Source organism: Carassius auratus, chromosome 32 (assembly GCF_003368295.1).
Source record: "Carassius auratus strain Wakin chromosome 32, ASM336829v1, whole genome shotgun sequence".
Classification (NCBI taxonomy): domain Eukaryota; kingdom Metazoa; phylum Chordata; class Actinopteri; order Cypriniformes; family Cyprinidae; genus Carassius; species Carassius auratus.
The window spans coordinates 33,153,115-33,359,060 of NC_039274.1; the positions used below are offsets into that span (position 1 = coordinate 33,153,115).

A 205,946-nucleotide genomic window follows, 5' to 3' on the forward strand; every position below is an offset into this window, starting at 1 on the left:
CATATGTGATAGGATATTACAAGTGTCTCACTTCACCTTTCTCCCCTATTTCCCTCTTGGCCCACCCAGAGACTCAGTTTCAATGAAGTCCTCGTCAGCAGTTGCGCTTACAAGAAAATACTTTTCTGTCCTGGCTCAAATGTCACTGGAGTGACAGGTTCTCTCCAGTGTTACTTTTTTAGTATAACTGAAATACAATTATAGGTTAAATCAATATTTTGGATTATTATTTTTTTTAATGTGAAAGTTAGTAATTTTATTGTAATTAATTTAATTGTATTGTATGCTTTTGTTATTTTAATTTTATTTCACTATTTTTTATTTATTTATAATTTTTTTAGTTTTTACCATATCTATAGTTCTCTCTCTCTAACAGTAACTAGTCAGTTATTCTTCTTAAGTGTCAACATTCGGGCCTGTAAAGGAGTGGTAAAACTCAAGGTAAAACTCCTGTTTGCACAAATTTCTATTGGATTGACAGGATTTTGCATGCAACATTTTGCAGAACAACGGTAAATGTGGCAGCACAATAATATTAAAGCACTAAAATATAGTCAACCCATGGTCATGTCACTTTTAATGACATTAAACGCTTGAAAATAACATATTAAACATATGTAATATAAAGTGAGTTAAACATAATTTGTACAAATTTACAGACGACCATGGATACGCAGACAGAAAAGGAGTCTGGTTGTTGAAGACTCATGTCTCTATCTCATTAAAGTCCAGATGTTTTGCGAGAAGAGCTTCTGGAAGGTTCTGACACTGCAGATAGAGAAAAATCACCTGAACCTGATGAGAAACAAGAACATATACAAGTTAATAAATAAATAATTTAAACAAAAAAATCATGTGAGAGGATGCAGTGCCTCCTTCAGTCTATGACTGGATCATTGCCCTGTCAACTGTGATTGGCCACTTAATCTGACACTTTGTTAATGGTCACATCTGATACTTACAGATGGTCTACAAATCAATTAATTATCATAATACCTACAAAATAAAAATGAATTAACCAATGATGGCAAAAATGTGACAATTAATAATAATAATATTCAAACAACGAATAAGGCTGCATGATTAACTGAAATCTGAAATCAGGATATAGCTAAGTGCATAGACTCAATGTAGATCTAATGTAGATGTATTTAAATAAATATATATTATAAAAACAAGCTTTACATATAAAATATAAAAATACATTATGAAATTAAGACATAAATATTATATGTATAAATATTATATATACATATATATGTGTGTGTGTGTGTGTGTGTGTGTGTGTGACTAATTATTCATATATATGTCACAAATATTATTTTTGTAAATGTACAGTTGTACCGTAATATTAATTACTATTATTTTAATTTCCATAAATACAGAATTGTTATTTTACAGTGGGTTTCTTATTTTGTCTTATTTTGTCTTATTATATCTCAGCAAAAATGTAAATAAAAAAAAAAAATATCAGAAAAAAAAATCAAATCACAATCACTTTCACATTTCCCCAAATTATGCAGCCCTAGTTGAAAGCAATTTTTTTCAAAGAAAATGATAAACATAAAGAAGATTAAAAATGCATTAACTTGCTGAAATTTTAATTCAACTAAGCTTTAATAAAGTGTCCATATGAACATCATTTTTTTTCCAGAACAAGTGGAAATGTAATGAACATAAATTGGATTGAAAAAGAAAATGGTAAAAAACACACAGACAGGGGATTTTTCCTCCTGATTTCATAAGTCCACACCACTGTAGGGAAGATACACAAGTATCCACTCAGTGTAGAAAATTGTTGTTTCACTTCTTATAAAGCAAACCCCAGAACAGAGAAAACTGCATGCGTGTATGTAAGTGGTCAGGCTTCAAGGAAATGTTTTCACTCGACTATTTAAAATACCACAGTTCTACAATGGACACATCAAACTTTTATTTAGTAATTAAAAAAAATATATTGAACTCACCTGAACCTCCACTTCTTGAGATATGTCGACACGGGCCACTGGGGGGCGCAAGAGGCTGGGGCCAAACACTGTGGCCAAATTACTCAGAGACATTTTATTCTCTTCCTTTCTCTCTGCAACACTGAGAAACACAAAAAAGAAAGATGTACATGAGAAGGTGAGACAAATAATAAAACAGAGAAACACCTTTTTCTTATTTACAATCATCAGCGCCGAAAGATATTCAGGTCAGTCTGAGGTGAAACTAAATCAGTGTGACTGTTACGAGTTGAAAGGATGTTTTGTACCGTCTCAGGTGATGTAAGAGGAAGAGGAGAGTGTTGCGGTTTACATCTGGTAGAGTCTGCAACAGAGTCAGCATGCTGTCAGCCCTGAGATATGGATCAGCAATGTCTGCCGCAACCGTATAGAGTGAGAGATGCAAGTATTATCATTTTGAATGCTTCAACATCTTCATCATCATAATGCACAGTATACTTTTCTCACACTGCATGTTTACGCACAGACCTGTGCAACTGTGTGCTTGGGTGTGTGAAGGGCTCACCTAGTGCATCTGCAAGCTCTTTGAAATACTCAGAGGGAATAAGAGGTAAAGGAAGTTCCCTAAAGTACAGTTTCAGAGTGCCAGACACAGCATTCACATCTACAGTCCTCAGTTTACTCACAGCCTCACGGTAATCTACAGAAAGAGAGAGAACAGCACACTTTTCAGATAAGTACTGTGAGAATCTGCAAACAGTTTGAGACACACACTCACTAGTGTTGAATGCATGTTTTAGTGCTTGTATCTCGCTGCTGACTCCTGAGACCCTGTAGATCCCCTCTTCATTCAGACCCCTCCTCTCAACCTCCTCCACGCAGGAACGGACAATGTGAGGGACCAGCACACTCTCTTGCCTGTAAACACAAACACAGCCTTCAAACACTTCTTCTTATTCCATGTTCCTTTTCCTCTTCCTTTTTTGATGACGAAATACCTCTGTTTCTACATGTCTTTAAAAAAAAAAAAAAACAAGCATCACAAACGTGCACACTAAGCACTTTAAAATCTCACGACGGAAGGAAGTTTATTAGTTTTGTAACAGTCCTCAGTATTTGGACACTTCGATCACTCTCAAATTACATGAGTTTCATTACATTACAAACATAAAATTTAGTTCACACGGGTGCTTAACAAAATAACCACAGTTCATCACATTATGGATGCTACATTGATGTTTGACAACTAGAATCTACTATTTGTATGTACGCTACTGCTCAGAAGCTTGGGGTTAGTAATATTTCTAATACTGTAATAAATTAAAAAGTAAATTTAATAAATAAAAAAAAATTAATACTTTTATTTTGTAAGGGTAAACTCACATTGCCACTTGTCCAATCGGTACACAGAACACTGGTTCCTGTACTAGAGGGGCGGTGCTTGGAGGCTCAAGAGGGTGGGGCATGTACTTGATTGACAAGGTTACATCAACCTGGCCCAAAGAACAAGTGATTTTCTTCCATTTCTTAAGCATGTTGTCAGGGTCCAGCTGTAAACACACACACACGTATACACACACATAAGGTACCTTTCTGCATTACATTAATAACTAAATGGTCAGACTGAACCAAAACTGTACATTTGTGCAATAGAATCTAAAGCTTATGACTGTTTTATGTGAATACTTAAAAAAATTATTTTAAAAATCAGGTTTAGTGTTGCAACAAAAATACCGGTTAAAAAGGAAGATTGGTAGGTGATGACAAGAGGTTCATGTTTGGATGAACAACTCATTTAAAATAACACAAAATGAAGTAAACAGTACATGAACTCACATTTAATACCGCCCTGCCCACAATCTCATCCTGTGTGCCATTCTCATACTGAGACACTAACACCAGGAACAGCTGCTGAGCTCCATCCACTTGAAACACAAGCTCCTATACACCATAACACAATCAATTCAAATCAATTCAGTGTATTAAACACAAAGCAAATCGCAGAATGCATGATCTTATTTCTAAAAATTCATATTGACATCCCCCCGACTCACCTCCTCCCATTGCGGTGTAACACAGAAGGCTGAAAGGCAGGTTTGTTTTCGCCTGTCGTAAAACTCAAAGCCGTCCACCTCCACACACATATATGCACCTGAAAGGTCAAACGAATTTGAGACAGGAAGCTTACTGGAAGGTATTTTTATGCTTTTTTGGACACATTGTATTTTTGCGCTCTGTTACCGTGGAAACAGTGTTTGATGAAGCAATACATAAATGCTTCACAAGAATATATATGATGGGTTTGTGGGTTTGATGTGTGGCTCTGAAACTTCTATTCTTGTAGAGACAACGCATGTTTTGTCACTTACTGCTCAGGTTTTGCAGACCACACGCCGAATGAACCATAACATATAAGCTCCCACAGATATGTGCACTTTCATCTGGGAAAGACACAACAGGAGAGAGAGAGTGATCCTTGTGAACAAGTGTGAGTGAGACGACTGTGACAGCACTATTTACTGAAAGAAAGATACAGAGGGTGCTTTACTGGACTGAACGCAGTGAAGGGGAGGTTGTTGAGTCATTCTGAGTTTGATACAGGAACTGGTAACAGACAGCAGGTCTGGAGGAACCATCTCTATACCTGGGAAACACACACACACACATGCATGCATGGGGTTATAATCATACAATCGTCAGAACAAAATACACAGTTGGATGAAGGTGCACTCACAGTTTCCACTCTGTTTCTCAATGGCTTCTTTCCACTCATTCAGGTCATACAAAGAAAATAGACGCATAGTGTGACTCTGTGGATGGAAAAAGCATATTTGACCAATAAAGAGAGACGTGTATCTATCTATCTATCTATCTATCTATCTATCTATCTATCTATCTATCTATCTATCTATCTATCTATCTATCTATCTATCTATCTATCTATCTATCAGGGCAATATACCTTTATACCTTTTTTTTACTTTCACACAATGCTTTGTCTGTTTTAAATATTATTCTAGTTAAAAATGACAGTTACATGATTTTATTCTAATTAATTAATTATTCTAATTTAAATTCTGAATTAGAACGTAAAAGGCATTCTGAATAATTACGTTTGATGTGAAAGGGCGTTTAATCTAGTCATACTAATAGTGTTTTTGTTCACAAAAAATGCTGGTTCCTCTCAAGACTTCTTCTTCATCCAAATAAACAACCTAAGGAGTTTTTTTTACTTGCCACTGTCACCTTTAAGTTCATTTCAATTAATTTGAGGTATTACCGATGTTTCTGTTAAACTCTATATTAACTGCTTTGGAAAAACTATATCATATCAACTATATCATGAAAGATGAAAATTACGTTCTTTACAAAATAGAAATAGAATAGAAAAACATTAATGCTTGTTGGATAGTTAGGATGTGCTCGTGTGTGTTCACACGTGTGAAAGTGTTGTGCTTTTACCTTTCCACTGGTGCTGTGTAGGTCTAAAGTTACAGATGGCGTGTTTGTTAAGAGCCAGATCTCACACTCTTCAAGTTTGCGCCTCAAGCGATCAACAGCACGAGAAACTGACACCTTGCCTCCTTTCTGCAAAAAACACACATAAATATCTTTCTCTCTGAAAGGGGACTTCCTACTTGACTTTTTTTAGATTTGGCTAGCATCTAGGCTACTTTTGTCTAGTTAAACGGCTGAAAATCTCTCTTAGTCACGTATGAATGGCCTTACCATGTGTTGCTGGAGTGCTTGATTGAGCTGGTACATTTTGGCTCTTGTTTTACTAATTTTCACTTGGTATTCTGATGAGGGCAGATGTTCAGCTGCCCAGAGCAGCTTCAGGCCAACCAGCGGCAAGTACCAGCAAAACCTGTACTGTGCCTGCCTCCTTCATATGAAAACACAGTTAAGCCCATACACTATACACATTCACAACAAAAAAAAAGTATTATCTGGACATTTAATTTTAATGGACAACTTGCACTGAGTCTCGTGACGCACTTCCGTTTTAAAATAATACAGCTCAGTTATTTCCGGTTATATATATTTTCCGTGTGCCGTAATCATCTAGTTGACTTAACTGCCTATTAAAATGAGAGTCTGCAGGTTGATTTCAACATCCGGACATTTTCCGAGACAGGAGAAGAGATTTTCTGATGATTACTGTGTGCAGATTTTTTCTAACTCAGTGGAACGTGTATGCACGTGTATTTCCCTGTATGCAAAGCCAATTATGAATATTCAAAGTAGTCGCACTGTCAATATGTTACTTATTATGTAAATGTTTAACATTCTTCAAGGCGGTTACCGCACATTCATTCAGCCATTTTAGACATTAGAATAAGAGCAACCAATGCACACAAGCTATAATCCTCTTACGAAAATTAGCCATGGTTTTACTACACACACACACACGTGCAATTCTTTTTTCTATTGTACACTAGCCATAGTTTGACCATGTAGTTTACATTTGTCTTACTTAAACATAGTAATAAACTGCTTTCTCATAAGAAATGGTCTGTATGCAGGTGCGCTAAATGCTGACCGGAAACTCCAGAGCTGTACTGAGTAGAATGCACAAGTAGTTGTGCAAGTAGTCCATTGAAAACCCCTGGTATACAAAGTATGGTATCATATTTTGAGGTGAGCTGTGAACTGTGGAGACTCACCCTGCAGTTGTCAGTCTGGCACATAGCATCATGTCTGTGTACAGGAAGAGGTGTCTCAGGTAGTGCCCGTTCTCACACACATCTACCACAAACCCATCCCGAATCAGCTGACGTCTCTGTGGATGTGCACACATGTATATATGATTATAATGAACCCTAAATATTCAAGTTTAATAATAAAGTTTTTTAAAAAATCTCCATTTGAGTAAACATATCGCGTGAGCTGTGGGGGTACCTCTCCTCTGCTCAGCTTGACAGAACGTTTGCACTGCGACCGTTCATTGACCCCAGACAGGAAGCTGCTGGAGAGACGGAGCGCTTCCTGCAGCGTGATGCTGTCGGGGTGATCAGGGGGCGTGTGCTTCCACAGATCCTGAGGAGGACAGCGCAGAATGTTGACAAATCCATAGGCATGGATCAATATTAATAAATGAATGCAAGCTGTGATTTAAAACAGCGTCTCACGTGCAACACGAGCGTGGTTTTCATCACTCTGTCTAACGGTTTATACAGGAGAGCTGTGGAGTCCAATGTATGAATTATTAAATCTTCCCAGTGTTTAAAAAATATTCAAAACCATACAGGGAAGCCAAAAATGAACTATTTACCTTCAAAGGTGTACTTGGTCTTGACATTGTCTGACCCTTTGGAGGACATCATACTCTAAAGATAACAAGAGACAAAGGTAACTGTGTGGTTTCCACTAAAAGACAATAGAGACAACAAAAAGGGAAGAATAAGACCTCTGCAAGCGTCCTGAACCGCTGATCTGACTGCATGCACTTCTGCACGATCTCCACTGCATTCTCATAGTTATCAATGAAGCCCCGATAAACTCCTAACTGGTTGACCTGCAAAATGACATCAAACTATTATACAATATACAAACAAATAAATATATTTGTGCTTTGTTGTATTTTTTTCAAACTGCCTGTTGGGAAAATGTGGGTTGCATAGAGTTTGAAAATGATAGCGGGTTCAATCTGATCGAACTCAACTTTGAATTGATGCAACAAATTTCATAATTGCTTCATAATACACTAGGCATGTAATGATGCATCTCGAGCCAGTTTCAAATCTATACAAATATGTGACGATTGAAGGGGGTTGAGTTGCCAAATGAATCGAGATACAATTTGGGGTGGGAATTTAACATGAAACTTTGTTTGGATCGTGATCAAAACACAGGGGTTTCCTCTCATTTTAAATGGAAAGAGCACTGGCAAAGCCTTAGATTGTTGATATGAAGAGATTTCTTTTAGTTGGATTATTTATTTGATTTGGGGTTTGTTTTTTAAATTTCAGTTTAGATTTGTTATTTGACATATTTCAATTTCACAATAAAATGTGCATCATTTTGTCCAAGCAATATAAAAGGACACTTTTCCATTTATAATTTAACTTAACTTTAATTTTGTAAAAAAAAGAAAAAAAAAAAAAAAAGTATTGTCAAATCACGATCGTGAATTGTATCACAATTTGAATTGCATGACCCATTTCATACCCATAATACCCCAGATAATAGGTCAAGAAAAAAATGAGCTATATTTAACTATCATCACCGCTGTCTGCTCTGTAGTATTAATGATTGTGTGATATGATAAGTTTCACAGCATAACTATCCACAGGTCTGCATATAAAACAACTCACAAACTTAAGAAACAGGTCTCCCACAGATAAAAGTTGCATCACTGGGGCCTCCACCGTCACCAGGCCTTGTTGTGCCCCTGGATCTATCACTTCATCAGGTTGTAATCTGGCCCTAAGGCTTGTGAAAAAGTCCTTGTGTAGATCTCTGAGCTCAGGGATTTGATAAAACACAGTCTGGACCTGCTTAGTGGACAACACAGGTTGAGAGGTTCCCGCTGCTGCCTTCAAAGCTTTCATGGGCTGCAGAGAAAGTGTAATTATAGAGAAAAAATTGAAAAATGTCAAAGAATGAAAGTAAGATTGGGAACTGAAATGAAACTTGTGCTGAAAATAGCTGATGTAACTGAAAAACACTTTATAAATACATGACAGAATGAGCATTAAGAAATCTTCATGGGTAAATGCCGGACACGATTCCCGTGAGGAAGTGGTTGTGAAACAACACTTTTCATGCATTCTGTAATTCAAACATTATGCTGCATGTCATCCTGGACTTTTTGGAAACTCTCTAGTTTAATGATAACCACTAATGGTTTGACTAGAAAGGGAAGCAATACTAAGAGAAACAGAAGTTGACCTACAGGAAGTGGCAGATGCGACAAAGTTTCTATTTAAAAAACATGTATCAGACTGGTAGAGAATCATAAAAAATAAGTGCTAAAGGATGTTTTGAGCTTGAGAAGAACTAACTAACTAAGTATGGACCGAAAAACTATGAATATACCTGAGGCGTTTGCAAACAAAGCAATAAATTGCTACCAGTGCCACAAATGGCATCACAGTCAAGCTTTATGTTTTTAATAAAGGAAGTATCTTATATGTAGGCTTAGTAACATACACTAAATATAACATTTATCTTTCTCTGATATCTGATGTTTACCACAGCGGTTTGTACTTCATAACTTCCAATTTAGAAAGTCTGTAAAGTTAGAGTCTTCTGATACCATGTTGAGGAAGTCCTTAGGCCAGGAAATAATATTTATAAATATGCGCAGAGAAACGAATGGAGAGAAAAAAGCGTCATATTACCGTAAGCAGTGTCTCAAGCTCTGTCAAGTAGATCTCCTCACTGATCAGAACCCCTTTCAGAACCACTGTTCTCTTCTGAAGCAGGTCATCTGGACTCTCGGTTGTCTGGAAATCATTAAAACATTGTCCTCAAGCCATATAACTGAATGGTGACCATGCTGGAGATTCACAACATTCAAATAATACAGCACTAAGAATAAAAGCCAGTCAGCTCAGTAGGTGGAAACATGTAAATCATGTATTTGAATTGTTTAGTGCATTATCATGATAAACGCCAGCGACAGTAGCAAAAATAGCAAATAGGCAAGAACTCAGTGATACATCATTCAAATCAGATTCATAAAATCTGTAAACATTCCATGCACTGCAGTCTTACTGGAGTAGTTGGCAAGAACGGCTCAGTTTGCAAAGGGCTTTGAGAAACCCATTCTGCCTCGTCAGTGAACACATCCTGTAGTAATTCAGAATCCACAATCTCATCCTCAGTCACTGTCAGAAAAACATAACACGATTTATAGCTATATAAGAGAGTAATAGATGAACAATGGCAGTTCAAAACTATTTATTAGTCATTAAATTTTAAATAAAAAAGGTTGAAGTTAACAAACCAGACACATATTTTAAGGATGTGTGAATTTGGGTTGAATGGTCTCACCAGGCGAGATGCCACAGCCCTTCAGATATTCCACAGCCTCCATGTAGAGCTCCATAAGCAGCAGCAGAGAGCTGCCAGAGTCACGGTGTGCCGCGCTACAGTTGTCAGTGTGAAGTGAATCCTCTCGCTTTCACACTGACAGTTGATTGTGGTTACTAAGCTCATGTTCTTCCTGCTTCCTCAAACAGTGCAATAAGATATAGGCGGGGGACGTGCAATGTTCATTAAAACAGAAAATAATGTCACATTTCCAATGACTGTTAAGACATGAAGCAATGTCAGCTCACCTGCTTTGAAAAAAAGAGGAAAAATGTAATCTTATACAGCTGTCCATTTGGGGTCAGATTTCTATTAATTTTATTTATTGCAGTTAGTTTTTTTAAAAGAAGTCTCTTAGGCTGCATTTATTTGAACACAAATACAGTAAAAATAGTAATATTGTAAAATGTTATAAAAATAAATTAGATAACAGTTTTCTATTTTGATTTTTTAATATGCTGATTCGGTGATCAAGACACATTTCTAATTATTATTAATGTCAATAACAGTTCTGCTGCTTAATTTTTTTTTTTTTTTTTGTAAAACATTTATTTTCAGGATTCTTTGATGAATAGGAAGAAAATAACAATATTCTTCATAAAAGTATTAATTTCTTTCAAATTGAATTAATCAATCTTTCTGAGCCCAAACATTTGAAAATGTAGTGTGTCCGTTTACAACAAAAGCAGCAACGACTATTTAGTTCAAATGTATTTTATTAATTATTATAAAAAGGCAAAGAGAGAAAGGTTTATATTTCAATCTCACTAGAAAAGTCAATTTGTGTAATGTGGAGGTCACTCACTGTTCAACAATGCCACCTACTGATCAAGAAATACTGAAAGCACCCTACATACAGGTCCTTCTCAAAAGATTAGCATATTGTGATAAAAGTTCATTATTTTCCATAATGTAATGATAAAAATGAAACTTTCATATATTTTAGATTCATTGCACACCAACTGAAATATTTCAGGTCTTTTATTGTTTTAATACTGATGATTTTGGCATACAGCTCATGAAAACCCAAAATTCCTATCTCAAAAAATTAGCATATTTCATCCGACCAATAAAAGAAAAGTGTTTTTAATACAAAAAAGTCAACCTTCAAATAATTATGTTCAGTTCTGCACTCAATACTTGGTCGGGAATCCTTTTACACAAATGACTGCTTCAATGCGGTGTGGCACGGAGGCAATCAGCCTGTGGCACTGCTGAGGTGTTATGGAGGCCCAGGATGCTTCGATAGCGGCCTTAAGCTCATCCAGAGTGTTGGGTCTTGCGTCTCTCAACTTTCTCTTCACAATATCCCACAGATTCTCTATGGGGTTCAGGTCAGGAGAGTTGGCAGGCCAATTGAGCACAGTAATACCATGGTCAGTAAACCATTTACCAGTGGTTTTGGCACTGTGAGCAGATGCCAGGTCATGCTGAAAAACGAAATCTTCATCTCCATAAAGCTTTTCAGCAGATGGAAGCATGGAGTGCTCCAAAATCTCCTGATAGCTAGCTGCATTGACCCTGCCCTTGATAAAACACAGTGGACCAACACCAGCAGCTGACATGGCACCCCAGACCATCACTGACTGTGGGTACTTGACACTGGACTTCAGGCATTTTGGCATTTCCTTCTCCCCAGTCTTCCTCCAGACTCTGCCACCTTGATTTCCGAATGACATGCAAAATTTGCTTTCATCCGAAAAAAGTACTTTGGACCACTGAGCAACAGTCCAGTGCTGCTTCTCTGTAGCCCATTTCCTGCACACGCCTGTGCATGGTGGCTCTGGATGTTTCTACTCCAGACTCAGTCCACTGCTTCCGCAGGTCCCCCAAGGTCTGGAATCGGTCCTTCTCCACAATCTTCCTCAGGGTCCGGTCACCTCTTCTTGTTGTGCAGCGTTTTTTGCCACACCTTTTCCTTCCCACAGACTTCCCACTGAGGTGCCTTGATACAGCACTCTGGGAACAGCCTATTCGTTCAGAAATTTCTTTCTGTGTCACTTGAGGGTGTCAATGATGGCCTTCTGGACAGCAGTCAGGTCGGCAGTCTTCCCCATGATTGCGGTTTTGAGTAATGAACCAGGCTGGGAGTTTTTAAAAGCCTCAAGAATCTTTTGCAGGTTTTTAGAGTTAATTAGTTGATTCAGATGATTAGGTTAATAGTTAAACCTTTTCATGATATGCTAATTTTTTGAGATAGGAATTTGGGGTTTTCATGAGCTGTATGCCAAAATCATCAGTATTAAAACAATAAAAGACCTGAAATATTTCAGTTCGTGTGCAATGAATCTAAAATATATGAAAGTTTAATTTTTATCATTCCATTATGGAAAATAATGAACTTTTATCACAATATGCTAATTTTTTTTTAGAAGGACCTGTATATATTCCAACACAAAATGCCGCAGTTTGAACCCACTTTAAGAAATCAGTAAATCAGAAACAGAACATATAAAAATGTTCACCTTTGTCATCATGGCCTTAGCTAGGGTTTGAAAATTAGTGAGGTCTGAGATGGGTATAAGGTTAAGAATTGTGCTATAATACTGCCTATACAAATATACACTCAATCTTTAAAAGAGACAAGTGATGCAAATGTTTGTGAAAAATTTTCTTTCTGTTTTGGAGGGATGAACACTGTTAAATCATAGGCTACCATATTTGTTACATCAAGTTCAAGGGGTGAATAATTTTATCAGTTGTTTATTAATCATACAACAATAAATATGACTATTATGGTTTTAATTAATAATCATTGCTATATATATTATAACTGTCTAGTTCTTTTATGATTTTTTTTAGTAGTTACATTTTCACACTGAATTACATTGCATATAGATTTATTTATGGCTATTGTTTGCATAGAGTATTTCATTTCATTCGGTTACCTACTTTTTCTAGAGATCAGATATAGTGTTAGTGTTAAAACAGCCTATAGTGTTAAATACTACTGTTTTTGACAACATTGATAATGTTTCTGACAGATAATATTATTACATTTTTGGAGTTTGCAGAGTCAAAACTAATCAAGTCAGTTTTCAGGGATGCAATCTGGACCGTTTAAAATATCAAATTCAGGATCGTATAAATGACATGTAAGTTTTGGTTTTGATTAAAATGTGCTCTGATTTCGGAGTTGCAGTGAAAAAGCCTTGTGTCATCTCACTCCACAATTATTAATGAATAACGTCTGTCTGCTGAGCCCTTATAGCCCTTTTATAGTATAAAGTGCGGCTGTCGACGTTTAAATCAGCACCAGTATGGCATTATTTTAATGACAAACACCATACACCAGCAGTGTGTGTTTAGTAACGTTGTGTTGACTGATTGGATGCAGTGCATGCACACGTGTGCTTGTTTATTAAAAACTTAGCCAGTGCCATTTATGTTTGAAACCCACAAAAATTACCCAAAGCGAGCCCAAATTTTGTCTACCCGCCCAAGCCAATTTTTACCCGCACAATCAAATTCAAAACTGCCTAATTGGGCTGAAACTCGCCCAATCTGGCAACACTGGTCTCCTGCTAAGTGTAAGACTACTGACACCTAGTGGTTAGTTTTAGTACTAGCAGATACAAATACTTTCTATAACTAAATTACCAATAATACAAGATTTTCAGAACTTTATTTTCCCCGATGCTTACGCGAGCCTGTGAAATTAGGCGTTTTAAACTTTAAAATAGCTTTTAAAAACCAGGAAAGTTCCTCCTGCCACACCAGAATCTCTGCTGTATATGGATGCCTGTCCACAGGGGTTTTCCAGTGTTTTGGAGCCAGGGAGCCCTTGCAGAGAAGATTTTTCAAGGACACCCTCATGATTACAATAGTTTATTGTGGATAGGAGTATAATGAACATAATGATTGATTTATTTATTGTTTTAAATGGTCCCCATTTTATATGATTGGTTTAATAATACAGCACAATAGTTTGTTCAGAAACACAGAAGGTTGTTCAATGGTTTATATCTTCAGAATGTCACTTTACAGTGACACTTTACAGTTTACTATTGTACAGTTCTAAAATTAACAGAGGTGCCAAATGTGGTTTAGTGTTCGTGCACACACTTACTACTTGGAAAGAAAATGAAACCGAAAGTAAAATGGAACCGCTCTGACGGGCTGACGTCGGAGCTCTGTACACGCACAACTACGTCACACGCACGTTGACGAGACTAAGAAACTTATATAAACACTATTTTATAATATATAAACACTTTTTATCTTCCTTCACTTCGAATCGTTAAAATGTTTGTTTTCTATTTGTCAGAACAAATAGAAAACGACAAAGACAATTATAAAGACGTTGAAAAGGCATAGATGGCTATGGGTCTGTATGTTATCTCAGAAACACTGTTCGCTGAATTTAAATCGGGGGATTTTGTAAACAATGTTTACTGAAGGCTGACCGTTTACTCCTACGCCGGGCCTTCAACTCATCTACCAACATTCTGCAGAATCTGCACACCATAAACCTTCTGTGCCTGTTTGTAACAAGAGAATCCTTGGTTGGAAATTGTGGCATTGTAAAGGTTTGTTGCAATGGCTTCCCCTCAGCACACACAGCTGCGTCTCTGTAAAATCCTGGAGGGGGCACTGAGGAACCAACTAAGTTCTGAAACTACCATCCGTCCTCTTAATGGAAAAAAATGGGCAGTACTTCTTCTGATAAAAAAAAGTTACAAAAAATAAAAAATAACCGTGAAACAGTTACTAATAAATAAATATAGCAACATTTTACATGTTTTAAAACAATAAGTCATTTAATCCATGCAACAAAAGTTTGGCCTTTCTATGAAAAAAACAGTAGGTCTCTCTTTGCACAAATATTTAACTCTTTTGCCTTTGCCAAGTTCTTGAACTGTCAAATACTTTTAATGGTTATGTTATTGATATGTCACACAGAAAAGATGTGCTATGAAAGCTATGGTGCTGTGTTTCCTCTACATTTATTTATAATTCAAAATGACTGAGGATGGACCAACTGATGCTTGATACTCACCTGGTTCCGATTTGTATTTTGAATCAAAAGTAACTGAATGCCTTTGTATGTGCAACATTAATTTGATTTTTGTACCATTCTGCATGATGCCGGATAGGAAGATAATGTTTCTAACATCATATAACCTCAGGGACTGGTCGGATTTCTTGCTCCATTTTGAAATGATGGATGCCCATTTCCTTTTCTAATGGTGGAGCAGCTTACTAAGTACCTTTAAAACCACCAAATTAAATGATATTTTAATGAATCTGTAAATCAAATCAAATCTAGGCATCAGAAGAAGTACAAAGGAAAATGTATGGAGAATTGAGGGAAGCAGAATGATGAGAACAAATCAAAAAGTATAGTGCAGTATACTCTTAGAAGAAAAGGTTAAAAAATGAACCTTTTGAGGTTCCTGTAGATTGCAACTGTGGGGGAACCTTAAAGGTTCATTTTTTAACCTTTTTGAAAAGGTTCTAATTGGAACCTTCACTTAATGGTGCATTAATGACCCCCATCAGTTCCTTTATGAACCCTTTTCTAGATACCAATAACATTGTTGTTATTGTTGTTGTTGTTATTATTATTATTATTATACACTACTAATCCAATGTCACTATAAACACAGAACACCATGATTGTCCATAAACTTTTAAATACATAAATATGTATTACAAACTGAAAAAATATCTCCCCCAGCTGCTGTTCTTTGGCTCTCAATGATCTCTGTTTGTGCCTCAAGACTCTGTCTGTGACTCTTACCCCAACTGACCTTGACCTCTTTTGATACAAATCTTGACCAGATAGATCCTCCATCTACAAAATAGACAAATAAACATATACATGAAACATTCTCACAGGATAATAGAAATGTAAGTATTAAAGTGTCACATTATTTTTAGCAAACCTACCTCTACAATGGTTGCAATATTTTTTGATGGACTCCTGGAAAATGATCTCTTTTCTTACTTTACTGAACATGCAGCAAATGTAAGTTTTTCTTCAACATTAATCAAAGGTGTTCTTTCTTTCTTATTATTTGTTTTTAAGCACATCCTCTGCCAGTCTTTTGTCTCAAGAACTGGTATTTGGTAACAAGGGCTGAAGACAGCTTGTGTTCACCTGTTGCATACCTGAAAATAGAGAAAAACTGTTTTATGTATATGCGCATTTAATTAAACAGAGCTTGAATTGTTTTTGATACAGAAAACCTCTGGTCTAAAGTCTTTTTATTATTATTATTATATTTTTTTTTTGCTACAAATAAGCAATATGTAGTCTTGAGATGGATCCAGGTGGAATATCAACAGGAATTCCTACAAAAAAAGTTCACAGAAAGGTGCATATTAGTATGGTAAAAGCAACTCAATGATTTGCAAAGATAACAGTATAGTTCAGCTAAACATACTGTATGTAGACACCTGACCTAACCATCACAACTGAGCATCCCATTAAAAATGGGAATGCAATAAAGTTGCATTGGAATAACAACCAAATAAATAAATAAAAGAAAATGTCAAAGTCACTAAGTTCTTCCGTACATTCCATTAAATAATTTTAATAGTAAATAATAATTCGTGAATGTGTCCACATATATTTTTAAAAAGTTGTAGAATAGTAACTTACTCGTGGTGTCTGTGGTCTTGCTGGCATCTCAGTATTTAGGTTTTCTTGTAATCTTATAAATTTAACTCCATCCTTCATTTTTTGGGAATATTTAAGCTTTCGTAGTCTTAGTTAGATTCATTAAAGTGTCTCCATCAATTTCAGTATTTGTTAAAACAATAGAAGTCATAAAATTATATTTATAAAGTTAGAGTTAGAAAGGCAGTTATAAAGTACATACAAACAGTGTTATTTTAATTTGACATACTACCTTTATATAGGGACAATGGTGTCTCTTCTGAGGATTGATGATAATAGCGTCCTGCTGTCGTCCAGGTTCAGTTCCTCAGGAATGAAGTAGCAGTAAATTAACAAGCAATCAGTGTAGTTCACAGCGCCCTCTGCTGGTGAAAATAATCAATACACGAGTGCTCTGGTAACAGGCAGGCTAAAATCTTGAAATAAAACAAAAATCTTGAAATAAAACATCTGAGAAAAGGTCTTGAGGTGTTTTAAAATTAAAATTAAATTAAATTAAATTTATGCATTTAGCAGACGCTTTTATCCAAAGCGACTTACAGTGCATTTAGGCTATCAATTTTTATATATCATGTGTTCCCGGGTAATCGAACCCCCAACCTTGCACTTGCTTGCTTGCTAGCGCAGTGCTCTATTAGTGCTCTAATATTGTGGCCACATTAACATCTTGTGTGCTTAATTCTGTGGCACATCGTCATTTATTCATTATGTAACACACAGTTATGTCATTAGCTAGGTGTTATTTTCATAGCTTTTCAAAAAGGTCATGGTTCATTTGATGTCTCACCTCAGATATTCGTGCTGCTCCACTCAATGCCGCTGTTTGCTCTAGGGGTGGGCGGATCGATCTAAATATTGATAGTATCGATGCCAACCCTGGTATTGGTAACGGATCGATACAATTGTAATTGAATCAATATTTTAATTTACATATATCTCATCCACGTTCATTATAATTTGCTCATGTCTTTTACCTCTACAATCCTGAACAAACACTGCTTTCTCATCCTGGCCAGGCGGCAAGGAAGTCGACCGGAAGTTGAAGTCGGCCGTGTGCCGCCATCTTGTAGCAGAACTTCACTTGCGTTAGCATTCCCATTGAGTCCCATTCATTTTGGCGTCACTTTGACAGCGAATAACATTACATCTGAGGCATTTAAAGACTCCGTTTGTCCATTATTTATTTCTAAAGATACACGACAATGTATAAAGGGCTCCATTACCTTCTATGTACATTATAGCCCCGTAGAAACAGTTTTTGTAAAAATAGGCTAACGATTGCGTCATAACCACTCGACTCTCTGGCGTTACATTTTAAAATACTATACAAAATAATTAATCAGAATACTTACCCCTGCTCACTCATAACAAAGAACTCCCCGCTCAAGCTCGCCGTCTCTGCAAGATTAATGATGGCAGTTTGCACGCACAGCTACTAGAAGATTTACATCTGTCAGACAGGTTGCTGACGTCGTCAAGCTTCGTTTGAGTCTGCGCGTCAGAAACGGAAGTGCTAAAAAACGCTATAAATGGGCTTCACTTGAGTTCCAATGGGGTCGCTGTGTCCATTTCTTTTACTGTCTATGATCTTGGCCCACATTGCTACTCCTCCCCCTCCTGCTGCTCTGCTGTGATTCGTTGTTGTCGTCACGTGACTCACTGACACAACGTGCTGAGGAACAGTGAACAGAGTGAGCGAAGCTGATGGTAGTGGTGGTCGATACTGTAAATTTGGTCTCGTTCTTTGTTTGTTCTTCAGAAATAATTGTGTGCACTTTATTTCATTTGCTTTTAAAACCAGAAAAAAGGGAGAGATTTTTTTAATTCTTTATTTATTTTATGTTAAAAGGCTGTAAAGAATTAATTCTACAGTGCCTAATAACTAATAATTTTGTGGACTTCAATACATTAATACAAAATATTGCCCTAAATAATTGAACATTAATTCACCTCAGAAATAATGACATAAATAATTTTTTTTTTTTTTAAGTATCGTATTGGTATCGGTATCGGCAATACTGACCCTGTATGTATTTGGTATCGGATCGCCCACCACTAGTTTGTGCTTAACGTTTTTTCCACGCGATCTCTGATCTGCGCATAACAGATTCAGTGCTTTGCGTTGCGTTACGTATTAAGCTCAGAAACCTTCGCCCTGGTTTAAATGCATATGTTTTGAGCATTTTTATTCTCAAAATCAAAACAATATCGTAATAATAAAAGTAATAATGATGATGATGATAATGATAATAATAAAACAATTACTAATAAGAAAGAAAGAAAAATAGATAGAAAGAAAGAAAGAAAGAAAGAAAGAAAGCAAGAAAGAAAGAAAGAAAGTTTGTTTTTGGGGATAAGAGTTTCACTTCACCCTCTCCATTTAACACAGAATAGCTTCTGGTTCATTTATGAACATAAAACTGAACTTAGTTTTTTGTGATTTTTATTTGTGTTCTAAAAATTGACAACAACATGGCGCACTAAAGATTATTGTGCAATTTAGAGATATGTGAGGCGGTCACGAGTACAGACGAAACACACTGTATCAACAATGTTGCCACAACTGCATCTGACATCGCAACGAGTAAATGAATAAGAGTAAATGATGCTGAGTGTGTAAATTAATAATTTACTAATGTAACAGTTAAGCAAATCGTGTTCTAACTGTACTCATAGTCTTTACATTACATCTTAGAAAAAAGGTTCATGAAAGAACCTTAAATATGCTAGGTTCTAATATGAACCTTTTACCAAAGCAAAGGTTCTTAAAATAACTGCCAAATAACCAGTGGATCATTATAGAACCTTTAAGTTCAACTTTGAACCTTTTTGATAGCTAGAAGTTAATTTTTGCACTTAAAGGTTCTTTGAACTCTAAAGGTTCAATCTCTTCTAAGAGTGATATATGTTTAGGTTTTACAAGAATGGAGAGGGAGAGGAATACTGTACAATTAAAAATGAGCTGGGGAACTATTAGATTAGAAAGGGGTTTATGTGTAGATAACAACCGGCTAGATGCTACTTAAGTAATAATTAGAAAACTAAATATTGATTTAAGTTGAAATATTTCAACGCAGAGCTCCTGTGAACACAGACGGACATTTAAGGGATACGGTTTTTACAGAACATTTCACCACATAAATAATTAAGGCAATAAAACAATTATTGTATCAAATCTCACCAGTTTGTTAGTTCTATTATAATCCGTTACAGTGTACAAAAAAAATCGTAGGATGACATGATTAAACAATTGTACACCATTTTGAATCTGAGTTTTAATACTTTATTAGCTAAACAAACGCAAAGCTTCCACCAAGAAAATCTGTTCCTAGAAAGAGTACAGCGCCGACTTCAGTTACCCGGATGAGCCTGTGTTATCAGCTTTTACCAGCTGTTATCGAGCAATAACATACCTCGGAATGTCACGACTGTCCAATCAGAATCAAGTATTCCACAGAGCCATGTAATAATAACAATTGATTAAATTATTACAATTTAACATGTATTTAAATAACTACATTATGTGTATATTTACTTTTGAGTTGAATACATAATTAATTAACAAATATGTAGTAAAATGTTTCGATCATTGGGGTGTGGGGCAGGCACCCCATCCACAAACCCACCCCTTCATCTATTACCAGCAGCAGCCTCAACCATGTGGGCTTTTGCCGCTGGGCCTCTGAGACCTGTGATGAGCAGCACCCCTCACAGCATCCTCTGAGCACCTGCTGCCTCTGCACACAGAGTGCCTGCTTTACACAACATCAGTGCTCTGAGATTTCAACTATTAGATTCTTTCGCATTTTATATGAATAAATCATTTAAAAATACAATTCTGTCTGTGGCAAAATTTCTACTTGCATATAGTTCTTGTACAGCATGTATTATTTTCATTAGAAGTAGTTTGCTATGGCCACAGACTGTTCATTATTGGTCTCAAGTCTCAAGTCATTTCAAGATTTCACTGCTGCAATCTGCAACGAGACACAGACATATGAAGCAGAGCTGAATCCAATTTTTTTTCATGTTCTGACATGAACACAAACACAGGACTAACCTTTGAGGTAGCCAGTCAACCGACATACTGTATTTGTTGACATACCTAGAATCACACGACATATTTGAACTAAAAACTTGCATATAATGGACCAAATAGACATTTAGTCGTCTAATACATTTCAAAGTCACCATAATTTTTACATAATGTTAGAATGCTTTTATGTTTAATGAGATGCCTGTTTGTTTTTGTTGAGTAAAACAAAATAATACAGGTTTGAAAAGAAGGTGAGTAAATGATGACAGAATTTACATTTTGGTGAACTATCCATTTAAATGGAATTAACACTGTAAGTCAATCTGTGGAAAATATCTGTGCATAGTGGATTCAGTAGCTGAATGTGTTTTAGGAGAGCGGTATAGATTGTAAATAATATATAGTATTAAAACAAATCAATTCAAAAAGTGCGATTTCTGTGCTTGTATCTTCAAGGAAAAAAAACAACTCTCTTGTTTCGACCATTTTGCCCAGGCTGCATTTTTTTCTCAAAAACAAGCAATTTCTCAGAGCTTATCTTGATTTATCCAGACTGGACCTCTCCCACTCTCTGCACACATTTCCTGTCTATCCACTCTCTTTCTCCCAAGCAGCAGAGGACAATGTGCATAAGAATCTGTGGGAGTGACAGCCTTTGAATGCTCATTTCCTGAGAATAATGGATGGTATGATGGCTCAACTCCAAACTGAAAAAGTGAAAAGCCACAAACGGTAGACCATTATTAGCCTGCAAACACAAACCGAAACCGTGTTAAGTGTGTGTGTGTTGGGTGTGTGTGTATACCTACCATATTTTGGGGACAAATTTGTACCCAAGAGTGAGCTAAACCTAACAAAATCTCAAAAATACTTCCTTTGGGGACTTCCTCATTTGTTAAACTGGTTTAAAATAGAATATACAATGTTTGTTTTTGTTTTTTTGTAAATACAAATGCATAAGGTTTTCTGTAAGGGGTAGGTTTAGGTGTAGGGTTGGTGTAGGGCAGGGGTAGGCAAGTTCGGTCCTAGAGAGCCGCAGTCCTGCAGAGTTCAGCTCTAACCCTGAAAAAAACCTTTACCTAGATGTAGCCTTAGTAATCCTGTAGACGTTGATGAGCTTGTTCATGTGTGTTTGATAAGGGTTGAAGCTGAACTCTGCAGGACTGCAGCTCTTTAGGACCGAACTTCCCTACCCCTGGTGTAGGGCAATATCACATACAGTTTGTACAGAATAAAAACCATTGCACCTATGGAATGTTGCCATTTAGATAAGTAAACGTATGTGTGTGTGTGTGTGTGTGTGTGTGTTTTGGGGACAAATAGCACAAACAGTTTGTACAGTATGAAAACAATTATGCCTATGGATAGCTAAGTAAACGTGTGTTAGTGTGTGTGTATGTGTGTGTGAATGTCCAGATTTAGATAGCGATGTAAACATGTTTTTGTTTGTGGCTATGTGTGTGTTAGTTTTGTGGTTAAAGTGATTCTAAAAGGATGGTGCTGTGCAAGTACTAATTTCGTTTGTAGTCTGAGAAGTAGTCCGGCATAAATATAAATTCTAGGTAAAATAGAGCATCACAGTCCCGACCACAGCCCAAGAGAGCTCTGGTACCAGAAGTAAATTTCCCATTCATTTCTCCCATTGACTTTCGGAAAAATCCGTATCTAAAGAGTTTTAGAGCATGTGTGAGGATAACCAGCTACGGCTGAACTTATAAGCATAAAACATATCATTTCGAATGAAAAAATTAAGAGAAAATCCAAAAAAAGTCAAAGGTACAAGACTGTGTACATATTTTCATTTCGAGCGCAGGAACTACTCATCCCATAAACCACCGCGCCTCATTGAATTCGACTGAAGCCTCAACCGCGAACGAGGCAACGAGCCTTTTGAGCGACTTCCAAATCTGATGACGGCCGCCCGCGCAAACTTTTTCTCCAGTGAATTTAATTTTATATAGTGAATTTACAATCGTGTAAATAAATAGTGTTTCATATAAGTATTGTGTATTGATTTTTATATTTATCATCGTGTATTTTATATTGTGTGTGTGTGTGTGTGTGTGTGTGTGTGTGTGTGTGTGTGTGTGTGTGTGTGTGTGTGTGTGTGTATGAAAGCGGTTAACAATAACGTCAGCAACATGGTGCATTGCTTTGTACCTGACTGCAATCACCGCTCAGTCGTCAACACATGTCGTTGTATTTATTTTTTTATTAATGATCTTCAGTCTTCACGGACCTTCGCGGGGTTTAACCAGACGGTTACACGAGCTCCACCAATCAGATGCATCACTGTGGGATTGTGGGTAATGAAGTACTTAGCCAAGACATCGCGAATAAAAGGCATTTATATCAAAACAGGGTTAGTGCCCCATGATCCTTTTGCGTTTATATGAGCATATACTATCGCTTAGTACAGCTGTAGCTGGTTTTAAGTCTACCATGTATGGTTACGTTTTTATGGCTAATACCCAAAATGTCAATGCAGAAATTGCATTGAATTTTTACTTCCAGCACCAGCTGTGGGCAGGACTGTGATGCTCTATATGTCGTGGGTTACAGGAACTTCCCCCACTGCCTTGAGGTTAGTAGACTGATAGGAAGTTGTCCTACAATTCAAAGTGCAGAAGTGAAACTTCTGCTTCACATGAAACGAAACTATGTACTGTTTAAGTTGTTGAACTGTTCAAACTGCTCAAATGATACAGATGTAAAGCAGGACAGTGATTGTTCATAGTTTGCCTCTGACAGTTTGTAAAAGCCATTCTAGTTCTTCGTGATTAATTTACTATACTGAGCTTTATTTTTTTGTTCAGGAGGCAGAATGCATTCTCTGTGTTGTGGTGATCTTAATCTTTTGCATGTCGCTTACACAGCCAAATCTCTCAACCATAACCAACTGAGTGTGTGTGTGTGTGTGTGTTTGTGTTTGTACTTATTTCAACACTGCTATCAATGCACATTCTATCATGCTTGGAGTAAATAGATTTATTAAGTTTCAGTTACTTTCCTAAAGCAATTACTTTATTTGAATAGTTTAGTTTCTTCATATCATTAATGTACATTGGGATGTTTTGTGTCATATCAAATGCTATTTTCTTTTTTATTGATCATTTTAGTGTTGTGTGTTACAATGGTGTTTTGTCTATGTGTTTATGACCATGTGCACCATCTATAAATGGGTACTGGTCAAGTTTTATTGACAGGTGGTGATCTTATGTGTCTTTAGAAAACAAGTCAGTTCAAAAATCGCAATTTCTGTGCTTGTATCTTCAAGAAAAACACGACTCTTGTTTCGTCCAAATCTCAAAATCAAAATCAAAATATTTGTAAAGTAAATTTGAGGTAAAACGAGATTTTAATCGTTCTAGATTGGAATCTTTAGATTATATCACTTAAAACATATCGCTATAAATTATATTATACATGTATAAACATCTATTATATTAAATGAAATACCTTATTCAGGGCATTACTAAATAAAAACAAATGAAAGTTTTATCATATGTGTATTTTTTAAAAGTCTTTTTCCATCTAAACAAACATCTGAAAACAGAGCTTGATCCATGAGATCATCAAGAGAAAGTAAACATTTTCACAATACCTGTAGGCCTCTGTGGCAAAGCCTCAGTACTTGGAACTCACTACATATTTATAAACGTTTAAAGAATTTTGCAGTAATGGGGAAGCTTTTTTTCATTAGCATAAATAGAGTCAAACAGGATGTGAACAACCAGAGAACTTTTGCCTGGGCAACATAGCACTGCATTCTCAGCACATGCTAAGATTAATGTTTGTAACAATTTACTACAAGTTTTGCAAATATGCAAAGTATGTTGCAGCTGTGAAATACCATATTCAGAATTCAAGAGTCTTTTATTTGCATTTTGTGTACATGACTTTTATATAGAAATACACAAATGAATATGAATATGAAAATAGATGGTGTCACAAGTTTTGGTCTTGTTTTCACACCTAAGATTAAGAAGAGTAAGCACTTGCGCAAATATAATCAAACAAACATGGCAGAACAGGTTTTATAATTACCTTATTTTATCATTGAAATGTTCCATCTAATACAAAACTGAATGATTGTAAACCTGTATTTGTACTATAACATATTGAAGCAACAAAGATCTGTTTTTCATGTAACATATGTCTATGCTGTGCTTATTTTTTGTAATTTTTATCAGAATGAAAAAAGTGAGTTACAAATATCTGAGTATTGGTTGCAGAACATAAGAGAAAAACATTGCAAAAAAACAAACAAACAGTGAAGCATGAGTGAAGTGAAGTGACTTTGCTGTTTCCATATCACCACTAGGTAGAGAGGGCATCCGTTTTCACCACCTGCACCTACTTTTCACCCACACTACCAAGACTCACTGCAAAACTCTAACTGTGTATGATTTGCTGGGTGACTACAGCGCCAGAACGAGCACGAATCTTGATTTCTCGAGACATCTGACACCAGGCACAAGTATAACAGCAGCAGACAGTGCAAAGGTCATCACAGCAGGAACCCTGAGGAAGAAAGCGTTTTAATAATACCACTGAATTCATATATGTAAAACATTTTAGTATTAGTTTCTTAGTATTAGTTAAGTATGAACTGGTTTGACCAAAACAAGTTCTTATCCCTTTACCCACAACTGTGGGTGTTATCACTCTGCATGACATATTTCCTGTATTTGACCCAAATGTGCAAGAGAGTGTGAAGACAGCAATACTTCGCTCTTTAAAATAATCTTTAAAATGTCTGTTAAGTAGTCTCTTTGTAACAGACGAGATAATTTAATTGTGGTGCTTCTAATTAAGTGACAAAAATCAGTTGCAAATGTTTAAAAAAATATACATACCTCTGCACCAATAGAATATGCAGTACTTTATGTCTTACTATACCACATTTTTTGGTAATATATAATCAATTAACTTAAACTATAATTTCCCTTGATATTGCATAATTTCGAGGCATGTGAGATGATGAATATGATGGAATAAGGGATACACTTCATTTCTCCACACTGAAGTGGTATTAGAGAGAGAGTTGATTAAAGGTCCCTTCACACCAAGAAAAAATACTTCAAAGATAACTAGATTAATAAAGTTATGAACAAACTTTGAGGTTGACTTGAGAAATCCTAGCCTGAAAGTTTGAAGCTGTAATTGGTAAAAATAAAAATGGTTTCAATTTGAAAGTTTAGTTTTAGAAGACCTGGAAAACCTGCAGTATTTTTATTGGCATGTTATAGAGAATTGTAACATTGAAAAAGAATAATACGATAATAATGTCTGTCCACAATATTATGAAATAAATGCTTTAATAGATTATTAAAGACAATAACAATCCCCATATCTGCTGATTGGCTTCATCACTCTGTCTCCTCTCCACCAGTAAGCTGGTGTGTGGTGGGTGTTCTGGTGCAATATGGCTGCTGTCGCATCATCCAGGTGGATGCTGCAAACTGGTGGTGGATGAGGAGACACCCCCTGACTATATAAAGCGATTTGAGTGCCTAGAAAAGCGCTATATAAATGTAAGGAATTATTATTATTATTATTATTATTATTATGACATGTGTTTTTGAGTGTTATGTTGTATTTATTGTCTACTGGCCAGTACTGTACTCAGCTGTCAATTGAGCAACAAGATCACAGTGCATCTCAATTCTCACAAAGATGTGTCCTGTTTTCTTGGGTCCTTCTGAGTTCATTCCTTCAAAGTAACCTGTCAAGATAGGTCTCCACGAGAATGCACATTTGTTCTTTGCTTTCTTGGAATTGAGAAACAGCCTTCAGAAGAAGAAGAAATAGTCAATCTGAAAGTGATTCGGTGACATCGTTACTCTGTGCCAGTGTGGTTATAGATTTTTACTTTTAGAAAAAAAAATGTAAAACAAGATTTTTGTTGTAATAGTACTACTTATCGTCCTTAGTGTGAATGGGCCTAAAAAATAGCTAATTTTAAAAGAAAATGTTGAAACTAGTGCACACTTCAAAAAAGATACTAAAATCAAAGGTCAACTGAGGTTAACACATGATAAGTATACAACAGGCTAAGGTGAGATGATTACTGTAGGTCTTCTATTCCTGACATGATTTCCTTAAATAGCGTTGACGAGTACTGTGCGTTCACACCGCCGCTGTCGAGAGCGTCAAAAAACGCTCTGACCTGTCCTGCTCACAACGCTGCAGGAAGATCCGTGAGAGCTCTTACTCTCTGACACAGATCAAATTCTTGCATCAGTTCCCTCGATTTACTATTTAGTTCAGTTGATTTATAAATTGTGTGCACGATTTACTAATTAATTCCCTCGATTTTATAAATTGTGCGCACGATTTAGCAAATCAAGGGAACGCAATAGTAAATCGAGGGAACGCAATAGTAATCGTATGCACTTTTTAGCACATTGAGGGAATGAATTAATAAATCATGCACACAATTTATTTTTTTTTTCTTGCATGTCATGTGTAGGGTTCCGTATAATGTAAAAAGCACCGTAAAAATACTCTGATGCAAGTAAAACTTCTGCAATTAAAATGTTACTAAGCCCAAGTAAATATAATGAAGTATAAACATTACTTAATGTAAATATAATCAGGGAAATTAGTTTAAAAGTAAACTGGGAGTCTGGGACTACTGTACTATTATTTATTATATCATTAGATTACTATTCCTATATCGTTACTGCACATCAGCAACTCACCAGGAACATGAACAATCTCAGACACCTTGGTCCACGTATCATTTTTAGGTTTTTTTTATGTATTTTTTATGTCCCTTTACACAAACAGGGACACATCATAGATTATTGCAAACCCACCACAGCAATAATCAACCTGTCCTCTATTTTGCTTGAGAACTAATGTGGTCAGAGCTGCGTTCTCTGGAATCCTCTCAAGCGGTGGACCTCTACGTTCCGATTGGTTGCTGCCGAACTGCGTCATAGCTCATTACCATAAAGTTGCCCTGATTTCAACTCTTCACAACACTCTCAACGACCAGCAGGACAAATTCAAAACACTGTAAATATGTTGAGTCATTGTAGTAGTAATAAATGCCTGTTTTTGCCCCAAAAAGTTTCATGACCAGTAAATTTTATCATGTCAACGGCTATTGGCAGGTGTGGCAAAAAGTAAGTTTAGACCCTGGTTATACATGGCTAAAGACTAAAGTCATAGTGCACTTCAATCATTAATGAAGGTTTATAGTGCCTCTGACATAGATGAAATACTTCAGTGATTTTATTGTAAGCATTCAGGCTTTTATGTGGTTATGCTGTACTACCATAAAGTCAGGGCTATATGCTTACATTTTTTAGGAGCTCCTTCTGCCAGTAGGGTGTCGCTGTCTTTGCCGCTAAAATAAGTCATTCTAAATGTCTGATTCATTCAGGAATGAAGCAAGTGACTGTCTTTAGAAATGGGTCACGCAATCACTGATTCACCCAATTCATTCAAACGCAGATTCATTCACAACCAAAACACCGCTGTGTTTCTGAGATGCACAATGGCTTGGAACAATTTTTCATTGGCCAAATAGATCAAAACAGACAATATAGTGTTTAAAGAAGTGTTATATATAATCAATATCACATTTGCAATCGTGCTGATAATTAGGGAAAACTGCATTCTTATTTGTGTGCTTACTGAACTATATGGTTTTTAATTTGACTGTATTATTCAAGTATTTATGAGCTTTGATTGTATCACTTCGCAGCTCTGGCCCAAATATATTTTTAAAGACACAGGCAGTTTTTGAATTTCTAAATTGTGTGATTTCACTGGTTTTGAAACAACTGCCACTTCTCTTTGTCTTTCACTGGGAACCAACTTTACAAACATCTGTTCTTCTGTTTTTAAAAAAACAAGAAGTGGGTGAATTATATCGGGTGGAAATGGGGAAATGAAATCTCTCCTGGGGTTTTCACTTGTAGTTGTAGTAGTTAAAGCACTTATTAAAGAAAAAGATACAAATAAGTACAAATTCATTGAAATTCCTTGTATACAAGTTTTCAAGGACACTTTAGAGATTGGCATAACATAAGTCACAATGGGACCATTCACCAAAATATGAAACTTCTGTCATCATTTACTCACCCTCATGTTGTCCCAAACCTGTATGACTTGTTTTCTTCCGCAAAACACAAATTAACATATTTTGAACCAATGATGAACATTTTGAACCAATTATGTTCTGGACCCACATTAAAGCTGCAGTAGGTAACTTTTGTAAATATATATTTTTTACATATTTGTTAAACCTGTCATTATGTCCTAACAGTAGAATATGAGACAGATAATCTGTGAAAAAAATCAAGCTCCTCTGGCTCCTCCCAGTGGTCCTATTGCCATTTGCAGTTACGGACCGCTCCCGGTAAGAAATCAACCAATCAGAGCTGCGGCCCGAAACTTTGTTTATGTTCAAAATGTAGAAAAAGCGAGTACACCATGAATCCATTTTCCAAACCGTGTTTTTGGCTTGTCCTGAATTACTAGGGTGCACCTATAATAAGTGTTTATATTCGGACTATTTTAGATTGCTTCGGGGGAACCGCGGCGGAGTAACCTCGTACCTTTGTGATTCTTCATAGACATAAACAGAGAGAAGTAGTTCCAGCTACGATGTTCTTCCGCAAGACGCAAGCAGTTCTGTTTATTAACCGCTAGAGCGTCAAAAGTTCCCTACCGCAGCTTTAAATGGACATAAACAGTCAACTTATTTTTCAGTTTGTATTTCACAGATGACAATATAATACAGGTTTAGAACAAAATGAGAGTGAGTAAATGATGAAAGGATTATAATTTAGATTGTACACATGCAGCCAAACACCTGAGCCATAAATGCAATGTGACTAATGACGTCATGACAATGCTGTTTGGAGAACAGTAGCCTGCTTTTAGGAACCCTGTCTTTTTTTTTATAAATCACCCTTCTCTCAATTTCATGTGTGTATGAACTCACATTAATGTTATATTGTTCTCTCATTTTCTGACGCAGACAGCAGGAAACCAGCAGACAGCAGTCCAGCAAGGGCATGCAGAAACACCAGCCAAACTGAGATGCAGTCTGACACTGCATACAGGGGAAACACCAAAGGGCACAACAACCTGAAACACACAGGAGGGTTGATTTAGTTCTGGGCCTGCAGTAAATTTAAAGGTGAGCTCTTTTACACCTTCGTCCAAGTTGGAGGTTGAACAGATCTTGCTGGTGCTGCATTTTAGCATTTTCTAAAGTATTATCAATCTGATCTATCTATCTATCTGTCTGTCTCTCTCTCTCTCTCTGTGTGTGTGTGTGTGTGTGTGTGTGTGTGTGTGTGTCTCTAATATATATATATATATATATATATATATATATATATATATATATATATATATATATATATATATATATAAATATATATATATATATATATATATATATATATATATATATATATATATATATATATATATATATATACAAAAACACAAGTTTAGAACATGACATCTGAGACACACACACCCTGTGGTTTAGAAATAAAAGATATTCTAAAGTTAACTAGATGATATCATAAAGTTGACCTACATCAATTATAAATTTTTTCCAATTACATTTTGTGCTTTAACAAGAAGGTGTGCATACTTTTTGCAGTAATTCCCAGCGTTTACGCAGAAGTTATAGATTTCATAACATCAGAACAGGTTTGGAATCAGGCAGGATTTCCCATTCAAACAAGTTACAACAAAGAAAAGGGATCCGTGAAATTCATGGGTCAGTAGGTGACTTACAAGTGCCCATATCAGAACAGCAGTCACAGAGGCCTGTAGTCCAGGTACCAGATGAGACATGCTGGGTTGTCACAATAGTAGTAGATTGTACTGCCATGACTGTAAGGGACGGAGGGAGGAAGCAAGGGTTGGGGAGGGGATGTGGGGTGAAGGGAGAGAGAGAAAAGGAGATGAAGACTGTGAAATTTAAAGGGGTCATTTCATTTTTTCTTTCTCTTTGGAGTGTTAAAAACACTTCCAAAAGAGAAAACAATTAGAAATCAGTGGTTAAGTACCTACAACACTGTTCTGGAACAGTTCAACCCAATTATTCAGATGTGTGCAGCCCATTTTATGGAGAATGAGGACCGTTTCAAGGAGGAGTAGCTTACAATGACATTGTCTGTAAAGTGGGGCAATTCCAACTTTGCAAGGACAGTCTGGGGCATCTTGACTCACAGTCTGTAAGTATGTTTACATATTTACTAATGATTCAAACACAAGTTTTGAGCACTGTAGAGTAGCGCTTGTTGTTTGTCGTTTCTCCTATCACAAATGCAGACATGGTTTCAGGAATTCTGAAAATTACAATGCATTGGACAACTGGCCAATCAGAGCACACCTCATTTTTCAGAACTATGAGCTTTGTAAAAATCCTTGCATTTCAGAAAGGCAGGGCATAGAGAAACAATAATTTACAGTACTTGGAAAATAATGTGTTTTTGAACCTTAAACACCATAAACACATTGCATTACATCAAATAATGTTATTTTTGGCAACGTCATATGACCCCTTAATCATGCCTTATTTCAGGTTTAGAGGTGCCAACCTATTTGGAATGTGTTTTTTTTTTACAAATTTCTTCCGCACATTCTATATCCCATTGAAATGTAAACTGAATTCAGAGCTTGTCATTAACTCCCTTAAAAGCTATAGAGTTTTGAATGTGAAGGTTAAAGGTACAGTTAATTGTTTCCACAATGAGATTACTGAAGAGGAAAATAACTGGTTGGACAATTTAAGAGATAAAATAGGCCTACAACTTCATGAAAATGTATTCTACTCTTATATATAAGCATTAAGTAGCATATAAAGCGATCAGACTGTGATTATTGCCATAGTAAAATATTTCGATAATTAAACAATAGAGACTTAGCAGGGTCTCATAGAAATCTTTTCGCATTAAACACTCGATCATTTAAAGAAACAAATCCTTATTATGCAATTATTTAGTTAAATTTCGATGGCTTTTTGGTAAGATTTCTTAAGACAAATATAAACTAGATTGAAACATTTCGACATCTTAGTAAATAAACGAATGATTTACCTTGCTTTCAGTTGCTGTGGTGGTCTGCAGTGAAATGAAACCAAACTCGAAGGTCCTGCCACAAAAAAAAAAAAGAAAAAAAAAAAGTTTTTGCTTCAACTGCTTCAGCGGAAGGCGTGTCAACAATGTAGACAGTAACAAAGTATTTACTTGAGGTTTTTCTTCTTCTTCAGAACGCCTAGAAGTGATTTCCCAGCATATGTTTTTTTTTAACAGTGACCAGTTGCAAATGTGATATTTATACTACACTTCAATAAGTTCAGCATCTCGGTGTTTGACTTGAAGCATAGCACTGACTGTTCTGTGTATGACGTCAAAGTAGGCTACAACAAGAGCAATTAGAGAGCATTTTTGAAACTTTTGTTTTGATGTAATTTAATTATTGCTGTTTTGCTTATGTTGTTGTTTAACCATTGTTGCCGTTGTAAAGTTATATAGCTACAGTTATGTTGCTGGGTTTTAATTTAATCAAATGTGGATGAATAGCTTTACGTAGATGTGCGCACACACTATGGCAAGCCGTTTTAACATTTAATCTGTAAATCGCACTTGCATCTAATTAAATGTTACTAGTACTTATTTTTTAGATATTATTTTTTTTTCTATTAAGTACTAGTTCTTATTCATTAACTACTAGTGCTTACTGCTTATCCTTTTGGTACTAGTGTCTTTTGTAAAGTTACCAATACTTATTGAGTACTAGTAACAATAGAGTACTTAATCATTAGACACTAGTATATTTTCTGTAGAAAAGGCTGGCAATGTATATAGCCATTAAGGCCCTGGTATACTTCAAAATAAATAGAAGAACAAACTGATATGACGTAATTTCAAACAAAATCAGGCCAAAGTTCATTTTAAGTTCGTTTCGCCAGTTTGAAACAGCTCACCAAAGCAAACTTTCTGGGGGAGTCCATTTTGGCTCCTAAACACCTTTGAGCTTCCTTTGGTCCATGGCGGTTACGCAATTGGTGGGTGTGTTCTGGAACTAACCTTCTTTGACATGTAATTTTTTTTCCAGGGATACCTTTCTAATTTAACAGAGATATAGAACAGTATCTCCTAAATACACTGGAGTGACGAATAGCTGAGCTGGCACAAATATGTCCACACCTGTACAATGGTTGGCGGAGAGACATTAACGATTCAAAGAAAGCATTTAATTCCTAGAAAGATATTTCTACGAACTTGGGGCTGACGACCTGGAGCTATGCAAAAAGTGATGCAGAGAAACATTCCAGACAAGTTTTCTAAAGCCATGAAAAGAATGAAAGTGAAAGTGACATTCAACTACGTATGGTGACCCATACTCAGCATTCGTGCTCTGCATTTAACCCATCCAAAGTGCACACACACAAACCATAAACACACACCCAGAGCAGTGGGCAGCCATTTATGCTGAAAGGAAAGAGTTTAAAGATATAAGATAGCAAGTACCTAATACATGTGTTTCAAATAAATGTTACACCATACTGCTGCTGTTACTGTTGTCCTTTCAATAAGCGAATTTAAAGGCTATTCAATAAATGAAATACCAAACGAACATACAATAATAATCCTTTGTTTTTTATCAAAAGTAAATCATGACACCACATAAAATATAAAAAGGTTACAATTTATCCATTAAAAACAATAATTGAACACTAATAAAATAAAGTAACACACTGACACTATATATTTACATCTATATATTTATAATATTTTTTCCACATAATGCTAAAGTTTTCAGACAATGAGATACTTCCCATAAAGGACTGATTATGGAAACGGTATGGTTCTTTTGTATAGCAAACATGATACTTGTCTCTGAACTGCTGCTAATTATTATTCTTTTGTCTATAATATTCTGACCATTGGTGACCATCTCACACCTAGATTGTGACCATTTATAATTTCAGAGTTGTTGTGTTTAGGGCATACTTGCAAGCATCACAACACATGTTTATATTAATCTATATCCCGCCTCCAGCAGCGCGAGGGTGTTGGAATGTTCGAAAAACAGTATACCTGCTCAGCCTTTTTCGAACTTCTTTTTGCCCCCAAATGAAGAACGAAAAATACCTTTGTTTGAAGTATACCGGGGCCATTAGTGCCCCCTTGTGACTTTAAGAGGTTTTGCACTGATGACTTAGCATTTCCCTTTAACAATCCATGATTTAAAGGGGTCATATGATATGAGTTCAAATTTTCCTTTCTTTTTGGGATGTTACAAGCTCTTGGTGAATAAAATTAAATTTGTAAAGTTTCAAAGTCTCAAATCCAAAGAGATATTCTTTATAAAAGTTAACACTCATCCATAGCCCCCTGAAATGACTCGTTCTGACACGCCCCCACATATCTATGTCAGTATGTAGGAATATTTGCATAATGCCACCCTGATGTACATGAAAAGAAAGTATTGTAGTATTGTTGTTGCTGCTGCTACCCTGTTGTATAGACGCTGTGTGTTTCAATGTGAAAGCGAAACTATGTTTGGCCCTCCAAAAGAGGACGTGATCCGCTTCTTCATGCCTGAGGCTGATCCGTGCTGGTCGCTGAGGAAATACATCAACTTTGCACTGTGGACCACTGAATCACATGAGGTTGCTGCAAGACCAAGGTACGCTCCTTCATATAATCTGCCTGCTGCACTGTTCTCAAGCCACCCGCCTCTGCTCATTCAAGCCGGCCACGGCTCACTCTAGGCCCCTGGCTTCTGCTCACTCAAAACGCTGTGCTGTTTTGTTGAGAAAGTGAAACTACTTCGTTTTTGCCTTATAAAAGAAAACACAACTAGTAATCATGTTTATATCAGGTTTATAATGGGTTTTATGTTTTTGTCTAATCGCTCTGGCTGCACAAGGCATCACAATATGTTAAGCGGCATAACATTCATTTCCATCACATGATTGAGACATTCGGCCAATCACACTGCACTGGATATCTGGCAAATCACTGCACACCTCACTTTTCAGATAGATGAGCCTTGTGAAAATCGATGTGTTTCAGAAGGTAGAGGAGAAACAATAATGTACAGTATGTGGAAACCCTTAACCTAAAACCGCATAAACATATTTAATTACACCAAATACACAAAATAATGTTATTTTTTATGGCATCATATGACCCCTTTAATAGTACTAACAGGACACAATTCAGAGCATTGACATTATTCGCTGTTGTTGTTTTTCTATTTAGTGCGTTCATATACAAGTGAGTGATTGTTGCTGTATTTGAAGGCATAATTTTGTGTTATTGCTAGTTGCTAATTATAATTGTGCATGTGCGATTTTTACATTTTACAATTTACGCATTGTGTATTGCATCATCCATATGGCACCAGTGTACACATATGAGAGATGGTTAAATAACAATATCGGTGTATAATACTGTAAACTTAAAGTCACTTTGAGTATGTGTATAGTATTATTTACTGAATAAGTGGGATGTTTGTGGTATTTAAGCCATATTTATCTGTTCTTCCTAGCTCACGTGTCAGAGAAAGTGATGCCATTTTCACAAGTGCTAATCTAGTCTGTACATGTCTGAATCGATCATTAAATCACTAATTTGCCACTATGCCATATTGCTATTATGTTTAAATATAAATATATTATGTATAAGTAACAGAGTGAGTTTATATTTCATTACTAACAGGTTATTGTAATTTCTGTTCGTTTAGAACCACTCATACTAATCTACTCTCCAAACTACTCTGTACTAATCTGCATGTTCTCTGCTACCTGTAATCCAGTTGTTCAAGGACTGTAAACCCTCTACAATTCTTAAACCATTTAAGGATACGTCCCACCCCCCAAGGAGCAGCTTCTAGATGATCCTCTGAAAAAACAACAAAAACAAAACAAGGAGACCAGGAGGGAGGTGGAATGGTGGAGGGTCAGGGGGAGGCATGGGGGGCTAGGTCCATTGAGGGGAACAGGAACAGGAAGTGATGGCCTAGCAGGCAGTCAGGGTGGATCAGACAGTTCAGGAAACCAGGGTGGAGCAGGCAGAGCTGGAGCTCACCAGGGTGGCGCAGGTGGAACTGGAGCCCACCGGGGCATTTGTTATGATTGATGATCAGATTACTTTCTCAGACCACATTGCTAATACTGTCCGATCCTGCAGATTTGCTTTATTCATCATCAAGAAGATCAGGCCCTTTATTTCAGAACATGCTGTACAACTTCTTGTTCAAGCTCTTGTTCTGTGGCTGGACTATTGCAATGCTAACTTGGCAGGTCTTCCAGCCAGTTCTATCAAACCTTTACAATTAATCCAGAACGCAGCAGCAAGATAAATTTTTAATGAGCCGAAAAGAATACACGTTACACCTCTGTTTATCAATTTGCAATGGCTACTAGATGCTCGCATAAAATTCAAGGCATTGATGTTTACCTACAAAACTACCACTGGCTCTTGCACCCATTTACCTAAATGTATTACTTTTAGACCGCAGTTTGCAGATGCCCATTTCCACTTCCATGGCATTGGAGAAGCAGTTGCGCGTAAAATGCAGTTTGCACATTCCGGGAACTCACGAGCTTCCAGGCCAAGTGCATGCAACCACTCTCGCCTATTTCAAGTCTGCTGGACTGCTGTTGCAACCAGCAACACACCTACGTACCATCCTGACCACTGTAAATAAATTTATGCTAACTTGAAACTATCCTAACTGATGCAATACTATGCTTCTAACAATTCTAATGTTACACTAACAACTATGCTAATTAACTACAAAGGCTACACTAAATAATCTAAATAACTATATAAATGCTATGCTGAATAGGTGCTAGAATACTCTATCCTGATCATTTTCAATACTCGCAATTCCAACTCCTGTAAATCCTATAGTGATTTTGATGGAACAAGATGGTTTTATATTGATCCTACCAAGGGCGTGGTGAGCTGGAAACTGCTTACGTCACCTGCCACTGCTTACTTCACGTACTACCGCAAACATCCAATAGGAAAAATCAACTGCAGTAGACACCATTTAACCTGAAGAGGGCAGCACTCAGACATTTTTACACCATATATTGAAGAATTAAAACACTTTATACTCAAATGTCAAAAAGGTTACTTGAATCAATGAACAACATGAATAAAGCCCCATTCTTACAGATCATTAACTTAAAAAAATTGGTTTAGGGTTTAGTTACTCTTTAAATTATAATAATTTTATACAACAGTGTGTAGAGCTGTTTTTATTTCTTGAATTGATCTATTTTTGAATTTATCATGTGAGCCAGTGATTCAACAGTCCATTCACTTCTTTCGTTTCTCACTGAATCAGCAATTTTGAACAAATCATTTGAGTTGAATGATTCAATAAATAATTTATTAAAACAGGGATTTGCTGCCAGCTACGGGTGGTTTTATTGTCAGTTCTATGTGCCAGCACAAAAACACATTCAGCTAAACATTGTTAAATTAACAGTGTTGACCCAAATTCCTCCGTTTCAGGCCCAAGAAGGGGAAAAAAGCTTAAAAAGAATAGTTTGTTTTATAAGGCTACTTTTGTAATCATTGTGTAACATTAGCTATGGGACAAACCCCATAATGCCCCCTCCACCCCCCACCAAAGACAATAAATTGACCACACCATCCCACCTGAAATGTTTTTACAATTCAACTGCTGCTTATAGATTAAATGTTAAAACAGCTTTCCTTACACAAACTTGAGTTCATTACCATCCTGCTTTTGTGACTGTGTAGGGGGGTTCAATGAAATAGTTTTTTTATTTTTATTTGGTCAACTCACTTGTTTCACTATACGTCTGTAACATTCTAAAAGCTATATACTACAAGTCAGCAGGTGTAATATATTGTAGTAATGTATTTTTCTTTAATTATTATTATTATTTAAAAAGATATAATAAATTTACCAATCCAGCAAACTGGGAGAGGATCTAAAGGTCCTGAATTTATGTATTTAGCAGACATGCGACTTACATTCAGTCTAACAATTTTCTCTTAACATGTGTTCCCTGGGATTCAAACCCCAACCTTGTGCTTGTTAACGCAGTGCTCTACCACTTGAGCTACAGGAACACTATTTAAACATTTTAACATTTTAAAACTGAATTACTTGTTTTGGAAATTACTGACTGATTAAATATTGTCGCCTTGGTCACAAGCTGTGCCTGCCTCATGGTTTTACAAAAAAAAAAAAAAAATTAAATCATCAACTCTATCAGAAAACCACAAACAGAGTTCCCACAACAATTGTTTAACTTCAAATTCAAGGACCTTTCAAGGACTTTCCAGGTCCAATACCATCAAATTCAAGGGCTTAGTTCAAGGGATAGTTCACCCAAAAATCTAAATTAATAACTCACCCTCATGTCGTTCCAAACCCATGAGACCTCCGTTTATCTTCGGAACACAGTTTAAGATATTTTAGATTTAGTCCAAGAGCTCTGGGTTCCCCCACTGAAACCATCATCAAAGTAGTCCATGTGACATCAGAGGGTCAGTTAGAATTTTTTGAATCATCGAAAATACATTTTTGTCCAAAAATGGCAAAAACTACGACTTTATTCAGCATTGTCTTCTCTTCCATGTCTGTTGTGAGAGAGTTCAAAACAAAGCAGTTTGTGATCTGGTTCGCGAACGAATCATTCAATTTAACTGGATCTTTTTGAACCAGTTCACCAAATGGAACGGAATCGTTTTAAACAGTTCGCGTCTCCAATACGCATTAATCCATAAATGACTTATGCTGTTAACTTTTTTAATGTGGCTGACACTCCCTCTGAGTTAAAACAAACCAATATCCCGGAGTAATTCATGTACTCAAACAGTACACTGACTGAACTGCTGTGAAGAGAGAACTGAAGCCGAGCCGAGCCAGATAATGAACAAAACATTGACTCGTTCGAACTGGGCTTTAAAAAGCTTTCCTAACAGTGGCCCTCCTTCACAAAACTTAACATCTAGTATAGTTTAATCATAGACAGAATTCTAAATGTTTCAATACAAACATTTTAATCACATGTAGCCTTAATTAAGAGACATTTCAAACCTTTAACCCACGGCAGTTGTTTTCAACCTGTGATCTACGGTGGTATTGCAATTATTTTCTGTTCATTTCCAGTCCATTCTAGGGCTGTGCGATTAAAAGAAATTGTCATAAAATCACGATTTGAGTGTGCACGATTTCTAAATCACTTTATAGCGCGATTTACAGCGGCCCTGACCTCCCATAGTATGCTATCCGATCCAATCAGAATGCATTGCACCTAGCACGAGAACAGCAGAGACTGGGCATATGCTTTACTCCAGGTTCACACACTGTCTGTGATGCGCCTTTTTTCTGAGCCCATGTTAAAGCTGCAGTCGGTAACTTTTGACGCTCTAGCGGCTAATAAACAGAACTGCTTGCGTGTTGCGGAAGGACATTGTAGCCGGAGCTACTTCTCTCTGTTTATGTCTATGAAGAATCATAAAGGTACTGGGTTACTCCGCCACAGTACCCCCAAAGCAATCTAAAATAGTCCAAATATAAACACTTATTATAGGTGTACCCTAGTAATTCAGGACAGGCTAAAAACATGGTTTGGAAAATGGATTCATGGTGTATTCGCTTATTATATACATTTTGTATACTTTGAACACAAAAAAAAGTTACAGACCGCAGCTCTGATTGGTTGTTTCTTACCGGGAGCGGTGTATTTCTGCAAATGGCAATAGGACCACTGGGAGGAGCCAGAGGAGCTTGATTTTTTTACAGATTATCTGTCTCACATTCTACTGTCAGTACATAATGACAGGTTTTACAAATATGTAAAAAATAAATTTTTACAAAAGTTACCAACTGCAGCTTTAACCGATCAGAGCGTTCACACTGCAGGCGGTAAAAGGCTAGAAATAAAAACGTGCAAACATAATTAATATCTAACACATGAGCATAGAGAGAATTGTGAGTGCACAGGACGCAGTGAGAGGAGACACGTTTTAAGTACGCATACTCTCTCCGTGCAGAGCAGGGTGTATCTGAGCAAGTACGTCTTGTTTTGTGACAGAGCAAAGGAAATCTGCATGCGAACAGAGTGATTCACGCTCGTGCATTATTTTATTGTGCTTTTGCGTTATATTTATGCGCTTTCTCTGCTGACCACATACACATACTGTATACACACTGCAAACACCTGAGGCACCGCTACAATTGATGAGCTCTATGAACAATGCATGGCATTTAACAGTTTAAAAATAACCATAGAAGATAAAAAAAAAAGCGGGATTAAGTCAAGTCAGTGTTATTGCCAATTATTCCACATACAGAGAATTTAAATTGCATTACTCTCAGACCCTTGGTAAATACAGATAACACTTACGGTAAAACATTAAATACAGATAATAAAACAATAAAATATAAAGTACGTACAACTATACCAATATACAAATAGGTCATGTTAAAAAGAAAGAAAAGTAAAGCAGCACAAACCACATGGCAGATAAGAGTGCAAACCAGTGAAGTAAACATTGCATATTTTTGGCTAGTGCAAAAGAGCTTACTCATTCTGTGTTGTAAGTGTTATTTAGTAAGTGTCAATACTGAGGTAGTGAGCAGACCAATGCTGTACAAAGTGTCTGGTGCAGATCCCGGAGTGTTTGTGGGAGCTGATGGGGGGGGCGAGGTTTATAGTTCAGTGGTGCATGGAGAAAAGGGGGGGGGGCAGGTCTGGGGGGAGTTCAGCTTCCTGACAGCCTGATGAATGAAGCTGTCTTTCCTCCATGATGGCAGCAGGCTGAAGAAGCTGTGTGACGGGTGGGATCACCTGCGATGCAGAGAGCTTTACGGGTGAAACGGGTTCCATAAATGTTCTGGAGGGAGGGGAAAGAGACACCAACGGTCTTCTCAGCTGCTCTCACTATGCGTTGAAGAGTCTTCCGGCAGGATGCGTTGCAGGTGCCATACCACATTTTTTCTTCTAAAGTGGACCAGACCAGAGTTTGAGAACAGCACATGAGAAAAATTTGGGCCACATGATGTTCCAATCCAATGAATCTCTCTGTCCAATGTATTTCCTGTCGTTTGTGACTACAAGAGAATAAAAATGAAAATAACAAATGGTTTTAAAAATGTATCATATTAATGGGTTGGTAGTGACCAAGGTGAGCTTTGAATAACCCCCATGTTTTATAGAAATCATATAACATCAGTCACAGTGAAAACTTCATATTTAAAATAAACCTTACATTCCAAATACATGAATAACCACAAGAGGGACAAATGCTTTCTTTCTCCAATTCCCTTATTCTTGGAACTCTCTAATTACATGTTTAAGCTATAGCTAAAATATACACCTATACATATACACCTTTCGATTTCATCAAAAGTGGGACAATGAATAAAATCAAGTGATACCGGGGTAAAAGAGAGCAGGTGCTTTCATTCTTTTTCACAAGAAGGACCAAAAAAAGGAACATATAATTTGGTTTCCTCCTATTACGGAAGTTCTTTTTTTTTATGGTCTCCACACTATACGGTGTGTTTAACAACTGTGCCATTCTGTTTAGTACTATGTACCGTGTGTGTTTGTTGGAGGGAAATTTCCACCTGCAAAATACAAGCAAAAACAAGTAGGCATAAATATATGCATACTTAACATATTGATAAGATTTCCAGTAAAGGCAAATACAGACAGGAGCAAAACATGTGCATAAGACAAAAGCATCTGTTAAAAGATTTCCTTTGTTTGTTTTTTTAATGCCATAAGTGTGCAAATGGGAAATTAACAACGTAGGTGTACAGGATCAATTCAGAATAAATACTGTCATACTGAAGACAAGAACTAGTCTTGTTGAATACTGTCATACTGAAGACAAGAACAAGTCTTGTTGAATACTGTGATGAGGATGACCTCTAATGGTGAACTGGGGAGTAGTTATTCCAGAAATCAGGTTTATGTGACTTATGTTTATAAGTAATTAAGCGGATAAACTCAGCATTCAGCTCCGAAAACGGAGGTAAGTAGGTTATCAGGGCAAGCAACCATATCAACCTACTCTCTGAACATAACCTGGGCCGGAGTAAGTTATGTTTCAAGGTAAGTTTACCTCAGCGCTATATATATATATATATATATATATATATATATATATATATATATATATATATATATAGTAAATTATATTAGGCTACAATCGGCCACGCCCACTGGAGTGCCGTCATTACGTTGTGCTTATATATAGCTATATTATTCAAATATATTTTTTATTATTGTTATATTATTGTTTAATCTATTTTAGCGCATTTTTCACTTTTATTTTTTTATTTTTATTTTTTATTTTTATTTTTTTGCATAGGCCTAATTCTTGATGAGTTTGATTGACAGCAGTGTTAGCCAAGTGTTGTCCAGGCTGTTTTAAGGGGGTCCCGCATGGAAACTCATGCGTGTGCACCCATTCAGTTGAACTGCAATTTGCAGCTGTGTTAGAAAATGTCAGCAAAACAGCAGCAATGTGTAATTCTGTAAAAAACACTTTTACAAACACTCACTTTTACACTCGGGAACCAGTTCATTGTGTGAAGCCGTCAACACTAATGTCAGGCCGGTTATGAATGGCGGTGCCTAAAGAATTTAATACCAGCTGTTGCCAGTCGTCCTTACAAATGTATTTATAAACTGTGTGACTGACCCCAGCGATTAACTGTACAGGTTTTCTAATTTGTAAGCCTATTAATTTAAATAACGAAAAAAAAGAAAATGAAAAACATGACATTTCTGAATAAAATAATTGTATAGCCTAATTTGGTAATATCTAATTTATCCCTAGATACTGTTTTGCCCCCTTGCCAAATTATTATGAAAAAAAAAAAATTATTATTCAGATTTCGTAGTAATATTATGGTTAATTTTCGGAAGGGAACACGGAAACACTAAGATAATATTAAGGCAGATGCAGAGGTGAAATTATCATTAAAACATTTTATTAACTTATATGCTATCAACATCAAAAAAAAAAAAAAAAATTATATAATCACAGGACTATAATACATAGGTCCTACAGCACCAGGGGGGTGACTGACACCGATGGAGTTGGAGCCCAGGATGGAGCAGAGCAGCCACAGAACCAGGGTGACACAGAGGATGCGGAGGGCAAAGGCTCAGGCGACAAAGGTGGCGGTGGGGAGGTGTGCCTTACACCGCTCGCTCAGGCTGGTAATGTAGAACGCAGAGCGAGCATTGCAGGAAGTGTGTAAGGCACACCAGATCTAAAAAGTCCCTGGTATGGTCCTCCAGCGAATGGTCCTGTTGCCCTAGGCAAAGGAGTTGAACAGCATGGTAAATCATTTCAGGCAGGAGGAGAAAAAAAAGAAACAAAAGAAAAGAAAAGAGGAAAAGGAAAACGCTGCCAAACTGTACTCCCTTTTGTTGGTTTGCTTTTCTGTCCCGGTCTGGTGTGCAGAACAAATCACACAACAAAGAGGTATAATCAAAAGAGTTATTTTAATAATCCACAGGGGAGAATGGGCACAACCAAATGAATAAACATCAATAGCAGACAACGGAACAACGGAGAACACAGGCTTTAAATACTGGGAATGTAATCAAGAAGAACACAGACAGGTGTGGAGCTAATTAAACATAAACCATGGAAACTAACTAGGCAGGGTAATGAAGACACAGAAAACTAAACTAAAACAGATCATAGGCTACATGTGACAGTTTTATATATATATATATATATATATATATATATATATATATATATATATATATATATATATATATATATATATATATATATACACACACACACACATACATACGCGTTTTTGGAAAAAGCATACCTCAAATAAGTAAGGTTTGGGCTAATCACCCGAGAGATCAGGGTATTGTTAAGTTAACCTTGCTTTCTGGAAATCCCCGTTGGAGATATTGCAATTGTAAATTACAGACTTTCAGGTGGTTGGGTGAGAGATCATGAATATTTATCAGTAATGAAGAACCGGCTATAATGGTGGACTGGTAGAACAACTTAAAAACATTGTAGTATCTTCTTTTTCTGGCTTAGAAAATAAAGTATGTTGCCATTGATTGACTACAGTTCTATATTCAAAAGCACATTTGTAGGTTCATTAAGATATAAACGCTCCTCTCTTTCCAATGTCTAATTTGACTTCAAAGAAATAAATAATGTAAACACTGGGTGGCGCTCTGTCCTAACATTTACTTCTACTTTCTTGCAAGGATAAAGGGCCAAACAGAATACCCATACGACCAGTAGTCATTTTTTTGCAGGTCTTGGTCTTGTCTCGGTCTCAGACTAAAGTACTCAGGCTTTTACTTCAAGACCGGCCAAGACAACTGCGGTGCTAACACTACATTTCATGTCAGATTTTTTTTTTTTTTGTAGCATCGTTACTGTGATTGGATGTTAAATTTGCTTCAGATTCAATCAATAACATTTGTAATTTCACATATTTTGATCCTGTTACTGTTACAAATACAATTTTTCAAGATATGATTGCAAAGAGTGCTTTTATGAGATTTTGTTTTTGTTTAATCTAAATAGCATGAATAGAATAGAATGAGCTTTTATTGCCAGGCCTGTTTACACATAAGAGGAATTTGTTATCATGACAGAAGCTTCCACAGTGTAACAGAATGACAGTAACAGAAAAAAAGGAATAAAAATATACAAATTAACAAATTGTATGTACAAATGTATAAAAAGTTGTATGTACAGGTATGTTATGTGCTAATTGAAATGTAGACTAAGTATGTGTGTTAGATAAGTCTATAATAGCGTGTGTTCCATGTTTATTGTTAAATGTTCATGAGATGGATTGCCTGATGAAATAAACTGTTTCTGTGTCTAGCCATTCTGGTACTCAGAGCTCTGTAGCGTTGACCAGATGCCAACATTTCAAAGAGGGAGTGTGCTGGATGTGAGGGGTCCAGAGTGATTTTACTGGCCCTTTTTCCAACTGTGGATGAGTACAGTTCTTGGAGAGTGGGGAAGGTTGTATCAATGATTTGCTCAGCAGTCCAGACAATCCTCTGTAGTCTTCTGAGTTAAGATTTGGTAGTTGAGCTGAACCAGACAGGTATTGAAGTGCAGAGAATGGCTTCAGTGATGGCAGGGTAGAACTGTTTTTAGCACCTCCTGTGGCAGTTTGAACCTCTGCAGCTGGCGAAAGAAGTACAACCTCTGTTGGACCTTTTTAACAGTGGAGTGTATGTGAATATCCCACTTCAGGTCCTGAGAGATAGTGGTGCTCAGGAACTTGAATGACTCTGCTGCAGTCACAGTGCTGTTCATGATAGTGATGGGGGGAGAGCAGGGGTTTTCCCCTTGAGTCCACGATCATCTGCACAGTTTTGAGTGTGTTGAGCTCCAGGTTGTTAAGACTGCACCAGACAGGCAGCTCTTTAACCTCTTGTCTGTAAGCAGACTCGTCACCGTCCTGAATGAGGCCGATGAGCATGGTGTCATTGCAAACTTCGGAGCTTGACAGAGTGGTCTTTAGATGTGCAGTCATTGGTGTAAAGGGAGAAGTGTTGATAGTGTTAAAGGTCGAGCACACAGTCTGCTCCAGTCCAGAAGCATGATAAGCACTGCACATGTACGCTTTGGTGCAGACCACAAAACGAATCTGACCTATTAGGGGTGGTGATGGCGCAGTGGATAAGACGCATGCCATTGGTCGGAGAGACCTGGGTTCGAATCCACTGTGAGACACCAATGTGTCCCTGAGCAAGACACTTAACCCCTCGTTGCTCCAGAGGCATGCGACCTCTGACATATATAGCAATTGTAAGTCGCTTTGGATAAAAGCGTCAGCTAAATGAATAAATGTAAATGTAAATGTAAATTTGAATTCTACACAGAATGCTAAATTGTATAGCATTGTGGCTGTCATACCCTGTCAAATGCGTAGGCTGTTCATATTACACATTTTAGCCATAAATTGCTATTTTAGAAACTAATTTGTATGGGAACTTTATACAGGCTAAGTGTTTGATGCAAAAATGTGCTTAGCTACAGATGTTGCAATAACATATTACAAACAACACAACACTCTAAGTGTCTTCTATGTTACAACACTTAGGTGTCGTGTCCCCTACTGAAAAACGTATGATCTCTCGATATAACTTCACTGTATAAAAGTTTTATTTTTATAAGACACTTGCCACATTTGACGTTTCTCATGAAAACATGCTGTGCACACAACAAGGCGCCGAAATGAGTGCAACTCAAACACGCCCCTCCTCCGTTCTCTCTCTCTCTCTCTCCCTCTCTCTGCTGCTCTAGAGAGGGAAGTAAGCGACTCTTTCCATCACTAGCTTGACTTTTATGCGAAGTCCACAGGTTTTATTTTTTGACCGACCAGAATCAAGAAACGAATTCACATGAACATTCGGATTTTTGAAGAAACTCCTACCACCGTCGAGCCAAATGAACCGTCCGCACGCGCTGAAAGCGTTTTGTTCGGGAACGTTTTGTTTCTACTACTGTACACGAGCGAGGACTGAAGAAGCGGTAGGATGTCAAATGCTACAGATGATGTCAACTCGTATCCACACGTACGTGTTTGGGCAGCGGGAGTTTCTTTGATCATTTTGGCTTTTTTCAACTTGATCATCAACTGGACCATAGTGCGCGAGGTGCGTCTGCGAAGCCATGCGCGCTTCGTCCTCGTGTTCCATTTGCTGTTCTCCGCGCTGGTTTACTTCGCAGTCAGCTTTAGCTTTAACTTACAAAGTTACCTGAAAGCAGCGACCAGGCCAACCATATGTCTGGCGCTAATCAAAGGTCTGATGACAAGCGGCTCCAATATCATCCTCACCATCACGGCGATGGCGCTGGACCGTTATCTTGCCATATGTTACCCGCTCCACTACAGCAAAGTCTGTTTTAAACCCTGGCCATGGCTCATCGGGATCCTAACATGGGGACTGGCGTTGATTATTCCTCTCACCCTATCACCCAAAATAGAAAATGGCACTGTGTCATGTGGAAGAAAATCTTTGCGAGGCGGAGAAATGCACAAAATCGTTTTAATATCCATCTGTACTGTTCTTATCGTGTACAGCTATGTACGGATCTTATGTGAGGGGCGTCGTCTGGGTGTGTTGAACCGGCGCAACCGGGCTGCTTGTAAGACTATCGCTCTCCACGGCACGCAGCTGGCCGTCTTCATCCTCCCGAATTTCATACTGTTTTTGCTACATATCCTTAAAAGCAAAGAATTACTCGAGAGCTCCACAAAAGAGCTTTTTGCTGTCATAAGTTTCGCTTTCTTCAGCCTGGCGCAGTGCATTGCGCCGATAGTATACGGACTGCGTAAAGAGGAACTACTGGAACATCTTAATCACCGGTTCCCGTGTTTATCCGTCCAGTTGAAACGCATTTTGGAGTGGACTGTCAACATCACACATCCCAATCGGCGTCGCCAGCAAAGGTAGGTTAATACAGTAGAATAACAATGTAACGCGTACTTGTCTCTGCCAAGGCGCATTACGCATCGCAATTTATGCGCATTTGGTAACGCGCACTCGACATCAAGTTAAAACTTTTAAGGCTTTAAGTTGGTTTAAGAAATAAATGTTTTGCTTTTGCTTATGGTCTTATGTGGACTGTGATTTGGTGAAGAATTGGTTAGGTTGATTGGATTGTCATACACTGAAAAATACATTTTCCAGTTTAGATTGCTTTTACAGCTAGAAGACACCAACACTGGTCTACTTTATCTTTCATTAACTGCTTTAAACAAGCAAAAATGCTGAAAAGTGAGTTTATATCCCTGAACTAAATGCTAAAACCACCTGTTTCACATGTTTGCCCCTATTCTTGCATGACACATCCAAAGAATCCCCTGCAACTCAAAGTCAAAACAAGCAGCCTAGCTCAATTAAATACTATCAAATCCTCCTGAGATGTAAAAATTTCGTGTCCTACACAAAATAGACAATTCTACCTATTTCTATTCAACATTTTAAGTATTAAAGGATCTTAAATGGGACATACTGGCATACTTTGTCATTTCAAATATTTGGGGGTGTGGCCAAATATGTTTTAGCAATAGAAATATGGAAATATAATAATAATAATCATTTGCTCATTGCATATCAAAAGATAATATAATACAAAAGTCAAAATATCTTCGTATGGGATTCTAAATAGTTTCTTTTGCTTGGACTCAGGAGAATATATATACTCTGGTCCACAAGATAAATATTTTGATACAGTACATGTCTGTGTGGGAGGCACAAATCTGTTTCCACATCAAACTGTAAACATCTGTCATTGTTAATTTAGTCTACTCCATCTAAACTTCTGCTCTAAAGTTTTAAAAACAAAACTACTTTAATATATTATAAAATAGTTTATTCCTGTGTTGTCAGCTGAATTATCAGCAGGCATTACTCCAGTCTTCAGGGTCACATGATCCTCCAGAAATCATTCTAACATGCAGATGTGCTGATAAAGAAACATTTCTTATTATAACCAATGCTGAAAACAGTTATGGTGCTTAATATGTTTGTGGAATCCGTTGATAACTAATTTTTTTAAGGATTCTATGATTAATAGAAGCATTATTTGAAATGGATATCTTTTTGTAAACAAGTCTTAAAGTCACTTTTGATTATTTTAATGCATCTTTGCTGAGAAAAGCATTCTTTCCATTTATAATAAATCTACTGACCCTAAAGTTTTAAACAGTAGTTGTAGACCTATGTTAAAGATTTAGAAAGATTGCTTATATATTTATTGAAGGGTACTGGTGCTTACTTTGAATTACTTGATGGTTTTATCAGGCAAAAGTCACAGACTCACATCTGACATGTTTTCGAACCTGAGAAACTACTGACAAAAATAAAGAAAATGTCTTCTCTACACTGGTTTGCTGATCTCCCAGCCGGATCAGACTGGTTTTTACAGGCTTGGAGGCCATATTAAATCAGCCAAGACCAGTAAACTAGCCCAGGCAGGTTTCTCTCAGCAGTCATTACAATGAAACGGCCATACTGAAAAATTATTGACCACCAAATTGTTCATGATATGAAATCCATGCTGGAATTTTTGTTAATTTTACATATTGGGTTTATTTCAGGGAGCGGAGAATGACTTCAGAGACTTTATTATCAAGAGAGATCTCACAGACGACTGTGTGACATCTTTGGATTAAGATGGATTTGGATTTTCTTTTTTACAGAGACTGGGATTTTTTGTTGAGAAAACAAACTTGTGACTTTCAGAAAACTGAGAATTTGTATTCTTCAAGTCATAGATTCATTAAGTCGGACTATAATACAGCAACTACATGGGTGTTCAAGAATTAATTTTGCCAAATGGAGAGCTGAAGATTAAGTCAACTGTGATTTTTAAATGAACATTAACTGTAAATAGTACCAGTGACATATTGTCATGCGAACCAGTAACAATTGTGCAGCAAGGATCAGAATTCTTACTTTTCTAATAGCTATACCAATGTCTTCTCTCTTGTATCCTTTGTACTGGCAAAACTTAACAGTATTTCGCAGTCATATACATATAAGCTAATGACCCAAGTAAACAAACTAAAACTTGACTGTGAAACAGGTTCAGTTGTAATGTATGTGTTGTTAAACTGGTGACAGATTTGTAGTATTTGATATATGGTTTGTAACCACTGCACCTTGAGTTGTCAAGACACACTGGCTTAATAAGGTCACTAATGCTCTTTTACGGTTTCCTGTAAACTGTCTATTTACAATATAATACTGCATTCACAGGCTAATGCACTGGTGAAAGGCCAAAACGTACGATTCTGTGAAATTTCAAATACTGTTAAGCACTGCAACATATAGTGAGTATTTATAATTACAACAGGCCAGTGCAGCTGGATTGTTAACAGGTGTTTTTTGTATGTTTGCTTTATTAGTAATTACATGCCTTAGGGGAAATGCAACAGAAAATGAAAGGGAAAAAAAATCATTTAAAATAAATGGCTTTACAAAAAAATCCAACAGGAGGAACAAACATACATCTCTCACAGGCATCATACATCTGTGTAATTTCTAAATTCCAGACGTTTATGTGGTATTGGCCATTTTTAATAAAGATCTTTTGTATTTAATGTTAAGATCATAATGTTATTTAGTTCACCAAAACAAAACATTTCTTAGTAACAGAGACAAATGACTTGTTCATGATATGAGACTCAACAGAGTTTCTTTTTTAGCTGTGAGAAAAAACTTCTGGGTAAGTCTGGATACGACGCTTCACATTAAAACCATGGGTTCAGCTAAAGGTGAGGTTCAATGTAAAACCGATAAATAAAAATGTTGTCCAACAATGACATATTGAAAACATTTGCAAAATAGCAGCTAGACCGGATATTGGGCTGAGGTTTGTTGACGAGTCTGAAGTACTTCAGTCAGAGTTTTAACGCTCTTCAAAGCAGACTAGGTTTCACCATGGGTTAATTTATTATAATTATTATATATATTTTTTATTTAGGCTTGATAACATATACAAAAAGTACTTAACTGATCTTCAACGTACACCTAAATCTGCAAGTCCTACTCATTAATTTACATACATTATTATAAAACATTAAAGCACTCCTGTGGTCGAAGTACACAATGTGACAGACTCCACTCATCATGGATTGGAGCACTGAACAGTCTAGGTTAAGAGATATGGGCAGGTGTGACTGACTGGTTAGAGAAGAGATGCTTGGGTGATTTAAAAGCCCAGAGGATGAGGAGATACCACCCCTCCGTTTTCTACCACAGCAGCAGAAATGGCACGCAAGTTCTTGAAGATCTGCTTGGATGACCCTGACCTGAGGAACTTGATGTCCTGCATGACTCTCTCATGGGCCTGAAGGAAAGAAATCGCAGATTAATGCTTAAAGATGGGAAGAAGTTAAAGGAAAAGTAAAAAAAAAACAAAAAAAACATGGATGCTGAACACTGACCTCAGTAACCCAGGTTTCACACAGCATCTTCTCGTGCTGTGCAGAAGGGTGAGCTTGGCTGAGAGACCTGGATGCTCTGAGAAAGGAAAACGATGAAACAAGTGCAAATGTTATATCTTAAGTAAAGCTGAATGATCTCTCCTTTAATTAGGCGATTAACACCTGTATTTTCAGTAATGCATGAGCATCCAGTTTACATTTTCTATTCATTTATACATAAACAACCAGACTTGTATGTTTTTAGAAGGAAAGCTTGAGCTAACTGTCCAAAATAGCTTACTGCTATTTTTAGTAATAGCACTTCTTTCCTTTTTTAAGCTGTATGATCTGAGGTTAGCTTTACATCAGTAGTATGAATGATGTCGAAGTTAAACACTTCGGGCTAGGGTTTAAAAAAAAACACCATACCCTGAGTATGAGCAGTTGTTATGTAGATTTATACATATAACTTACCTGGACAAGACCACAACCATGGCGTACAGATCAATGGCACAGTCTGCAACTCGCTTCAGAACAAACTGTTCATCTAAAAAGCCACATGTACAGAATCACAATGAGAAAGGTTCAAGCCACATGCCCATATGGACACCTGACAAAAGCTTTTGACACAATATTTAGGTGTAATAAGGAAAACATGTAAAATGAAAGCAAAAAACAACAGGAAGAATTGACCTGAAAAACACACACGCACAAAAAAAAAGTCCACAGCACATTCCCAGCACTGACTAAAGCAAATAATATAATCTAGCAGCACTATGCAAACACATCCCTCACCAATGATTCTCTTTCCATGTTTCAGGAGAAGCTCTTCAATAACAGCTCCAAACTGCTCGATGGCTTTAACAGTCTTTAAGAGAGGGGAAAAACATGATCTTTAAGCCCTGCGATCTACATCTTATTTAAGCTTTGATATTCTTGCTGGTATCCTAGCAGTTTCAATATGATTACTTCTGAATAAATATAATTCCAGCACTGGATGAACATCTCAGTGTTGTCCAAGCACGATGGCTTTGCTTTAATTTACCAATTCTCCACTGTGGTTTAATTCTGGATGGACCGTTCCCTGCAAACTCAGTCCTGTCCCCAAGCCTGCCTTCCTGTCAGAGACAGAGAGATAAAGACAGACATATTGGAGGTTTATCAAGATGATGCAAAGTACATGACAATGCAAAACAAAATGTCTTGCAAATGTTTTTAGAGATATGAAGGTCTAACCTCTTGGCTCGCTTTGTGATTTCACTCGTCAACATCCCAGCATTACCAAAAGGGTTCTTCAGAGCTTTCTGCAAGCTCTTTAGCTGATTGCCTGCATTCTACCAAACAGAACACACATTTGAAATGTAATTTCCATACAGTTTTTAGTAGTGCCAGATGTCAACAACCACACGTGCTGTAAACTTTAGGTGGTTTTGCAGTACAGGAAGCAGGCAGTTATGTTCTCAGCAGTGTTTTTCTTTCCCCTTTTACCTGGAAGCCGTTGAGCGCTACGAATAGTCGCAGGATGTCATTGGTTCCCTCAAAGATTCTGAAGATTCGCAGGTCCCTCAATACTCGTTCCACACCAGCGTCCTGCACCAATAACATGTTGTAACATGTGAGTGTGAGACTGTGTCGAATTCCCACAAAAATAATCGATCCATTATTTTAATTCAGTTTAAACAGGATATTACACAACACATGAGAACACGACAATTGTAAAAAAAATCCTGATGATGGAAGTAAAGCTATGGCATTTGTGTGAGAAATACAGTACATGAAAACTTTTGAATAATTAAGATTAAAGTGACAAGACATACAGCCAAGTATGGTGACCCATGCTCAGAATTCGTGTTCTGCATTTAACCCATCCGAAGTGCCACAGACAGCAGTGAACACACACACACACCGTGCACACACCCGGAGCAGTGGGCAGCCATTTATGTTGCGGTGCCCGGCGAGCAGTTGGGGGTTTTGTGCCTTGTTCGAGGGCACCTCAGTCGTGGTATTGACTGCCCGAGACTCGAACCCACAACCCTAGGGTTAGGAGTCAAACTCTCTAACCTCTAGGCCACGACCTCCCACATAAGTCTGTTATGCTCACCCAAGCTGCATTTATTTCATGATTAATACAATAAAGACAGTAATAATTTCACAACAGCAACAAGTTTCACAACAACCATTACTTCAGTCTTCGGTGTCATGTGATTCTTTAGAAACAATCCTAATTTGCTAATTAAGTTCTCAAACTTATATATATATATATATATATATATATATATATATATATATATATATATATATTATCAATGTTGAAAACTTTATTTGCTGCTTAACATTCTATGGGGAAGTTAAACAAACAACACTTTAATAACACCTTTATAAAGCAAGGGGAAGTTAAACATGGTTTAAAAGTGACAGAACAGACATTTATAAGGTTACAAAAGATTTAGATTTCAAATAAATGCTGTTCTTTGAACTTTCTATTGACCAAACAATTCTTAAAATAAAATGTATAATGGTTACCACGATAGCAAAAACAGTTTTCAGGTTTAATAAGAACCATTATTAATAATGGAGCACCGAGTCATTGAGAATAATAATTAGCAGGAAGCAGGGATAAAATTACATTTTAAAATATATTATTAAAAAAAATTGTGTGTGTGTTTGTGCATATCTATCTATCTTTTATATATAAAGTATAAAAAGGTGTATATAAATAATTATTTATGTATGTATAACAACAAGTGGAGCTGAGAGACTTGTGGTTCTTATCAGATCAGTAGACCAAAAAAAGACACAAACTAAGAGGAACTGATTAAACTCTTCTCTGGAAATTAGCATAGACATCCCATCTTGATCATTGGCTAGAGGCTGCATCTGCACGTTGCATTCTAACTGACACGAGAGAAGAAAAAAACCAATACAACACAACACAGCCACGATCAATTTCCAGACGTGACCTACATTTAGCAAAGACCAATTTTATCTGTGTATGGTTTTGTGCTGCGGTGTGAAAGGTTAGCACTGCCATGTCCCTCACTCACTAACCAATCATATTGTTGCTGAGGTCTTCCTTTGCAAGACACCTCCAGTTTTTCCACCACACTGGGACAGAACATATAGGCCTTGAGGGGGTGATTGCCCACACAGTAGGTGTTTTTCAATGTTCACATTTTGAGTCACAACGCAGACACTTATGTTGCAACCTTATTGCAGCATAATTAGAGTCTGGTTTCTGAAAAAGCAGCTGACAAACATCTTTGAAGAAAACCAACAAAACCTCTATCTCATGTATTTTTGGCACTGATATATCCGATACACAAAATAATAAATACAATTTAACTTGATCTAACACCAGAGAATCATGCATACCAGCCCTAAAAAAATTCTATTTGAAAGCATTAAAGGAATACATCACCCAAATAGGAAAGTTTGCTGCAAGTTCACTAACTTACAGGATGTAGAGGAGTTTGTTTGTTTGTTGAAACAGATTTGGAGAAATTTAGCATTACTTCACTTTCTCACCAATAGAACCTCTGCAGCGTCAGAAGGTTCTATTCTATTCTATCCAAACAGCTGAGAAAAACATGACAATAACCCACAGGTAAACCATGTGACTCCAGTCCATCAATTAATGTCTTGTGAAGTGGAAAGTGGCGTGTGTATATGTATAAGAAACAGATCCTTCATAAAAATCTTTAGATCATTACTTCTAGCCAAAATAGGAATCATTATCCCTTAACCCTGTTATCCTTTCACAGCAAAATCCACAACAAATTCATTTAGAACCGTTTTTTCTTGAAAATGGTGCTTGGTCTGAGCATACTTCTCACCTGATTCAGATGAGACAACTTTTTCAGTAGAAAAAGCAATATTATGGATAGTGGACTTAGCCGATAACAAGAGTCTTAATGATGGTCAGACATTGATTGATGGACTGGAGTTGTGTGGATTATAGTGATGTTTTTATCAGCTGTTTGAAATCTCATTTTGACGGCACCCATTCACTGCAGAGGATCTATTGGTGAGCGAGTGATGTAATGCTAAATTTCTTCATATTTGTTCCAAAGAACCAAGAAACTCTTGGACGGACTGAGGGTGATACATTTTCTTTAAGGGATTATGGACATAGAAGTATGGCTTTCTGAAAATAAATCTGATTACATTTTAATGTATATTTTACATTTTAATGATCACAATGCGATCAACACACACACACACACACACACACACACACACACACACACACACACACACACTGACCTTCATGAATCCCATTCCACCCATGATCTGAATGCATTCATCCGTCACCAACCAAGCTGCTTCCTAGAGGAAAATCCAGCAATGGTAAATTTGCTAAATATTCTTTAAACTTCCAAAAATGTTAAATTTCCAAAATATTAATGTGGGATTGAATACTAGAACAATTGGGTTGAACAATGTTAAACACTTACAGAAGCAAAGATTTTACTAATGGCCGCCTCGATCTGGAACTCAGTGGCTCCGCTGTCCATATTCCCACTAACCATGTAAGCCATGGACTAAGTCCATGGAGAAAAGAAGAAAGGAGGGAAAAAAAGAAGCATCAATAAAAATGTTCTGAACAAATAAACCTTAATGTAATGGAAAACTGACACAGAAAACACAACAGATGATGAATAGGCTATGTATTTTTAGACGTTTTACACCACGTGGCCCATTCAAATCGTTCAGAAATGATGGAGAAGCTCCCACTTCCTCTAAATCAAGTGGAAGTAAGACATTCATACACTGAGCTCTGCAAGTGTACACAGCTAAAACACTGATTTCTGCAAAGTCCATGAAGAGTTCACTGACCATTAGAGATGCTTCACTTTTGGACTGTGTAAAATATGGTTAATGTATGGGATCAAACATAAGCTGCATTTACTTGACTCTATAAAAGGATGTCACATAGTCCGTGCCCACCGTAGGGCGGGTTGTTGAATGAGAACAATAATTATGATAAAATGATAAGATTGTGATAAATGTTTATGTGTGAAAAGCGGAACAAAACAGCACTACTCATATGAAGTAGTTCAGAGTTTACACGGCAGCACGAGATCACTAAAGCAGATGTGTTTACTCGCTGATGAATCACGAGAGCACTAAAAAGAGTAGTGAAATCCAGTGTGAAGCGACTGAATTCAATCAAAAACACAAATGATTTAAAATAGATTAACGCCAGATGAAACAGCACTGACAAACAGCAGCAACACTGTGTGCAACGATACAGTCAACCGGCTTTTGAATCTACAAATCATGACATTTACCATGTATTTACTCTAGTAACACTAACGGCACCATGGTATGTCAGAAATGTAAGATATATCAAATTCTATTATATTATTAATGTAGCTTTGTATTAAACATATCAAAAGAGTAATGAAATATAATTACAGTATCTTTTTGATTAAGCTATAGCATTTGTTAATTTATACTAAATGTATTTAGACTACTGCTTTTCATACAAATAACTAGAATTCATATGGTTGAATTTTTAATATAGCATTGAAGTGCTATATTTGTGGTTTCAACTCCAGTTATCATGATTTATGTGGAATAACAATGGTTAATTTGGGGGGGGGGGTGAATAAAAGGTTAGGAACCACTGATAAAGTTAGTAGGTGGTGTGTGTGACTTTCAAATGACATGGTTCCCTGAGGGGAAAGTCAACATGTGACTAAGCTGTAAGTAAGCTCACCTCGGTCACATACTGAAGCATTGCCATTCTGGCCATCTTCTCCTGAATAGCACCATAGTTGTGGATCTTGTTACCAAACTGAGTCCGGTTAGCAGCATGGTCAACCTGTTTGAGAGAAAATAAAATAAAAACATAAGTGGAAATATAGAGACTATGCAACTGGTTAACATGGAAAATTGAAATAACAGCTTGAAAAAATAAAAATAAAAATCATGCATATGCAAAATGCTCATTCAATTTCACCTAAAAATTAGCTGGAATTATTGCAGGAATTAAATTGAAATGTATACCGATGAGACAAAAAAACTGACTGGAATTTTCATTTGGCAGTTTTAAAAACAAGTACACAAATATGTAAAAGGACACATGGTGTTTAACAAATAATATGAGGGTATGGTTTTACAGCAGATGCATTCCCAAATGCTTCCTTTGTATGACTTGACACTTGCTATGCTGAATCTAACCTTAAAACAGACTAGCAAGTGAAGACTCACAGGGCAAGTGTACTGCAGTGAATAAGATCAATGCTAAGTTTCAACTTTCAAGAGTTCCTGGTCTGAGACAGATACACAAACACAGAGACAAACATAGATGCCTGTGGTAAGAGAAAGCACCGAGGCTGTCGAGAAGTCGCCTCCTCCCTCGCCGAGAAAACTGTTGTAGCCCTCAATCACTCAGCAACTAAACATTGCATGAAAGCATATTGCAATAGGTGCACCAGCATCCTGTTCTTGTACAATACATATTGCCTTCAAGCTGTATTTTATCAGTTGGCCAAGAAATCATATCTTTCACACATAAGCTTTTAAGAAATTAGCCAACTGTGATGAGCAACGAGAGAAAAATACGCTGGAAAATTGTGGTGAGGCATGTGCCAATACAAGCTCAGATGCCACGTAGCACGGGGACAGTGCACTGTGTGCTGAGGAATTTCCCTGCATATTAAGCAGAGGAAGTGAGGAAGATGGGGTGCTGGCGGGTGGGAGGAAGTGGCCTTACATTGGCGCTAACAAAACAGCATGCTAGATGAACAAAGTACGAGAAGAGGAAATGAAAAAGCGAGAAAAACTTGCTGGAACAGGCATCAATGAGGCCAACAGCTTACAAACAGAACAAACATCAGATAACGCTCACTTATGCACACATACGCACCGCTTTGGAGATGACACCCTTCATGGTGCCAGAGAGAGCGGCGGCCATGCCGAAGCGGCCATTGTTGAGGATGTTCATGGCCACTTTGAATCCACCTCCAACCTCTCCCAGCACACACTCCGCAGGGACACGCACATTCTCAAAATACACTTCTGCCGTGTTGGATGCTTTAATGCCCATCTTTTTCTCAGGTGGACCACTGAGAGACAAAGAAAAAGAGACGATGCATTTGAACTGAATTTGGAAAGAACAGAAGATAAAGAGATAAGAAAGATGATGATGACAGAGGGAAAATTTCAACTCTTGAAAGATTCTTGATCAGAGAACTGCTTCGAGGCAAACCCAGCACTTACTGCGTGACTCCTCCGAAGCTCCTCTCCACAATGAACGCTGTAATTTTGTCCTTCATCTCTCCAGTCTTCTCATCCTTCATGGGAGTCTTTGCAAACACAGTGAAGATCTCAGCAATGCCTCCATTACTAAGACAGAGGAGGCAAAGAACCTGTTTATTATCAGTAATGCAATATGATGGGGACTTCAATCTTTTTCAGGCCAAGGACCCCTTTGTGGATGGAAAGATAGAGGAGGGACCACCGGTTACATATTGTTAGAATGTGTTGCATTCTAAAGCTAATGGATGAAAGAATCCACACAATTTTGACAAAACGGGAATGCATGGTTATAATATACAGAACCAAACTGTGTGTTGGTGGACGCTAATATAATTATCATTATAATTATCGTTCTCTGGTGTGAACAGGGCTTAAGCCTGGACTATAATAACAAGCATACAATATTATACTGTAATTATAATTAATACTTAATTTAATTGTTTTTTTTTTGTTGCCTATTTTACTTCCATCAAGCCCCCAAAATTATATTTCACATTAATTTAACAAGTAGCAGAACACCTCACCTCATCAAGCTACACAATGTGATTGTATCGGGAAAGTGTGGCAAAGTTCAAAATGTAAAGGGGTTTAGGGTTAGGGGTTTAGAAAATCCCCTTTGCCTCCAGGATGAACAATAGAAACGATGCCTGCTAAGCTCCACTAATTATAACAGATCTTCACGCTATTAAACATATGCATTTAAGAGCTAAAATGCACTGTGGAAGTTCTCAGGCTGTAACCCACCACACACACACACACACATGACCAGAAACGCTGTTTTGAATGACTGTACTGCTAGGAGAGGCAATTAATGGCAAGATGAGCTCATCCAATACATGACATGAACCAGCCTGTAATTTGTTAAGTGATGATGCCCCCTAGTGGCCACAAGGTGAGAGGTGAACATCTCTGCCACCACACTATGGGTCTCATTCATGAAACATTCGTAAATATACGAGTAAATATGCGCGTAAAGAACTTCCCGAAAACTCTTCTCCTGATTCATAAAAACTTCGTAAACGTCAGATGTGATAGTGAAATGTGTGTGTGTGTTAATGAATTCCAATCAGGCGTAAATGGGACGCGCGTGCACGCTCACTCTCAATTACCATAAATCCCGCCTATTAAATCCGACTGACAACTATATATGAGCATCATATTATGACACCAAACGAAGGATTTCAACATGTCTTCTCAAAAGAGACTGAAAAAGAAACATTTCTCAGCTGCAGAATTTGAAGTTTTATTATCAGAAGTTCATTCAAAACGCCACATTTTATTTTCAAGCCTATCAGGTCCTAAAAACGGAAGTTTGGCAGCATATTAAGGATCCTATTACTGGCTCTCATAATAAAAGTTAAAAGAAAAACCGTATCTAATTAATATATATAATATTTTTTTCAAAATGCTGTGTAAATATGTACCCGATTAAGGTGAATTAAAATGCAGCCATATTAATGAGCAAAACGTTCAGACGTTAAACGCACTATTTACGCGTGGCTAGGAGCAGGTGTAGATTTCTTTCGTACCAACTAACATTTGGAAAATACGAACGTTTTAATGAACCGGAAAATTTATGCCAAAACCACTTTACACGCGATTTATACAAAAATTCGTTCTGCTCATGTTTCATGAATGAGACCCAATGTGTGTGTGGGTGTTTGTGTGCATTTAAAAGTCAAATCACATCGAACACACCTGATCCAGATCTTGCTTCCATTCAGGGTGTAGTACTGGCCGCAGGGGGATCGAACTGCATTGGTTTTAATGGAGGCTGCATCAGAACCACTCGCTGGTTCAGTAAGACAGAAGGCAGCAATATGCTCTCCTACCAAAAACACACAGGGCAGAGTTATTATTCAACAAAGAAGATAAAGATCTAAACTTTATCTGTCAGGGCAAGTATTAAATATGTGCACTAAAACAAAACATTTGTGTCACACTATCAATGATAAAATGAGTGAGCGATGATGAGGAAATGTACAGGCAGCATTGTATGTTATGTGCTCAAGCAAATATGTTGGTGAGAAAATTGTGTGTTCGGATCAGGTAAAGATATATCTTTTTACAGCATATCCTACATATTTTCATACTGCTCCTTTGTGAGTTACGTTTAAAGAAAGCTTATGCAAGTTTCAGGTTGCTTACATTGACAATCTGTGAATCCTGCTTAAAAAAAAAAAAACAGGTGGAGCAATGCAAGTGATATTCTGTAAGGTAAGAGTACAATCCTTTCCGGCTTTAATGAGAAATTTAATGTGATGTAATGTATAAATTCATTTGTCAGTCGGACGGTTATTTTAATGTTGCTGTGAAATCCTAGGCTTACTGTGGTGCGATATCAGTCACTTATGAGAAAACATTGGTATAAATATATATATTTATTTTATGTGTATTGCTTATGGACCTTGAGTCTGGAAATAAAGTTGAATCAAACTGAATCGAATCTCCTTCTAAGAAGTCTGCTCATTATGGGATTTTCAATGTCAGATTCTTACAATGTTTAGATTTGGTCTACTAATCTTAAAAGTTAAGTAACATTATTTTTATATTTGTGAAAAGCGCAATTACTGTGCAGTCAAGTTTAGTCTACAGTCTACTACTGTGCAATATTTGTTTACATGCTTTAAAATGCATTTTATAAAGTTTATTCAACATGAATAAATTACTTAAATCATAGTTTGCAATTATGTGTTTTCTAATTAATCATCGACCAATTTTTCAGTCATGACAGCCCCATTTGGAATATTTTTAGCTGACTTTGAGTCAGACAGAAAATAAGTTTTACAATACAAGATGGATCACTGATAGTACAAAATATACCATAATATTATGGCTATTTCTAAATTCTATATTAAGTCACAGTTAATCATAGGTGCAGTTGTTGTGTATGCTCTTCACATTATCAAACACACAGTAGCTCACTCACCAGTGGCCAGCTTTGGAAGGTACTTCTCTTTCTGCTGAGGGTTACCAAAAAGCAGGATGCCTTTGAAGCCAATGGACTGATGGGCCCCAAGAGTGATGCCCACACCCAGATCATGCATCCCAACAATCTCCACCAGCCTGGCATACTGTTAATAGAGTGGTATATGCATAAATTTCATGTGTATCTCTAGGTTTCTATTTGTTTTTGTCTCTACCTCCTTTTCAAATGGAAGAAAAATGAAAACGGATCTGTGATCTTACTTGTGTGTTGGTGAGTCCCACACCACCAAGATCTGCAGGCACCTGAAGACCAAAAGCTCCCATCTCCTTCAGGCCTTCCATTGTGTGTTCCTCCACCTTCTCCAGAGCATCATTCTTCATGGGGTCATTCACTTCCTGGAAACACACACAGTAACATTGCAAAAACAAAACGTTTGACTGCTAACATATTTGTGCTAAAATCTCAGTTTCATGTGAGCTACATTTTAGTTTATTATATTAAAAGAATGTTTTGGAGGTAATACAACTTTAAATGCCTTTAGAATAAAGGTGGATAGTATAAATAGTTTTGTCCAAATATGGGACGCTTTCCCAAGATTTAATTTTGAGCTTAATTTTCTCACATTTTTCCATTGTTTTCAATGCTATGTACAATGAGTGTTTGCAAATATTTAAGGAAATCAGTGTACAAAAAAAATAAAAATAGAGAGGTAGGTGAAATAAACTTACCTCAAAAAACTTACTGCATGGCCCAACTAACTCCTTGAGGAACTGTGACTGCTCTTCATTGAGCACTACATGGACGAATGAGAAAATATTCAGGACAAAAAAGACCGTAAACTCACACTCAGCAACACTGATGTGTCAATATAATGCATTGACACTACAAAAAAACAAAACAATGCTATAACATTTAAAAGCAAAAATCAGTCTAAAATCAAAATTTTCCAGCTTTAACAAATATGAAAAATTGAAATTAACATCTGGCGACAAAACAATAATACTAGGCCAATCTAAAACATACAGCACAGGGGAAAAAAAGACTTTGGAGTCACCTGAGGGGAAGGGGAACACCTGAGAAGTGCTGATTTGCCCTTTGAACATGTTCACAGCGAAGGACTTTGACTCCTGGTGGGAAAAAGTTATGAGCCTCTTACAGCAAAATAACAACACAGTCCTTATATTACAGAAAGATCATGAAAGTGTGTGGCATGATATTAACTCATCAGAAAATATCTCAAGAGAATAAAAAGCAGCATTTGCAGTTATTATAAGATTTCCCTCTCAAATCAATGGACAATGTGACTGAATCCAGCACATACACTCACGTACCACAATAGCCATCTTATCAACCTTCTCAGCTGTCGTTGTGGCGTCGCTGCCGACTACATTCTTGTCCAGAACAGCCTTGGTAAAAATAACAACAGCAAGTTACTGTTATGCATGTAACAAAACTACACAGAAATATACAGCATTCAATTTTTTTAAGTACTTAATAACTATTGGGCTAATATTGCTTATGACTTAATTTGTTGGTTTAAATGAAAATAATTCTAAAATAATTTAATAGATGAAGGTTTACACATTTGCATTTGTTATAGGGCTTTCTAAGCTCTTCTACTGAAATCCCTTTTCGGTTTGATGGGTTCAAGTACAAAGTGACAAAGATTTCCATGACTTGACATTGAGACAAAAAAAAAGGCTGCCAAGTACAGCAGAGAGCAATGACAAGGATCATATTACTTTCCCTTCTAAACCTTCTCTCACATACAAACAAATAACCTCATACACACGAAACAGTGTGTTAGTGAATCAAGCATAATAATATTTTTAGATTTTCCTTACTCTGAATATTTATTCTGACATATAGCATCTGATTTTGTTTAAGTCAATCACAATATTTACGTAAGACCATATGACGAAACACCCAGTGCCAAGATCCCGTGTGTCATGTGAACTTTACTCCAGATTTATACTAATGGGTGTCGGAGGACAAGCACCTGTCTTTTTTTCCACAGGACCTGACCTACCCAGATTGGCTACAGCATGATCTGCGTATCAGTTCTGGTGATAAACTACTTGAACTGACTCTGTGACATAACCCATGTTTGGAAATGTGATAATGAATACATTTCAAAGATATGTCTCACCTCCGCGGCCTGACTTGCGTAAAAACGAGCATTTCGCACTGCCACAAGAGCTCCAGTTTGGCGCTGCACTCTGTCAAAGGAGAGAAAGTTGGAAATATAACATTTTATAACTCATATATTGTCTTAATCACTTCTGCATGTTTAACTATCCATCTATCTAACTACATAGATAATAATCATTAAAACAATAATAATAAATATATATATATATATATATATATATATATATATATATATATATATATATATATATATATATACACACACACACACACACATAAAAAATACACACACGTTCATTCAGGGGACAATTTTTAATTATCTTAGTTTCGGTGTATTCGATATTTGTTTCACCCTTCAGTTAACGAGAAAAGCTTTTTGTTTTACATAATAATAAGCTCGAGCCGAATGAAAATATGGATCTCACCCTGTAATCGCTGGTTGTAGACGGAAGACAGAGCTGCAGATCGCGGGACTCTGAGTAACTTTACGCAACAACATGATGATGTTTAGGCCGAGATTCCTGTCTTTCTTGCCGAGCGTTGTTTATCTCCTGTGAAGCGGAAATGTCAAGCTTCCCTATGGATCGAGGACAAATTAAAAAGTAATTGAACGCCAATAAACATGCATTTAATGCTGCCAATACTGCCAAAAAAAAGGATCGGAGTGTCCTAGAATGCAGCAGAACCTGTTTTAATTCGCCCAAGACTGGCTCTTCCAGTTAGTGTCTCTTTCGACCGCAGACTGCAGCAGACAATCCTCCTGCGAACACTTCCGCTGAACGAAACACGAAAACACGACTGAATGAGCGTCCGAAATATGAAAACTACTGACTGACGAAGCGGTTTGATAACACTGTATAACTTGCTGCCTAGAGCCTCAGCCTACCGGAAGTCCACGTCCTTTTCTTTAGTGGCAAGGGAAGTGCCAGGTAACGCTGCTGCTGATCTCAGATCAGCTTTTACAGACACTTCGGGGGAGGCGCTACAATAACAGCCGAAGGTTCCTTTGTGTGTCACAGTGAAACATACATTCAGTTATGTATAATATATATGTATAATATATTATTCCATATATATATGAGCTAACTTACACAAAGCGATTACATTTTCGCTATATTTACATTGACATTATATATAACATGAATTAAAATGCCTAATCGAAATTAATACATTTAAAATAATTTGTACTGGTGGTAATAATAAACATGTATTAATTTGGCAGATGCTTTTATCCAAAGAGACTTACATTTGAGGAATACAACAACGATGTATCAAAAGATGGCAATAAGCACAAGAAATGCCCTTTATACAAGGCTTCAGTCATCGTTCAAAATTAAAAGTTAGGACAGGAGGATAATAAAAGAACAGAAACGTTTTATTATTAATAATTTTATTATTATTACTTCTTATAATTAACGTTTAAACAAAACATTTAAAGGTTACTTTTTGAGAAAAAAGGTCGAGTTAAGGTATCTTTGGGTAGATCATTTTCTGTACAGGTACATTCCTTCGTACATTTTCTGTACAAACATTGCTTTGATCCACACATTTTGTAATTAATAAACTGAATTGACAAAATTTGAACAGTGTGTTAAATTTTAGATAATCATCAATTATAATAAAAAAGTGATTGGTCGGCAGTGGTAACGTATTCATCCAAAAGTTAAAATTCAGAAGATTATACTTACCATCATGTTGTTAACCTCAAATTTACAAGATTATTTAAACTGAAAACAAAATGAGAATTTTTTTTTGTTTACATTTTTTTCCCCCAATAGTTGTTTGTGACAATGCCTGTCAAACTGGGAAAATAACAACACTTAAGAGTTAATTCTCATTAAGTCTCACTTGCAATACATTTAGAAATGGCACGTTGATGCATCACACCACATTTGACATCACTGAACTCATGCCATTGATTCTGTCATGTGTTGTAAGGTGGTGGTGTTGATTTTGCGTATTGAGCTGCAGTACTTCATGTTGCTGCAGTGGAAGGAAAGATTTTGCATAACTAAAAATGTGTGTGATTTACACGAATAATACAACAACCCATGGTGATTCTATATTTAACTCTATATAACACTGATACAGTAGTGATGCATATATAAACACTCTATATAGTATATAAGATAAAGTCTGAAACTAAATCACAAAAATAACAATAGCATCAAACACTTGACAATTCTCAGAGAATGAATGACTAGTTTCGGAGTCAATTCTATCAAATTTATTTGGAGTGACAGCATGCAAAAGTGACAGTATCTGATGATATTCAAAACGTAACACTTCAACATGGCATTCCATTGAGACTCAGTAATTATGCAGCACCTGAATATTTGGACCTTTATATCTATAAAAACTCATAAACACTAAAAATATAAAAAGGCGCTATTATTATCAGCCATGCAAAGATTAAAAAAAAAAAACATCTCTGGAGTAGAACAAAGAATGAACAACCTATTCTACCCAGAAAGTACCTTTTATGGGGTTAAAACTTTCTCTGCACGTACCATTTTAGTACAATCATTTTATAGTCTACCTATTTTTGAGGGTACTAGCAAGTCTTTGAGAGGGATTGAATCAGAAGAGTTCTTAATCTCAGAAACTGGCAACCAAATATTTGTTTCCATGAACCCTGGCTCCAATCAGCAGTACAAAGACAGTTTACAAAGGCAATTTTTTAAGCATATACAGTACATAATACATGAGAGAAAAGCTTTCAGAATTCCTTGGTACACTTTAAAGCACTACTTACAGACATAATACACCTGATCGATTGTTGCAACCTTTTGAATCCTTTTAAAGGTTTTTGAAGGCATGCCTATAGTTTATATCTTGCGATTCTGACTTTTTTTCGTCTGAGTTCTAATTTTGCATCTCGCAATTCTGTTTTTTTTTTTTCACGTCCTATTGATTAAAAAATAAAAAGCTAATTTTTCCTCCCACACAATTGCAAGTTAATATGCCGCAATTTCCTCTCAGAAATGCAAGAAAAAAAGTCTAAATTGTGAGATAAAAGTTGCAATTACCTTTTTATGTTTTTATCCCATGACGGAAACAAGCTTCCATGCTTTATTATTTTTATAGAAGGGTTTTCTTAAAATGTAAGTTTTAATTCATCACTGTTTTTAAAAGCATTTTGTATTCTAGTGAATATCGTGTCGGTCATTTAAAAGGTGTGTAAAGCGAATTTGCTTTTAGAAATATTTTCTGGAAAATCATGAGATCTTAGTCAAAGCCAGACCCAGTTGCGGCTAATACCACAAAGACAAAGGCAAAACAGATTTTGAAGTCTGTGCTATGCAAGACTTCCTACCCTTCTGTTAACCCTGTTCCTACCGTCAAGGACAAAAACTAACTCTAAAGAGCTGCACTGATAAAGTAAACTACATCTCTGTCAGTCACAGAGTAGAACTCACAGTTATCAGGTGATTCTAACCTCTCTGCTTTCACTCCTTCACTTGTGCATCGACGGTTACATCCTTCATTACATCACATCCACAAAAAACTCACTGGGGTTGCCCATGGCCAAATGGAAAGACTGCCTAGAGGCAGTTAGCTCAGGCGGGACGGAGCCCAGGTCTCGGGTTGGTGGAGCTCCTGGAGGCCCACCAGGGGTGCCGGAGGGGGGAAAGCCAGGGTGGGGCGGCAAAGTAGGCGTTTGTGGGTGTGGGGCTCCAAGTGCTAAATGTGGGTGTGGATGCTGGGGCACCATCATCACCATCATTGGGTTGTAAGAAATGGGGATTCCAGGCGGATATGGAGCAAGATGAGCCTGCGGGACACGATGATGCGAGCGCTGGCTCGAGCGCTGACTGGAGCGACTGTGTTCGCTAGGAGTGGCTGAGCCGTGGTCTCGTCTCAGGCTGCTGCGAACAGAGTAATCTGACTCGCTACCGCTGCCAGAACGCGAGTCAGCTCCGCCCCCACCAGGAGATTTATCGTCACGTACGCTACCTCCCGCCGTGCTGCCAGATACACTTTTACTGCCCCTTCTCTTCTCTCCATCACTGCGTGTGGAGCCACTGCTGTGACTCCCTGAGAGAAAGAGAGACAAGAACACAACAGTGTTGACAGGGGCATAAAAACTTTTTATTTGTATACCAATATTAGTTAAGTTTATAGTGTTTTACACACTGATCTATAAATGACTGGATCACTCATCATGTTGTTAACTACCAACGAGTATATTACAATGACTAATACAATCACGTTGTTAATATTGTTCTATAATGAAACGAAAAGCTTAAATGACTATCTTGAAAATAAAGCTTTATGACTTTAAATCCGTACTGTATATAGTCATTTATTTCTATGAATAAATTCAGATTTCAAAATCAGGACTTTGTCGTTTGTTTTATATGTTGAAGTCATGTCCATCTGATGTTTATCATGTTCGCTACTGTAATGAATGTAGGTTTTTACGACATAAAAAAATAACCGTTTACATTCCTAGGGTGTTTGCATTGTAATAATGTACAGAGATACTTCAGATTTATAAACGCTGACTTGTTAGGTGATGTTTTCTCATTAAAATCATACAATTTCCAATTAATTCAACAGAACGTTTACGCACACTAGGGATTACCAATATGGCGGCGCGGCGGCTTCACTTTCATGACGTCATGAGCAATCCAGTTCTATATTATAGATCAGTGGTTTTCAAAGTCAGAACATAAAATGTTTTAAAAAATTATTATCATTTTTATATTACTATTACTAAAATACCATTATATAAATGTAAAATAAAACAGATGAAAACAAAACAAATACAATACAAAATACAATGCACAACAAATAAAAATACAAATGAAAATAAATAAGTGCAGCGTATTTCTAAATTTTAGTTACACTACAATTAAATGTTTTTTGTGAGGCTGCATTTAAAACATTAGTTAAAACTGTGATACTGTGAAATATTACTATGGGCATGCACTGAGGGTCAGTCCAGTTTGTTACCTTCACTGTGCTGGCTGCCTGCACTGCCTGGGCCGTAGCTGTAGTTGGAGAGCTCATGGTAGGGAGGAGGCTGGTTGGAATAGGGGTGAGGGTACTGGTACGTGAAAGAGTGGAGCAGAGGCCATGGTGTTGCTCCTGGCAATGGAAGAGGAGCCAGAGTATCCTGGTCTGAAGCACCACTGGAACCATCGTTATCGTTAAGAGAAAGGTTGGCCATGTCTGAGAGGAAGTAAAATTGAGAGATTAAATCAAGTATGAATTTAGGAAAGATTAACAAGTATTTTGTTTCTTTAAAATTTAATCTTAAATAAAAGCTGATTTTGCTTACAATTTTCACAGTTACTGAAGTCTCCAAATATGTAATAACACTGTTCAGAGAAGGTGATTTTGTTAACAGTGTGTCTGATGAAACCGGCCTTTAGTAGGTTACTGGCATATTTACGAGCTTCCCGTCTGTCCTGAAACCCATCGATGTGATGATACAACCACTCAACCACGTCAGAACCTGTTCTCACAATCATAAAGTCAGAGGAAAAACAAACACTGGATTAGATTGAAGGTCCATTTGTCTCATAGTCACAAAGATCACTTAGGAACAGTGTGTAAATACAGTCTCGGGTAAAAGCCTCTGACCTAAGAAAGCATTGGGAATGGTGATTTTCAGCCACATTCGGTCTCTGACCTCCAGACCGGACTCAGGAGATGCCATGGCCTTAGCAACCGATGCCATGTCAGAGCGAAGAGACAGGTTAAACTCGTCAAATCCTACAAACAGAGTAAGAGAGATTAAATAATGGGGCTAAGAGAGACTGTGCTTGTAAAATGAGAAGACAAGCACAGTACTTACGTTCAGTTTCTGTGACAGATGAGCTGGAGGTGATTGTGCTGCTAGGGTAGGATGGAAACACCCCTGTGAGAGCTACTGAATGATTGACCCATGCTGCTGGATCTATGGGCTGGATTGGCTCATCTGACAGACAAGAGGGGGAAGAATGTAAGATAAACGAATCTCAAATAATATATAAATAATTTGAAACAAAATTCTACATTTACATTACTATTCAGAAGTTCGAGGTCAGTAGGCACTTACGCTCACAGAGGCTGCATTTATTTGACCAAAAAAACTGTAAGACTGTGAATTCTTTCAATGTTGAAAACAGTTGCACAGCCTAAAACTGAAACTTGAATCTTCTGTAACATTATTAATGTCTTTACTATTCTTTTGACCAGTTGAATGCATCCCTGCTTTATAAAATTACTGGTTGCACTTTATTTTACAGTACGTGTACTTACATGTACTTATAATGTATTTATCTAAGAAAGTTCTGGTAATAAAAGGTAATTACATGGGGTAGGGTTAGGGTTAGGGGTAGGTTCAGGGTTAGTACCTAGTTATTACATGGTTATTTTAATTACTATAAGTAAATAGTATGTACATGAGGAACAGGACTGTAAAATAAAGTGCTACCTTACTTTTAAACATTTGAGCAGTTATTTATTATTTTTAGATTTTTAGATTATAATTATTAATTTTAGTAAAGTGAATTAAACCAGAATTAAAATTAGACTCACTGCGTGGCAGGGTGAAATAACCTTGTGGAGAAGGGTCCCAACATTTTGCCACAGTCAGGATGATGGGTCTAAGAGAATAAAAGTGATATTATAACATTGCAGGTTATATATTATTGTCTACTAATATATTTTTACTAATAATAACAACTTGCATAGAGTGCAATACTTGGTCTTCCTGCTGCAAGTAATGTCAAAATAATTTGATTAAGAATATAAGCAATATATTTATGAGAAAGCTTTTATTGTCCAGTGGGAAACCAGTGATATTTTCTTTGAGCCTTGATTTCTGGAGGATGTAAAAACGGATGGATCGGTAAATGGATCATCTTCTGTGGCAGCCCAGAAAATTCTAAAATACACTGCTTGCTAAACCTCCAATTACATCAACCTGTATCTTTTGCTCTTCATTTTGTTGTATTAGTGTAAAAAAAAATTACTTTTTTTGTCAGAAATAGACACATAAATTATTATGAAACTGTCCATTATAAAAATGGGACGTTCCCATGAAGACTTGAAGGCAAGCTTAAAACAATTCTCACAGACTCACCCAGGTTTATGGACAATCTCACGGAGCACTCTGACCGCATCATCATTACTCATGTTCTCAAAGTTGATGTCATTCACCTGCACAGAAACAAGACAACAATCAGTCTGACAAACATTAGAACCAGTCATCAAAACTGCATTAACCCTGCAGCAATGAAAGTACTGATTCTCTGTTTAAGCATAATTACTACTGAAATGGCCGCAATGTTTGTGTCTTGAAGCTGGAATTTGGCCTGAAAATATCATCTTAGATTTTAATGTTGAGCATTTAGGTTTGACAGGAATTAAAACAGCACTCTCACTCATCTGACAGGCCAGTCCTCCATTGAATAGGTTTCAATTTGTGACTGATTTCCCAGAACAAACCACTTCTTCCTATGAGTGTGTATACACAAACACACACCTGCAGCAGCATGTCTCCAGGTTCAATGCGTCCGTCTGCAGCTACAGCTCCTCCCTTCATGATGGAGCCAATATAGATGCCTCCATCACCTCTCTCATTACTCTGACCCACTATACTGATGCCCAGGAAATTATACTTCTCTGTAGGACACAACAAATAGAAAGGAGCACAATATGGATGAAAAACAATTCTTATTTAATAAATAGCAGGACAAAAATGGAGGAACAGGTAAGAAATGGCTCTTACCCATGTTAAGAGTGACTGTAATAATGTTTAAGGACATGGTTGAATCTGTCACACTGCTGAAAGAGGAAGCCTATAAAAAAAAAACAAACAAGAACTCATAAAAACTTAGTTAAATAAAACAAAATGTTCAATTGTATCAAATACTTAGAGAGAAACTCCACGCAATAATTACATTTTGGTCATCATTTACTCCCCTTCATGGTTCCCATCCAGTATAACTTTCTTCTGTGCAATATAAAAGATGATATTTTGAAGAATGTTGGTAACCAAACCGTTTCCATTGCCTCTGACTTTCATTTGACGCATATTATATGGAAAATACAATGGAAGTAAATAGGAAACCAAAACTGTTTGGTTACCAACATTATTCAAAACATCTTCATTTCTGTGAAAAAAAAAAAAAAAAAAAAAAGTTTCATACCCTCTCCAGACGTGGGCGCTGTTTCCTGCGTCTGCGATGGCGTTTCAGCAATCTAGATGCTGTGCTCTGTTCGGTGGAGCTGCTGAATCTGATCGCAAACATTTAGTCAAATAAACATTCACAATCAAGGCATAATCTGCAATATTGATTAATCCGTGCTTCTCAACTGGTTTTGCTTCAGGATAGAGATTTTATTATATAGTAATGGTTACCTAATTACCTAATCTAATACAAACATACAAACCTTTTATCTTCTACCAATGAAAAACGAATGTGCATTAAAAAAAAAATTTAGTTTGATTGGAAGCGTGATTTAAAAAAATAAAAAATAAAAAAAACGAGAAAAAAAAATCAAAACTATCGATAAAAGCATACAGTGATGCTGACACGCTCTTGTAAAGTTCAATCACTTGATTCAGATAACAGAAATAAAACTGGCCTTAAAAAAAAAATTACACAACCTAAAAACAGAGATCTGATTGAAGTGGACTTCTGCAAAGATGAAGCATGTCATTTTCTTGACGCTACAAAACTTTTTCCAACGCCAATCCAATCTTTAATCAAGCGCACTTGCTCTGACCTGCTCATCGTATCGTCCTCATCTGAATCACAGAAGCTCGTGGTGTCCAGTTCACTGCTCATCACTGTGGTGGCACTCTCATAGCCAGCCAGGTGTCTGTCCATACGGGACTGCCCATTCATACGTGGACCTGAGACTAAAAGAGAAAGAGTACAGCAAAATAAACATAGACTGCTTTGTCAATATGGAAATACTACTGACATAACTGATAAAAATGAATAGGTAATGTCAAACAAGCAACACAGGAAACAGAACAGACCATGTTGATCCAAGCTCTCTCTGGGTCGAGGTCTCTCTCTCCTGAAAGACACGACTGACTCAGTCTCTGTCTGATCATCTAAGGAATCCACGCTGCCTGCTGTGTTGGGACTGAGCACACACACACACACACACACACACACAATGCAATGATTTACATTCAAGACACATCTGTACATCTTTGCATGCTGAGCAAACCTTAAACTTTTAAAAGCCAGCTGCCTCTAGCAAACCAATCTCTGATGAGAAACTTGAGAGCATGAGTCACTGGGGGTAATAACCTTCTTAATTAGTATATTTGACCTCATTTCCAGTATATATACAGTATTGTTCAAAATAATAGCAGTACAATGTGACTAACCAGAATAATCAAGGTTTTTAGTATATTTTTTATTGCTACGTGGCAAACAAGTTACCAGTAGGTTCAGTAGATTGTCAGAAAACAAACAAGACCCAGCATTCATGATATGCACGCTCTTAAGGCTGTGCAATTGGGCAATTAGTTGAAAGGGGTGTGTTCAAAAAAATAGCAGTGTCTACCTTTGACTGTACAAACTCAAAACTATTTTGTACAAACATTTTTTTTTTCTGGGATTTAGCAATCCTGTGAATCACTAAACTAATATTTAGTTGTATGTATCTGTGTGGCATGGAGTCAACCAAATTGTGGCACCTCTCAGCTGTTATTCCACTCCATGATTCTTTAACAACATTCCACAATTCATTCACATTTCTTGGTTTTGCTTCAGAAACAGCATTTTTGATATCACCCCACAAGTTCTCAATTGGATTAAGGTCTGGAGATTGGGCTGGCCACTCCATAACATTAATTTTGTTGGTTTGGAACCAAGACTTTGCCCGTTTACTAGTGTGTTTTGGGTCATTGTCTTGTTGAAACAACCATTTCAAGGGCATGTCCTCTTCAGCATAGGGCAACATGACCTCTTCAAGTATTTTAACATATGCAAACTGATCCATGATCCCTGGTATGTGATAAATAGGCCCAACACCATAGTAGGAGAAACATGCCCATATCATGATGCTTGCACCTCCATGCTTCACTGTCTTCACTGTGTACTGTGGCTTGAATTCAGAGTTTGGGGGTCGTCTCACAAACTGCCTGTGGCCCTTGGACCCAAAAACAACAATTTTACTCTCATCAGTCCACAAAATGTTCCTCCATTTCTCTTTAGGCCAGTTGATGTGTTCTTTGGCAAATTGTAACCTCTTCTGCACATGCCTTTTTTTTAACAGAGGGACTTTGCGGGGGATTCTTGAAAATAGATTAGCTTCACACAGACGTCTTCTAACTGTCACAGTACTTACAGGTAACTCCAGACTGTCTTTGATCATCCTGGAGGTGATCATTGGCTGAGCCTTTGCCATTCTGGTTATTCTTCTATCCATTTTGATGGTTGTCTTCCGTTTTCTTCCACGTCTCTCTGGTTTTGCTCTCCATTTTAAGGCATTGGAGATCATTTTAGCTGAACAGCCTATCATTTTTTGCACCTCTTTATAGGTTTTCCCCTCTCTAATCAACTTTTTAATCAAAGTACGCTGTTCTTCTGAACAATGTCTTGAACGACCCATTTTCCTCAGCTTTCAAATGCATGTTCAACAAGTGTTGGCTTCATCCTTAAATAGGGGCCACCTGATTCACACCGGTTTCTTCACAAAATTGATGACCTCAGTGATTGAATGCCACACTGCTATTTTTTTGAACACACCCCTTTCAACTAATTCAACTAATTGCCCAATTGCACAGCCTTAAGAGCGTGCATATCATGAATGCTGGGTCTCATTTGTTTTCTGAGAATCTACTGAACCTACTGGTAACTTGTTTGCCACGTAGCAATAAAAAAAATATACGAAAAACCTTGATTATTCTGGTTAGTCACATTGTACTGCTATTATTTTGAACAATACTGTATATAAAAAAAAACTTAGAATAACATAAATTTACCTGAAAAGCCAAACCAGTTTTAGATTTTAATAACATTTATCATAAATATAATTTATCATGCTTCATTAGCATTTTTTTCTTGTTTTATACCACAAAGCAAATATTTTGACTTATCTATGATACAGGCTGTCTATTTTGAAAAGCAAATACCCCAAAAAGTGTGTTTCCACATCAACTAAAGCTGTGCCTCCCATTCGACAACTTATAATGAGAATGTGTATTTTAAGGGATGGAGAGAGAACTGCTGCAGTCACCAACCACAAAATGACATTCAATGGCACAAAACAGACATGCAAATTAACATACTGGAAGGAAGGGGGTCTGGAGTCTCCAATGCCCCCCGTCCTCTCGGGAGGAGGTGGAGGAAGGGGAGGAGGGGGAGGAGAGGGCTGAGACTGGACCTCTACCGGAGGAGCAGGGGGTTCGGCTGCAGGGGTGTCTGAGGACACCAGCTAACAGAAAGAGAGAAGATTGGTGTGAGAGTGAATATGAGCCATAAAAAACAAGGAACCAAAAAGGATTATGGGAAAAGATCTAATGACGATAATAACACAAATTATTTTTTACCCAACACATACTCATGGAGCTCATTCAAAAGTGTAAAACTGATCACACAATCCTTCAGGTCAGACATATCCAGTGTCTGGGTTTTACGTAACTACCAATTTTAATGAAGACCAAGTTGGAGAGGTACATAGCGGCAAGCAGACAGGAATCTCTATTCAGCTCTGTTTGGGGCGATCAACCTTATCCTTAAGCTTGAATATTAGTGCAATAGAAAATTTTACTTCATGAGAAAAGTAAAAACATCTTCACAAGCTTCACAATAAAACATTGTATGCTAAAGCATAAAAAAAAGTCAAAGCCATGTACTTGAGATACTAAAGACATATCAGATGCATTATAAGAGGCCACATACAGTATCATTGTAAGCCCTTCTCCTTACTTCATGCTAATGGATGCTAGGTTATTGTACACAACTCCTCAAGGGACCTTGAGCTATCCTGACGGTAGTCTACTGTTTCCACCCCAAAGGCTCTGGTTTCATCGAAGCCTTTTGATTTAAGCACCTGCATTTCTTTCAGGGCTTTTAGACGAGGCTGGATTTCAGTCTTCGTGTGAGGGGCCTGACACACTCTATTGGTGCTCTTTAGAGTTTCACTGTGACATATATCAAAACAGACATGTCGCTACAGGGATGATGAGTTTCAGCGAGGTTTAGTAAAATGGTGCAGTTTGCACTCAGAAAACCGAGAACTGTAATGACACTATTAAGCATCATATGAGAGTAGAGAATAAATTAAAAAAAAAAAAAAAAAAAAAAAAAAATATATATATATATATATATATATATATATATATATATATATATATATATATATATATATATATATATATATATATATATATATATATATATATATATATATATATATATATATATATATATATATATATATATATATATATATATATACACACACACTTTATTAGGTACACCTGTTCAATTGCTTGGGAACACAAATTGCTAATCAGTCAATCCCATGGCAGCAACTAAATGCATTTAGGCATCTAGATGTGGTGAAAAAGACATGCTGAAGTTCAAAACATTTCTAGGGTTTACACAGAATGGTCCAATATCCAGTGAGCGCCTCGTTGATGTCAGAGGAGAAAGAGCAGACTGGTTGGAGATGATAGAAAGGCCACAGTAACTCAAATAAACACTAGTTACAACCAAGGTATGCAGAATACCATCTCTGAATGACAACACGTCAAACCCTGAAGCAGATGGGCTACAGCAGCAGAAGACCACACCGGGTGCTGCTCCTGTCAGCTGAGAACAGGAAACGGAGGATACAATTCACACAGGCTCACCAAAATTGGACAATAGAGGACTGGAAAAACATTGCCTGCTCTCATGAGTCTCGATTTCTGCTGCAACATTCAGATGGTGGGGGATATTTTCTTGGAACACTTTGGGCCCCTTAGTGTCAATTGAGCATCGTTTAAACGCCACAGCCCACCTGAGTATTGCTGCTGACCATGTCCTTCCCTTTATGACTACAGTGTACCCATCTTCTGATGACTACTTCCAGCAGGATAATGCACCATGTCACAAAGCTAAAAATAATCTCTGACTGGTTTCATGAACATGACAATGAGTTCACTTTACTCAAGTGGCCTCCACAGTCACAAGATCTCAATCCAATAGAGCAGCTTTGGGAAGCGATGAGATTCGCATCATGGATGTGCAGCTGACAAATCTGCAGCAACTGACTGATATTATCATGTCAATATGGACCAAAATCTCAGAGGAATGTTTCCAACACATTGTTGAATCTACCTAACGAAGAATTAAGTCAGTTCTGAAGGCAAAAGAGGTCCAACCCGGTACTAGCCAGGTGTACTTAAATACACCAGTGTGTGTGTGTGTGTGTGTGTGTGTGTGTGTGTGTGTGTGTATGTAAAGAGCTACTGCTGACTGACAGAGAGAACTGGAACAGGAACAGTTCTTACCCAGGAGACAACTCTTCCATTGAAGCACGGCAGCTTGGCACTGTCATCCGAGATCTCCTCCTTCACCACCCTGAGCAGAAACAATTACAGAAGAGAGACAGCATTAAAATTAAGGAACACACATTTTGACAGATTTATGTAGGCTATTTATACATAAATGCATGCATCTAGACAATTTTGACTTTACTTATGGTATGTATATCCTAGATTTTTACAATATATTAAGAAAATATGAGTGCTTGCACTTAAAAAACAACACACTGTCACAATGCTGATATTTAATGTTAATATCCCAATTTTAATATCCCACTTTTTTTTTCTCCTAGTATTATATTCTGTTCCCAGTCATTTTTTTTCTGTGTGGTCAGCAGGCTACAAAATGACCACTGAGCATGCGCAGGTTGTGTGAAGAAGTCCGTCGCTACCCACACTTCTATAGGTTCACATTACTATGTCCAGGCTCATGTTAATAAACTGAACACAGTTTAGGTCCGGCAGTGCATTCCAGGAGCAGTGCAGTGCAGCAATCATTTCTACAAGTTCATTTTTGCTGCACTGCAAGTGAAGAAATAAAGTAACAGCGCATTGTTTGCGGTAAATATGAACATGGATTGACACAAACATTTTGTAATTACACCAAAAATACATATAATTAAAGTCTACTGTGTTTTATAGTCAACACATAAAACTTTGACTAAGTTTAAAGTGCTTTTAGATAAACAAAGCAATAATAGATGGCACTCGTGGAGGTAGTAAAACAAAGTTCTTTATGAACGCAGGGTTGCTTGTAATAAAGATTTAAATGCAAAAGAAAGGGCAGCAGAGCTGACTGTTGGTGAGTTTTAATTTAGAATGTTTGTGATAATGTAAGAAAATAAGTTTAAATGTTTTGCCACTTGCTTGAGCAACTTAATTTATCAATCTAGAAGTAAATGCAAAAGTAAAAAACATTGAATAATGTGTTTCTTATATTTACTGCATTTAAACATGTCTATGAAAGATTATATTACTGTAGTGTGTAAAAAAAAAAAAAGAATCGCAATGCTGAAAAAGCATTTTACAATTGCAAGTTACAATGTTTGGATTTTAAATCAAAATAATGGATAAATATTGTGTTTCTAGTAAACAGCCATGGATCAGTTGCAGACCCCTGTGTGAAAGCACTAACCACAGATGGGGTCTAATTTACGAAACTAACATACGACAGAAATGAATGTCATTTCAATGCAAAACCTGGAGTTGATCAGGATGGACGTGAGTGGTGGCTACGATCAAATCTCACATCTGGGGCCCGTTCTTCGTACGTCGCTAACTCAGTTAGCTGGATTTGAATGTTGACGATTTGGCGTGATCTTGGATCGTTTGGTTCTTCCAAGCTCATCCCGGAGCTGCTGTCATAGCAACAGGTCCGTTAGCTTAAACCTGCTCGGGAGGTTCTGCTCAAACAGAACTGATACTCAAAATATGTCTGTTACCACCGCTACTTTATTACAAGAGTATCGTACTGATCCAGGGACAATAATTTAAAATAATAATCATTAAAAAAATTTTTTTTAAATAATATAAAAATGCTGTGTAGTCCATAACAGCCTACTATAGACAGCCAGTTTTACTCACTGAAATATTTATTTGTCATAAAAGTATTACTTCATAATTGTATTAGAGTCTTACACACATGCTATACAGATAATAGAGTCGTGCATTATTTTGAGTGATGACTGCTATTATAAGAGTGGCTTGATGGAGCGCAGGAGATGCAGATAACATGATACTGACCCTTAAGAAACTTTCATTAATGCTGTCACGTAACAATATGTCCAAATATAAAATGAAATGAATAGATAATTTCTACATTGAAATAAAAATGTAAAGACTGCACAACTATTATAAATTGCGAATCGAAATAATTGGGAATCATGAAAAAAATTCTAATAAAAACAAAAACATGTAGGCCTATCTATTATCTGTTTCATGAATCTATTATAACATTTATGTAGTTTTGTTTGCTTGGCTGTTTCCTTATAAAAGTCTAGAAATTTGTCAAGTTTTTTGTCAGGTGTCGTTTTAAATTATATGACGTCATTACATTGCCGTCTTGCCACCAGCCAATCGCTGCACTGCTGATCATGGTTTCGAGTATCGATACATATCCCCTTTTAAGCCAAACATGAACGCGCAATTATCTCAGATAACTCAATCCAGCGATACTAATCATACACAACAAGTGTGTTCGAAGAACCCAATTAGCCGGATCATGATTAGCACGATGATATCATCTTGGATATGTCATTTGATCTCGGATGTAATAAGTGACGTACGAAGAACGGGCCCCTGGTCTCAGCTTGTGTACGCAACATTTTGAGTTGGGCCTTGCGCGCAGAATTGTAGAATGACAGCATTTTGTTTTTATTTTTATTTTAATTTTTCAGACATTCGAACAAAGCTCAATAGTCGTTCGTTAACCAGTAAAGATTTTATACAGGTCTTTCGCATTATATGCACAAATAGCAGTGTAAAAAAAAACCCACGAGGATTCAATTGTTGCATCAGGCACCTACAGCGTTTCTGTGAAAGGAGAAAAACTGAAATTAAGTCTATAAAATAAATTTCAAAAATGGATCACACAAAATATAGAATGGACTATAATATAATTAACAGAAGGATAAAAAAAAAAACACTGCAACAAGTGTTTTGTGACACTCTTAATGCATGTTATTTCCTTTCTTTATATCTTTATTTGATTTAATCCATCTGATTTGCCTTATGTATACAAAAAACAACAAGTTCTACCATTGCCTGACATTACAGCCATTCATCATCAAACTACAATGCAGTCAACCAAACATAAAAGTTGTACTGTTTATTTTAAAAGGTTCGCTGTAAAATCAGCGTGCAGTTCCCAAACAAACATTTTTGCGCATTTGAAGGATTTTACACGGATATTAGAACTAGAGTGAAGTACAAATGTTTAGGCTACATATTGAATAATAGTTATGCAAACAGATGTTATAAATATGGTAAAAATGGAAACATTTGAATTCTTGTGGTATGAGACATATCACGTGAGATATGTGAGACGTGAGCCCAATGCCATTTCAGCTTTGCTTGATATTTGTATGCAGTTTATAATGAATGCCACTTTAGCCTACTTTTTGTTGTATTTTATAGTTTAATATATAATTTTATAACTACTTATTTTTCATTCTTCGTTCTGTTCTGAATACCATTAAATTAAAAAGTTTAGTTGTAGAGTGAGGGTAACTAAATTAGCTGTTTATAATTTACCAGTTTTTAAAGAGCCAGTAAGATGAAAATTCTAAGCTTCCTATCACTGTTTATAAGTCCTGTACATTAGGTTTAAATCCATCCAAGGTTAAAAACACTGTCATTTTGTCAAAATATCATTTTAAAATTACCTCAATTCTCAGAGATCCCCAAACGGTTCACGCGAAGCTGTTCAAAAGATTCAGTTTCCTTAAACCCCACCTTTCTGTAGCATACTGTGTTCTGATTGGTCAACTAACATAGGTTTGATTGGTTGTTCCGCACACACCTCCACGGTAAACTATGCGTTAGCATCTGTTTGGGGTGAATTATGTCTTTTTGCTCTCATCGCAAAGCAAACAGTAAAACAAAAAACTTGAACAGTCTCGCTGCTTTTTCTTCTGTGTGGGTGTATTCAAGCCGCGCGCTTCAGTTTGAATCTGAATAGCGCGTTCAACGCGGGGACGTGGTCACATTAGATATAATGAAGGGAGACGTGAAAAACAGACATCGCGTTGTTTTCATATGGATTACTTTATCACAGAATATCTGTTTTAGGCAGCACTTGTTTAGTTTTAAAGTAGTCATGTCAAGCTTTCTATAGATATCTCTCTCATGTCTCTTCATTGAGAATTCACGGAGTAACACTTCATTTTAATGACGTGTTTGTACATGACGATCAACGCAGACAGGCTGCAGACAGCACACATACTGATAAGACGCTCGGGAGAAAACAGACACATAACCTCATAATCATACTTCGCGTTGTGATTAGGAGATGCTCGTTGTTCTAAATAAAGTTGATAATGAACCATCTTTTATGGCCAAACGCTTTGAAAATCCCCCGCTGTACTCAAAGAGATTAGAAAAGCAGTCATCAGTGAAATGTTGTGAACAAAACAAAAGGGATTTGTTGTACTGCTCTGGTATTGTGGTGAAAAAGAATTTTAGCCATTGGTTCTTCTGATCTTCATTCTTTGGCAGTGAAAATAAAACAAACGGTCTCCTCGACATGATGCTATCACACCAAATAGAGCGTCTGTGTGTGGGGGTGGGGCAGATCAGAGTTCCTTTTCTCCCAACACGGTAGGCGGAGATTATTATGCAAAGTGCTCCTAGTGACGTACATAGAGATGGGCAAAATATTTGAAATCTATAACGACTTGTTTCAGCGATTCAGAGTCGACTCCTTACTTTAGAAGCCAATAACTTTATAAATCATGTACTTTTTGATTTAATTATTTGCACATTGTTTACACAGATGGACAGCTACATCATACACTGTAATACAGGCAATTTTTGATTTCCCATCTGTGTGGCTCTTTAAATTATAGACTAGGCCTATGTATAAATTACATAAATTAATGTAGCCTAAATGTTTGCAAATACAAGGTTAATGGGTGTTTTTGGAGTAAGATCAATTTCTCTTTCATGAGATTACTTCCTCTTTTTGGCCGTGTTCGGTTTCTCTCGGTCGTAAACTCTAGGATGAGGTTTCTAAGGCCCTGTCCCAAATGAAACACTTCATGTGCATTTGCTGTCTTATGGACTTGCAATGGCTGCCACGTGCACATGTCCGTTAAGTCCACGAGACCGTAGGGGGTCCCGCTTGTCATTTTAGAATTCAGAAGAGTGCTTGCACCCTTTGCGTCCGTTATGCACCCCCCAATCCTCACTTCCACCAAGCCCACACTGAGGCAAGCTCCACAGCAGACTTCTACCCAACAGTCAAAGTGGCATTGCATCATGCAAGTGAGGACTCAAGAGGAAGACCGCAAGGGTTTAGAGTGCCATTTGGGACAGGGTCTAAACCAGGGTGTTTTTAGGGAAGTGATATTCAAATGATGATTGTTTTCTGCTGCCACATTTACCAACGTATGATCATTCGTACAATGAGATTGGCGACATACAAATGTTTCATGAAATCACACGTGAACTCTGTCGTAAGTTGATTTGTGCACTTTGCGCTCGTTTCTATGATATGATAAACGAGGACCATGGAGTGCATGCGCACTACAAATGTAGTATGAGGCCACCTCGCATACAGCTCACTAAATCAGGCTTGTGCTGTTTGTAAGCTATTGGGCAAATGATCGGTGACAGGCCTCAAAAATCCTGATTGGTGCACCCCTATTTACAATATTACAGTTTTTACAGATTAATGCAATCTTGGTGAGAATAATAGACTTCTTTCTTACAAAAAAAAAACAAAACAAAACAAAAAAACACTGACCCCAAACTTTTGAATGGTAATGTGCATGAACTCTTACTGATGCTGCCAAGGCTAAACAAGACAGATGACTATTTTAGTCAACTAGATAACATTATATTGTTGACAATTCAGCAGACCACCTCTCATTGCCATGAAATATAGAATACAGCACTGGAAAACAAATGTTTAATTTGGCAAGGCATAACGATGGATGTAAAATGTATTTTGTATGTATTTTTAGTAGCAATGCAGCACTGGCAGCACATTAAGCCAAAGTATAATCAGAGTTAGGCAATTGAATATGTATCAGCAATATAACAGCGATACGTTTTCTAATCTCAGTCTTCTCTCCATAAACCATTGCTATTTCTTATCTGCAACCAAACAAACAATCGACTATGATGCAACTCCACAACAATTTCACAAAGCACTTCCTGAAAGCAAAGCTCTCCTGCACTTTTAACGCTTGTGAAACAATCCCACCCCCAAACCCTCTAAGGAGGCTAATTAAGCCCAACATCTGTACTTGAAAAACAACTCTTGACCTCTAACACAGCCCACACAAACTGATTTTAACAAAAGCTCTTACAAAAGAATGAGCTCTGGACTTAAGACCCTGTTACAATTTGGCAGCAGCCATTTGGATATTTACTTTGGGGAAGTCGTGGCCTAATGGTTAGAGTCGAACAACCCAATCGAAGGGTTGTGAGTTCGAGTCTCGGGCTGGATGGAATTGTGGGTGGGAGAAGTGCGTGAACAGCTCTCTCTCCACCTTCAATACCACGACTTAGGTGCCCTTGAGCAAGCATCGAACCCCCAACTGCTCCCCGGGCGCCGCAGCATAAATGGCTGCCCACTGCTCCGGGTGTGTGCTCACACTGTGTGTGTGTGTTCACTGCTCTGTGTGTGTGCATTTCGGATGGGTTAAATGCAGAGCACAAATTCTGAGTATGGGTCACCATACTTGGCTGAATGTCACTTTCACTTCACTTTTATTTTCATTAGGACTTTTTGCACTTAACACAGTCTGAGAAAAAATGTAACAGGAATAAAACTGCACACATATCTAGGCCTGTATTCTTAAAGGGGGGGTGAAATGCTATTTCATGCATACTGAGTTTTTTACACTGTTAAAGAGTTGGATTCCCATGCTAAACATGGACAAAGTTTCAAAAATTAAGTTGTAAGTTTTTTTTCCCAAAAATACTCCTTCCGGTTTGTCACAAGTTTAGGAAAGTTTTTTTCGAGTATGGGTCTGTGTGACGTTAGATGGAGCGGAATTTCCTTATATGGGTCCTTAGGGCACTTCTGCCGGAAGAGCGCGCGCTCTCATATAGCAGAGCACTGAGAGCACAACAGACTTCACTGATCAGAGCGAGAGCGTCGCGAAATGTCACAAAGGAAGTGTATTTTTGGTTGCCAGGGCAAGACAACCCTGCACAGATTACCAAAAAAAAAAACAGCATTAAGGGACCAGTGGATGGAGTGTATTTTTTACAGAGCATCAACGGAGTTGTGCAAGTGTTTTTTTTTTTTCCCTGCATTTCGAAGATGCTTGTTTTACAAACAAGGCCCAGTTTGACGCCGGATCATTTATTTCTTAAGGATAATGCAGTCCCAACGAAAAAGGGTCACGATCGTGTGTTGGAACCACATGCGGTGAGTAAAACTGCTTCAAATATATCTTTGTTGTTAACTTAGCTATTGACGCGTAAGCACATCAAGTAAACAACATGCGATGTTGTCATCAAACTGCACTTTCCACGTGTACAGCTTAAGCATAAAGTGGAACTTAGTCATTTTCCAAAACCGCTAAGCAAATATATACAGTTTCAGTACATACCACATACAGATGTCGTTGCTGATGCTGCTCTTGTTAAATTTCAGCCTCTGGATCTGATTCTGGATCATAAATATACGCTGAATCTGACTGTTAGTCATGGTTTGTTTTGGATAATGTTTTTTTCCTCACGGTAATGTCACAGCTTCCAAAGGCTCTCAACGCAAAAGCCTATTCGCGCTCGTGATTCTTTAGCTCCGCTCACACGTCACGCCTCCAAGCGCTCGTGTTTTTCTGGGAAAAAACGGTACAGACTATCTTATATCTTATATCTCTTATAAATATAATAAAACTAAAGACTTTTTGGAGTTATGAAGGATGCAGTACTACTCTATAGGTACTCAAGATTAACAGGATATTGAGTGAAAACAAGCATTTCACCCCCCCTTTAAAGGTTCTAAAATTCGTATCAGAGAACTTCTAATTAAGATTAAAAATCTTTAAAGAGTCTTAGCTTAAAAGTGATTCAGGACCAATCCGAGAGCAGTGAGGAGGCGGGGCTGACCCAGTTGCTAGCTTTGACACAGTCTTATGAAAACTGTGATTGGTTGGTTGTCCAAGAAGGAAATAAAAAAGACTTGGTAAAATTCGCATTTTAGGGGCTAAATTTCAAGTTATTGGTATTTGGGTAGCTTCAACCCACGGACATGAAAAACAAACGCAGACTTGGCAACACTGGTTCAGGTGGAGCGGCAGTTACTACACAGAGCCGTAGTCTACCAACAACTAACACAAAATCGCTTTCAAAATTGACAAAGAATCGCCTGCGTTACTTCCATTTCTGGTACTATGGCATTTTTGTGCGGTGTCAGAGAAGCATGGCTCTAATAAGATCTACACAAAAATAATCCCTGCAGGATCTAATGTGTAGCATCTTATTAACTCACTGTCTTGCATTGTGCAACACATTTCTTCTCCTCTTTATGTTTCATCCATTTCTCCACTCCTAAAGAAACTCTTAAGCCTCTTAAAAGTCCTCATCTGTACTCTTAACGACTTTGGAATTACTTTGAATTACTTTTTTCTTTACTAGGATCTTTTCTTTAATTTTAAGAGGAAACACCCACATTTCTTAGAATTTTGTTTCTAGGAACAACTCTTAGCACTAAGATTTTTCATGAATACGGGCCCTGGTCTGTACCCTTGTATATAAAAATTAAAAAAAAAAACAGCAGAGAGAATGTTGAGGAGGCCTGGAGAAACCAAGGGGTCCCCAGCTTCTCTCTCTCACTCACTCACTCGCTTTCTGTTGATTCTATCCCAGACACTAAGCAAATGGTCCGTCACCAGCCTCCAATCATATCCCTTCCCAAACCCCAGCCACTGCCACACACAGTCAGACTGACAGCTGGCTCAACACACTGCAAATCAGCACTGCAGCATCACAGCGCCGCCTGCTCCCTGCCCCACTCCACTACCGTATCAGCTTACATCCGCGTCCGACGCCATTCAACAATAAACACACACATCCACCCTTTTCCACAATAACAAAAATGAGACATTCTCAGCCTTTCTTCCAAAACAGGAAAGAAGAAACGATCAAGTCTGCAGATTTCACTTTCCCGGTAAAATCCAGAGTAATCAGATCCCAGTAATGCAGTTACATCAATTCAGCGGTGTTTTACTAGAACAAGACACAGATGGCTGACATTTTGGCTGCAGGGTTAAATAATTGCTATTTTGCAAATCCCTTTACCTGTAAACCATGTTAGCTCCACTCTTATGATGAAAATTTGTTATTGTTAATGAGAAAGGCAGAACAGATCTGCTCTTGTTTTATGGTCTAAGTAAATATTATGAAAGCCATTTTTGCCAAATGTACAATGTAATTGTGACATTTTAGATCACAATTTGGAGAACTACAAGATGCAAAATCAGAATTCTAAGAAAAACTAAATCTGGATTCCAAGATATATAATCATAAATGTGAGATAAAAACTCATGCATGCAGTATAAAAAAAATACAACAGATTAATGTTCTAAAACATTTGTTTTATTGACTGTACATTTACAGTGCTTCAGGTGAATGTCTTTGATTTATATCAAAATGAACCTAGTGTAAGCTGTCCAATTTATGGAGCATTTACAGTCAGGTGATAACATCCAAATTTGCTTAGATTACAGACATTCCAGTAGCATCTGGAGAATGCATTACTGACAAGTAGGTAGCTTAGATTTATTAGCTGGTATTCTGTCCATGGCAGGACGATTCAGGACAAATATGTGGTTAAAGACAAAGAACTCTACTCTTTATAATAATAAAAAAGACACCAAGACAGCAGTGGGACACTAAAAACCTGGCCTGTAACCATGTAAAGGATGATAATCTCACTACACAAGGAATATAATGTGTAGAAGACAGAATAGCTACAAATTACAAACTACCAAAAGTTTAGGGTCAGTAAGATCCCTTAATGTTTTTTAAGAGGTCTTACTAAGAGTGCACTTATTTGATCAAAATAAACTAAAAACAGTAATATTGTGAAAATTATTACAATTTAAAATGTTTATATATTTTAAAATGTAATTTATTCCTGTGATTGCAAAGTTACATTTTCCATAGCCATTCCTCCAGTCTATCTTTGTCACATGATCCTTCAGAAATGAGATCTGGTGCTTATTATCAATGTTGAAAACAGTTATGCTGCTTCATGTTTTTGTAGAAACTGTAAGTAACACTTACTTAATAATAAAATAAATTAATATGAAGTTCAGAAATACAACATTTATATAAAATATTTTGTAATACTTTAAAATACTTTTTGTTGAAACTTTGAATTGAATGTGTCCTTGACGAATACCAGTATTGATTTTTTTTTCGTACTGACCCCAAACTTTAAATGCATATTTAAAACTATTTAAGAAATTACACATCTTAGATCATAATTCTTACATCAAGCCTTAAAAGAATATGACTAGGGTATATTTAATATCAAACAGTTGCTCAAGGGTACACAAACAGTTTCTTTCTACACAACTCGTTTATGGACAAGGTATTTTCATTTAGCCTAAACCTGCAAAGCACCACTGCAAACTCTGATAAACTCTGTCGAGAAGTGCCTTGAATCAACTAGACCACCCAGACCAGTGTCCTTCTCGTGTAAAACCCTTATCTAACCCTCACAACAACATCAGACACAAAATAAACACAGATGTATTTCTTACACATAAAGGCATTCCTTTGTTATGGCTATTCGTGCACATATTTCCCGCATTCACTCACCCGAAGTCCTGGTCCATAGACTTGAAGAAGAATTTGTAGTTCGGCTTATTCAAGACCTGTTTAAAATCCAGTAAAGTGATTTTTTCAGCCGCTATGGGAATCTTCACCAAGTACGGCGTCTCCTCTTCGTCAATGTGATAAATTATTTTAGTCTCCGCCATGTCTCCCAACTCAAGACAACTTTCCCGTTGTTCTACGAAAGTATGGAAGAGGCAGCAGCTATGCTAGTAATGTTAGCCAGTGCTCCGGAGAGAAGGGGGTTGAGAAAACTCGTCTACCACAATACTACTATCCAATAACACTGCCCCGGCGAGCGCATCCAGTATAAACAAAGAAAACAGCGCTATTGTGCCTAACTTTTGGTGTCTTGAACTCCCAAAAGTGTCATGATTTCTGTTAAAATGTTAAAAACACACCTACCACCAGCTACACTGTAACAACATTTCCCTCGTACAAAAAACACATGGGGGATTTGAAATACTTCTCGGCTCGGGCCATAGAGGCGTGTGACGAAAGAGAGGCGCCCAGGCCTTCCCACTGGTCCCTTGTACTGGGGCATGTCCATATGAGTGGTGCTATTGTGGAACTAGGGGGGATTTTGATTCATCCCAGTGAATCGAATCTTTTAAAGCTGCAGTAGGTAACTTTTGTAAAAATATATTTTTTACATATTTGTTAAACCTGTCATTATGTCCTGACAGTAGAATATGAGAGATAATCTGTGGAAAAAATCAAGCTCCTCTGGCTCCTCCCAGTGGTCCTATTGCCATTTGCAGAAAGTCATCCGCTCCCGGTAAGAAACAACCAATCAGAGCTGCGGTCCGTAACTTTGTTTGTGTTCAAAATGTAGAAAAATGTATATAATAAGCGAGTACACCATGAATCCATTTTCCAAACCCTGTTTTTAGCTTGTCCTGAATCACTAGGGTGCACCTATAATAAGTGTTTATATTCAGACTATTTTAGATTGCTTCGGGGGTACAGCGGTGGAGTAACCTCGTACCTTTGTGATTCCTCATAGAACTCAACAGAGAGAAGTAGTTCCGGCTACGATGTTCTTCCGCAAAACGCTAGCAGTTCTGTTTATTAACCGCTAGAGCCTCAAAAGTTACCTACAGCAGCTTTAAATCAGTTCCCTAATAAAAGATTTGTTTACGAACCATTTCTGCAAGTTACGCCAGTAGGTGGCGAGGTGGGTGGTGTAGGTGGTGTTGGTAGGTAGGCTGTATGTAGACCTCCTGTAGCGAATGCATGCATTTTTCTGAGATAAATATCCTATTTTAAATGTAATAAACATTTTATTTCTCACTTACGCTGACTTGATTGAAATACAATCAATCGCGCGATTTGTCACAATGTATGCATCCACAAACTGAAAACATAGCTAATTGAAAATCTAATTTGCATTTCTTTTTGAATATCGTCCAGAATATCATTCCATGCTTCTACAAGCTTTGAAAACAGGAAAATTAAGTCACGCGCTACTAAAAGGACTTGAGTAAAAGACAAATATGAATCAATCTACATTAATTATAATGATTCGTTCGAAACATTATATTATTATTATTATTATTATTATTATTATACATAATATAAAATACATTACATAGGCTTATAGCCTATGTCGAGTTTTTGAGTTGGCCTATTAAATAACGATACAAATCCTCGTCAATTAACATAATTTTTCCATTCTGACAACTTGTCACGTGTGACATGCTATCATGAGCACGTTGTCACAAACGCTGAAAATGTGTTAAATTAAGCTGTCTGTTAAAACTTTTTTCCATCAACTGAATTGATACCTTGCAGTGGAATCATAACTGCTCACACAGATGTATTAATGTGTATCATCCACAAGAGGGACTCATAAGCTATAATTTATGAAAAAACCCGTGTTTGAAAATCTCCATTAATTTTTTTTTTCTTGTAATTTAACAATGCACTTTTTATAACAAACAGAAGGCTGCAGGCCTATCTATCTATCTATCTATCTATCTATCTATCTATCTATCTATCTATCTATCTATCTAGCTATCTATCTATCTATCTATCTATCTATCTATCTATCTATCTATCTATCTATCTATCTATCTATCTATCTATATTGCATACAAAACATAACACTGTACAAAAAGTTTGAAAATAACCAATAGCTTTATTACAAAATAGATCATAAATACTGGCATAGCAGTTAATGACAAGGATGATTATGGGATTATACGCACACTATAATATGAACATGAAAAATGGGTCCATGAAGCATTTCTAGACTTAAATCAAATGGATAAAATTTATTAAATTCAATAAAATATTAAAGCAAATACCATGACTAGTGGAGTTATCTTCAGAACCCCACAATTTTTTTGGAAATTTAACTATAAGGGTTCAGTTGTAATGAATGTACAATTTTAAGTCAATGGATATAGTTCAACTTGATCCTCTAAAATTTGTCAGCCAGGCTCCACAATAGGCTTATTGTTGTCTTCTTTATTTTGAACCATACACTCTAAAAAAAAAAAATTTCAACCCAAATGGGTTAAGACTTTTGGGTCTTTTTTTGTTTGTTACCCCTGCTCCTGGCTCAGACATACATAAAAACCCAGTGTTTGAGTAGTTTCTGTGTTACTCAGATCAAGGGTCAGACATAACCCAGCAGTTGAGTTTATTTATTGTGGGGATTTAGCATCTTCTTTGGGAGAGAGCAGTTCTAAGAGCCATCTAATTGATGCATTTCTTCGGTGTGAATCACATAAAGAGTGTTGTGTCGGTCCTTTCACGTGATTGATTTTTTTAGAGCATATCTGTTATTGCATAATTTAAAACCTTAAACATTGCATGCTGTAAAATGTTTTGCAGTGACTTCAATACATTTTACGTGTTCAAATTTTGGAGTTTGTGCGCAGGAGTTAGGAGTCCTGGTCATACTCTTGATAGCAAACTGGAGTAGAGGCACCTCAGTTTGTGCAGGCATTGGTCGAGACTCTGACATGATGAAGGAAACTGTAATCCACAGAGAATGTGGATTTTAATCTTCATAAAATAAGGAAATGATCATTCCTTTTCTCAGAGAAATGACAGATCGGTGTGGAATAAAGGTAAATTATGTGAAAAATAATGCGTTTAAAAAAAAACGAAGCATGAAAACATCCACCCTATAATCACCCCTTTATAATTAAAATATAAGCACTGCAGATTTTCATATTCAATATTGCTAATTGTATGTTATTGTCATTTGCAGTGGCAATTTGCAAATGTAGCTGAAATAAGCTAAACAACACTAAACAAAACCACTTGTGAGTTGATTGTTTTCTGAAAGATTGCATGTCGCTATACGGTGAAAATCTGTCACACAATCTACACTTTAATATTAAGAACTGGCAAGGAAATAGAAAGGACAATTAAATATATATTTATATATTTGTGAACTCTTTGCACAATGAGTTTTAATTGAATTTTTTGCACAGATTATCATTGCTGTCATTTAGAGAACGAAAGCTGTTCTATTGGCGCTAAAGTTTATAGTGCATAAAAGAAGGATGAAAGATTCACTCACTTTTCCAGTCCTCTTTTTTTCAAGGTTAAATAGTCTGAAGTTTGGGGGAAAAACTGTTTTGGATCAACTTCCTCCTTTTTTCGTCTTGATCACATATAACTCATCAGGACTCCTCTTTCAGGATTAACACAAATACCTTTAGGCATTTATACAACGTTATAAAATCAGTGAGATTCATATTTCTATTACATACACGCAAACACACACAACAAACACTGAACTTTGATCTAAACACAAAAGTATAAGATAACAGGGTAAACAAGTATGAGTTCTTAAGAAGTAAGTTCAAAAGGTTATGAGGGATACCAGAGAATACAGTAAGAACTCCAAGGAAAGGACAGCTGGCTACAGTCAGTTTAGCATGGCACACCCAAGACCAGTGCATTCTGGGAAATCTAACAGTAGGGTAGAGTGGTTTTGTTTGGAGAAGGCTAATAATGTGCAGCACAGCCCGGATGTATTGTATTTCCCTTGCTGTAATCACGGTTTATTTTCATAGAAGTTGTTTCCTCCAAACTTACAGTAAATAACAAAGTCATGGATTCCAGTAAGCTATAGGGAAAAAAGAAAAATGGCCATTGTATTTACAATATATATTTACACACAGTTTTCTTGTACAAACATAAAGAAAAACAAACAAAAAATTCAGAGTTTGAGGGGTCATATGATGCGATTTAAATTTTCCTTTTCTCTTTGGAGTGTTACAAGCTTTTGGTGCATAAAGAAGATCTGTAAAGTTGTAAAGACTTAAGTCTCAGATCTAAACTTTATAAAAGTTAAAGCTCATCCACACTCCACTAAAACAGCTTGTTCTCGCCCAAACATCTCTACGTCACTACGTGGGAAGATTTACATCACGCTATGTTCATGCAAAGAAAGAATGTGTGCCTTTTATTCTCACTGTTGCCGCCATTTCATGGAGTTGCTGTGTTTCTCCTTGTAAAAGAGAAAACATTTCTGAATGAAAACTTTTCTGAAGACAATCAGTTCCCTTCAGAGGTTCATTCATATAATAATTTGAATAAGTGAGAATGAGAAAAGTGTGAAAAAATATAGCCTATATTGACGAGGAAAGTCCACTGATGAGTTACAAGCATAAGCCTACATTTTATTTTATTTTAACTAAGGGCTGTCAATCAATTAAAATATATAATCCCAATTTATTGCATGATTGTCAACATGTGAATAATCGCAACTTAAATCCCACATTTTTATCTGTTCTAAATGTACCTTAAATTAATATTTTTCCCCATTGTATCACGGACAAGGCTAGTCCCAGTCTAAAATACATGTTTGAGCTGTCTGAACAGAATATATCTTGTTTATTATTTGTGAAACCATAGTTATCAGAGCATGAAGAATAGACATGATTCATAGGTCATAGATGTTTTTCAAAGAACTTGTTCATGTCTATTAGACATGAAAAAAAAAATAGAAATACTAGGTTCCTATTACTTCTCTTTCTTCGACTGAGTAATTTACTTACACAAACCTGTTTGCAGTTTCGCAAGACTGGACAGCTCACTTCTTCTGAATATTTGTTTGCCTATATTTGACATATACTGTATTTTGGTGCAGCTAAATTCTAAAACCTGTTTTCACTGATTCATATCAAATAGCCTACACACAAGATAAAGACAATAGCTGTGCTGTGGTTTCTGCTATAATTGCATGTAAAATTAGAGAAGCAACATATCTGTGTTTTAATTGAAAGCGCAGCTCCTCTCCTTTCAGCCGCTCCCTGAACAGAGCAGAGGCAGACAGAGAAGTGTGCGCGCGCTGGGAAAGAGAGACCTCGCGCGGCAGTCAACTTCAGAAGCATAATATTTTAATTTGCTACAAGCAGGATACACAAGAAGCACGTTAAACTCGGATACGCAGACACTTGTCGTGGTAATAAACACCGTAAACAGCAACCGCGTTCGCTGATCTCGCATGATAAGCATTTTTGGTGGCCCTTAGCTTTTGGGGCCCAAGGCAGTCGTCTACCTTTGCCTAATGGGTAAGTCCGCCCCTGATAAGAATTTACCCTGATGGATAATGGATTTACTAAAGTGACCGTAGTTCAACTCTAGTATTTGTAGATTTCCATGGTTTAACCATAACAGTACACATATAACCATGTATAAACAAATATATATCCTAATTAGTTGTAATTAAGGTGTATTGAATGTTAAAATGCGTTTCAAATAGAAAGTTAACTGGATATCATTATCCATTTCACTGATTTTATCCATTTCATGATTGAAAAGTTCAGTTTTCGATGATACTGGCCTTTTAGTATCGGTATTGGATCGAAAACAAAATACGTGGTATCGCTAAATCCCACCTGTGCTTAGAGACGATGACATCACTTTGTTTAGAATTGCTTGTCCTGTTTGACTCCTCCCTCCTCCTACGAAGCCTTCTTCACTATAAGTATGAATCCCCGGCACTTTACTACCAACTGCTTCGAGATTTCGCATCACGACAGAAGAAAACAAAATGCAACATGTGTCCAGAAACGGAGTGCGGAATCTGCTACCGATCTTACAACCTCGGTCGTCGGTGTCCTCGCCAGTTGTGCTGCAAACACACGTTTTGTGAGAGCTGCCTGGTGACGCTCGCGGGGTCCGTGGAGAGCCCTGAACCCCGCGTAATGTGTCCCCTGTGCCGTCACTCGACTCCGCTGACGAAGGCGAGAATCCAGGAGAACCTACCGATAGACGAAGAAATTTTTGATAGACTAGTTACCGCGGGCAGCGTGGAGGAATGTGCGGATGACGATGAAGACACCGATAAGCCAAATCGGGACGTGGTCATCCTACCAAAAGAGGACGTCCCGCCGCCGCCAAGATCGCGAAAAGGACACCTGAGGCAATGCTTAAGTCGCCTGTGCAAAAAAGTCACCGGGGGTGCGCGGAGAAGTGAGTACCCTATCTCACCTCGATAACTTCTTTTCAACTGTTTGATAATTTATGTTTAACTAGTATGTTTGAATGTCTTTAATACATGTATTGAGTTCCAAGAGAGTTAAGTGTCATGCATCTTTTTCGTTTTCAGATTGTGTGACCGATGAAGACTTGAGGGACCTGGCAAGGATGGTCGGCTACATGATGTGAAAGACAACATTTCAAGTTGTTGATTGTCATTCAGACAATCCTTAGGCCAAAAGATGCAACCGAACACAATTAAGGGAACAGATGAAACCATTTAAGTATGATCAATATTGAAAAACACTGGTTTACTGCTAATCTGAACATATGGGTGGATGTGTCCCCTTCTGTGACTGTGGGGGTCACTGCCCTGCCTCCAGGTTATGGATGACACCCCGCAGAGGGATCCTGGATGATGTGTTTGGGAGCTGAAGCGGTGGAATGTCACCTGTGAAGGAGGACTGTTTGCTGTCGGGTGTGGCTTGTCACCATAACAGACGTTTAGGATTGTTAGCAACCTATAAACACAGCAACAAAAACGTAAAAAAAAAAAGACCCACCCTTCCAGTATAGCTTTAGGCCAATGTTTTTGGTGCTGTCTTTGCTGTTACAAAAGACTGTAACGAACAAGTTTTTTTTTTATATAATTTCTATGAAACATTAATTGTGTTTAATAAGTTTAATAATAAAAAAGTTTGGTTTTCAGTGTTACATTTGTATCAGATGACAGAACTTGGATTATATTTATCTTTTTAAACAAGTTTCATGATTATTTTTTTTTAAATGTGTATAAGTATTTTATATTTTAAGAAGACATTATAGGATTACTGTATACTGATGTGTACCAAATAAATATTTTTATAATTTTTATGACAGGTTTAGCACATTGTCTTTTTTTAATCACTACATATACTTGTTTTAAAGGAAAGGACAGCGTAACAAATTTTCATCATACTTTCAGAACTCATAAAATGTGAATGTGCAAATGTGCACGTCTTTAGCTTTAAATGTATTCAGGTGAGTCTCATCATAGTGATCACCAGTATCCCGATCAACGATATTAGCGTTTCAGTGAGCCAACATTAGGAGGCTAACTTTGAGCAGGTGTGGCACGAAAGCACAAGCGCATTAGTCCTTAAAACATGTCTCTTCAATTCTATCTGAGGTAAGCATTCAGACCTTCACTTTAATACAACTGTTTTATTTTTGTAATTTTTTTGTTTTATATATACATATATAATTTTAAGTCTGACTACTTTTTTTTTTATAGACTGGCTTTGGTTGGTTTGATTCTTTCTGTTGTGGGATGTTTGCCTGATGTGTCAGTTGGTAAGATTTTGTTGTTTTGATTGCTTCTGTTGTCCTAGTTTGCAAGTGGCTTTAGATAAAATCATTTGCTATTTGACTTAATGTAACTTGAGTTTTTCAGTAGATACTTGGAACACCTGTGATTAAAAGTCAAAATGTATTGTCCTTTTTGGATGGTTTCTCAGAATTACATATAATATAGCATGACTATCTAAATAAACTGGCTTTATTTTTGTTGCCATTATAAATAATAACAAAAAACTATTGTTGGTTCATCACCCAGTGCCCTTAGGAGACATCACAGATGATTCAAAGATCCAAATACAAGTGTTGGAAAATGTCAAAAGTGTTAGTCCACCCATTCAAAGTCCAGTAAGAGGCAGACTTCAAAGGCAGTTTTTACAACAATTTAACAGCAAAAATCAGCTACCCAGGACCAACCTGGCCTCATACAGCCAGAGAAATGATGGCAATGCAAAAAATCCAAGCTTCAGCCGCACTGACACAAGAGCTTCTTCAGATGTTCTCTATTACCATTCAGTCCCAAATCAAGTCCAGACCAATACCAATCGCAGAAATAATCCTGTTGAATTTTCAAGTGTCAAATTTAATGATGGAATTGATGCTAAAAGAAGCTATGCTTTGCAAACAGTCAGACAGGATCAAAATCTGTTCGACTTTAAAGGGAGCCAAATGGGCTCTAGCGATCCAAATATAGCCCAAAGGCTAGTGAGGAAAAATGCTGGAATGCATGCAGCCAATATGGATAGATCTGGCTCATTTGGATATCAGAATATTTTGAAATCAGAAAGTTCACAACCATTACGACGCAATGAACCCTATTTGAAGAATAATATTCCATCTGAATATATGTCTAGAAGCTCAACTGTAAACCAAATGAGGCACAAAAGTGATAGAAACATGCTGTTTGATCATTTACCTCAAAACAATGGGCAGAATCCGAATGTGCTGAGGAATACATCCCCCTCAACTGTTAGAGCAAATCAACAAGTGAGCAAACCATCACCACATATTTCTTCTGCTGGGACTGCAGTCATTTCTCACATATCCTATGCGAATACAAGGGATCTAGCTCTTTCCAAGGTGTACAAACCTCCAACAATCCCGACCGCAATATCTCCTGGCTTTACGGGATCAAATTTAAATAGAGGTCATGACATCGTTCCGTTAAAAAAATCTCTCCTATTTTCTTCTCAACGTGATCGTGTCAAGCTGTCTGATTCTGAAAGGGTTGCTAGTCCCAAAACAAAATCGGCCACGAGCAGCTACACTTTCAAGGGCGTTCAGTTGACATCTACACAAAATGAGTACCAAAATAGGGGACAAAGTAGGCCCAATCTTGCGCATATTCAAACATTTCACAGTCAAAAGGAGTATGATAATTTGGCTACAGGTAAATCTGCCTTCAGGCCATCAGTGACCAATAATGCCCGTTCTTACTTCCTATCAGATGAGAACAGTAGCATCCAAATGTCTACGCTACTCGACCGGTCAAAACATAACACAGACTTGACTCCACAAGGGCAGTTTGCAAAAAACACAATGTTAGTTTCACAACGTGCTAAAAATATGAACCTACCATACACCACAAATCGTTCATTAAAGAAGTCAAGTCCGCATAACATCCGAAATAAGGCCGATCTGAATCAATCATTATTCGTTCAAAATTATCCTGCACTAAATCTTGTGCCTGGTAACACAATAGAGAGCGTCCACCGCGTTAGTCCATCTGTGGCAGGCACTCAAGGCACATCAGAAAATTCAGGTACATCTAGTAGCCAAAACAGACCATATTATCTAACTTCTGAAAAGCCATATGCTTTTAAAGGTTTCGCATTTGTCCCTTCATTGCAGACATTTGTACAAAAAACCGAAATGCACTCTGGCCAAAAACCTCTCTCAAATTCTGTGCAATATGCACCTACTCGTCCACATGCAACCTTAAATGCACTCGCTCAAAAGCCATTGATGCGTAAGAGCTACCAGAAAGTGCCTTTTCAGTTCAAGGACATTGAAAAAAGCCAAGAAAAGCAACCTCTGGATCAGACAGATTCTTTTGATAATGGACCTCAGCATGCAACCGTCTCTTCTACTGTAGGTGCAAGTAACCCGATGTCTAATTCTCCAAAGCCCCATGTTGTTAAAGGTCAAGCTGTATTGATGAAAACCTCTCTGAGCGGCACGGATACTTCAGCAAGACTTACAAATAATGGAGCTGTTTTCCTTCAGAACCACCCTAAAACGGGGTACGGTGGGTTGACGGTTGATATAGTTCAGTCAAAAACATCTCAGAAGTGGACTTCAAGTAGGCTTGCCTCAGCACATAGCTTGAAGAAACATGAACGTCTGTTGAGTCCGACAAAGGAAACCAAAGAAGGAAACACTGCTGGAATAACACAATCAAATATTACTGAATCTTACAGTCCCATGAGATTGCGGCCGACGAGCAGCACTGTAAATAATAGGTGGGCCGAAGTGACTCAAGAAGGAAAGAGATCTGAAGAAATTTCAAACCATCAGAATGTCTCTGCCATCCCAACCTACCAATCTGCAATATATAGAGCTGCTGACATTAACAGACATAAAACTAATAGCTCCGCAAAGCTCACTTACCAGTCACCTATACACAGATCTGCTATAAAAACTCCTGGCAAAGCTAACCTAATACAAAGCCAGGGATCAAGACCCACAAGCAGCTTTGTAGTAGGAAGGTACATTAATAAATTTGATAAAACCTCAGCCAAATCAAACATCAACATGTCTTCTACAAAAATGGGCCTAAACGCTTATAAACCAGTTCAGTTTTCAGATATAGCGGGTAGCGCCTCCTTCACTAACGCTGCTGGCAACACGGCAAAGAAAGAAGTGGATCCTGAAAGCAAGCAATACCGCTCCAATTCAACATCAGTGATGGAGGAAAGTATGATCTCATCCTTACAAAATGAAACTGATGACCGTACAGTGGATTTAAGTGTCCCTGAGCTTATGCCAACTGCTGCTATAGCCTTCACCAAAGAATCACCGCTGCCATTTACAGGAGAATATACTCCACGTCAGCCAACTGTCTATTCCTCATGGGATCTTGGGAATATTACCTCACCTACAGGAGAGGGTACCAATCCACTTTCTGAGGGAACATTGATACCCAATACAACTTTGCTGGTCAAACTGACATCAGATTGAGGTCTGTCTCTTCACGTTTTCTACTGTATGTACTCCAGTGGCAACTGTCATTAACCCCAACAGACTTAAATGTGAAGTGTTTTTCTCTTCTGTATTTTAGATGGCACCAGATCTGTTGTCACTTTCACTTGCATTAAATTTGTGAGTTCTGAGTTTCCTAGTTTGTGCTTTACTTCCCCTTGGTAATTGTTATTTTTAGAAGATAAACATGGTTGGTATTAGTACTCCAGCAATAGTCCTAAGCATAACAATGTAATCAATTTGTAAAACGTAAACAATGCATCCATAAGACACTCTTTCTCTTTCCTTCTCCTTGCTGATACCCCCTAGAATTCAGTTTGTTAGAAATTTATTTTTATTTCTGGATGCTACTGACAAAATATGATTTTAATAGTTCAGGCCAAATTTTCTCTGCGTTAGGCTAGACTTGTATGACTATTTTAATGAAGCTAGAGTTGGGTCATTTCTGTTGTGCCGTAAATCGAACTTTTTAAGATAATCAATATGCTTGTGTTGTAATTTAAGGACCGATCAAAACGAAATTATTTGACTTTTTAAAACTTTTAAGGTCGGTAGTTATGTCAACCAATATATAATGAAGGTCGATCCAAATTAATTTCACAGCGCGTGCCTCATACGGGCACCAGATGGCGTGTGCGCGCTGTCAGAATGATCTCACAGGGTTCTTCGAGTTCATTGTGGACTTATTTTGTTCTTTTATTTAGGACTGAACTGCTAAAAAGAAACTACCTGAAAACAAAGGCATGTGTATTTGAGCAAGCTTGCGATCTGTGAACACCATTATTAATCTGAACTGTTTTGAAAATAGCCTAGCAGATCTATTAGAGTATTAAAAAACACAATTCTAAAATGACTTTATCCATAATGTTGTAAGAGAATGACTCCCTTGAATGAATTACCATGTTTGACAAATAATTTCTGATCATCATAATCATAAATGACAGTTAGTCTTGCTTCTACAATGCCGTAGTAACTGCCACCTTTGTAAGAATGACCCCTAACCTTTTCCCACTAGAATGGCCTGTGTATAAAAAAAAAAAATCCCCTTTTCTATCCTCCATCCACCCTGCTTGAGGCCAGGACACACACACAAAAAAAATAAACTGAGGGGTTTTCTGTCAATCTTGATTACATACATTGTACAATGGATTACCACAATCCCCCTAAAAATGCTTTGATAATGGAACATTCCACTTTAAGACCTTTGCAGTGAGAATCAAAAGCTTTTCTGTGTGTAAAAGCTGTAAAATTGTATGCTATTTCTAATGACTAGTCATTTGCAATTTAGCTGAACAACAAGTAAAGGTGGACCAAAAGACACAAATGCAAAAATAAATCCCTATGTGTGCGTGAACATTTTGCATACTGTCATTTTTTTTTTTTTCAGCCAAGTCTCCTTGTTTCCCTCCCTCCCTTTCTCTCTCAGGCTGCATGCGGGGGAATTCTGTAGCATGTGTCTGTGGGTTCTCAGGCAGCTCTTAGGGGAAAATAAAATATAGAGGCCCCGCAGTGACGTGACCCTTCCTCGCTCTCTCACCGCTCTGCTATTCACACTCTGTACAGCTAGGCTAGGGTACAGGGAGCCTTTTTGTTCAGATGTGAAGCCAACTTCTGACAGCTTCAGTCTCAAGCATTCAGAAAGAACCCCACAATCTCATCTGAGCTTCAAAAGAAACCTTGGTTTGACTAGAGTTATTCTGTGTAAACCAGATTCACTGGAACACAAACATGGCAAATATGGCCACATTTATTTGGCGTCTGGGAAATATAGATACATGGTGTAAAGGAAACTGGCAAGAGAAAAGTGTCCAACAGAAAGCTGTTTTAGTTTAGCGATAATGACAGGGTATTAAAATGCATTAAAACATAATTACCTTCCATGCTGTGGGCGATGAGTACACACAGCAAACCTACTGTTCCCCATCGACCTGTGTCTGCTGAACTTTGGTTAGACCTTCCACTCAAAGGACTGAGCGATCAATGAGGCTTTACTGACTACACCTGTGCCACATTGAAATCTGTGAGGACAGGAGAGGAAACAGGAGACTGTATGTACCAAAGTAGCTTGTGATAACCACTAGTACTGTGTCGCTCTCTCTATCAAGCGCACATACTCACTGGCCTTCCTGTCTTGCTTAGCCAAAAGGGAAGTAATAAAGCAGGAGGACTTCCTGCTGTATGGCTCAGTGTAAGAATCAATTGTAGTGTTTGCTTATTCCTCTGTACAATGCACATTTTCTGTATGCTTCACCTTGCTGCCAATGCAGTGTTGAAGACATGTCAATGCCATTTAAATACTTTAAAGTATGGTGAAATAAGCATAAGGCTTGGTTTTGTGTTATGTTGAACAATTTAATCTAAATGACATTGTGTAATAAATATATTGAAAAAAGCTGCACCTTTACTGAGAGTCTTGTTTCTTTTTTATTTTACAATAAACCTTTAAACGATTACATGCTCGGGTACTTTATCAAGAGTTTCTGCAGGTTTTATGAATGGAAATTTAAAGAATACAATGAATGGAACACATTAATATAGTCTCTAAATTATTTAAATAAAAGCTTTGATCTCGAATAGGTTTGCTTCCAAACCACTAGAATATGGAAATAACTTTTATTGTTGCTTCTAATCACTGCAAAATTAATCAGTTATGTCTTGTTTTCCATAAATATTGTTAAATCAAGATACACTTGAGAAGCAAAATGACATGACGTAAGCATAAACTTAATTTTGTTCAGTTTCTCAGTGAACAAGACTTCATATGTTCAATTTGCATCTCAAGTAAATGTACCTTGATTTGAGGATCTTTAGATATTTAATTGTACTGAAAAACAAAACTCCTAAGGAAGATATTCATTTTTTGCAATACATGCAACATTTAATGGCAAGACTTTCTGCTCCGATTTAGGAACTTTTTAGGCCTTTTATGTGGAAGGGTGAATTAAGAATTTTTAAGACCCACAGAAACCCTTTTTATCCGAATCAAAAGAGCCCTAAAGTATGTGCGCACACACACACTTATTCTGCTGCCTTCAGCCGTGTGCCGAGCCACAGACCCTGTGGCAAGATGGTGAAACTACAGACACGTGTGGATTATCAGCAGGTCATGGTTGGCAAATACATGTACCTTCACTTCTGTGTTTCTCGTGTAGGTGAGAGTGTTCGTTTCATCACAGAGCAAAGGCCATCAGGTTTTTCCTGCATGTGCTGTTGATGGGTAAGAATATAAAAAGCAGTTGCATAGCAAGTGTTTCTCAATGCACAGAGTTTGAGGTTTAATTGTGCCGGGGCCACTGGATGTTCTGAATAATACAAGTACTCCTGTGGTAATAGGCCACCCATGAATATGTGCCCTGACTTCCAGTCCTAGAAACCCAGCCTTCAACTGATGTCGGTGTGCACGTACAAGTTGAAACCAGGCCTTCCACACAAAGATCCCTTTTGTACTGGTGATACGTGCATGAAAAATGTGTGGAATGACCCTTAAGACTCTGTATACTGTAATCTATCAGCTCTGAGTAAAACTAGACAACTTGCTGTTCACTGGTGTATAGCCGAGGTACTGTTACCACTCTATCTGTTTATAGAGGACAGTGAATGCATGACAGGGCACATACTATGGAAGCTGTATCTACCTCAGAACAAAAAATAAAGACAATTATGAGATAGAATGAAATAACTAACTATAAGTAACTCACAATTGAAAGATATACTGTAGTTCACATTTACGAGAAATAAAGTTGAAAGTATGACAAATAATGTCACTCTGCAACATGCGGAAAGTGAACCAACTCCAGGGTAAGGCTAAAAGTAGCCTAATAACTACGCACATCATAAACCCAGCTATTTTAAATACCAGGCTACCAGATGTCAGAAGTCAGAATGAGCTTTATCGCCAAGTGTGTTTACACATGCAAGTGATTTGTCTTGGTGACAGGTGCTTCCAGTGCAGAAGAAAATACAGAAATAGAGCAAACATACATGATAGTGCAGACACACATAGGCATTACACAGTAGAGATGAAATAAAACACAAATATAAAATTAGAAAGAAAATGAATGTGATATAATAGGCTATAGAAATATAGAGAAAAAAAAAACATAATTGCTTTAATGAAGTACAGATGTGTTATTTACAAGTGTACAATTTATGTAGGCTAGTTTACAAATGTAAAATTTTCAGATGCTATGTATAAATATGTCAGTTATAATGGAAAATGAATAGTTATGAAAGTTTGAATTGTTCAAGGCTGAATGTAGCCTGCGGGGGGGAAAAACTGTTCTTGTGACCAGCTGTTCTGGTGGTCTGTGCTATGTAGCGCTAACAAGGGGGCAACAGTCGAAAGAGAGCAGGCTGGCTGTGATCCGGAGTGATTTTTTCTTTAACCCTCATCCTCATGGTATCTGGTAATTTTCATGTTGCGGTTAATTGCAAATGCTTTTATCGTGGAATACGGTATTATAACTATATTAAAATTTAGTTAAAAAAATACAGTATAACAGTTAGTCTAATGGTCATAATACAGTATAACAGGTTTAATAAGTTTTTTTATAAAAAGAATAACTGAATATTTAAATACAATAAAGCAATACAGAAAGTTTTTGCATAAACATTTTACACAGATTAAAGTGCAAATGAACTATAAAGACCAATACGTAACACCTCATTAGTTAAATTCACAAATCTGAATGGCTATTTAAATCTGTTTAAATACATTTTAGAAAGTAAAGCAGCTGCTTTATTTATGTTGTTTCCAGCGTGACACCTTGAAAACAACATAAAGATTATATCACTCCTGTTATAATCAATGAAGCAGTCTACACTGTATGATAAATGAATCTATTACTTATGTAGCATACATCTTAACTTTGTTGTTTATGAAGAGTGAATTCACCATACAGCAGAATTCGTTCAGCGAGTGTGCGCAGCGATGACTCATCTGAACGCCTCTGATTGGCCATTGCATTCATGAAATCAACACTGTCATGTGTGATTGGCTAGAATGCGCAACACTATAAAAAGATAAAGGAACCTAAATGTGGGGTTCGTAACTATACTATAGAAGAACCATTTGAAGAACATTATAAAATTATAAAGGTTTTCCAATATACAGAATCTTTTGTGGAATGGAAAGGTTCCATTGATTTTAAAGGTTCTTCATAAAATTGCAAGTGTAAGAAATGCAGAGGCAAGTGACTTGTTTTTACTTTGATTAAAAAGAGCATTATACAATAGCAGCATAATACAATAGCAGCTAAATATAGAGACAAAAATTATATGTTATATATAGACCTATTATATGTGCTTGTCTTTTTTGTTTCTGTTGTGTATGTGTGTGTGTCCTTGCTGTTCAAAATATTGAGTAAAAATTTAGCAAAGTTTCTCTATAAATTTAAGAGCTCCACAATTTATCATGTTTATATATAGTGGCTTGCCTGGCCTTTTTTGAAGCAGCTTGAAATTCGCAATATAACGGTAAAAAAAATTATAAAATAAAAGAGCGTATTGATATTTGCTACAATCCCTGTCAACATGAACCAAACACAGCTTTAGGAAAGTTCTTAAAGTTTCTTATGTAATATGACAAGTCCTCTCTTCTTTTTCATATAATGTTAGTGTAAAATAAGATTTTGTTCATTAGATACGAATAGTTCACCCAAAAAAGAAAATTCTGCCATCATTTAGGCTATTCTTACCCTCCGGTCCTTCCAAACCTGTATGATTATTTTTTTTTTTTATGGAACACTGTAGAAGATATTTTGAAAAATGTCTCAGAGTTGTTTTTGTTAATACATTGAATGTCAGGGGCCTGATGATGTTTAGATCTCAACGTCTTCAGAATATCTTCCTTTTTTGGGGAACTATCCCTTTAAGGTCAACACATTTTACCTTGAAACTCCAACCCTAATCAACTTCTTAATTGACTTGTGGTCTGGTTGTTGAAATGTATTATCCTATAGGATTTGAATAATCATTATGTGGCATTCCCCTCCTGATAAAAAGTGCAGCTGGTTATGATCATTGTGTATTTGTCAGTCTGGATCCAGTAAACACCATTTGTTACAATCACAAGTCAAGATGGAACACCCTGAAACAGTTCAGTAAAGAGTCAGGAACAAACATACTACATATACACACTAGTGCAAACATAACCATCACACACTGAATATCATAAATAAATATCCATATCAATCACTGAGGGTTGTCAGAAGCAGATAATAAGGCAAAATATAGTTCATCCAAAAAATACAATTCTGGCATCATTTATTCACCCTCAAGTTGTTCTAGACCAGCAGAAGGAAGTCAAACAGGTTTGAAAAGACAAAATAATGACAAATGGTTCAATTTTAAGTCAACTGTCCCTTTAAATTAATTCAGAAGAAATTCTTTATAAGATAAAAGATCTTCCACTATAATAAAAAGTAAAAAAAAGAAAGAAAATAAATCACATGAGAAAATCATGTTTTTAACATTCCTGTTTTTATTTTACCACTGTTGGCCAGCAATGGGTGTCACTGTGGGAGTGTGAGGGGATGATTTCAAAATGATATCCTTTACACCCCCCCGTTCTGGACTATCATTGGTATAATCCAATGTGGAATGGGTCAGCTAGCATCCTTGCGTGCCAGTGGAGGTAAGCTACCGCAGGACACCATCACAGAAGCACCCCACCCTTAGAGTAAAAATAGACACTTAGTGTCACTGAGCCAAATGTCTCTTGCTGGTTCCTTTCAGGACGCTTCTGTGAAGGGAAGAGGGAGGGAAGAGATGCAGAAACGAGACAGGCTTTTAAGTACTAATGAATGCATGGCCAGAACATGTCATGCACGGGGCAAAGGGGGTAAAGAAAGAAACAAGGAACAGGGAAGGATGATGAAGCAGTCAGTCAACACATCTGTGATGCTAGATTAGCTAAACACCATGAAGAACACAATGTGAGATTTATAATAACTTCATCTTCATCATTATCAGCAGAAGAATTACCATCAGTGTTGTTGATGTCTTTAAAGACACCCTTTTCCTTCCATAAAATGTACATAAAAATTAAAGAATAGCAACCTTCAAGCACATCAGTCAATTCTTGAACAATTGAAAGTCTATATTCAGAAAGCGACAATTAAAAACGAGGCACTTTTTAACAACTGTAACTGAATCACTGAATCACTGAATATTGGACACAAACTGCTCTTCTGTTGAAGGTCATTGTCATTGGCTCCACTGTCTTGATTGTCCTCTCTGATAGGTTCCTGTGCTTGTCTGTTGAGAGTCCAGAGAGCACTGGGGTTTGTTGCTCTTCTCTTCTGGCGCATGTTCCCGTTGCTTGCAGCAGTCTTTCAAAAGTGCTTGCGAAGTTTGCTGGGCTTTGTTCTTACACCTTACTCCATGTTTCTGCTCTGCATTCAGGTGCACGGGAGAGCGCCGGTGTTCCGTTTCCCAGAGTTCCATGTTGCTGCAGCCTCAACATTCTGAAAAACACAGAAATTAGACACAAGTTGTTGCATATTCTAATACAAATGAGTGGCAGTGTTATTGTTGTATCACTGATATTACTTTTATAGTTATTGATAACTTTTTGAATTAGATTTTATTTTTAGATTTTCATATTTCAATTTTAGTTACAGTTTTAATAATTTTGTGGTGTTTTAGATTAGTTTGCATGTACTTTTTAGGTTTTGGCTTATACTTAATTAACTTTATAATAAACCTGATCAGGGGAGAGGCTGTTACATTTTGATGTCTGCAATAAATAAATCTGCAGTCTAAGAATACATTAAACTGAAACTGGCTGAGAGGTCTTGTTACCTCACACTGTTCAATGATTTGTGCAACTGCAATAAAATCAATAGATATGTTCTTTTGCAGCTGTTCTTCTCAGAATAACTATTTGTAAATGCATCGTGACATCGAGTTGCAAGAGACCATATTGCTCTGAAAATGTAAATGAGTTTATGAGAGGACTAACAATTCTAAAAACAGAAGACATGTCGCATGTGCTGAAGATTACAGTAGATTTTAGGATCTAATGGATGGGATGTTGTATGTGTATGTACTATCTTCTTCTTAATTTTTGCAAAAAATAAATAAAGTAACATACCTATAAAAGCTTTGCATGAACCAACAGGTCAAATATCACCCAAATCCAATATCAAATCAATGTTATTAAAAACAAAAAAATGTTATTTAGTTGTTACTGAAGGGAAGTAAACAAAATTATGACTGATGACCTGAAAATTGGCCAATGTTCCTTTTCCTTGTTGCTCTCAATTTTGTAGTCTTGGCTCTAATTGTAAAACGCTTGCCCCCCTCTACCTCTGCCCTCACTGCGCACAGCTATATTTACTCCCTCCAGAACAAGTCGTTCCAACCAGAGCACAAAGAGACTCAATCAGAAAGAGAGCGAGGAAAAGGCAGGAATCAGATGAGCATCTACACCAACGTTTGGCAATGCAGCAACTAAGACACAAATTATACTGGTGACAGGTCATGAAAACATTGAGATTTTACTACTTTACTACTTACTGTGTGTCCAATTTAAATTATTAGTTGTGTTGCGATAACCTTTATGCAGAAGATAATAAAAAATAGACACAGAAATACTCACTATGATACTTATTTATCTAGGATTATTATTTATTTGCACCTTTTTTCATTGCAATACATGTCTCTGTTTATAATCAATGGTGGCACTTCAATAACCGATGAAGTAGAAAAGTGTGCACACTGTTAAAAATTCCTTTCATCACAACACTAGCTACTGTCTGCTAGTTTGGACATGACAGCTGCAGTGCTGCAGGTAGAAAGCCATTTCCTGCACTAAGAGCCGTGATGAGATGAGACCACAGATTCATCCATCCATCCATCTCTCTCATTTCATCACGTATCCTGCCATCCGTACACTGATCAATTTAACAAAGCCTCTGGGACCATCTCTCTCCCTCTCTCAGTCTCTGCTCTGTGACATGTTTTATGTTTTGTCTGTCTGTCTGGGTCAGCATACATTAGTTCAGTGTGAGGGCGAGTGAGAGTACAGTGGGGGGGGGGGGTTGTTCTCATTGACTCGTTGGACGGAAATGGTGCTTATTTGCAAATTTTTTATGCAATATTCAAATTTTGCGCAAAAGTTACATTTGCCACTTTGCATGGAAATCCAGCTAATAATATGTTTATCCATTTATGTATATATGTGTGTGTGTTTGTGTGCCATTCAATGGGATCTTACAACACGGACATGAAACAACAGCTGTGAAAGTTCAGCACACACACACACACACACACGAGAATTAGTAAATGAATGACCTTAGCAAAGCAAGAAGGAAAGTCCTGCAAGTAATCAGGGTTTATTAATTAAAGAGTGTGTGTGGTTGACAACAGGTATCAGAGTGTACACGTGTGGGTGTTGTAAAGTACATGAAAATCTGTGTGCTTGTGATAACCCCTTTGAGTTGTCATTTATTTAATATTTTTGAATAAATACTGAAATCTTTCATAAGTCTAATCACTGCTGAACCCATGTTTAAGTCCACACCACAAAATGCTGCAGATTTCTCTCTGAAATCAACACAGAAATCGTGAAAAAAGTCTGCATTTTCCATCAGGGCCTGGTGAAAACCCAACTACGAGCACTAAACTAACAAACACACTTCCCTGACTCATCTGTACCCTCTCTCTCTCTCGCTCCTCAGCATCAACCACTTTTTGCTGAATGTTTTTGCAGAAACATGCAACATAAATCATAGTTTGAATGTCTTTTTCCTCCTTGCATAACACTATATAATATTACACAGCAATAATATCATTGTATAATTAATTACTTTAAATATCTCAATGCAGCCCACTAAAATGAAATGACATATATCACATACCCTTCACATACAGAATACTCTGTATCTTGTGAAGTGAGTGATCTCAGTTCTGCTCACCGCTGTGCCATTGGGCTTGACATTTAACCCCAGGCTGTTTAAGACATACCGCAGTTACATAGCACAGAAACACAGACATAGTTTTAATAAAACATATTTTCATATAATCATAAAAATACTAACATTATTTTTGCAAAAAAAACAAACAATAAAAAACATTGATAATAAAAAAAATTAAATGCTGTTCTTTTGAATGTTTCACTCATCCAATAACATGATTTCTAAAGCATCATGTGACACATAAGACCGGATTAACAGCTGCTGAAAATTCAGCTTTGTCTTTACAGGATCAAATTATCATTTGAAATGTGAGTCATGAGAAAATAGTTATTTAGTTAACATGTAGTTAAACATGTATTTTTTATTCTAATAAAAGCAGCCATGGAGAGCATAAGAGACTTCAAGCTCATGTTCAAGATATTTCATGTTCAGAAACATGAAAAAACAATCTTACCGACCCAAACCTTTGAACAGTATACACAGGCCTAGTTAAAATACTTTGTGGACAAAACTGTAACCAGGAGTCAGCTAATTCCCATCTGATTTCGATATAAGTGAATTTAAAAACCAACAACAAACATTGTTTAGTGAATTTCTGCACCCAAATTCCTGCCTTTTCAATAGGAATCCATGTGATCATGAATTCTGCATAAGGACAAAAGATTTCTCCACACAGATTTTGCATCGGGTTCAAACTGGTGAAGTAAATTTACCATGCAAACTAACAGAAAGCTGCTTGGTTTAAAACAGTATCTCTGTGTCATACATCGCTACACTATTTATAATGGACCTTTTTGCCTGCAGTTTGCTAAAGTGACCACAACTTTAAGATGAGTAAGAAGTGACCGTCCTTCTTTAGACAGGTAAGAAAATGTGTGTGTGAATATGTGCTCACAGTTGGGAAGAGTTTTGCTCTAGGTCTTAAGAAGACTCGAGAGGAAGCTGTATATTTATTGAGCGATGCTAACTGAGCCCTTTCAGAGCTTCAGCTTTGGACTGAATTTGTCCACACACACAGACACTCACGTGCCAGTTTACTTAGCTTTATATCAGTTTCAATTACTAAAAACTAAGCCAAACAGCTTTTGAATTTTTGGAATAAAAACATGATTTGGTTGTACTGTATTAACCATTTCTCTAAATGAGGACCCCGAAGGAAGGTTTTGTCAGATGTAACTCAATTTGTCCCCAAAGTATAGCCAAATAAAAACACACATGCACATACCCATGAATACCAGGTCAAATTACAGATCCAAAATGTTGGCACATCAAATGACTAATTATTAATAAGTGCTTACTTCTCTATTTTTTTTCCTTCCCACCATCCTCCTGTCTCCCACTTTCGCTGTCACTCGCCCCTGTCCCCTGAAAGTGTAATGTTTCACTCCGTAACTCTACTCTGCAGAGCTTCAGTGAGAACTGTTCAACACTTATGCACACAGGGCAACAGGCTGTGGAAAATCTTTATTAATGATCTCTAAATGAGGGATGAACAGCCAAGACAATCCGTTTTATTTCTGCCACTTCACTGAGCCTCTATCCTGGGTGTTTCCCTGCTTACAGTTAGAGACGATGAAATAGGCTTCAGCATCTATTCAACCCTATGCAGGACAAGTGCCTTAGAAAACAGATGGATGAATGGCTGGATAAGTTTTTTTTTTTTTTTTTTTTTGCTGTACAAGAAAAAACTAAAACTAATTTTATTTAAAAAAAAAAAAGGATTTGGACACTAAAGCAACACTTACACTAATTTCATCAGTCAAAAAAATATAAAAATAAGTGCCATGTGCAGTCAAACAATATTTGTTTTCCAGAGCTAAATTATTAACTCTTTAATGCTAAATAAATAAAATGGCATTAATGGCATTTTGGTGGATTTATGAAATACTGTACATCAAATTAACACAAAAATGTTCTGATAAAATATAGTTGTTAAACTTGTTTAATATGTCCATAATTATATATATTTAAACCCACACACACCCACACACACAAATACTTTTTTCTTTTTTATAAATTGCATTTGTCCTGCTCTTTTAATCTAATGCAATGATATAAACTAGTTTTCAAAGGTTCGGGGTCCCTTATGCTTTATTAATTTGATGAAAAAATACAGCAATATTATGAATAATTATTACAATTATTATTAATTTTATTTATTTATTATTATTTAAACTTTTGAACAGTAGTATTTTAAAGTGTGGGTTAAGTTAAGATACTATTTAAGTTAAGATAAGCTTAAGTTAAGATACTAAGATACTATTACTAAGCTTAAGATACAATTTGAGGCTGCTTGATATTAAAAAGAAAGCTTAAAAAAGTGAGAGGGACTGAGAAGTTATATAATAATTAGTTTTGTCTTGTCAGGCTAGCTCATAAAGTTTGTCAGAAGCCCTGCAGCACTGAACCTGTCAACACACACACAGATAAGCACACACACCCCCACAGACATACATACACACTTGATGAATGACACCGACATCATTCACAAAACAGAAAGAAAGAGGCTCTCACATAGATCATATTTTTTTTTAAAACACACCGGGCAGAATAAGCCCAGGTATGGCATATTTAACACAATAAGTGAAAGTGCTGAGTATTTGTTTTTACATGCACTCACATGCACATACACACACACACACACAAAGTGCCGCCTCCTGGGTCACTGGATTTAATCTCCACTTTTTCTCATCTTGTTAATGATGATGAGATGCTGCAAGGCCATTTATCCCTCTGGAGGTTTAAAACACAGTGTGTGCTTCAGTGTTGGCGAGTGTTTGTTTGTGTGAGTTTCTGCGTATTAGCAAATGTAACCTTCCTGTTCCCTTTTAAATAAATAAAAAAACTAAACATGCACTCAAAAACATAAACAAGACATTTTTAGAAAGTACGTGGACAGTAATTACAGAGGGAGGTGTAAGATGGAGAACATGCAGAAAGGAATAAGGGGTGAGCAATGCTGACGCACATGATGAAGTAAGCAGCTAGCTGATGTTTTTGCACATCTGTACGTCACTCCTAAGCCTTTCGGTCACTGCATATTCAAACCAGAGAGAGGAAGAGAGCAAACCGAGAAAAAGAGACAGAAACAGATAAAGCGCTGCATGGGGAGAACAAAGAAAGCTGGAAGATTAAAAGAGTTGCAAAGAAAAGAAGCGAGGGTTGAAAGAGAATATAGAACAACACACAGAAAATGATGTGAAGAATTGAGGTTGAGCATCATTCTTCACTGTAGAGAGATAGTTAAGGCAAAAAAGAAAATGCTGTTGTTATCTGCTTACCCTCATTATAAACAGGTGCTGTTTGCTGTTACTGTTTCTGAGGAACACAAAAAGTAAGCTCTTGAACCGAAGCTGTTATCCCATCATTTTTAAATTTGGACATAAGCTAAACAAGAGCTTTGGTTATAGCTGAAAAATCCTATTTTTTTCAATGATGGCAAAGCTGAAATTTCAGCATTCATTACACTAGTCTTTAGTGACACATGATCCTTCAGAATAGATTTTTTGGTGATCTTTCTCTTTAAGTCTTTGACAGGTTGACACTCTGAGAAGTACAAACTGTGCAAACAACCAGATCACTGAGATAACAGCAGCTTCAGACTGGAGTGCTGGGCAGAGACAGGTTGATTTAGTTAACTGAATGTATGGGAGTGTTACATAATTCACCCTGAGGCCCAGTCTGTTCTTCCTAGCTCCCAACAAGCTTAAACCAGTCTTTGACAGCTACACTCACAGAAACTGTCTCACATATCTACAATGTACAAATACTGTATCTGCATGAATGAGCATGCACTCATACTATACTGTTAGATTATAGTGGCTCTGATTGGTATAATTAAGATTATGATAACATTCAATCATTTTAAAATGTTACATTCTAAAAATGTCATTCTAAAATCTACAATATCTAACAATATATAAAAACAAACAATATATTTAACAATATAATGCATTTTATAAAGAAAATCTATTTATAAAAATGTTATTTTATACAAGAGATAATACAACATATAATAAATAAAAAATATGTATTACTAAAAACAATAATAGTTAATATTAGAATACATTTAATAATAATATAAGAAATTTTTATTTGTTATATTATGAACTGTATATTAAAATCTTTCAATATTTAAATAATAATAATTATTATTATTAACAACAATAATAATAAAGTATTAAATTATCAAATTAATTGCAAATGATCAGTTTGGATGCTCTTCTGTGATACTAAAAGTACTTTAGTACTTTTCTTGTCTCTCTCTCTCTCTTTCTCTCTCACTCTCTCTCTCTCTCTCTCTCTCATACACACACACACACACACACACACACACACACACACACACACACACACTAAACTCCTGACTGTGGGAAAAACTTTAATCAGAGATACAGACTTTAATCAGTTTTGTTTCCCAAAGGCCCAGTAAAGCTTTTTACACACACGTCTAGTTAACAGTGGAATTGAACAACAAGGAAAAGTGTATAGTGTGTGTGTGTGTGTGTGTGCGTGTGAGTGAGAGTTTGGTGTTTACATTTGTGTGTTTGTCCAGAGAAGCCAGATCCCATCCCTGGAGGGTGAGCACACATTTGAGGAGGGCGGTCATGGCCAAAGACAGAATTGAGCAACTGAACTCTTAAACAGAATTAGAAACATTAAGCAATATCAAACATTGCAAAAGAACATAAAAAACTGTTATGTAAAAGAGGGTCAATGTACTTACTGCACAGGAATATTAATGTTCATAACAAATAGTTCCAACCATATTGCTGAAAGATGGTTTGCTGGTTTGTGTTGGTTTTTAAAGCCAGCCCGAGCTGGTCTTCCACTGATTTAACAGCACTTCCAGCTTGAGAGACTAGCTAAGCATTTGAGGCTGTAAGCATTAATTCTGTGCACTTAAATGACACCGAATAAATGCTAAGTTAATTAATGCCCAGTCAATTAAATTGTTAATGAATGTATCTTATTTAATGTTCAGGTAAAAAAAGAGTAATAGTGTATAAAACAACTTCCCAGATACAGAAGAGAAAGGAAAAAATGTTTTTTAGTAATGTTTCTTTAAATGACACTTATTGTGTAGGTGAGTATAATCTAATTAGTGCTCTTTTATAGACCTTTAAACCCACACTCAGACACACAAACACAAATAATCTAAGACTGGAAGTCTAACCAATGCTTTAAGCCATTTAACAAGATTAAGAAAATATAAAGAGAAGGGTATGTGAGCTGATCTTCCAGATCACTGCTGAAATCCCATTGACTGCTGAATCAGCTTGTTCCTGCAAGAACACCTCTAATGGAAGAACAACCTATGGTGTAAAACAGACCCACACACGCTACTACTTTTCAAAGGTTTGGGGTCAGTAAGTTTATTTATTTATTTATTTATTTTTTTAAAGGAAATATATACTTTTATTCAGCAAGTATGCATAAAATTTAACAAAAGTGATGGTAAAGACATCTACAATGTAACAAAATAAATAAATATAAAATATAAATATAGTAGCTACTTCTTTTATATTGTAACTGCTTTTTAATATTTAAACTGCTGTTCTTTTGAACATTCTAATAATCAAATAATATTAAAGGGGGGGTGAAATGCTATTTCATGCATACTGAGTTTTTTACACTGTTAAAGAGTTGGATTCCCATGCTAAACATGGACAAAGTTTCAAAAATTAAGTTGTACGTTTGAAGGAGTATTTCTGTTTCAAAAATACTCCTTCCGGTTTGTCACAAGTTTCGGAAAGTTTTTTTCAAGTATGGCTCTGTGTGACGTTAGATGGAGCGGAATTTCCTTATATGGGTCCTGAGGGCACGTCTGCCGGAAGAGCGCACGCTCCCGTATAGCAGAGCAATAAGAGCACAACAGACTTCACTGATCAGAGCGAGAGTGTCGCGAAATGTCACAAAAGGAGTGTGTTTGGTTGCCAGGGCAAGACAACCCTGCACAGATTACCAAAAGAGAAACAGCATTAAGGGACCAGTGGATGGAGTTTATTTTTACAGAGCATCAACGGAGTTGTGCAAGTGTTTGTGTTTGTTCCCTGCATTTCGAAGATGCTTGATTTACAAACAAGGCCCAGTTTGACGACGGATTTGCGTATTGGTTATTTCTTAAGGATGATTCAATCCCAACGAAAAAGGGTCACGATCGTGTGTTGGAACCGCAGGCGGTGAGTAAAACTGCTTAAAATATCTCTGCCTCCTTGTTAGTGCGTCCGCCTCCAATGCCGGAGACCCGGGTTTGAGCCCTGCTCGGAGCAAGTCGTATCTGCTGCTGCTCTCGTTCAGTTTAAGCCTCGGGATCTGATTCTGGATCATAGATAAACAGCTGAATCTGACTGTTAGCCATGGTTTGTTTTGGGTGTTTTACTTGCGCTCGTGATTCTTTAGCTCCGCCCACACGTCACGCCTCCAGCCGGTCGTGTTTTTCCGGGAAAAATCGGTACAGACTATCTTTCTCTTATGAATATAATAAAACTAAAGACTTTGTGGAGTTATGAAGGATGCAGTACTACTCTATAGGTACTCAAGATTAACAGGATATTGAGTGAAAACGAGCATTTCACCCCCCCTTTAAGGAAACCCCCCCCAAAAAAAATATTAAGCACCTTTTGTCAACTGATAATAATAAGAAATGTTTTTGAGCAGCTAATCTGCATATCAAAATGCTTTCTGAAGGACCATGTGACACTGAAGACTGCTGAAAATTCTGCTTTGACCACAGAAATCCATTACATTTTTAAATATATTTTAATTTGGAATATTTCACATTACTGTTTTTTAATCTGTATTTTCCAGTAGTGTCGTGTAAATAAAAACTTGGAATAGGTCATCAGAATTTTTATTTTTTTTTACTGTGGTGATTAAAGTATAATTCCTGTAGCTTTTAGATAGTGTGCACTGTAAAACTTGCATGTGCTTTAAATTTACTGCAAGAGCATTCACACTGAAACCATTTATGCATTTTTAAGGCAGTGTATCAAATGAATATTAGTTAAATACTTAAATTTATTGTTTTCTATTCTGTTGCACTCTGTCTAGTTGTTGCAAGAATGTGCCTTATCTAAAATCACCGGAAGAACTCGTCTGATTGGGATCATGTAAACCCAAAAACAGTATTATTATACAGACTTCCTTAATAGAGATTAGTCTACATCACTTCTTGTCCTTCATTCAACCAACCCAACAAGTCAGTTTTAAACGTGTCCCTAATGCTCACATACTTACATCTACAACTACAGAATGTAAGAGATCTACTGTATGTAAGAGATCTAGGTGTGTTAAACTCGACAGAAGTGCTTGCTGAATAATGCCATGAGCTGAAGAGAGATGTAACTAAGAAAAGCAGAACTGCACTGAACACACACCCTAACATGGGATGGCATGGGTAATGGGAGTGGGTCTTTCCATTACCTTTAACCTATGAAACTAGATCTGAAGAAGACCATGTTTACTCCAGTTTCAGCAAACACACACACACACACACACACACACAAATATGCTCACTTTTCTACATGCCCATAGGTTTCAGAGAGAGATGCAGTCATAGTCCTTCCAATGCACTTCTGTACCCATAACATCAAGCCTAGATAGAAAGAGAGAGAAAAAAGCCCTGACAGGCCCATGAGCCTTTATTTCTCCTTTCCTTCTCTTATCTGCCCATCGTTCTGTCTTGGCTGTCTCAGCTGACACCATCACTCTCAATGGAATGAGGCTTGTCAGATCTGAGATGAAGAGATTATTCACACACACACACACACACACAACACATACGCTCACACATGCACTTAATGGAAATGTACTGCACCTCTCTGAGATTGTGATGATCGGTCGATGTGAAAATGTCAGATGATTTATTCACTATATCTTGCAATAATATTTCACGTATTTTAAATTTACGATACATGTTTTTCTATTTGTAGCAGTCAAGAATTAACACACAAGTTTTAACTCTAATTTAAATATACATTTCCTGGAGTAAAATTAACACTACCAAAGTTAGATTGAACTCCATCAATGTTAAATTAAAACTGCCAAGTTTGCTGTACAATTTTATAAAAATGAGGCTTTTCTATTATTCTTATAAGGTTATTCTAAAATTCAGATAAATATATAAATGCATCTGTTCTGATGCATATAAAAACGGTTTCCTTTTTTTACAACACAAGCTTAACAACATAAAAGTCAAATTTAATTCCATCAGTGTTGAATTAACATGGCAAAGTTTGTATAATTTCTAGCTTTTATTGACAATTATGCTTAAGCCTTAAACAAATATTTTTGTAACAAACAAACTTGTTTTTGTAAGCAAGTTAATGTTTAACAAAAAATATAAATGCATTTAATTTCTGACACAATTAAAAATGATTTTCCTAAAAACACACTGAAATGATTTTGTGGTGAAGCCAGTGAAAATATTGGCAAAGAGAAATCTGAACTACTGACCAGATGAGGTAAGCAGAAATAATACTTGTTAAGCACTGAAATTAAAGAGAGAGAGAGAGAGAGAGAGAGAGAGATTGATGATAAAAGAACATGTAAAAAATGAAAGATGAAAGGTGAAGAAAATTGCCAATGGAAAAAAAGTGGACAAAAATAGGCAAGATGTTCTGAAACAACTTGGGCAAGAACTCTGTGAGGTCAGAGAGGAAGACAAACCAAGGCATGGTCATATGCGTCTCTATAGCAACCGTGTGTATCTCTGTTCCTTTGACGCAATAAAATGGCAGATCAAACTCGACAACACTCTCGTTCTTTCTCTCTGGCTCCACATCGAAATACTGGCTCCTTGCTGTCCGTGTTGTGAGTCATTGTTTGGCCTTGGTCTATGCTGTGCAATAGGACTACTGAGATAAAACTGAATGAGTATCACATGGGTAAATGATGTAGGTAAAGTGCAACAGGACTTTCAAATGCATATTCAGTCGAAGAATATGCAGCTGAACATCTTCTCACAGGGTAAGGGTAAATGATATGATTCTTGTTTCAATCGCTCATTCACTCAAATGTGAATTATTGGTTGATGCAAGCGAGTACATGGGCCTGTTGCACAAAATGATTGTGTTTTTGCATTAAACCTCAGAGCTCAGTAACCTGTGCATTTAATTTGGATGTGTTCTTAACAGTTCAATATTGCAATTTATTCAACCTGTTGCGCCCCATGTGAAAATAGCTGAGAATGCAATGTGACATATTTTGCATGAATGCATAAAATAAAGCTTGCATATCTAGAAGCCTTTGCAATCACATCCTTACATATATATTATTTTAGGTATAAATGTCACTCTCCTTTCCCCCTCTGTTGCTCTGTGTAAAATAGGGAATGATTTGTCTATTTATCCTTTACACACAGATATCCTCATATCCTCTCTCTCAGTGCAGTCAATAGGAGATTAAGCGTCAAAAGACAGTAGCCCTGGGCTCTAACTGATGCTACTCTCACACACACACAAACCGTGCAGTAAACTGGGCACTTGTATAAAACATTTACTGCCGGGCACGCATCCAGACACACACTTTGCACAATCTATGTGTGCAGGTTTAAATTCTACCCTGTTCGTTTTATTCTGCTGCACACCCTGATGCTAAAAAACTGCAACTCTACAATCACTTCTGCCGAGTTAAGCAGACCTGCCGGAGAGACGAGCGGAGGCACAAAGCAGTCATGAGGGTGGAGCAGGGGGAGGCCCGTAGCACCTAGCCTCTAAGGATTGTGGGTATAGCTGCAGGTGCAGCGGGGTCAGTATTACTGACAGATGTAGCGAGTAGTGACTTTGACGTAATCACTGTCTGAGCAGATGCAATAGTACATAGACAATCATTACATAACCACATCACTGGAATTAACAAAACATAACACACACACACAGTTGTGATCAAAATGTAACATTCCCTTTGCAGTATCTGCAAAATGTTAATTATTTTACTAAAATAAGAAGGATCTTACCAAATGCATGTTATTTTTTAGGTTCAAACGGTCACTGATGCTCCAGAAGGAAAAACAATGCATTAAGTGGTTGTAAACTTTGTAAACGGAACAAAGATGTGTACATTTTTCCTATTTTGCCAATACATATATATATTTCTTCATTTAGTACCACCCTACAGAAGCTATAGAAGTAATTACTTGTTTCCCAGAAGTAGGCATGCAACAGTATCAAATTTTCATGTTGAGATGAATTGCTAATGCTTTTATCACGGTACACAGAATTATGACGATAATGAAATTTAGTTGCAAAAAACAAAAGTGTAGCCACAATGTATAACAGGTTTAATAACTTTTTTATAAGAAAAAGAAACTGAACATTTAAATATGATAAAGCAATACACAAAAAAATTATAAAGTAAATAATGTCACACAGATTAAAGTACAAAAGAATTATAAACACCAATAGGTAACATCTTAAAATAAGATCTCATTAGTTAACCTTAGTTAATGCACTAACATTAACAATGAGCAATAGCTACATTTGGAACAGAAGTTATTAGTCTTTGTTATAAAATATACAACGATTAGTTCATGTTAGCTCAAGTTCATTAAATAATACAGAAGCAGCTTTTGATTTTAACAACTTGTTATTAACTATTGAAGTGAACTATGATTAATGAATGTTTAGAAGAATTTTCCACTGGCATTTTATGTTAACTAAGTGCATACGTGTGCAAAAGTGAGTTAGCATTTAATATATTAAAATATTTGCAGCAAATGGCTGAGGATATTACACACACAAACACAAACACCTGTGTGATGGTCTATAGACTGATGAGGGACAGTGTTGTAGGTTTTGTAAATCACGTCAACAGTTCATAAATCTGAATCCTTCGTCAGATTGTTCAGTCTCTAATCACTAAAACCCAAACATAACAGCTCCATTCATAGAGCGGGACAAGCAGCCACCAGATATAGAGAAACACACACTCACACAGTTACCTGGACTGTAAGGAGATGTTAGTCTGTTGAATTGGGTTTGCTGAAACCTTTCACTTCACTCACACACACAAACACCTAATTCAGTACTTAAATCTCAAGTGTGTCATTTCTGCACCACCAGTAGTAACAAACAAAATACCTGCAAATAATTTAATGCAATGTTATTTGTAATTTAATGTCATTTATTCCTTTAATGGCATGGGAAAATATTCAGCATCATTACTCCAGTCTTCAGTGCCACATGATTCTTCAGAAGTCATTGTATTATGCTGATTTACAAATTACATATCAATGCTGAAAACAGTTGTGATGCTTGCCTCTTTTTTAAAATTCTTTTATTAAAAAGTCTTTACTGTAACATTATAAATGTCTTTTTTATACTGTCATTTTTTATTAAATTAATGCATCCATGTAGAAAAAAAGAATTTACTGCTTAAAAAAAAACCAAACATTTGAATGGTAGTATATAATCAAAAAGGTTAAAAACATAGGGATAAATAAATAAATAAATAAAGTTCTGGCTTCATTTACCCTCACCTCTTTGAATTTCTTTACTTCTGACCACAAAAACGATGTCATACAGAATGACAGCTTCAGTCAAACAGCTTTTTTTGGAAAAAAGATGCGAGTGATTGGTGACTGAGGCTGTCAGCGCCTAGCATTCTGTCTAACATCTCTTTTGTGTTGTGCACAGAAGAAAGAACGTCATATGGGTTTGGAACAACACAAGGGTGAATAAATGATGACTTTTACATACAAGTTCTAAAAGCTGTTATATTTTATATAGGTGTTATATACACCAACACTCAAATTCCAATTCACCTTTCTATTCAAAGTATTCAAATCTAAGACGAACACATATTTTGTCAGGATATAGATGCTGATATCAGCACAGCCCTGAGCAAAAGAGCAGCTATAGAGCCCAGGTGTAGGCTTTTCTACAGAAACAGACACCTTTGTTCATTTCTCTCAGCTAAATCTGTTCTACAAGGACATCCAATATTACTTTACCAAGCCCGTCCTACTTTCTGCCCTCCCGGACCAGTGCTACTTAACATCTAGAGCTACAAAATATAGTACGTTTTAGCTAAAATTAATCAGACTAACTATAAACCTAGGGCACCTCACAGAGGTCAATGAAATCACAGTCATACAGTATATAATGAAATAAAATACTCTTTCCGTTGCGCAACAGCTTTTGCTTCACAGCAGTGCAGACACATTTACAGCTGTTTGAGTAGCATATAATCCTATTCGGATTATTCAGTAGGAACTGCGCGTTCCAGAAGATCTGCCAGGCGCATTCGCTTGTCCACTCTCCAACTCCAGAGGGTTTGTCGGGACATGGAATCCTGTGGGACCATACGTTACTCCATCCCAATAACCACAGATTACCTACTGTCAACTTTAATCCCTCTCAGTCTCTCGCTATATCTTTCTTTCCATCTCCTTTTCTATCATGTATACGCACACTTTCCATCTCTCGTGTTCGCTTTCTGGCTGACCACTATCAAACCAGCTGCAACCAGATGTGGTCCTTCAGGACTACTGGGATTGTGGAGCTCTGATTCAGTCTTTACAGACTGAATATTATGACAGCCCTCAGTAATAATAAACTAATCATTACAGATGAGATGATCAGTTATACGTAGGGACACAAACCATGTGTATGGGATGTTATAAATAAACTTGGAAAATGTTGACAGTGATAAACATACTGGTAAGAATTGAGTGAGTCAGTTGTAAGATTGAAAAACACAGCTGTGTTTGGCCATTTCATGGATTTATACATTTAGCTGAAGTATCACTGACAGTTTCCAATGCAGAACTGCGAGGAAAAAATACAGGCAGATTTCTGGATCAGTGTCTGGTGTGTAGTGTTAAGAATCAGTGTTTGTGAAAGTGTTATTATAAGTTATTCAAATGAATATCACATGCTGAAGAGAAGAAGTTACAATAAATTGACAGCATTTGTGTTAATTAACATTATACCACAGTTGCTGTTAACGTGTACTAAACCTATAAAATTGCTTTAAATATTCGGGCCTCTCAAAATGGGTATAGCCAAATGTTGTTGGGTGTGCATGCACCTTGTCAATCCAAAGCATAAATTAAGTCCAAAAGTAGCATTTACAAGTATGTATAGGTTTTAGGGCGCATGAGTGCACAACGGATGACATTCTTTGAATAAATAGATGTGTGTCTAAACGAGTGGAAATGTGTGCAGACGGTGGTGGAAATATAAACTATGATCCAGTTAAGCAAAATCCCCACGAGTAGTACAAAAAGCCACTATTACCCAACAATATCAGAGTAGGGGACCATTACAAAATTGCTGAAGTGTCTCTGTGTTGTATTATGTGGTTATGGGCATTTGTGTGTGGTTTTAAGAGATAAAAAAATTACCTGAGCTTCACTTCACCCATAACTCTCCATTTAGGTAAATGTTGTCTTGTGGTTATAATATGGATGAATGATCTTTCTCACTCTCTCTTGTTAACACACCTCCCTCTGTGTGAGCAGCTGCGCTGGTCTAAATCCACTGCTCTCTACGACAGACTGAGATACACGTGGCACTACCACACAGCAAGAAGAGGAGTCCTGCCAGAGCTTCAAACAGTCTCAGCGTGTGTGTACGAGTATGTAGGTGTGTGTTTGAGAGACTTTAAGATGCATAAATTAAGTGGCTGACTTGCTGATAGCAGGTTATATTCCCTCTCATGCACAAACAAAAAAAAGACTTCTACGTATATTGCATCCTAAGTCAGATACATTATATTTCTCAGGCATTCATCTGCCATTTCTTTCACCCTTAACTTTCTCTCCCACAACTTTCCTTCTATTTCTTCAAATATCGCAACCTCTAACTCATCTCATTCTCTATTTTCTTTCCCTTGACTGCTAGTGGGAGTTTGGATGTGGCCAGTGAGACCCAATCTGGAGTTCAGCCAGGGAAACTGCTTTCATCGTTGTTCCCCGAAAGCACAGAAACCCATAACAAATGAACCCAGAAATGTTCATACCATTTCCTCAACTCCCACCAAACATGAAAACCTGATCTGACTAAGTTCCTCTCCACTATCTCTCACTTTCCCTCTTCCCATCTTTTCTCCATCTGCCATTCGCATACTGCCTGTCTGCATCTCACTTTCTCTCTTTCACTCCCATTGTGCCATCTCTTTCTCACCCTTGTACTTTCTCTCCCTCCTCCTCTCACTTGCTTTAATCTTTTCTCAGATTGAAGGGGGGTGGGGGGCTTCCCATTCTACATTCTCTCCCAAAAATCTGTTTTGTCTCTTCTCTCTTACACTACTCAGACAGAAACGTTTTATTAAAATGCAAGGGAAAAAAACGGTGCAAGGGAGCGATGAGTTCAAGCCTACTGGAGCTGAAACGCACACGCAAGGGCACAGACACACAAACACACACACCGCAGCCAGGGAGGAAAGCCACGAACAAAAGGATCATTTATTACATGCAGAGAAGGGGGGTTTGCGGGTTGAGACCACGTTGGGCCAGCGCAGTGCTGGCCCCTTCTCAACATTCACAGCCAGCTCGCCGCATTCCCCCCCAGTGCCGATGCCATGCTGTCCACTTAATGCAAAAGACTTGCTCAACCACTTAATGCTGCAAAAATAAGCCCATATCTTTCTCTCTTCATTCTCTAGGCTAGTTTTCAATTCAACTCTACACTCTTGTGATAATCTTATCATTTGATTTAAAAGCAGGCTCAAAATCTGGGCCATCAACAATTTAGCAAGAAAATAAGAGAACGATAGTCAAATCAGAGATTTCTACAAACAACCACTTTAAGCTTTCTCTTTTTCCACAAGAGTCACCGTTTTCTTGCATAACATAAACTGAACATGAAGCTTTAGACATATGTGGTTAGCCTGCTCTGTCACTATTTGTATAAAAAGACAATTTATGCAAACTTCCCCATCACTGTATGGCAATCCCAAATCTAGCCACAAACCAATATGTGAATTTAAAAGCATACAGAGGGAACTCAAAAAGACGGTAACTCAAACTGAATGAAAAGACTGTATTTAGCCATTTGCCCTGTCATTGTAACCCTTCTATATACATAACTATTGAGGATGCTTTAATGTTTAAGCTCAAAGATAAACACTGGAAAGTTCTAAAATACATTTAAAACGGTAAATCAAATTTAGGATCCCAGGGAATGAAAGAAGCAGTAGACAAAACCACTGGTTATGAGATTTGTGAAAGGGAACTTTCCATGGGTCTCTGATCAGTATTGTTGGCATTGTAATGCCTGGCAGACAGGTGGCTCTTGTATCTAGAGGCACCAGGTGGATATGAATAAAGAACAAAACCATGGCCTCATAAAGTTTTGTTATGGAACAGACTGTACTCTGTTTCCAGTGCATCATCAGTGTGTTGTTGATTAAAGTGGAACTAAAGCAGAATTAAAAACAGTGTAAAATCAGCCACACAAGAAAACAGGCACAATTCTATCACCTTAATAAGAGCATTAATGGGGTGATAATATATTATAGTTGCACATATGAGATTGCATACCCCTTGCAGAATCTGCAAGATGTATTTAATTAATAAAAAATAAAAGATTAAAATAGCATTTTTCGAAAAGTTTTTTATTATTATTTAAAAAGTAAAAAATGAAAACATTTGTTCACTAAAAACCAAGGAGTGTACTTTTAAACAAGTAGGTTGTGTAAAATTAAAATTTGTTGTATTATTTGTCTTGGGAAAAATATCCTATGAAATATTATGAAGAGCAGTGCTGAATAAAAAATAAGATGGATCTTTTCTGCAAGCAATTTATAAACAGAGGATGCAAAAGGAGTACTTATGCACTCAGTTTTATGAGATACAATATGTTCAGTTTGCTGAAGATATTAATAAAACTTCATTTTCAAACTTCATTCAGGAGTACTTTTTAGACTAAAACTCATTTAGAGATGAGTTGATCTTACCTGTACCATCTTTGCTGCCACCTTGGTGTGTCCGTAACTCCTCTGACTTGTAGAAGTCAATGCTAGCGTACATGTTGAGGTTTGAAGCACTACCACCTGAAACACCAGTTCCTACAGAGCCCCCTGCTGGTCCTCCACCCAGCACAGAGGAAAGGATACGGGCAACAGGTGTGTGGACAGTTGCTTGCCCATCTGTGGCAGTATGGGAGCTTTCCTTGTTAGCCAGGTCCAAGTCTATGTAATTGAGACCCTGTTCCATGGAGGATGTCTGTGAAACAGATAGACTGGGTAGTCCAGGATTGATGTACTGAGATGAGATGTCTGCTGAGCCACTGTTCCCCCAAAGCATAGCCTCAAAACCATGCCGACGGGCTGTAACTTGGGTGTGATCAGGGCAAGAAAGAAGTGAGGAAGGAGCTTGGAACGTTTCAGAGCAGTGGCGTCGACGACCTTGAGGATCTGCTCTGATAACTTTAGCCCCATGATCTGGGTTTGGGATTTTGGCAAGTGGAAAGTCTAGTCCTAGTCCCAAACCTAGGGCTGGAGCTACTGACTCAGGCTGGTCTGGCAAAGTGGCTTTTGGTGATGTACAATTTAATGTGCTGCCTAAGTTCAGGCTAAAGGCCATCTTTGTGTAGTCACCACAGGCTGGGGGTGAGTCTCCTGGATGTGGTACTGATACATGCATGGTTTTTCTATGTCCCATCCCACTCTCTTCATCATCGTAATTTAGAACTGTCGATCTGTGCTCATCATAAGCTTTAGGGGCTGCTGCAGGTGTGACAGGAGGGGTGGGAAATGGTGGAAATCCAAGTGATGTGAGGGAGATGGGTGAAGGGGATGGTGAAACTCCTAGCTCCATATTGACATACTCAGAGGCAGTTGATGGAGGGATAGGGGTTGAGGAGCTATGCGAGAAAGGCAAGAATCCAGTGACACAAGAAATAGGCCTGGGTAAGTTGCGGTGGGTACTGGGTGGAAGAGAAGCATCTTGCCGAAATCCACTGGTTCCATTACCTCCTGCCTTTAGGTTCCTCTCACCCTTGAACTCAATACTGACATACTCCCCAGGGCTCTTAGGCTCAGGAGGAAGGGGTGTCTCACGGACTCTGGGTAAAGTGTTGGCTTTAGAGACATCCACAAACAGACTAACAGGCCTGCCCCTCTGAACAGGATGTCCTTGCTTTACCCTTCCAAACCCTTGCCTTTGCTGCAAGGATCCTTGCTCAACATCCTTTGCAGTAGTACTTGTTGCTGCTCCTCCTGTTATTTTGACAGTCTTTTCTTCACCTTCACCTAGGCTCTCACTGCTAGCAGAACTGGAGGAGTATGAGGATGATGAGAGGGACAGATGTCGGCCAACAGGGGGTTCCTGATGCTTAGCCTTGCTATTAATAAGCCCCCTTCCTCCACCCAGACCTCTATCACCATTAACCAAATGCTTCCCTCTTCCTGGCCCTTCCCCAAAGTGTGTTGAAGAATTATGTTTGTAGGAGCGGGGTAGAGAATAGTAGGAATATACCATCTTAGGTGGAGGCTGCTGAGAATGCAGATCAGATGGAGTGTGGTGCTCAGCTGGTGGCGGAGTACTACTGGCAGAGCGGGCGCTGATAGGTGACATATTCATGTAGTCACTGCCAGTTCGGCTATCAGCACTGCTGCTGCCAATCCAGACAGTAGGGACCCCTCGTTGGTCTGGTGAACAGCTACTATTGGGAGACATCATCATATAGCCATCTGTGCCAGAAGGTGGTGGACGGATCTGCCGTGGGGGTGAAATGCTATTATTGGGGGTCATGGCCATGTAATCATCAGCAGATTTTGAGTCTGGATCTGAAATTGTTACTGAGAGGGAATGAAAAAGGGATACTGGGGGAGCTGTAACTCCTGGCAACATGGACATGTAGCCATTATCCATTGCTCCATTAGCTACTCCAATGACATAAGGGACACCTGTTTCACCACTACCAGCATCACCTTTAGGCTCCGCAGCTACTTCCAAGTAGCCTGTTGCTCTTGCTGCTGCTCCAGAATCCTGCTTTGATTGAAAGGATTCTCGGCTGGTGATTGTGTGAGTCATAATTGCATAGTCATCCTCTTCAACAGCTTCTTCACCAGCTCTACGGTGTGGTGCATGTCTCTCTAAGGCCATGGGTGGCAGGGAGGCCCGCTTGCTCATTATCCTGCCCTCCGCTTCACCTTCTCTGCTAGAGGAGCGCCTCAGAACTCTCCTGGTTTGGGGTAATGCATTTTGGCCTGGCTGAGGTTTGGATGCTCCTCTCTGACCCATTAGGATGTAGTTGGATGCTACATCCCCAACAGAATGCCCACCTGAGCTGCCAGCAGACTCTGCCTGCATTGTTGGGGTTAGCAGTGAATGCTCTCCAGGGCTGGAACCATATTCATCTGAGGAACCATAGTCACTAAGAGAACCAGAGACAGAGGGCTGTCGGGGAGGCATTCGACTGTACATGCTACCATTACCAATCCCACCACTGCTGCTTGTCCCAGTTCCTATTGCACAAAACTCAGATCCAGAAGGTAGGCTTGGTGCAGTTGAAGGAGCAGGGGTTGAGATGGATCTCATTAGTGCATGCTGTGCTTTGACCGGGGTTGGTGCACGAACGGATGTTGATCTTAGTATAGGGGTATTAGAACATGACCCATTAGTCGTGGGATTCGAAAATGTTGCATTCCCTCCAGTTGTTGCACCACCTCCATCATCAACTTTTCCCCCATCATTGGATGTTTGAGTTCTGGGAAAACTGTAGCGAGAAGTTGGAGAAGTGCTATTACATCCTCCGGTAGTCCCAGGTGGTTCGGTCCGTGGACGTCTTGTGAATCCAACCTGACTGGGTGGAGGATTGGGATGATGGCGTCGAGATGGAACACTAATTGGATTTGATGAAGTGGTGCCACCTCCCGCTCCGGCGGCAGCTGACTGAGACTTGCTACGTTGGCGAAACTCCTCACTCAGAGCCTTCATGGCTTCCAGCAGAGTCTCATGCATATTCTGTGCTACCACAGAGTCTTCCACTTGCATCCAAAACTCTCCAGGGCCAGTTACTGCAGAGCGACCCACCTCCACGAAGAAGAAGTTTTCAGAATGACCACAACGCCTCACATTCATCAGCTGGAGCACAACAGCAGCTGCATCAGAGTTCAACTTGACAAAGTTGACTGTCTTTTCAGTCAGGCAGAGCCGGTAGATGCCAACTAGGTTCTTGGCTTGGCCCAGACCTTTAGGCCAAACTTTTACTTGCCAGACTTCCTTGAAGGCAGGACCAGGGGATGGTAATCCATAGTCTCCCCCATTCGCACTATCACAGAGTGCTTTACCTACAGAGAGGAAAAAAAAAGTCAGTTTAACCATACACCACAAGGTAAATTTAAAGATCCATCATACAAACCCGAAAGTAAGCACATCTTAAAGGAATAATTTTTCCAAAAATGAAAATTCTGCTATTAATTAAGCATCCTCATGTCATTCCAAAGCCCGTTAGACCTTTGTTCATCTTCGGAACACAAATTAATATACAACAATACAATAAAACACAACTTCAAATGAACACTTAGTACTCATATAAGATGCACCATGAATTAACAGTCAATAATGCAGTGTATGCAATGTGTCCCATAGAGTAAAAAAAAAATTAACAAACTCAGAGACAGATAAATAATAATGAGCTGCAAAAGATGTCTTAAAAGTCTTAATCTAGTTCCACTAAATTTCTTTAGAAAAAACTTGACTTTGAGGCCATTAGTTTGGCTACTTCTCACTGAGAAAGCATCCCATCTTCAATTCATCAACTCTCCTCTCTGCAGCCTATATTCATCCACATTAGGTGTTCACTGTTAGTAAAGGCTTTCTTTCTCTCACTCTCTATTTAAAAAATTCTTCCTATTAGTACAATTGCTGGCAAACTTCTACAACCAACAGTTCTGTGAAAACACACCAGATGCTCATAATAATCTAGGAACTTGTTCTTTAAGTCTATTTTGTGGGGAAGTCATATGAGTTTGACTACTAACCCTAAGGTTGTGTGTTCAAGTCTCGGGCCAGCAATACCACGACTGATAATAAATGGCTGCCCACTGCTCCGGGTGTGTATTCGTGGTGTGTGTGTGTGTTCACTGCTCTGTGTGTGTGCACTTTGGATGGGTTAAATGCAGAGCACGAATTCTGAGTATGGGTCACCATACTTGGCTGTATGTCACTTCACTTCACTTAACCTCCAAAACCTGTTTGTCGGAATCATTACTCTCTGGACTTTGCATAAAATTTGCCTGGCTATAGTTTGGATAAATGTACCAACTGCATCAACACACCACTATAATCTGGAAATAATGGAGCGAGATGAACTTCTCATTACTATACTATGCAAAAAGCATAACCAATACTATCTAATTCATATTTATGTGTTTATGGCACTAAATATAGTCAGTTTGTTAGTGTCCCAGCAAATAAGAGCATGTTAGAAAATGTAAAGTGTTCTTGAGGGCTTGTACATATAGCTTGGAAAAACACTAAATACACACAAAAAAACACATAATTGAACACAGTCTCTTGCTGTGAATCTGAGCATCACAATGCTTCCAACACAAATGAGAGAATTACAACCATATGCAAAATTGTGTGTATTCTGTCTTCCGCTCTTTCACTTAAACGGAAGAGCAGCTTCCTTCAAAGGTTGTTTGCCCCACTCTATGTGTGTGTGATTTTATGTGATGTGGACCTCCCCTGGATGCTTGTGTGAACTTAAGTGATGCTGGTAGCCTGCATTAGATGAGTCATAGACAAGCCACACATGACTTTTTAATGATTATACATACAAGATTCTCTCTTTGCCAGTCCTACACTCTTGAACAATGCTTTCAGTCTCAGACACATCCAGTTGACATATTTAAAAAGCAAGAAATTGAGAGCGATGAAGAGCTATAGTTACTGAAATGTAAATATTTTTGACTTTTGACTTATCTAGGTGGTTGCTAAGTCATTTGTAGATGGTTACATGTTAGACAATATCAAAAGAGCTCACCTGCAAGTCTCTATGATATTACTAGATATGGCTTGGGTCTCTTCTTCAATGCATGGCACTGTCTTGACATCAACCCATGCTAAAAAGCTTACCCTCGTTCTTTCAAAGACTCCTTTTAACAGCATGCTTGGTGTTCATAAGATCACTTGCTTCACATTTTGCAGAAGCACCCCCCACTTTTTGGGGAAGTCGTGGCCTAATGGTTAGAGGGTTGAAGGGTTGTGGGTTGGAGGGTTGTGGGTTCTAGTCTCGGGCCGGACGGAATTGTGGGTGGGGGTAGTGCATGAACAGCTCTCTCTCCACCTTCAATACCACGACTTAGGTGCCCTTGAGCAAGGCATCGAACCCCCAACTGCTCCCCAGGCGCTGCAGCATAAATGGCTGCCCACTGCTCCGGGTATGTGCTCACAGTGTGTGTGTGTGTGTTCACTGCTCTGTGTGTGTGCATTTCGGATGGGTTAAATGCAGAGCACAAATTCTGAGTATGGGTCACCATACTTGGCTGAATGTCCCTTCACTCACTCACTCACTTGAGGCTGGCAGTGGTCCATGTACCTTTGATCTCTTGAACATAACATGCCATCCTCGTTTTGATATTTTGATAAATAAATCACATCTGAACACGACCCACATTTTAACAGCAATGATCTCATGAGAACAAAATTTCACAGTACATCTGCAATTAGGAGGGCCATGCTAAACACTAGCGTGATATCTCCAAAAAACATAGCAGCATGGTCATACATAATTGAGCATTTACTAAAGACTTCATGAGAAGAGAGATGTGTTTATGGAAAGACTGAAAATAGCTAATACGATTAATGCATCTGTATATCAAATCCCTTTCATTCAGTTTAATTTGCAGAGAAAACTTTAAGTAATTTGTTGAGCTTATGAAAAGTGTTAACACAATGGGACTGTGGTGCTTTGAAAACTGTTCTTTCTATTTGACACTTAGCTCAACCAATGGTGTGAATTTGGTATGGGAATTTTTTAAAGCATAAAATCAATAATTTTATAAATATGTACAATGGTCAAACACAGACCAACGAAGCTAAATATTCAAAGCACCTGCAAACCTCACGCACACTACCTTGCTCACACACAAAGGGAGGCAAGGCAAATATTCATTTTAATCTAATTACACTGCCCTTGGTTTCCCTCTGATTTTGCATGTCTGGGTCATCTACCTCAGCTCTAGATCAGATTAAATACGCCCATTAAATATGATCAGATTAATTATCCCCCTGTCCTGGTGTATCTCTCCTGCTATGGCAGTATTTCCTACACAAATAAACAGATAACCATTCGAAAGTTTGTTGGCTTATTAATAGTAAGGATGTTAGTTAATTGTTAAGTTTAGGTATGGGGTAGGATTAAGGGATCTAAAATAAAGAACAAGGCATTAACATGTGCTTTATAAGTACTCATACACAGCCACTATGCCAGTAATATGCATGCTAATAAGCAACAAGATAATAGTGAGTATGGTCCTTAAAATGAAGTGTTACTAAATAAAGTATTACCAGATTTATTTATTCTTTTTTTTTACTTTTTGAAATAAATCAGTTATGCTCATCAAAACTGTATTTATTTGAGCATACAGTAAAATACAGAAAACCAGTTATATTGTGAAATATTACAGTTTTCAATAAAAAAATACAAAACTTAAAGGGGTCATATGACTAAAACATAAAAATACAAATAATTTTCCACATACTGTAAAATGCTTTGCCTTTCTGAAGCATTTATTTTTTTACAAAGCTCATGATTCTGAAAAGCGAGGTGTGCTCTGATTGGCCAGCTTTCCAGTGCGTTGTGATTGGCCAAATACCTCAAGTGTGCGATGGAAATGTTATGCCCCTTGCCATACTGTGATGCCGTGTCCCAGCCAGCGCGAAAAAAAAAAAAGAAGAAAACCTTGCAAACGAGGCATTGGTAGCATGCAGTGGGCACATAATTACGGATTATAATGACTTATACTGTCTTTTTATGCGGTGTGTTGCATGAGTGTAAACATAAAATCATGTCTGCATTTGTGATCGGAGAAACAACAAACGACAAGCACAACTCAACATTGCTCAAAATTCACGTTGGAATCATCAGTGGCAAATCATTTAAATATGAAAACATACTTACAGACTGTGAGTCTGCATTATTTGTCAGAACACCGGCATTGTAGGCTACTCTCCCAGGAAACAGTCCTCGGCCTTCGTAAAATGCACAGCACATATCTGAATATTTGGTTTGAACTGTTCTGGAACAGTGTTGTAAATACAACTTAACCACTGATTTCTAGTCGTATCCTGTTTTGGAAGACCAAACAAAGTAGTTTCACTTTCACAACGAAACACATAGCGTCTCCACAACAAGGGGGCAGCAACAATATGACAGCGAGAATCAAAGTTATGCATTCTTTCTATACGTGAACATTTGGGCAGTGTTAAGCAAATCTTCCCACATCATGACGTAGACATGTGGGGGCGTGTTTAAACAAGGCATTTTAGGAGCGTGTGGACAAGTCTCAACTTTTATAAAGCATATCTCTTTGGGTTTAAGACTTTAGTCATTGCAGCTTTAGGGATCTTATCTTTTCCCAAACAGCTTGTAGTATCATATGACCCCTTTAAAGTAAAACAAGAAATATTTCTTATTATATTATATTATATTTATATATATATATAAACACTATATATTAGTGGTTAAAATTGCTCAAATATAAACAGTTTTCAAGACTTATTGGTATCATAACATCTAGTCCTATCACAGATTAACTTGCACTATCATGTGGAATGTGTATGCCTGCTATTGTTTAATATACATTACCTATCTACTTTCAGGTGTTTAGACATAGACAAACAGTCCCAAATGGATACTGACACACTGAGAATTGTTCAGCACACACACCGACACTAAGAAAGTAGGTCACAAATAACAATGCAGTAAAGTCTGGCAAGGTCACTGCAGCTGTGGTACAGTGTATGGCACAAACCAAACCAACAAAATGACCTTAAAATCAGCTACAGGCCATATCCAGATCTAATCAATCAATTAATAATAAAAAACGTCTAATCTTGATTTGTCTGCAACCATAAACCACATTTAATCCAATGTTGTGCTTCGTCTGAGCTTAAGTCTGCCGTCATCACACTCACTCAGCGTATTAGAGGAGAACAGCATAGCTGCGCTGGCGGTATGCGTGTTACCATACACCAGCAGAGGGACAGGATGGGGCGGGGGGGGATTTAAGGTGAACAGGCACTGTTACATAAGCGTTGTTTTGAAGTGTAGCGCAGCACAAATCGTAGCTGTTTGTAAATAAATAACCACATGTTGACGGAAAATTCAAATACTGAACATGCAACCTAAAAATCGAAATGAACCGGTTTTAGTCAAGTGAAATATATTATTTATTATGACTGCATCAACTTGAATACATTATACTACCCAAATGAAAGTGGTTTTGACTCTGGATATACTCCTGTTTTAACAGCTAACTGCTTAAACTGAGTGTGACAGCCATTAACACGAACAATCACTTCAACAAAAGAGCAATTCAACTGAGATTTGTGTGCATGTGAGCACATAAGGGTTTTAAAATAAAGGCTAATTGCTCTATTTAGGGCCAAAGTTCAGTCCTGATCTTTCTCTCTCCTGGTGCTTTGAAAGATAAGCAGAATGCAGCAGAGTAAAGAAACAGCTGTGTGTATTAGAGCCACACACAGCCAAACGTCCCTGTCTGTCTCACATGTCCGCCTAATAATCCCTTTTCCCTCAGCAAATAGAAGTATTCACAAATAACCTCTAAAAACAAATTTCAAGGTGACATTTAAGTTATGGTATTAGATGTGAAACACTTTAGGTTATTAAAGGTATATACATACATCTAACTCAAACAAGCTTTGGTGTAAGTTCAAACAGCTGTTGTGGTTTTAAGTTACTTCAGTACCCATTCTATTTGTAGACAACTCTTACTTGCAAATTGACACAAAAAACTCCTAGAGTGTCGATGGTGAGATAGTTGGTCAATTCTTGAAATCATTTTGTTTGTGCTAATATTATGCAACATTCACCAAAGGGAATACTGATGACTTCCTGCAAAACTATTTGCCATTTACAAAACCATCAAATAGAGCTAAAACATCTATTCCAAGTTTCCAACCAGCAATTACACACACATTGTGTACACATTATTGAACACAGAATGCATTGTATACGTTCTTTGCAAGTCTTATACTAATCAAAAGCACAAAGGTAGATTATTCCATCTCAAGGGCTTATGGGTCACAAAGCAAAACAGCAGATGCAACAATATCAAGCATGGCAACTGCACAGGCAGTCATAAATATTCAACACAAATTCCACAAAATAGACAATGCTATGCAGTTCTGTTGTTCACACGTTAGAAATTAACTTATCTTTATCTTGGATGGCATGAGGGTGAGAACATTTTCATAATTTTTTTTACTTTTGGGTGAACATTCCTTCACAAATGTATACATAATAAATATACAATGATATATTACATAAGAAAATATTTTAACAAGACATGATTTGCTGTGATCATGCTGCTAAGTGGCAATATTGATGAGAAAGGGTGGTGATTATTCTGCACCAAATGTCTTAGTGAGGACTAAGTGATCTTGATCAACCTGAGAAGACTCAACACACAAGCTTAACACAAAACCTTTCAAATAGTTTATCTAATTTTTCCACAAGGAATGCACAAGTGTCCCCTACTCACAAACACACTATCTTTTTTTAGCTACTTTCACACATGTTTTCTGTTATCACTGCACACACACAGATGCTGGCACTGCAATTTTAAGCTGGTCAGCATTATCATGAAGTTTCCAGATCTGCTTGTGATTTTTGGTTTCAGTGCCATACGGAAGCATATTAGTGGTTCTCACTCTGCCAAACCAGATTTGGAGTGATGAAAGATGTAACAACCGAGAGGAAGAGTCTGCTGTCCACAGCCAGTAGCTGATACTGACCAATGAACATGCGTGCACACACATACACACACTTACCAGATACAATTCTTGCATATACTGTAAAACATCCAACCTCAATTTTGTCAGACAAACTCTATTTTGAAGGTTAGCTGAACTACAAAATGTCGAAAAATTTGACATTGCATAAGAACTTAAAGTTAACTTTAAGCAAATTTAGTATGAGCTACTTAATAAATAGCAAAATGAAAATGTACAATGTCAAGTTTGTAGGTGAGGGTCAAACTAACAGGAGCATTTTTTGTTTTTATTTTCTAATAAAACACAAGCATGTCACTTTGTTTTCAAATGCATTAAACAGAATTTCAGCTCGTTAGAATTTCAAGTAGAACTGAAAAACAATGGCTTTTCAAAGAAGTTTCAAACAGGTGACTCAAGTTATGGGTTGAGTCAATTTATGTTCCCTTGGGCCACTCAAACAAACAGACTGCAGAAATCACAGACTTCACATCACTTTTCATGTCATTTTATATATATATAAGTGCTGCTGAGAAATATGCATTCCATAATGAGGGAACATCTTCCACAGGTGAGAGATATCAAAAAGCAGGTTTAGTAGTACATTATTATATATTATGTTAAATTTTAACTGTAAAAATCATTATATAACATAATTTGGTAACTTAACTCGTACTGTACATGGAGAAGCAACTGCTATTATTAATACATATAAATCAGTGATCAGTATAGTTTTTGTAAGAGAGGTTTTTGGTCCGAATCTACTCTGTAGTTCAATGGAGATTGAGAACGACTGCAAAGGCCATTCAGAAAAACAATAAAAATAATAAATTCTAGTGGAGTTAAATACATTTCTGCTGCGAGATGTTTCATAAAGTGGTGAGAACAAATCTGGTCATGGTAAGAGATAGTGACTGTAAAGTGCCACTCTCTTGTTTGGTACACTGTGAACTGTGTCTAGCACACTACCATTTAGAGATAAAACAACCTTAAAAACAAGCTATTTTGACTCAAAACAAGCTATATAAATAAGAAGCTGATTTCCACGAAAGCACTGCTTTGTTGGTTAAGCCACGAGAACTACAGTCATTTCCCAGAAGTCTTTTCAGTCTAAGTGGTGCTTCAGCGGTTGAGTGATTGCCACCATACTACTCACACTATTGACCATACATTCTCTTTAGGCTAGCAGTCTAGAATATTTATTAAATATCGCTCTGGTCCTGAACAAGTGAACCCAACAACCTTTCTCTGACTCACAGTCCTCAGAGATCATTCATAAAAGAAAACAATAGACATTGTGAGCAATCCTTTTCACAAAGGAACTTATTCAATCAAGAAGCAATAAAATGAAGTCAACTTTTTTGGTACAAAGCATGTTTGAGGGTGTGTATAATGCGAGAAAACAGGTTGAAATAGCTTAAAGGGTTAGTCCACCCAAAAATGAAAATCAGGCTGCATTTGACTCAGGCATCCTAGGTGTATATAACTTTCTTCTTTCAGATTAATCCAATCCAGAGTTATATTACAAATTGACTTTGATCTTTCAAGCTCTATCGTTGCAGTCAGCGGGTGTCGCATTGCTTCAGTCCAAAAGAAGTGAGATAAAAAGCACCCTTCCATAAAAAAAGTGTCTCACACAGCTCCTAGGGGTGAACAAAGTCCCCTGTAGCAACTTGATGAATTTTTGTAAGAAAAATATCCATATTCAAAATGTAATAATCACTTTAATCTGAGGTCAGGCTCATCCGCCGTTGAGTCTCATGAAAACCAACCTTTGTTTAGAGGATCAGAAGAAACTACGTTTTCTTACTTTAGCAAAGGAAAACCAGTCTCCCCTTGGCTTACATTAAAAATACTCCGACATTCTTTTCTACAAGTCCTCGTTTTGTACTTCTAATTAGTGAACACAAGCTAGATTCAAGCGATGATTACATTTTGATTAGTACATGTATTTGAATGTATACATATAAAATAATGTGAATATGAATTAATATTAACACATATTAAATATGTATCAATGTGTAACTTCAAAACAGTTTATCTATTTAGCAGACATGGTATCCAAAGCAACTTAATGATCAGGAGCAAGCTGTTGCTGGTCTAGTCCTGTGAATTGCTTTATATACACTGAGGAGCCTAATGGATATTTTTGTCACAGACTTTCATTTCAGGATCTGGTCATGTTTAAACAGCACTTAAGGACAAGCTATGTTGTAAAACAGGGTTCATGGGGGTCAAACAGTAGTTAGCAATTCTGTGATCTGCTTCATTTCATCAGATTTAGCAGTTCAAATAGAACAAGCTTTCACATCCTTTGGCAGTGTCTGTGTTTGCACGCGAGTGTTTGTATGTGTGTGTCCAAAATCTCACAAAGACACCATATTAAGGAGATGAGTTAGGCTTAGGAAAGTTTAACCTTTGAGTGTCAGCCATGAGCCAGACTGGCATCATAGGCACATACAGAACAAATACACACAGACTAATGCACAAACACAATGTGTTGTACTTGAGACAGCAGTGGCAATGTAGTGAGGTGCTGTAAAGTACAAAAAAGGTCACAAAGGTTATTTTATGTTTCAATATAAACATTTGGTCAGAATAGGCTTCATGCATGACTTGACTTCATCTTTGTAATTGACAACAAAGATATTAATAGATTTAATTTAATAAAATGCCTTTTTATTGAACAGAAAGTAGTATTTTATCTCAAAATAGCAGACACCTTAAATAATAAAGTGTGTATCACCTGCAAGCAATACCCATATGTTTCCAGTGGTGAGAAAACCATTTCCTCAAACCTAATTTCTTCCTCCTTTTTGCAGCTGCACAAATACAGAACATGGAATATCTGCTCACAGTGCTGAGGCTGTTTGCTATTTGTTCAATTGAATTTGGCATCAGAAATCCACACAACACATGCAGGTGAGATTCCCATGACCCACTTTATTCACATACAGTATACACTACCTTTTAAAGGTTTTGATGTTGGTAAGATTTGTTAATGTTTATGAAAATGTTTTATTTGATAAAAAGTATATTAATATATTTTATAATGCGTTTTTTTCCTGTGATAGAAAAGCTGAAGGTACAGCAATTACTCAAGTCTTCATTGTCACATGTGCCTTCAGAAAACATTCTAATATGCTGATTTAATGCTCAATAAACATTCCTTATTATTATGAATATTAACGCTGAAAACAGTTGTGCTGCTTTTTATTTTTGTGAAAACCCAAAAAAAAAATGTAGGACTATGATAAATAAATAAAAAACAGCATTTTATTTATTTTTTAACATACATCTTTTGTAACATTATAATTGTCTTTACTCACACTTTGGATCAAATTAATGAGTAAAACTTGCTGAATAAACTAAATATTAATGTATTTTTTGAACCCCAAACCTTTGAAGTGTAATGTAGCCCATCTAATAAACAGTCCATTAAAGATTTCCTTTACATGAAAATAGTTAACACTAACTATGTGTGCATGTGCTTGAATGTTTCATTAAGCCCAGCCCCTAAACCAGATTGTTCATCATTGTTTCCACAGCTGAAGCTTTTAATGATTGTGTTCTCTGTGTTCAGTAAGTGGTTAGTAATATACAGATAAAATAGACAGCTGCAAGTCCAAAACCTTAGTCAAAGGGAAAATATTCAACTATTTGCATCACTTAACTCCTTAGCCTTGTTCATAGTGCAAATTCTTGTTCTTGTCAGTATGAGGTTATGATTACTAGTTAAATCTCAGTTGTTGTATGTAAACATCAAAGCACAGATCCACATTTTAAAAGCCTAATTATATTTTATAAATACAATTTGTATTGCCTACGTCAAGTAATGTCGATATGTAGATTACTGATGCATGCATGAGAATGAATGAAAGAACACAGGAGAAAAGATCAGTGTGAAAGAAAATAAATGTTTAAAGGAATAAGTCAAACCCAAGACTCAATGAATAGCAAATGAATGAATCAAAGCGGATGAAGGCAGCAACTGAAATTTCATCCCCAGCGTAATTTGAAAAGCCGCTGGACAGATTCTCAATTATCATGGCTAGTAATGCCTGTAAAGAATATGGACAGGGAGCATTAAGATGTTTATTAAGATAAACGCATTAAGATGTGTAAAGTTGATTTGAACAACATTCCCATTCATCTCACAGTTGTCCGGCCCATCAACATGTTAAACTCAGCAGAAAGCAGCAATGGAGGTAAGACAGATGTCAAAATATTTAACCAGCCCATCAGTCGACTGGTTTGTTTAGCCTATTTTCCAGTTAGGGGTGTTCTGGGTGACAGCTAGAAGGGTCATCTCTAGCCTGACCCTCACATTTTCTTAAGATGTTATCTCCTTTAAAGGGGGGTGAAATGCTCGTTTTCACTCAATATCCTGTTAATCTTGAGTACCTATAGAGTAGTACTGCATCCTTCATAACTCCAAAAAGTCTTTAGTTTTATTATATTCATAAGAGAAAGATAGTCTGCACCGATTTTTCCCGGAAAAACACGACCGGCTGGAGGCGTGAGCTAAAGAATCACGAGCGCGAATAGGCTTTTGCGTTGAGAGCGTTTGGAAGCTGTGACATTACCGTGAGGAAAAAAACATCAAAAACAAACCATGGCTAACAGTCAGATTCAGCCGTTTATTTATGATCCAGAATCAGATCCCGAGGCTGAAACTGAACGAGAGCAGCAGCAGATACGACTTGCTCCGAGCAGGGCTCGAACCCGGGTCTCCGATGGGAGGCGGACGCACTAACAAGGAGGCAGAGATATTTTAAGCAGTTTTACTCACCGCCAGCGGGTCCAACACACGATCGTGACCCTTTTTCGTTGGGATTGCATCATCCTTAAGAAATAACCGATACACAAATCCGTCATCAAACTGGGCTTTGTTTGTAAAACAAGCATCTTCGAAATGCAGGGAACAAACACAAACACTTGCACAACTCTGTTGATGCTCTGTAAAATAAACTCCATCCACTGGTCCCTTAATGCTGTTTCTCTTTTGGTAATCTGTGTAGGGTTGTCTTGCCCATGGCAACCAAAACACTCCTTTTGTGACATTTCGCGACGCTCTCGCTCTGATCAGTGAATGTCTGTTGTGCTCTCAGTGCTCTGCTATACGGGAGCGCGCACTCTTCTGGCAGACGTGCCCTAGGACCCATATAAGGAAATTCCGCTCCATTTAACGTCACACAGAGCCATACTCGAAAAAAAACTTTCCGAAACTTGTGACAAACCGAGTATTTTTGGAACAGAAATACTCCTTCAAACGTACAACTTAGTTTTTGAAACTTTGTCCATGTTTAGCATGGGAATCCAACTCTTTAACAGTGTAAAAAACTCAGTATGCATGAAATAGCATTTCACCCCCCCCCCCTTTAATATCCAGTAAACACCATAAAGTGACTTAATACACACACACACACACACATTATGTAAATTCAAAGAGTCTTTGCATTGCATTCAGAGTAAAACAAATGAAATTCAACCCTTTGGTTGCAAATAAATCCTTTTCAGAATCTGCATATGTCGTTGGCACTGATAGCCTGGTGGTTAGTGTGTCAACATGTAGTGCAACTGTGTTCATGGTGACCTGAGATTGATTCCCACCTGCTCCCCTCTCTCCACTCAATGCTTTCCTGTCTGCTCTGTACTGTCCTCTCCAATTAAATGCATAAAAAGCCCGTAAATTAATAATCTACATATGTATCTGTGCATATAGTTGGTTCATTCATTGTGTAATGCAGTAATAGCTGCTTGGACTCTTGATATTGGATTGTAAGGGTTGCCTCACATGTTGGGTTCGTTAATGGTACAGTATCTCCCAGACCCAAGGAACATGCAGTGCTGTGTAATTGCTGTAGGAGTCACGGTCACTGCTCTTTTTGTATGTTTACTCTTTCCAAGTGTACCTGCTTTCACCAGTACAGTTCATTCTAAGAGTGAGGGGTTATATAATGTTCACTATCTTTTTCAAATTCACATTATGTAAAGAAATCGTCCATGTGATTTAATTAGCAACTTTTAGAAAACATTACTAGAGATGATTTAGTTGTGTTTTATCGCAAAAGCAGAATAATGCAGATAATTTGTCAATAGGGGCCAATATAAATTAACAAAGAAAGTTTTGCAGTAGTATTAAACTGCAACAAAGAAACATGGTAAAATATGTATGTTTGTCATTTATGTATTTGCAAAGTAAATTTGGTAGTTCTGTAACCAGTGGGTGTGGGGGGACAATGAGCCCTTTAATTAAATGGGTCCCCTTTAATTATTTTGAGGGATTCTTTTACGGTTTAGAAAATCAAGATTTCTCATTGGTTATTTCAATATAGTGAAAACAAAATAATCATTCAAACTGAGAATAAATTATATAAAGACAGCGAACAAAGAACACTGAAGCCATGCATGACTTCAGTCCAGTATGAGTTCACTTTCGCTTCAACTCCAGTTAACTGAACTAAATCTCAGCAGACTGAAAGTAAATAATTCACTGAATAATTCAAACACTATCTGTAATACTGTCCTAAACACTGAGCTATTGTAAATATTATTTAACAGATATAAATGGAAGTAGATAAACATGCACTGCCTTGACAGAAAGATTGGGGAAAATGTTACTGAGGGATCTCGCAGGATAAATTAAAATGCAAGTTGAGCTCTAGTGAGAAGACATGATAAATTAAAAAATTAAAAACCTAATAAATATATAGATAAATAAATCAATAAAATAACAGGAAAATAAATGAAGTTATAAATGACATGAATAAAAACAACTGAAGTGCATTTATAATAAAATGTAACCCTGAATTATTTTTTTTAATTACTTTTCTCCTTAATGTATTTTTCCTTTATGTATTACAGTATTTTATGTATTTATTTACTTTTATTTTTATTCTTCTTCTTTATACCTTCATATATTTTTATATTTATTTAATAGTGTATTTAAGTTTTTATTCATGCATTCATTCATTTTGCATATATATTTTTAATTCCCACATGTATTTATTTCCAGATTTATTTATTCCTTTATTTCTTGTTACTTTTCCGTGTGCATTGCAACATGGAAATGAGGGAGTCCTTGTGGAGCTCCGCTGAATCATTGGTTGAGAAAGTTGCAAAATACTTTTTCACAGATTCACATTATTATGTTCAATTATTTTATAGCGACTGAATTCAGCTACTTATCCTGTAAAGTCTGTCATTAAGCCAACCATCAATGTCGTCGATGAGTTTCTAGGTTGATGACGCCTCTAGACACACTTGGTGGAGATTTCGAAGTTGTGTTCATTTTGTAATCACAAAAAAAGATATACTGTAAATTTAGATATGATTTGAAAATATACTGTCAAATCATATCTAAATATTGTTCAATATACCCAATACGAAAATGAACACTTTACATTTGGTTTTGTGACTGTAAGACATTGTAAAATGTTAACTGCAAATGCTATTGAAATTACAAACATGTATGCCAATGTCGTATTTAACTTTCGTATATAGACGTCATCTTCCTGTAGGCTGCGTTTCCAATACTTCACAGTTCACACTCCTGTTCAGTCAGCGGCAGTAAATGAACCATTTAAGATGGTTTGCCAACTGCCATAAAACATCTAAAGAAAAGAAGGCCGTGTTTTCAAAATGCATTGTGAGCCAAAGTAGACCATGAAGACATTTGGTGCAACAGGTTTACAATTTAATTTAGGCTCATAACGCTTTTGGGATTTTCTCTGTGATTACTAAATGAACTATAAAAATGAAGACTATAAACCTCCACCAGGGCTTATCTATGGTCTAGAGGCATCATCAACCAAGAAACTCATCAACGCCATTGATAGTTGCGGGCTTAAAGGGTTAAAATATTAAAATTATGTAATTAATGACACCCTCATGTTGTTCCAAACCCGTAAGACCTCCGTTTATCTTTGGAACACAGTTCAAGATATTTTAGATTTAGTCCGAGAGCTCTCAGTCCCTCCATTGTGTGCACGGTATACTGTCCATGTCCAGAAAGGTAAGAAAAACATCATCAAAGAAACGTTAGTCCATGTGACATCAGAGTGACAGTTAGAATTTTTTTAAGCATCAAAAATACATTTTGGTCCAAAAATAGCAAAAACTACGACTTTATTCAGCATTGTCTTCTCTTCCGTGTCTGTTGTGAGAGAGTTCAAAACAAAGCAGTTTGTGATATCCGGTTCGCGAACAAATCATTCAATGTAACCGGATCTTTTTGAACCAGTTCACCAAATCGAACTGAATCGTTTTAAACGGTTCGCGTCTCCAATACGCATTAATCCACAAATGACTTAAGCTGTTAACTTTTTTAATGTGGCTGACACTCCCTCTGAGTTCAAACAAACCAATATCCCGGTGTAATTCATTTACTCAAACAGTACACTAGGGCTGAAACGATTCCTCGAGTAACTTGATTACAAAAAATGATTGAGGCAAATTCCTCTGCCTCAAAGCCTCTTTTAATTTATTTTAAATCTCACGTCAGGTTCTTTCGCAATGATTTTTTTAATGTGACACAACTTGTTTACGTCACCCACAAAGCGGAAGGAGACACAAGCGCTGTGTCCGAAATCTCATACTGCAAGGAGTCAGCAGTGTTTTGATTAGAGGGCGCGAACCCTCAAATCAAATTTGGCAAATTTGATTTGGCAAACGCAAAGAGAACGTCGTGGCTTGTGTCCATTGCAAGATAGAGCCGGCATACCACAACTAGGGCCCTATGATTTCCGCAATGCAGAAAACGCGGAGGGAATCGCCGAATCCAGTCATAAAAATGGAATTTACAGTTTAAAGCGGAATGGCACGGAATTTGCCAAAGTTTGAATGAATTAATCAAAAATAGGTCATTGCACTTACATCAAATCACGATATGGACTAATATCTGTAAATAACAGTCTATTTGAATTTGAATCCTGCATGTTCTGTGTGTCTGTCTTAATGAATGGAGCAGAAGGGCGTCTTCCTGTATTAACACACACTGAAGCGCGTGACGCTCGTGGTGATTTCAGCATCTGCTGTCTCACTAAATAAGGACATGAACACATGAACAACATCTCCAGACCAGAAATGCTCTGACAGTCACTTCATGAGCACTTGACTGTTTGATTTGAGTAAAACTAGCGTCACATCATCACATACAAAGAACTGTAAAGGTACGTCAACCCGTCAAAATAAAAGTCCTGTGTTACTATTGTTCAGCAGATTTTACATAGCCTACTACAAAAAAAAAAAAAAAACATAATTTTTTTTTAAGGTTTAATCACACAACATTTCTTCCATGTTTTAGTTTTAATAGTAAATCCCGTTTGTTTACCAAAAAGTAAGTTTGCTTAATTTTCAATAATTAAAAGATAAATTAAATTAATGTTTTGTGTGTTTAATGTTTAATGTGCATCTCAGAAAATGCTTTATTTAAAACCCTAACTGAATGGCACTTAAATGCACTTAATTAATCTGTCAACTTTGTTTTCATTGTTCACAGTACAAGTACAGACAGAGAAACAAATTTTTATTTTTGATGTATGCATTGCATTCTATGCATTTAAAAAGTAAAAAAAAAAAATCTTTCTATAAAAGGAAACTTAGTTGTTCATTTTAAGATACCCAGGAGTCTTATTTTCTCTTGTATAATTACTATTGCACTTTAATTAAACAAAAACACACTTTATCCGATTACTCTATTAATTGATGGAATTTTTGGTATAATACTTGATTACTAAAATATTCGATATCTACAGCCCTACAGTACACTGACTGAACTGCTGTGAAGAGAGAACTGAAGATGAACACTGAGCCGAGCCAGATTATGACTCGTTCACGAGTCAAGAACCGGTTGCATCGGTTTTCGGATCACCAGTAGTTCTTTCGGACAGTTCGATTCAATAAACTGGTTGAAGAAAACGGTTCACCGGTTCTTTTGCGCACAACGTAATGGCGTCATTGGCGATGATTGCCCTTGATTCAAGCCTTTGGTTCACCTGGGCTCATAACACTAGCACAGAATCAGTTCAGAATCAATCACCAAAAGATTCAGTTCGGTTCAGACGCTCTGTGTGTCAGTCTGCTTCACGCTGAATCACACATGCGCAGTATCATCAGCTCCTCGGTTCTCGAATCGTACGCGTCTGACAGAAACGGTTCTTGACTCGAGAATGAGTCAGTCTGTTGTTCATTATCTGGCTCGGCTCTGTGTTCATCTTCAGTTCTCTCTTCACAGCAGTTCAGTCAGTGTACTGTTTGAGTGCATGCATTACTCCAGGGTATTGGTTTGTTTGAACTCTGAGGGAGTGTCAGCCACATTAAAAAAGTTAACAGCTTAAGTCATTTGTGGATTAATGTGTATTGGAGACGCGAACCGTTTAAAACGATTCAGTTCGATTTGGTGAAATGGAAGCTTTAGCCTAAGTTCTGCCAGGAAGACTCAATCACTTCGTCACTAATTACCTTCATCATTATCCAATCTTGTCTTTATACTCCTGTATAAAAGATCGTACTTACACATGTTTGAGTTTGCAGATGCCGACGCGACAACCTCCACCCTCCCCACCACCACCAGGATGGTCCTGTCCTTACCTTCCAGGGGGGGTCTGCTGCGCCCCTGCCTTCGTCTTCAGGCAGGAAATGCAGATTCGCTACCCTCGGATTACGAACCATGGACGGGGCCTTCCGCCAAAGAAATTTATAATTGTGCTCGCTGAGCTGTCAATAAATGTATGCTTCTTACATACTTCTATCTCCCGAGTCTTTCTGGTAGAACTGGTTCAAAAAGGTTAAATCGAATGATTCGTTCGTGAACCGGATATCACAAACTGCTTTGTTTTGAACTCTCGCAACAGACACAGAAGAGAAGATAATGCTGAATAAAGTCGTAGTTTTTGCTATTTTTGGACCAAAATGTATTTCTGATAAATATTCTAACTGACACTCTGATGTCACATGGACTCCTTTGATGATGTTTTTACTACCTTTCTGGACATGGACAGTATACCGTACACACAGCTTCAATGGAGGGACTGAGCTCTCGGACTAAATCTAAAATATCTTAAACTTTGTTCCGAAGATAAATGGAGGTCTTACTGGTTTGGAACGACATGAGGTTGAATTATTAATGACATAATTTAGATTTTTGGGTGAACTATCCCTTTAATGACGAAAATGTCAGGATAAGTAACGTAATTCAGTCGCTATAAAATAATTCAACATGAACCTGTGAAAATATTTTGCAACTCATTAGTTAATCCCACAAACTTCAATCTCTATCAGTTTGATATTACTCTTCTGTGTGAGCTTTCAACCAATGATTAACCGGAGCTCCACAAGGACCGCCTCCCTCATTTCCATGTTGCAATGCACAGACAAGTAAAAAGAAATAAATTAAAAATGTGGGAAAAAAAATGTGGGAATAAAAAAAATGTTTATGCATGAATAAATACATTTAAAAATAAATACATATATGAATTAAATATACAAATAAATAAGAGGATTATTCAATTAAATTAAAAAAGAATACAAATAAATATAGAAAATACATATAGTAAAAAGGTCAAAAATAAATCCAGGATTACATTTTATAAAAAAATTAATTATTTTTGTTTTTATCAAGTCATTTACTTCTTTATTTATTTTCCTGCTATTACATATATTTATTTCATTTCTGCAGGTTTGGTCCTCCATAGATGAGGACCCAAAGTCTCCATTACTAAAGCAACGAGAAAGTCTGTGGATGTGTTCTAATCTACCATTTTACATGAAACTACAGCACATTTATTTCATTATACAGGAGAAATTGGAGGAGATGGCAAGCAAGATGCAATGAAACGAAGCTTATCACGTTAACACCTAAGTTAACCACTCTTCTGCAATCTCTTGATGCTTTATTTCTCAGACTTACTCTTGCATTGAAGTTCCACCATCGCCTGGTACCATTCCTCCTGGTCCGTCTCGTTCTCCGCCGCCACCACGAAACTCTCAGCCCGCGTGTAGAGCACTATCATGTGTTTATTCTTCGAGTCGGCCCGTTTGTTGATGTTGAAGCACGTCTCCAGCGCCAAAGCCTTTTTAGGCACGGGCGCTTTACCTCTAAATTTCTTCTCGCTCTCGTAGTACTCGAGTCGAGCCGGGCCGCGCTCCGAAGCCGTCCGAAGCACAAAGTACCGCCGGTGCATGGATTTCTGTTTGCGGAGATACCCGCTTTTACGGACGTCCTCTGTGCTGCTCTGCGAGTCGGTGTTGTTCTCCATGTCTCGCGGGGTCTGTTTTGCTCAACCGCGCTGAAAAAAGTTCAGCCCTAGAAGTTGCAGACGAAAACAAATATAACCTCCTTCCACCTCTTCTGTATCAAAAAAAGTCATGTGCGCATATGGCCAGGGAAGTTCCAAGAAGCAGTTTAATATAAAAAATTATATTAAACGCTACGCTTTTCCATGCATGAGTCGAGCAGAAAGAGGGAGCAGACGAGTCCTCGAGCGCGCACACGCGAGCACATGTGGAGCGGTGCGCGAGAAATAGCGCAACTATTACTATTTAGAAGAAGCTTTGGGAGTTAAATAATCTCATTACTGTAGTGTACACTAGACAGCTCCTCGTCACCCCTCCTCTCCAGCGCAGCGTTCACTGCTACTGTGTGAAGCTCTGTCACCCATCAGTCTTCTGTAGTGTGTGTTTGTGTGTGTGTGTGTGAGAGAGAGCGAGAGAGAGAGTGTGAGGGAGGGAGAGGGCGCGCGGAGAGTTAAAGCTGTGTAGAGCGCGAGGATGTGGATCAGAATCGGATTTCATTAGCCTCTGTCTGGACTGTCCTGACTCAACACTGCTTAAAACAAATTACACTTTTTTTTAACGGTCAAAAATGTATTCGTTTAAAAATCAGTATCTGTTTTGTTAGCAGTAGTAATAATAGTAGGAGTAATAGGCCTATTTTAATTTTTTTTACTAAGGAATTCGGTATCTTGTGATTGGTATAAAATTTATTAAGTAGCCTACATAATTTGTATTTTATTTCTTTGCGTCGTCATTTTTACACGAATTTACATATTAATGTTGCCCATTTAATTCAATGGGGATTTTAAAGCAAAACAATAGCCTACAGTAAGTATTAGTAGCCTAACAAGTGGTATTTATTTACATTTAATAGTGCAACCGAAAAAAAAAACTGTTCTGTAGAATACTAATCACTGTTGGATTATTTACTATTTTAGGTAGTTAGCCTACATAAAATAAATACTTGTTTGAAGTAATACACGTTCATTGTTACACTCCTCGTCATAAATCTATTAAGTTATTGCAGAAAATTTGTAGAAGTGACAAATAGAAGGAAAACAATGAGCAAAATACTTAAAAATAAGTCTGTTGTATATCATCCTTTAATACATTGCCAAACATTTTTGGTTCTACTTTCCGTGAGGAGAAAAATGGTTTGGCTGTACCGTATGAATAAGTCTGTAATGCAGGTGTAGATTATAAATAATAAATAAAAGAAAAAATAAACAAATGAAATCCTAAAATTCTTTATTAAATAATTTAAATAGCCTACTTATTTACCTTTATTCAAAAAGATTATTTGCGACCCCTAGTGTACTAATTGGTCCGTTGCAGCTGAGTTTTTGACAACGTGAACAGGACATTTATGATTTTAGGTAAAAAAATTATATTAAAATTATATTAATAAATATATATGGCGATGTGTGCATTTTTAGAAGATGCAGTGGTTAACCCAAGTAATACTTTGAAGTAAATATATAAATGAACATGGCTATTTCAACTATAATTCTATCAAACCTCAATCACCCGATCATAAAAATTAGACAAGGTCAAGTGTGAGGTGAAATTGATACTTTTCATTTTAATTTTTAGTTGAAAGCCCTAATGTTCATAGAGTGCAAATACATTCAAAATGCAATAATAATCTTCACAGAATACAAATGATGCTGTCGTAAAAAGATATTGCATGAAATTCCGAAAGCAGCAAATTCAGTTTGATTTGCATCACATAAATAAACAATACACATTGACACAACAGTTATGGACAGCTTTATGCACATGGATACATCTGGATACAAAGACATTCTATATGAATCCTTTTGCAAAAGAAGTAATTTCTACATTATACAGAAAACTTGACGATATTAGACAATTTTTGGTCCATACAAGGAACATTTTTTCCCTCATAATAACTGAAACTGCAGTACATTCAGCAGCTTCCTGCTCAGCTTGAGAAGCGCATGCAGTTCAACAATGCACACACAAATACTTATTAACGTTTTAAATGAAACGTCAATGTCAAAATAAATAGAAACAAGCCTGGCATACATTCACAGACAGAAAAGTGAAGGAAATGCCTGTTTTGTTTATGCCATTTCTTTAACATGCATCTGAATCAAATAAACCAAATCGGCACTGAGGAGAAACGCATTAGTGAGATGATCTGAAGCTTGAATTGCTCCTATTTTATTATAATGTGTCGACCTCAGTGTTTGAGTATAGTAAGTGGGCACTCAGGTTAGGGTGAAATTGGCACGAGAAGTTCTAATGTGTGGAAAGATCAAAGCAGCAGCTTGTGTGTGTGTGTGTGTGTGTGTTTGTGAGTGAATGGCTCTCATAAGCACCTTTCATCTGAAGTTCTCATTCCTGATATGAGGCAAAACCCACACAAATGTACACAAACACACACACAATCACATCTTAATTTATAGCATCTGGTACAAAAGGGAATGTACAAACAACACTCGCGCGCACACATACAACAAAGCATGTACAAATAGTTACTGTACATGTACAATATCTGCTAACAAACGCACACACCTTTAAACATACATGAAGATGCACACAAAAGTGTTGGGTGTTTTCTGTAGGTATGGCAAAGTAAACAAGCTCCACTCGCTCTCCTCTTTCTCCATGGCCGAGGTGGTTCAGATGAAAGGGTTCAGTGATGCTCCTCTGCTCGGGTAAACATTCCCCTAAGAGAAGTCACAGAGACGCTCTTAACCCCTCACACACACATACTGAAAAATGTTGTATGCTTATAGAAGTCTAAGACCAGTGCTGGGCAGATTGCTTCAAAATTGTAGTCCATTAAACACCACATTACGGCAGGGTTTCCCAAACTAGGGTTTGTGAAGGAACTGCAGGAGGTTTGTATGTATAAATAAACTAATAATTTAAAGAACAGTTCACCCAAAAATGAACATTTGCTGAAAATGTACTCGTTCTCAGGCCATCCAACATGTGGATGAGTTTCATCGGAACAGATTTGGAGAAATTGCTCCCCAACGGATCCCCTGTAGTGAATGGGTGCCGTCAAAATGACAGTTCAAAGAGCTGACATACATCATATAATCCACAAGTTATCAACACAACTCCAGTCCATCAGGTAACATCTTACAAAGTGAAAAGCTGCATGTTTGTGATAAATCCACCATTAAAATGTTTTTAACTTTAAACCATCACTTCTGGCTAAAATACAAGTTAATAATCCATAATAACGATTCCTTCAGTCAAAAAGCCCACCCAGTTTTCATCTCACATCAAAATCCACATGTATTTGTTTAGAACTGTTTTGAACGTTTTGTCTGTAAACACTGCTTGATCTATGCACATTTCTCTCCTGATTCAGGTGAGACAACTTTTTCATTTTTGAAAGAAAATATTAGCGAACTCGTATTTTAGCTGGAAATGACTTGATGGGTTTGTTTATTACAAACACGCAACATTTTGTTTCACAAGATTTTAACTGATGGACTGAATGTGGATTATTGTGATGTTTTTATCAGCTGTTTGGACTCATTCTGACGGCACCCATTCACTACAGAGGATCACGTGATGGGTTACTGAATTTCTCCAAATCTGATTAAGAGACAAACTCATCTACATCTTGGATAGCCTGAGCAGGAGTACATTTTCTGCTAATCTTAAATCTTAAAAATCTGCAAAACAAATAAATAATTTTAAATAAAAAATAAAATAAAAAAACGTACTAAAAAAGACTAAATATTTAATTTATTTTATTCTATATGGCCCCTCAATCTTCCTTCCTTTCCCTTGATGAATGTAATGTAATCTAATTACAAGTATTTAATTTTTGCATAAAATAAAAATATAAAAATTACATAAAAATTACATAAAATCAGTTACTACCCAGCACAGGTTAAAGTCTGTAATTTAGTTGAAACTACAGTCTGTAAATGATTTTATTTACTAAACCCCTTTTATTAACTCTTAGCATAGAAAGAGAATCATGCTTACAGTAAAAGGGTTGACAGACATTGGTCGTGGGACTTTAGGTACAGACTCTGGGGCAGGAAATGAGTTGAAACCTACAAACAAAAACCATCAGGATAAAAATAGCACATATTTCACTTCAGCTCAATGAAACGGCCAGTCTCTGTGGTCATCTTGAGTTTTCACTCTGCAGGGTCTCTTCTTAAGTGCTAATTCCTGGCTGATTCTTAATGGACTAATTCATTAATGGACTATTTTAAGAACAAGAGTTTCACTGCCATTAAGGAGATTTAAAGACTTAAGCTTGCTATACTCACCGTTCGCTTCCTGGTTACTAGACTGTTGGTGTGAAAAAGCACTTTGGGTGGCAGGTGCAGGAAAAGAGACAGATTGAGGAAAGACAGCTGAGGAGGAGGCATCATCTGTCAATCAGAAAGCCAAGATGTCCTGAACATGGCATTTAAACACAATAAACATATGAATATCTATCTATCTGAAATCTGATTGAACAATCGGTCCATCTGTCTATATATCCATCCATCTGTATGTCTGTCATATTTATGTCTATATGTATGTGTAGATCAGCAGACATGCAGTCACACAATATCTAGATACAGTAGTTAGAGTTGTGTTTTACTCTGGACATAAAAGACAGTTTGCATGTTTGAAAAGAGTGTCAGCGCTCAGGACATCATGATAAATGTGCTGGCTGCTAAAAACAAAGTGTATTATTTAACACTTGGAATTCAGCCAACAATAAATCCAGCAAACCACTCTCTTTGCATCGGTATTCCACCAGGTGACATCACTGTTTGTGTTGGCTTTGAGATCTACCACTAGGTTTACAGCATTTGTGGGAGTAAGCATTTTATTTGATTTATTAGAGTAGGGTCTCACAATAGATCCACAAGGGAACACCAGCATATCCAGTTATCAGATTCATTGCTTTATGGATTAAGTTCCTTTTAAGCCAAGGACACTCTATCAGATTTATAGCACTGTAAAAATGTATCCTTCGCGAGACATAACCATGGGCTTGTGTCCCAAAATCAGATTAATGCTGACTCTTGGCTGCACAGACCTTTCAGTGGGAAATGTCCATATATGTCACTGATCAAATTAAGGCTTGGTTAATCTGCAGTCAGGAATCTATAGGGGTTGCATGCATTTCTTTACAGTCAGTTTCTAAGATAACCTCAGTCCATAAATACATTTTATTGATATACTAAAGGTAAAAACTGATCCTAGCTCTGATTTCTTTCCAAAAGTGCTGCTAACATCACACTTCAAAAATCTGCATTGACTGCATTACAGGCTTCCTGTTTTCCAAAAGGCAAAAATGAAGTGGACATGGCTGCACATCTCTTACCTGAGGCTGTGCTTTTGAAGGGGTTACTAGGAGACAGAATAGGCTGGGTGCAACTGGCTGTAGAATTGAAGGGGTTTGGGAAATCTGGAAGAGAGAGAGAAAAATGTGTGGTTGTGTATCACACACTGCAGAACGTCTCTCATTAGCATTAATTGTACTTGGGATCCGATCCAGTTTTGACTTAATTATTGTGAACTTGCAGATGTTTCCATCTAAGAGACTTTTTGCTATAAGGTCATCCAAATGTTGAGTGTCACCCCCAAGCTGTGGTTCTGTTTAGAAAATCTCTGGGAAATTTGATGATTCTGTATCTATATATTTCAATCTAATATAACGTGTTTACTCAAAAATAACTTAATAAAGTTGAAAACTGAAAGGCAATGCGTACTGCACATCAGATTCAGTTCTGGACTGGCTAACTATCTGAAGTACAGATTACTACTCTGAATTGCTCACATGCAAATGTTTGAGATCCAGAGGTGGCCTCTGGAACACCTGGAGAGCTGCAAAAGAGAGAAAAATAGATTGAGGGAAACTAAGGAAAAGACAATTCACTAGTTCACAGAAATGCCATAAACAAACATCTAAACAGTAATGTGGGTTGGAAGATATTGTTTTTCTATTTAGTTTTGGTTTATGTGTAATAACGTCTATTTTATTTGAAGCTTTACCTTGCAGGGGTGGAACTTGAGGACGGTCGGTTACTGAAGAGGGTGCTGTACTGAGGGGGTCCATCAGAGGGAGCTGTTGTAATGGCTACAAAAGTGTTAAAGTGCTTGTCAAATCTACATACTGCGTGTAGCAACAACCGTTTTACATTATTTGATAAACTGAGAAACTGTAGGTTTAGAAATGTTATAAGAAAAAGGTACAGATAATTTCCATAACATTATTTCTTACCTGTGACAGGTGTGTTGTCTAAGAACACTTTATCAAGCTGTGATAAGGCTGCATACTTATCCTGAGTGACAGGGGGTGGAGCAGCAGAACTTAGCGTGCTGTGGGCGTGGCTTAGACCCCCAAAATCCAAACTCAGCGATTTAGGAAAAGCTCTAAAAGGAGCTCCACCCCCAGTTGACAGAGTGCGACCTGTACCAATCAGAAAATCTATCAGTGATGATAGTCACAAGTATTTTGCAGTTAGTGCTGTTATTAACCTACTAATCTATTTTCAATAACTGAAATAAAGCTGAAATAAAATACAAATATTATATGAAATACTTAAACGAAAATTAGAAATGTTGTCTTGGCAACTAGCTGAAAAAAGTTCAAGTTAAATCACTACAATTACTAAAGTTAAAACTGAAATAAATATAAATTAAACCTTAAAAAAGATACTAATAAAAATCCCAAAACAACACATCAAAATGAATAAACTATAAGAATCAAAAATATAAAAATAAAAGCTAATTCCAAATGTTAATAAATACTAAATGAGTAAGACACTATTTGATATATATATATATATATATATATATATATATATATATATATAGCTTTAGGTTTAAATTTAAGAATATAACATCTACATTTTCCCCCATGCATTCTGAAAAGTATCTAAATCTTTAACATACACATGTTCAGATTCAAAGGAGAAATTCAGACAACCATGCAGTTCTATGCTATATTTTTATATTTTATGAAGAATGTTCAAAATGCCATGCAAAATTTACTGACAAGATGCTAGAGTGATGCCAAGTTGTTGCAATGCTTGTTCTAGAAGCATCGTTCAGTGGTTTTTAAGCTATTCTGGGTGGTTGCTAGGTAGTTGCTAACCGGCCCAAGTCAAAAGGTCTCACCCCTGAGTTTCTATGATATTCTAGTCTCTAGATGTGGCTCATGTCAGCCCTTTGATGTTAGCTGATAGGATTTTTCTGCCTGTATTTATTGTCTGTGAGGCAAAAATCATACGTCCAACCACTTTAGAGAAGTAACTGCACCCCTCTCCTCAACAAGCTGCACGAGTTGTGATGATCACACGTCCATAGCATGAAAGCATTATTTGCTGAAGTTTAATAAACAAGATGATTTAACCACATCCTAATATCCCTCAAACAATTCTACACACTCTTCCACATCAACAGATTATTGGTGAGTACAGGCGTGAGACAGGTCTGGGCTATTGTCTAAATATACCTTTACTTTAAAGCCTGTGCCTTTTTCATTATCAAAGAGCAGATTGTCTCTCCTTGACCTGGCACAGCTGTGATGTAGGGCTTTGAAGTATCTGGCTGGAGCAGGGTCCAGGACACATTCAATATCATTCTGTGACTTTAGCATGGCACTGCTGGTATTTAGAAACTCTGCAGTGAGAAACATCTCTGAAGCTTGACTGAACTAGGTGATGAGCAAAGGTGCTTTCAAAATAGCTTCCTAGATTTTGTAGCTCGTTTTACTTTACTGGCTTAAATAATACTGTGGCCACAAACAGCTGAAATCCTGAATATCTGTCTGTATTTATCTTCTCTAAGACTAGCTTGGTCATCTGATCTTGATCTAAACCACAGTCTTTCCACTGGTTTATTGTTAACAGCATTATTGCATGGGGGCTCAATTATGCATAGCATTAAACTCTTCCTCTGCCTCTTTCTGTTTCTTTCTCTATGACATGCTCACATATGCACAAAGATTATATTTTATTTTGCTTGTCATGGCTGGCCAGATGGTCGGAGGTATAGCTGAAGTGTCTGCATTGCGCAATCACTCATAATTACATACAACGTTTAAGCGACTTACCTAAAGTAAAGCTGTTTTTGAAAGTGCTACTTGCTGTGAAATAAAGGATAAGGGAAGGAAGATGAGATGAAATGAAACTGTTATGACTCAATATTGAAGAAAGAATTGATGGACAATGAATTTTTAAACACTACAGAAATGTATCTATACAGTGGGATCCAAAATTTTGAGACGGCAATACAATGTTTCAATGCAATTTTCATCCAAAATTTTTGCACGCTGATAAATAAATACGACTTCACGTTGTGTCAATCATGTTTACACACTGCCTCCGAAACTATCATCTGTCATAACAAATTTCGGATCAGGTTTGATTTTCTGCGTTTTCGCATTCTGTACAATGCATTTTGATAGGAAAGGATGGTGATTACAAAAAAAAAAAAAAAAAAACTTGGTGTGCATACATCTTAACTCTAAAATGCACATAAGTTTCATTTAAGTTACTTAGTTTTTTTTCTCCATTTGTTAACATGTCAATGTCACAATTTTGCTTACTCTTGATTAGTGGCTTATAAATAATGCAGAATTTTAATTATTACTCTCTAATCTGAATTATATTAAATATATTATTTTCAAATTCTGATCACAGCTTACTTTTAAATTTAAATCATAATATTTAAAACAAATCTCTTTATTTTTTAAGTGTTTCAAAAACATTATATCTATTTCCAGGTTTAAATAAAATGAAACCCCAGATTTTCGATGTGGACTTTTGAATCCCATTTCATACTTCACAGAAATGTATTCTATGTGATAGACACAATACGTGCGTGTCTTTGCGTACCTGAAGGACGTGGAAGGGCTGGAAAGGAGGAGGGATGATTCTGGTGTCCCATTCCCGAAGAAATCGTTCCTGGTCTCTGTCTCTCCACACTACTTAACAATGTGTCTTAGACAGAGAGAGAGGAACATACAATAAAACTGACAGAATAAATTATAGTTTAATGATGAGTCACGGTACAGTACAACTGTGTTTATAATCAGAAGAGGGAGGTAGATAAGACAGAAGCAGGGGGAAGGGGGGACAGGAAAAGTGGAAGAAAGCAAAGCAGATGGGTAGAGAAGAGAGTTTAAAGGCTGTACCTTTAATGGGATGATCTCTGAAGCTCTGTGAGCGAGTTGGTCTGGCAGTGAACACCTCAGTACAGCTATCAGCTGAGGAGACGGCAGGACCTCTGTCCCATATTGACAACTGGGACTGGGACTGGCACTGTGGACACACACACACACATTCAGTATTAAAAATCAGATCGGCACCCTCGGTGTGACACATTTTGGGGCTGGTTTTCAGATCAGAGATGAAAGCATGTTAAGGCTGGAATAGTTTACATGACTTTTAAAATCTTTTAAAACACTCTGCATTATATACTTGCCAACTTTGTAAATAGAGACAATAGAAAAACTGATCATCATACGCTACACTACTGACGATCACACACTACCACACTACCAGGAAGATCTCATGCTGAAACATCTGCCTTGTTTCTAGGAGACGCATGACAAATTTAAACCACATGTGTTCTAAAATTGGCTGAAAATATCAAACATGGATGGAATCATAGTCTCAAGCTAAAAAAAAACAGAGTCTGTGAACATCATACACTATGCGATTCTCTATGAAATTTGTCAACTCAAATCTGCAGACTGGCATGACTTTCGTCAACTAGCATCAGCTTCTCCAGACTGTATCTCCTGTACCTCCTAAAATGCGTAATAAATATGCTTTAAATCCTGTTGTCCTCTACAGTGGACATGTATGAAATCGTTGTCTTTTTTTATTTTTTTTTAACTCTATAATATTTTCCTGAGATGTTAATTTATGACAAACAATTATAGCTAATTAGTCTGATTTAAATGGTAATTACAAAATATTGTTATTTTTCATAAGGGATTTAAATTTGATTACTTAATTAATGTCATTTTTAAGGTCCAAGGAGAGGGAGTGGTCATGGTGAAACATTGAAACATTTGCTATCTCTGCTTTCCTTATTTTTGTTTTGTTTTTGTTATTATTAGTTAAGTTAGACGTTGAACTTGAGTTAGATTGGTTTTGATTTGTTTGTTTTTTTCCTTTGGTGCCACTTGTGTCCTTTTCCCCTCTGTTTTTTTATTTTGTTCTCTTCTAATGTTTAGATAAAAATTGTATATATATATTTTTTTTTCCTTTTTGCTATTTTGATACTTTTACATTATTTCTATAATTACTATTTTATTGTAAAAAGAAACCACGTTTGATCAAATTTTTTTGTCATTTCTCTCTCATTTTCTTTTGTCTTCAAATCTTTTTTTCTTTTTACTTCCAAAGCTTTCCTCATTTCTTCCTCACCAGCATGCGAGTGGGTCGGGCAGTGGGGTTCAGAGGATGTCCAGGCGGAGGCTGATTCTGAGCGGGACCGTGTGGAACTGGAACAGCCTGAACCCCTGGACCCCAGGGGGACTCGTTCACATCCCTGCGAATCTTGCTCTTCGAGAAATGCCTGGAAAAACAGACACTTCTTAGTATTGCATTCTTTGACTTTCATCTACACATAATGCAGAGAGAAAAAGCAGAATGGTTTAGGGCATGTATTGATTATTCGGTTTGATCCACACTGAAACTGCCTTTATGACCACACTTCTTCTCACTCACCATTTCTTTCTCTCATATTTGTCCTGCAAGAACTCTTTCAGCTTCTGTGTGTCACGCACGTCAAAACAGCCATCTGTTTTGAGGTCAAATGTGCAGAGCCAGGTCCTCCTTCCAACCTAACGACCCCATAAACCAAGAACATAATTAATCTCATGAACAATCTTTATACAGCCTGTTACAGGCCAATCGTCATATAGCCTAGTTTGCTAGCATTTTAACGTAAAATTAAGACTACGCACCATTATTTAGAAAGCATATTGCATCTTTGTGGTTATGTTTGCAGTTAACTAAAAATCTTTATTATTACTAAACATAAATAGTTAATGTTAACATGTCAAACAGCTACTGTTTGTTGCATTACAAGGAAACGAATATGTGTTCTAATATGATGTTTCAGATGTACTTAAAAAATTTGACTCTGACCCAGATACTCAGTGATGTAAAAAAAATGCATACATTTTTAGCATAGAATAAGCTTAGATGCAATTTATTAGGCTCAGTTACGCTTTGTGATTTGTGTATGGATCAGTAACGATTTAGCCGTGTAGTTTTCATTTATCATTCACTTCAATGTCATCACTTGCATTGATATTTGCTGTGCATGTCTGTTCCTTCTCATACTCAAAGTGCTTTACTGACAGTAAGAGGAGGAATGAAACAAATGAAGTTATACAAGCAATGGCACCCACCCTCTGAGCATTCAGAGTTGGCTTCAACTGCAATGAGCAAGAATCCTGGAGTGCCAATTGTGGGTGTGAATGTGAGCATGTGTGTGTGTTGGTCGGAGAGTGAAAGAGCAGTGTCTGTACTTGAACCCCATTCAGATTTGCTCACACATTTACGGGAAAACCACAGTACTAAAAAAAAAAATCGATATATTATTCTGTGCCCACTCACCATTTAAGCACAGATGATTTAATACAAAACATAATAGAGGCTCTTGGTGTCAAGCTATCCAACATTTGCTCCATCCACAACTAAGTTAGCCTGGTTCTGCAGTTTATATGATGAAAGGCATCAGATGTTTTTAGTCTTTCTATAGTTTTCTATGGATGGACTGGATGATTTTACATGCACATCCACTGTACATGTACAGCCAAATATAAACTATGAAAGTCTATCCCTTACACATGTGGTATTTTCCATTAATAGAATTCAGAGTATGATATATATGAAGTTGTTCATGTTTAAAATCAGACAATGCACAGTATGTATATGCAAAATATGCTCTATATTTGTGTTTTTCTAATGATTTTGAAAAACACCAATACACATTTGCCATCTTGTATGACCTCTAAAAATGAAAGGCAGGTGGTTCCCAGCATCTCTTATGAGCATGTACTGCTAGACCTGTCATTCACCTCGTTCCCATGGTTTTGCAAAAACTCCACTTCCTGTTGGGAGAAGGTTGTCATGGAAATAGACTTAACTCTGTGGGGTGGGTTGAGCCCTCTCCTGAAACAAACAAACCGCAAGCACAAACTGCGTGGTTAAACACAGGTTCGGAGGAAACGTTCAATGGGTGGTCATTTATTTTAATACAAACAGGAGACACGTGTGAGATAAACAGTGCAGGATGTGACAGGGCTGTGAACGTGAACAACAACCTCTTGCAACAACAAATTACAAAACCGTGAAGGAAGTGTGCTGCTTTTTTTTCTCTCTCTCTCCAGTGCTAGTGAAGAACTAGCTATTTGTGTACATACAGTAAGTGCAGTTGCATAGTGAAATCGTGTAGAACTTGAAGTAGAAGCACCGCTCAGTGGAATCACTCACACCATTCATTTGCTGACATGCAGAAAACACGCTTACATTGATGCCAAACCTGAAATCATGACGAAATGATACGTAAAACGCAAGCGAGCCCAGGACACGCCTGAAAACGACAAAGTAGTAATTACCGACTGACTTGAATGTAAACACAACTAGAGATCTCTCAAACGCACGCTGACAGCGCTACAATGTAGTCACATAATTTTTTTCCGGCGTTCGTCTAGGAACGCGAATCAGAATCTTGACGTGTGATAATCACATGCATTATTACTCACAGCATTCCGGAGCATGACGTGCATACGAAGCAGCCCACGGTGATGTCGATGTAAGTCACCCCGGGCTGGCTGCACTCGAAGCAGTGCTTGTTTATTCCCGTCTGGGCGAGCTCTCGGACCTTGCGGGCGCATATCTCCTGGTTGTCCCGGTGCTTTCGGTTCGACATGCTGGAGCCCTGCAGTCGCGCGCACTCCCTGGCCCTTAAGACTGTTGTGGGGGTGCCGTTCACTCGCCCGTCGTCACACTTTAATTCCCCCGCCGTAGTACGTTTCTTCTCACGCCTGCATTCTGAAAGCGACTACGGTGACTGGTGGTCTTCTCATGCACTGACTTGAATTGACATGAGACGATCTTACATGCGTAGTCTCCCGTGGTCACGACTGACCGATCCGCCCGGAGTTTTTCCCACCGCCCTGTTTATTTATTCATTGCGGGGCGCAAAGAAAATCCGATTCTCCCGGAGCGGGATCATTATTCTTCCGCGCTCTGCTGATTCCTCTCCGTTCACGGCGCGCAGACTCCGCTGTTGCGCACCCAGTTCTCCGATTCTCTAATTCTGAGGGGAATGCGAACATAAACCAAGAAGAGGATGAAGGAGGCAACTTAGTGCACACTGCGCCTCTGGAAAGCGAATAAAGGCAGCGGGATAAGTGGGGACTAATCTGCTTAACAGGGTGTTTTGTTTGTGATGGCTGTGTGCTCATTATTTTGTGCTTATTTATTCCCAGTGTTACCCAGCAACGTGAGATTTTTTATCTCGTACACGAGTAGGGTTTATCACGCCCTTCTGTATGACGTTTGAAATAAAAAATGCTGTCCTTCGTGTGTTTATTAACTCTTTGAGTGAAGCACCCAATCAATACCTACTATGCAGTGGGAACCACCACTGGAAAAAAAAGAATAGCATAATGATCAAAACGAAAACACGTTTGATTAATTTTAAGCGAGTGCATCCTTTTGACGCATTCTCGTGTTATATCACATTAACGGAGACATCCCGCCAGTTATACTGATGTAATGTTGGCCTGGTTCCTGGTCTTGCACTGAGTGAAAACAGAACACAGGATGCGTTAACTGCAGTGGCAATTTACCACCAGCAGAGGAAGCTGTTTCGCCAAACATCCGATTTAGCTTTAAGGGTAATTTAAATTGGTTAACATAAATAATCTTTAAGGTCACTAGTACAGATAGCACACGTACGTCTGCAAGATGTCTGTTAAAGATCGCTTCATCTGCAAAACATCTGCTGTGTACAAATATCTGACAGTCAGTTTTACTTGCTAAATCAAACACCTTAAAAACATTTTCTTAACGTATTTGATATCTGAAAGAATCAAATTAAATTAAATAAGAAAATAGTATATCAATATAAACAATTTGAAAAATAAAGAAAATATATACTGGGATAGTGAGGTGTTCCCAGGCCAGCCGATAGATATAGTCCCTACAGTGTGTCATCGGTCTTGCCCGGGGCCTTCTCCCGGTGGGACGTGTCCAGAACACCTCCCCAGGAAGGCGTCCAGGAGGCATCCAGAACAGATGCCCGAGCCACCTCAGCTGGCTCCCCTTGATGTGGAGGAGCAGCGGCTCTACTCTGAGCTCCTCTCGAGTGGCCGATCTCTAAGGGAGCGCCCAGCCACCCTACGGAGAAAGCTCCTTTAGGCCGCCTGTATCCGGGATCTTGTCCATTCTGTCATTACCCACTGCTCATGACCAAATGTGACAGTAGGAACCTAGATCGAAGGGTAAATCGAGATCTCTGCCTTTCTGCTCAGCTCCTTCTTCAGCACGACAGACAGGAATCACCGCATCACTGCAGAAGCTGCACCTATCCGCTTGTCAGTCTCCTGCTCCATCCTTCCCTCATAAACAAGACCCCAAAATTCTTGAACTCTACTTGAGGCAGATGCTGATTCTCATCCCAGCCACTTCACACTCGGCTGCAAACTGTCCCAGTGCACGCTGAAGGTCCTGGCCCGATGAAGCCAACATGACAACATCATCTGCAAAAAGCAGAGATGAAATCATGTGGTCCCCAAACTGGACACCTTCCGGTACACAGAGCGGATCTCATCGTCACCGAGAAGCTTCTTAACAGTAGAACGACAAAGTCCCCAGTTGGAGCACTTTCCAGCACCCCTCCCAAAGACTCCAGGAGAAAATATATTCCATTTGTTAAAATTTACAACATAGTGGATTAAGCATTACATTACGTCAAGGTTTCTGAAACTGGGGTTTGTGAAGGAATTGCAGGAGGTTTGTGAGATTAACAAAAATTTACCATTAAATAAATCATAAAAATTTAAAATTAAATAATTGTAAAAATACATAAAAATAAATGAAACACATTCTAAAAAAAGAAAAGTATTATTTTCATTTGTTCACCTGCATGATATGTGACAATTACCTGAACCTGCAAATTTGACACTTAATTATTAAAATATTTATTTTAAAATTTTAAGGTTATGTAAATATATTATATGAAAGATGTTCAGACAAAAAAAAAAAGGAAAATTAGAAATCATGTGAATCTGTGCAATTTAATGTGTTTGAAAGACAAATGCCTTCCAAAGACATTGTAATAGATGGTTAAATAAACTACTGAGTGATAATTCAAATAAAAATGAATTGTGTTCATCAGTAGTTCATGCAACTTTGAAACACCTGAAATGATTTTTGTTAAAACAGTGGTCAAAAGCTGTGTAGCAACCTGACTAGTGAGTGATCTCTGTTTGAATGTCCACAAAACTGCAAGACTTTCTGAGTGTATATATAAGATTTGAAATTTTAGGAAGGAACAAATTAAAAGATGAAAAAGAGTAATTAGGAAAAATGATAAATTATGAATACTTTATTGCTATTGTGTGAATAATATGCAATAATTTAATCCATAAAAAAGTAACTGTAGTCTGATTATGGGTATTTTAAAATGTACCTAATTTAGTCTCAATATAAGTACTTACATTTTGAAATCAGATTATGTAATCAAGATTGCATGTAACCAGTTATACCCAGCTCTGATGATTAGGCCTATGCTAAAATGAGTAGCAAGAGTAGACTTGCCACTACTTTGTTTACATCGATTGAGAGAGATATGTGTTAGTAAAGTTTTATTTAGCCTTCATGTGTAGACGTAGGCGTACACTTGCTGCATGGGATTATTTTAAGTTTACATCTTTGACTCAGACTCACAGTTTTTGCTCGTGTTTCAGTTTTCACTTGATTTCTTTCACTGCTGTCAGGTGGGGCTGTCTTATGAACAACAGGTTTAACCGGGACATGTAGGCTTTGTATAACCTGCAAACAGATTTAGTGACAAAAGCAGTGCGTCTTTGTTGACACGTGATGTAGAAACTATGGGGAAAACTCTCTGAAAAACCCTTCATATGAAACTGAGATGTGGAGGACTAGTCATTCACTTGTCTTTTCCTTTTGAAATAACTGACTACACAAAAAAAAAAAAAAAAAAAATGCTGGTTTATTTCAACCCAAATTTGGACTAAACAAGCTTTTGGGTTAAAATTTTAATGTAAAAATGTAACCCAACTGTTGGGTTAGTCCATATTTGACCCAAATTTGGGTTGAAACAACCCAGCATTTTTTTAGAGTGTAGGCTATATGAGACTAAAGCAAAATGATTAAAACAAGGTATATTTTTCAGGTAACCTAAACCATAAATAATAAGTAATAGCATCGGAAGCATAATAAATGTTATTCTCTCTTGAAAACAGCTAATCCACAACCTGCCAATTTGTCGGTGCAGCAGAATCCGAAACCCGGAAATAATGTGCGCTCGCTCTGAGTGGGGTGGACCAACTGTGGCACATTCAAGAGCGGAAAAAAAGTTCTCCTGCGAAGTGCAAACAAGTTTCAGTTTTACAAGGGAAACGTAGACGGACATGCTGTTTGATGAGCTGGAGCACGAATCGATGTATAAACTACGAACCTGTGGACTAATAAATGGAAGAAACGCGCAGAATGGAACGTATAATGAAAGCGCGCTCTTGAACATTTAGGAAGAGATGAGGCCATAATTATCGGTACGGTTTACTTCATTTGCTTATACCAGTACTCGTTATTTTTGTATTTATATTATTAACAAATTATTATTATTTTATTGACTTGTCGCTCAAGTGAATTGCCTGAAAAAGACAAACTTGGGTTTAGTTTTGAAAAGATGCGTTTGGCTTTCACAAGGCAACACCCGACTGACCGGTATTTATAGCGAAACCATCCAATGGAAACGACTGGTTTAAGTCATCTTTTCTAAACGATTCCTGATGTTGTCAGCACGAGTGCTCTCACAGCGTTGGACGTTTACGGCATAAAGGAACTTTATTAGGACAAACCACATACAGAACTTTGAGGAATTGCACATAGCTACAGAACTGTGAGGAATTAAAAGAATTGTTCGCATCGACTGTGTCCTTTATAATTCCCAAAATGACTGTTAAACTGGATTTTGAAGAATGCCTGAAAGACTCCCCTCGATTCAGGTAAGCTACTTGGTGTTGTTGTTTCTTTTCTTATCACTGTGAAAATATTCAACATAAAATAATGGCAAAAAATAATAATGCATACTGCACATTATACACCGTTTTATTTTATTATTATTATTTTTTTTTTTACAAAAGACAGGTCACGTGCACCACATTTAATGATAAACTTGTCTGTCATGTGCAGAAGGCATGACGTAGCAGGTTTCTTTCCGAGCAGTTCCAGGATCAGGTCAATGGGTTCAGCGTAATGGTTTTGCCCCGAGCGTGCTTGATTAGAACTGATCTCGGATCAGCGCTGAGTGTAGCGCACAGCACTGGAAAGAATTTGCTTAGGTCACAAGGAATGAATGGGATGATGATTAAATGGGTCTGTGGACAGCAGAAAGGGATTTTTCTTTTCTTTTTTTAATCTTGTTAGATCTGTTTGACCATTCACATGAATATATAATGCTAGAAAATAGTATAGTAGCCTAATTTTAAAGGATAAAAAGTTTTAAGTTGTTTTTAAAATTGTCATATGCAACTTTTAGTGGAATTTTCTTTCTTTCTTTCTTTCTTTGACTGGTTTGGCTGTAGATTTAGTGGGCAGCATAATGGAAAGTTTGAGTGCCATGTTTTAGTGGCTGCAGAGGGAACAGACTCAGAGGGTGTAGTGAAAAAATTAGGTCATCACCACTTAGAGATTTACTTGCATAAACGCACGCAATATGCCTTTTTATCTGTCATATGCGGATATAAACATACAGAACCTGAGGAACTCGTCTACACCAAATGCACAGCCGTGCACGGCCGCTTTTGACCTTCGTGCACAGAAAGCAACTGAAAAGAAATAGTTCGCATAAAGATGTAAGAAGGCCGCTGACACAAACACATTCGAGGCCTAGTTTACTTCAGACTGCGGCTGCCTCCGGTTGCTAAGTAACGGCTGAGTAGTGGTGGGGGAGCAGGAAGTGAGACGAGAGAGATACTGAAATGATAAACAGGAGACAGGAAGTGTGTATTAGGGGTGGATTGCTCTGGAAACTACAACTTTTTCATAATTACACACACACATTCATGCACTAAAAAGTGCATTTATGATGAATACACATACATGTAAGCTCACATTACACATTGAGGCTGGAATACATGATAGATTTTAAAACACTAGGCATCATAAACTTGCCAACTTTGTAAAGACAGAAACTGCGCATCTTAGAATAAATGCCTGTTGATTACACAGTACCAGACACTCAAATTATTCCGACCACGACAAACTCACACGATTACATGCACTTCATTACTAAATGTGTTTAAAAATCAGCTCAAAAGTGTTCGATATCCCCAGACCGGATAGAATCATAGTCTGAAACTAAAAAAATCTTGATCTGTGATCATCATACACTTTGTGATTTTCTGTGAAATCTGTCAGCTTTGAAAACTTGCTCTGAGTTTCAGCAACTAGCGTCAATTCATCTAGACTGTAAAGTGTGGGGAAAATCATGTAGTGTTTTCCAGCCTATACAAATTTAGCAATTTTCTAAAAAATAAATGTATTTCAAAAATTGTTTTTGTAATATTATGTTTCTCCGTTACTATTTCTGTATTAAAAATTGAATTAATGTTTGCTTGAATATAAGCATCTTAATTCTGTCTGTTAACCGTACATGTGAAAAAGCGGGAAACCACAAAGAGCTGAGCTGTTTTACTGTGTGTTCAATGAGAAAGTCTGATGACACACACAAACGAAGATTCACTGATACAAACACACATTTGAATACAGATATAAATGCACACAGTATCACTAATTGAAATAATAATAGTCCTCTTAATACTTCCCTTGACTAACTTGGTTGTGTTTTGTGCAAGTAAATGGTAAAAAGGTATCTGCTATGTTTCAACAGGGCAGAAATCGAGAAGGTGGAGGTCAACGTTAATGAACTAGAAACAAGACTTGAGAAGGTGAGGAAATGCTGACCGTTCATTGTGGCATCACTCTGACTAATGTTCAAACTTATAAACAAACCAGCAACACTTACATATAAATGTCAGCACATAACTCGTTCTACTAGAGACATTATTCATACCTCAAAACATGTGGCTTGTTGAGGAGAAAAGTGAAAGTACTACTACTTTTCTAAGTTCTCAGGCTTATGATGGTTGCCCTGCGCATGATAAAACATAAAACTGGTGAAATATTCAGAGATTTGGGTCAGTATTTATTTTTTAGCAGTTTTGCATGTTCAAGCACCATACCCACTCACATTTTCTTCAGTCTCTGCTGGCCATCTGATAATAAAGGCTTTTAATCTGAAAGAGTGCCATGGCTATCCTAAAGTTTTCTTTGATGGACTATTATAAACCCTAGACCAGAGAGCACCTTGACTTTACAGTTCTCCCAGAGATGCACTCTCTACTATTGGACTTTGTTTGAAGTCTCTGCTACTCTTTTAAACCATAACAGATCACAGTCTCATATTTAGACTCAGACCATAAATACACAATTAACACCCAAATATCCTTGCCGCAGGTTTATTGTTTTAAACTTCAATGCTCAATTCCCTAATTTGAAACAAAGTCATTGTTCCTCTCTTCTGGCATGCATCTCCCGCACTACGGTCTTGCAAAGAGGTATAGTATTGTGCAGAGGAACCACTAAGAGGAATTGCCAATAGAAAAGCTTTTAACCACAATCCAAGATAATTTCCCTTGAATTGAGTAGGCTGGCTAGTTTCGGATCAAAAACATTCATCTCATGAAAATTTGTTAAACAGTTGCTCACAAAATTCGTTTGTAAAGAGTTTTGTAAGGTTTATGCTGTGTTATGAATAATATGACATTATTTAACGTCCTGAAAAAAAAAAAAACGTGTGTTTGTGTAGTTGGTGAAACAGTGCCACACTATGCTGGATGCAGGCCGTGCCTATTGCCAGAACAGTAAGAGCTTTGTAAATGGCCTCAAAGAGCTTGGAAACCACTGTTCTGAGGACCGAACCATGGGGGTGAGTGTATCAACGGATTTCAAATGAGCTTTTCTTACTGTACACAAAACCCATGTGGGCTAGACGATACCTGAGATGGTAAATGAACATGTGATCACCCATAACAGCATCAAAATAAGAAGGAAGTGATACAAAATTATCATCATTTCCAGATCTTTACAATTGCTTTACAAGTGCTAACAGAACATGTGTTCCTAGACATTATAAAAAAAGAAAACATACCACATTTAAATGACTGTTTAAAAGTTTATTATTTTTTAAAGAGATTATAACATTTGTTCAGCAAGGATGCATTATATTGATCACGTATAAGTCATTTATAATATTAAAAATTTCATGTTTTTAACATTATTAATAATAATAATAAGAAGAATAATAAGAAATGTTGCATCTAGCACCAAATCATCATATTATAATGATTTCTGAAGGATCTTGTGACACTGGAAATCCAGCTTTGCCATCACAGGAATAATTTAAATTTTAAATATATTAAATAATAAATTATTGTAAATTGTAAAAATGTTCACAATATTACTGTTTATACTGTATTTTTGATCAAATAAATTGTCAGGATAAGAGACCTCTTTCAAAAACAGTAGAAAATCTTAATCTATCTTAATGCTATATTGAAAATGCAAAAGGAAGATCCTGTGTAGCTCTATGAGTTGAAAATGATTGAGAGTTAATAGAATCCTAACAGAGGCTGTGCTTCTTTCTTTCAGGAGTGTTTAGAAAAGTTTTCTAAAAAGCTGTCAGATATCGTTAGCGCTCAAGAGGTGAGTCAAGTTCTTTGTTTTTACTTCTTTACTGTTTCTACTAGTAACCAGTGTACCAGAGATCTGTCTGGGGATCCTGTTCCTGTTTTTACTTTTCTTCTGGCTTGTGTCCCATTCCATGAATGATACCTCTCCCAACAGGAGGTGATTGAAACCACACAAAAGTCTGTGAAGTTGAAGCTGCAGAATTTTGTGAAAGAGTAAGACGTTTTCTTCCTCTGGCTGGTTACGAAGGCACATTTGCTATTCTGTACCACTCTATCAATAGCATGAAGCTGTCTGTAAACGTATGCATGAACTTTTGAGTCACAGTTAAGAAAAATGCTGAAATCTCATACATTTTTCCTTCCCTTTATTACTGAAAGAATGGTTTTATTGCGATTTATTAAGTTCTTCTCTACTGTATCTCTCCTGAAGGGATGTGAAGCGTTTTAAGGATGTACGGAAGGAGTTTGAGCGTAGCAGTGAGAACCTGGAGGCGGCACTGAGCAGGAACGCACAGGCACCACGCGGGAAACAACATGAGGTGGAAGAAGCCAGTAATAACCTCCTGAATGCACGCAGAGCCTTCAGATCAGGGGCACTGGACTATGTGCTGCAGGTACAAACATATACTTCCATATAAAGTGGCCTCAAAATATATTTGGACACTTGAGTCACATTTAAATATATAAATATCTTTGCATCATTGCACTACGTGTGCTTATGTATATTTTTCTCTCCTAATTTTAGATTAATGTCATTGAGTCCAGGAAGAAGACTGAAATTCTAATGGCGGTATGTGTCAAGATCTAATATATATATAATTTGGAATTGTATTATAACGTTCAGGACTGAATGGGAACTTACATTTACTCTTGCTTGTGTGTTTGCCTTCGGTGTGAATGTCTGTTAGATGCTTTCTCTTATGGATGCCCAGTTGTCGTTCTTCCAGCAAGGCTACCAGTCACTCACAGAACTGAAAAACTACCAAAAACAACTGAGCGATGAGGTAAGATATTTGTCTGTCGGTCTGTCTGTCTATTCATTTATCCATCCAGTTGAAATGAATGCCAAAAGCATGGAAAGCTGCTTGGATACATCACTGAAAAAAAGAGGAAGGAAGGTGGGAAGGGAAAAGTGGGAAGTACCAATTAGGACAAATGCAAGTGTCGTTTGGAAGGGGAAACATATTAGATTGAGCATATTGTAAAGTAAAAAAAAATCAGAAGTTACAAAAAAGAAGACAGAAGGTCTAATGACAAGAATGTGATGGTACAAACAGAGATCACATGACAGGAAGTTTTCTGTCAGAGTGAGCAACAACAGGAAACAGTATGTATCACACAAAGTTTGTGTGTGTTGGCAAACACTTTTGAGCTTGCAGAACTGTAAAACTGCTTGAAGAATAGCAAACACCAACCAGTTTTATAAACACCAATTGTTGGACTTAAATCTTACATGCATATTCTGAGATCTGTTTTCTTTTAATTCTACTGACGAGTTACTTGAGATCAAAAACTGCATATTTGATGTTTAAAAGCAATCGAAGATTCATGTATTTATGCAGTAATGTTTTAACACATGCAATGACTTGATGTTACCGAGGAGCATGAAGCTGAAATGTAGAAGTTTTAGACAGGAAACTTACTCACCTTCTACTGGCCTGCGAAAACCACAAAACCTGCTCATAGCTTCCTGAAAGCACAGGATATGGTGAAAAGCTTAGCGATACAAATGTCAAGAGAGATCTCTAGAGCCTTTTCATAGCAGTGATGTTCATTAGAGCAATATACAGATTAAAAATGAAAAAAAAATAGAAACATTGTTGGGATAGAGGAACAATTTATAGATAAAAATGCAATCACTGTTGAAAGAACCAGTATTGAATTAATATGTGGTAAACTTGACTATAACTTAATATTGGCATGTAGATGTCTTCAGTCAGGCCAGGACTTTTATCAGACATGTGAAGTTTGGTGCAGATTGAACATATTTGAGTTAGTGTAAAACATGACATTTCCTGTTGCCAACAGGTGGCACTATGAATTATAACTGATTATTGACATGTAGATGTAGACCAGGGGCTAAACTAGTCTAAATAAAAGTTTATGCAACCGCCGCCAAGACTCTGCTCTTTTGGGGCAGATTGAGTTACAATAACATTTTTTTTTTCATAACGAAACATCAAAATTTGTCAGGTTGCCAGTGACATGCCCTTTTGACAAAACTCAAGATCTTGACATTTAGAATCACAAAGGCCTTATGATTACACTCACCAAATTTAAAGATGAACCGATTAAAACTGTAGGAGTTCTTTAAAGTACAAGAGTGGCAAAAAAAATCGTAGAGGGTATTCAAAATGTCTGACTTCCTGTTCCATTTAGGACCTCGCTCCAAGAGACTTTTTTGTAGATATTGGGACATTACATGAATGTACTGAATTTTGTACACGTACGTGAAAAGTAGCAGGAGGGACGGTTTGTTGAAATTTTATAGGTGCCGCTATTAAACTGTTTTGAAACGCCCACGCCCAATTCTGAAACCCATAGCAGGTGTACATTTTTGCCAGTTTTGATACATGTGCAAAGTTTCATGAGTTTTCGAGCATCTTTAGGCACACAAAAATTCGCTTCACTTTGTAGAAGAAGAAGAAACAGAGCAATTCCAAGAGGGTCCTCGCAGCATTGGAGCTCGGGGCCTAATTAGAGGGGGCTGGGAAAGAGCTGTGTTTTTATTAAATATAGTGTAAGAGAACCAGGGCCAAGAGGAAAAGCAGTGTTTTAATGAAGTGACAGCAGAGAGCGGAAAAGTGAGGGGGAGAGAACAGGAAAGTCTGTGGAAGATAACAACCGAAAGTGGAGGTGATCTTCATGACCTCTTCTTGGTATAGGTCAGGAAGTTGAACAAGTGCCAACATGTCTTACATTCTTTCACATTCAGTTCAGCCCTGAATGACATGCACTTTGACTTCACTAAATGTGGTCCAAAATCCTGTCGCACCCCAGATAGACTACAATTATAGAAGACTTATCACCACAACTCTTGACTAGAAAAGTCACATAATAACTATAATAACTATAGTGGGGATTTAGGCTTGAGCCTCTTTGCATGTGTTTATAATTGTGTGATATACAATTAAACTTCCATTCTGAGATTTAGTTAAATGGCCCAAACCTCAGCCTCAAAGAGTTTCCCTCTTTTCAGGATTTTCTATCCTACCTGCCGAACATGCCCAGTTTGGATTTTCTGCTCAAATCTGATGTTTGTGTGGTTGTCACATGCTTTTTAAAATTGGTTTAAGATACTTGTCTAAACAGGCAGTGTTTCCTTGACTGCATGTGTAAATAGCCATTATAACATCCACAAAACATAATTATACATATATATATATATATATATATATATATATATATATATATATATATATATATATATATATATATATATAACTTTGGACTTGCATTGACAATAAATGCATTTAAATGTATAAAATATATTTAAATTTATATTATTTTATAGGTCACATTAAAGATAAATCAAGCATGCATTTATGATGAAAATTAGATAGATTTATAGTCAAATAATTTCATTCCAACTTGACTTTTCAAGCAAAAAATATATATAAATCTGATTAGAATACATTTTATTTCTACATATAACAAAGTGACCTAGGTCAGAATTTAAAATGACAGTCACTGTGACTCTTTCTTGTTACACATTCATAAAAAAAAAAAAAAAAAAAAACACATTCAGATTTGGGCCACTGTGTTGTGAACACTGCCTGTGTAACTTTGGTTTAGACACAAATAATGCGATTGTCATTTTCTCTAGTATACTCAACTAGTCCTGAATTCTGCAAGAGAGAAAAGGGACATGGAGCAGAGACTCGGTGCTGTCAAGAAAAAGGTAGTCAGACTCTTAAGACACACACACCATTGTATCTGTACACAAAGACACTATACATGCATCTGAGGGAAGATATATATATGTGTGTCTGTCTTCAGGATGTGTCATATGATGACTCTATAATGGACTTCAGCCCAGATGCACCTAATGGCATCGTGATGGAAGGTTACCTGTACAAGAGAGCCAGCAATGCTTTCAAAACATGGAGCAGGTACAGCACTCCAGCAATTTATGATTTCAATCAGAAATATTAACATGATTTTAAAACAAATAATTCAAATGTATAAATGATTTTATTAAACATTAAATAATAATGTTTATTCATGTTAATATAATATTAATAATAATCTAAATTAATTAATAAATTACTTAAAAAATAATCATAACTTAGTGGTTTTAAGTTAGTTTATGGAGGTCTGTGATTATGCACTTATTTTTCACAATTTTGTTTAGCCATATTTTGAAAGCTGTCATAAATGATAATTATTTTATGTGTAATCATTTTATGTGCAGTTTTGTGAGCAATTGCAAGTCTTTCTCTGTTTGTCTCTCTTCATGTGTTTTTTTTTTTTTTGTAGCTGTACTGTAGTTATAATTTTAATATTAAATGCATGTTCTTGTACATAGCTTAATTTGCTCTTTTACTACTTTCTCTTTTGCACATTTGGCCGTTGCGTGTGATTTTCAGAGACTACGAGTTCTGAGTTGAATTACAATCATATGTCTGATTGCATTATTAATACCTTACACGGCCATGATATGTGTGTGTGTCTGTGTGTGTTCATACCACAGGCGCTGGTTCTCCATTCAGAAGAACCAGTTGGTTTACCAAAAGAAACATAATGTAAGTATTAAAGAAACATAATGTAAGTATTAGATTGCCTAACATAAGGATAATCTAGCGTTAACCAATAGCAGTAATGACACATCAGTTTACACACACTTATACTGATACAATTGCACACCCATAAAACAGACTAAATATTGGGAATTGGAAATTTATAGAGAATTGAGAGGCTGTTTTAATTGTTCTCTTTTTTTGGTGACCTTATAAACATACCCAGCACATGCAGACCACATTTGTTTGATTTAAACAAGCTCTCTTTCTCTCTGAATCAGGAGCAGATCACTGTTGTTGTGGAGGACTTGCGTTTATGCACAGTGAAGCCCTGCAGTGAACAAGACAGACGATTCTGCTTTGAGGTCGTCTCTCCCTCCAAGTTAGTCTCTTTGTGTTTTTGTCTGTCAGAACTGGAATATAATGCGTATGTGTATTTGTAAGCATGCAACATTCTTCTGATTCTTGTAGTGTCTGGGCTCTCTATGTATTTAGACTGTACACAGTGCAGTAAACAGTGTGTGTGTTTGTGTAGGAGCTGTTTATTACAGGCTGATTCAGAGCGACAGCAGCAAAGCTGGATCACCGCTGTCCAGAACAGCATCGCCTCAGCTTTCCAGGACAGAAGAGATGACACTCTTGGCCCTGTATGTCACACACATATATTTTTATTCAATTTGTAAATATTTTAGTGTGATTTCTCCCCCCTTTTTTAAATGTTTTATTCACTTTTGAAATTACACTAGTATTGATTACTGTGAATTTTTGTAAAGTTTTGTTAAGTTGAAAAAACGCAGAAGGTTTACTGTGAGAGGCAGGATTAAGGGTAGGGGTGGGTTTAAAGGTGTATATGTAATGTCTCCATTAAAATAGCTAAGTAAACCTGTGTGTGTTAAATAGAGAGATCGCTGTAGCTCAGTGTCTGGGGGGAGTGTGCGTCTGAGTTCAGGGGAGCCGGAAACGTCTGGTCGGGAGGCCCTGGAGGAGGTGCAGGCCATCTCAGGGAATGGGCAGTGCTGCGACTGCGGCGAGCCTGGACCTGACTGGGCCTCTATCAATCTGGGCATCACGCTGTGCATTACCTGCTCTGGCATACACAGGTATCACACATACACACACACACACACACACATACAATTACATAATGCATCACATGAACATGCATCTGAATTGTTTTTTGTGTCTTGCAGGAGTTTAGGTGTCCACTTCTCGAAGGTACGATCCCTGACGCTGGACTCATGGGAGCCAGAGCTCGTCAAAGTAAGCATGGATGCCATGTTCTTATATCCATGTACGAGATCAAGTTTTTTAATAGTTACACTATTTTTCACTATTTTATCTCTCTTTTGGTCCATTCCACTGTGACTATTTCTTCAGCTCATGTGTGAGTTAGGAAACACAGCCATTAACAAGATCTATGAGGCACGTATTGATGAGATCACAATCAAGAAGCCTCACCCCTCGAGTCCAAGGTACAGTAAAATATATACAGTATATATTGGTGTTATAATTAAAAAAACATAGAAAATTTTGTTTTTTATTAAATATAATTTGTATTTGAATTGTTTCTTCAGACAAGATAAGGAGTCATGGATTCGCTCTAAATATGTAGAGAAAAAATTCATCCACAAGCTCCCAGAGACTGGTCGAGTAACGGTTCTGCGGCGCTCCAGTGCCCGACGGAACCGAGAAACCACACAGGACAGACCCAACACACGCCCTGCCCTCAAACCCAAACCCAACCGAGCCACTCTGCCACGACTCACAGGTACACAGACATATACGGCTAAACACATGCTGTAATTTACACATTTACTTGCACAGTCAGGCCCAAAAAACTGTAGTTTTATTTGTATTTATGCCCTGCAATTCAGCACAGAAACACACTGTGTATTATTGTAATATAAGACAAAAAAAACGTTTTAAATTTGCTTAATATTTACTCAACCATTCAATCCATTCAAGATGCAGACGCGTTTGTTTCTTCATCAGATTTGAAGAAATGTATCATTACATCACTTGCTCACCAGTGGATCATCTGCAGTGAATGGGTGCCGTCAGAACGAGAGTCGAAGCAGCTTTTTGCTTCACAAGACGTTAACTGATGGACTGCATGCAATCATGTGAATTACTCGTGGACATGTTTTTATCAGCTGTTCGGGCTCTTATTCTGACGGCACCCATTCACTCTAAAGGTACTGTATTCACTGGTGAGGCAGTGATACAATGGTAAATTTCTCCAAATCATTTCTGATGAAGGAAAAAATGTATCTACAACATGGATGGCCTGATGGTGAGTGATTTATGATTAATTATGCATTCAATGTAACATTAATTAAAAACTAAAATACAGTATGTTTTTAGAAGTCCTCAAATAGTCATCACTTGGAATAATTTGACCATTGTGTCTTTGTGGGGGGGAAGAGATCCTGCATGCAGATGGAAATTAGATGCTAGTAAAGTTACTGTTACTGAAAACAAAGAAGGACACTAATAAAAAACCTTGCATTCTGTTGTGAACAAACTTTTATGTAGGTTGCAGTGAAGAGTGCACAAGTATGCTGAGTCAAGATCAGTTTCATAAACATTAAACTGTTTCCTCTTGTGGTTCTGTTTTAAAAGATGCAGCTGAAAGACTGAAGATGTGGCTGTGTAATAATTCATTGTAAACTAAACATTGCATCAGAGCGACATTAAACTTTGCCATGGAAGTTAGAAAATTCATTAAAAAAGGTCATGGAAAAGTCATGGTAATGAATGCAATTTTAAAAAGTCATTGGAATTACTATTGCCAGTATAAATACAGAAATATGTGAGCGTAACCTCTGTATTGGTCATAAACGACTGGGCAAAAAAACATGGAAATTTATAAGTCATAAAGCATGAGAACCAATACATATGTGGCGTCTATACACAAAGGTCTGTGTTTTTTGAGAAATAAATGTAAACTCTTTTGCTTCCCCTTTAAGTTATCACTTAAGCAAAAAAATGTAACGATAACCAAGCTGAAATACAGTAAATCTGAAAATAGTATTGAAAAAAAAGCTAAACTGTAGTAACTGTAGCTGTGATATGCACAAACAAGCTTGAAGACACTAGTTAATTGAAACGCTGAAGATAAGTGTCTCTTCCAGTCTCTACTGATCTAATCAGTGGACTGTCACTTGATGTTTCCCCTACAGGCCTGAACCCAAGTGACATAATGAAGAACAATTCCAGCTCTCATAAAGGTTACACATACACACTCACACACACACACACACACACACACACATATGATATTCATGCATCTGACCACACAGACAACTCCTCACTCTCAATCTTTCTCTCTCTCTCTTTGTACAGATAATGATGAAGAGGAGGATCTGAGTGGTCTTCATCCCGGGGCTTTGCTGTATCGATCTGCGGCAATGCAGCATTTCCCTCTCATGGCAGATGCTCTGGCGCACGGCGCTGATGTCAACTGGGTCAACGTGGCTGAAGACAGCAAAACTCCACTAATACAAGCCGCTATGGTTGTAAGTGTTTGTGTGTGTGTGAGAGAGAGAGAGAGAGAGACAGAGAGAGTCCATTGTTCATGTTGTAAGTGTGTATTGCCTAAGAGTTGCAGTGAATAATCACTGTGTAATTCTCTCTGCAGAATTCCCTGGCAGCCTGTGAGTTTCTCCTACAGAACGGCGCTAATGTTAACCAGGTGGACTCAAACGGGAGGGGACCACTACACCATGCTACCATTCTGGGACATACAGGGTAACACAGGCTTAGATACTAGGGCTGCATGAAAAAAACCATATTCTGATTTATCTGCATTTGAACAATTGTGATACAAATTCTTAAAATCCTAGGATTGATATTTTATTCTCCATCAGTGTTTCATACAACACCATCAAAAGTGGTGCACTCTGCTGTTGAATATATGATACTGCAGTTAAATTTAAAGCCTTGTGGGATAACAAGATTTTACTGGTGTTTGTGGTCCAAGAAAACATGATTTTCTATTAGTCTATTAGTGTTTTCTCACAGACTGCACACACAACAAATTAATCATAAAAAGATTTAAATAAATAAAAACTGTAGAAAATAATCATTTTAATGCTACCTTAATTTTCATAGAATGATACATAAAAGCTACTACTAGTGTAGTCTGATTCACTGAATAAATGTGTGTGTGTGTGTGTGTTAATAATAAAACATACTGTTCATCAAGACAAACAACCTTTTTATATTCATTCATGGGAGTTTATGATTGTATAATAATTTTACATATTGTTATTATAATATAATAATAATGATATTATAATCATATATATAATATAATAATAAGTTTTGCACAAGAAATACAGGTAACACTATAGAATACTGGTCCATTAGTTAATGTTAGTTAACTACTTTAGTTAACATGATCTAAGCAAGAGCAATCCTTCTACAGCATTTATTAATCTTAGTTGATGTTAATTTCAACATTTACTAATGCATTATTCAAATCAAAAGTTGTGCTTGTTAACATTAGTTAATGCACTGTGAATAAGCATGAACTAACAATGAATAACTGAATTTTCATTAACTAACGTTAACAAAGATTAATAAATACCGTAATAAATCTATTGTTCATGTTTTGTTCATGTTAATTAATAAATTAACTAACATTAACTAATGGACCATTATTCTAAAGTGTTACCGAAATACAATTACAATTTGACTTTCGTTATTATCCACAGAGCAGTATTTGGCTGTTATTATTATGCATTAAGTACAAAATGAAAATAATAGAAAATGAACTGCATAGGTTAGGGCACTGTTGAACATTTGTTTGGTATAATTGGCATTTAATAAATTTGTAAAAACCTCCAAAGCTAAATCAGGATCCGCTTCCCTTAAGACATGATATGCCCAAATGAATCAGAATCAAATCAAATCTATATGAAATCAGAATAAAAAATGAATCAAGAGCTTGTGAAGCAAATGAGTATCAATACCCAGTGCTGCTGTCATACATGTATTGTCATACATATTTCTCAAATGTGTCTCTGTGTTGGTGTAGGTTGGTGTGTCTGTTTCTTAAGAGAGGAGCAGACTACAACGCAAAAGACATTGATGACAAGGATCCAATCGGCATTGCCATAGATGCTGCCAATGCTGACATTGTCACGCTGTAAGTAGACATAGATAGACAGAGAGTATCAGCTGAAAAGGACACTAATTAGCTTAGAGTACAGTTAATGAGGTGCTTCCTGCTAATAACTCAATTAACATATCATCCACTGTGGTTTTCCTCCTAGACTCCGGATAGCCAAGATGAACAAGGAGATGCGGGAGATGGACGGCACTCCATCAGGTCATTCTGAGGGGCGGGGCTCTGGTGGTGGGGGCGGGGCTGGGTCTGTGATTGGACACACTAAGAAAAGCTTTCAAACTATCAAGAACCATCTCAGTGGTCGGGCACCAGGTGGCACGAATTAACTGACTGTAAACTTAGATGACACAGCAGAGGAAAACTGAGCTTAACAGATAGTTAAAGAAAAGAAAGGACCGTATGTGAATTTGAGCACTTTATAAAATATATAGAAACACTGAATGTTAATAGATAACACTACGTTTCAATAGCAAGATATGAATCAAATGTCAGTGCTTTTAGTACCTGTGGTCAAGTCTTGATAAAATGTTATATAGTATGTTTTATTTTGCATTTACACAATGCTTGTTTGTATGGCTGGTGTTTGTTCAGCTATTAGAAACACCTCAAGTGGAATGTATCGTGTTTTTTATTTGCCTGTCATAGGCTTCAGATGATTGAAAAATCTGAATACTACTACATTAACCAGCTAAATTTGATTTATTAAATGTTCAGAGATACCTGATCAGGCATTAACAGTGTAAGATAAAGGTTAACTCCACAACCGTTCATTACAGTGCTTGCAAGATATCTGCATGTTGAAATTTCTCTTCTTCTTCTGCTTTTTTCTTTACAATTTTCTGCAATTACATAATTCAACTTGAACTGTTTAACATAATGTAGACCCATCTTTTTGTATACATTTCCTGATTTAGAAAAGCTCCATTGATTTACATATCTATCTATCTATCTATCTATCTGCCTACCTTTCATTCCTTCCTTTAAATGTCTACTCGTTCATCTAATCATACCAAAAAACATAAAACTGCTATCTTGCAAGCACTAGTATTTCCTTCAGTAAATGCAAAGGATTCAGCTGTTGTAATGGGATGGCCATGAATATTTGTCATTGTGTTGGCTATCATCACCATTCAACCAACATGTGTACAGTTAACGATCATAAATATTTTGAAGTCAAATGTTCAGTCCCTGGTGATCATTTGCTGCGATCACTTTTAATTTAATATTTGGCTTTCCTGTAGGATTCTGTTACTCTGAATCTGATACTGTCATTGCATTGCCAGTTGTTTACAGGTGTGCTATCTTTTGGTGCTTAAGCTTTTTGCATCTGTTGCTTTTTGCATCTTGTTGATGGCAGTTTGTCCTTCTGTATCTCTGTATACAAATCTGTTTTTGCTGTTTGAGCGTGTGTGTGTGTGTGCATATGTGTATGTCCTGAGACGGGTGGCCAGGTGTCTACTGCTTGCAGTGTGTGTCCTCTGCAGTGCGTGCTACAGGTAATCAATCCACTGCTACCGTACGTCTTTATGTATGCATAATCGCTGCACTTATGTACAGTTACAAATCCAAATCAAAGCTCTTCCTCTAGGTGATTGGTGTTCTCATCAGGCTGATTCAAACATCTTTTTAGACTCCAGGTTTCGATCATTTCACATGCACGGGGATATAATTTACACTCTCATACAGTATATGATTGTAATACATACTCAGTCTTGTTTGTTTTGAAAGTAACATTTTGAATGTAATGGTCTGTGAGATCATGTGCACAGAGAATCATGCAACAAATATGAAAGGATAAAAAAAAAAACAGATTGTTTAAATTTGTGCTTCTTATTACCAGTATTCAGCTAATAATTTTTCTCTCTGTGTATTTCTTTCCTCCTGCAGGTGATGATACCTATCATGATATTTTCAGGGATTTCTCCCAAATGGCCTCCAACAATCCAGAGAAGCTTAAGCGCCGTAGCACTGACATGAAATGAACCACCTGACCACTAGATGTCAATGTTATACACACACACACACACACACACACACACACACTTAACAAAACCTCCAGTAGACAAAATGAAGTTGCCACATTCTATTGTTTTTCTTTGTTTTGATGAAAAGACACCCACAGTCAACATCTCTTATGAAATGCTGCTTCATTTGGTTTGTCTGCCGTACATGAGTGTGGGTTTATCCCCGTTTAGGATTTATGATGTCATCAATCATTTTGGTGTCTCCTGTCAGTTATTTTCATTGACCTTCTGTAGCTTAATAATTTATCATTTCAGCAGCTTCACATCCAAATGGTATGACAGCAAGACATCAAGCCAGACTGTAGTGATGGAGTGGATTGCTTCTATGTTTCTCATTTAGATAGCAATGAATTCTTCCTAATTTTTCCTCGAGTTGCTTTTCTTCTTTTTAGTCACTATGTTGTGAGCCACAGTGTTAATGCAACTTGAATGTACTTGTTACTTTGAGTGAGAGATTACTGTTTGCTTGGTTATTCTGTATAATTTTATTTTATTGTTTATAATTTTTATTTGTCTTTTTATAAAAAAAACAAAAACAAACAAAACAAAACAAAAAACATTTAAAATGGTTAATTGATGTTTTGTGTGCATGCATGCAATGATATAAGGAATAGGTATAAATGAATAACCATGAAAACAGTAGAATGTGTAGCTAAATAAATAAATGATTCATGACTTATGACTTATGTGACTTGCATTTCTGAGAATTTTGCAATAAAACCTGAAACACCTTTAACACTTGAACTATTATTACTACCATTCAATAGTTCAGGGTCTGTAAAAAGTGTTTTTTTTCCCCCCTCTCAATATTAAATTGTATAAAAAGGGCCAGTAATGACGTAACAAAACATTTATATTTTAAATAAATGATATTCGTTTGAACTTTCTATTAATCAAATAATTCTGAAACAATGTATCACAGTTTCCAGCATTGCTAATAATATGAAATGTTTATTAAGCAGCAGCTCAGCATATTAGAATGATTTCTGAAGGATAATGAGACACTGAAGACTGGAGGAATGATGATGACAATTCAACTGTGCCATCACGAGAATAAAGGATATTTTAATATATATTAAAATAGAAAAATTGTAATTGTATTAATATTTCACATTATTACTGTATTTTAGATTTTTTTTTTAAATGCAGCTTCTTTCAAAAACATAAAAAAAGTCGAACAACCCCCAAACGTTTGAATGAACCAGGGCCCTACAGTCACACTATCAGTTATCTGTATATATTTTTAACATATCCTGCTCAGTTGCATGTTCCTGCTTGTACTTCTGTCATGATATCTTAGTTTAAATGATGCTTCATAACATAATAATTTTATTTAAGCCTTTTATTTAACCACATTAAAACACAAATCTGTCTAAAAAACACTGGTTGGTACTGTACTGTTCCATTAAAACCCATATTGACATGCTGTGCACTTCTTGGAAAATTACAACATAACTTGAGAGTCATTGCCTGCTTTGGGACTCTAAAGCTAATAGAATTGCACTGCAGTATATTTTCTAAACTGATCCAAATTCATTCAAGTCTCACTTTTCACACTATGCAAGCATACTGGGGTCTATAAGCTAAAGAGTGCAGTGCATCTGTGATGTAAATCTCAAAGCAATAAGGCCCTTTCACATGAGTAAGCAAAGTCTGTAGCTGAGCTCATTGACTCTCACTCTGTGGAGATTAAGGTTCATGTGTTTGGTTTTATGAGAAGTGCATCTTTACATCAGCATTATTGACTAGTATTCAAAGAAGGTTTAAATGCATATACAGGTGCTGATCATATAATTAGAATATCATCAAAAAGTTGATTTATTTCACTAATTCCATTAAAAAAGTGAAACACACAGACTGATATATTTCAAATGTTTATTTCTAGATGACATGGCACTCCAAACCATCACTGACTGTGGAAACTTTACACTGGACTTCAAGCAACATGGATTGTGTGCCTCTCCTCTCTTCCTCCAGACTCTGGGACCCTGATTTCCAAAGGAAATGCAAAATTTACTTTCATCAGAGAACATAACTTTGGACCACTCCTTTTTGAAGCGAGACGCTTCTGATGCTGTCTGTTGCAAAGAGTGGCATGACACAAGGAATGGGACAGCTTAAACCCATCTCTTGCATATGTCTGTGCGTAGTGGTTCTTGAAGCACTGACTCCAGCTGCAGTCCACTCTGTAAATCACCCCCAAATTTTTGAATGGCTTTTGTTTCACAATCCTCCACAGGGTGCGGTTATCCCTATTGCTTGTACACTTTTTTTTCTACCACATCCTTCCCTTCGCCTCTCTATTAATGTGCTCGGACACAGAGCTCTGTGAACAGCCAACCTCTTTTGCAATGACCTTTTGTGTCTTGCCCTCCTTGTGCAAGGTGTCAGTAGTCATCTTTTGGACAACTTTCAAGTCAGCAGTCTTCCCCATGATTGTGAGCCTACAGAACTAGACTGAGAGACCATTTAAAGGCTTTGCAAGATTTTTTTAGTTAATTAACTGATTAGAGTGTAGCACCAGGTGTCTTCAATATTGAACCTTTTCACAATATTCAAATTTTCTGAGATACTGAATTTGGGATTTTCCTTAGTTGTCAGTTATAATCATCAAAATTTATAGAAATAAACATTTGAAAGATACCAGTCTGTGTGTAATGAATGAATATAATATACAAGTTTAACTTTTTGAATGGAATTAGTGAAATAAATCAACTTTTTGATGATATTCTAATTATATGACCAGCACCTGTACATTAGTTTATGAACAGTAAATCTCTTGCATTAATAAAAATATTTTTTTAAACAAAAAGGTGTTGAAGAATGTAATGTGTAAAAAAGACTTTAGTGTGTGACACTTTGATCAATGAATCATAAGTGAATTTTGTTTGTCAGCGACCTCTGTGGAAAATGTAAATCGATATTCACTCTGAAACCTTGAGCTTGAAAATCACAGTGAAACCCTTCACAATGTGCAAGATTCCCATAATACAATACTTCAAGCATCAATGAAACACACAAATCACATGGTACAATTCAACCCTGAAATTTCTATCCGACAATGCTAGCATGACAAAGAATATCTTGTGATCATCATCTTCTTCCATATGCATTCAAGAACAGTCCAGCTGTAATCAAGGTAAGGTACAGCAAGTTGTGTGTAAAAAAGTAAAAAGGAATAATGCTCTACATGAGGAGCAGAACAGGATTAGCACTGCAATGTTAGCATTTATTTTGCCTTCATGCTTTCGTTTACTATACTGAAGTAGCCTCCAGCACCAAACTTACTGGCAAAACAAAATGCACTGCCTATATCTTAGATTTTACTTTATGTGACAGCATGTCAGGCATGTGCTGAGTCTGCTGACTAAGCAGTTTAAAGCTTGTGTGGAATCAAGGAACATCTTGCTAGCAGCCTTTATGTTTTACTAGCCATGAATACAAAATGACCCTTTGTTGCCGACTGACAAAAACCACAAGCATCAGTCTTTCCACCAAACCTTGAAGCTGTATTTGTGCAACATTATTAACTTTCTGTTAGAGAATTCCAGAGGTAAGTATGCAACAGTAATTTACAATAAAAATGTTAATAATTCAATTAAAAAAAATAGTATTTGATATACAGCGCCATCCATAAATTCAGAAACGCTCAAGTCAAAGTGGCATATTTGGACAAAATCAGCAAAAATTCTTATTTGGTGGTGATTTTGAATTGACAATATATTTGAAAATGTATATATAAAACAAAAGTAATTAAGTAATTTAATTAAATGTAATAATAATTTAACCATATTTTAATTATTATTATGTAATCAAAAAGAATAGCTGTTCTTGATAAATGATAACTTGATTACTTTATTGTATTTGTCATGATAAAAAAAAAATACGCTGGTATTGACCTATTATACAACTTTTGAAGGGCACCAATTTCATGGAGCATCTCCAAAAATGTATGTGTATACTTGCATTCATAAGGAATGATTAAATAATCCACATTTGTTTTGAACTTCATATTTTTTTAATTTGAGCTATAAAGTTTATTCTTATGAAATTACCCACTAAAAGTCTTACTGCAAAATGCATTATGAAACATAAAAATGCAATATGATTTGTGATTCCTATGCCAATAGTTGTCTCTATCCCATATGACAATGCAAAATAGTCTTCTAAAAACTACTACTATGACTACCACTGATTATTTTCTACCATCACACAATCATAATATTTCCCCTGAAGTAGTATAATGCACCATTTCCTGAGGTATTTTTTCTCTTTTAAAACACCTTTAACTCCTTTTCCGAGTAGGATGTATCATCCAAAGGGCACAGGTTATCAGGTACAGAATTTGAGGATAGAGTTTGTTTCAGTAGTCCATCTTCAATGGAGCCATCCTGAGACTTCCTCTTTGAAGGTGATGAGGATGGAGGGGCCGTACAAGACCAGAAATAGGGAAGAACCATAGTAACTAACATACCTAACACCAGGAAACTTCCAGCAGCAATAAAAGATACTGTGTATGACCCAGTACAGTCCTTCAGCCAGCCTGGGAGGGAAAAATGGAGATGGAACAATCATTACATTGCTGAACGTGAACCTAAAGATCTGATTCAATGCCTTTTAAAGGAACAGTTCAACCAAAAATAATTCAGACAATATGATTTTTTCACTGGACAAAGCAATATTATGGATTGCCAGAAGCAACCGTTTGTTTTCTACAAACACACCCTTTTTCATTTACAATCCACTGGATTTGTGTGGATTATTGGAATGTTTTTTTATGAGCTGTTTGCATACCTGCCAACCTTGAAGAAATTTTATGAGTACTACAACCCCCAACCCCCCCCCCCCCCCCCCACATACACACACATGCGCGCGCAGCCCACCGCCAATGTAAGCTCCACCGTTGCACACACATCTGTGAGAAACCTATGAGATACCTAACACTATAATACATTTTACACACATAATATTCTTTCACCAATTAAAATGTATTAGTTAAAATTTATTAGTTACTCCATAACATATAAAAGTAGACCATAAATGTTATACAATTTCTGCAATCACTCCGAACATTTTGTACTGGAGGCATAGCCAATGGAAACTTCTTCCACCTGAAAATCTTGTCAGAAATAAAAGTAAACTGAGGATATTCTTTCTAAATAAATAAATCAAAACATTAAATAAATGTGCAAAACCAGCAGTTATCAATATCAAAATCAGTTTGCTAAAAACAAACAACATTTTTTTGTATAATTTTCCATGCAAAGTGTTTAAACTTTTGCATTGTTTAACTTGTTAAAGGTTGCAGATTTGGCTTTTTTAAGTAGTGCATCAGTGAAAGTCTCTTTGTAACAAATGCTGCTTTTGGAGGCAATCATGACTTTTCTTGTCACCAGAGAACTAAACATCTCTGTGCTCATATTAATAGATTATCATTAATGTTGAAGAGAGCTGAGAATATTTTTTTTTTCAGGTTTTTTCGGGGGAATTAATTGAAAGAACAGCATTGTTTGTTACATTTGTTACAGTTACATTTATATTATTTACATCAAGCTTTTGAATGGTATAGTATTGCATATTGTTATTGAAACTTCATAATGTTTCACTTGATTATACATTTACTCAGGAATTATAGTTTGGAAAAAGTCTAGCTAGTAAAATGTTTATACGTTATATGAAAACTAGTACAAGTATATAAATAAATAATAAGAGACTTACTCATGTTTATGATCTCTGCTGAGTAAAGTGCTTCATTCTTTTTTTCTGAGGAAATCCAAATCTCAAATACTCAACCACATCACATTTTGGGGTGACTTATATCTTATTCCTCTCATCGCGAAGCAAACAGTAAAATAAAAATAAAAACTTTATTTAACATTAGAATCTGAATAGAGCGTCGGCGCGGGGGCGTGGTCGAATTAGAAGATAATGAAGGGAGATGTGAAAAACGGACAAGACATTGCGTTGTTTTCATATGGATTACTTTATCTCTGAATATTTGTTTTCGGCAGCACTTGTTTAGTTTAAAAGTAGACCTGTTAATCTTTCCACAGATATCTCTCTCATGTCTCTTCATTGAGTATTCACTGAGTTACAGTTCATTTTAATGACGTGTTTGTAAATGAATATCAAAGCAGACAAAATAACCTTTTCTTTAAATAAAATGAATGTGATGATCTCATGAGCTCCTACCAGACAGTGGCGCTCCCAGCAGCCCTCCAACACTTTCTATGAGCTGCAGCAGGCCAAGGGCTCCCAGCACTCGACCTATGCCCACAATCTCCGGTAACAGCGCAAAGGCCAGCGGTGTCATCGCTCCTGCACAAAACCCATAGACCACACTAATAACAATAAGTCCTGAGTAAACCACAGCAACAGGAATGAGCATCAGGGAGAGCCCCAGTAACCCAGTCCACACCACCAGCATGTGCGGCATCCGTATTTTACCCAAGTCCGAGAACCAGCCAGAGGCTATGCGACCCACGATATCTGCCACACCGGTTACAGAGATTACAAAGGCTGCGTTGTACTCAGTAAAACCAATGTGACGGCTGTGGGCGACCAGATGAATGTAAGGGATGAAGTAGCCAGCATTGAAGAAGGTGATGGCCGCGGCATAAGTGAGGAAGCCTCTGTGTGAAAGCAGGGAGAGCTCAAAGCACTCGAAGATACGGGACAATAAAGAAGAACATTTGTTGAGCTTGGTCAAGTTTTCAGTCTGAGAAAGGCACAAAAAGAAACAAGCCAATATAGTAAATTTTGCCTCAAACATGTTAAACTGCAGAAAAATCACTATATATACTGTATAAAAAATAAAAAAACATTTTGATGATTATAATATTTATTAATCACTAATTGTTTAATAAATGAATTATTAAAAAGGAAAATATATACACTCCACCATTCAAATGTTTGTGGTCCATTAGATTTTTTTTATGTTTTTAAAAGAAGTCTCTAAAGCTATAAAAAATACAGGCAAATCAGTGACACTTTGAACTGTTATAAATATTAAAAATAACATTTTACTGTTTAAATAAATTTTAAAATATAATTGATTCCTGTAATGCCAAAGTTTAATTTTCAGTTGTGCTGCCCAATATTTTTGTGCAAACTATGATACATTTTATTTTTATTTCTATTGTCTGCTGAATAGAAAGCTTTGTGAATTTTTTTTTTATCTTTTTTTGTTGTTGTTACTTTTTCCATCGGAAAATTCTGCATCCTAGTTATTAATATTATTTATGTGGAAATATTTTTTTCAGAATTCTTCGATGAACTGTACATTCAGAACAGCATTTATTTGAAATAGAAATCTTTTTTAACATTAGAAATGTCATTTCCAGTTACTTATGATCAATTGAATGCTCCCATGCTGAACACAAGTATTATTTTCTATTTAGAAAATCTTACTGACCCAACTTCTAAATGGTACGTATGTATAGAAAATGTCATTAATTTATTCAGTAACATAAAAACACACACCTTCAACACAACCTTTGGTTTCCCTAGAGGACGAATAAGAGCTCCACAAGCAATCATGTTGAAGCTGAGGCCTCCGAGGACCAGCAAAGCTCCACGCCAAGCATAGACCTCTACTAGATACTGAAAAAGTGGAGAGAAGGCGAAAGAGGCAAGACCGACGCCTGTGAAGCCCAGGCCTATGGCTAGAGATCTCCGCTTGGTAAAGTACTGCATTACTGATGCAACTGTAGGAGTAAAGACCAGCGCCCAGCCTAAACCTGACAGACATTAACATAGAAAGTAAAAACACAAATCAGGATTCTGACATTGGTTAGTATTAAAAGACACTCTTTACAAGTGCATCTACCTGAAATGAATCCCATAGTTAGGTAAAGATGTAAAAGAGATGTTGCCTGGGAAGCCAGAATGAATCCCAGGCCTGAAAGGAATCCTCCCATCATGACAACTGGACGAGTTCCATACACATTAGATGCAGCTGTGCCTATTGGACCTGCAGGGAAGCATATAAAATTAACTGAATGCTGAAAGCCAAAGTGTGTGGTTTGACCATATTGTGTTTGTTGATATAGACATGAACAAATGAATGAGTGAACTTACTCATTAGCTGTTGCATGGCCAAGCCAATAGATGTTATCCAGGACACCGCCTGGGCACTCTCACCAAAGTACTGCACAAACTCCACAAAAAAGATGCCCAGACAGCGGATGAGCCCGAACACCAGGGCAGAAGACACGAAAAGAGACCCCACCACCACCCAGCCCCAACCACCATCAGGTGGCGCCACCTGTGGGGACGACTGCTGCTCTTCCTGCGTCTTCTGGGGTTTTTCCATCATTGCACTGAAGAAACAGATTAAAGAAATAGTTCAATCAAAAATGAAATCAGGTCATGCAAGATGTAGATGAGTTTGTTCCTTAATGGGAACAGATTTGGAGAAATTTAGCATTGCATCACTTGTTTACCAATGGATCCTCTGCAGTGAATGGGTGCCGTCAAAATGAGAGTTCAAATAGCTGATTAACGCATCAAAATAATCCACATGACTTCAGTCTATCAATATACATATTGTGAGGTAAAACCTGTAAGTTTGTAAGAAAAAAATCCATCATTAAGGCATTTTTAATCTTTCAACTGGTACTGCCAAAATACCAGTCCATATGCATATTTCTCCCCTGATTCAGACAATACATTTTTTTCACTGGACTCGTAGATTTTTTTGTCAATTTGGACAAGTTATGTATTGATACACTTCTTTAAATCTTTTCTGATGAAGAAACAATTTCATCTACATCTTGGATGGCCAAAGCGCGAGTAAATAAAAATTTTTGGGTACATGTCCATAACCTTCAACCATGTCATAGACAACATTAAAACATCTTCAACCAAACAATGAAAGTAATAAGGTTACCAGTTTAAATTCTAAAACGAAGAAGATGGGTGTCCATTCTTATTTGGCCTGGGTGAAAAATCGATTGAATGATTTAATTCGAATTTTTTGTTACAGGCGATTTAAAAAATAAGTAAATCGAGTTTTTGTGTAATGGCGCATTTTTGCCTCCCCATAGCGTTGGCAGTATGGCAAGCAACAGCAACAACATCATAGCACACACGAAACAGCAAGCGACAACATGGCTACCAGTGAGAGTTGGAAGTTTGTTCCCAAGAAAGGAGTAAAATTGTAAAATCGTAAAAATTGTTTGGAACTGGTATGGGTTTGCTGCGACAGACGTGGAGCAAGAGACCCCACGCTGCCTAAAGCCCATCGCAGTCAAAAGCAGCAGCACCAGCTGAATTTGAAAATGGGGGTTACATTTGTCTTGCTTTTGATTAGGGCTCCTCCGATCACGATCGGCCGATCGTTATGCGCATCTCGTCAGTAAAGCCGGTTTTCTAATCAGATTAACGATAGGCTGACTTTTGATTAAATAAAAGCAAAATTTGCTTTAAGTTGTCTGCTGTTTGTACTTATTGCTTTCCTTAAGTAGGGGGGGAAATTGAAAAAAAAAATCAGAAATCGAATTAAAAAAAATAAAATCTGAGATTTTTTTTGGCCATATCGCCCAGCCCTAATTCTTATCCAGCTTTAATTTCCTCTAGCAAACACACACATACCAGTTTGTTATTTTGAAAAAGTAAAGTCTTTTAATTTAGTCTGTAACAAAATGTTGATCATGAGGTGGACTGCGCAAAAACAAAAGTCTCAAATGAATCACGATGTGGGAAGATAATGTTGCCCAAATTTTCACGCAAAGAAAGAAGGCGTATCTTTTATTCTTGCTGATACCACCGGCGCCATGTTGTGTAGATGCTGTGTGCTTCATTGTGAAAGTGAAACTACTTTGTTTGTCCTTTCAAAAGAGGATACAACTAGAAATCAGTGGTTAAGTTGTATTCACAATAGTGTTCTGTCTGCAGCATATTTTATGGAGGAAGAGGACTGTTTTCTGAACCAGTAGCCTACAATGCGTCTGTGGCACAAAGGCTGTTTCTATAAAGTTGGGCGGTTTCGACTTTGCAAGGACAAACTGGCACTTCTGAATCAAAGCCTGTAAGTATTTTTTTTATATAAAAATTATTTGCACTGATGATTAAAGCACAAGTTTTGAGCAGTGTAGAGTAGTGCTTATGTTTCTCAGATCACAAATGCAGACAAGATTTTATGTTTACACAGCGCGATAAGCAATGCAACATGTAAAAAGACAGTAGAAGTCATTATAATCAGAAATTATGTCCCCACTGGATGCAACAAATGCATTTTTATTGGGTTTTATTAGTTTTGTCTAGTTTTGCTGGGAGATCACAGTATGTTAAGGGGCATAACATTTCCGTCACACATTTGAGGGATTCGCCAATTACAACACACTGGATAGCTGGCCAATCAGAGCATAGCTTGCTTTTTCAGAGCAATGAGCATGGTCAAAATTGTCCAGTTTCAGAAATGCAGGGCAAAGACGACAAAAATACTGTACATTATATGGAAAATAATGTGTTTTCTGAACCTTAAACCGCATAAACACATTGTATAACACTAAATACACAAATGTTCTTTCTAGACATTTAATTATACATTTAATGGTAACCTAAACTAAATTCTAAACTCTGTTTGTAAAGAAAAGTATTCCACAAATCAATACCTGCAGACAGAGAAGAATATCATAAACCAGATAAATTCAGATTAAATGTATATGTAACATGACAAGCCTCCAAAAAACAGTAATGAACTACTTTACATGAACAATGCATAATATATGTTTAACTATTAAAATACAGCTACCTCAAAAGCACATTTTTATTATTACACTACACTAGAATTACACATTACTCTATTTCAGTTTTAAATATCGGTCTACATACTTGATCTCTGGATGTATGACAATTATTACAAGATAATGTTTAAATAAAATAGTCAAACATAAAAATAAATTACGGTATGGCATATAAATATGAATTAAGTAACGTGACAGAATATAACATTAAGCGTGAGTCTTGTTGGAGAGTGACGTGGAAAAAACATCTTTTTCTGTGTCTCGTCATTTTGCATTGTTGATATTTAAGTATACTGTTACATGACAGTGACAAAGACGTGATTTAGTCGACCAGACTGAATGACATATAATACACGACCCTAACGTATTGTAAACTAAAGCAAGCAAAATATAATCCGTTTGAAAATGCATTTGTTTCAGGTAAACATGTCTGGAACAGACCGTTAGTTACCTACCCATAACTCGATCACTCTTTCCTGTCAACTCATTATTAGGTCAAATCAGATAAGCAGCTTCTTTTTTTCAAATGCATTGATAAGCAACACTCACTGTAAAGCACATCGTCGACGGGGACTTTCTGTTTCACCTGCTCGTGACATGAGCGGCTCTTGTGCTATTATTCGCACGTGCGGTTTAGTTTCAGCGAAGCTCCGCCTCTAGAGCGCGCTCACGAGCAAGCCTAAGTTTCCATTCCTTTAGTCACCCATAAACTACTTGTGCAAAGTTAGACAATAATAGAGCAAATTCAGCATGCTGTCAAACATTAAAACTAGTGTGAGTGAAGATTAACGTTCTCTATCAGATAAAATAAAAGCCCCCTAGCGGTAAATTCATGTTACATATATCAGTTATAAACAGCAGCTACAATGCTTACAATATGGTTATTGTATCCTTGCTGGGGGGGCGTGGTTGAGCCTCGTGGCCAGCTAAGATGAACAAAACACCTTAGACTTATTTAAAGTTTTAGTGTGTGTGATTTAATTATTTCTGCAGCCCATGTTTGTAGCCTATATTCTCACTAACACTTCATAGCTACTTCAATCTTCCTGACAACATCTGTGTGTTGCCACATGATTGATTGCCCTCGGGCTCGGGAGCAGATGAAAACAGACATGTCAGAGAGCAGTTTCAGTGTTTGATCATCAAAAAAATAAGAAACAGCGGGTGGTGCTCCTAGGTCATCCTAAGAGGAAAACTTCTAACAGAATTACACATATATGGACAGACAGGTAATGTGTGCATGAGGCCAGTTTTTGTCTATGGCCGGAAACAGGTGCCAGCTGCTCCATTGTTCTTATTCCAGCACTACCCGTAGAGAAGCTGAGACACTTTAGGGTGAGTGAAGGGGTCTAATGGGGTGAGTCGTTGTGAGCTTATCGGAGGAAGGAAGGGCTAAGAGTTGAATTCTTTGTTCTTCTGGGCTCCAAGAATCACACAGGCATTGAATTTAAAGTTGAAACATTTCACTTTACTTCATAAGTGCCTTGATTTCACTTTACTTCATAAGTGCCATGATTGACTACTTTCAAGTTTAACCAGTTGAGGAACTCTCTAACTATTCATGTGATTTTGAAGAAGTAGGATTGCATGAGAACAGCGGACCAGGGTTATGATAGTTAACAAAATCTAAAACCAAAACCATAAAAACACATTTTTGCTATTTAAAATGACATTTGAATAAAACCCCTTAAACTCAATCCATGATACTAAAACTGTAACAGACAAACACAAACACAATTAAGAGAAATTAATTTAACTTTAATTTGTATAAAATAGGTCTTTGTCCAGCAAAAGAGCGCAACATAAAATTGTTGATATCATTATCCTCATCATCATCACTCTTTACATGTATATTAGTTTGGATAGTGTGAGTCCTCAACCTGCTTTGGACTCTCAGCAACTATAATACACCATAAAAACCATGAAACGCTCTCTTCAACATAGATATCTTTAAAAAGATACACTGAGAGGCTAATCCTCCACAAATGTACGTTCTTTCTTCTTAAACACAAATAGGCTCCAGGCCTTTTTAATTAGGATATTGACATACTGAATAGCATGGTAAAAAAGCAATTAAGATATATTTGAGTTTGCTTCTTAAATAAGAAACACAATATAGTACAAACAACAGGAAGGATCATTGAACAAATAATAGCAATACTTTCGGGCAAAACAAACAAACAAAATAAATAAAATGACAGCATATTAACAAAAAAATCATACAAATTTATCTTTTATATGTTCTTTCTCAAACATACTTAAATCCTTCAATACTCTTCCTTTCTTTATCTATCTTCCTTTCATAATCGTTCTCACTTTCTTACAGAATTCCATTTAGCCAAATATTTTTACTTTCATTCAGCTCTTACGCTTCCAGTCTAAACTCCTAATAAACACCTTCACACTCTGCCACAAACCATCTTTAAGTCTTAACAGCAAAAATAATAATAATAATAATTCCATACTGTCTTAAGCCTTATTTGGATGATAATTGTTTATCATATTGTCACAATATTTTAGTATTCCCCCCTGGAAACAATTACCATCTGAATGGGGCTGCACACTTTTTCACAATGATTTTCACCATATTTCCTGCCACAGAAAAAGTGGCCAATATGAAAACAAAATACTTTTTTGTAACAGCAGAAACTACGATTAAATAGCATGAGCAACATAGAGTATGCAGAGCAAAATAAATAATAATATTTTAACAAATAATAAAGATAATAGTCAGCACATCTAGTGCAGGAGTACTGCATTCGTGGAAGACTACATTCATTGATATAATTAACGTCAAGCTGTCCTCGAGTGCAGCACTCCACCTCTTTAAACTTTTTACAATACTTTTTTATAGATCCATCAAATTCAGCCTAAAACTCGCTGTTTTGTCATGCCCCTCAGCAAGCCTGTAGCAGTGTGGGCCCAGGTTGGTATGGGTCAACCAGAACCTTGTAGCGGATCTTAGTGTTGGTGATTGCACCGTGTTTCTGTCTCAGGTGAAGCCTCAACTGGCTCTTATGGCGGAAGTGCAGGTGACATTTCTCACACTGGAAGAAAAGATAAGCACAGAGAGAGTGAGGTTTCAGCATCACTTTGCAGTAGAGAGAGGTGTGGAGTTGTGCGTGTATATATATTAGATATTCAAATATAAGTGTTTAAATATAACTGACGCTGTAAGGCTTCTCTCCAGTGTGGATGCGCAGGTGGCTCTTCAGCGTCTGTAGGTGGCGGAAACGTGTTCCGCAGGTGTTACATGGGTACGGCTTTTCCCCAGTGTGGATCAGAACATGGGCACGCAGGTGAGCTACCTACACATTTCACAAGGACATCATTTTAGTTCAACTCTTTTTATTGATGCTTTTCAAAAATAGAGATAAAAAAGGAAAAAGACAATAGATCAACATTTGTTCTGACATATATGTATGCATATGTGTTTGTGTGTGTGTGCATACATAAATAAAAAAATAGTTTATTAATAAATTATTGTACCAATTATTGCTATATATATATATATATATATATATATATATATATATACAGTGGGGATCGAAAGTTTGGGCACCCCTTGCAGAATCTGTGAAAATATTAGTAATTTTAAAAAAATAAGAGAGATCATGCTAAATGCATGTTATATTTTATTTAGTACTGTCCTGAGTAAGATATTGTGCATAAAAGATATTAACATTTAGTCCACAAGACAAAAAAAAATGCTCCAGAAGGAAACAAGATGCATTAAGATCTGGGGGGTGAAAACTTTTGAACATGATGAAGATGGCCAAATTTGTCTTATTTTGTTGAAATATAATTTTTTTTTCCATTTAGTTCTGCCCTTCGTAAGCAACAGAAGATACTTGTATGTTTCCCGGTACACAAATTAAGTACAATTTACCTTGATCTTCAAATTCCAAAGTTTTCACCCCCCAGCTCTTAATGCATCTTGTTTCCTTCTGGAGCATCAGTGAATGTTTGAACCTTTTTAAATAGTTGTGTTTGAGTCCCTCAAATGTCCTCAGTGTGATAAGATGTATCTCAAAATCATACAGTCACTGCTGGAAAGGGTTCAAATATGCAAAGATACTGGAAAACTGAAGAATCTGCAGGATCTTAAAGATTTTTCTGAAGAACGCTGCTCAGTTTAACTGTTCAGAACAAACAAGGGACTCATGCACAACCATCACAAAACAGAAAGACAGCTGAGGATCATCAGGTAACAGAACACAGTATTAAGAACCAAGGGTTCCCAAACTTTTGAGTGGGGTTATTTTAATAATTTCAGCATTTTTTTTGTCTTGTGGACTAAATGTTAAAATATTTTATGAACAATATCTTACTCAGGACAGTACTAAATAAAAAATAACATGCATTAAGTATGATCTCTCTTATTTTTTTTTTAAATTACTAATATTTTCACAGATTCTGCAAGGGGTGCCCAAACTTTCAATCCCCACTGTATATAAAAGAATGATACATGTGATTCTGTGCAGATGTACCTGGACAAATCGGGCTCCACATGTGTCACAGCGGTAGGGCTTTTCTCCAGAGTGAATACGAGAATGAGTCTTTAAATTTGCGGGCCGGTTGAACTGTGCTCCACACACATTACAGCAGTAAGGCTTGTCGCCTGAGTCAGTCGGGACATAAAAGAGTGAAATGAATGAGAAAGAGGTCAGAACTTGTAATAATAATACAATATTCATTTATTTACAATTATAATATAATTTATATTTTTGAATTTATAATTATAATTTATTTGAAATGTTTTAAATAGCGCCTTTAAAAGAACCTTCTCGAAGTGATTTACACAATGAAACAATAATACACACATATGCATGAAAATACTTTTTTTATATATATATATAAAGTTTTCAAGTAAGATTTGAACATACTAAAAGTGACTGTGCCTCACAGATCACAACTAGATTTGACAATTTAAATTGTAAGTAAGTTCAGCCAACATTATCTGCTGAGTCGGCAGCCTCACCTGAGCAGGAAGGTTTTGTGTTTGTGGCTTGATTTCCAGGGTTACTGAGCTGTGCAGAGAGCTTCTCAAACTTGATTGGGTGTTGGCCAAGTAAATGACTCTGATTGGCAATTTGGGCACAAACATAAGGACTGCAGAGGCCTTTTAGAAATGAAGAGGATGAAATGAAGAGGATCAGATGAGTCTGAGTATTTTTGTAAGCACGTGTGTTCATACTAAAACTAAGAGATGCTCCCTGACCTTTATTCTCACTCATTGGAAGAGTGCTGTCCATAACATGATGGGGACTAAAGTATATGTTTTGCTCTGATGTGTTATATGGAAGAGACCATGTATTCCTTGAGGAAACAGAACAATGGTCAATACATTACACTGAAGATTTGGTTCATTCCTAGATAACAATACATTATTAATCAGTTACGTCAGAAGTTCTTTAATTGATAAAGGGGGAAGAGATTAAACATACCTATTATTCAGACCAGGTTTCTCCCCTGTCCAAATGTTATTTGTTGTTTTAGATGAGGCTTCAATCTTATCACTGACAAAGGGGGTGTGGCTTTGTGCTTGCCGCTCCTCTCCAGGCCCCTCCTCCTTTATAGGTGTGGCACAGAGAGGGTTGAGGACAATATACTTGTACTTCTTCCAGTTACAGGCCTTTGGGTCAGGAGAAGGCTTGGATTCAGATCGCTTCTGTAAGGATGAAATATTGAAAGATTTGTGCTGAAGGATAAAGAAAGACATTTTAGGAAACTTTTAATGCAGTGTTTTTTATTTGATCAAAAACACAGGAAAAACGTTCATTCTATTTATTCCAGTGATGGCAAAGTTGAATTTGCAGCATAATTACTCCAGTCTTTAGTCACATGATACTTCAGAAAGTATTCTAGCAATGATTTGCTGCTCAAGAAACATTTCTTATTATTATCAATGTTTAAAACAAATGTATTACTTCATATTATTGCGGAACAAGTTTTAATTTTTTTTTTTTTTTTTTTTTTTTTTGCAGGATTCTTTGGAGAATAGTAAGTTTAAAAAAAAACATAATTTATTTTAAAATATATAGTAATAAATGTTTTTATTATCAATTTAGATCAATTAGCATGCTTTCTGATTACAAATATTAATTTCTATCCAAAATAAATAAATAAATAAACATGCACACCTTTAGCTGGGGCGACAGACTGCAGCCGCTGGACTCAGCAGGTGAGTTGGGCTGCCCGCTGGAATGAGAAGGACTGTCTGGAGATGGTGTGGATGGGGTTGCAGGTGAAGATTCCTCTAATTTTAGGGTCTGAGTCTTAGGGATAGCAATCAGGCAAGTTTCTAGATCTGGTGAGGCAAAGCTCTCACTTGGAACCCTGTAAATACAGTCAGTGCATATCACAATTAAATTGATAGCAATTTTTTGAGATGGGATACAGTTTAAGTGTTAAATGCAATTCAAATACTTATTATTAGACAATCCTTGTATAACCCTTTTACCTGGCTCGGTCTGGGGTGGGATCTTCTGCCTCAGCAGTAGGCCTGGAGGGGGAGGAGAAGATGGTGGGATGAGCAAGTGGTGACCTTCCACCAAGGGGCGCTCTAGAGGCTGGCTCCATCATAGAAGGACTGACAGAGATCCTTTCACTGAAGGAGAAAAGAACAAACTTTCCGTTTATATATTCCAGAAAATTGCTTAATTTAATTAAAAAGTGGATGGCCACAAAACTGCAAAATTAGAAACAAGCAACCCATACATCATGGATTTGATTCCCAGGGAATGCATTAACTGATTAATGTAAATGTATCACAATGCATTCACAATGACGGCAATAAAATCACTGGTGATTTTTAAGTTTCTTTGGCTACTTGATTGTGGAATCCAATCTGGTATTAGGAAATGAATCTCTGTCTGAACTCCTACACTCAGTTAAAAAGGTGAAAAACTGTCACTGGTCCAGTACACTTTAAAAAGGTACTAATATATACCATTTAGGGGTAAGTAGGACACAAAAATGCACCTTTCAGCTCGTGTACCTTAGGGTACAGACCCAGTGACATCTTTATACCTTCTTTCTAAGAAATCATTGGAAGAGTACACAGCTCACAGTGCATGTTCTTTCTAGTAGTTTTTGTGTCACACTGCTGCTTAAAGTTTGAGCTCTGATCAAAATTTTAGCATCATTGTCTCATTACGATTGCAGTGTTCTGCTACCTCCTCTGCTTCGGTCTTCATTCCTATTCTCACCTGTGAATAAATGCTCTGCAGGTGTCAGCGACATGCTCCATCTGCAGATAGCTGGCAGCGGCGAGCACGCCAGATACTGTCTGTGGCGTGAGAGGGAGGCAGGAGGTGTACATGAAGTCCAGCAGCAGGGACACACTGCCTGCGTCCAGCCCCACCGGCAGGGTGAGAGAAAACCCCCGCTCACCGCCAGCATCAGCCGCTCGACGAGAGAAGAGAGTGTAGAAGAATCCACTGTGAAAACGCACATATGCATTTTTAGATGCAAGCAAAGGTAACCAAAGCTGGATTCAAAAAATGTATTAAAATTTTGATTGTAGAAACAGTGGAATATCTTAATAAGAGAAACAAAGATTCAACCAAAAGCAAACTCTAAAACCAAAAAAGCGTGTCTACTGTGATACAATATATTTGTAAAGATCTCATAAAAGATCTCATGCAGGAGTGAGCTAATGTCTTCAAACAAAGACAAATCTTGGCACAAACGGGAAAGAAGGCCGAGGGGGCAGGAGAGAAGAAGTGAGGGAGGGTTAGAGAAACTGAATGGCTGCACTCCCTGTAGACCAACCTGCATGCGATGAGCACGGCGCAGTGGGCGCGCAGCCTGGCGGTGCCCACAAGCAGCGTGGCATCTGTAAGGATATCCCGATGCCGCAGTTCATTTAAGTTTAGCAACACGTCGTTGGAGTGACGGGTAAATTCCTTAATGTAGCCTTTCACCTCCATCACATCAGCAACAGCAGCGTGCTCGGAGTAGCGGTATCCCTCTTCCATTTGCATTGATTTTTCTGTTTGATAAAGGATGTAAAAATAATTTGAACTAATAATATTAATTTAAAAAAAAATAATAATAATGCTGTTCTGGTAAAAAGAATAATAATAATATTATTATAAAAATAAAATATTATAGTTTAACATGCATATTTATAAAATGTAATAAAAAGAAAAAAGACTTTTAAAGCCAATTGATACTTATTGATATTTATAAATAAAATTATGATAACATCTGTATATTTATATATATTTTATGTTAAAAACATAAACCAACATTTTAATTACGGTTAATTAAATAACAAGTCCAGTCAAATATGAATTATGGTCATGTGAAGCTTTATCAGAAAATATGTTCAGTAAACATAAGCACAATTTTACCTGACAAAGATGACAAAATTAGATTCAAAAGTGTCTACTTGGGAGACCAGCTCCCTACTCGTACCTGCCATCAAAAACAGAAAAATGCATCAAGTTTTAAATAGAATGTTAGTTTTAAAACAATGTCATCGATACAACAACATCTGCAGGTGTCAGAAGCATTCTGCAAAACTGTGATGCACTGACTATTGCATTAGTCTAGTAGCAACTCATCTAATTGAGACAATTTTTTAAAATAAAATTACTCCATTTCACACCAACAGCAAATGCATCATAATTATTAAAAGTCAAAAAATAACTGCTGAATTTGAAAACAGTGGAAAAATGACCAAGTTGTCATTCCCTTATCACATTTTGTTCACAAAGAGCCTCCACCCATGAAAATGACGAAACCTCATTTATAACACCTCTTTAACTGAGTAAGGATCCATGTGGTTTGAACATAACAATTAAAAAGCATCACATTTCTGAGGAACTAAATGGAGCTGGGAATTCATATGCTAAAAGTAAAACTTTTTCTTCAAGATAACATCTATACAATCTAAATATGCATTAAAAAGTTTTCATGTAAAACTCACCCCGACCAGCAGGGACGAGAACACACGCCACCCTGTTCTTACAGCCCCTCTCTTCTGGTCCCAGTTTCAAACAAGTCACACACACACACACACACGGCCTAACCTCTCCCTCACTCAGACGTGTCTCTGAAGAACTGACCAGTCTGACCTAAGAGAGAGCATCCTTTATAACGCTGGGCAGGAAGTCTCATTCAGTCAGGGTGTTTATTTCCTGTGTTAAGCTGCCTTTTCACACTGCTCCTGGGTCAGTTTTCTGGCGTTTCTTATAATGACTGAGGTCCGGATCTAGATGGTCTCTGATCAGGGGAAAAAACACCAAGCTTGAATCCCCCTCTGCTGCCCACGTGCTGGAAGCTCAGCGGGAAAAGTCTCCAGGCCCCTGTGTGTCAGTATTTATATTTGTGTATTAGACCTCTTTTGTGTTTACTGATGACAGGAAAGTGGGTGCTTTTTGATGCATGTTGCATGTTTTGCATGTTTGTATGGAACTTAAGAATTCAGGGAATGAAGGTTTGTGTGTTAGAGTGTGTAGGGTGTGTTGGCCTGCGTGGGCTTATGAGTTATTGTTAATGGGTCAGATGTCCTGTCAACACTGTCCAGGAGTTCAGCTAACCAAAGCAAACGTGCATGAGTCTCTATCCAGGAGAACGGAAACTGTCTCAGAGGAAGTTTGTGCAAATACATCAACTTAGTCATATAAGAATTCCTCTGACAAGCTTGTCTTTTGAGGATTGAGACCAACGGAAAAGCAAATAAATATAAGATCAGATAGAACTGTGCAAGCTAATGCTGCAAAATAAATTGAACCTAAAACCTCAGTCTCAGCTCAGATTTCTAATCTGTATAAATGTAAAATGTCTGCACAATATATATTGCAAAATATAAAACAATTATGTGATAGCAAAGCTGAATTTTCAGCTTCAAGCATTCAGTAACTCCAGTTTTCGGTGTCACATGACCCTTCAGAAATTATTTCTAATATGCTGATTTGTTGCTCAAATAACAGTCAAAAACAGTTAGTGCTTTTTTTGTTGTTCAACATTCAACTTAACCAAATAAAGAAAATAATATATATTTATCTTAAGAATAAACTTATAAGAATAAATAATAACCATTCTAAACACGAAAAGAGCCATATTTAAGAAAACAGTAATCACAGGGGTAATGACAAAATATTATAATAAGTAATATTTCATATATTTATATATCAACTAAATCAAACAAAATCCCAGCTTTTTATTCCTAATTTTCAACAGCTTTTAATAAATTTTATCCACTTATCTACATTTGAGGATAAAATGCTTAGCCAAAATCCTTTATGTATGACTCCAATATTTAATATTTACATTGAGACGTCATTCATGTATAGCACAAACATTGCAGGATAGGTATTGCACCAGAGTCTTGTCAAATTAGGCCTCACCTGCCTCTCTCAAGGGTTGCCGGAAACCTCTGTCTGGCTTCCTGTGACAGGAGAGTGTTTGTATGTGTGTGCTTCTGGAAGCTTGTTATGGGCAATGAGCGGAAGGAAATAGGAGAGTTTTAAAAAAAAGTGATATGGGTGATATCCCTCTCTCACGATTGAAAAACTACTGAGTGACACCTAGAGAAATGCAGCCTGCAGATGTGCAGGAACTATAGAACACCCCCTCCACTCCACTGCCTGCCCCCCTTAAGGCTTCCTGTGAGACACACACAATTATACACACACACAGAGTCAGAGACAGGGATGAAACGCCCGTGCAGGACATCCGACAATAAAGCAGGCAGGAGAATGAGACAGGGGATATGGGGGCCGGTGCAGGTCTCCAATAGCTTAAAAACAAGTGGAAAGTTCTTCACTCATGGTTCATGGAAAGTTTGGAGGGAAAACTTACCAGTGGGCATAAAGACAAAGATAATTAAGTCTGTATGAAATTTTTAGCTTCAGGTTTCTTCAATTAATTCACTCTTCTATCATGCACCAGGGGATGACTGCTTTGACATTGCATTTACTTTTTTTTTTTTTTGTCAGTTTTAGACTAAATATATTTTATTTTATTGCCATCATCTTATATTTAATTGTGCATGGTCATTTCCACTGTTTTCACGTGTAGATTGTACACTTCAATAAAATCGTATTAATGTAATAACAGTGAAGACTGGATTAATAGATGTTGAAAAAGATTACATGTTAAAATGTTTTTTAAAAAAATACAAAGTTATTTAAATCGTAATCATAATCATATTCCACAGATTTAGATTTGGTCAAATAACCTTGGTGAGCAGAAGAGCCATTTCAAAGCTTAAAAAGAATAGAAATATAAAAATAATATTACCAACAACTATATTGTTCAGGATTCTTAAATTAATTTTAGTTCACTCTTTCATTACCCACCAGGCTGCAATATTAGAGAGAGTTTATTACTGTCAGTTAATTTGATATTGCTGCAATATTGCATTTCCATGGTCGCCTTTGGCATCATTGTACATTCAGAAACACTAATCATTTTAATAACACTTTTAAATATAATATTTAACATATCTTACTTAAAATTAGGACTAAATAAGTTAAAAATTAATAATTAATACCAAATACATGCAAATGATTAGAAATTTCCCAAAATTCAGTCAGTTTCTTGTATTAAAGTGAAATTGATCATAATTCTTTTTTACATCACATAATAATGTCAACCATCACAAAAAAGCATATAGGTGTTGAGCATTGAGAAGTTATTATGCAATTACTGAATTCATTCTTCTTTTTTTCTGTTGAAACCTGCACCGTGTTTGTTGATATGAGTCGGAAGTATCTTTTAGACGGGGGTGTTGAGTGCGTGTGTGTCCTTGTGCTCCTATTTGTTTTGATGCTGACTGCATCAATTGTGTCTTTGGTGAGAGGGAAAAAGAGAGAGAGAAAAAAACAACAGGAGAAAAACAGAGAGGGAGATGTGGGTCTAGGCGACTTCCAGGCATTGTGTGAGCTACGGAAGAGAGGGGGCGGCCGAGGAAAAGTGAGACCATTACTAAACGAGCTCGGCCAATTAGCGGAAACCATACAGACTGGCAGCAGCACAGATCCTCAGAGCTGCGTGCCTCAGCTAGTGTCCGGCAGCACGGCCGGAGTGGGCTGGGACCGCTGCATTGTGATTCTCAGAGCTGCTGGGAGTCTCTAATGAGTTTTTATGTAGCTGCAGCCTAGTTGAGTCACTGGTTTTTCTTTCTAAAAATCATGAATCATGGAATGAAAAGGTGGAATAATGTTGTTATGACTAAGATGCACTGAAGATGAAAATGTTTAAGTAGTTTGCTCAAAAATTAACTACCTTTTAGTAGTTAAAAAAGATGATCATTTGAAAAAAGTCTTTCTGTTTTGCTTAAAAACTGATAGTCAATGGGGTCCATAGTATATGATGTACATATTAACTTTCCTTAAAATGTGCAGAAAGAATGATTGCACTTTTAATAAACTGCCTCTTCCTGTTGAAGCGGAGAGATTTGGACATATAAGGACATGCTTTGAGCTCATCCGGTGTGGAGTATGCATGAAGGGGGTTGTTTGTCCTTTTGAGGAAGGTGGTAGGAGGTAAAGGCATGGACAAAAATGGACAATGAAGAAAGTTTGGATGTACTGAAAGAGATCACAGGTTAAGATCAAGTCATATGCAAAAATAAAATTCATGCACACTACCATTCAAAAGTATGAAATCAGTACGATTTTTAAATGTTTTTGAAATAAGTAAAAAAAAAATATTTCAGTGAAGCAAAGCTGAATTTTCATTATCATTACTGCATTCCTTAGTGTCACATGATCCTTCAGAAATCATACTAATATGCTGATTTGTTGAATGTTAAAAATAGCTGTGCTGCTTTTGTGGAAATATTATAAATAAACCATGTATGAGCCAGAAATTATTAACATTCCGAAGCCTAGAAATCTTGATGTAAGTGCTACCCATTTAGAGAATAATGTTTCTCTTAAAATGCTGTGCCAGGATCATTAGACGAGAAGCCAAGTAATCAAGATGTTTGCTGAATTGTCTGCAGCTAAAAATGTGTAAGATATTTTGGATCATGAGTTAACCTCTCTCATAACCACCACACGGCTATTCATAGTCTAATGCAACATTAACAATTATCAGCAAAAAAATCTAAGAACAGTTTCCATAATCAACAATACTCTATTCATATTCCTGTCATTAAGTATTTTTTAAGAAAATTATGCCAAAAGCAAACTCTTGTACTGATATTATAGCTTTTTTTGGTAGAGAATTTGATTAAAATCTTTGGAAATGAATCAGAAATAGTACTTTTTAGTTGTTTATCGTCACCCAGGTCAACTTGGTAACTTTTTGGAGGAGTTGGATGTGTTATTCTCAAACTTCCCTGAGGACTTTACTCCTCTGGTACTACTCGGTGACTTCAACATCCAGCTAGAAAAACCACAGGCTACTTCATCACTCTGCATTCTTCATTTGACCTCAAGCGAATGTCTACTATGGCTAGTCACAAATCAGGTAACCATTTGGACCATCTACACATACTGCTCCACAGACAACACATTAGTAACTCCATTTTACACCTCAAACTACTTCCTCATCACTTTTAACCTCAATCTGACTTCTGACACAACACTCTCCTCTACAGGTCACCTTTTGACACAGTTAACCAGCAGATCCTCCTGTGCACCCACATTAAGATGGGCATCTCAGGAACCGGACTTCAGTGGTTCAAGTCTTACCACTCAGGTAGGTCCTTCAGTGTGTCTTTCTTGGAGTCACAACTTCTGACTACTGGGGTTCCTCAGGGCTCAATGCTTAGACCACTTCTCTTCTCCATCTACATGTCATCGTTAGAATCTGTCATTCAGAAACATGGGTTTTCCTATCACTGCTATGCTGATGAGCCTCAATTCTACTTCTCATTCCAACCTTAGCTGTTTGCATTGCATCTTTTGTGACAGACATTTCTGACTGGATAAAGAACCATCATCTTCAATTCAACCTTGCTAAGACAGAACTGCTCATGGTCTCTGCAGCCAACTCAGCACTTCATCACAACTTCTCTATACAGCTAGGTTTGTCAACCATAACTCCTTCCAGGACATTCAGGAACCTTGGAGTTGTGTTTGATGATCAGTTAAGCTTCAAAGACTGTATTGCTACAACAGTCCAGTCCTGCAGATTTGCATTATACAACAGTAGTAAGATTACACTTCCTATCAGAGCAGGCCACACAACTCTGTCCAATTTGTTATTCTCTCCAGACTGAACTATCGTAATGCTCTTTTGCATGGCAGGCCTTCCGCCATGTACTATCAAGCCTCTGGAACTGATCCAGAATGCAGCGAGAGTGGTCTTCAATGAGCTGAAGTGAACCCACATTACACCTCACTTCATCAGTTTGCACTGGTTGCCAATAGCCGCTAGCATCATTTTCAAGGTACTGATGTTTGCCTAAGACAACTACTGGCTCTTTTTCATCAGCAGCTGACCAATTAAAACTAGCACTTATCTATTCTGTTCTATTCTATTCTTCTAATTGTTTTTTGTTTTTTTGTAAACTTGCTATGAGTACTGTGCTGGACTAACTGAAACTGGTCACATCACTTCTATACTGTTGCTCTCTTGTTTGTCTGATTGCTACTGTTCTCATTTGTAATTCGCTTTGGATAAAAGCATCTGCTAAATGATTAAATGTAAATTTAATGGAAGTCTCAAACACATTTCCTTTTAGTCCGAAGTACACTGGTCATATCAGATCTACTTGTAGACAGACTGCTCACATGAAGACCATTCATTCATACTTTTTCTGTAAATACCAGACCTCTCTTAATGAAATATTCTAAGAGCAGCAATGAGAATGACCAACCTGTTGAACACTTGGCAGCAGAAAACTTTAAGGAGAAAGTGGAGAAGAGAAACTGATACTGGTTCCTGTCAGCCATTTCCTCTCAAGAGCCCTTGACTTTAGTCTGATGGTCACTTAGAGTTTCAGAGAGCCAGACACTGGAGGGTGTCACATTGTGGTCTGTAGGTGAGGGGGCAGATATTATCTAGGCAGGTCATTTAAGTGGAGCACACTGTGTTAGTGTATCATTAAAAATGAAATTGTAATAATTGGTTATTGAAAAAACCAAACCTGGCAAGTAAATCTCAAGGTCTCACACAGGAGGTCTGAGATTCTGTTAATTTGTTAAAATTGGATACCAAAATTTATTTTGTAACATTTCTACAAAGAATTAAAATAATGGACATGCACGTCGTTATTCATACACATTACAGTTTTGTTTAATTATTCAGTTGCTTTTGCATTGACTTGTTTAATCAACTCCAAGAGTTAAATGATAGATTCATCTATCAAAGTGCAACTGAAGACAGCTCAACATTCCATTTCAATTTGAGAACAAGTGATATGCCCGGGATTAAGCTGCCCTAGGCAATAAATAAATCCCTCTTTCTCTCTTCCTTTACAAGGACTGACACCATATGTCATTCCAATATGGGACACACACAGAGGGTATCCCAAAATATGCTTCACAACACCCTGACATCTATGGCAAGCTAATTTAACATTTATTCCTTTAAACTAACTAGTATATTTTTTGTTGTTGTTGTTACTAACATTAATCTCTAAATTAATTGCAAGTAATCCAATAGTAACTTTTTTAAGTATCTTTTTCATTTTCACTAGTACTATCGTGTTTTTTAACTGACACTATAGTTATTCCAAATGTGATGTATTAAATTAATCACAAATATTTATTCATTACTTACTAGTATTTAATCATTTGCTATAAGTCTCTATTTCAAAAGGGACAAGTAACTATTCCAGACTAATTGATTTTTGTCAGCTAAGTCATTCAGATGTCAACTATTCACTTTAAACTATTATTTATTTAGGTTCTTGCTGGTGCCTATTCCAGTTTTTCATAACATTTTATTATAGGTACTAGTAGGCTACTTATTTATGAGACACTATTGTGTGTGTTTATAAACTTATATATATATATATATATATATATATATATATATATATATATATATATATATATATATAAGTAAAATATTGCAACATGACAATACGAACAACAATAAAATAAAAAATGGACTTTAACTGTCAGTATTTCTTAATAGAGAGTGTCTGGGTTTTGTGATCCTGGTTCACGTGCCTTTATCCATGCAGGGCTTTTCAGAAAGTCAGTGTGCATGATGATAATATGAGATTAATACACCATTTTTTTTTCTCAAAACTCACTATAATGTGACGTAATGTAGTTATTGTATATAATAAACTGACGAATTAATGTTTTATGAGCTGGAACGC

The 205,946-nt window shown here is 37.1% G+C and overlaps 12 protein-coding genes and 1 long non-coding RNA gene across 23 annotated transcripts; 4 read left to right on the plus strand and 9 right to left on the minus strand.

Moving 5' to 3' along the window:
* Nucleotides 1-549: 549 nt before the first annotated feature.
* On the minus strand, nucleotides 550-10,228 carry LOC113052221 (active breakpoint cluster region-related protein-like). The gene is made up of 22 exons (XM_026216609.1): nucleotides 9,947-10,228; nucleotides 9,668-9,780; nucleotides 9,292-9,396; nucleotides 8,263-8,502; nucleotides 7,356-7,463; nucleotides 7,221-7,275; nucleotides 7,078-7,130; nucleotides 6,848-6,985; nucleotides 6,613-6,728; nucleotides 5,675-5,831; nucleotides 5,408-5,533; nucleotides 4,681-4,756; nucleotides 4,495-4,590; nucleotides 4,316-4,387; nucleotides 4,001-4,098; nucleotides 3,783-3,887; nucleotides 3,330-3,496; nucleotides 2,725-2,864; nucleotides 2,512-2,646; nucleotides 2,255-2,360; nucleotides 1,968-2,088; nucleotides 550-795 (listed from the first exon to the last, which is right to left on the minus strand). The coding sequence occupies exons 1-22, from the start codon at nucleotides 9,999-10,001 to the stop codon at nucleotides 706-708; spliced, it is 2,472 nt and encodes an 823-aa protein (XP_026072394.1). The 5' UTR covers nucleotides 10,002-10,228; the 3' UTR covers nucleotides 550-705.
* A 2,140-nt stretch (nucleotides 10,229-12,368) lies between these two features.
* LOC113052222 (uncharacterized) lies at nucleotides 12,369-17,728 on the minus strand. Of its 5 annotated transcripts, XR_003277009.1 has the most exons (4): nucleotides 17,585-17,728; nucleotides 17,398-17,486; nucleotides 15,878-16,972; nucleotides 12,369-15,782 (listed from the first exon to the last, which is right to left on the minus strand). It is a non-coding gene; the product is annotated as an uncharacterized LOC113052222 (long non-coding RNA). The 5 variants fall into 5 exon arrangements; XR_003277008.1 differs by having other exon boundaries at nucleotides 15,878-17,486; XR_003277010.1 differs by having other exon boundaries at nucleotides 15,878-16,975; nucleotides 17,398-17,728.
* A 6,775-nt stretch (nucleotides 17,729-24,503) lies between these two features.
* On the minus strand, nucleotides 24,504-32,005 carry LOC113052223 (placenta-specific gene 8 protein). Its single transcript, XM_026216610.1, has 5 exons — nucleotides 31,881-32,005; nucleotides 31,731-31,785; nucleotides 30,424-30,522; nucleotides 29,612-29,757; nucleotides 24,504-25,170 (listed from the first exon to the last, which is right to left on the minus strand). Exons 3-5 carry the CDS (start codon nucleotides 30,518-30,520, stop codon nucleotides 25,042-25,044), a joined length of 372 nt encoding a protein of 123 aa, XP_026072395.1. The 5' UTR covers nucleotides 30,521-30,522; nucleotides 31,731-31,785; nucleotides 31,881-32,005; the 3' UTR covers nucleotides 24,504-25,041.
* A 13,439-nt stretch (nucleotides 32,006-45,444) lies between these two features.
* On the plus strand, nucleotides 45,445-49,059 carry LOC113052225 (odorant receptor 131-2-like). Its single transcript, XM_026216613.1, has 2 exons — nucleotides 45,445-47,130; nucleotides 48,784-49,059. The coding sequence occupies exons 1-2, from the start codon at nucleotides 46,214-46,216 to the stop codon at nucleotides 48,842-48,844; spliced, it is 978 nt and encodes a 325-aa protein (XP_026072398.1). The 5' UTR covers nucleotides 45,445-46,213; the 3' UTR covers nucleotides 48,845-49,059.
* A 496-nt stretch (nucleotides 49,060-49,555) lies between these two features.
* LOC113052224 (very long-chain specific acyl-CoA dehydrogenase, mitochondrial-like) lies at nucleotides 49,556-63,888 on the minus strand. Of its 2 annotated transcripts, none has more exons than XM_026216612.1 (21): nucleotides 63,646-63,888; nucleotides 63,385-63,510; nucleotides 62,958-63,027; nucleotides 62,140-62,214; nucleotides 61,863-61,935; nucleotides 61,537-61,601; nucleotides 61,069-61,203; nucleotides 60,809-60,953; nucleotides 59,578-59,707; nucleotides 57,841-57,966; nucleotides 57,488-57,686; nucleotides 56,336-56,440; nucleotides 55,068-55,154; nucleotides 54,877-54,939; nucleotides 52,102-52,203; nucleotides 51,850-51,947; nucleotides 51,659-51,731; nucleotides 51,409-51,481; nucleotides 51,088-51,160; nucleotides 50,635-50,710; nucleotides 49,556-50,537 (listed from the first exon to the last, which is right to left on the minus strand). In XM_026216612.1, exons 2-21 carry the CDS (start codon nucleotides 63,456-63,458, stop codon nucleotides 50,400-50,402), a joined length of 1,980 nt encoding a protein of 659 aa, XP_026072397.1. In that variant the 5' UTR covers nucleotides 63,459-63,510; nucleotides 63,646-63,888; the 3' UTR covers nucleotides 49,556-50,399. The 2 variants fall into 2 exon arrangements, with proteins under 2 accessions (XP_026072397.1, XP_026072396.1); XM_026216611.1 differs by having other exon boundaries at nucleotides 63,385-63,536.
* Nucleotides 63,889-65,170: 1,282 nt separating this feature from the next.
* LOC113052227 (segment polarity protein dishevelled homolog DVL-2-like) lies at nucleotides 65,171-87,513 on the minus strand. Its single transcript, XM_026216614.1, has 15 exons — nucleotides 86,964-87,513; nucleotides 76,425-76,494; nucleotides 74,214-74,359; nucleotides 71,946-72,055; nucleotides 71,687-71,822; nucleotides 71,107-71,194; nucleotides 70,686-70,755; nucleotides 70,440-70,579; nucleotides 70,038-70,114; nucleotides 69,491-69,558; nucleotides 68,766-68,888; nucleotides 68,552-68,683; nucleotides 68,247-68,423; nucleotides 67,919-68,137; nucleotides 65,171-66,997 (listed from the first exon to the last, which is right to left on the minus strand). The coding sequence occupies exons 1-15, from the start codon at nucleotides 87,122-87,124 to the stop codon at nucleotides 66,447-66,449; spliced, it is 2,268 nt and encodes a 755-aa protein (XP_026072399.1). The 5' UTR covers nucleotides 87,125-87,513; the 3' UTR covers nucleotides 65,171-66,446.
* Nucleotides 87,514-93,007: 5,494 nt separating this feature from the next.
* Nucleotides 93,008-93,617, plus strand: LOC113052448 (E3 ubiquitin-protein ligase RNF182-like). Its single transcript, XM_026216881.1, has 2 exons — nucleotides 93,008-93,422; nucleotides 93,559-93,617. Exons 1-2 carry the CDS (start codon nucleotides 93,008-93,010, stop codon nucleotides 93,615-93,617), a joined length of 474 nt encoding a protein of 157 aa, XP_026072666.1.
* Nucleotides 93,618-94,489: 872 nt separating this feature from the next.
* LOC113052228 (uncharacterized) lies at nucleotides 94,490-98,095 on the plus strand. Its single transcript, XM_026216615.1, has 3 exons — nucleotides 94,490-94,596; nucleotides 94,702-94,760; nucleotides 95,023-98,095. Exons 1-3 carry the CDS (start codon nucleotides 94,574-94,576, stop codon nucleotides 97,941-97,943), a joined length of 3,003 nt encoding a protein of 1,000 aa, XP_026072400.1. The 5' UTR covers nucleotides 94,490-94,573; the 3' UTR covers nucleotides 97,944-98,095.
* A 6,330-nt stretch (nucleotides 98,096-104,425) lies between these two features.
* On the minus strand, nucleotides 104,426-146,501 carry LOC113052229 (insulin receptor substrate 1-B-like). Of its 3 annotated transcripts, XM_026216617.1 has the most exons (5): nucleotides 145,711-146,501; nucleotides 123,788-127,126; nucleotides 112,422-112,522; nucleotides 111,166-111,202; nucleotides 104,426-105,430 (listed from the first exon to the last, which is right to left on the minus strand). In XM_026216617.1, exons 1-4 carry the CDS (start codon nucleotides 146,057-146,059, stop codon nucleotides 111,194-111,196), a joined length of 3,798 nt encoding a protein of 1,265 aa, XP_026072402.1. In that variant the 5' UTR covers nucleotides 146,060-146,501; the 3' UTR covers nucleotides 104,426-105,430; nucleotides 111,166-111,193. The 3 variants fall into 3 exon arrangements, with proteins under 3 accessions (XP_026072402.1, XP_026072401.1, XP_026072404.1); XM_026216616.1 differs by lacking the exon at nucleotides 111,166-111,202; XM_026216619.1 differs by lacking the exons at nucleotides 111,166-111,202; nucleotides 112,422-112,522.
* A 1,323-nt stretch (nucleotides 146,502-147,824) lies between these two features.
* LOC113052230 (arf-GAP domain and FG repeat-containing protein 1-like) lies at nucleotides 147,825-159,560 on the minus strand. 4 transcript variants are annotated; one of them, XM_026216620.1, is made up of 15 exons: nucleotides 158,815-159,559; nucleotides 158,592-158,642; nucleotides 158,128-158,221; nucleotides 156,767-156,882; nucleotides 156,464-156,614; nucleotides 155,221-155,347; nucleotides 154,922-155,026; nucleotides 154,138-154,170; nucleotides 152,302-152,490; nucleotides 152,073-152,157; nucleotides 151,858-151,904; nucleotides 151,402-151,485; nucleotides 150,350-150,454; nucleotides 150,057-150,127; nucleotides 147,825-148,771 (listed from the first exon to the last, which is right to left on the minus strand). In XM_026216620.1, exons 1-15 carry the CDS (start codon nucleotides 158,979-158,981, stop codon nucleotides 148,724-148,726), a joined length of 1,473 nt encoding a protein of 490 aa, XP_026072405.1. In that variant the 5' UTR covers nucleotides 158,982-159,559; the 3' UTR covers nucleotides 147,825-148,723. The 4 variants fall into 4 exon arrangements, with proteins under 4 accessions (XP_026072405.1, XP_026072408.1, XP_026072406.1 ...); XM_026216623.1 differs by having other exon boundaries at nucleotides 158,579-158,642; nucleotides 158,815-158,911; XM_026216621.1 differs by lacking the exon at nucleotides 154,138-154,170 and having other exon boundaries at nucleotides 158,815-159,560.
* A 3,043-nt stretch (nucleotides 159,561-162,603) lies between these two features.
* LOC113052231 (arf-GAP with coiled-coil, ANK repeat and PH domain-containing protein 1-like) lies at nucleotides 162,604-179,641 on the plus strand. Its single transcript, XM_026216624.1, has 24 exons — nucleotides 162,604-162,855; nucleotides 163,013-163,311; nucleotides 165,198-165,255; nucleotides 166,176-166,295; nucleotides 167,018-167,071; nucleotides 167,213-167,271; nucleotides 167,489-167,672; nucleotides 167,804-167,848; nucleotides 167,967-168,062; nucleotides 170,885-170,959; nucleotides 171,058-171,170; nucleotides 171,752-171,803; nucleotides 172,079-172,179; nucleotides 172,333-172,444; nucleotides 172,698-172,897; nucleotides 172,988-173,057; nucleotides 173,175-173,269; nucleotides 173,372-173,565; nucleotides 174,980-175,027; nucleotides 175,143-175,315; nucleotides 175,438-175,547; nucleotides 176,839-176,949; nucleotides 177,077-177,132; nucleotides 178,819-179,641. The coding sequence occupies exons 2-24, from the start codon at nucleotides 163,259-163,261 to the stop codon at nucleotides 178,911-178,913; spliced, it is 2,274 nt and encodes a 757-aa protein (XP_026072409.1). The 5' UTR covers nucleotides 162,604-162,855; nucleotides 163,013-163,258; the 3' UTR covers nucleotides 178,914-179,641.
* Nucleotides 179,642-181,677: 2,036 nt separating this feature from the next.
* LOC113052232 (monocarboxylate transporter 13-like) lies at nucleotides 181,678-190,341 on the minus strand. Its single transcript, XM_026216625.1, has 6 exons — nucleotides 190,253-190,341; nucleotides 187,035-187,276; nucleotides 186,784-186,927; nucleotides 186,438-186,694; nucleotides 185,148-185,673; nucleotides 181,678-183,498 (listed from the first exon to the last, which is right to left on the minus strand). The coding sequence occupies exons 1-6, from the start codon at nucleotides 190,300-190,302 to the stop codon at nucleotides 183,230-183,232; spliced, it is 1,488 nt and encodes a 495-aa protein (XP_026072410.1). The 5' UTR covers nucleotides 190,303-190,341; the 3' UTR covers nucleotides 181,678-183,229.
* A 1,042-nt stretch (nucleotides 190,342-191,383) lies between these two features.
* LOC113052233 (B-cell CLL/lymphoma 6 member B protein-like) lies at nucleotides 191,384-198,790 on the minus strand. The gene is made up of 12 exons (XM_026216626.1): nucleotides 198,642-198,790; nucleotides 198,064-198,127; nucleotides 197,480-197,699; nucleotides 196,915-197,145; nucleotides 196,167-196,313; nucleotides 195,847-196,042; nucleotides 195,151-195,374; nucleotides 194,925-195,022; nucleotides 194,685-194,825; nucleotides 194,194-194,324; nucleotides 192,874-193,011; nucleotides 191,384-192,750 (listed from the first exon to the last, which is right to left on the minus strand). Exons 3-12 carry the CDS (start codon nucleotides 197,689-197,691, stop codon nucleotides 192,601-192,603), a joined length of 1,668 nt encoding a protein of 555 aa, XP_026072411.1. The 5' UTR covers nucleotides 197,692-197,699; nucleotides 198,064-198,127; nucleotides 198,642-198,790; the 3' UTR covers nucleotides 191,384-192,600.
* Between the last annotated feature and the right edge of the window lie 7,156 nt (nucleotides 198,791-205,946).

Coding starts and splice junctions, on each gene's coding strand:
- LOC113052221 (XM_026216609.1), bottom strand. CDS start 10,001: ATGGAGCTCTACATGGAGGCTGTGGAATATCTGAAGGGCTGTGGCATC. Junction 9,781..9,946: donor GGGCTGTGGCATCTCGCCTG/GTGAGACCATTC, acceptor TTTTTCTGACAG/TGACTGAGGATGAGATTGTG. Junction 7,131..7,220: donor GACCAAGTACACCTTTGAAG/GTAAATAGTTCA, acceptor TGGACTCCACAG/CTCTCCTGTATAAACCGTTA.
- LOC113052223 (XM_026216610.1), bottom strand. CDS start 30,520: ATGGCAGTACAATCTACTACTATTGTGACAACCCAGCATGTCTCATCT. Junction 29,758..30,423: donor CTGTTCTGATATGGGCACTT/GTAAGTCACCTA, acceptor TGTGTGTTTCAG/GTTGTTGTGCCCTTTGGTGT. Junction 25,171..29,611: donor GAGAACAATATAACATTAAT/GTGAGTTCATAC, acceptor TTTCTTCCTCAG/GGTTCCTGCTGTGATGACCT.
- LOC113052225 (XM_026216613.1), top strand. CDS start 46,214: ATGTCAAATGCTACAGATGATGTCAACTCGTATCCACACGTACGTGTT. Junction 47,131..48,783: donor AATCGGCGTCGCCAGCAAAG/GTAGGTTAATAC, acceptor GGTTTATTTCAG/GGAGCGGAGAATGACTTCAG.
- LOC113052224 (XM_026216612.1), bottom strand. CDS start 63,458: ATGTTGTTGCGTAAAGTTACTCAGAGTCCCGCGATCTGCAGCTCTGTC. Junction 59,708..60,808: donor CCTTCCAAAGCTGGCCACTG/GTGAGTGAGCTA, acceptor TGTTTTTGGTAG/GAGAGCATATTGCTGCCTTC. Junction 57,967..59,577: donor GGAAGCAAGATCTGGATCAG/GTGTGTTCGATG, acceptor CCTCTGTCTTAG/TAATGGAGGCATTGCTGAGA.
- LOC113052227 (XM_026216614.1), bottom strand. CDS start 87,124: ATGGCGGAGACTAAAATAATTTATCACATTGACGAAGAGGAGACGCCG. Junction 71,823..71,945: donor AGAGAGCTTGGATCAACATG/GTCTGTTCTGTT, acceptor TTTCTCTTTTAG/TCTCAGGTCCACGTATGAAT. Junction 68,138..68,246: donor CTTCAGTAACTGTGAAAATT/GTAAGCAAAATC, acceptor ACTTCCTCTCAG/ACATGGCCAACCTTTCTCTT.
- LOC113052448 (XM_026216881.1), top strand. CDS start 93,008: ATGTGTCCAGAAACGGAGTGCGGAATCTGCTACCGATCTTACAACCTC. Junction 93,423..93,558: donor CACCGGGGGTGCGCGGAGAA/GTGAGTACCCTA, acceptor TTTCGTTTTCAG/ATTGTGTGACCGATGAAGAC.
- LOC113052228 (XM_026216615.1), top strand. CDS start 94,574: ATGTCTCTTCAATTCTATCTGAG. Junction 94,597..94,701: donor TCTCTTCAATTCTATCTGAG/GTAAGCATTCAG, acceptor TTTTTTTTATAG/ACTGGCTTTGGTTGGTTTGA. Junction 94,761..95,022: donor TTTGCCTGATGTGTCAGTTG/GTAAGATTTTGT, acceptor TTCATCACCCAG/TGCCCTTAGGAGACATCACA.
- LOC113052229 (XM_026216616.1), bottom strand. CDS start 146,059: ATGGAGAACAACACCGACTCGCAGAGCAGCACAGAGGACGTCCGTAAA. Junction 127,127..145,710: donor GGTGGAACTTCAATGCAAGA/GTAAGTCTGAGA, acceptor TCCTCTCTGTAG/GTAAAGCACTCTGTGATAGT. Junction 105,431..112,421: donor CTCTGGACAAACACACAAAT/GTAAACACCAAA, acceptor TGTGTTTTTCAG/AATGTTGAGGCTGCAGCAAC.
- LOC113052230 (XM_026216620.1), bottom strand. CDS start 158,981: ATGTCGAACCGAAAGCACCGGGACAACCAGGAGATATGCGCCCGCAAG. Junction 155,027..155,220: donor CAGAGATCATCCCATTAAAG/GTACAGCCTTTA, acceptor TCTCTGTCTAAG/ACACATTGTTAAGTAGTGTG. Junction 154,171..154,921: donor AGCCCTTCCACGTCCTTCAG/GTACGCAAAGAC, acceptor TTTATTTCACAG/CAAGTAGCACTTTCAAAAAC.
- LOC113052231 (XM_026216624.1), top strand. CDS start 163,259: ATGACTGTTAAACTGGATTTTGAAGAATGCCTGAAAGACTCCCCTCGA. Junction 166,296..167,017: donor CTGAGGACCGAACCATGGGG/GTGAGTGTATCA, acceptor TCTTTCTTTCAG/GAGTGTTTAGAAAAGTTTTC. Junction 173,566..174,979: donor CACTCTGCCACGACTCACAG/GTACACAGACAT, acceptor TTTCCCCTACAG/GCCTGAACCCAAGTGACATA.
- LOC113052232 (XM_026216625.1), bottom strand. CDS start 190,302: ATGTCACGAGCAGGTGAAACAGAAAGTCCCCGTCGACGATGTGCTTTA. Junction 186,928..187,034: donor GGCCATGCAACAGCTAATGA/GTAAGTTCACTC, acceptor GCTTCCCTGCAG/GTCCAATAGGCACAGCTGCA. Junction 185,674..186,437: donor AACCAAAGGTTGTGTTGAAG/GTGTGTGTTTTT, acceptor TGCCTTTCTCAG/ACTGAAAACTTGACCAAGCT.
- LOC113052233 (XM_026216626.1), bottom strand. CDS start 197,691: ATGCAAATGGAAGAGGGATACCGCTACTCCGAGCACGCTGCTGTTGCT. Junction 196,043..196,166: donor CCCACCCCAGACCGAGCCAG/GTAAAAGGGTTA, acceptor CTGTATTTACAG/GGTTCCAAGTGAGAGCTTTG. Junction 194,826..194,924: donor TCCAATGAGTGAGAATAAAG/GTCAGGGAGCAT, acceptor CATTTCTAAAAG/GCCTCTGCAGTCCTTATGTT.